Source organism: Somniosus microcephalus, chromosome 4 (assembly GCF_052327205.1).
Source record: "Somniosus microcephalus isolate GS21.2 chromosome 4, FLI_Smic_1.0, whole genome shotgun sequence".
Taxonomy (NCBI): domain Eukaryota; kingdom Metazoa; phylum Chordata; class Chondrichthyes; order Squaliformes; family Somniosidae; genus Somniosus; species Somniosus microcephalus.
The window spans coordinates 153,824,575-154,112,932 of NC_140990.1; the positions used below are offsets into that span (position 1 = coordinate 153,824,575).

At 47.8% G+C, this 288,358-nt stretch overlaps 3 protein-coding genes across 22 annotated transcripts in view; 2 read left to right on the forward strand and 1 right to left on the reverse strand.

Annotated features, from left to right (window-relative positions):
- Nucleotides 1-25,276: 25,276 nt before the first annotated feature.
- c4h21orf58 (chromosome 4 C21orf58 homolog) lies at nucleotides 25,277-164,682 on the forward strand. 19 transcript variants are annotated; one of them, XM_085985334.1, is made up of 10 exons: nucleotides 25,277-25,368; nucleotides 26,251-26,366; nucleotides 69,946-70,006; nucleotides 79,603-79,676; nucleotides 100,373-100,522; nucleotides 104,814-104,928; nucleotides 119,214-119,350; nucleotides 139,192-139,433; nucleotides 158,803-158,867; nucleotides 164,085-164,682. In XM_085985334.1, the coding sequence occupies exons 3-10, from the start codon at nucleotides 69,988-69,990 to the stop codon at nucleotides 164,219-164,221; spliced, it is 939 nt and encodes a 312-aa protein (XP_085841460.1). In that variant the 5' UTR covers nucleotides 25,277-25,368; nucleotides 26,251-26,366; nucleotides 69,946-69,987; the 3' UTR covers nucleotides 164,222-164,682. The 19 variants fall into 19 exon arrangements, 18 of the variants coding, with proteins under 18 accessions (XP_085841460.1, XP_085841459.1, XP_085841457.1 ...); XM_085985333.1 differs by lacking the exon at nucleotides 25,277-25,368 and having other exon boundaries at nucleotides 25,780-26,366; XR_015078100.1 differs by lacking the exons at nucleotides 25,277-25,368; nucleotides 26,251-26,366; nucleotides 164,085-164,682 and adding exons at nucleotides 26,376-26,636; nucleotides 146,786-147,074 and having other exon boundaries at nucleotides 158,798-158,867.
- A 4,453-nt stretch (nucleotides 164,683-169,135) lies between these two features.
- Nucleotides 169,136-205,621, reverse strand: ybey (ybeY metalloendoribonuclease). Of its 2 annotated transcripts, XM_085985351.1 has the most exons (4): nucleotides 205,169-205,621; nucleotides 185,360-185,491; nucleotides 178,499-178,567; nucleotides 169,136-169,728 (listed from the first exon to the last, which is right to left on the reverse strand). In XM_085985351.1, the coding sequence occupies exons 1-4, from the start codon at nucleotides 205,619-205,621 to the stop codon at nucleotides 169,642-169,644; spliced, it is 741 nt and encodes a 246-aa protein (XP_085841477.1). In that variant the 3' UTR covers nucleotides 169,136-169,641. The 2 variants fall into 2 exon arrangements, with proteins under 2 accessions (XP_085841477.1, XP_085841478.1); XM_085985352.1 differs by lacking the exon at nucleotides 185,360-185,491.
- Nucleotides 205,622-205,683: 62 nt separating this feature from the next.
- mcm3ap (minichromosome maintenance complex component 3 associated protein) overlaps nucleotides 205,684-288,358 on the forward strand; it is a 129,086-nt gene continuing 46,411 nt past the window's right edge. The window contains exons 1-20 of the mRNA XM_085985353.1: nucleotides 205,684-206,875; nucleotides 209,474-209,697; nucleotides 210,557-210,638; nucleotides 214,292-214,436; nucleotides 222,061-222,266; nucleotides 224,244-224,383; nucleotides 231,852-232,049; nucleotides 234,656-234,924; nucleotides 237,527-237,689; nucleotides 239,575-239,735; nucleotides 243,421-243,656; nucleotides 246,531-246,584; nucleotides 253,197-253,366; nucleotides 256,509-256,621; nucleotides 259,216-259,410; nucleotides 260,036-260,149; nucleotides 268,775-268,927; nucleotides 272,270-272,425; nucleotides 278,250-278,318; nucleotides 281,463-281,597. Coding sequence (XP_085841479.1) covers nucleotides 205,684-206,875; nucleotides 209,474-209,697; nucleotides 210,557-210,638; nucleotides 214,292-214,436; nucleotides 222,061-222,266; nucleotides 224,244-224,383; nucleotides 231,852-232,049; nucleotides 234,656-234,924; nucleotides 237,527-237,689; nucleotides 239,575-239,735; nucleotides 243,421-243,656; nucleotides 246,531-246,584; nucleotides 253,197-253,366; nucleotides 256,509-256,621; nucleotides 259,216-259,410; nucleotides 260,036-260,149; nucleotides 268,775-268,927; nucleotides 272,270-272,425; nucleotides 278,250-278,318; nucleotides 281,463-281,597 — 4,175 coding nt within the window. The remainder of the gene's footprint in view (nucleotides 206,876-209,473; nucleotides 209,698-210,556; nucleotides 210,639-214,291; nucleotides 214,437-222,060; nucleotides 222,267-224,243; nucleotides 224,384-231,851; nucleotides 232,050-234,655; nucleotides 234,925-237,526; nucleotides 237,690-239,574; nucleotides 239,736-243,420; nucleotides 243,657-246,530; nucleotides 246,585-253,196; nucleotides 253,367-256,508; nucleotides 256,622-259,215; nucleotides 259,411-260,035; nucleotides 260,150-268,774; nucleotides 268,928-272,269; nucleotides 272,426-278,249; nucleotides 278,319-281,462; nucleotides 281,598-288,358) is intronic.

Below are 288,358 nucleotides of genomic sequence, written 5' to 3' on the forward strand. Positions count from 1 at the left end.
TAGAAGGTAACACGCAGTGGAGAGAGGTATCTTCCATCTGGAGGTCTGCAGTACTGGATATGAGGCCAGACTGAGCTTGCTTACATAGGGGCCAGGTATGGGCGGAGCCCTACACACAATACATTACAATATACAATACAATGGTGAGGAGACGGAACTGAGGTAAGGGAACTGAAACCTGAAACCAGCCACAGTCACAGGCAGTGATGAATGGAATATTTCATCACAACCTGTATACAGGCACCTCAGCCACCTACACCTGTGTTGACGTCACCTGTGAGAGACAATGAACTGGAGAGCCAGGTTGACCGCCGGTATCCTACCAGAGAGCGGCGGGCCCCTATACATTTGAACTTATAATTCAGGGGCTTACCCTTTATCTGGGGCAGAATAATCCCCATGGGTATAGCCATGGTTGGAGGAAGTCATCCCTCACTCCCAGGTTATTGTGTTTTTAAAATTTTGTGGTTCTATTGGGACATCTAATGTAAGAGGGGAGGAGATGTTGTGTATTTTGAATGTTGTATTTGAATTGTCCCACATAGCTTACCGTAGTTGTGATGTGCAATGCACTATGGGAAATAGAGTGCATGGAGTTGAGAAGAGTCTCTGGAAAGTGATGGCTGTGAACTGAACTCTGTCTCCTGTGTACTCTTTTAATTGTTATACAAGCAAGGTTATTAAACTCTTGAGATTTAACACATACTGTTACATTGTTATAGTATCACATCGTTAAATGGAATTACTTTGGTATGGAACTACTTTGGTATGGTGTAGTTATACTGCTATGTGGCACACTGTGCATGGGCAGTGCACAGTGCAGCGTCGGACATCTTGTATCACTCCGCACCATGTGGCAGCACTGTAACAAAAGCAAGAATACAGCTAAGTAAAAAGCACTAACTAAAATGAACTAAAAGTGTCTGTAATATATATAGTAAATAAGAACACAAGGAGACACAACATGGTGGCAGCGGTATAAGTGAGTACAAATTCTGCTATACGAACTACGAATAAGACGAAAAGTGATTTTATGAGCTGATTGTGAGTGCCGGTGTCTGCGGTGATTGAAAGTGAAACTAAAATGATGACTGTGCAAATGCAACCCCTCATGAACTGGGAACCCGACGATATAGTAGGAGCATTCCGCAAGTTCAAACAGAAATGTGACCTTACATTCAAAAGCTTCCTGAAGGGTACTACCAATGAGGAAAAGGTTAGTTACATTCTGTTGTGGACAGGAGAAAAAGGCCTAGATTTGTATAATAGCTGGAGTTTGACCGAAGAGGAAAAGGAAAACCCAGCGACAATTTTTGATAAATTCAGCAACCATCTAGAGCCTAAATCCAATCACCGTATACACAGATACAAATTCCAGAGTCTAAGACAGGAACCCGGTGAAACAGCTGACAATTTCCTGACAAGGCTGAGAAATGAAGCCAGCAAGTGTAAATTTAAGGAAATGGAGGAAAGGCTTGTGGACCAGCTGTCGTGTATGTACCTTTAAGAGAGAACTACTTTTACAGCTCCTGTATACTGTAGTACCGGCAGTGACCACCCCTGTATATAAGCCTTGAGCATGCCTCTGTACCCCCAGTCTTGAGACTACTCTACTCCAGTAAACACCTGTTGATTGTTAAGTTACAGCCTCCGTGTAGTTATTGGAAAACATCATACTCTCAGAATCACGGATCCAACAGTGGCGACGAGGTCGATTCGAATCTACCTGCAACTCTGCATTTCCCTTCAAGGATTCGCTCCGGGAGGGCGGTGGAAGAAAGTCGAGGCCAGAAGCACGGGCGTCGACCACGAGCAACCGCCCAGTCGTCCGGCAGAGAGTGAACATCGCAGGGGAGGCTGTTGAGAGCCGGGCTTGGTTCCCCAGCCACGACGATCCAGCAACAGACTGGCAACAGGTACAGCGCAGACCCTTCCCAGACAGCGGCGGCTGGAGCCGACCGACGGCAGAGAAAAAGCCGAGCAGCGTCGACGGGGTAAGAGAGAGGGTGAAGCGCACAGGGCGCAGCCGGGGGTTGAAAACTGAGCGGCGTCGAGGAAACACAAAAACAGAGAGAGGGTAAAGCAGCAGCCGGGTTCAGGACCGAGCGGCGGAAACGGGAAAGGCGCACAGGAGAACGCACAGAGCACAGCCAGGCCTCAAGGACTGAACAGCGTCCGCGGGGAGAAGAAGGGAGAGCGCGGGAGACGCCATTGAGCCGTGGAGAAGACGGGAGAGCGCGGGAGACGCCATTTTTAGAAGCCGCAGCGGAGAAGAAGGGCGAGCGCGGGAAGAAAGGAAAGCACGGGAGACGCCATTTTGTGCCAGCGGAGAAGGAGGGAGAGCGCAGGAGATGCCATTTTTGACAGTTAAATCACACCCAGGGATGCCGAAGAGTGGCAATATCTCTGCGTTCGACAATGAAGTCGAAGCTTGGGCGACATATGTGGAACGCATTGAGGTGCACTGCAGGGCGAATGAAGTGCCAGATGCTAGGAAAGCATTGGTTTTGTTAAATTCCATGGGTGCAAAAACTTATGGCTTACTGCGAAACCTAATAACCCCAGAGAAGCCCGTGGATAAGAATTTCGGAAGCATAGTAGAAATCCTACAGGACCACTTAAACCCTACACCGCTGCTGACAGCAGAAAGATTTAAGTTCCACAAACGGAACCAGCATAAAGACGAAAGTAATGCTGAGTACTTAACGGAACTGCGCAAGCTATCGAAACACTGCCAGTTTGGAGTGGGGCTAGTAGATACGTTAAGGGACAAGTTTGTGTGTGGGCTTCAAAGTGAAGGAACCCAGAAACGGCTTCTATCAGAAAAGGATCTTACGCTGGACAAGGCTTTCAGCATGGCAGTATCACACGAAGCAGCCGCAAGGGGCGCTGCAGAGATACAACGGAGACCGCAAGAATATAGCACCAATGAAATGTCATATGGAGCAGGGAAGTGTTATCGCTGCGGCAGAACAACACACGACCAGAAGGATTGTTGGTTCAAGGACCAAGTGTGCAGACAGTGTGGAAAAGCAGGACACATAGCAAGAGTCAGCAGGTCAGGGAAGAAAACCAACAGCAAGAAATCTCCACAGGAGAAGTACAAAAAGGTACATAAGGTGATGGACAGTAGTTCAGATGAACAGAAAAGTGATACAGACTCCGGAAGCAAGGAGCTGGGTTGTCTGAAACTACATAAGGTAACCAAAATGGAGGATCACCAGACTATCTGGGTCACACTCAAGATAGACGGAGTCCAAGTGAAAATGGAATTGGACACAGGATCAGCCCTAACAGTCATAAACCAAAGGGACTACAAGCGGCTATTTTCACATATACCCTTGAAAGCTACAGAGATTGTCTTGAAGACGTACACGGGGCAAAAAGTCTACCCCAAAGGAAAAAGGGTGAAAGTGATATACAAAGGCCAGGAAATACCTAAAATGAACCTATATGTATTGCCAGATGGAGGACCACCACTACTAGGACGTGAATGGATCCGGAAGATACAATTAGATTGGCATTCCATACAGGCACTGAAGGTTGAGGCCAAAATGGATGACGACGTCACACCTGGACGACTGTCAAAAATGCTAACTGACGCAAAAGAAGTGTTCCAGGAGGGACTCGGAACACTAAAAGGCATAACAGCAACGATTAAAATAGAGGAAAATGCAAGCCCAAAGTTTCTGAAGGCCAGACCAGTGCCTTATGCGATCCGACCAGCCATCGAAGCAGAGCTGGAAGGGTTGGAATGTTCAGGAGTACCGTCCAAAGTAGACTGGAGCGAGTGGGCTACATCCATCGTTCCTGTAATGAAGAGGTCGTTAAGTAATACGCCTGGGGAACCAAAGAAGGTCCGCATCTGTGGGGATTTTAAGGTGACAGTGAACCCAGTCCTTCACACGGTACAATATCCGCTTCCACGGATTGAGGATATTTTCGCCTTGCTATCTGGAGGTAAACGCTTCAACAAAATTGATCTAGCCCAGGCGTACTTGCAAATGGAGGTAGAAGAAGCCTCGAAACAATACCTCACGATCAACACTCATAAAGGTCTCTACCAATACAATCGGCTGGTGTTCGGGGTAGCATCGGCTCCGGCTATTTGGCAAAGGACGATGGATCCTGCAAGGGATTCCAGGGACCCAGTGTTATTTGGACGACATACTGGTCACGGGCTAAAATGACAGTGATCACCTCGCCAACCTGGAGAAGGTGCTCACTAGATTAAAGGAATATGGGCTACGAGCTAATCGCCACAAGTGCGAGTTTTTCCAGAAGCAGATCTCGTATTGTGGCCACGATATTGATGAAGAGGGGTTACATAAGTCCCCTGAAAAGATTGAAGCAGTAGTCAAGGCTCCAGCACCGGAAAATGTGTCACAACTGAAGTCGTTCCTTGGGCTGGTGAACTACTACCATAAGTTCTTACCAAATTTGTCTACAGTATTACACCCACTGAACACCCTACTGCAAACGGGGGTACCATGGAAGTGGAATGACGAACTGATGCGCTATCAATTACTCAAAAGACTGGGGTTAAGCGAGTAACTAACAGGCTTTTATTAACAAGAGAATGAAGGTGTGCCTCGAGTGGTCGACCAGTCCAGAATACAGAGGGACTGTGGAGCAGTCACCTTTATACCTGGACTCGTGGGAGGAGTCAGCCGAGGCATGTACAGACATGTACACAGTGGAATACAAACACACCCACAGGCAGGTATAACAGTGGTTTACCACATTCACCCCTTGTTTAAAAATGAGTCCGGCGGGGTGAAGTGTATTAAAAGTTTGTGTATTGGAGTCTCTCCGGAGGTCTTGTCTGCCGCTGTGATCGACGTGGCGACGGCAGGGGTAGTGAAGCTTCCGGCGTCGAATCCCGCGTAGGCTGGGGCACTGGTGTGTAGTCCTCGTGGGTGTCGAGCGGGTCACGGGGCCCAGGCATGCCGTCTGCTGGGGTTGGATATTGGATCGTGGGGGGGGGTGGTAGTGGGTAGTGGGTTACTGGGGCCCCCGAGGGTGCGAGGTCTCATATGGAGACTGTGTCCTCCCGCCCGTCCGGGTACGCAATGTAAGCATACTGGGGGTTGGCGTGGAGGAGGTCGACCCTCTCGACCAGGGGGTCCGTTTTATGGGTCCTCACGTGTCTTCTCAGTAGGACCGGCCCTGGGGACGTCAGCCATGGCGGTAGCGATGTCCCCGATGTGGACTTCTTTGGGAAGACAAACATTTTCTCATGAGGGGTGGCGTTAGTGGCGGTGCAGAGCAGTGACCGAATAGAGTGGAGCACATCCTGCCAGCGGGAGGTCGGAAGGCCCCTAGACTTTAAGGCTAGCAGGGCGGCCTTCCAAACTGTCGCATTCTCTCTTTCCACCTGTCCGTTCCCCCGGGGGTTGTAACTGGTGGTCCTGCTTGTGGCAATACCCCTAGCGAGCAGGTACTGACGGAGTTCGTCGCTCATAAACGATGAGCCCCGGTCGCTATGGATATAGCTGGGGAAACCGAACAGGGTGAAGAGGTCGTCCAGACATTTAATGACCGTGGCACTGGTCATGTCCTGGCAGGGGATGGCGAACGGGAAACGGGAGTACTCATCAATAATGTTGAGGAAGTACACATTGCGGTCAGAGGAGGGGAGAGGCCCTTTAAAATCAATGCTCAGGCGCGCGAAGGGGCGAGTGGCTTTTATCAGGTGAGCCCTGTCTGGTCTATAAAAGTGCGGTTTGCACTCAGCGCAGACTTGGCAGTTCCTGGTCATGGTCCTGACCTCCTCAATGGAGTAAGGCAGGTTGCGGGCCTTGATGAAGTGGAAGAACCTGGTGACCCCCGGGTGGCAGAGGTCATTGTGGAGGGCCCGTAGTCTATCGATCTGCGCGCTGGCGCAGGTGCCACGCGATAGAGCATCCGGGGGTTCATTGAGCTTCCCCGGCCGGTACAAGATCTCGTAGTTGTAGGTGGAGAGTTCGATTCTCCACCTCAAGATCTTGTCGTTTTTGAATTTGCCCCTCTGCTTGTTGTTAAACATAAAAGCAACTGAACGCTGGTCAGTGAGCAGGGTAAATCGTTTTCCGGCCAGGTAGTGCCTCCAATGACGCACAGCCTCCACAATAGCCTGGGCCTTCTTCTCAACAGCGGAGTGTCTGGTCTCCGGGCCCTGGAGGGTTTGTGAAAAGAATGCCACGGGTCTCCCCGCCTGATTAAGGGTAGCGGCCAGGGCAAAGTCGGACGCGTCGCTTTCCACCTGGAAGGGGATGGATTCGTCCACTGCGTGCATGGTGGCTTTGGCAATCATAGAGTCATAGAGTCATAGAGTTTTACAGCACAGAAAGAGGCCCTTCGGCCCATCGTGTCTGCGCCGTCCATCAATCCCTGTCCAGTCTAATCCCATTTTCCAGCATTTGGTCCATAGCCTTGTATGCAATGGCATTTCAAGTGCTCATCCAAATGCTTCTTGAATGTTGTGAGGGTTCCTGCCTCTACCACCCTTTCAGGCAGTGAGTTCCAGATTCCAACCACCCTCTGGGTGAAAAAGTTCCTCCTCAAATCCCCTCTAAATCTCCTGCCCCTTACCCTGAATCTATGCCCCCTTGTTATTGACCCCCCTACTAAGGGGAAAAGTTCCTCTTTATCCACCCTATCGATGCCCTTCATCATTTTGTACACCTCAATCAGGTCCCCCCTCAGCCTTCTTTGCTCCAAGGAAAACAACCCCAGCCTGTTTAGCCTTTCTTCATAGCTGAGGCGCTCCATCCCAGGTAACATCCTGGTGAATCTTCTCTGCACCCTCTCCAAAGCAATCACATCCTTTCTATAATGAGGCGACCAGAACTGCACACAGTACTCCAGCTGTGGCCTCACCAGCGTTTTGTACAGCTCCATCATAACCTCCCTGCTCTTATATTCTATGCCTCGGCTAATGAAGGCAAGTATCCCATATGCCTTTTTAACCACCTTATCTACCTGTTCCGCTGCCTTCAGGGATCTATGTACACGTACACCAAGGTCCCTCTGACCCGCTGTACTTCCTAGGGTCCTACCACTCATTGTGTATTCCCTTGCCTTATTTGTCCGTCCAAAATGCATCACCTCGCACTTTTCAGGGTTAAATTCCATTTGCCACTTTTCCGCCCATCTGACCAACCCGTTTATATCGTCCTGTAGCCTGAGGCTTTCCTCCTCGCAATTTACCACCCCACCAATTTTCGTGTCATCTGCGAACTTACTGATCATACCTTTTACATTCTCATCCAAATCATTTATGTAGATCACAAACAGCAAGGGACCCAGCACCGATCCCTGAGGTATCCCACTGGACACAGGCTTCCAGTCACAAAAGCAACCTTCGACCATCACCCTCTGCCTCCTGCCACTCAGCCAGTTTAGGATCCAACGCGCCAAGGCACCCTGGATCCCATGGGCTCTTACCTTCTTGACCAGTCTCCTATGCGGGACTTTGTCAAAAGCTTTACTGAAGTCCATGTAAACCACATCCACAGCATTTCCCTCATCCACACACCTAGTCACCCCCTCGAAAAATTCAATCAGATTGGTCAGACATGATTTACCCTTGACAAAGCCATGCTGACTATCCCCGATTAATCCTTGCCTCTCCAAGTGGTGACTAATTTTGTCCCTCAGAATTTTTTCCAATAATTTCCCTACCACAGATGTTAGGCTCACTGGCCTGTAATTCCCTGGTTTATCCCTGCTACCCTTCTTGAATAATGGTACTACATTAGCTGTTCTCCAGTCCTCTGGTACATCCCCTGTGGCCAGAGAGGTTCTGAAAATTTGTGTCAGAGCCCCTGCAATCTCCTCCTTTGCCTCACACAACAGCCTGGGATACATCTCGCCCGGGCCTGGGGATTTATCCACTTTTTGGCCTGCTAAAACCGCTAGTACCTTCTCCCTCTCGATGCTAATATGTTCAAGTATGTCACAGTCCCCTTGCCCGATTTCTATGTCTACATCGTCTTTCTCCATGGTGAACACAGATGCAAAAAAATCATTTAAAACCCCGCCTACATCATCTGGCTCTACACACAGATTGCCACTTTGGTCCCTAATGGGCCCAACCCTTTCCCTGGTTATCCTCTTGCCCTTAATATACTTATAAAACATCTTAGGATTTTCCTTTATTTTGCTCGCCAGTGTTATTTCATGGCCCCTCCTTGCCCTCCTAATTTCTCTTTTAAGTATGCCCCTGCACTTTTTATACTCCTCTAGGGCTTCCTCCGTCTTTAGTCTTTTGTAATTGCCAAAAGCCCCCCTTTTTTTCCTAATGCATTTTTGTATATCCCTTGTCATCCAAGGTTCCCTTTGCTTGTTGGTCCCACCCTTGACCTTTACAGGAACATGTTGGCGTTGTACTCTCTCTATTTCCCTTCTGAAAGTCTCCCACTGTTTTGATGTGGATTTTCCTATAAGTAGCTGCTCCCAGTCCACTTTGGCCAGATCCTGCCTTATCATATTAAAATCGGCCTTCCCCCAATTTAGAACCCTTATTTCCGGGCCGTCTTTGTCTTTTTCCATGACCACCTTAAATCTCACCGAATTATGGTCACTGTCGCCAAAATGCTCTCCTACTGACACTTCCACCACTTGCCTGGCTACATTCCCTAGAATTAGGTCCAGTACCACCCCCTCTCTTGTAGGACTTTCTACATGTTGGCTCAAAAAGCTCTCTTGGATGCACTTTAAGAATTCTGCACCCTCTAAGCCTTTCACACTCTGACTATCCCAATTTATATTGGGGAAGTTGAAATCCCCCACTATTATTACCCTATTATTTTCGCACTTCTCTGAGATTTGCCTACATATCTGTTCCTCTATCTCCCCCTGACTGTTTGGGGGCCTATAGTACACTCCCAGCAAAGTGCTTGCCCCCTTTTTGTTTTTAAGTTCTACCCATATGGCCTCATTAGAGGAACCCACTAATATATCGTCCCTCCTTACAGCAGTAATTGACTCCTTAATTAATATTGCAACACCCCCTCCCCTTTTACACCCCCCTCTGTCTCGCCTGAAGATTCTATACCCCGGAATATTGAGCTGCCAGTCCTGACCCTCCCTCAACCATGTCTCCGTGATAGCAACAATATCGTACTCCCATGTGTTCAACAACAACTTCAGTTCATCCACCTTATTTGCAAGACTCCTTGCATTAAAATAAATGCCTTCCAGCCTTGCCATATTCCCTTCACATATTTGCTCTGCCTTCCCAGCTGACTTGTTTTTTCCTCCGTATTTGGCTGTAAATCACCCCCTACTCTCGCTCCACTCTGTATCCCATCCCCCTGCCAAGTTAGTTTAAACCCCCCCCAACAGTGCAAGCAAACCTCCCCGCAAGGATATTGGTCCCCCTCTGGTTCAGGTGTAAACCGTCCGACTTGTACAAGTCCCACCTTTCCCAGAAGCAGACCCAGTGATCCAGGAAACTAAAGCCCTCCCCCCTGCACCATCCCTTTAGCCACGCATTCATCTGTTCTATCTTCCTATTCCTATACTCACTAGCACGTGGCACCGGGAGTAATCCAGAGATAACAACCTTTGAGGTCCTGCTCTTTAATCTTCCACCTAGCTCCCTAAATTCTTGCTGCAGGACCTCATCCCTCTTTTTACCTATGTCGTTGGTGTGGACCACGACCTCTGGCTGTTCACCCTCCCCCTCCAGAATGCCCTGCAGCCGCTCAGTGACATCCTTGACCCTGGCACCAGGGAGGCAACAAACCATCCTGGATTCACGTCTACGGCCACAGAAACGCCTATCTGTTCCCCTTACTATAGAATCCCCTACCACTATTGCTCTCCCACTCTTTTTCCTCCCTTCCTGGGCAGCAGGAGTACCCCCAGTGCCAGGAAGTTGGCTGCTGCTGCCTTCCCCTGGTGAGTCATCCCCCTCAACAGTATCCAAAGCGGTATACCTGTTTGAGAGGGGAATGGTCACAGGGGTCTCCTGCACTACCTGCCTGCTTCTATTGCTCCACCTGGTGGTCACCCATTTCCTTTCTTCCTGTGCAGCCCTACCCTGCGGTGTGACCAACTCACTAAACGTGTTATCCACGACCCTCTCAGCATCGTGAATGCTCAACAACCCATCCACCCGCAGCTCCAGCGCCTCAATGTGGTCTGCTAGTAGCTGCGGATGGATGCATCTCCGGCACACGTGGTCATCAGGGGCACCGGCAGTGTCCCTGAATTCCCACATAGAGCAAGAGGAGCATATCACGGGGCTGGGCTCTCCTGGCATGACCTTCCCTTTAACTAATTTAAATTAATTTACTATCACCAATTAAAGATATCACTAAGGCGCTTGTATAGTCTACCAACAGTCCCTGCTATACCAGAGAAGACCCTAGTAACTATAAACTACAGAGTTAAAGTTTAATAAAGAGAAATACTCACCAACCAATCACTTACCTGCTCCCTGGTGACGTCACACTCTGATTACTTTTTACCTCTCTCCTCTGCTATTGATTTGGTGTGCCTCGCTGGTCGCCGGTTTTTATACCGGGCTCCGCCTCACTGCTCCCTGGTCCGATCTGGTCTCGGGCCTCGCTGGTCGCCGGTTTTTATACCGGGCTCCGCCTCACTGCTCCCTGGTCCGATCTGGTCTCAGGCCTCGCTGGTCGCCGGTTTTTATACCGGGCTCCGCCTCACTGCTCCCTGGTCCGATCTGGTCTCGGGCCTCGCTGGTCGCCGGTTTTTATACCGGGCTCCGCCTCACTGCTCCCTGGTCCGATCTGGTCTCGGGCCTCGCTGGTCGCCGGTTTTTATACCGGGCTCCGCCTCACTGCTCCCTGGTCCGATCTGGTCTCGGGCCTCGCTGGTCGCCGGTTTTTATACCGGGCTCCGCCTCACTGCTCCCTGGTCCGATCTGGTCTCGGGCCTCGCTGGTCGCCGGTTTTTATACCGGGCTCCGCCTCACTGCTCCCTGGTCCGATCTGGTCTCGGGCCTCGCTGGTTGCCGGTTTTTATACCAGGCTCCGCCTCACTGCTCCCTGGCCCGATCTGGTCTCGGGTCTCGCTGGTCTCCGGTTTTTATATCGGTCTTCCTTGATACGGTGGAAGGCTAAGCGGGCCTCTGCTGTCAAGGGAAAACAGCGGACGGGCCTTGTCCGCATAGTAGGGGACCCACTGGGCGTAATAGGAGAAAAACCCTAGGCACCTCTTCAGGGCCTTGAGGCAGTGGGGCAGTGGGAGTTCCATAAGGGGACGCATCCGGTCGGGGTCGGGACCGATGACTCCGTGTTCCACAACACAGCCAAGGATGGCGAGGCGGGTTGTGCGGAATATGCACTTCTCCTTGTTATATGTCAGGTTCAGGAGTTGGGCGGTGCAGAGGAATTTTTCGAGGTTTGCGTCATGATCCTGCAAGTCATGGCCGCAGATGGTCACATTGTCCAGATATGGGAAAGTGGCCTGCAACGCATTTTGATCGACCATCCGGTCCATCTCCTTTTGGAAAACGGAGACCCCGTTGGTGACACCAAAGGGAACCCTAAGGAAGTGGTAGAGGCGGCCGTTTGCCTCAAAGGCAGTATACTGGCGGTCCTCAGGGCGGATAGGGAGCTGGTGGTATGCTGATTTTAGGTCAATGGTCGAGAAAACGCGGTACTGCGCGATCTAGTTGACCATATCAGCTATGCGGGGGAGTAGGTAAGCGTCCAGCAGGGTGTAGCGATTTATAGTCTGGCTGTAGTCGATGACCAGGCGCTGCTTCTCGCCGGTCTTAACGCCCACAACCTGGGCTCGCCAGGGGCTGGTGCTGCCCTCAATAATTCCCTCCTTCAGGAGCCGCTCCACTTCAGTTTTAATGAAAACCCTGTCCCCGGCACTGTATCGCCTGCTCTTTGTGGCGATGGGCTTACAGTCGGGGGTGAGGTTAGCAAACAGTGGGGGGGGGGGGTGATTCTGAGTGTGGAGAGGTTGCACCTGGTGCGCGGCGGGCAATTTGGAAGCTGCTGGCTGCGGACTGTGAGTGGGGGGAGGGGTCCACCGTACGCCATCGTAACACTTTTAAGGTGGCACTGAAAATCTAACCCCAGTAGAATGGCAGCGCAGAGGTGGGGCAGGACCAGAAGTTTAAAATTATCGTACACAGTCCCGTCTACTAAGAGTGTCACCACGCAGTAGCCGCCAATGTCCGCCGACTGGGACTCGGAGGCCATAGAAATCCGCTGGTGCGCAGGCAGGACTGGGCGAGAGCAACGCCGCACCGTGTCGGGGTGGATGAAGCTCTCCGTGCTCCCGGAGTCAAAAAGGCAGGTTGTTTCGTGACCATTTACCTTAATGTCCATTGTGGACCGGGCCAGTTGGTGCGGTCTCGCTTGGTCCAGCGTAACGGAGGCCAGCGTAGGGGTCGGTGTGTCGCTGCGGGTATCAGATGAGGCGGTGTTGGGGGCCTGCTGCGTCCCGGCTGGTGTCCAAGATGGCGGCGTCCATGATCCCCATGTGGCTGGAGGCATCCAAAATGGCTGCTGTTCCGGTGGTTCGCACATGGCTGGTGAGGCCCAAGATGGCGGCCCGCACGGCCCACACGCGGCGCTGCTGGGGCTCGGGGTGGCTTTGGCCCTGCAGACACTGGCGTAGTGTCCCTTCTTCCCGCAGCCCGAGCAGATCGCATTTTTCGCCGGGCAGCGCGCTCTGGGGTGTTTGGCCTGGCCGCAGAAGTAGCATTTCTGGCCTTGGGACACTGCTGCGGTAGTTGGGCCGTTGCTGGGATGTGGCTGGGGTGGCACGGCGCTATGAGACGGTCCTACCGTGTCCCAGGCTGTCGTTCCCCGCGGCGTCCACGCTGCAGAGGAGTAGGCATCCATGCCCCGGTAGGCTGCGTCCAATGATAGTGCGAGTTCAGAGGCCTTGTTGAGGTCGAGGTCACTCTGCTCCAACAGTCGCTGTCAGGTGTAATTGGACCTGTGGCCCGCCACAAAAGCATCCCGGATAAGTTCCTCTGTGTACACGGCGGCCTTTACATCCTTACAACCACAGGCCCGGCCAAGCACAGACAGTGCCTGAAGGTATTCCTCGGTCGATTCCCCAGGTTGTTGTTTACGACTCCCCAGGAGGTGCCTGGCGTACACCTCGTTCACTGGGCGCATGTACTGGTCCTTGAGGAGCTTGAGAGCAGCCGTGTACGAGGTCGCGTCCTGGATGACCGAGTACGCTCGGTGGTTCACTTTGGAGATCAGGACATCCAGTTTGTCCTCATCCGATTTGACCGTTGCAGCGGAGGCGATCAGGAATTTTTCAAAGCACTTAAGCCAGTGAGCAAACTTGGTGGATGCGTCCGCCTCCCAATGGTCTAAGTCCAGGCATGCTGGTGTGAGGATCTTCTCCATTATAAAAAATCTTGTTAATAAAATTGATGCGCTATCAATTACTCAAAAGTCTGGGGTTAAGCGAGTAACTAACAGGCTTTTATTAACAAGAGAATGAAGGTGTGCCTCGAGTGGTCAACCAGTCCAGAATACAGAGGGACTGTGGAGCAGTCACCTTTATACCTGGACTCGTGGGAGGAGTCAGCCGAGGCATGTACAGACATGTACACAGTGGAATACAAACACACCCACAGGCAGGTATAACAGTGGTTTACCACACGAACGTAAACGAGCTTTCCAGAAGTGCAAAGAATTGATCACATCAAAAGAGGTGTTGGCCCATTTCAACCCAGCACTACCAATTCGTTTGGCATGTGATGCATCACCCTATGGTATTGGAGCGGTGTTGTCGCACAAATTCCCAGACGGGTTGGAGAGGCCAGTAGCCTTTGCGTCTCGGTCACTAACCTCAGCCGAGCGCAACTACGCCCAGATTGACAGGGAGGCCCTCAGTCTAGTATGGGGAGTAAATAATGGGGAGTAAAAAAAGTTCACCTTGCTGACTGACCACCAACCACTTGTCTCCATCTTTAATCCAAAGAAGGGTGTTCCGGTGATGACCGCACAACGGTTACAAAGATGGTCCCTTTTTCTAGGGGCGAACCAATATGAAATAGAATATAAAGGCACGAAACAGCATGGAAACGCTGATGGGCTATCACGCCTGCCACTGCCTACTGTGGAGGAAGCACCAGCAGTGGACCCTATCGAGATATTTTATTCGTCAATAATTGAACGATTGCCAGTAACTAACGCGGATATAGAGAAGGAGACCCGCAATGATCCGACACTGTCTCGGGTATATGATTTGACGGTGAGGGGATGGCCAACACATGGCGACTCACTGTTGCCAGCATTCTCATCCAGAAGAGAACAGCTGTCAGTATGCCAGGGGACAGTGATGTGTGGATCCTGAGTGGTAATTCCACCCAAGTTAAGGGAGAGAGTGCTAAATGAGCTTCATGAAGGTCATCTGGGAGGGGTGAAAATGAAAAGCCTTGCTAGGGCTTATGTGTGGTGGCCGGGGATCGATCAACAAATCGAGAACCTAACCAAGAGCTGCTCAGGATGCCAGAAGGTCCAAAATGCACCACCACATGCCCCTCTACACCCATGGGAGTGGCCCTCCTCTCCATGGCAACGGGTGCATATTGATTTTGCTGGTCCATTCATGGACTCAATGTTCTTAATAGCAGTGGGTGCTCACTCGAAATGGCCTGAGGTGATCAAAATGTCCTCAACCACTACAGAGAAAACTATTGCAGTCCTACGGACCATATTTACCAGGAACGGCTTGCCAGAGCAGATTTGCACTGATAATGGACCACAGTTTGTGTCCGAAGTGTTTCGGAAATTTATGAGAAGGAATGGGGTAAGGCATTACACATCCGCCCCGTATCATCCAGCCACAAATGGATTGGCTGAGAGGTTCGTACAAACCTTTAAAAAGGCGATAAAGGCCATGTGCGATGATGAAATTCCACTGCAGCATAAGGTGGACAATTTCCTGTTAGCCTACAGAAATGCGACACATGCAGTTACCAACCAGACCCAGGCCATTATGTTCTTTAACCGAAGGTTGAGATCTCATCTGGATTTGCTCAGACCAAATGTGCGAAGAAATGTTGAGGATAAACAATTCCAGCACATCAATGAGAAGCCGACAAGGAGCTTCAATGTAAGACAACCAGTCTTGGCCCGTGACTACCGAACAGAGAAATGGCAACCCGGAACGATATGCACATGGCAGGGGCCATTAATGTACACAGTGGATGTCGGGGAGAACATTGTGAGATGCCACGTCGATCAGATCTTAGCATCACAGGAACGAGTCAACCCCATGTCTCGCATACCTGGGGATGAACCCGACATACCGGTAGCATCTACCTCAGAAACAGTAGCAGTGGAAACTGATGATCTAACCGACGAAAGGGGGCCAGAATCGCCTCCGCACCAAGAACAAGAACCTCAGGAAAGGCGCTATCCAGAAAGGATCAGGAAGCCGCCCCAAAGACTGAATCTATAAATGGACTATTTCTGTTTAATGTGCATGTTAAAGTGTTATTTGAATATTATGGGTACTGCTAATCTAAAAGGGGAGGAATTGTAGTGTATGTATCTTTAAGAGAGAGCTACTTTTACAGCTCCTGTATACTGTAGTACCAGCAGTGACCACCCCTGTATATAAGCCTTGAGCATGCCTCTGTACTGCCAGTCTTGAGACTACCCTACTCCAGTAAACACCTGTTGATTGTTAAGTTACAGCCTCCGTTTAGTTATTGGAAAACATCATACTCTAAGAATCACGGATCCAACACCAGCTAATATGGGAGTCAGCACATGTAGAGGTACAAAAAGCCCTGATAGGAAAAGAAAAGCTCGGAATAACAGAGGCTATAGATACTGCGAGAGCTCATGAAGCCATGAAGCAGCAAATGAAAACGCTGATTTCTCAAACGGCTGACATGCGGACGGCTTCTGAGACGGACAACAGAGTGGATGCAGTGAGAGAAAAGTACAACACACAAAGACATGCACATGACAACGGGGGAAACATGTGCAGAAATTGTGGAAGACCGCACGATTACACAGACAAGAGGAAATGTCCAGCATATGGAACAAGCTGCAATGCATGTGGCAAACTAAACCACTGGGAAAAGAGGTGCAGAATGAAGAAAGGAGGAACATACATCAAAAACAAAGGCGGACAGCAGAACCAGAGAAAGAAACACAATATCCATGCCATGGATGAGCAGGATGATGATGATGATCACGACAATGCACTAAACATCGAAACCATAAAGATACAGCTTCACGAGATGTCCAGAGTGGAAAATACTCCGAGGAGAGAATTGCACACCATCATCCAAATCAAAAAAAAGGTCAAAGGTCGGCCCACAACCATCAACTTAAAGTTGAAGCTGGACACAGGGGCTCAGAGCAACATTCTCCCATTGAGACTGTACCAGCAGATCTTTCCTGAAAACCTGAGAGAAGATGGCTACCCGAAAAGCGGTTGTTTAAAGGCAAGTAATGTCACGCTGACAGCATATGGGGGGAGTGAGATTAAACAACTCGGAATAACCTTTATCAAAGGGACACATAAAAGAAAGAACATCAACTGCATGTTCTATGTCACCGCCACTGAGGGGCCAGCGATCCTGGGATTAAACAGCTGCGAGAAGTTGAGATTGATCTCAGTGCATCACGAGCTGACGGAAACGCCACTGAAGATAGACAGCAACACCCCACTGGAGAACCGCCCACAAATCAAGAGTACAAAAGACTTGATAGACATGTATCCGGAATGTTTCGATGATACAGTGGGATGTTTTGGAGATTTCCAATACCACATCACCATCGATCCAGAGGTAAAGCCCGTTATCCATGCTCCACAAAAAGTACCCATCGAGCTGAAGACAAAGCTTGAAAGAGAGCTAAAGGAGATGGAAGAAAAGGGAGTGATCGTAAAGGTCACTAAACCCACAGACCGGGTAAACTCAATTGTGGCACGAGAAAAGCCAAATGGGCGTCTCAGAATATGTTTGGACCCCAAAGATCTAAACCAGGTGATAAAGAGGGACCACTATCCCACCCCAACGCTAGAGGAGATTACGCCATCACTGGCAGGAGCCAAGGTTTTCTCAAAACTAGATGCCAGAAATGGATATTGGAACGTGAAGTTGGATGAGGAATCAACAACACTGACAACATTCAACACACCATTTGGGCGTTACAAATTCCTGAGGCTACCATTCAGGTTAAAGGTCAGTCAAGATATCTTTCAACAGAAAGTAGACGAGACATACAGAGGCTGTGAAGGAGCTATAGGAATAGCTGATGATATTCAGATCTATGGAGCAGATGAAAGAGACCATGACATGCACCTACATGAGGCCATGGAGCGTACCAGGAAGGCTGGCATCAAGTTAAATGCAGAGTTAAAGTCAAGGAATGCCAATTCTTTGGTATGATTTATACACCAGAGGGAGTCAAGCCAAGTCCAGAGAAGATTGCGGTGATTGCTGAAATGAAACCACCCAAAGACAAGAAAGAGCTGAGGAGTTACCTCGGCTTGGTCCAATACATGAGTTCTTTCATCCCACACATGTCGGAACATACAACAAATCTCAGAGAGCTATTGAAAGAAGACGCCGAATACCAGTGGTCTGAATCACACGAAAGGAATTTCAAACAACTTAAAGAACTGTTGTGCAAAGAAACAAGTCTGTCATATTATGACAGAAGAAAACCAGTCACTCTGCAAGTAGACGCTTCTACCAGAGGACTAGGGGCAGCTCTGGTGCAGGAAGGAAAGCCGATAGCTTTCGCATCAAAGGCCTTGACGTCAGCCGAGACGAGATATGCCAACATAGAAAGAGAACTATTAGCAGTAGTGTACCGATGCGAGAAATTCCATACATACCTATATGGCAGGCGACTTACAGTAGAGAGTGACCATCGTCCACTAGAACAGATCTATAAGAAGAATCTGTGCAAAGCGCCTGCAAGACTGCAAAGACTACTTCTAAGGATCCAAAGCTATGACTTCACGCTTAAATATAAGCCAGGAAAGGAAATGGTGCTAGCAGATGCGTTGTCTCGATTGTCACCATATGAGAAACACGAGGTGGAGGGCCTAACAGTAAAAATCCACCACCTAGTGAATGTTACCCCTACAAAGCTCAGTCAAATCAGAGGTGAGACTATCAAAGATGAGGAGTTGCAACTACTCATACAACAAGTAATACAGGGGTGGCCGGAGAGAATCCAGCAGGTACAGGCGACAATTCGTCAATACTGGACGATTAAAGACGATATTGCAGTAGAAGACGGTATTCTCCTTGCTGGATCGAGGATCATTGTGCCAAAGACGATGCAGACACAACTTCTCCATCTCATACATGAAGGCCACATGGGAATGGAGAAATGCAAGCTGAGAGCCAGATCAGCTGTATACTGGATAGGCATGTACAAAAATATCGAACAGATGGTTCTATTCCTGTTCCTGGCTGGGGTGGAGAGCACCTTTTACAGAAGGTAAGTACTGTGAAAATATATAGGGACAGAGTGATCTCCTGGATGAGTTTCGATCGCCTAGATGGGTCGGAGAGGAATTTCCCAGATTTTTTCTCCCAAATTGGCCATTGGGTTTTTATCTGGTTTTTCGCCTCTCCCAGGAGATCACATGGGTTCGGGTGGGATGTAGAGTGATAGTAGATTTGAGGTTAGGATCAGATCAGCCATGATCTTATTGAATGGTGGAGCAGGCTCGAGGGGCCGATTGGCCTACTCCTGCTCCTATTTCTTATGTTCTTATGGTCTCTGCATGTGGTATATGCCAGAAATACAGAAATGCACAACAGAAAGAGGAGATGATACCTAGTGAAATACCGTCAAGACCATGGCACACTGTTGGGGCAGATCTCTTCATGTGCAATCAAGAATGGTATCTCATCGTGGCAGATTACTATTCCAAGTTTCCTTTTGTGAGAAGGATGAAAGACTTGAGAGCCACAACTACCACCAGGATTGCAAAGAGCTTGTTTGCTGAACAAGGAATCCCGGAAAAGGTAATCTGTGACAATGGAACCCAGTTCACATCGAGTGAATTCAGAGCTCTGGCAGAAAAGTATGGGTTCAAAATAGTAACCTCATCCCCACATTTCCCAAGGGGACACGGGTTCATCAAAAGACAGATCCAGACTGTCAAGAGAACTCTCATCAAAAGTAGTGAGATGGGGGAAGACCAAGGCCTTGCCCTCCTATCACTCAGATCAACACCACTGAAAGCAGACATGAAATCACCTGCGGAATTGCTGAGTGGGAGGAAGTTTAAGACTACCCTACCAGCAAAAATACATCTTCCCCAGGACCAGGAGGACTTCAGACAAAAGCTGGCAGAAGCATAAATCGTAGGAAGCAAACTGTAATGTATGTACCTTTAAGGGGAGAACTACTTTTTACAGCTCCTGTATACTGTAGTACCGGCAGTGACCATACCTGTATATAAACCCTGAGTAGTGATCTGTACACTTAGTTCTAGAGTAACCCTCATTCAGTAAACACCTGTTGAATCGTTCCCTGCAGTTTTGTTGTCTAATTATTGAAGGACACAACATCAAGATACACGGATCTAACATTGGCGATGAGCAGATTCGAGCCTACCTGCGGCTCTGCATCGCCTCCCGGGGATTCGCTCCTGGAGAACAGTGGAAGGAGGTCGAGTCCAGAGGCACGGGCGTCGACCACGGGCAACCGCCCAGTCATCCAGCGGAGATTTGAGCATCGCAGGGGAGGCTGTCGAGAGCCAGGCTTGGCTTTCCAGTCACGGTGGTCCAGCGAAACGGGCTGGCAACAGGTACTGCGCAGACCCTTCCCGGACAGCGGCGGCTAGAGCCGACCGAGCAGCACAGAACAAGGCCGAGCAGCGTCGACGGGGGAGAGAGAGAGGGCAGAGCGCACAGGGCGCAGCCGGTGTTCAGGACCAAGCGGCATCAACGGGGAGAGAGACGAGAGGGAGCAGAGCGCAGCCGGTGTTCAAGGGCCGAGCAGCGTCAACGGGGGAGAGAGGCACGCAGGAAAATGCGAGGCGCTGCCATTGCCACGAGGACCACAGAGAGCGGCATTGGCAGCAGCACAGGAGCAGCGCACGAAACCCACAGGGCGTCGCCACTTGCCACGAGGACCGCCGAGAGCGGCGTTGGCAGCAGCGCGGGAGACGCCATTTTAAGCCAGTCTAACCACACCCAAAAATGCCGAAGAGTGACAGTATCACAGCGTTCGACAATGAAGTCGAAGATTGGACGACATATGTCGAATGCATAGAAGTATACTGCAAGGCGAATGAAGTGCCAGATGACAAGAAAGCGCTGGTATTGTTGAATTCAATGGGTGCAAAAATGTATGGCTTACTACGAAACCTAGTAACCCCAGAGGAGCCAGTAGAAAAGGATTTTGAAAACATAGTGTCAATCCTACAGGACCACTTAAACCCCACACCGCTGCTGATAGCAGAAAGATTCAAGTTTCACAAAAGGAACCAGCATAAAGATGAAAGTAATGCTGAGTATTTAACGGAACTGCACAAGCTATCGAAACACTGCCAGTTTGGAACGGGACTAGCAGATACTTTAAGGGACAAGTTTGTGTGTGGGCTTCAAAGTGAAGGAACCCAGAAACGGCTTCTATCAGAAAAGGATCTTACGCTGGACAAGGCTTTCAGCATTGCAGTATCACACGAAGCAGCAGCACGGGGCGCGGCAGAGATACAACGGAGACCACAAGAATATGGCACAAATGAAATGTCATACGGAACAGTGAAGTGCTATCGCTGCGGCAGAACAACACACGACCATAATGATTGCTGGTTCAAGGACAAAGTGTGCAGACAGTGTGGAAAAGTAGGACACATAGCAAGAGTCAGCAGGTCGGGAAAGAAAACCAGCAGCAAGAAATCTCCACAGGAGAAGTACAAGAAGGTACATAAGGTGACGGAGAGTAGTTCAGACGAACAGAAAAGTGATACAGACTCCGGAAGCAAGGAGCTGGGTTGTCTGAAACTACATAATGTGATCAAAATGGAGGATCACCAAACTATCTGGGTCACGCTCAAGATAGCAGGAGTCCAAGTGAAAATGGAATTGGACACAGGATCAGCCCTAACAGTCATAAACCGAAGGGACTACAAGCGGCTATTCTCACATATACCCTTGAGAGATACAAAGATTGTCTTGAAGACGTACACGGGGCAAAAAGTCTACCCCAAAGGAAAAATAAGGGTGAACGTTATATATAACGGCAAGGAAACACCAAAAATGGACCTATATGTATTGCCAGATGGAGGACCACCACTACTAGGACATGAATGGATCCGGAAGATACAGCTAGATTGGCATTCCATACAAGCACTGACTGTAGATGCCAAAAAGGATGACGACGTCACACCTGGACGACTGTCAAAAATGCTAACTGACGCACAAGAAGTGTTCCAGCTGGGACTCGGAACACTAAAAGGCATAACAGCAATGATCAAAATAGAGGAAAATGCAAGCCCAAAGTTTTTTAAGGCCAGACCGGTACCTTATGCGATCCGCCCAGCCGTCGAAGCAGAGCTGGAAGGTTTGGAATGTTCAGGAGTACTGTCCAAAGTGGACTGGAGCGAGTGGGCTACACCCATCGTTCCTGTAATGAAGAGGTCATTGAGTAATACGCCTGGGGAACCAAAGAAGGTTCGCATCTGTGGGGACTTTAAGGTGACAGTGAACCCAGTCCTTCACACTGTACAATATCCGCTTCCGCAGATTGAAGATATTTTCACCTCGCTATCTGGAGGGAAACGCTTCACTAAGATTGATCTGGCCCAGGCGTACCTGCAAATGGAGGTAGAAGAAGTCTCAAAACAGTACCTCACGATCAACACTCATAAAGGTCTCTTCCAATACAACCGGCTGGTGTTCGGGGCAGCATCAGCTCCGGCTATTTGGCAAAGGGCAATGGAACAAGTCCTGCAAGGGATTCCAGGGACCCAGTGTTATTTGGACGACATCCTGGTCATGGGCGAAAATGACAGTGATCACCTCGCCAACCTGGAGCAGGTGCTCACTAGATTGAAGGAATATGGGCTCCGAGCTAATCGCCACAAATGCGACTTTTTCCAGAAGCAGATCTCGTATTGTGGCCACGTTATTGATAAAGAGAGGTTACATAAGTCCCCTGAAAAGATTGAGGCAGTAGTCAAGGCTCCAGCACCGGAAAATGTGTCACAACTGAGGTCGTTCCTCAGGCTGGTGAACTACTACCATAAGTTCTTGCCGAATTTGTCTACCGTACTACACCCACTGAACACCCTACTGCAAACGGGGGTACCATGGAAGTGGAGTGACGAATGTAAACGAGCTTTCCAGAAGAGCAAAAGAGGTGTTGGCTCATTTCAACCCAGCACTACCAATTCGGTTGGCGTGTGATGCATCACCCTATGGCATTGGAGTGGTGCTGTCGCACAAATTCCCGGACGGCTCGGAGAGGCCAGTAGCCTTTGCGTCTCGGTCACTAAACTCAGCCGAGTGTAACTATGCCCAGATTGACAGGGAGGCCCTCAGCCTAGTATGGGGAGTGAAAAAGTTCAATCACTATCTGCACAGGCAGAAGTTCACCTTGCTGACTGACCACCAACCACTTATCTCCATCTTTAATCCAAAGAAGGGCATTTCGGTGATGACTGCGCAACGGCTACAAAGATGGTCCCTTTTTCTAGGGGCGCACCAATATGAAATCGAGTATAAGGGCACGAAACAGCATGGAAACGCTGATGGGCTATCACGCCTGCCACTGCCTACTGCGGAGGAAGCACCAGCAGTGGATCCTGTCGAAATATTTCATTCGACTATAATTGAATGCTTGCCAGTAACTAACGCTGGTATAGAGAAGGAGACCCGAAATGACCCGACACTGTCTCGGGTATATGATTTGATGGTGAAGGGATGGCCAGCACATGGCGACTCACTGTTGCCAGCATTCTCATCCAGAAGAGAACAGCTGTCAGTATGCCAGGGGACCTTGATGTGTGGATCCCGAGTGGTAATTCCACCCAAGTTAAGGGAGAGAGTGCTCAATGAGCTTCACGAAGGTCATCTGGGAGGGGTAAAAATGAAAAGCCTTGCTAGGGCTTATGTGTGGTGGCCGGGGATCGATCAGCAAATCGAGGACCTGACAAAGAGCTGCTCAGGATGCCAGAAGGTCCAAAATGCACCACCACATGCCCCTCTATACCCATGGGAGTGGCCCTCATCTCCATGGCAATAGGTGCATATTGATTTTGCTGGTCCATTCATGGATTCAATGTTTTTGATAGCCGTGGATGTGCACTCGAAATGGCCTGAGGTGATCAAAATGTCCTCCACCACCACGGAGAAAACTATTGCAGTCCTACGGACCATTTTTGCCAGGAACGGCTTGCCAGAGCAGATTTGCTCTGATAACGGACCACAGTTTGTGTCCGAAGAGTTTCAAAGATTTATGAAAAGGAATGGGGTAAGGCATTACACATCCGCCCCGTATCATCCAGCCACAAATGGATTGGCTGAGAGGTTCATACAACCCTTTAAGAAGGCAATAAAGGCTATGTACAATGACAACATTCCGCTGCAGCATAAGGTGGACAATTTCCTGTTCGCCTACCGGAATGCGACACATGCAGTCACCAACCAGGCCCCAGCCATGATGTTCTTTAACCGAAGGTTAAGATCTCGCCTGGATTTGCTCAGACCAAATGTACGAAGAGATGTTGAGAGTAAGCAATTCCAGCATATCAATGAGAAGCCAACAAGGAGCTTCAATGTAGGGCAACCAGTCTTGGCCCGCGACTACCGAACAGAAAAATGGCAGCCAGGAACGATATGCACACAGCAGGGCCCACTAATGTACACAGTGGACGTTGGGGAGAGCATCGTGAGACGCCATGCTGACCAGATCCTAGAGTCACAGGAACAAGTCAACCCCATGCCTCGCCCATATGTACCTGGTGATGAACCCGACGTACAGGTAGCATCAACCCCAGAAACAGTAGCATCGGAAGCTGATGAACCAACCGACAACAGGGGGCCAGAATCGCCTCCGCACCAAGAGCAAGACACTCGGGAAAGGCGCTATCCAGAAAGGATCAGGAAGCCTCCCCAAAGACTGAATTTATAAATAGACTATTTTCAGCTAATGTTGCATGTTAAAAGTGTTAATTGTAATTAGTTTGATATTTAATTGTTAAATGAGTGTTATGGTACTGTTAATTTAAAAGGGGAGGAATTGTAATGTATGTACCTTTAAGGGGAGAACTACTTTTTACAGCTCCTGTATACTGTAGTACCGGCAGTGACCACACCTGTATATAAACCCTGAGTAGTGATCTGTATAGTTAGTTCTAGAGTAACCCTCATTCAGTAAACACCTGTTGAATTGTTCCCTGCAGTCTTGTTGTCTAATTATTGAAGGACACAACATCAAGATACACGGATCTAACACAAACATTACGATAAACATGCAAAGACGCTACCAGAATTGCTGAATGGACAATCAGTGCATGTGCAAGACCCGGTGTTGAAAACCTGGAATCCAGCCAAGGTCATTGGAAAAGCTGATACTCCAAGATCCTACTTCGTAGAGACTGAACCTGGTAACCAATACAGATGGAACAGACTCCACATCAGACCTTCACCTGAACTGGATAAGCAGCAGACAACATCAGCAACATTGACAACACCAGCTACCACAAGCAGTACAACACCAGAAACAAGCGCTACAAATCAAACAACCACGAGCATGCACACTCCAACTCCAAAGGCGACAGCAACAACAACAACGAGAGTGGAACACACCAAAACACCGCAGAGAGAAATGGTCACCACCAAATCCACAAGATGGAGGGACAACATCGAACCACCTGAGCGATATCGCAAATTAAAAAAAAACTCACGATTCTTTGTCGTTGATAATAATAGTTGTGATGAAATATTCCATTCATCACTCATCAGTATTTCTCTGCCTGTAACTGTGGTTGGTTTCAGTTTCATTTCCATTGTATTGTACTGTGTGTAGGGCTCCGCCCATACCTGGCTCCTATGTAAGCTGGCCCAGCCTGCAGCACATCCAGTACGGCAGACCTCTGGATGGAAGATACATTCTCCTCTGTGTGTTACCTTCTAAGTCAATAAAAGCCTTGTTTTGTTTCGCTAACATCGAGTCTCGGATTTATTGAGGCACATCGTTTAATAATATTTGTTAATTTAAATTGTTAAATTTCATGTTTTAGTTTTTTGAGAGAGGGATGTTACATTGTTATAGTATCACATCGTTAAATGGAACTACTTTGGTATGGTGTAGTTATACTGCTATGTGGCACACTGTGCATGGGCAGTGCACAGTGCAGCGTCGGACATCTTGTATCACTCCGCACCATGCGGCAGCACAGAAACAAAAGCAAGAATACAGCTAAGTAAAAAGCACTAACTAAAATGAACTAAAAGTGTCTGTAATATATATAGTAAAAAGAACACAAGGAGACACAACACATACCTTCCTGACTCGCAGTCACACCCTCCTGTCCCTAAGCACTGATAAACTCTAAAGTATTATTTAACCTAAAGGGTGTGACTGCCTCCTGGAACAAAGTGTCCAGGTAGCTCTCCCCCTCCCTGATGCATCGCAATGTCTGCAGCTCGTACTCCAGCTCAACAATTCTGAGCCGAAGTTCCTCCAGCTGCAGACACTTACTGCAGATGTGGTTGCTCGATCGCCGTGCTCTCCACAGACTCCCACATGCTGCAGTTACAACACACCCTGCCCTGCCATCTCAAACCTTGTTTTATTTATTAATTAGTTAAAGATTTTATTCAATCAATATTTTAGTTTTATTGTTTGATTATTTTATCTAGTTTAATAAGTTATTAGCAAGTTACAGTTTCTCAGCTCTTAATTTAACCCCCTTCCCTAACTTAGAGAGCAAAAAAGCTGTAATACTCGCCAACCAATCACCTACCTGCTCTCCTGTGACGTCACTCTGATTATTTTGCCGGGGAAAAGGTCAGAAGCTGCAACCGAATTAAGAACGGGTGGAAATGCAGGAAGGAGCGAGCGATTGTCAATGAGACTATTTCCAACGGGAAAATAAAGGGAAGTGAGAAACTCGGGGTTCAACTGGAAACTAAGCTGGGAAAAGGATTGAAATTCAACGTTAAACTGAAGTGGGAATCGGCCAGCGCTGCTCTTTATGTTATCATGGATAAAAGATTTGCAAACGACGCTTGACTTGAGAAAAAATAGGAGTGGGATTTGAATTTGGGTTGTGTAAATATTTGTGCTGTTTCTCCTTTCCCAGCCCAGTAACAGCACACAGTGAGGGACCAGGACCAGCACCCTGTCTCCCTCTCTCTGAGCATCTGGCCTGAAGTGGAACTTGAGCATGGCTTGGCAGTGAGGCGGGGCCTCCGACAGGTGAGTCTTCACCTGCAGCAACCGCCTGTTTACAGGAGCAGCAGCTTAGTAACCAGGGCAGAGAGGGAGAGAGCGGGGCACCGTGCCCGGAGCACCCGACACAGGGAAAGGCAGCACCCGCAAGCTGCCCCTTCCTGCCCCCACCCGGAGACCCCCAAGCCTCAGCCCCAGCCCCACATGGAAGATCTCTGCTCCTGACTGAGAATGGAAACAGCAGATCCTTCTTTAGTGGATCAGATCACCAGGTTAAAACTCAAACTGCTGGAAAAGGTAGGAAACCTGAGCATTTACTGCTAAAGGTGCAGGGCCCACTGCTGGCGAGAGTGCAACATCGGGCACTCCTGAAATGGCGCGGGACAGCTTTCTAAACCCATTCGGAAAATCGCTGCCATGGAGTGTATCAAAATATTGCATCAAAAACACCAGACTGGAGGCAAAGCCCTTCACGGCTGAGTGTGTGCTATTTGTAAGATAACCCACCAGTACTGTACCCCAGTGTTATACAGTGGCAGATCTGTACCCACCAGTACTGTACTCGTGTTAGTGACAGACCTGTACCCACCAGTACTGTACCCCAGTGTAATACAGTGACAGATCTGTACACACCAGTACTGTACTCCAGTGTTATACAGTGACAGACCTGTACCCACCAGTACTGTACCCCAGTGTAATACAGTGACAGATCTGTACACACCAGTACTGTACCCCAGTGTTATACAGTGACAGACCTGTAACGACCTGTACTGTACCCCAGTGTTATACAGTGACAGAACTGTAACCACCAGTACTGTACCCCAGTGTTACAGTGACAGACCTGTACCCACTGGTATTGTACCCCAGTGTTATACAGTGCCAGACCTGTACCCACCATTAATGTACCCCAGTGTTATACAGTGACAGACCAGTACCCACCAGTACTGTACCCCAGTGTTATACAGTGATAGACCTTTACCCACCAGTACTGTACGCCAGTGTTATACAGTGACAGACCAGTACCCACCAGTACTGTACGCCAGTGTTATACAGTGACAGACCAGTACCCACCAGTACTGTACCCCAGTGTTATACTGTGACAGACCAGTACCCACCAGTACTGTACCCCAGTGTTATACTGTGACAGACCAGTACCCACCAGTACTGTACCCCAGTGTTATACAATGACAGACCTGTACCCTCCAGTACTGTACCCCAGAGTTAGTGACAGACCTGTACCCACTGGTACTGCACCGCAGTGTTAGTAACAGACCTGTACCCACCAGTACTGTACCCAAGTGTTATATCGTGACAGACCTGTACCCCAGTGTTATGCAGTGACAGACCTGTACCCACCAGTACTGTACCCCAGTGTTATACAGTGACAGACCTGTACTCACCAGTACTGTACCCCAGTGTTATTCAGTGACAGACTTGTATCCACCAGTACTGTACCCTAGTGTTATACAGTGAGAGACCTGTAACCACCAGTACTGTACCCCAGTGTTAGTGACAGACCTGTACCCACCAGTACTGTACCCCAGTGTTATACAATGACAGACCTGTACTCCCTAGTACTGTGCCGCAGTGTAATACAGTGACAGATCTGTATCCACCAGTTCTGTACCCCAGTGTTATACAGTGACAGACCTGTACCCACCAGTACTGTACCCCAGTGTTATACAGTGACAGACCTGCATCCACCAGTACTGTACCCCAGTGTTATACAGTGACAGAGCTTTACCCAGCAGTACTGTACCCCAGTATTATAGAGTAACAGACCTGTACCCAGCAGTACTGTACCCATGTTACAGTGACAGACATGTACCCACCAGTACTGTACCCCATTGTTATACAGTGATAGACCTTTACTCACTAGTACTGTACGCCAGTGTTATACAGTGACAGACCTGCACCCCTCAATACTGCACCCCAGTGTTAAACATTGACAGACCTGTACCCACCAGTACTGTACCCCAGTGTTAGTGACAGACCTGTACCCACCAGTACTGTAACCGTGTTATACAGTGACAGACCTGTACTGTACCCATGTTACACAGTGACAGAACTGTACCCACCAGTAATGTTCCCCAGTTTTATACAGTGACAGACCTGCACCCCTCAATACTGCACCCCAGTGTTATACATTGACAGACCTGTACCCACCAGTACTGTACCCCAGTGTTATACTGTGACAGACCTGTACCCACTGGTACTGTACCCCAGTGTAATACAGTGATAGACCTGTACACACCAATACTGTACACCAGTGTTATACAGTGACAGACCTGTACCGACCTGTACTGTACCCCAGTGTAACACAGTGACAGTACTGTAACACAGTGTTACACAATGACAGACCTGTACTCACCAGTACTGTACCCCAGTGTTATACAGTGACTGACCTGTAACCACCAGTACTGTACCCCAGTATTATACAGTGACAGACCTGTAACAACTAGTACTGTACCCAGTGTTAGTGACAGACCTGTACCCACCAGTACTGTACCCCAGCGTAATACAGTGACTGACCTGTACACACCAGTACTGTACTCCAGTGTTATACAGTGACAGATCTGTACACACCAGTACTGTACCCCAGCGTAATACAGTGACTGACCTGTACACACCAGTACTGTACCCCAGTGTTATACAGTGACAGACCTGTAACGACCTGTACTGTACTCCAGTGTTATACAGTGACAGATCTGTACACACCAGTACTGTACCCCAGCGTAATACAGTGACTGACCTGTACACACCGGTACTGTACCCCAGTGTTATACAGTGACAGACCTGTAACGACCTGTACTGTACCCCAGTGTTATACAGTGACAGAACTGTAACCACCAGTACTGTACCCCAGTGTTACAGTGACAGACTTGTACCCACTGGTATTGTACCCCAGTGTTATACAGTGACAGACCTGTACCCACCATTAATGTACCCCAGTGTTATACAGTGACAGACCTGTATCCACCAGTAATGTACCCAAGTGTTATACAGTGACAGACCTGTACCCACCAGTACTGTACCCCAGTGTTATGCATTGACAGACCTGTATCCACCAGTAATGTACCCAAGTGTTATACAGTGACAGCCCTGTACCCACCAGTACTGTAACCCAGTGTTATACAGTGACAGCCCTGTACCCACCAGTACTGTAACCCAGTGTTATACAGTGACAGGCCTGTAACCACGAGTACTGTACCCCAGTGTTATACAGTGACAGACATGTACCTACTGGTACCGTACCCCAGTGTTATACAATGACAGACCTGTACCCTCCAGTACTGTACCCCAGAGTTAGTGACAGACCTGTACCCACTGGTACTGCACCGCAGTGTTAGTAACAGACCTGTACCCACCAGTACTGTACCCCAGTGTTATACAGTGACAGACCTGTACTCACCAGTACTGTACCCCAGTGTTATTCAGTGACAGACTTGTATCCACCAGTACTGTACCCTATAGTGTTATACAGTGAGAGACCTGTAACCACCAGTACTGTACCCCAGTGTTAGTGACAGACCTGTACCCACCAGTACTGTACCCACCAGTACTGTACCCCAGTGTTATACAATGACAGACCTGTAGTCCCTAGTACTGTACCGCAGTGTAATACAGTGACAGATCTGTATCTACCAGTTCTGTACCCCAGTGTTATACAGTGACAGACCTGTACCCACCAGTACTGTACCCCAGCGTTATACAGTGACAGACCTGCATCCACCAGTACTGTACCCCAGTGTTATACAGTGACAGAGCTTTACCCAGCACTACTGTACCCCAGTATTATCGAGTAACAGACCTGTACCCAGCAGTACTGTACCCATGTTACAGTGACAGACATGTACCCACCAGTACTGTACGCCAGTGTTATGCAATGACAGACCTGTATCCACCAGTACTGTACGCCAGTGTTAGTGACAGACCTGTACCCACCAGTTCTGTAACCGTGTTATACAGTGACAGACCTGTACTGTACCCGTGTTACACAGTGACAGAACTGTACCCACCAGTAATGTTCCCCAGTTTTATACAGTGACAGACCTGCACCCCTCAATACTGCACCCCAGTGTTATACATTGACAGACCTGTACCCACCAGTACTGTACCCCAGTGTTATACAATGACAGACCTGTACCCACCAGTACTGTTCCCCAGTGTTATACTGTGACAGACCTGTACCCACTGGTACTGTACCCCAGTGTAATACAGTGATCGACCTGTACTGTACCCCAGTGTAACACAGTGACAGTACTGTAACACAGTGTTATACAATGACAGACCTGTACTCACCAGTACTGTACCCCAGTGTTATACAGTGACTGACCTGTACCCACCAGTACTGTACCCCAGTATTATACAGTGACAGACCTGTAACAACTAGTACTGTACCCAGTGTTAGTGACAGACCTGTACCCACCACTACTGTACCCCAGTGTTATACAGTGACAGACCTGTACCCACCAGTACTGTACACCAGTGTTATACAATGACAGACCTGTACTCGCCAGGAATGTACCCCAGTGTTATACAGTGACAGACCTGTACCCACCAATACTGTACCCCAGTGTTATACAGTGACAGACCTGTATCCACCAGTACTGTACCCCAGAGTAATAGTGACAGACCTGTACCCACCAGTACTGTACCCCAGTGTTATACAGTGATGGACCTGTACCCACCAGTACTGTACCCCAGTGTTATACAGTGACAGACCTGAACCCACTGGTAATGTACCTCCGTGTTACAGTGACAGACTTGTACCGGCCAGTACTGTACCCCAGTGTTATACAGTGACAGACCTGTAACCACCAGTACTGTACCCCAGTATTATACAATGACAGACCTGTAACCACCAGTACTGTACCCCAGTGTTATACAGTGACAGACCTGTAACCACCAGTACTGTACCCCAGTGTTATACAGTGACAGACCTGTACCCACCAGTACTGTACCCCAGTATTATACAATGACAGACCTGTACTCACCAGTACTGTACCCCAGTGTTATACAGTGACAGACCTGTACCCACCAGTACTGTACCCCGATGTTATACAGTGACACACCTGTACCCAGCAGTGCTGTTCCCCAGTGTTATACAGTGACTGACCTGTACCCACCAGTACTGTACCCCAGTGTTATACAGTGACTGACCTGTATGCACCAGTACTGTAGCGCAGTGTTGTACAGTGACAGACCTGTACCCAGCAGTGCTGTTCCCCAGTGTTGTACAGTGACAGACCTGTACCCACCAGTACTGTACACCTGTTTTATAGTGACAGACCTGTACCCACTGATAATGTACCTCCGTGTTATACAGTGACAGACCTGTACCCACCAGGACTGTACCCCAGTGTTATACAATGACAGACCTGTACCCACCAGTACTGTACCCCAGTGTTAGAGACAGACCTGTACCCACCAGTACTGTAACCCAGTGTTATACATTGACAAACCTGTACCCTACAGTGCTGTTCCCCAGTGTTATACAGTGACTGACTTGTACCCACCAGTACTGTACTCCTGTGTTATACAGTGACAGACCTGTACCCACCAGTACTGTACCCCAGTTTTATGTAGTGACAGAACTGTACCTACCAGTATTGTGCCCCAGTGTTATACAGTGACAGACCTGTACCCATATGTACTGTACCACAGTGTTATACAGTGACAGTCCTGTATCCACCAGTAGGGTTGCAAAATTCTGGGAATTTTTAAAAGAGGAAACTTTCCATGGGAATTTTCGGGAATTTATGGGAATTTTGGGTTTTTTTGCACACTGATGGTTTTTGTCTCTGCCCCTTATATTATCTTTGTCGTCAAAATAGACATACTGTTCCATACAAATAAAAACAGGCTTTCAAAACTTTATTTAGGTTATAATTTTGAACTTTATTGAACCCCCACAAAGAAGACCCATCTAAAATAAAATAAAAAGAGCGTCAGCTTATTTAGCCTGTAATTTGTCCTTATTTTGTCCCTTTGAGTCTTCTACTCATGAGTCTTCTACTCCTCATTGCTCCTCCTGATTCTCTGGCTCTGACGTGTCCATTTCCTCCTCTGTGTCAGTGTCTAGCTGTGTGGTGGACACTTCTGTATCTGGCTCAATAAGTTGTAGGTTCACCCGGATAGCCACCAGTTTCTCCACTCTCTTGTTAGTCAGCCTGTTGCACACCTTTGTATGCGTATTCCCAAAAAGTGACCAGTTTCGTTCAGAGGCCGCTGATGAAGGTGGGATTTGGAGTATCACCGATGCAATAGGTGACAGGGCCTCAGATGCACAAAGTCCCTTCCACCAGGTATGTGCACTGATATGCTTGCATGATTCCCATATCCCATCCCCATTCCAAAGACCTTGCTTGGTAGAGAACTTTGCCAGACTTCCCAGAACTTTGCCCACATCCAGACTGAGATGGTGTGAGAGGGTAGAAATCACACTGTAAGCGCTGTTGATCTGTTCTCCAGAAAGTATTGGTCTCCCAACATGCTTTGGGTCCAGCATGTATGCTGCAGCATGAATCGGCTTGACACAAAATTCTTGACGCGTCTGTATGAATTGAACAATTGCCTTCTCCTCTGCTTTGAGCAGCAGGGATGTGGGTAGGGCAATGCTGATTTGTTCTTTTAAATCAGTAAAAAGCCTGAGAACATCTGACAAGACAGCGTCATCTCCTTCAATCTGAGCAATTGCAGATGCTACTGGTGAGAGTAGTTTAAGGCTGCTAACCACTCTCTCCCAAAACACATCATCCAGCAGTATTTTCTTGATGGTGGTTTCCATATCCCCAGACTGGGATATTGCCATTTCTTGCAGCGACTCCTTACCCTCCAGAAGGCTGTTGTACATTATGACAACACCACCCCATCTAGTGTTGTTGGGCAGCTTCAGTGTGGTGTTCTTGTTCTTTGTCATTTGCTTGGAGTTGTAGGTTGCTGCAACTACCTGTTTTCCCCTGACATACTTAACAACTTGCTTGGCTCTCTTGTACAGTGCTTCCATGGTTCTCAAACCCATGATGTCCTTGAGGAGCAGGTTAAGCCCATGAGCTGCACACCCAATAGACGTAATATGAGGGTAGGCCTCCTCCACTTGAGCCCAAGCAGCCTTCATATTCGCAGCATTGTCAGTAACTACTGCAAAGACCTTTTGTGATCCAAGATCATTGATGACCGCTTTCAGCTCATCAGCAATGTATGTGCCTGTGTGTCTGTTGTCCTTCGTGTCTGTGCTCTTGAAGAACACTGGGAGAGGAGTGGAGACGATGTAGTTTATGATGCCCTCCCCTCGTACATTTGACCACCCATCTGAGATAACTGCAACACAGTCTGCCATCGCTATCGTTTCTTTGAGCTTTCCTTGGATTCTGTTATACTCAGCCTCCAGCAAATAAGTAGACAAAGCATGTCTGGTGGGAGGACAGTATGCAGGGCGAATAACATTGAAAAATCTCTTCCAGTACACATTGGCTGTGAGCATGAGGGGTGAGCCTGTTGTATATACAGCTCGAGCAAGGCACTCATCTGCATTCTTCTGGCTATGGTTATCCATTGTATCAAAGAACCTTCCAAGTGGGCCAGGAGTTGCTGATGATAAGGAGCCTGATGCTGAATGAGAACCATCATCTTCTTGAATGGAAGCAGAGGAACTGGGCTGACTGCTGTGAGCTTTGAGTGAAGTTGTTGCATTTGGATAAATGCTGCTGCATCTTTGTGGCATTCTTTACATATGGCTTTCTACAGTGTTTGCACATGTACACAGTCTTTCCATCTTTAATGCCTGGGGTAAAATGCTTCCACACATCTGACGGTAAACGTGGCATTGTTCTATGCAGAGAAATAAAGGGCATTCATCTCTGTGTCGAACTGCGGTCGATCAGCACGATTGCAACAGGGTGAGTACATTTTTGCTGATGCTCCATGTGATGGAAGCATGACCTGTACACACACGACGCGACATCACCAATAGTGTATTATTTTGTATATTTTAAATTGAAGGACAACAGAGTTCAACAAGTAACTGGTTTATTTGGTATAAAGTCTGATTTACTTACTGCATCATCACAACATCAGCAGAAAACAAAATGACTTCCCACAGGACCCATAACCTGGATGTTAAAAAAACTATAGCAGTCTTACAGATGCCTGCAGGCCAATCACAATTCGATATGCAAATATTACAAATAGAGGGAGCTAATCGCTCATCCACTCATCCAACCAATCAGGACACATTTGTTCACAGTCACACACAAAACTTGTAATTATTAAAACGAGCCAAGTAAGAAGATAAACATATATTGATTAAGAAATTCCTTAATAATTAAGATTCCATCTCTGTTAGTAATTTTAAGAGAGGACCTGTGGGGGAAAAAAAGAAAGAAATACAAAAAAAACAATATTATGCTAGCATGTGCTTTTTTGGGCAAAATTCCTAAGCTAAACTTCCCGTGGAAATTTACCAGAAATTTACCGGAAACTTTCCACCCCTTTGCAACCCTATCCACCAGTACTCTACCCCAATGTTATACAGTGACAGACCTGTACCCACCAGTACTGTACCCCAGTGTTATACAGTGACAGACCTGTACCCACCAGTACTGTACCCCAGTGTTATACAGTGACAGACTTGTACCCACCAGTACTGTACTCCAGTGTTATACAGTGACAGACCTATACCCACCAGTACTGTACCCCAGTGTTATACAGTGACAGACCTATACCCACCATTACTGTACCCCAGTGTAATACAGCGACAGACCTGTACCCACCAGTACTGTACCCCAGTGTTATACAGTGACAGACCTGTACCCACCAGTACTGTACCCCAGTGTTATACAGTGACAGACCTGTACCCACCAGTACTGTACCCAAGTGTTATACAGTGACAGACCTGTACCCACCAGTACTGTACCCCAGATTAATACAGTGACAGATCTGTATCCACCAGTACTGTACCCCAGTGGTATACAGTGACAGACCTGTACCCACCAGTACTGTACGACAGTGTTCTACAGTGGCAGACCTGTCCCCACCAGTACTGTACCCCAGATTAATACAGTGACAGACCTGTACCCACCAGTACTGTACCCCAGTGTTATACAGTGACAGACCTGTACCCACCAGTACTGTACCCGAGTGTTATACAGTGACAGACCTGTACCCACCAGTACTGTACCCCAGTGTTATAGTGACAGACCTGTACCCACCAGTACTGTACCCCAGATTAATACAGTGACAGACCTGTACCCACCAGTACTGTACTCCAGTGTTATACAGTGACAGACCTGTACCCACCAGTACTGTACCCCAGATTAATACAGTGACAGATCTGTACCCACCAGTACTGTACCCCAGTGTTATACAGTGACAGACCTTAACACACCAGTACTGTACCCCAGTGTTATACAGTGACAGACCTGTACCCACCAGTACTGTACCCCAGATTAATACAGTGACAGACCTGTACCCACCGGTACTGTACCAGAGTGTTATACAGTGACAGACCTGTACCCACCAGTACTGTACCCCAGATTAATACAGTGACAGACCTGTACCCACCAGTACTGTACCCCAGTGTTATACAGTGACAGACCTGTACCCACCAGTACTGTACCCCAGATTAATACAGTGACAGATCTGTACCCACCAGTACTGTACCCGAGTGTTATACAGTGACAGACCTGTACCCACCAGTACTGTACCCCAGATTAATACAGTGACAGACCTGTACCCACCAGTACTGTACCCCAGTGTTATACAGTGACAGACCTGTACCCACCAGTACTGTACCCCAGATTAATACAGTGACAGACCTGTACCCACCAGTACTGTACACCTGTTTTATAGTGACAGACCTGTACCCACTGATAATGTACCTCCGTGTTATACAGTGACAGACCTGTACCCACCAGGACTGTACCCCAGTGTTATACAATGACAGACCTGTACCCACCAGTACTGTACCCCAGTGTTAGAGACAGACCTGTACCCACCAGCACTGTAACCCAGTGTTATACATTGACAAACCTGTACCCTACAGTGCTGTTCCCCAGTGTTATACAGTGACTGACTTGTACCCACCAGTACTGTACTCCTGTGTTATACAGTGACAGACCTGTACCCACCAGTACTGTACCCCAGTTTTATGTAGTGACAGAACTGTACCTACCAGTATTGTGCCCCAGTGTTATACAGTGACAGACCTGTACCCATATGTACTGTACCACAGTGTTATACAGTGACAGTCCTGTATCCACCAGTAGGGTTGCAAAATTCTGGGAATTTTTAAAAGAGGAAACTTTCCATGGGAATTTTCGGGAATTTATGGGAATTTTGGGTTTTTTTGCACACTGATGGTTTTTGTCTCTGCCCCTTATATTATCTTTGTCGTCAAAATAGACATACTGTTCCATACAAATAAAAACAGGCTTTCAAAACTTTATTTAGGTTATAATTTTGAACTTTATTGAACCCCCACAAAGAAGACCCATCTAAAATAAAATAAAAAGAGCGTCAGCTTATTTAGCCTGTAATTTGTCCTTATTTTGTCCCTTTGAGTCTTCTACTCATGAGTCTTCTACTCCTCATTGCTCCTCCTGATTCTCTGGCTCTGACGTGTCCATTTCCTCCTCTGTGTCAGTGTCTAGCTGTGTGGTGGACACTTCTGTATCTGGCTCAATAAGTTGTAGGTTCACCCGGATAGCCACCAGTTTCTCCACTCTCTTGTTAGTCAGCCTGTTGCACACCTTTGTATGCGTATTCCCAAAAAGTGACCAGTTTCGTTCAGAGGCCGCTGATGAAGGTGGGATTTGGAGTATCACCGATGCAATAGGTGACAGGGCCTCAGATGCACAAAGTCCCTTCCACCAGGTATGTGCACTGATATGCTTGCATGATTCCCATATCCCATCCCCATTCCAAAGACCTTGCTTGGTAGAGAACTTTGCCAGACTTCCCAGAACTTTGCCCACATCCAGACTGAGATGGTGTGAGAGGGTAGAAATCACACTGTAAGCGCTGTTGATCTGTTCTCCAGAAAGTATTGGTCTCCCAACATGCTTTGGGTCCAGCATGTATGCTGCAGCATGAATCGGCTTGACACAAAATTCTTGACGCGTCTGTATGAATTGAACAATTGCCTTCTCCTCTGCTTTGAGCAGCAGGGATGTGGGTAGGGCAATGCTGATTTGTTCTTTTAAATCAGTAAAAAGCCTGAGAACATCTGACAAGACAGCGTCATCTCCTTCAATCTGAGCAATTGCAGATGCTACTGGTGAGAGTAGTTTAAGGCTGCTAACCACTCTCTCCCAAAACACATCATCCAGCAGTATTTTCTTGATGGTGGTTTCCATATCCCCAGACTGGGATATTGCCATTTCTTGCAGCGACTCCTTACCCTCCAGAAGGCTGTTGTACATTATGACAACACCACCCCATCTAGTGTTGTTGGGCAGCTTCAGTGTGGTGTTCTTGTTCTTTGTCATTTGCTTGGAGTTGTAGGTTGCTGCAACTACCTGTTTTCCCCTGACATACTTAACAACTTGCTTGGCTCTCTTGTACAGTGCTTCCATGGTTCTCAAACCCATGATGTCCTTGAGGAGCAGGTTAAGCCCATGAGCTGCACACCCAATAGACGTAATATGAGGGTAGGCCTCCTCCACTTGAGCCCAAGCAGCCTTCATATTCGCAGCATTGTCAGTAACTACTGCAAAGACCTTTTGTGATCCAAGATCATTGATGACCGCTTTCAGCTCATCAGCAATGTATGTGCCTGTGTGTCTGTTGTCCTTCGTGTCTGTGCTCTTGAAGAACACTGGGAGAGGAGTGGAGACGATGTAGTTTATGATGCCCTCCCCTCGTACATTTGACCACCCATCTGAGATAACTGCAACACAGTCTGCCATCGCTATCGTTTCTTTGAGCTTTCCTTGGATTCTGTTATACTCAGCCTCCAGCAAATAAGTAGACAAAGCATGTCTGGTGGGAGGACAGTATGCAGGGCGAATAACATTGAAAAATCTCTTCCAGTACACATTGGCTGTGAGCATGAGGGGTGAGCCTGTTGTATATACAGCTCGAGCAAGGCACTCATCTGCATTCTTCTGGCTATGGTTATCCATTGTATCAAAGAACCTTCCAAGTGGGCCAGGAGTTGCTGATGATAAGGAGCCTGATGCTGAATGAGAACCATCATCTTCTTGAATGGAAGCAGAGGAACTGGGCTGACTGCTGTGAGCTTTGAGTGAAGTTGTTGCATTTGGATAAATGCTGCTGCATCTTTGTGGCATTCTTTACATATGGCTTTCTACAGTGTTTGCACATGTACACAGTCTTTCCATCTTTAATGCCTGGGGTAAAATGCTTCCACACATCTGACGGTAAACGTGGCATTGTTCTATGCAGAGAAATAAAGGGCATTCATCTCTGTGTCGAACTGCGGTCGATCAGCACGATTGCAACAGGGTGAGTACATTTTTGCTGATGCTCCATGTGATGGAAGCATGACCTGTACACACACGACGCGACATCACCAATAGTGTATTATTTTGTATATTTTAAATTGAAGGACAACAGAGTTCAACAAGTAACTGGTTTATTTGGTATAAAGTCTGATTTACTTACTGCATCATCACAACATCAGCAGAAAACAAAATGACTTCCCACAGGACCCATAACCTGGATGTTAAAAAAACTATAGCAGTCTTACAGATGCCTGCAGGCCAATCACAATTCGATATGCAAATATTACAAATAGAGGGAGCTAATCGCTCATCCACTCATCCAACCAATCAGGACACATTTGTTCACAGTCACACACAAAACTTGTAATTATTAAAACGAGCCAAGTAAGAAGATAAACATATATTGATTAAGAAATTCCTTAATAATTAAGATTCCATCTCTGTTAGTAATTTTAAGAGAGGACCTGTGGGGGAAAAAAAGAAAGAAATACAAAAAAAACAATATTATGCTAGCATGTGCTTTTTTGGGCAAAATTCCTAAGCTAAACTTCCCGTGGAAATTTACCAGAAATTTACCGGAAACTTTCCACCCCTTTGCAACCCTATCCACCAGTACTCTACCCCAATGTTATACAGTGACAGACCTGTACCCACCAGTACTGTACCCCAGTGTTATACAGTGACAGACCTGTACCCACCAGTACTGTACCCCAGTGTTATACAGTGACAGACTTGTACCCACCAGTACTGTACTCCAGTGTTATACAGTGACAGACCTATACCCACCAGTACTGTACCCCAGTGTTATACAGTGACAGACCTGTACCCACCATTACTGTACCCCAGTGTAATACAGCGACAGACCTGTACCCACCAGTACTGTACCCCAGTGTTATACAGTGACAGACCTGTACCCACCAGTACTGTACCCCAGTGTTATACAGTGACAGACCTGTACCCACCAGTACTGTACCCAAGTGTTATACAGTGACAGACCTGTACCCACCAGTACTGTACCCCAGATTAATACAGTGACAGATCTGTATCCACCAGTACTGTACCCCAGTGGTATACAGTGACAGACCTGTACCCACCAGTACTGTACGACAGTGTTCTACAGTGGCAGACCTGTCCCCACCAGTACTGTACCCCAGATTAATACAGTGACAGACCTGTACCCACCAGTACTGTACCCCAGTGTTATACAGTGACAGACCTGTACCCACCAGTACTGTACCCGAGTGTTATACAGTGACAGACCTGTACCCACCAGTACTGTACCCCAGTGTTATAGTGACAGACCTGTACCCACCAGTACTGTACCCCAGATTAATACAGTGACAGACCTGTACCCACCAGTACTGTACCCCAGTGTTATACAGTGACAGACCTGTACCCACCAGTACTGTACCCCAGATTAATACAGTGACAGATCTGTACCCACCAGTACTGTACCCCAGTGTTATACAGTGACAGACCTTAGCACACCAGTACTGTACCCCAGTGTTATACAGTGACAGACCTGTACCCACCAGTACTGTACCCCAGATTAATACAGTGACAGACCTGTACCCACCGGTACTGTACCAGAGTGTTATACAGTGACAGACCTGTACCCACCAGTACTGTACCCCAGATTAATACAGTGACAGATCTGTACCCACCAGTACTGTACCCCAGTGTTATACAGTGACAGGCCTGTACCCACTGGTACTGTACCCCAGTGTTATACAGTGACAGACAAGTACCCACCATTACCGTACCCCAGTGTTATACAGTGACAGCCCTGTACCCACCAGTTTGCACCCCAGTGTTATACAGTGATAGACCTGTACCAACCAGTACTGTACGCCAGTGTTATACAGTGACAGGCCAGTACCCACCAGTACTGTATCCCAGATTAATACAGTGACAGACCTGTACCCACCAGTACTGTACCCCAGATTAATACAGTGACAGATCTGTATCCACCAGTACTGTACCCCAGTGGTATACAGTGACAGACCTGTACCCACCAGTACTGTACGACAGTGTTCTACAGTGGCAGACCTGTCCCCACCAGTACTGTACCCCAGATTAATACAGTGACAGACCTGTACCCACCAGTACTGTACCCCAGTGTTATACAGTGACAGACCTGTACCCACCAGTACTGTACCCGAGTGTTATACAGTGACAGACCTGTACCCACCAGTACTGTACCCCAGTGTTATAGTGACAGACCTGTACCCACCAGTACTGTACCCCAGATTAATACAGTGACAGACCTGTACCCACCAGTACTGTACTCCAGTGTTATACAGTGACAGACCTGTACCCACCAGTACTGTACCCCAGATTAATACAGTGACAGATCTGTACCCACCAGTACTGTACCCCAGTGTTATACAGTGACAGACCTTAACACACCAGTACTGTACCCCAGTGTTATACAGTGACAGACCTGTACCCACCAGTACTGTACCCCAGATTAATACAGTGACAGACCTGTACCCACCGGTACTGTACCAGAGTGTTATACAGTGACAGACCTGTACCCACCAGTACTGTACCCCAGATTAATACAGTGACAGACCTGTACCCACCAGTACTGTACCCCAGTGTTATACAGTGACAGACCTGTACCCACCAGTACTGTACCCCAGATTAATACAGTGACAGATCTGTACCCACCAGTACTGTACCCGAGTGTTATACAGTGACAGACCTGTACCCACCAGTACTGTACCCCAGATTAATACAGTGACAGACCTGTACCCACCAGTACTGTACCCCAGTGTTATACAGTGACAGACCTGTACCCACCAGTACTGTACCCCAGATTAATACAGTGACAGACCTGTACCCACCAGTACTGTACACCTGTTTTATAGTGACAGACCTGTACCCACTGATAATGTACCTCCGTGTTATACAGTGACAGACCTGTACCCACCAGGACTGTACCCCAGTGTTATACAATGACAGACCTGTACCCACCAGTACTGTACCCCAGTGTTAGAGACAGACCTGTACCCACCAGCACTGTAACCCAGTGTTATACATTGACAAACCTGTACCCTACAGTGCTGTTCCCCAGTGTTATACAGTGACTGACTTGTACCCACCAGTACTGTACTCCTGTGTTATACAGTGACAGACCTGTACCCACCAGTACTGTACCCCAGTTTTATGTAGTGACAGAACTGTACCTACCAGTATTGTGCCCCAGTGTTATACAGTGACAGACCTGTACCCATATGTACTGTACCACAGTGTTATACAGTGACAGTCCTGTATCCACCAGTAGGGTTGCAAAATTCTGGGAATTTTTAAAAGAGGAAACTTTCCATGGGAATTTTCGGGAATTTATGGGAATTTTGGGTTTTTTTGCACACTGATGGTTTTTGTCTCTGCCCCTTATATTATCTTTGTCGTCAAAATAGACATACTGTTCCATACAAATAAAAACAGGCTTTCAAAACTTTATTTAGGTTATAATTTTGAACTTTATTGAACCCCCACAAAGAAGACCCATCTAAAATAAAATAAAAAGAGCGTCAGCTTATTTAGCCTGTAATTTGTCCTTATTTTGTCCCTTTGAGTCTTCTACTCATGAGTCTTCTACTCCTCATTGCTCCTCCTGATTCTCTGGCTCTGACGTGTCCATTTCCTCCTCTGTGTCAGTGTCTAGCTGTGTGGTGGACACTTCTGTATCTGGCTCAATAAGTTGTAGGTTCACCCGGATAGCCACCAGTTTCTCCACTCTCTTGTTAGTCAGCCTGTTGCACACCTTTGTATGCGTATTCCCAAAAAGTGACCAGTTTCGTTCAGAGGCCGCTGATGAAGGTGGGATTTGGAGTATCACCGATGCAATAGGTGACAGGGCCTCAGATGCACAAAGTCCCTTCCACCAGGTATGTGCACTGATATGCTTGCATGATTCCCATATCCCATCCCCATTCCAAAGACCTTGCTTGGTAGAGAACTTTGCCAGACTTCCCAGAACTTTGCCCACATCCAGACTGAGATGGTGTGAGAGGGTAGAAATCACACTGTAAGCGCTGTTGATCTGTTCTCCAGAAAGTATTGGTCTCCCAACATGCTTTGGGTCCAGCATGTATGCTGCAGCATGAATCGGCTTGACACAAAATTCTTGACGCGTCTGTATGAATTGAACAATTGCCTTCTCCTCTGCTTTGAGCAGCAGGGATGTGGGTAGGGCAATGCTGATTTGTTCTTTTAAATCAGTAAAAAGCCTGAGAACATCTGACAAGACAGCGTCATCTCCTTCAATCTGAGCAATTGCAGATGCTACTGGTGAGAGTAGTTTAAGGCTGCTAACCACTCTCTCCCAAAACACATCATCCAGCAGTATTTTCTTGATGGTGGTTTCCATATCCCCAGACTGGGATATTGCCATTTCTTGCAGCGACTCCTTACCCTCCAGAAGGCTGTTGTACATTATGACAACACCACCCCATCTAGTGTTGTTGGGCAGCTTCAGTGTGGTGTTCTTGTTCTTTGTCATTTGCTTGGAGTTGTAGGTTGCTGCAACTACCTGTTTTCCCCTGACATACTTAACAACTTGCTTGGCTCTCTTGTACAGTGCTTCCATGGTTCTCAAACCCATGATGTCCTTGAGGAGCAGGTTAAGCCCATGAGCTGCACACCCAATAGACGTAATATGAGGGTAGGCCTCCTCCACTTGAGCCCAAGCAGCCTTCATATTCGCAGCATTGTCAGTAACTACTGCAAAGACCTTTTGTGATCCAAGATCATTGATGACCGCTTTCAGCTCATCAGCAATGTATGTGCCTGTGTGTCTGTTGTCCTTCGTGTCTGTGCTCTTGAAGAACACTGGGAGAGGAGTGGAGACGATGTAGTTTATGATGCCCTCCCCTCGTACATTTGACCACCCATCTGAGATAACTGCAACACAGTCTGCCATCGCTATCGTTTCTTTGAGCTTTCCTTGGATTCTGTTATACTCAGCCTCCAGCAAATAAGTAGACAAAGCATGTCTGGTGGGAGGACAGTATGCAGGGCGAATAACATTGAAAAATCTCTTCCAGTACACATTGGCTGTGAGCATGAGGGGTGAGCCTGTTGTATATACAGCTCGAGCAAGGCACTCATCTGCATTCTTCTGGCTATGGTTATCCATTGTATCAAAGAACCTTCCAAGTGGGCCAGGAGTTGCTGATGATAAGGAGCCTGATGCTGAATGAGAACCATCATCTTCTTGAATGGAAGCAGAGGAACTGGGCTGACTGCTGTGAGCTTTGAGTGAAGTTGTTGCATTTGGATAAATGCTGCTGCATCTTTGTGGCATTCTTTACATATGGCTTTCTACAGTGTTTGCACATGTACACAGTCTTTCCATCTTTAATGCCTGGGGTAAAATGCTTCCACACATCTGACGGTAAACGTGGCATTGTTCTATGCAGAGAAATAAAGGGCATTCATCTCTGTGTCGAACTGCGGTCGATCAGCACGATTGCAACAGGGTGAGTACATTTTTGCTGATGCTCCATGTGATGGAAGCATGACCTGTACACACACGACGCGACATCACCAATAGTGTATTATTTTGTATATTTTAAATTGAAGGACAACAGAGTTCAACAAGTAACTGGTTTATTTGGTATAAAGTCTGATTTACTTACTGCATCATCACAACATCAGCAGAAAACAAAATGACTTCCCACAGGACCCATAACCTGGATGTTAAAAAAACTATAGCAGTCTTACAGATGCCTGCAGGCCAATCACAATTCGATATGCAAATATTACAAATAGAGGGAGCTAATCGCTCATCCACTCATCCAACCAATCAGGACACATTTGTTCACAGTCACACACAAAACTTGTAATTATTAAAACGAGCCAAGTAAGAAGATAAACATATATTGATTAAGAAATTCCTTAATAATTAAGATTCCATCTCTGTTAGTAATTTTAAGAGAGGACCTGTGGGGGAAAAAAAGAAAGAAATACAAAAAAAACAATATTATGCTAGCATGTGCTTTTTTGGGCAAAATTCCTAAGCTAAACTTCCCGTGGAAATTTACCAGAAATTTACCGGAAACTTTCCACCCCTTTGCAACCCTATCCACCAGTACTCTACCCCAATGTTATACAGTGACAGACCTGTACCCACCAGTACTGTACCCCAGTGTTATACAGTGACAGACCTGTACCCACCAGTACTGTACCCCAGTGTTATACAGTGACAGACTTGTACCCACCAGTACTGTACTCCAGTGTTATACAGTGACAGACCTATACCCACCAGTACTGTACCCCAGTGTTATACAGTGACAGACCTGTACCCACCATTACTGTACCCCAGTGTAATACAGCGACAGACCTGTACCCACCAGTACTGTACCCCAGTGTTATACAGTGACAGACCTGTACCCACCAGTACTGTACCCCAGTGTTATACAGTGACAGACCTGTACCCACCAGTACTGTACCCAAGTGTTATACAGTGACAGACCTGTACCCACCAGTACTGTACCCCAGATTAATACAGTGACAGATCTGTATCCACCAGTACTGTACCCCAGTGGTATACAGTGACAGACCTGTACCCACCAGTACTGTACGACAGTGTTCTACAGTGGCAGACCTGTCCCCACCAGTACTGTACCCCAGATTAATACAGTGACAGACCTGTACCCACCAGTACTGTACCCCAGTGTTATACAGTGACAGACCTGTACCCACCAGTACTGTACCCGAGTGTTATACAGTGACAGACCTGTACCCACCAGTACTGTACCCCAGTGTTATAGTGACAGACCTGTACCCACCAGTACTGTACCCCAGATTAATACAGTGACAGACCTGTACCCACCAGTACTGTACCCCAGTGTTATACAGTGACAGACCTGTACCCACCAGTACTGTACCCCAGATTAATACAGTGACAGATCTGTACCCACCAGTACTGTACCCCAGTGTTATACAGTGACAGACCTTAGCACACCAGTACTGTACCCCAGTGTTATACAGTGACAGACCTGTACCCACCAGTACTGTACCCCAGATTAATACAGTGACAGACCTGTACCCACCGGTACTGTACCAGAGTGTTATACAGTGACAGACCTGTACCCACCAGTACTGTACCCCAGATTAATACAGTGACAGATCTGTACCCACCAGTACTGTACCCCAGTGTTATACAGTGACAGGCCTGTACCCACTGGTACTGTACCCCAGTGTTATACAGTGACAGACAAGTACCCACCATTACCGTACCCCAGTGTTATACAGTGACAGCCCTGTACCCACCAGTTTGCACCCCAGTGTTATACAGTGATAGACCTGTACCAACCAGTACTGTACGCCAGTGTTATACAGTGACAGGCCAGTACCCACCAGTACTGTATCCCAGATTAATACAGTGACAGACCTGTACCCACCAGTACTGTACCCCAGATTAATACAGTGACAGACCTGTACCCACCGGTACTGTACCAGAGTGTTACAGCGACAGACCTGTACCCACCAGCACTGTACCCCAGTGTTATACAGTGACAGATCTGTACCCACCAGTACTGTACCCCAGATTAATACAGTGACAGACCTGTACCCACCAGTACTGTACGCCAGTGTTATACAGTGGCAGACCTGTACCCACCAGTACTGTACCCCAGTTTAATACAGTGACAGACCTGTACCCACCAGTACTGTACCCCAGTGTTATACAGTGACAGACCTGTACCGAACTGTACTGTACCCCAGTGTTACAATGACAGACCTGTACCCACTGGTACTGTACCCCAGTGTTATACAGTGACAGACAAGTACCCACCATTACTGTACCCCAGTGTTATACAGTGACAGACCTGTACCCACCAGTTTGCACCCCAGTGTTATACAGTGATAGACCTGTACCAACCAGTACTGTACGCCAGTGTTATGCAGTGACAGACCAGTACCCACCAGTAATGTACCCCAGTGTTATACAGTGACAGAACTGTACCCACCAGTACTGTAGCCCAGTATTATACAGTGACACACCTGTACCGACCTGTACTGTACCCCAGTGTTACACAGTGACAGAACTGTACCCAAGTGTTACAGTGACAGACCTGTACCCACCAGTACTGTAGCTCAGTGTTATACAATGACAGACCTGTACCCACCAGTACTGTACCCCAGTTTAATACAGTGACAGACCTGTACCCACCAGTACTGTACCCCAGTTTAATACAGTGACAGACCTGTACACACCAGTACTGTACCCCATTGTTATACAGTGACAGACCTGTACCCACCAGTACTGTATACCAGTGTTATACAGTGACAGAACTGTACCCACCAGTACTGTACCCCAGTGTTATACAATGACAGACCTGTACCCACCAGTACTGTATACCAGTCTTATACAGTGACAGACCTGTACCCACCAGTACTGTACCCCAGTTTAATAGTGACAGACCTGTACCCACCAGTACTGTACCCCAGTGTTATACAGTGACAGACCTGTACCGAACTGTACTGTACCCGTGTTATACAATGACAGAACTGTACCCACCAGTACTGTACCCCAGTGTTATACAGTGACAGACAAGTACCCACCATTACTGTACCCCAGTGTTATACAGTGACAGCCCTGTACCCACCAGTTTGCACCCCAGTGTTATACTGTGATAGACCTGTACCAACCAGTACTGTACCCCAGATTAATACAGTGACAGACCTGGACCCACCAGTACTGTACCCCAGATTAATACAGTGACAGACCTGTACCCACCAGTACTGTACCCCAGTGTTATACAGTGACAGATCTGTACCCACCAGTACTGTACCCCAGATTAATAGTGACAGACCTGTACCCACCAGTACTGTACCCCAGTGTTATACAGTGACAGACCTGTACCCACCAGTACTGTACCCCAGATTAATACAGTGACAGATCTGTACCCACCAGTACTGTACCCCAGTGTTATACAGTGACAGACCTGTACCCACCAGTACTGTATCCCAGTGTTATACAGTGACACACCTGTACCGACCTGTACTGTACCCCAGTGTTACACAGTGACAGAACTGTACCCATCAGTACTGTACCCGAGTGTTACAGTGACAGACCTGTACCCACCAGTACTGTAGCCCAGTGTTACAGTGACAGACATGTACCCACCAGTACTGTACCCCAGTTTAATACAGTGACAGACCTGTACACACCAGTACTGTACCCCAGTGTTATACAGTGACAGACCTGTACCGAACTGTAATGTACCCCAGTGTTATACAGTGACAAACCTGTACCCACCAGTACTGTACACCAGTTTTATACAGTGACAGACCTGTATCCACTAGTACTGCACCCCAGTGTTATACAGTGACAGACCTGTACACACCAGTACTGTACCCCAGTGTTATACAGTGACAGACCTGTACCGAACTGTAATGTACCCCAGTGTTATACAATGACAGACCTGTACCCACCAGTACTGCAAACCAGTCTTATACAGTGACAGACCTGTACCCACCAGTGCTGTACCCCATTGTAATACAATGACAGACCTGTACCCACCAGTACTGTATACTAGTATTATGCAGTGACAGACCTGTACCCACCAGTAAGGTACTCCAATGTTATACAGTGACAGACCTGTACCCACCAGTACTGTATCCCAGTGTTATACAGTGACAGACCTGTACCCACCAGTACTGTACCCCAGTGTTATACAGTGACAGACCTGTACCCACCAGTACTGTACCCCAGTGTTATACAGTGGCAGACCTGTACCCACCAGTACTGTATCCCAGTGTTATACAGTGCCAGACCTGTGGCCACCAGTACTGTATCCCAGTGTTATACAGTGACAAACCTGTACCCACCAGTACTGTATCCCAGTGTTATACAGTGACAGACCTGTACCTACCAGTACTGTACCCCAGTGTTATACCGTGACAGACCAGTACCCACCAGTACTGTACCCCAGTGTTATACAGTGACAGACCTGTAACCACCAGTACTGTACCCCAGTGTTATACCGTGACAGACCTGTACCCACCAGTACTGTACCCCAGTGTTATACAGTGACAGACCTGTACCCACCAGTACTGTACCCCAATGTTATACAGTGACAGACCAGTACTGTACCCCAGTGTTATACAGTGACAGACCTGTACCCACCAGTACTGTACCCCAGATTAATACAGTGACAGACCTGTACCCACCAGTACTGTACCCCAGTGTTATACAGTGACAGACCTGTACCCACCAGTACTGCACCCCAGTGTTATACAGTGACAGACCTGTACCCACCAGTACTGTACCCCAGTCTTATACAGTGACAGACCTGTACCCACCAGTACTGTACCACAGTGTTATACAGTGACAGACCTGCACCCACCAGTACTGTACCCGTGTTATACAGTGACAGACCAGTACTCACCAGTACTGTACCCCAGTGTTATACAGTGACAGACCTGTACCCACCAGTACTGTACCCCAGATTAATACAGTGACAGACCTGTACCCACCAGTACTGTACCCCAGATTAATACAGTGACATCTGTACCCACCAGTACTGTACCCCAGTGTTATACAGTGACAGACCTGCACCCACCAGTACTGTACCCCAGATTAATACAGTGACAGACCTGTACCCACCAGTACTGTACCAGAGTGTTACAGCGACAGACCTGTACCCACCAGTACTGTACCCCAGTGTTATACAGTGAGAGTCCTGTATCCAACTTTAATGTACCCCGGTGTTACAGTGACAGTCCTGTATCAACCAGTACTGCACCCGAGTGTTATACAGTGACAGACCTGTACCCACCAGTACTGTACCCCAGTGTTATACAGTGACAGACCTGTACCCACCAGAACTGTACCCCAGTGTTATAAAGTAACAGACCTGTACCCACCAGTACTGTACACCAGTTTTATACAGTGACAGACCTGTACCCACCAGTCCCATACCCCAGTGTTATACAATGACAGACCTGTACCCACCAGTACTGTACCCCAGTTTTATACAATGACAGACCTGTACTCACCAGTACGGTAGTCCAGTGTTATACCGTGACAGACCTGAACCCACCAGTACTGTACCCCAGTTTAATACAGTGACAGACCTATACACACCAGTACTGTACCCCAGTGTTATACAGTGACAGACCTATACCCACCACTACCGTACCCCAGTGTTATACAATGACAGACCTGTACACACCAGTACTGTACCCCAGTGTTCTACAGTTTAGATGATGAAGCGAATGACCAGGTAGTCTGTTTAGATGATGAAGTGAATGACCAGGTCGTCTGTTTCGATGATGAAGTGAATGACCAGGTAGTCTGTTTTGATGATGAAGTGAATGACCAGGTAGTGTGTTTAGATGATGAAGTGAATGACCAGGTAGTGTGTTTAGATGATGAAGTGAATGACCGGGTAGTCTGTTTTGATGATGACGTGAATGACCAGGTAGTGTGTTTAGATGATGAAGAGAATGACCAGGTAGTCTGTTTAGATGATGAAGTGAATGATCAGGTAGTGTGTTTTGATGATGAAGTGAATGACCAGGTAGTGTGTTTAGATGATGGTGAATGACCAGGTAGTCTGTTTAGATGATGAAGTGAATGACCAGGTAGTGTTTAGATGATGAAGTGAATGACCAGGTAGTGTGTTTAGATGATGAAGTGAATGACCAGGTAGTGTTTAGATGATGAAGTGAATGACCAGGTAGTGTGTTTAGATGATGAAGCGAATGACCAGGTAGTGTGTTTAGATGATGAAGTGAATGACCAGGTAGTGTTTAGATGATGAAGTGAATGACCAGGTAGTGTGTTTAGATGATGAAGCGAATGACCAGATAGTGTTTAGATGATGAAGTGAATGACCAGGTAGTGTGTTTAGATGATGAAGTGAATGACCAGGTAGTGTTTAGATGATGAAGTGAAGGACCAGGTAGTGTGTTTAGATGATGAAGTGAAGGACCAGGTAGTGTTTAGATGATGAAGTGAAGGACCAGATAGTCTGTTTAGATGATGAAGTGAATGACCAGGTAGTCTGTTTAGATGATGAAGTGAATGACCAGGTAGTGTGTTTTGATGATGAAGTGAATGACCAGGTAGTGTTTAGATGATGAAGTGAATGACCAGGTAGTGTGTTTAGATGATGAAGTGAATGACCAGGTACAGTAGTGTAAGAACATAAGAACATAAGAAATAGGAGCAGGAGTAGGCCAATCGGCCCCTTGAGCCTGCTCCACCATTCAATAAGATCATGGCTGATCTGATCCTAACCGCCAATCTACTATCACAGAACCATCTCCTGAATCTAACAGAATTAGCCACACGAATTAGGAGCAGGATCAGGCTACACGGCCCCTGGGCCCGCTCCGCTACCCACAGGGCCATGACCGATCCGAACCTAGACTCATGTCCAAATTCCTGCCCGCTCCCCGTAACCCTTAATTCCCTTTACTTCTAGGAAACTGTCTATTTCTGTTTTAAATTTATGTAATGATGTAGCTTCTCCAGCTTTTTGGGGCAGCATATTCCATGGACCTACCACCCTGAGTGAAGTAGTTCCTCCTCATCTCAGTTTTGAAAGAGCAGCCCCTTATTCTAAGACTATGCCCCCTAGTTCTAGTTTCACCCATCATCGGGAACATCCTCCCCGCATCCACCCGATCCAACCCCTTCACAATCTTATATGTTTCAATAAGATCGCCTCTCATTCTTCTGAACTCCAATGAGTAGATTCCCAATCTACTCAACCTCTCCTCATATGTCCATCCCCTCATCCCCGGGATTAACCGAGTGAACCTTCTTTGTACTGACTCGAGAACAGGTATGTCTTTTTTTAAGTATGGACACCAAAACTGTATGCAGTATTCCAAGTGCGGTCTCACCAATACCTTGTACAACTGAAGCAATACCTCCCTATTTTTATATTCTATCCCCCTAGCAATGAAAGCCAACATTCCATTGGCCTTCCTAATATCTTGCTGCACCTGCATACTAACCTTTTGAGTTTCGTGCACCAGGACCCCCAGATCCCTTTGTACTTCAGTACTTTCCAGTTTCTTGCCATTAAGATAATAGCTTGCTCTACGATTTTTCCTGCCAAAGTGCATAACCTCACACTTTCCAGTATTGTATTCCATCTGCCAAATCTCTGCCCACTTACTTAGCCTGTCTATGTCCCCTTGCAGGTTTTTTATGTCCTCCTCACTCACTACTTTCCCTCCCATCTTAGTATCATCTGCAAACTTTGATATGTTACACTCGGTCCCCTCCTCGAAATCGTTAATATAGATTGTAAAGAGTTGGGGACCCAGCACCGACCCCTGCGGAACACCACTAGTTACTGATTGCCATTCTGAGAATGAACCATTTATCCCAACTCTCTGCCTTCTGTTAGATAGCCAATCCTTTATCCATGCCAGAATATTACCCCCAATCCCGTGATTTTTTATCTTAAGCAATAATCTTTTGTGTGGCACCTTGTCAAATGCCTTTTGGAAGTCTAAATACACTATGTCCACTGGTTCCCCTTTATCCACCCTATATGTTACTTCCTCAAGGAACTCCAGCAAATTTGTCAAACATGACTTCCCCTTCATAAAACCATGCTGACTTTGTCCTATTAAATTATGATTATCCAAATGTCCTGTTACTGTCTCCTTAATAATGGACTCCAAAATTTTACCTACCACAGATGTTAGGCTAACCGGTCTATAGTTTCCAGCCTTCTGTCTACTGCCCTTTTTAAATAAGGGTGTTACATTAGCAGTTTTCCAGTCTGCCGGGACCTTTGCCGAGTCCAGGGAGTTTTGGAAAATTATTACCAATGCATCCACAATCCCTACCGCCACTTCCCTCAAGACCCTAGGATGTAAGCCATCAGGTCCAGGTGATTTATCCGCCTTGAGTCCCATTATTTTACCGAGTACCACTTCCTTCGTGATTTTGATCGTGTTTAGCTCCTCCCCCCCCCCCCCCCCATAGCCCCCTGTTTGTCCAGTGTTGGGATATTCTTCGTGTCTTCTACTGTAAAGACTGATACAAAATATTCATTCAGTGTTTTTGCCATCTCCATATTTCCCACCATTAATTTCCCGGTCTCATCCTCTAAGGGACCAACATTTACTTTAGCCACCCTTTTTCTTTTTATATAGCTATAAAAACTCTTACTATCTGTTTTTATATTTTTTGCTAATTTACTTTCATAACCTATCTTCCCTTTCTTAATCAATCTTTTTGTTATTTTTTGCTGTCTTTTAAAGTTTTCCCAATCCTCTATCCTCCCACTAGATTTGGCTACCTTATATGCCCTTGTTTTTAGTCGAATACTATCCTTAATTTCTTTACTTAGCCACGGATGGCTGTCTTTTCTTTTACACCCTTTTCTTCTCAGTGGAATATATATTTTTTGGAAGTTGTAAAATAACTCCTTAAATGTACACCACTGATCATGTATCGTCTTACCCTTTAATCTATTTTCCCAATCCACTCTACTCAATTCCGCTCTCATACCTTCATAGTCTCCTTTATTCAAGCTCAGCACGCTTGTTTGAGATCCAACCTTCTCACCCTCTAATTGAATATGGAATTCAACCATGTTATGGTCACTCATTCCAAGGGGATCCTTTACTGGGACATTTTTAATTAATCCTGTCTCGTTACACAGGACCAGATCTAAGGTTGCTTGCCCCCTGGTCGGTTCAGTTACATACTGCTCAAGAAACCCATCCCTAATACAGTCAATGAACTCATCCTCAAGGCAGCCCTGCCCAATTTGATTTGTCCAATTAATATGATAGTTAGAATCCCCCATAATTATAGATGTTCCCTTATTACAAGCCTCAACTATTTCCTGATTGATACTCCGTCCAACATAGTTGCAACTGTTCGGAGGCCTATAGACTACGCCCACTAGTGTTTTTTTCCCCTTATTATTCCTTACCTCCACCCAAACTGTTTCATTATCCTGATCTTTTGACCCAATATCATTTCTCTGTATTACAGTGATTCCTTCCTTTTATTAACATAGCCACCCCACCTCCACTTCCTTCCTGCCTGTCCTTCCTGATCGTTAAATAACCCGGTATGTTTAATTCCCAGGCATTGTCACCCTGCAGCCATGTTTCTGTAATGGCCACAAGATCATACCCAGATGTAGTTATTTGTGCCATTAACTCATCTATTTTGTTACGAATGCTACGTGCATTCAGATAGAGAACTTTCAAAGATGTTTTGTGACACTTAGTTCCTGCTTTTGCCCTTTTTATTACTTTACCTTTTACTCCATACCTTCTGCCCCTTCCTGTTTAGAAGATGAAGTGAATGACCAAGTAGTCCGTTTAGAAGATGAAGTGAATGACCAAGTAGTCCGTTTAGAAGATGAAGTGAATGACCAAGTAGTCCGTTTAGAAGATGAAGTGAATGACCAAGTAGTCCGTTTAGATGACGAAGTGAATGACCAGGTACAGTAGTCCGTTTAGATGACGAAGTGAATGACCAGGTACAGTAGTGTGTTTAGATGATGAACTGAAGGACCAGGTAGTCTGTTTAGATGATGTTGCTTGAGGGATGAAGCTTGACTAAGACATGATGAAATCTCTTTCAGTACTGCACTGAGGTGTTAGCCTAGATTATGTGCTCACGTCCTGAAATGTGGCTTGAACCCTGGACACTCAGACTCAAGAGGTGAGTGTGCTACCACTGAGCTAAAGCTAACACAATGTGCAACAAGAGGAGGGTAACGAATGAGAATGAGAAAGTCAGGACGTTGCTTTGATTCAGTTTGCTTCCCAGGAGATGATTTTATTAATTTATCAGCAAACAGTATGAAGGACACCAGCAAGACTGAGAAAAAGGTATAAGGGACGATCGAAGAGTTTTGATTGGAGGATACCAAAAGTATTGAGAACATGAGAACAGGAGGAGGTCACTCAGCCTCTCGAGCCAGTTGCGCCATTCAATGAGATCATGTCTGATCTGCATCTTAACTCCATTTACCCGCCTTGGTTCCATATCCCTTAATACCCTTGCCTAACAAAAATCTATCAATCTCAGTTTTGAAATATTCCATTGACTCCCAAAATCAACAGCTTTTTGGGGGAGAGTGTTCCATTTTTCCACTAGCCTTTGTATGAAGAAGTGTTTCCTGAAATCACCCCTGAACGGCCTAGCTGTAATTTTAAGGTTATGTCCCCTGGTTCTGGATTTCTCCCACCAGAGGAAATAGTTTCTCTCTACCCAATCAAATCCTCAATTAGATCTTCTAAACTCGAGGGAATACAAGCCTAGTCTCTGCAACCTTTCCTCATAATTTAACCCTTTTAGTCCCGGTATCATTTTGGTGATTCAGGAACGGTAGCAGAGTGGTTATGTTACTGAATTTGCAGAGGCCTGGACTAATGCTCCGGAGACGCGAGTTCAAATCCCACTACGGCAGCTGGGGAATTTAAATTCAGTTAATTAAATAAACCTGGAATAAAAAGCTACTATCAGTAATGGTGACCTAACTATCGGATTGTCGTAAAAACCCATCTGGTTCACTAATGTCCTTTAGGGAAGGAAATCTGTCATCCTTACCCAGTCTGGCCTGTTTGTGACTCCAGAGCCACAGCAATGTGGTTGACTCTTAACGGCCCTCTGAAATGGCCTCGCAGTTTAGCAAAGCCACTCAGTTGTATCAAATCGCTAGGAAAGACAATCCTGGACTGCAGTGGTTCAAGAAGGTGGCTCACCACCACCTTCTCAAGGGCAATTAAGGATGGGCAATAAATGCTGGTCTTGCCAGCGACGCCCACATCCCATGAATTAATTAAAAAAACAATTTCCTCTCCAAGTCAATAGGTTGCCTTCAATTCCATGTGCTTTCATTTGTGTTTATGTGGAACCTTGCTGAATGCCATCTAAAGTCCATATAAATAGTTTGAGATAAAAAAAATTAGGAAATAAACTCTGCCCTCCATGGCCACCACTGTCTCAGCATCAAGATTAAGAACAATGCAAGTGTCGGGAGCGTGCTGCTAGATGCTCCAACTGTACCACTCTCTCTCTGGCACCCTTTACACATGATAATGTAATTCCACACGCGAGGCAGTCTGATCACTGGGAGAGAGAAGAAGAAACAGCAAATGGGTAGAGACCCCAAAAGAAAAGGGGAAGAAAATGATCACAGTGGGAAGATAAGAGGCTGCAGTCAGGGTGGGGAGCAGAGAAATCAGCAGCAGAGTGAAGTTTGTAAAATAACAATCTCAAGCAATATAAAGAAATTCTGGAGCAGAGGGTTACTCCAACAAGAGAAGCATAAACAGCATTAAAGATTAAGACAGGAAAAGTACTAGCGCAGAGTAAAGACTAAGGAAGGAGGGAAGAGAATAAGGGAAGAACCTTCAGATAAGGTGGTGACTTGAGCAGCAGTCTAGCCTAGTTAGACCTCACTGTTGATTGCCACCCACACTTGAAAACAGCAAGCAGTCAGCCAGGGCTGATTTACAGCAACTGTCTCTGAGGAGAACCACAAGAAGAACAGCCAAGAACATCCCAGCTCACTAGGCACCATCCCCCTCCCCTCTACATCACCAGCCACTGCATCAACTTGGCTTGTATTCCCTCGAGTATATAGAATAAATTGAGAGGTCAAGAGAAACTATTTCCACTGGTGGGGGATTCCAGAATAAGGGGGCACAATCTTAAAAATAGAGCTAGGTCATTTAGGAGTGAAATCAGGAAGCACTTTTTCACACAAAGGATAGTGGAGATCTGGAACTTTCGCTACTAAAAGGCTGTGGATGCTGCGTCAACAGAAATTTTCAAGATTGAGAGCGGTAGATTTTTTTTTAGGGTATCAAGGGATACGGATCAAAGGCGGGTATATGGAGTTAGGTCGTAGGGCAGCTGTGATCTTATTGAATGGCGGAACAGGCTTGAGGGGCTGAATGGCCTACCCCTGTTCTTATTTTCCTACGTTCCTATGTAACACTGCGGGAGTCCAACAGAACAGTGCGGGAATACTCCGGATTCCATTCGAGCTCTGTGGGATTCCAACAAGTTTAATGTGATATAATATTGGGGCTTTCAACAGAAACGCATATGGAACGTACGAAAGAAAAATCATTTTTTGGCAGTTAACAAGCGTGCAAGTTCAAAAGACATTCAGCACTCAAAAGGGTTAATCTGCGCCGTTTCATTTCAGTGATGTGCGCCATTGGCAAAACACTAGCTTTGGGTGGTTTTTTAATTGCAGTTCCCAGCTGTTGTGTCTAGTTTACTTTGAACATTATCCGTTTTTGTGAATTGCACGTTAGCAGATCAAGAAATCGAACTTGCATGGTCCTCCCCTATTCAATGGCTCTGTGCTTGATCAGTAACTATTGACGAGCAGTGTGCATGGTCCTCCCCTATGCAATGGCTCTATGCTTGGTCAGTAACCATTGACGAGCAGTGTGCATGGCCCTCCCCTATTCAATGGCTCTATGCTTGGTCAGTAACCATTGACGAGCAGTGTGCATGGCCCTCCCCTATTCAATGGCTCTGTGCTTGATCAGTAACCATTGACGAGCAGTGTGCATGGTCTGCCGTCCTGCTCAGAGCTGCCCTGTCTGTTACCACAGCTGATTTCAAGTTGTAGTGTAGCATGAGGCTGCTTGTGCTTGGCACCCAGAATTCCTGTTGGGGAGGTCAGGGAGAGAGCGTGGTAGCTAATGGACAAAACAGACAGCATTAGCCCGACAGTGCCCCTGTACCTGTCTTGTGGGAATTTCGGTGCAACCTTTGAGCCTAGGTTGGATGGAGTGGTTAGAAGGTATAAAATACTGGTGAAGAAGGAAGATTTTTGTTTCTGTAAAGCTAATTCGATATCGCTCATTTTGCACCATAGTTAAAATTACCCCCATATCTTTGAAAATCTGCAGTTTTATTGATTTACTGGGGCAGCATACCTGAGTCGGGTTCACAGGGTCATTCTTCTGGGGGGATTTTTGGCTTGGAAGACAGAATTGCAGTTGACGCTGAACAGCTGCAATGGGCACCAAACCAAGGGTCAAAAATCTGGACTTTTCGGTACGGCAGTCCGCAAGAACCCTCCCCCCAGTAAATAACTCTGCCTTCACTGTTGCTCTTCCACTGTCACCTTCAGAAATGTCAAAACCCTCACTTGTGTTTCTTTGATCCTGCAATCCAAGTGCTGGAATCACAGAATCACAGAAACCCCACAGTGCAGATAGAGGCCATTTCGGCCCATCGAGCCTGCACTGACACATATCCCACCCGATCCCCGTAACCCCTACACCAACACATATCCCACCCTATCCCCACGTATTTAATCCCCCTAACACTAAGGGTCAATTTATCATAGCCAATCAACCTAACCCGCACATCTTTGGACTGTGGGAGGAAACCGGAGCACCCGGAGGAAACCCACGCAAACACGGGGAGAATGTGCAAACTCCACACAGACAGTCGCCCGAGGCCGGATTTGAACACGGGTCCCTGGCGCTGTGAGGCAACAGTGCTAACCACTATGCCACCGTGCTGCTATTGTGGGTTAAATTACGACAGACGTGTACGCTTTCAGTATCACCTAGTTCCACTTGTCCAGCCTTTCTTATTTCGGGCTGTTTTTAACTTGACAGGTTTTTTTGAAAGCAGTTGGTCAACTTTTGCTAGTTTTCTGGGTTGGGTTGAATGCTGCCTTCACCAACTGAGCTGTTAAGTGATCAGATTTATTGCCCATTCTGAAGCTGTGGGAGTGAGTCATGCATACTGAAGTCAATGGGAATCGGGGTGAAACTCTCCACTGGCTGGAGTCATACCTAGCACAAACGAAGATGGTTGTGGTGGTTGAAGGTCAATCATCTCAGCCCCAGGACATCGCTGCAGGAGTTCCTCAGGGCAGTGTCCTAGGCCTAACCATCTTCAGCTGCTTCATCAGTGACCTTCCCTCCAACATAAAGTCAGAAATGGGGATGTTCACTGATGACTGCACAGTGTTCAGCGCCATTCACAACTCCTCAGATAATGAAGCAGTCCATGCCCGCATGCAACAAGAACTGGACGACGTTCAGGCTTGGGCTGATAAGTGGCAGGGAAAATTCGCACCACAGAAGTGCCAGGCAATGACTATCTCCAACAAGCGAGAGTCTAATCACCGCCTCTTGACATTCAATGGCATTACCATCGCTGAATCCCCCACCATCAATATCCTGGGGGTCACCATTGACCAGAAACTTAACTGGACCAGCCACATAAATACTGTGACAACAAGAGCAGGTCAGAGGCTGGGTATTCTGCGGCGAGTGTCGCACCTCCTGACTCCCCAAAGCCTTTCCACCATCTACAAAGCACAAGTCAGGAGTGTGATGGAATACTCTCCACTTGCCTGGATGAGTGCAGCTCCAACAACACTCAAGAAGCTCGACTCCATCCAGGACAAAGCAGCCCGCTTGATTGGCACCCCATTCACCACCTTAAACATTCACTCCCTCCACCACCGGCGTACCGTGGCTGCAGTGTGTACCATCTACAAGATGCACTGCAGCAACTCGCCAAGGCTTCTTCGACAGCACCTCCCAAACCCGCGACCTCTTCCACCTAGAAGGACAAGGGCAGCAGGCGCATGGGAACACCACCACCTCCAAGTTCCCCTCCAAGTCACACACCATCCTGACTTAGAAGTATATCGCCGATCCTACATCGTCGCTGGGTCAAAATCCTGGAACTCCCTAACAGCACTGTGGGAGTATCACCACCACACAGACTGCAGCGGTTCAAGAAGGCGGCTCACCACCACCTTCTCGAGGGCAATTAGGGATGGGCAATAAATGCTGGCCTTGCCAGCGATGCCCACATCCCATATACGAATATAAAAAAAATACTGCGCTTGCAGCAAATAACTGGTGGAAGAAGCCACTTTAAACCACCAGGTGGCAACAGAGAGTAGAGCACGGCCGCCTTGCTGATCGTGTGCACAGAGCAGCAGAGCGTGAGCAGGAGGTGGCACTGGGGGTAAGAGGCAAAGCCCCTCCAGCATTCACTCTGCACAATGAGTCCGTGTTTCATATATCTGTTGAGTGTGAGCGAGTGCAGCCCCTGTTCGATTATTTAAGGAGGCTGCTCCTCAGTTTCTTGCTCCACTTCAGTCCGACACTCCTTGGTATACGGGGCATAATTTCAAAGGTTGCAGATGACACCAAACTCGGAAATGTAGTAAAGGAGGAAAGTAACAGACCTCAGGAGGACATAGACCGACTGGTGAAATGGGCAGACACATGGCAGATGAAATTTGACACATAGAAGTGCGGAATGATTCATTTTGGTAGGAAGAATGAGGAGAGGCAATATAAACTAAGGTACAATTTTAAAGGGGGTGCAGGAACAGAGAGAGCTGGGGGTGTTTGAACACAAATCTCTGAAGCTGGCAGGACAAGTTGAGAAATCTGTTAAAAAGGCATATGGGATACCTGACTTATTAATAGTGGCACAGAGTACAATGTTGGCAGTCAATCTCCTTCCTTCTATGATTCACAACAACACGTTTTGAGTAAGCACTAGACACTTCGTAGTGGAGTATAAGGAACAGACTTTATATTGATATACAGCACAGTGATTGGCTTAACTGTATACAGAGTGGCTTTTCAGCTTTTGTATCTTTCAAACTCTCTGAAGAACTATTGAAAACCATGCTCCATTATAAACCATATTTTGCCTACATCAAAGGTACATGTCCTAGATAAGACCTCATGGTGTATCTAGTCCCAAATCCTCTGAAGACAGTGTATTCATGTAAACACTTGTAATTGTTTACTCCAAAGCTACTTCCCTTAAAAAGACTTCCTGATCTAACTGTTACTAACACCTTTGAAGAACAGGCTTTATCAACTGTTATCTTTCTATACGATAGCTAATGGATATCTCTACCTATGTTTATAGAATCATAGAATGGTTACAGCACAGAAGGAGGCCATTTGGCCCGTCGAGCCCGTGCCAGCTCTCTGCCAGAGCACTTCAGCTAGTTCCACTCCCACGCCCTTTCCCCGTAGCCCTGCAATTTTTTTTCCTTCAGGTACTTATCCAATTCCTTTTTGAAAGGCACGATTGAGTCTGCCTCCACCACCCTTTCAGGCAGTGCATTCCAGATCCTAACCACTTACTGCGCAAAAAAGTTTTTTCTTACGTCGCCTTTGGTTCTTTTGCCAATCACCTTAAATCTGTGTCCTCTAGTTCTCAATCCTTCCACCAATGGGAACAGTTTCTCTCTGTCCAGACCCCTCATGATTTTGAACACCACTATCATAGAGTCATAGGCCCCGATTTTCTGCCAGCCGTCGGGCGGCTTTTCAGGCGGCCGGGGGCTGAAAATCGGCGAAAAAGCGGGTCGCGACCCCACCTCCCCGCCCTGTCCAACTTTTGGACCGCCGTTTCTCCGCGACCCGCTTCAGTCCCGCCCGCCGCTGGCGGGACTGGCCGTCGGAACACTAATGAGCAATTATTACCTTGTTTAAGTCAATTTTCAGGGGCCGTTGCGATTTTGGGGCTTTCCCCACATCAAACACGCCTGCGGGGAACCCCGCTGATGAAACCTGGCGTGAAGCTTGCCGGCTTGCTTGCTGTCAGCTGCAGGTCATTCGGAGGAGCTGCGATTTAAAGGGACAGCACTTGTATGTTGAAGGACCTTGTTGCTGCAGGCTTGGGGCTACTTCTTCAAGGCTTAGGCACAGCTGTGGAAGGTTGGAGCCTCACACACTTCTCTAATGTGATCTCCTGGGAAGCCCCTCTCGCCACCCTCACTTAGCGCTTCCTCAGCAGAGGCATCTACGAGAAGCATGGGACGCCTTTTTTTCCTTCCCTTCTCGCCATTAGAGGATCTCCAGCAGCAGAGGCGGCAGCAGCAGAACCAGGAACAGCATGATGAGCGGCAGGAGCACCAGCCTACTGCTCACTCACCTGAAGCTGCACAGGCCAGAAGGGGCCAGCGCTTGGAAGTGGCTTGAGAGCACCTTGCTGCGCTTTAGGGGGCCATGGGGACCTGTTTCTGCAGTGGCAGTCCTACTCAGAAGGACTTCCATGAAGATCTGGTTTCTCTGTTCAATAGATGGCCAACGCTCCTCAAGAGATGTCATTCTCTTATGAGCACTCACCATGTTTTCCGCACCCTGGCGAGTTATCTCCTCCATGGAGGTTGCCATCCTTTCCATGGTGATGCGTTCATGCGTCAATGACTCCACAAAGGCTCTGCTCATGGTCGCTATGGACTGCTCCATTCGCTCCACACTCGCAACGACCCTGGAGACAAAACCTGCCAGAGACTCCTGCATCTGTGCATGGAGATCCATCACCTCTTCTCTTGCGGATGGACCCAGAGGCAGAGGGTCGACATGCAGCGCAGCTGAGCTGAGCTGGCAGAGTCCTGCACCCTCCAACGAGGACGCTCCACTGCTGTCCCTGTCTCCAGAATCTGCAGAGGCTCACTTGTGAGCTGTGAAACACCAGGTGACAACACTACTCTATGCCCCGAAGGTCCCCCCGAGGTGTGACTGTCTGCGCTGGTGCTGGGTGCGCTTACTTCTGCTGACGCTGCGCCCTCAGAGGTTGGAGCTTCCTCTGAGGAGTCTGGCTGCACAGCCTCTTCCTCCTCCACAGTGAGGACGGGGGCTCTGGATGGTACTGTGGGGGAGTAAAGGAAGGAGTTAGAGATGTAATGCCAAGGTTCTTCTGGTGACTCCCAGCGACTTAGCATCTGCTGACACCTGCATCCATGCAGCATTGCTCTCAGTGGGAGGCCTCTTCTTCCCTGACCAAGGGAAGAGGACCTCCCTGTGGGCCCTAACCCCATCCAATAATGCCTGCAGTGAAGCCTCGTCGAATTTGAAGGCAGCTCGGGGTCTGGAACTGGCCACAGCTGCTGCAGGCTCCTCTGCCATCCTGCATGGTTCGTTTGGAAGCCTTCAGAGGATGCAGTGCTTGCTGTGGACCTTGAAAGCACCACGAATGATGACATCATACTGTGGGGCTTTCTGACTGGAAATTGACAATTAGCAAGGCTGCCCACATGCTGGGAATGAATTGGCCACTTGAGGGAAAATTGCGTGGAGCTGGCTGACATTTTTTGTGTGTCAGAACCCCACATTTGGGGCATTCCGACCATTTCCCACACGATCCACAAAATCGGGCCCATAGAGTCATAGAGTTATACAGCACAGAAAGAGGCCCTTCGGTCCATCGTGTCCGCGCCGGCCATCAAGCCCTGTCTATTCTAATCCCATTTTCCAGCACTTGGTCCATAGCCTTGTGGGCTATGGCGTTTCAAGTGCTCCTCTAAATGCTTCTTGAATGTTGTGAGGGTTCCTGCCTCTACCACCCTTTCAGGCAGTGAGTTCCAGATTCCAACCACCCTCTGGGTGAAAAAGTTTTTCTTCAGATCCCCTCTAAACCTCCTGCCCCTTACTTTGAAACTATGCCCCCTGGTTATTGACCCCTCTACTAAGGGGAAAAGTTCCTTTCTATCTACCCTATCTATGCCCCTCATAATTTTGTATACCTCAATCAGGTCCCCCCTCAGCCTTCTCTGCTCTAAGGAAAAAAACCCAGCCTGTCCAGTCTCTCTTCATAGTTGAAGTGCTCCAGCCCAGGTAACATCCTGGTGAATCTCCTCTGCACCCTCTCCAATGCAATCACATCCTTCCTATAGTGTGGCGACCAGAACTGCACACAGTATTCCAGCTGTGGCCTAACTAGCATTGTGTACAGCTCCATCATAACCTCCCTGCTCTTATATTCTATGCCTCGGCTAATGAAGACAATTATCCCATATGCCTTTTTAACCACCTTATCTACCTGTCCTGCTGCCTTCAGCGATCTATGTACATGTACACCAAGGTCCCTCTGATCCTCTGTCCTTCCTAGGGTCCTACCATTCATTGTGTATTCCCTTGCCTTGTTAGTCCTCCCAAAATGCATCGCCTCACACTTTTCAGGGTTAAATTCCATTTGCCACTGTTCCGCCCATCTGACCAACCCGTCTATAATCGTCCTGTAGCCTGAGGCTTCCCTCCTCGCAATTTACCACCCCACCAATTTTCGTGTCATCTGCGAACTTACTGATCATACCTCCTACATTCATATCTAAATCATTAATGTAAACTACAAACAGCAAAGGACCCAGCACCGATCCCTGCGGTACACCACTGGACACAGGCTTCCAGTCACAAAAACAACCTTTGACCATCACCCTCTGCCTCCTGCCACTAAGCCAATTTTAGATCCAATGTGCCAAATTGCCCTGGATCCCACTTGACCAGTCTCCCATGCGGAACTTTGTCAAAAGCCTTACTGAAGTCCATGTAGACCACATCAAATGCACTACCCTCATCCACACACGTAGTCACCCACTCAAAAAAATTCAATCAAATTGGTTAAACACGATCTCCCCCTGACAAAGCCATGCTGACTATTCTTGATTAATCCTTGCCTCTCCACGTGGAGATTAATTCTGTCACTCTGAATTTTTTCCAATAATTTCCCTACCACTGATGTTAGGCTCACTGGCCTACAATTCCCTGGTTTATCCCTACTACCCTTCTTGAATAATGGTACTATGTTAGCTGTCCTCCAGTCCTCTGGCACCTCCCCTGTGGCCAGAGAGGTTCTGAAAATTTGTGTCAGAGCCCCTGCAATCTCCTCCCTTGCCTCACACAGCAGCCTGGGATACATCTCGTCTGGGCCTGGGGATTTATCCACTTTTAAGCCCGCTAAAACCACTCCTCCCTCTCAATACCAATTTGTTCAAGTATATCACAATCCCTCTGCCTGATTTCTATGCCTACATTGTCCTTCTCCATAGTGAACACAAATGCAAAATATTCATTTAAAACCTTACCTGCATCTTCTGGCTCTACACACAGATTGCCACTTTGGTCCCTAATGGGCCCTACTCTTTCCCTGGTTATCCTCTTGCCCTTAATATACTTATAAAACACCTTAGGATTTTCCTTTATTTTGCCCGCCAGTGTTTTTTCATGCCCCCTCTTCGCTCTCCTTATTTCTTTTTTAAGTACCCCCCTGCACTTTCTATACTCCTTCCACTGTTTTTAGTCCTTTGTATCTGCCAAAAGCCTCCCTTTTTTTCCTGATCCATTCTTGTATATCCCTTGACATCCGGGGTTCCCTGGGCTTGTTGGTCCCACCCTTGACCTTTACGGGAACATGTTGGCGCTGTACTGTCTCTATTTCCTTTCTGAAAGACTCCCACTGCTCTGATGTGGATTTTCCTACAAGTAGCTGATCCCAGTCCACTTTGGCCAGATCCTGCCTTATCATATTAAAATCGGCCTTCCCCCAATTTAGAACCTTTATTTCCAGTCCATCTTTGTCCTTTTCCATGACTACCTTAAATCTCACCGAATTATGGTCACTGTCACCAAAATGCTCTCCTACTGACACTTCTACCACTTGCCCGGCTACATTCCCTAGAATTAGGTCCAGTACCGCCCCCTCTCTTGTAGGACTTTCTACATGCTGGCTCAAAAAGCTCTCCTGGATGTACTTTAAGAATTCCGCACCCTCTAAGCCTTTCACACTCTGACTATCCCAGTCAATATTGGGGAAGTTGAAATCCCCTACTATTATTACCCTATTATTTCTACACTTCTCTGAGATTTGCCTACATATCTGTTCTTCTATCTCCCCCTGACTGCTTGGGGGCCGATAGTACACTCCCAGCAAAGTGCTTGTCCCCTTTTTGTTTTTAAGTTCTACCCATATGGCCTCATTAGAGGAACCTGCTAAGATATCATCCCTCCTTACAGCAGTAACTGACTCTTTGATTAATATTGCGACACCCCCTCTTTTACACCCCCCTCTGTCTCGCCTGAAGATTCTATACCCCGGAATATTGAGCTGCCAGTCCTGCCCCTCCCTCAACCATGTCTCTGTGATAGCAACAATATCATACTCCCATGTGTTTATCAACACCTTCAATTCATCTGCCTTACTCGCAAGACTCCTTGCATTAAAATAAATGCCATCCAACCTTGCCATACTCCCTTGTGCCGTTACATATTTGCTCTGCCTTCCAGACTGACTTGTTTTTTCCTCTATATTTGGCTGTGCATCACCCCCTACTATAGCTCCACTCCGTATCCCACCCCCCTGCCAAGTTAGTTTAACCCCCCCCCCCCCCCCCCAACAGTACTAGCAAACCTCCCCACAAGGATGTTGGTCCCGTTCCGGTTCAGGTGCAACCCGTCCGACTTGTACAGGTCCCACCTTCCCCAGAAGCAGACCCAGTGATCCAGGAAACTAAAGCCCTCCCTCCTGCACCAACTCTTTAGCCAAGCATTCATCTGTTCTATCCTCCTACTCCTATACTCACTCGCACGTGGCACCGGGAGTAATCCAGAGATTACAACCTTTGAGGTCCTGCTTTTTAATCTGCTACCTAGCTCCCTAAATTCTTGTTGCAGGACCTCATCCCTCTTTCTACCCATGTCATTGGTACTAATGTGAACCACGACCTCTGACTGTTCGCCCTCCCCCTTCAGAATGCCCTTCAGCCGTTCAGTGACATCCTTGACCCTGGCACCAGGGAGGCAACATACCATCCCGGAGTCACGTCTGCAGCCACAGAAACGTCTATCTGTTCCCCTTACGATAGAATCCCCTGTCACTTTTGCTCTTCCACTCTTTTTCCTCCCCTCCTGTGCAGCTGAGCCACTCATAGTGCCACGGACTTGGCTCTTGCTGCATTCCCCTGAGAAACCATCTCCCCAGCAGTATCCAAAATGGAAAATCTGTCAGAGAGGGAGATGGACCCAGGGGACTTCTGCACTACCTTCCTAGTTCTTTTACTCTGTCTGGCAGTAACCCATTCCCTGTCTGCCTGTGCACTCTTTACCTGCGGTGTGACCACCTTGTTAAATGTGCTATCCAAATCTCCTGTTAATCTTCTCTGCTCTAAGGAGACCCCAGCTTCTCTAGTCTATCCACGTAACTGAAGTCCCTCATCCTTGGAACCATTTTTGTAAATCTTTTCTGCACTCTCTCTAAGGCCTTCACATCCTTCCTAAAGTGCAGTGCCCAGAATTGGACACAATACTCCAGTTGAGGCCGAACCAGTGTTTTATAAAGGTTCATCATAACTTCCTTGCTTTTGTACTCTATGCCTCTATTTATGAAACCCAGGATCGCATCTGCTTTTTAACTGCTTTCTCAACCTGCCCTGCCACCTTCAACAATTTGTGCACATCTACTCTCCAGGTCTCTCTTTAGAATTGTACCCTTTAGTTTATATTGCCTCACCTTGTTCTTCCTACCAAAATGTATCACTTCACACTTTTCTGCATTAAATTTCATCTGCCACGTGTCCGCTCATTCCACCAGCCTGTCTATGTCTTCTTAAATCCATCACTATCCTCCTCACTGTTCACGATACTTCCAAGTTTTGTGTTATCTGCAAATTTTGAAATTGTGCCCTGTACACCCAAGTCCAAGTCATTTATATCAAGAAAAGCAGTGGTTCTAGAACCGACCCCTGGGGAACACCACTGTGTACCTTCCTCCAGTCTGATAAACAACCATTCACCACTACTCTCTGTTTCCTGTCACTTAGCCAATTCCGTATTCATGCTGTCACTGTCCCTTTTATTCCATGGGCTTCAACTTTTCTGGCAAACCTATTATGTGGCACGTTATCAAACGCCTTTTGGAAGTCCATGTACACCACATCAACTACATTGCCCTCATCAAAAACTCGATCAAGTTAGTTAAACACGATTTGCCTTCAACAAATCCGTGCTGGCTTTCCTTAATTAATCCACACTTGTCCAAGTGACTGTTAACTTTGTCCCTGATTATTGTTTCTAAAAGCTTCCCCATTACCGAGGTCAAACTGACTGGCCTGTAGTTGTTGGGTTTATCTTTACACCCTTTTTTGAACAAGGGTGAAACATTTGCAATTCTCCAGTCCTCTGGCACCAGCCCTGTATCCAAGGAGGATTGGAAGATTGTGGCCAGTACCTCCACAATTTCCACCTTTACTTCCCTCACCATCCTAGGATGTATCCCATCCGGTCCTGGTGACTTATCAACTTTAAGTACAGACAGTCTTTCTAGTATCTCCTCTTTATCAATTTTTATCCCATCCAGTATCTCAACTACCTCCTCTTTCACTATGACTTTGGCAGCATCTTCTTCCTTGGTGAAGACAGATGCAAAGTACTCATTTAGTACCTCAGCCATGCCCTCTGCCTCCATGCATAGGTCTCTTTTTTGGTCCCTAATCGGCCCCACCCCTCCTCTTACTACCCATTTACTATTTATATGCCTATAGAAGACTTTTGGATTACCTTTTGTGTTATCTGCCATACTATTCTTATACTCTCTCTTTGCCCCTCTTATTTCCTTCTTCACTTCCCCTCTGAACTTTCCATATTCAGCCTGGTTCTCACTTGTATTCTCAACCTGACATCTGTCATATGCACACTTTTTCTGCTTCATTTTACTCTCTATCTCTTTCGTCATCCAGGGAGCTCTGACTTTAGTTGCCCTACCTCTCCCCCTCGTGAGAATGTACCCCGACTGTAGGCAAAATATCTCCTCTTTAAATCTTCCAATCATCCTTAGATATGGGGGTGATGCCAGATCCGTTCTCAAGCCACTGAAATTTGCCTTCCTCCAATTAAGTATTTTTACTTTATATTGCTCCCTGTCCTTTTCCACAGCTAATCTAAACTTTATGATACTATGATCACTGTTCTCTAAATGTTCCCCTACTGACACTTGCTCCACTTGACCCACCTCATTCCCCATAACCAGATCCAGCAATGCCTCCTTCCTTGTTGGGCTGGAAACGTACTGATCAAGATTATTACCCTAGCCCCTAAAGTTATACTTTAATCGCTCATGGCTGATGTCATTACTGTCATGTATTTCTTACACAAACACGTTTCATATCAGAAGACAAGCTATGCCTTCCTCTCACCACACTTCAAAGCCATCCTGTTTACATTGCGAAGTCTGTTGCTCCAAGATACGAAGAAGTTTGACAATTAACCCTTAACTCCCCAAGATGTCCAACATACAAAAGCAAGGAAGTTATGCTAAACCTTTATAAAGCACTCAACTGGAGTATTGTGTCCAATTCTGGGCATCGCACTTTAGGAAGGATGTCAAGGCCTTCGAGAGGTTGCAGAAGAGATTTACTAGACTGGTTCCAGGGATGAGGGACTTAAGTTACGTGGATAGACTGGAGAAACTGGGGTTGTTCTCCTTAGAGCAGAGAAGATTAAGAGGAGATTTAGTAGAAGTGTTCAAAATCATGAACGGTTTCGATAGTGTAAATAAGGAGAGACTGTTTCCAGTGGCAGAAGGGTCGGTAAAGAAAGAAAGGTAACCAGTTCCCCGTTTCTCACCATTTAGAAATACTCTGATTTATCTTTCTTGGGTCCAAACTGGATGACCTCACACTTCCCCACATTGAACTCCATCTGCCACAGTTTTGCCCACTCACTTACTCTATCAATGTCCCTTTGTAACTTTCTGCCCCCATCTACACTATTTACTGTGCCACCTAACTTAGTGTTGTCAGCAAACTTAGATATACAGCTCTCTATTCCTTCATCCAAGTCATTTATAAAATATAGTGAAAAGCTGAGGCCTCAGTACAGACCCCTGGGGGCACGACACCACTAGTCACATCCTGCCAATTTGAGTACATGCCCATTATCCCTACTCTCTGTCTCCTACCTTCTAATCAATTCTCTACCCATGCCAATAAGTTGCCTCCAATATATGCGCTCTCATTTTTGTTAAAGGTCACTTATGAGGAACCTTGTTGAATACCGACTGGAAGTCCATATAAATAACATCCATAGACACTCCCTCATCTACCACATTAGTTACCTCCTCCAAAAATTCAATTAGGTTCCTCAGACATGACCTACCCTTTACAAATCCATGCAGGCTTTCTGATTCGTTCAAGTTTGATGAGACTTTAAACCAAAGTCTGATAGCATCTTGAAAGAGATACAAAGTAGTTTAATGTTTCAGGAGTTGATTAAAAAGATCCCATGCACTATTTGAAGAGCAGCGGGATAAGTGTTTTTCAAAAAGTCTTCCCTGTAGAAGCCCCGTCCACAAGTTGAACTTATATTGTTTCTCATTTCAGAAACTGGAGAATGAGCGAGAAAACTTGGAAGACCAATCAGATATGGCAGTATCCACAGCAAGTAAGAGCATATTTGTGATATACGAGGTGGCACAGAGGGGGTTAGTTGTTCATAGTTTGGCTGAATGGTCTGTGCAGTTTGCAGTCGGTTATTATGGGATGAAAGTATCTCCATGAACCGGCAAATAAGATGGCATGCAGAGCATCTGGTACCTAGAAGTCTACCAGAGCAAGGGGTGTAAAGCAATTCATTCACCTGATGAAGGATTGATACAGCATGTGTACTGGAAAACAGCTGCATATATAGGGGATATACACTGAGAAACAGTGGGATATATGGGAATATACAGTAAGGAACTGAGGGATATATGGGAATAGGCACGGGAATAATGAGATATATAGAGGAACAGTGGAATATACACATGGGTGAGAGTCTGAGGGATATATGGGGGATACACACGGGAATAATGGGATATACAGAGGATACACACAGGGAAACATTGTGATATATAGAGAATATACATGGAGAAGGCTATACGGGGATACACACTGAGGAACTGTGGGATATATGGGAAACATACACTTTGGAACAATTGGATATCTAGAAGATATATATGGAAATAGTGAGTTATGGACTGGAGGATCAGTGGGCTATATATGGAGATATACACTGGGGAACAATGAAATATACAACAAATAAAAATCTAGGATGAGAAAAGGCCATTGAACTACATCCTGCTGGTATTGGAGCTCAACTTATCCAGTTCCATTTCTACCCTGGATTCCAATAATGTTTAATTTAATTCAGAGTCGTTCATGTAAGTTCTTGTCAAAAGCTTTCTGGAAGTCCAAATATGCACTTTATTTGTGATGTCCTCAAAGAAGTCGAGCAGGATCCTTGCCTTCAAATCTATGCTGGCTCTATTTCTTACCAAGTTATTTTTATACAGGTTCTCTCTAGCCGACCCCTTAGGATGGTTTCCATTGTTTCATCGACTATTGTTGGTTCATGAGTCTGTAATATGGTGGGTCAGGATTGTCCCCCTTTTCAGATATTGGTGCTATGTTTGCTTCCTTCGAACCCTGTGGAACCTCTACAGTGCCCAAGGATTCTACACGACTGTCGCCAGTGCCTCAGAAATGTCCTCCCTAGTCTAACCAGCACTTGAGCATGTGTGCCATCTGCCCAGGGAACTTGTTCACCTTGTCAAGTGCCTCCTCCGCACTAATTGCAAGCTCCTCTGGGATTTGGTTGTGCTACAGGGAGTATTTTCCTCCCTAGTCAATACTAATTGATAATAATCATTAAGTAATTCCTGTACTTTCTCTCCCACCTTCATTTACTCCATCCGTTTAATCCGTCAGAGTTCTAACTTCTTTTCAAAGCACTCTTAACAGTTATCATACTGAAAAATGTTGTAATTGTGCCTCACATCCTTTGCTTTGTCTATCTATTCCTCATACTCAAGTACCCATTTTCAGTATTTTGTAATTGTGCCTCACATCCTTTGCTTTGTCTATCTATTCCTCATACTCAAGTACCCATTTTCAGTATTTTCCTAATCTTCTCTTCCTGCATAATTTATGCAGATTGTTTATCATTTTTAAAATCTCAGTTTCTCAATTCATCCCCAATAAGCATCACTTATTTTTCTTTGTCTCCCTGGTTGAGCGATCGCTCAGCAGTAGATTCAATTTAATTTCTTGTTCTCTTTGCACTGAAGGCGGCCTTCCTGAAATCGTGTATTTGTGTCCTCACTAGTGCTGATTGCTCGATGGCCTCCAAGTGCGATCATATTGTGGTCGCTTCTCCCCAGACGTTCCACTACTTCTGTATGGTGGGTGATGTCCTGATTATCTCCAAGAACCAGATTGAGGTCTGAGTTCTCCTTGGAATGTGCATTCCACGTTTGGCTAAATTCACTGTACGGTCCCAATCGGATGCCAGTTTATGACACATGCTCCCATTGAGTGCAGCTCCCTGGTGGGAGCCCGAGATTGGTGAGTTTACCACAGTGTGTCAAGGAGCAGTCTTGCATCACATTTATTAGCTCTGATTCTATTGCAGCACCTTTGTTAGATCAGTCCCACCTCACCCAGTATGACATTATTTTGTGCACATACCCTCATCTCAATGTACAAAATGATGTCATATTCCTTTACCTGATCTGGGTCGGGACTCCCATGATTGGTGGGACCCTCGCCTCCTGTAAAGTATTATTTTTATAAAACAAGATCCAAAAGCATTTCAAAAATAAAGTCAGGAATTGACCTGGAGCTGAAATGTGCTGAGATCACTCAGCCGGACTTTAGTTATTCTTTGAAGCTGTTCCAGAGTGACTTCTCTATTTTGCAAGGGAAAGATTCTTAATGGGATCTGCACTGTATAAATATGTTGGAGAAAAAAACAGTACGATCACATGGTTTACAACAAACCCTTCAAACTGTTTGTGAAGTAGATCAGTTTAGTTGCCGTTTACTTTCTCAATCTTGCAAAGAGTTTTATACGGCTACACTTTGCATCAGTTGATCCATCTGTTCCTTATCTGTGATGGAATTGGTCCATTAGGACCAATCAGATTGCACACAATTGACGATAGAAAAGCAACCTTTTCAATAATATGGGTAGAAGTTGACTTTTGTGCATAGGGTAGAATTAGTTGATTAAATGACATTAATAGGTTCAGGCAGGTTTACATTATAAAGCTAGATAAATGGTATTATGTGTTCAACTGGCCAAAGAATTAGAGGTTTACCTTAAGGTATGTTCTAGGACAGAAAACACATCAACTATGAAGGGTTTAGATAGAGTAAATAAGGAGAGATTGTTTCCAATGGATGAAGGGTCGATAACCAGCGGGCACAGATTTAAGGTGATTGGCAGAAGAACATGAGGAAAAACTTATTTACGCAACGAGTGTTTAGGATTTGTAATGTGCTCCCCAGTAGGGTGGTGATTACAGATTCAATAGTAGCGTTCAAAAGGGAATTGGATAAAAACCAGAAAATAAAAAAATTGCAGGGATATGGGGAAAGAGCGGGGGAGTGGGATTAACTGGATTGCACTTCGAGAGAGCCGGCACAGACTCGATGGGCCAAATGGCCTCCTTCTGTGCTGTACTATTCTATGATTCTATGACCCTTCCGATCTCTCCCCCCCCCCCCCCCACGACCCATCCGATCTCCCCCCCCCCCCCGACCCTTCCGATCTCTCCCCCACCCCCCCCGACCCTTCCGATCTCCCCCCCCCGCCCCCCGACCCATCCGATCTCCCCCCGCCCCCCCCCGACCCTTCCGATCTCCCCACCCACCGCCGACCCTTCCGATCTCCCCCCCACCCCCCCCCGACCCATCCGATCTCCCCCCCGGCCCGACCCTTCCGATCTCCCCCCACCGACCCTTCCGCTCTCCCCCCTCGACCCATCCGATCTCCCCCCGCCGACCCATCCGATCTCCCCCCCCCCCCCCCGCCCCCGACCCTTCCGCTCTCCCCCCTCGACCCTTCCGATCTCCTCCCTCGACCCTTCCGATCTCCCCCCCCGACCCTTCCGATCTCCCCCCTCGACCCTTCCGATCTCCCCCCCCCCGCCGACCCTTCCGATCTCCTCCCTCGACCCTTCCGATCTCCCCCCCCGACCCTTCCGATCTCCCCCCCCGACCCTTCCGATCTCCACCCCCTCGACCCTTCCGATCTCCCCCCCACCCCCCCCGACCCTTCCGATCTCCCCACCCCCCGCCGACCCTTCCGATCTCCCCCCCCCCGACCCATCCGATCTCCCCCCCCAGCCCGACCCTTCCGATCTCCCCCCACCGACCCTTCCGCTCTCCCCCCTCGACCCATCCGATCTCCCCCCGCCGACCCATCCGATCTCCCCCCCCCCCCGCCCCCGACCCTTCCGCTCTCCCCCCTCGACCCTTCCGATCTCCTCCCTCGACCCTTCCGATCTCCCCCCCGACCCTTCCGATCTCCCCCCCCGCCGACCCTTCCGATCCCCCCCCCCCCCGCCCGACCCTTCCGATCTCCACCCCCCCGACCCTTCCAATCTCCCCCCCGACCCTTCCGATCTCCCCCCCCGACCCTTCCGATCTCCACCCCCCCGACCCTTCCGATCTCCACCCCCCCGACCCTTCCGATCTCCACCCCCCCGACCCTTCCGATCTCCCCCCCCGACCCTTCCGATCTCCACCCGCCGACCCTTCCGATCTCCCCCCCGACCCTTCCGATCTCCACCCCCCGACCCTTCCGATCTCCACCCACCCGACCCTTCCGATCTCCACCCCCCCGACCCTTCCGATCTCCACCCCCCCGACCCTTCCGATCTCCCCCCCCGACCCTTCCGATCTCCACCCCCCGACCCTTCCGATCTCCCCCCCCGACCCTTCCGATCTCCCCCCCCGACCCTTCCGATCTCCCCCCTCGACCCTTCCGATCTCCCCCCCCCCCGACCCTTCCGCTCTCCCCCCCCGACCCTTCCGCTCTCCCCCCCCGACCCTTCCGCTCTCCCCCCCGACCCTTCCGATCTCCCCCCCCGACCCTTCCGATCTCCCCCCCCCGACCCTTCCGATCTCCCCCCCCGACCCTTCCGATCTCCCCCCCCGACCCTTCCGATCTCCCCCCCCGACCCTTCCGATCTCCCCTTCCGATCTCCCCCCCGACCCTTCCGATCTCCCCCCCCGCGACCCTTCCGCTCTCCCCCCTCGACCCTTCCGATGTCCCCCCCCGACCCTTCCGATCTCCCCCCCCCCCGACCCTTCCGATCTCCCCCCCCGACCCTTCCGCTCTCCCCCCCTCGACCCTTCCGCTCTCCCCCCCCCGACCCTTCCGATCTCCCCCCCCGACCCTTCCGATCTCCACCCCCCGACCCTTCCGATCTCCCCCCTCGACCCTTCCGATCTCCCCCCCTCCCCCGACCCTTCCGCTCTCCCCCCCCGACCCTTCCGCTCTCCCCCCCGACCCTTCCGCTCTCCCCCCCGACCCTTCCGCTCTCCCCCCCCGACCCTTCCGCTCTCCCCCCCTCCCCCGACCCTTCCGCTCTCCCCCCCCGACCCTTCCGCTCTCCCCCCTCGACCCTTCCGCTCTCCCCCCCCGAACCTTCCGATCTCCCCCCCCCCCCCCCGACCCTTCCGATCTCCCCCCCGACCCTTCCGATCTCCCCCCCGACCCTTCCGATCTCCCCCCCGACCCTTCCGATCTCCCCCCTCGACCCTTCCGATCTCCCCCCTCGACCCTTCCGCTCTCCCCCCTCGACCCTTCCGCTCTCCCCCCTCGACCCTTCCGCTCTCCCCCCTCGACCCTTCCGCTCTCCCCCCTCGACCCTTCCGCTCTCCCCCCTCGACCCTTCCGCTCTCCCCCCTCGACCCTTCCGCTCTCCCCCCTCGACCCTTCCGCTCTCCCCCCTCGACCCTTCCGCTCTCCCCCCTCGACCCTTCCGCTCTCCCCCCTCGACCCTTCCGCTCTCCCCCCCTCGACCCTTCCGATCTCCACCCCCCGACCCTTCCGATCTCCACCCCCCCGACCCTTCCGATCTCCACCCCCCCGACCCTTCCGATCTCCCCCCCCCGACCCTTCCGATCTCCACCCCCCCGACCCTTCCGATCTCCCCCCCCCGACCCTTCCGATCTCCACCCCCCCGACCCTTCCGATCTCCACCCCCCCGACCCTTCCGATCTCCCCCCCCCGACCCTTCCGATCTCCACCCCCCGACCCTTCCGATCTCCCCCCCCGACCCTTCCGATCTCCCCCCTCGACCCTTCCGATCTCCCCCCCCCGACCCTTCCGATCTCCCCCCTCGACCCTTCCGATCTCCACCCCCCGACCCTTCCGATCTCCACCCCCCCGACCCTTCCGATCTCCACCCCCCCGACCCTTCCGATCTCCCCCCCCGACCCTTCCGATCTCCCCCCTCGACCCTTCCGCTCTCCCCCCTCGACCCTTCCGCTCTCCCCCCCGACCCTTCCGATCTCCCCCCCCGACCCTTCCGATCTCCCCTTCCGATCTCCCCCCCGACCCTTCCGCTCTCCCCCCTCGACCCTTCCGATGTCCCCCCCCGACCCTTCCGATCTTCCCCCCCCCGACCCTTCCGATCTCCCCCCGCGACCCTTCCGCTCTCCCCCCTCGACCCTTCCGCTCTCCCCCCTCGACCCTTCCGATCTCCCCCCTCGACCCTTCCGCTCTCCCCCCCCCGACCCTTCCGCTCTCCCCCCTCGACCCTTCCGATCTCCCCCCCCGACCCTTCCGATCTCCCCCCCGACCCTTCCGATCTCCCCCCCCCGACCCTTCCGCTCTCCCCCCCCGACCCTTCCGATCTCCCCCCCCGACCCTTCCGATCTCCCCCCTCGACCCTTCCGATCTCCCCCCCTCCCCCGACCCTTCCGCTCTCCCCCCCGACCCTTCCGCTCTCCCCCCCCCGACCCTTCCGCTCTCCCCCCCCGACCCTTCCGATCTCCCCCCCTCCCCCGACCCTTCCGCTCTCCCCCCCGACCCTTCCGCTCTCCCCCCCCCGACCCTTCCGCTCTCCCCCCTCGACCCTTCCGCTCTCCCCCCCCGAACCTTCCGATCTCCCCCCCCCCCGACCCTTCCGATCTCCCCCCCCCCCCCGACCCTTCCGATCTCCCCCCCGACCCTTCCGATCTCCCCCCCGACCCTTCCGATCTCCCCCCTCGACCCTTCCGCTCTCCCCCCTCGACCCTTCCGCTCTCCCCCCTCGACCCTTCCGCTCTCCCCCCTCGACCCTTCCGCTCTCCCCCCTCGACCCTTCCGCTCTCCCCCCTCGACCCTTCCGCTCTCCCCCCTCGACCCTTCCGCTCTCCCCCCTCGACCCTTCCGCTCTCCCCCCTCGACCCTTCCGCTCTCCCCCCTCGACCCTTCCGCTCTCCCCCCTCGACCCTTCCGCTCTCCCCCCTCGACCCTTCCGCTCTCCCCCCTCGACCCTTCCGCTCTCCCCCCTCGACCCTTCCGCTCTCCCCCCTCGACCCTTCCGCTCTCCCCCCTCGACCCTTCCGCTCTCCCCCCTCGACCCTTCCGCTCTCCCCCCTCGACCCTTCCGCTCTCCCCCCTCGACCCTTCCGCTCTCCCCCCTCGACCCTTCCGCTCTCCCCCCTCGACCCTTCCGCTCTCCCCCCTCGACCCTTCCGCTCTCCCCCCTCGACCCTTCCGCTCTCCCCCCTCGACCCTTCCGCTCTCCCCCCTCGACCCTTCCGCTCTCCCCCCTCGACCCTTCCGCTCTCCCCCCTCGACCCTTCCGCTCTCCCCCCTCGACCCTTCCGCTCTCCCCCCTCGACCCTTCCGCTCTCCCCCCTCGACCCTTCCGCTCTCCCCCCTCGACCCTTCCGCTCTCCCCCCTCGACCCTTCCGCTCTCCCCCCTCGACCCTTCCGCTCTCCCCCCTCGACCCTTCCGCTCTCCCCCCTCGACCCTTCCGCTCTCCCCCCTCGACCCTTCCGCTCTCCCCCCTCGACCCTTCCGCTCTCCCCCCTCGACCCTTCCGCTCTCCCCCCTCGACCCTTCCGCTCTCCCCCCTCGACCCTTCCGCTCTCCCCCCTCGACCCTTCCGCTCTCCCCCCTCGACCCTTCCGCTCTCCCCCCTCGACCCTTCCGCTCTCCCCCCTCGACCCTTCCGCTCTCCCCCCTCGACCCTTCCGCTCTCCCCCCTCGACCCTTCCGCTCTCCCCCCTCGACCCTTCCGCTCTCCCCCCTCGACCCTTCCGCTCTCCCCCCTCGACCCTTCCGCTCTCCCCCCTCGACCCTTCCGCTCTCCCCCCTCGACCCTTCCGCTCTCCCCCCTCGACCCTTCCGCTCTCCCCCCTCGACCCTTCCGCTCTCCCCCCTCGACCCTTCCGCTCTCCCCCCTCGACCCTTCCGCTCTCCCCCCTCGACCCTTCCGCTCTCCCCCCCTCGACCCTTCCGCTCTCCCCCCTCGACCCTTCCGCTCTCCCCCCTCGACCCTTCCGCTCTCCCCCCTCGACCCTTCCGCTCTCCCCCCTCGACCCTTCCGCTCTCCCCCCTCGACCCTTCCGCTCTCCCCCCTCGACCCTTCCGCTCTCCCCCCTCGACCCTTCCGCTCTCCCCCCTCGACCCTTCCGCTCTCCCCCCTCGACCCTTCCGCTCTCCCCCCTCGACCCTTCCGCTCTCCCCCCTCGACCCTTCCGCTCTCCCCCCTCGACCCTTCCGCTCTCCCCCCTCGACCCTTCCGCTCTCCCCCCTCGACCCTTCCGCTCTCCCCCCTCGACCCTTCCGCTCTCCCCCCTCGACCCTTCCGCTCTCCCCCCTCGACCCTTCCGCTCTCCCCCCTCGACCCTTCCGCTCTCCCCCCTCGACCCTTCCGCTCTCCCCCCTCGACCCTCCGCTCTCCCCCCTCGACCCTTCCGCTCTCCCCCCTCGACCCTTCCGCTCTCCCCCCTCGACCCTTCCGCTCTCCCCCCTCGACCCTTCCGCTCTCCCCCCTCGACCCTTCCGCTCTCCCCCCTCGACCCTTCCGCTCTCCCCCCTCGACCCTTCCGCTCTCCCCCCTCGACCCTTCCGCTCTCCCCCCTCGACCCTTCCGCTCTCCCCCCTCGACCCTTCCGCTCTCCCCCCTCGACCCTTCCGCTCTCCCCCCTCGACCCTTCCGCTCTCCCCCCTCGACCCTTCCGCTCTCCCCCCTCGACCCTTCCGCTCTCCCCCCCTCGACCCTTCCGCTCTCCCCCCTCGACCCTTCCGCTCTCCCCCCTCGACCCTTCCGCTCTCCTCCCCCTCGACCTTTCCGCTCTCCCCCCTCGACCTTTCCAATCTATCCCCCCCCCGACCCTTCCGATCTCCCCTCCCGACACTTGTGCTCTCCCCCCTCAATCCTTCGGATCTCCACCCCCCCCCCCGCCCCGCCCCCCGACCCTTCCAATCTCCCCCGAGGCCTCCGATCTCCTCCACCACTGACCCTTCCAATCTCCCCGTGAGGCCTCCAATCCCTCCCTCCCCCATTTCCGCTCCCCAGCTGCGGCCTGGTTCCTCGCCTGACAGCCAGACAGCCTCTCAATCTGTAGATGGTGGAGAGGTTTTGAGGGGTCAGGAGGTGAGCCACTTGTCGCACATTACCGAGCCTCTGGCCTGCTCTTGTTGCCATGGTTTTGATATGGTTGCCCCAGTTAAAGTTCTATCCATGAATGCCACCTCCTCCAAACCCCGCATTTCCATTGCCCCACATCTTGATTGCTCCCTGTGCCCATCTGTATTCATTTCAAAATCCTTGCCCATATCTTGAAATGCTTCACACCACCTCAGGGTGTTCCTGCTGACACTTTTCACTTCTGTGACATTGGCCTACTACTCATCCCCCGTCCTCAACCCTCCACCGCTGGTGAGTGCTCTTTCAGCCATCGCATTCCTGCCCTCTGGAACTGTTTCCCTAAATCCTTACCTCCTCTCATCCTGCTTTCAGCAGTCTTCCTAAAAGGATTCTCTTCACCTGTTCTATCAGTTCCATCCCCTAATTCCGTCTGTCAGTTTCTTCCCCCTGCTCAGTGTTCATTTGCTTCTTCTCTGCACTCGAATGCGTTCTGAGACTTCGATCCCACATGAAGAACAAGCTGCTGTACTTTGAATAAGAGGAATTTTGAGAGAACTGCAACAACCGTCAGTCTGTGTCTGAGAGTCTGACAGGTTTTTTTTTTGTTTTCTGTGCAGGGAGTTTTGATGGACAGGGAGATGCGCTGCACAATGCACTGAAACGGAGAAAAGGCTTGCTGCAAAAACTGAGGGTAAGGGTCTTGGGGAAACCCACCCGCAGAGCTTGTGTCTGGTACTGTCTGCTCCACGAACAGCAGCCTTTGGGGCGGGTGTTGCCATGGGGAGGAAGAGCTGTCAAATCATAGAAACATAGAAGATAGGAGCAGGAGTAGGCCATTCGGCCCCTCGAACCTGCTCCACCATTCAATGCGATCATGGCTGATCATCCAAATTCAGTACCCGGTCCCTGCTTTCTCCCCATACCCCTTGATCCCTTTAGCCTTAAGAAATATATCCAACTCCTTCTTGAATATATTTATTGTATTGGCCTCTACTGCCTTCTGTAGCAGAGAATTCCACAAGTTCACCACTCTCTGGGTGAAGAAATTCCTCCTCATTTCTGTCCTAAATGGCATACCCTTTATCCTTAGACTGTGACCCCTGGTTCTGGACTCCCCGACCATCGGGAACATCCTTCCTGCATCTAGTCTGTCCAGTCCTGTCAGAATGTTATAAGTTTCAATGAGATCCCCTCTCATTCTTCTAAACTCCAGCGAGTACAATCCCAATCGTCCCAATCTCTCCTCATACGTCATTCCTGCCATCCCAGGTATCAGCCTGGTGAATCTTCGCTGAACTCCTTCCATGGCAAGAACATCCTTCCTCAGATAAGGCGACCAAAACTGCACACAATACTCAAGATGTGGTCTCACCAAGGCCCTGTACAACTGCAGCAAGACATCCTTGTTCCTGTACTCAAACCCTCTCGCTACAAAGGCCAACATACCATTTGCCATCTTAACCGCCTGCTGCACCTGCATGCTTACCTTCAGCGACTGGTGCACAAGGACACCCAGGTCTCGTTGCACTTCCCCTTTTCCAAATCTATTGCCATTCAGATAATAATCTGCCTTCCTGTTTTTGCCACCAAAGTGGATAACCTCACATTTATCCACGTTATATTGCATCTGCCATGCTTCTGCCCAATCACCCAACCTGTCCAAATCATACTGTAGTTTCTCGGCATCCTCCTCACAGCACACACGCCCACCCAGCTTTTTGTCGTCTGCAAATTTGGAGATATTACATCTAGTTCCCTTGTCTAGATCATCATTAATATATATTGTGAATAGCTGGGGCCCAAGGACCGATCCCTGCGGTACACCACTAGTCACTGCCTGCCACTCGGAAAAAGACCCGTTTATTCCAACTCTTTGCTTTCTGTCTGCCAACCAGTTCTCTATCCAAGTTAATACCTTGCCCCCAATCCCATGTGCCTTAACTTTACACACTAATCTCTTATGCGGGACCTTATCAAAAGCCTTGTGAAAGTCCAAATACACCACATCCACTGGTTCTCCCTTATCTATTTTACTAGTTACATCCTCAAAAAATTCCAGTAGATTAGTCAAGCACGATTTACCTTTTGTAAATCCATGTTGACTTTGTCCGATCCTGTCACTGTTTTCCAAGTGCTCTGCTATTACATCTTTTATAACGGACTCGAGCATTTTCCCCACTACCGATGTCAGGCTTACTAGTCTGTAATTCCCTGTTTTCTCTCTACCACCTTTTTTGAATAGTGGGGTAACATTAGCTACCCTCCAATCCATGGGTATTGTTCCATATTCTATCGAATGTTGGAAGATGATCAGCAATGCATCTACTATTTCTAGGGCCACTTCCTTAAGCACCCTAGAATGTAGATTATCAAATCCTGGGGATTTATCAGCCTTCAATCCCATCAATTTCCCTAACACCATTTCCCTACAAATACTGATCTCTTTCAGTTCCTCCCTTTCATCAGACCCTATGTTCCCCGACACATCTGGGAGGTTATTTCACAGAATCACAGAAACCCCACAGTGCAGATAGAGGCCATTTCGGCCCATCGAGCCTGCACCGACACATATCCCACCCGATCCCCGTAACCCCTACACCAACACATATCCCACCCTATCCCCGTATTTAATCCCCCTAACACTAAGGGTCAATTTATCATAGCCAATCAACCTAACCCGCACATCTTTGGACTGTGGGAGGAAACCGGAGCACCCGGAGGAAACCCACGCAAACACGGGGAGAATGTCTGTGTGGAGTTTGCACAGTCACCCGAGGCCGGATTCGAACCCGGGTCCCTGGCGCTGTGAGGCAACAGTGCTAACCACTATGCCACCATTTGTGTCCTCCTTTGTGAAGACAATTTGTCTGCCATTTCTTTGTTCCCCATTATAAATTCCCCTGATTCTGACTGCAAGGGACCTACGCTTGACTTCACCAATCTTTTTCTCTTCACATATCTATAAAAGCCTTTACAGTCAGTTTTTATGTTCCCTGCAAGCTTACTCTCATATTCTATTTTCACTTTCTTAATTAATCCCTTTGTCCTCCTTTGTTGAATCCTAAACTGCTCCCAATCCTCAGGTTTACTGCTTTTTCTGGCCAATTTATATGTCCTCTCCTTGGATCTTATGCTATCCCTAATTTTCCTTGTTAGCCACGGTTGAGTCACCTTTTTTTTTAATGCCAAACAGGGATGAACAAATTCTGTAGTTCATCCATGCTGTCTTTGAATGTTTGCCATTGCCTGTCCACCGTCAACCCTTTGAGTGACATTCCCCAATCAATCCTACCCAACTCGCGCCTCAGACCATCGTAGTTTCCTTTATTTAAATTCAGGATCCTAGTCTCTGAGTCAACTACTTCATTCTCCATTTTAATGAAGAATTCGATCATATTATGATCGCTCCGACCCAAGGGGCCTCGTACAACAAGATTGCTAATTAATCCTTTCTCGTTACATAATACCCAGTCTAAGATGGCCTGATCTCTGGTTGGTTCCTCGACATATTGGTCCAGGAAACCATCCCGTAAACACTCCAGGAATTCCTCCTCCACAGTATTGTTACTAATTTGGTTAGCCCAATCTTTATGTAGATTAAAGTCACCCATGATGACTGCTGTGCCCTTATTGCATGCTTCTCTAATTTCCCTTTTAATGCCATTCCCAACATCCGCATTACTGTTTGGAGGTCTATATACCACTCCCACAAATGTTTTCTGCCCCTTGGTATTTCTCAGTTCTACCCATACAGATTCCACATCATCAGAGCTAATATCCTTCTTTACAATTGTGTTAATCCCTTTTTTAACCAGCAATGCTACCCCACCTCCCTTTCCTTTTTGCCTATCTTTCCTGAATATTGAATACCCCTGGATGTTGAGTTCCCAGCCTTGGCCACCCTGGAGCCATGTTTCTGTAATCCCAATCAAATCATATTTGTTTACCTCTATTTGTGCAGCTAATTCATCCACCTTATTACAAATGCTCCTCGCATTAAGACACACAGTTTTTTTAACGCTCTTAGACCTATTAGAATTATTATTTACTGTGGCCATGTTTGATTTAAACCGTTGATTTCTCTGACTGCCACTTTTGTTTTTCTCCTTCCTATCTTTTACTTTTATCCTTGTTTCCGTTTCCTCTGTCCCCCCTGCTCAGGTTCCCAGCCCCCTGCCATTTTAGTTTACCCTCCCCCAGAGCACTAGCAAACACTCCCCCTAGGACATCGGTCCCGGTCCTGCCCAGGTGCAAACCGTCCAGTTTGAACTGGTCCCACCTCCCCCAGAACTGGTTCCAATGTCCCAGGAATTTGAATCCCTCCCCTCGCACTGTTCCTCTAGCCACGTAGTCATCTGAAATATTCTTCTATTTCTACTCTGGCTTGCACGTGGCACTGGTAGCAATCCTGAAATTACTACCTTTTGAGGTCCTATTTTTAAATTTACCATTAAAAAGGCTTTAAAGGATCAATGTTACGAGTTTGCGCACCCAGGCAGAGCTTCACAACACAGGAGCGCGTGTTGGGAACTCGGGCAGGAGTCGGCACATTCGGGACCCTGCATAATAACCACCGGTAGGAGGCTTCTGCAGCCATGCCCAAGTTGCTGCTCTATGACCCCATCGCAGGAAGCTCTGCACTGCAGCACAAACTTACAAAACCTATCGATTTATTTATGGGATTGTGGCTGTCATAGGAACAGGAGTTGGCCATTCAACCCCTCTAGCCTGTTCATTCAATTCGATAATTTCTGATCTGTATCTTAACTCCATCTACCCGCCTTGGCTCCATAACTCTTAATGCCCTTGCCTAACAAAAATTGATATAGGAACATAGGGACTTTAAATTTATTACTGCAGGAAATAGGCCAGCTTTAATATATAAACATCAGCAGGCGATATTCATGGCCTTACACACTCCCTTGGGCCAGGTAAATGACATTGTGTGCACAATGGCAGACTATACTTTTTTATGCAAATAGGTTTTGATTGCAAACCCCTCAAGACTGGACATGCCTCGAACAGGAACCTCTTAATCCCACTGCTTGCTTTGGTCTGTGAATGATCAACTGAGTCAAAAGCGAAGAAAGGTTTGGAGTCGAGCAGACCAGGTCCAGCCAGAGGTCAAATTGACATGAGGACATGGGTTGCCTGCCCTAGATGCTTGTGCCAATTGACATGGAGTTGCAGAGTGATTGACGGTAGCAGTGCTTCTGTGAACAGGGTTGATGGGCAGGTAGAGAAATATATTATGCAGTACTGGGTACAATAGTGTCGTGGTTATATTACAGGACTAGGAATCCAGAGAGCATCAGTTCACAATCCCACCATGGTAGTTTAAGAATTTCAATTCAGTTTTTTAAAAAATCTGGAAATAATAAGCTGCTATCGGTAAAAGTGACTGTGGTAAACCACTGTTGTTAGTATTGTTGTTCACTGTGTTAGTATTGTTGTTCACTGTTGTTCACTCTTGCACATTGTTGTACTTGTCTGTGCATGCCTCAGCTGACTCCGCCCCTGGCTCCACCCACATGGCCGGGTATAAAGGTGACTGCTCGGCAGCCCCCTGCCCTTTTGGATACCAGGCAACCACGAGAGGCATGCTCTGTTCTTTGGTAATAAAAGCCTGTTTGTTACTCACTTAACTCCCAGTCTTTTGTAGTAATTGATAGTGCATCAATTTTATTACCAAAGTTAAATGTTGGCTCCGAATGCTGATCAACCGATGGCGCAAAACGCTGAGCAGCAGGCGCTGCTGCGAGCCCTCGGACCAACATGCCTGGACCTAGACCCCCAAGAGGCGGGTTCATCGACTAAATTCGCACAATGGCTGCGTTGCTTTGAGGCGTATCTGGAAGCCTCAACCGTGACTCTCGATGAAAATAAACTGAAAATCCTGGCCTCGAAGGTGAGCCACCAAGTCTATACTTTAATCCAAGATGCGACGACCTACACGGCGGCTATCAACCTACTGAAAGGGCAGTATGCACGCCCGGTTAACACGGTCTATGCCAGGCACCTTTTAAGATCTCGCAGACAGCAGCCCGGGGAATTGGTGGAGGCCTTCCTACGGGCACTGCGGGTACTCGGACGCGGCTGCGACTGCAAGGAAGTATCTGCCGCGGCACATGCGGAGGGACTAATACGAGACGCTTTCGTTGCGGGTCTAAGGTCCGACTACTCCCGGCAGAGACTGCTGGAGAAGGGTGAAATAGACCTCACAAAGGCAGTGTCCCTCGCGCTCTCGCTCGACGCGGCCCACAGAAATATGGACACTTTCTCCCCTAATCCGTGGACGCCGCAATCTTGGGCCATGGGACCGCCACCTCCGACTGCTGCAGCGATGTCCAAGGCACAAAAATGCTATTTTTGTGGCCAAGCTAAACACCCTAGAGCACGCTGCCCCGCGAAGAATGCTACCTGCTCCGGCTGCGGGAAGAAAGGTCACTACGTTAGCGCCTGCAAAGGGAAGACCGCTAACGCCAGCAGCACCGCATGCGAACCGTGGGCGCAGCCATCTTGTCCGCCATCTTGGGCTCCCCCAGCCGCGTGGGGATCGGGACTGTGGGCGCCGCCATTTTGTCCGCCATCTTGGACGCCTCCGACTTCGGTTACGGGGGACCCGGACTCCACCACCGCCGCTGCGGACGACCGCATCGACGCGCTTGAACATACGCTGGCTTCCGTGACGCTGGATCAATCTCTCCCGCATCAACTGTCCAGGTCCATGATGGACATTACGGTAAACGGCCGCGCCACTACCTGCCTTTTTGACAGCGGGAGCACGGAGAGTTTTATACACCCCGACACGGTGCGCAGTTACTCTCTCCCGGTCCTGCCGACGCGTCATCGCATCTCTATGGCTTCCAAAGCCCAGTCAGCGGACGTCGGTGGCTACTGTATGGTGACTCTTTCAGTGCGGGGTACTGAATACAAAAATTTTAAACTTCTGGTCCTGCCCCATCTCTGCGCTGCCGTCCTACTGGGGTTGGATTTTCAGTGCCACCTTAAGAGTGTCACTTTAGCGTACGGTGGACCCCTCCCCCCTCTCACAGTTTGCAGCCAGCAGTTTTTAAATCGCCCGCCGCGCGCCATTTGCAGCCTCTCCACCCTTAAAGTCTCCCCCCCTCCTTGTTCGCTAACCTCACCTGCGACTGTAAGCCCATCGCTACCAAAAGTAGGCGTTACAGTGCCGGGGATAGGGGTTTCATTAAATCCGAGGTAGCGAGACTCCTGAAGGAAGGGATTATCGAGAGCAGCAATAGCCCATGGCGAGCACAAGTGGTGGTGGTGAAGGCTGGCGGCAAACAGCGCCTAGTTATTGACTACAGCCAGACGATCAACCGCTACACCCAGCTGGATGCATATCCACTTCCCCGCATATCTGACATGGTCAATCAGATAGCACAATACCAGGTGTTCTCGACGATTGATCTGAAGTCGGCATACCACCAGCTCCCCATCAGGGCTGAGGACCGCCAGTGCACAGCTTTTGAAGCTGACGGTCGGCTCTATCACTTTCTCAGAGTTCCCTTCGGCGTCACCAACGGAGTTTCTGTCTTCCAACGGGAGATGGACCGGATAGTTGACCAGAACGCGCTCCAGGCCACTTTCCCATATCTAGACAACGTCACCATCTGCGGCCACGACCAGCAGGACCACGACGTTAACCTAGAGAAATTCCTCCGGACGGCCCAGCGGCTGAATCTCACATACAACAAAGACAAATGTATGTTTCGTACTACGCACCTTGCTATTCTTGGCTGCGTAGTGGAGAACGGAGTCATCGGCCCAGACCCCGATAGAATGCGCCCCCTTATGGAGCTCCCCCTCCCCTTTTGGATACCAGGCAACCACGAGAGGCATGCTCTGTTCTTTGGTAATAAAAGCCTGTTTGTTACTCACTTAACTCCCAGTCTTTTGTAGTAATTGATAGTGCATCAGTGACCAAATGTTTGTAAAAACTAAACTAATGTCCCTAATGTCCTTTAGGGAAGGAAATCTGCTGTCCTAACCTGGTCAGGCCTATATTTCACTCCAGTCCCATACTAATGTGGTTGGCTCTTAACTGCCCTCTGAAATGACAGAGCAAGCTATTCAGTTGTGTCTCTAGGGATAGTAATAAATGCTGGCCTTGCGTGTGTTGCTGGTGGGGGCTCTCAACCTTGTTTTGTGAATTGGATGCTAGTCCAGGTTCAGTGATGTTATGAGGTCAGCAGAGTGTTACATCTATTATTGTTAACTGAACCAAGGAATTGGAAATTGAACATAAGTTAATGAAATTTGCTGTGTTGACCTGTTGCAACTTGATGTCAAGGGCAGTCACTCTCACCTCACCAATTCAGCTCCTTTGTCCATGTTTGGACCAAGGCTGTAATGAGGTCTGGAGCCGACTGGTCTTGGCCGAACCCAAACTGGGCATCAATGAGCAGGTTATTGGTGAGTAAGTGCCACTTGATAGCACTGTCGACGACACCTTCCATCACTTTGCTGATGATTGAGAGTAGGCTGATGGGGCGGTAATTGGCTGGATTGGATTTCTCCTGTTTTTGTGGACAGGACATACCTGGGCAGTTTTCCACATTGTTGGGTAGATGCCAGTATTATAGCTGTACTGGAACAGCTTGGCTAGAGGCGCGGCTAGTTCTGGAGCACAAGTCTTCAGCACGACAGCCAAGATGTTGTCTGGGCCCAAAGCCTTTGCTGTATCAGTGCACTCAGCCGTTTCTTGATATCACGTGGAGTGAATTGAATTGGCTGAAGACTGGCTTCTGTAATGGTGGGGACTTCAGAAGGAGGCTGATGTGGATCATCCACTCGGCACGTGTAACTGAAGCTGGTTACAAACGCCTCAGCCTTGTCTTTTGCACTCACATGCTGGGCTCCGATCCGTGCTGGTGATATTTGTTACGTCCGTGAATAATTGAGACACGGACAGCAGGAATGAACAATATAAGTCTTTACTGGTGGAAGTCCATAGTGAAACTAAAAACACAGAGGCTCAATAGCTCCTTTTATACAGGGGTGGTCACTGCCGGTACTGCAGTCTGAGACCAGTTATTCTCTTAAAGGTACATACACAACAATTCCTCCCCTTTTAGATAAACAGTACATAACATTCATTTAACAACTAAATGATAACTAGTTACAATCACAATTACTGTTGCTAGATACATTGGTTAAGTTTAAGCAATTATAAGTTCAGTCTTTGAGGAGGCTTCCTGATTCTGTCTGGATAACGCCTCTTTGGGGTATCAGGTTCTTCTGGCAATGTTGAGTCGGGATCAATGTCGTTGTGTGGTTCATCTGCTTCCAATATTACCGGTTCTGCGGTAGCTGCAATTGGAACGTCGATTTCATTACCAGGTGTATCAGATCGTGGTGTGGAGTTGACGTTTTCCCGTGACTTTAGAACCTGGTCAGCATGGCGTCTTACAATGCTCTCCCCAACGTCCATGGTATACATGAGAGGTCCTTGTCGTGTACAAATCGTTCCTGGCTGCCATTTCTCAGTGCGGTAGTCCTGGGCCAAAACTGGTTGACCTATCTTAAAACTCCTGGTCGGCCTTTCATTCATATTCTGAAACTGCCTGTTCTCCACATCTCTTCGAACGTTTGGCTTAACCAAATCCAAGCGGCATCGTAGTCTTCGATTGAAGAACATCATGGCTGGAGTTTGGTTGGTAACCGCATGTGTCGCATTCCGGTAGGCAAACAAGAAGTTGTCCACCTTGTGTTGTAGGGGTATATCTTCATTACACATTGCCTTGATAGCCTTCTTGAATGTTTGGACAAACCTCTCGGCCAATCCATTAGTGGCTGGATGATATGGGGCAGATGTGTAATGCTTAACACCATTGTTCTTTAAGAACCTCCGGAACTCTTCAGACACAAACTGTGGTCCATTGTCAGAGCAAATCTGTTCAGGCAGCCCATTCCTGGTGAATATGGTTCGTAAAACTGTGATAGTTTTTTCCGTGGTGGTTGAGGACATTTTTATTACCTCTGGCCACTTTGAATGTGCATCCACCGCAATTAAAAACATCGAGTCCGTGAAGGGACCAGCAAAATCAATGTGCACCCTTTGCCATGGAGATGAGGGCCACTCCCATGGATGCAGAGGAGCTTGTGGTGGGGCGTTTTGGACCTTCTGGCATCCTGCACAGCTCTTGGTCATCTCTTCGATTTCTCTATCGATTCCCAGCCACCACACAAACGCTCTGGCTAAGCTCTTCATTTTTACCCCACCCAGATGACCCTCATGAAGCTCATTGAGCACTCTATCCGTCAACTTAGGTGGAATTACTACTCTGGATCCACACATCAAGGTTCCTCTGCACACTGACAGCTGTTCTCTTCTCGGCGAGAATGCTGGCAGCAGTGGTTCGCCATGTGCTGGCCATCCCTTCACCGTTAAATCATAGACCCGTGATAGTGTCGGGTCATTCCGTGTTTCCTTTTCTATGTTTGCATTCGTCACAGGGAGACATTCGACTATGGTCGAGTGGAATAACTCCATTGGATCCACTGCAAGGTCTTCTTCCACCGTCGGCAACGGTAGACGTGACAATCCATCAGCATTTCCATGCTGTTTAGTTCCTTCGTACTCGATGTTATATTGGTGTGCCCCTAGGAAAAGGGACCATCTCTGCAGCCGTTGTGCTGTCATTATCGGTACGCCCTTCTGAGGGTTGAAAATGGAGACAAGAGGTTGATGATCGGTTAGTAGAGTAAATTTTTGACCGTGCAGGTAGTGAGTGAACTTCTTCACCCCCCACACTAGGGTGAGGGCCTCTCTGTCAATCTGGGCGTAGTTACGCTCGGCAGAAGTTAACGAGCGTGACGCAAAAGCTATCGGCCTCTCTAAACCATCAAGGAATTTATGTGACAGTACCGCCCCAATGCCGTAGGGAGACGCATCACACGCCAGCCTGATTGGCAGTGCTGGGTTGTAGTGAGCCAATACTTCCCTTGAAGTGATTAAGTCCTTATTCTTCTGAAAAGCACGCTTACAATCATCGCTCCATTTCCATGCTACCCCCGTTCGTAGCAGGGCGTTCAGTGGGTGCAGAATTGTCGACAAATTCGGCAAAAACTTATGATAGTAATTCACCAATCCGAGGAATGACCTCAGTTGCGACACATTTTCAGGCGCTGGGGCCTTAACAACCGCTTCAATTTTGTCAGGGGACTTATGTAACCCCTCTTCATCAATCACGTGGCTACAAAACAATATCTGTTTCTTTAAAAATTCGCACTTGGGGCGGTTGGCTCGCAGCCCATGTTCCCGTAGTCTAGTGAGCACCTGTTCTAGGTTGTTAAGGTGTTCACTGTCATCTTCACCTGTTACAAGGATATCGTCCAAGTAACACTGAGTCCCCGGAATCCCTTGCAGGACTTGTTCCATCGCTCTTTGCCATATCGCCGGAGCCGATGCTACTCCGAATACCAATCGATGATACTGGTAAAGACCTTTGTGAGTGTTTATCGTGAGATACTTCCTAGAGGACTCCTCAACCTCCATCTGCAAATATGCTTGTGCTAGGTCAATTTTTGTAAAACGCTTCCCTCCAGACAGTGAGGCGAATATGTCTTCTATCCTTGGAAGAGGATATTGTACTGTGTGAAGGACCGGGTTCACCGTCACCTTGAAATCCCCACAGATGCGAATCTTCCTTGGCTCCCCGGACTTATTGCTTAACGTTTTCTTCATGACAGGAACGATGGGTGTCGCCCACTCGCTCCAGTCGACCTTAGACAACACGCCCGCCTTCTCCAGATTCTCCAGCTCTGCCTCGACGGCTGGGCGAATTGCATATGGTACCGGTCTTGCTTTGAAAAACTTGGGAACTGCATTCTCTTCTATTTTTATCGAGGCGGTTACGCCTTTAAGCATGCCCAGTTCTTGTTGAAATACCTCTTTGGCGTTAGCTAAGATTGTTGACAATCGTCCAGGAGTGACTTCTTCATCTTTTTTACCGTCCACCGTCATTGCATGAATGGAGTGCCAATCTAAGTTTATCTTCCTGATCCATTCCCGTCCCAATAACGGTGGTCCACCATTTGGCAGTATGTAGAGATACAATTTCCGTATTTTCTTGCCGTTGTATTCGACAGGCACCCTTATTTTCCCTCTGGGGTATACTTTTTGCCCCGTATACGTCATCAAGACGATGGATGTCTCTCTCAAGGGTATGTGTGAAAATAGCCGCTCGTAGTCTCGTCGATTCATGACGGTTAGCGCTGATCCTGTATCCAATTCCATTTTAACTTCGGACCCTGCTATCGTGAGGGTGACCCAAATGGTTCGGTGATCCTCTTTTGCAATTACATTGTGAAGTTTGAGACAGCTTAGTCTCCTGTTCCCGGATTCACTATCGCTCATCTGGTCTTCGGAACTACTCATAGAGTCATAGTTATACAGCACAGAAAGAGGCCCTTCGGCCCATCGTGTCTGCGCCGTCCATCAATCCCTGTCCAGTCTAATCCCATTTTCCAGCATTTGGTCCATAACCTTGTATGCAATGGCATTTCAAGTGCTCATCCAAATGCTTCTTGAATGTTGTGAGGGTTCCTGCCTCTACCACCCTTTGAGGCATTGAGTTCCACATTCCAACTACCCTCTGGGTGAAAAAGTTCCTCCTCAAATCCCCTCTAAATCTCCTGCCCCTTACCCTGAATCTATGCCCCCTTGTTATTGACCCCCCTACTAAGGGGAAAAGTTCCTCTTTATCTACCCTATCTATGCCCCTCATCATTTTGTACACCTCAATCAGGTCCCCCCTCAGCCTTCTTTGCTCCAAGGAAAACAACCCCAGCCTGTTTAGTCTTTCTTCATAGCTGAGGCGCTCCATCCCAGGTAACATCCTGGTGAATCTTCTCTGCACCCTCTCCAAAGCAATCACATCCTTCCTATAGTGAGGCGACCAGAACTGCACACAGTACTCCAGCTGTGGCCTCACCAGCGTTTTGTACAGCTCCATCATAACCTCCCTGCTCTTATATTCTATGCCTCGGCTAATGAAGGCAAGTATCCCATATGCCTTTTTAACCACCTTATCTACCTGTTCCGCTGCCTTCAGGGATCTATGTACATGTACACCAAGGTCCCTCTGACCCTCTGTACTTCCTAGGGTCCTACCACTCATTGTGTATTCCCTTGCCTTATTTGTCTGTCCAAAATGCATCACCTCGCACTTTTCAGGGTTAAATTCCATTTGCCACTCTTCCGCCCATCTGACCAACCCGTTTATATCGTCCTGTAGCCTGAGGCTTTCCTCCTCGCAATTTACCACCACACCAATTTTCGTGTCATCTGCGAACTTACTGATCATACCTTTTACATTCTCATCCAAATCATTTATGTAGATCACAAACAGCAAGGGACCCAGCACCGATCCCTGAGGTACCCCACTGGACACAGGCTTCCAGTCACAAAAGCAACCTTCGACCATCACCCTCTGCCTCCTGCCACTCAGCCAGTTTAGGATCCAACGCGCCAAGGCACCCTGGATCCCATGGGCTCTTACCTTCTTGACCAGTCTCCTCTGCGGGACTTTGTCAAAAGCTTTGCTGAAGTCCATGTAAACCACATCCACAGCATTTCCCTCATCCACACACCTAGTCACCCCCTCGAAAAATTCAATCAGATTTGTCAGACATGATTTACCCTTGACAAAGCCATGCTGACTACCCCCGATTAATCCTTGCCTCTCCAAGTGGAGACTAATTTTGTCCCTCAGAATTTTTTCCAATAATTTCCCTACCACAGATGTTAGGCTCACTGGCCTGTAATTCCCTGGTTTATCCCTGCTACCCTTCTTGTATAATGGTACTACGTTAGCTGTTCTCCAGTCCTCTGGTACATCCCCTGTGGCCAGAGAGGTTCTGAAAATTTGTGTCAGAGCCCCTGCAATCTCCTCCTTTGCCTCATACAACAGCCTGGGATACATCTCGTCCGGGCCTGGGGATTTATCCACTTTTTGGCCTGCTAAAACCGCTAGTACCTCCTCCCTCTCGATGCTTATATGTTCAAGTATGTCACAGTCCCCTTGCCCGATTTCTATGTCTACATCGTCTTTCTCCATAGTGAACACAGATGCAAAAAATTCATTTAAAACCCCGCCTACATCATCTGGCTCTACACACAGATTGCCACTTTGGTCCCTAATGGGCCCTACCCTTTCCCTGGTTATCCTCTTGCCCTTAATATACTTATAAAACATCTTAGGATTTTCCTTTATTTTGCTCGCCAGTGTTATTTCATGGCCCCTCCTCGCCCTCCTAATTTCTTTTTTAAGTATGCCCCTGCACTTTTTATATTCCTCTAGGGCTTCCTCCGTCTTTAGTCTTTTGTAACTGCCAAAAGCCCCCCTTTTTTCCCTAATGCATTTTTGTATATCCCTTGTCATCCAAGGTTCCCTTTGCCTGTTGGCCCCACCCTTGACCTTTACAGGAACATGTTGGCGTTGTACTCTCTCTATTTCCCTTCTGAAAGTCTCCCACTGTTTTGATGTGGATTTTCCTATAAGTAGCTGCTCCCAGTCCACTTTGGCCAGATCCTGCCTTATCATATTAAAATCGGCCTTCCCCCAATTTAGAACCCTTATTTCCGGGCCGTCTTTGTCTTTTTCCATGACCACCTTAAATCTCACCGAATTATGGTCACTGTCGCCAAAATGCTCTCCTACTGACACTTCCACCACTTGCCCGGCTACATTCCCTAGAATTAGGTCCAGTACCGCCCCCTCTCTTGTAGGACTTTCTACATGTTGGCTCAAAAAGCTCTCCTGGATGCACTTTAAGAATTCTGCACCCTCTAAGCCTTTCACACTCTGACTATCCCACTTATTATTGGGGAAGTTGAAATCCCCCACTATTATTACCCTATTATTTTCGCACTTCTCTGAGATTTGCCTACATATCTGTTCCTTTATCTCCCCCTGACTGTTTGGGGGCCTATAGTACACTCCCAGCAAAGTGCTTGCCCCCTTTTTGTTTTTAAGTTCTACCCATATGGCCTCATTAGAGGAACCCGCTAATATATCATCCCTCCTTACAGCAGTAATTGACTCCTTAATTAATATTGCAACACCCCCTCCCCTTTTACACCCCCCTCTGTCTCGCCTGAAGATTCTATACCCCGGAATATTGAGCTGCCAGTCCTGACCCTCCCTCAACCATGTCTCCGTGATAGCAATAATATCGTACTCCCATGTGTTCTGTCCGTCATCTTTTGTACTTTCTTGTACGGTTCCTTAGTAGCCTTTTTGTTGTCGCTGGTCTTCTTCCCAGACCTGCAAACTCGTGCAATGTGTCCCATCTTCCTGCATTGCCTGCATATTTTGTCTTTGGACCAGCAGTCCTTCTGGTCATGGTTAGTTCTGCCGCAGCGATAACATTTTGCAAATCCCCGTGTCATTTCGTGGGTGCCGTATTTCTGTGGTTTTTGTTGAATTTCTGCAGCTCCCCTGGCTGCTGCTTCATACGATACTGCCACGCTGAAAGCCTTATCTAGCGTCAGCTCTTTCTCTGAGAGTAACTTCTTCTGTGTTCCTTCACTCAGGAGTCCACAGACAAATTTGTCCCGTAGGGTATCTGCCAGTCCTGCTCCGAACTGGCAGTGCTTTGATAGCTTGCGTAGTTCCGTAAGATACTCAGCATTGCTCTCATCTTTGTGCTGAGTTCTCCTGTGGAATTTAAATCTTTCTGCTATCAACAGCGGTGCAGGGATTAAGTGTTCCTGTAGGACAGCAACAATTTCGTTAGAACTCTTCGCCTTCGGTTTGGCTGGAGTAATCAGGTCCCGCAATAGGCCGTACGTTCTAGCGCCCATTAAGTTTAGCAATATCGATGCCTTTTTCCCCTCCGCTATTTCATTTGCCTCGAAATATACCTCGACTCTTTCCACATACGTGGTCCAGTCCTCTATTGTATTATCAAAAACAGTGATACAGCCAGTCTTCGGCATCTTGCAAATCTAAAATGGCGCCTCCCGCGCTTTGCCTTCTTCCCCGATTTAACAAAATGGCGCCTCCCGCGCTTTGCCTTCTTCCCCGCTGTTGTTAGCGCTGCTTTCCACGGTTTCTTGCGCGTTTAATATTGATTTTTCTTTCTTTTATTATTTTCCCGTCGTGGAGCGGACCCTCTGGGACACTTCCCTCCCTCTTCTTAGGTCCGAACGCTGCCCGGCTCCGAAGCACCCACCCTCGCTCTCTCGCTTTGCTTCCCGACTCGCTGCCCGGCCCCGTTGAAAAGCCACCCGATCGAGCTTCAGCCCGCCGCAGCCCAGGAAGGATCAGTGCACTACCTGCCACCAGCCCGATTAGCTGGGAAACCACAGACCGAGGAACCCAGCCTGGCTCTGGACAGTCTCTCCTGCAAGTTTCCAATCCGAGGATTTGGAGGGCGGTTGCCCACAGTTGACGCCCGTTTCTCGAGTTTCTTTGGATTTTATTTATTTATTTATTTATTCTTTCTTCTGGCTTCGACCTTCAATAACGTCGTCTGAGGTGCTGCCGAGTTGCAGGTAAGTTCGTTTCTTCCTCGTCGCCAGTGTTACGTCCGTGAATAATTGAGACACGGACAGCAGGAGTGAACAAAATAAGTCTTTACTGGTGGAAGTCCACAGTGAAACTAAAAACACAGAGGCTCAATAGCGCCTGTTATACAGGGGTGGTCACTGCCGGTACTGCAGTCTGAGACCAGTTATTCTCTTAAAGGTACATACACAACAATATTCATGGAGCCTCCTCCTCCCGTTAGTTGTTTAATTGTCCACCGCCATTCACGACTGGATGTGGCAGGACTGCAGAGCTTTGATCTCATCCATTGGTTGTGGGATCACATAACTCTGTCTAGACCATGCTGTTTCTGCTGTTTAGCATGCATTGTTGTTCTGCACTCTTCAGTGAACCAGGGTTGGTCCCCTGGCTTGATGTTAATAGTAGAGTGAGGGATATGCCAGGCCATGAGGTTACAGATTGTGATGGTATACTATTCTGCTGCTGCTGGCCCACAGCGCCTCATGGATGCCCAGTTTTGAGCTGCTAGATCTGTTCTGAATCTATCCCATTTAGCACAGTGGTAGTGCCACACAACACGATGGAGGGTGTCCTCAGTGTGAAGACGGGACTTCGTCTCCACAAGATGCTCACTCCTACCAATGCTGTCATGGACAGGTGCATCTGCAACAGGTAGATTGGTGAGGACGAGGTCAAGTAGGTTTTTCCCTCGTATTGATTCTCTCACCACCTGCTGCAGGCCCAGACTGGCAGCTATGTCCTTCAGGACTCAGCCAGCTCGGTCAGTAGTGGTGCACTCTTGGTGATGCACATTAAAGTCCCCCCCACCCAGAGTACATTCTGTGCCCTTGCTACCCTCAGTAGTGCTTCCAAGCGGTGTTCAACATTGAGGAGTACTGATTCATTAGCTGAGGGAGGGGGGTAGGTGGTAATCAGCAGGTTTCCTTGCCCGTGTTTGACCTGAAACCATGAGATTTCATGGGGTCCGGACTCAATGTTGAGGACTCCCTCCTAACTGTAAAACTCTGGTGGGCCTGTCCTGCCGGTGGGATAGGACAGGATGGTGATGGGTGATGGTCTGGGACATTGGCTGAAAGGTATGATTCTGTGAGTATGACTATGTCAGGCTGTTGCTTGACTAGCCTATGCGACAGCACTCCCAATTTTGGCACAAGTCCTCAGATGTTAGTGAGGAGGCCTTTGCAGGGTTGAGGGAAATTAGGGATAACATAAGATCCAAGGAGAGGACATATAAATTGGCCAGAAAAAGCAGCAAACCTGAGGATTGGGAGCAGTTTAGGATTCAGCAAAGGAGGACAAAGGGATTAATTAAGAGGGAGAAAATAGAGTATGAGAGTAAGCTTGCAGGGAACATAAAAACTGACTGTAAAAGCTTCTATAGATATGTGAAGAGAAAAAGATTGGTGAAGTCAAGCGTAGGTCCCTTGCAGTCACAATCAGGGGAATTTATAATGGGGAACAAAGAAATGGCAGACCAATTAAATACATACTTTGGTTCTGTCTTCACAAAGGAGGACACAAATAACCTCCCAGAGATGTCGGGGAACATAGGGTCTAATGAGAGGGAGGAACTGAATGAAATCGTTATTTGTAGGGAAATGGTGTTAGGGAAATTGATGGGATTGAAGGCCAATAAATCCCCAGGGCCTGATAATCTACATCCTAGGGTACTTAAGGAAGTGGCCCTAGAAATACTAGATGCATTGCTGGTCATCTTCCAAAATTCTATAGACTCTGGAACAGTTCCCATGGATTGGAGGGTAGCTAATGTTACCCCACTGTTCAAAAAAGGTGGTAGAGAGAAAACGGGGAATTATAGACCGGTAAGCCTGACATCGGTAGTGGGGAAAATGCTAGAGTCCATTATAAAAGATGTAATAGCAGAGCACTTGGAAAACAGTGACAGGATCGGACAAAGTCAACATGGATTTACAAAAGGTAAATCGTGCTTGACTAATCTACTGGAATTTTTTGAGGATGTAACTGGTAGAATAGATAAGGGAGAACCAGTGGATGTGGTGTATTTGGACTTTCAGAAGGCTTTCGATAAGGTCCCGCATAAGAGATTAGCGTGTAAAGTTAAAGCACAAGGGATTGGGGGCAAGGTATTGACTTGGAGGGAGAACTGGTTGGCAGACAGGAAGCAAAGAGTTGGAATAAATGGGTCTTTTTCCGAGTGGCAGGCAGTGACTAGTGGGGTACCGCAGGGATCGGTGCTAGGACCCCAGCTATTCACAATATATATTAATGATCTAGACGAGGGAACTAGATGTAATACCTCCAAGTTTGCAGATGACACAAAGCTGGGTGGGCGTGTGTGCTGTGAGGAGGATGCCAAGAAACTCCAGGATGATTTGGACAGGTTGGGTGATTGGGTAGATGCATGGCAAATGCAGCATAATGTGGATAAATGCGAGGTTATCCACTTTGGTGGCAAAAACAGGAAGGCAGATTATTATCTGAATGGCAGTAGATTGGGAAAAGGGGAAGTGCAACGAGACCTGGGTGTCCTTGTGCACCAGTCGCTGAAGGTAAGCATGCAGGTGCAGCAGGCGGTTAAGAAGGCAAATGGTATGTTGTCCTTCATAGCAAGAGGATTCGAGTACAGGAGCAAGGATGTCTTGCTTCAGTTGTACAGGCCTTGGTGAGACCACACCTTGAGTATTGTGTGCAGTTTTGGTCGCCTTATCTGAGAAAGGATGTTCTTGCCATGGAGGGAGTGCTGCGAAGATTCACCAGACTGATACCTGGGATGGCAGGAATGACGTATGAGGAGCGATTGGGTCGATTGAGCTTATACTCGCTGGAGTTTAGATGAATGAGAGGGGATCTCATTGAAACTTATAAAATTCTAACAGGACTAGAGAGACTAGATGCAGGAAGGATGTTCCCGATGGCGGGGGAGTCCAGAATCAGGGGTCACAGTCTAAGGATAAGGGGTAAGCCATTTAGGACAGAGATGAGGAGGAATTTCTTTACCCAGAGAGTGGTGAACCTGTGGAATTCTCTACCACAGAAGGCAGTTGAGGCCAATTCATTAAATATATTCAAGAAGGAGTTGGATATATTTCTTAAGGCTTAAGGGATCAAGGGATATGGGGAGAAGGCAGAGACAGGGTACTGAGTTTGGATGATCAGCCATGATCTCATTGAATGGCTCGAGGGGCCGAATGCCCTACTCCTGCTCCTATCTTCTATGTTTCTATGACTGGGCTGGGTGTGCTTTTGTCGTTTCCGAATGCGGTGCCTAGGTCGATGCAGGGTGGTCAGTCCCATTTTATTGTTATTATACTTTTCCATAGTGTTTTGGAACAACTGAGTGGCTTGCGAGGCCATTTCAGAGGGCAGTTAAGAGTCAACCACATTGGTGTGGGTCTGGAGTCACCAGACCAGGTAAGGACGGCAGATTTCCTTCCCTAAAGGACATTAGTGAACCAGATGGGTTTTTACAACAATCTGGTAGTTCCATGGTCACCATTACTGATATTGGCTTTTTTATTCCACATTTATTTAATTAACTGAATTTAAATTTCCCAGCTGCCGTGGTCTCACGTCTCCGGATCATTAGTCCAGGCCTCTGGATTACTAGTCCAGTAACATAACCACCATGCTACCGTACCCCTTTTAACTTTTGACTTTTAATAAACCTGATTCACATATTATAGTCACATGGTTTGATAGAATATCATTCGTCCGTTATCCAAAGGCTCAGAGAATGAAAAGGCTTGTGTCATTTCCAGTGAGCAACAAGAGTGTTTTGCTTGATGACAGATTACCAGGTATTCTATACTGCAGTTTATAGGGAGCTGGAGCACCCCCACGGGACTGATCCTCGGCCCTCAGTACAACCTGACAACTGTGAAGCCTCCTCCACCGCGTCATCTCCGTTCCTACCTGCCCCAAACACAATAGAGCTGTTATCTGCTTAAAAACTGAAACTGAGGATGAATATATAGCGGTATGGTTAAATCGCTACTGGTCATCTGTCTTTACAGGAGAAAGCAGGGGGATTCTGCCAGATATCTAGGGATGGAACCAGGAGGAACTAGGCAGTGTACAAATAATAATAGCACAATAGCAAATGGTCATAAACAGGTCAGATACTCTTAATGTTAACAAAGCAGGGCTCAGCAAATGGTTCAGTTGGTTGAGTGAGTGGTTGAGCTGTATAGAGTAGGAGGATTCCAGTTTCAAGTCCTGTTCTTTGTTGAGTTTAGCTAATCTTCTACAGCCTTAGCAGGAATCAGCAACTTCTGGTAAGTTCATAGAATGTTACAGCACAGAAGGAGGCCATTCGGCCCATTGTGCCTGTGCGGGCTCTTTGAAAGAGCTCTCCAATTAGTACCACTCCCCCGCTCTTTCCCCATAGCTCTGCAAATTTTTCCCCATTCAAGTACTTATCCAATTACCTTTTGACAGTTACTATTGAATCTGCTTCCACCTCCCTTTCAGGCAGCTCATTCCAAGTTGGGGAAAGAAAATGATTAAAACAAAAGAGAAGACTTATGTAGATATCCCTTTCAGGATGTAATTCTTGGGCTGTGTTACCGACAGCCCTGCAGCCTGCAGGTACATTCCAGCCTGCAAGATCTGAAAGCAGTGCTTGATTGCTGGCCAAGCTAGGTGGGCTATTGTTTTAGGATTTTGGACAATGATTAGCAACCACAGCACACTGAATACGCCCGGAACCACAGCACACATTTTTCTGCCTGCTAACCTCCAAGTTTCTAAACATGACCAGTTGAAAGTGTAAAATGGTGAGGAACAGAGATTGAAGGAGCAGAAGGATTGAAGCATGCGAAACAGGCTCGACCATTGTGATAATCCAAGGTTATATTTTCAGGAACAGCACATGTTGGATGAGTGGTCCCGGCCCCACACATGGGGAGGGACTCGGAGGCGGTACTCACGCCTGGAGCCCATTCAGCAGGCACCACCAATTCACGTCTACCAGCAGCCCCCACCAGAGCCACCCCGGATTATCCAGCACACGGTAAGGAACAAGACCAGGCAGTGGAAATTAGCCCAAGATTCAAATACAGGCTGGATTCTGTTTATAGAAATTTCAGTTAAGAAGACAGGAACTTGCTATCAGGAATTCCCCTTTATCTATAACAAACTAATCTGGGATACACAGCTCCCAAACCACACGCTTGAAGTGGACAAACCTGTGAAGATTACAAATCGTTGCAAGATATGTTTGACTACCCTCAAACAATCCCAGTTTCACTGCAGTCACTATATTAGAGCTAAAGAAACAGGGAGGATGGGTGGTACGCTAGGACGTGAGTTCAAATCAAGGCCAGGCGAAAGGGATGGAAGTCTCCTCTCTCTTCTTGGCTGTAAGAGCCCTATGTGAAATGAGCTTGGGCAGTGTCAATCTAGTTCCAGGGTGTTAAGTCTGTGAGTTGTTCAAGTAATTAATACTCAGACTTAATCAGTAACAATAAAACAGGTCTTTACTGGTTGGAGGTAGGGACTATTCTGAATACAAGATTACTGCACAGTGCTTATATACCGGTGTGTTCACCCCCGGTATTACGTCTACAGCAGCCTGAGAAAGTAGTACATCTCTTAAGGTGGAACAGGCTTAAGCTCTCTTAAGGTGGAACAGGTTACATACACAACACTCCTCCCTTCTTAGCTTTATAGTCATCCCCCCCATTTAACATAACGTAATAACATATATACATATATAACTTCATGTTTAACGTAACATATCACAGATTCAGTCTCTGCGGAAAACAGTTCACAGATTCAATCTCTGTGGTGTAGTCGGTTCACGTTACTCATTCAATAGTCCTTTCATGGATTTAACAGCTTGAACTTCCGAACTGATTTGGCTCCGTTCGGAGGGACCACGTGTGTGATCTGGTAGAGGTGATAATGGTTCAGATGGGTCATCTTCTGTTTTTACTTTTCCTTTTCTGCTTCTTGGAGACTCTCTGGGCTCCATTGTCAGCTGCCACAGCTGCCAGCTGCATGCGCAGTTCCTCCTTCTCTTCCTCCTTTTTTTGTAGTAGAGCCACCTTCTCCCGATGTTCCGTAGACTTTCGGTGCTCCTCCATGATTTCTGTATGGTGGGAGTCGAAGTTACAAGTTGGGCAGGACAGGACATAGTAATATTCGGAGTCGTCCGACAGGTCAGCGAGAGGGTCGTCTATTTCCTCCATACCCAGCTGGACGTTAGCCAGCTCTTGTTCCAAATCCAGACATCTTTCCTGAAGAGACTTCTTCATGTGTACCTCTGCCTCCAGCTTTTTCTGGGCTTTCAGCAAGTCGTTTACTAGTGACCTCATTTGTGATTTTAATACTTCAACTTCCTTTGGAGATTGATTGATCGGACTATGCAATCCCTCTACCGGAGCAGCTGTTTCAGCGGTCTGTTGTTCTACATTGACGTGAGTCAGCGTACTTTTGGCATCCAATGGCTGCTCTGTTGCAGTCGTTTCAGTCTGTGTCGTCACATCAGCCATCTCAATGACTTTTGAGAGCTCCGAACCCTTTTCCTTTGAAGATCGCAGCTCGTGTTCAAGTTTTTCCCATTTCAGAGTCTTGTCCCTCAGCATATGAAGGAGTTTGCTGACCGTTAACTCTTCTGACACCAGATTATGGCACGCACCTTCAGAACCTGAATCAGCTTTGATTCGTTCGGCCTCCTCGCGCAGATGGTTGGTGTGCTCCTGCTCCATTTTCTCCATCAGTTGCTTCTGTTGCCTTTCCAGATTCTCCCACTCTGTAACAAAGAACTTTTTTATTTCATTCATCTCTTGCTCAAAACGGCGAATCATTTGTTCTAATTGCTGTTGTAGTTTGAAATGGAGTTGAGTTCGAGCCCAGTGTCCCTCAAAAATGTGCATATCAGTAGACTTGACAGACTCAGAATTCTCTGTTAAACTATGTTGTTGTTGCTCAGTGGAATTCTGTGCTGAAACTTTGTCTTTTGCACATGGGTTGGTCTTACCATCATCAGTTCTAGAGTCTGGGCTGATTATCTGCACCGAGTTCTCACTCTTTATGGCTTTTAGCGAATGCCAGTCCATATTTATGTTTCTAAACCACTCCCGGCCTAGTAGTGGTGGACCTCCCTCCGGTAGCACATATAAGTCCATTATTTGACTTCCTTCGCCCTTGTTGGCCACTGCAACCTTTATTGTCCCGATGGGGTACACTCTCTGCCCCGTGTAGGTTGTCAATATAATCTCCGTATCCTGTAGGGGAATATGTTGGAATAACCTTCTGTAATCTTTCTTATTCATGACCGACAATGCCGATCCAGTGTCCAATTCCATTTTTACTTGGACTCCTTCTATCTGAAGAGTAACCCAAATTGTCTGGAGGTCTGCACCCTTACCATCGTTGAGTACCCTTAAGCTAGCCAGTTCAATACTGCTTAAGCCAGCCAGTTCATTACTGCTAGCGTCTGAATCGGACTCCTGTTCGGCCACCTTGTGTACTTTTGCATATTTTCCTTGCGGTGACTTCTTGTTGCTGGTCTTCTTCCCTGACCTGCATACTCTAGCTATATGTCCAAGCCTACCACAAGTTCTACATTCTTGGTTTTTAAACCAACACTGGTTCTGATCATGCGTTGTCTTTCCACAACGATAACATTTGCCAGAACTCACACCCAATTTGTGTGCACTGAGCCCCGGTGACCGTAGCTGCATTACTGCCGTGCCTCTCGCTGCGGCTTCGTGTGCTGCTGCCATAGTGACCGCCTTCTCAAGCGTCAGCTCATTCTCCTCGAGCAGTCGCTTTTGTGTATCCTGTTTAAATAAACCACACACAAATTTGTCTCGTAGTGCATCTGTCAGTCCCGTTCCAAACTGGCAATATTTCGCTAATTTACGCAATTCCAGCAAATATTCAGCATTGCTTTCATGCTGTAGCTGCCTTCTGTCGTAAAATTTAAATCGTTCCGCTAGCATCAGCGGCGTGGGGTTTAGATGATCTTTCAGGACAGTAACAATCTCATCGAACGTCTTATCCGCCGGTTCATCTGGTGATAACAGGTGTTTCAATTGCCCGTATGTCTTCGCACCCATTAAATTTAATAATGTTAGTGCTTTATCGGCCTCACGAATTTTATTTGCCTTACAATAATTTTTAACTCGTTCAACATATATGGCCCAATCTTCGATGTCACTATCAAAGTTGTTAATATTCCCGTGTTTAGGCATTGTAGTGCTTTATCAGATTTGCAATTTCTCAGATTTTTTTTTTTTTTTTACTGCTATCCAAGATGGCGGCTTCCCGCTCTTGCCGTCGTCCTCCGCCCACAAAATGGCGGTTTTCCCGCGCTTGGCGGTCTTCACCCGTCCCCCGACGCCGTCTCCCTTCAGCCCCCGAGTGCGGCCTTATCTTCGCCGCGATCGCCCGAGTGCGGCCCTTATCAGCGGATGCGATCGCTCTCGCGGCTCTCGGCCCTTATCAGGAGATGCGATCGCTCTGTTGAAACGCCTCCCGCTCGAAGCGGCTCTCGCACCCTATTCCTCCTGCTCCCCCAGCCCCGTTCGTGCAGCCAACGCGGTCGACTGCCTGTCGCGTCGCTGCCCGGCTCAGACAACGGCTTACCCACCACCAAGCTGGAGAAGAAGCTGACGGTCGCCGATGGAGGCTCCGAGGTCAGGATGTCTTCCAGTGGGGTGGAGAGGGTGGAAACCTCTCTGTAATGTCCTGGCTGTGGACGAAACTGCCGTGGAGTGACTGCCGCAGGGTCCGAATCAGACTCGTCGCCAGTGTTAAGTCTGTGAGTTGTTCAAGTAATTAATACTCAGACTTAATCAGTAACAATAAAACAGGTCTTTACTGGTTGGAGGTAGGGACTATTCTGAATACAAGATTACTGCACAGTGCTTATATACCGGTGTGTTCACCCCCGGTATTACGTCTACAGCAGCCTGAGAAAGTAGTACATCTCTTAAGGTGGAACAGGCTTAAGCTCTCTTAAGGTGGAACAGGTTACATACACAACACAGGGCCTATAGTTTTAATCAAGGACTTTCACTACTATTACAAATGCTGGGATGTCTCTGCTCCATACCATCCTATGGAGATATCCTGGCATAATGCATGCACACGAGGGAGGGATTGTGATCCTCAGGTAGGATATCACCTCCTCATGCGTGAGACTCTTGCTGAATGAAGGAGAGTTGGTAGGACTGCATTCCAGTTAAAAATGCAGAAATAAACACAGAAAATGCAAGTCGATTAATACTTTATTGTTACTCGGCTATTTCTGCATTCCCTTCATTCTTTGCTCCTCACTTCTCTCTCCCCAGCTCCCCCAGCAGCCTGCAACGATCATACAACAGTTACCACAGCAACAGCCACTCATCACGCAGATCCCACCTCCGCAGGCCCTACCACCAATCAGGTCAGGCAGCATCAAGGAGGGTAAGAAATCTTTCCAAATGTGCAGTTTTATTTAGCAGTTAAAGTCTTTTCAAGGAGGTATTGGTCCTGTGTTTATATCTGGGAGGCATGCCAAGTATATAAGATCCAGACTGTGCAATTCACAATCGGTTTCAGGAGGGACCCCGTGTTAGTTTTGATCAACAACCAGATGAGAAAAGTCCGTTTTCCGATTGCTGAGCTAATGAAATGCCGTGTGCATTAACAAGATGACCTGTGCCATGTGTAATCTGACCAGTTACACATATGTCACTCCGGTCTGGTTCTGCACTGAGCAGGAGATGTCCAACCTGGTTGTACGTAGCAATGTGTAACTTTCTAAGTATAGTTTCCTTCCTCCCCGCAAGGGGATGTTCCATTTTCTCTCTCCAAGCTCAACAGGTTATTTATGGGATGTGCCAGTGAGTGGTCTCCAAACTGAATAATACAGTTCAGCATCCTGCTACATCTAGAGATTCAAAATGGAGAGTGTCCATGGGGCAAGGGAGGTAATCTCACCGTTAACGCTTAGCTTGGCACACAGGTATACTTACTGCACGTACTGTTCGACATGTGGATGTATACACCTCTGCTGTCTACTTCTGGTTCTGGATTTTGAAAATTGGATAAAGTGAGTGGGGAATGCCTCTGATTAGCACTGTCACCTTTTGTACAGTCTGAAACTTGGCAGTACTTTTAAACCCTGCTGCACATGAACGCAAAATGGCCTTGTCTACGCAGTTTCATTAGCTGGTTTCAACCGTAACTCTAATTCCAACCCTAACACAGCACCTGCTCCGAGATTGGTGCAAAACTGAATAGTGTGTAAAAAAGGTCTGTTTGTCTTTTGTTGCATAATAGTTGAATGTTCTTTTGAATCTCTCTCCCTTACAAGGGTCTTACTATAGGGCATAAAACATTAAAGCAGATTGTCTGGGAATGGCACACAATCTGCCTTTCCAATGCAGTGCTCCAGATGGGGTCTAACCAGAGCTCTGTACAGCTGGAGCATAACTTCCACCCCTCTGTATTCCAGCCCTTGAGATAAAGGCCAACATTCCATTAGCCTTTTTAACAACTTTCTGTACCTGTCCACTAGTTTTTAGTGATTTGTGTACATGGACTCCTAAATCTCTCTGCTCCTAGTCCTAAGAAAATATGTTTTTTTTTTAAACTTAGCTTTTCTTGTGGCTAATTTTCCTCTGAAGGATCTGCCTGCTGGCAGCATTTGGTTTCACTGCCTTCCAAAGCCCTCCAGTGTCTGCCCCAAGTGCAGGTTATTTGATATGAAGCCACGACAGTGGAGCCTGACCCTGTCCTCTCTCACCACCACACACATGCACTTTCTAGCAGGGATAACTGCATCATGATATGGAAGTGGAAGCCTGGTTGATTCTTCTCATCCCTCGGTGATTTCAACCTCCATCTCAACTCACCTTGCCTCCTCTCCTCTGATATCATTACCCTACTGTGCTTCCTAAACCTCTCCCTCACTGTAAACCTCTCTGACCTCGCCATATTCATGGCTACCCCCTCAACCTTGCTATCTCCCATGGCCTCTCTACCCCAATGACCTTGATCACTAAAAAAGCATCTCTGACCACTTCTTTGTATCCTCCCACATTGCCCAGGCCCCTTCCAACCCCACTTCCTTCTGTGTCCGCCCCTGAAAATAACTGTTCCAAGTCACATAAAACTGCACTTTCAAACGCCCAGCTGTCCAGCCTTTGCCCTCCATTTACCACAATACTTCCACAGCTGTCAATTTGCTCAACCTTATCCCCAGTAAAACCCTTAGGGGGAAAAATTCGGTTGGTTAGCGCCCCATTAGTGCCTCCGGGGTCTCTAACGGGGCGCTAGGAACTTAGTGCCCGGGCGCGGTGATTTTAGCGCTGCTCGTGAAATTGACCAGTCGTTTTGTGGCGGCACTAAACGCTACCGCCACGATCTCTTGCGCCTGAAAATCATGATGTCAGTCGAGCGTGTAACGCCCCAGTAGCACCCTGGACTAGATATTGAGTGGCGCCCCCTGCCTTTCCGCCTGCCGCTAGCAACGACAGGTAGAGGGGAACGTTTTCAAGTCGGGAAGGGGCTGGGTGAGCGCTATTTTTAAAGGCGGGCACTTCCTGCCTTTTCTTGTCGGTAAAATTTTTGGAACATGCAGGCTGAGAGGGAGAGAGAGACGTCTGGGAACACGCATGTTGAGAGGGAGAGCGACGTCTGGGAACACGCATGTTGAGAGGGAGAGAGATGTCTGGGAACACGCATGTTGAGAGGGAGAGAGACGGCTGGAGAAATTCGATGCTGACCGAAGGAGTTTTGGATCCTGAGAACCACTTTGGAGGTTAACTTTTATTTCACCTTCCTTCTAAAGATATTTAGAAGCTTCGATGGGGGCTGCAGTAACTCGGTAACTCGGGGCATCATTGTCCAGCTTCACCTTCGGAGGCAGCAGAGGCGGGGGAGAGAGAGAGTGGCAAACGTGGCCAGAAGGAGGAGGGCCAACAGGCCTCTGCGCAGGAGACCTCACCCTCCCAGGGTATTCCAGGAGCAATTCTCCTACATTCATTTGTCCGAGGATCAGTGTTTCAGAAGGCTGCGCTTCAGCAAGGAGGTGGTCACTGAGCTCTGCCACCTCCTGCAACCAGATCTGCAGCCTCAGCTCAGGACCAGGACGTCTCTGTCGGTGTCAGTGGCTCTGAATTTTTATGCCAGCAGCTCCTTCCAGGCTTCTACTGGGGCCATAGCGAATATCTCCCAGTTCGCTGTGCATTGTTGCATCTGGGAGGTGACAAATGCACTGTATAAGAGGAGACGCCAGTACATCTCTTTCCCCATGACCCGGGACAAACCGCTTGAATGTGCCAGTGGCTTTGCGAGGATAGCGGGCTTCCCCATGGTTCAGGGCGCCATTGACTGTACCCACATGGCATTGCGGGCACTGCATGAAAATGCAGAGGTTTTCCGAAACCGCAAGTAGTTCCACTCTTTAAATGTCCAGTTGGTCTGTGACCACACACAGCTCATACTTGCCGTCAATGCCCACTATCCTGGCAGCAGTCACGATGCTTTCATCCTGCGCCAGACTGGTGTGTCAGACCTTTTCCAGGCACTGCATCACCCAAGTGGTTGGCTCCTCGGGGACAAGGGTTATCCACTCTGCACCTGGCTGATAACACTGCTCCGTAACCCCAACAGTCCTGCCAAGCTGCAATATAATAAGAGCCATAGCGCCACCAGGATCCTCATTGAGCAGACGATTGGCATCTTAAAACAATGGTTCTGGTGTCTGGACCACTCGGGAGCAGCCAGGCAATACTCTACCGAGCGGGTCTCCCCCTTTATTGTTGTGTGCTGCATGCTGCATAACATTGCAATCATGAGGACCCAGTCATTGCTACCAGGGATTGGTGTACCACCTGAGGAGGAGGAGGAGGAGGAAGAGGAAGATCAGCAGCACCAACGTGGGAGGGAGACGCACAATGTTGCCACTGCAAGGGCCGTCCGTGAACGGCTCATAAGACACTGATTCTAAGCCCTTACTGAGAAGATGGCTTCTGAGATGAAGAAGCACATCATCGCAAGAATCCCGCACCCCTTATTGCTGGGCAAAGCTGCAATGAGTCAAATGACCAAATATGTAAAGTTAGAATTAAAAAATGTATTTATATTACAAACTCTGTGTCATTTATTCAGTACAAACAATTAGAAACAAACCCAACAATTCATGAACTAACAAAACTCGTTCTCACAGCATGGAGATAAACGGCAAAACACGAAACAAATGTAATCACACAAACCTCGAACTTTCCCACAAACATTCCCCCCATTTATTTACAGATTCTACTGTTGGGCCTTTGAGGGTGACCTCCATCCCCTGCGTACTTCCCCACTTCCCGCCCTACTGCTCCTCTGTAATGCGGCCCCAGTGGCTGCAGCAAGGCTGGCAGAAGGCTGCTGAGTCTGGGAGTCAGAGACTGCAGATGGCCTTGAAGGACGCCCTCGACCAGCTCTGGGCCTGGAGGGCCTGGCTGCAGACTGTACCAACTCTGCCTGGACGGCAGCAGTCTGGGCTGGCTGGGTTACAGGCTGTGGCAAGTGCAATGGGGAAGTGGCAGTGGTGGGAGCAGGAATGCTGTCATCCTGAGAAAGGACAGCACCTTCCTGCTCGACCGACACACTGCCACTCCCCCGGGGCAGTATCTCAGCATCCAGAGCAATCTGCTCAAGCACAGATTGCTGACGTGCTGCGGTACCATCAGATCCCTGAGGGACAGTGGGTGACCCAGCGACGATGGCAGCAGTCAGTGCTTGCGTGACATCAATCTGAGACTGCATGAGAGCAATCTGAGACTTGATTGCAGCACTAAGCCGTTGCGTTGCATCGGCCTGTGCTGCAATGGATCCTGCCACCTCACCCATTACACGTGGCATGAGCTCTGGCGTCCCCACGGTCTCTCTGCAATTCCACCATCCTCTGCAATGAGGCAAGGATGGGTTCAAGGGTTTGCGCACAGATGACAGCCGTGCTAGCGGCGGACTCCTCCACGCTCCTAGCCAGAGCATCCATGCTTTCGGGCACCCTTGCCATTGCACCCATGAGCTCAGTGTACTTGCTCAAGGCCTGGGTATTCATGGCCACAATGTCGAGGTCCTCATCCGAGTCCTGTGCAGCAGAACTCGCGTGCCGACTCACCCTCCGGGGAGATGGCCCCTGAACTTCCCTTCCCCAATGGCGTTGCTGCAGCCCGCTGGGTCCAGGAGCTTCACCCTCATCAGACCCTTCCCCCCTGCTTCTCTCCAGGGAAGGTGTGGCCCCAGTGTTTGATTTGTCACCCTCGGGAGATGCAGGTGGTGAGGCTCCGGCTTCCTCTTCCTCCTCGTCTGGCGCATCGCTGCCACTGGCAGGTTGAGGGACAGGCTGGTCAGCTGATGGTTCACTATCTGAAAGCAGGGAGGTACAAGAGTGGCTTTAGCGTCAGGACAGGGGGGCAGTAAGGGAGCAAGGACTGGAGACAGTTGGGTTGAAAGTGTAAAAGACTGGTGTTGTGAGGGGCAAGTGGTATGAGAGAGGAGAGAAAGATGATGAACAAACCATTGCTGACCCCAAGGGGGTCGACATCTCCAGCGGAAACGGCACCTATTACCTGGCTGGCAATGATCCTCTGCACTCTCGCCTCCAAATCAGTCAGGGGGTGTAGGTCAGCCGGTCCTCCTCCCGTGCGTTACTGCTCCCACCTGTTATGAGAGAGCTTGGCCTGCAAGAAAAAGGACAACGTCTGAGTGACTGTGTTTGCCTGATGCGCCTCCCATAGTTGAATAGCCCTTAATGTATGCAGCCTTGTGTTTGCCTGATGTGCCTCCCATTGTTGAATAGCCCTTAATGTGTGCAAGGTGTGGGATGTGCATGTGTGTTTTATGAGATGGCCCTAGGTTATGGATGAGTGTTGGGCATTTGGGTTTTTAAACCCTCTGGGCACAGAGTGAAGTTGAGATGGAGGGATGTAGCGATATTGAAAAGCAGTCACTCACCCTGATGACCCGAGTGAGGTCGTTGAACTTCTTCCTACACTGAGTGTGACTCCTCGGCACCAGGCTCCTTGAGGACATGTGCTGAGCCACCTCCCTCCACACTCTTCGGTACTCCCAGGGCAATGGCCTCCTGCCACTCTCTGGGTACAGCACTGCCCGTTGCCGCTCGACAGCGCCAACCAGAGCCACCAAGGCCTGGTCGCTAAAGCAACGAGCTCTCTCCCTGGGCCTATCCATCAGTCCTCTCAGCACAATGGTGGTAGGTCTTTCCAGCACCAGAGTCAACGCTGCAATGAGAAGGGTGTGCCTGGCTAGCAAGATGGACCCTCCCCTTTAAGAACTGGCCGGTGCTAGTCTGTCTGGGTTCCATGCTAATTGACATCGCCTGAGGTCCAGTAGCGTTTTGAGCTGACGCCTCGCTCCCCGACGTTAGCACCTTAAGAGAGGTGTGTAGCGCTTGATTTACCACTCAAATCACGTTCAGGGGTGATAGAGATGAATTTTGCAGTCGGAGGCGATAATTAGCGCCGGGCGCTAAACTTTGCGCCCAGTCGATATTAGCGCTCCAACATGGGCGATACCCAATTTCTCCCCCTTACTCTCTCCCATCCTGGTTAATCTCCCGGCATCGTCCCCACCTTTGCTCCCTGAAGTCTAAGTGGTGCAGACTTGAGCATATTTGGTGTACAACTAGTTTAGATACATCAACAGATCTGGCTGGACCACATCAAGCTCTATCAGGCTTTGCTCTCCTATGCCAAAGATGCTCACTACTCCGGGATCAACCTGGAGTGCAAAGATAACCTTCAGCTTCCTTTCTCTGTTACCAACCTTCTTCTTAAACCCCTCTCCCCTGCTCCCTCCATCCTCATCTCCAAAATCCAGTGTGAGAAGCTCATGGACTTCTTTGTCACTAAGATTGAGACCATCCGTTCAGCTGTCTCTGCTTATTCCCTTGCTTCTCATAGCCCACCAAGCCAAATCACTCCCAAGGCCCCACCCTTCCCCAGCCCTAAATCTTTCTCTAGTTTGCCGACAATCTCCCTTCATGCCCTCTCTGAGCTCATCTTGCCCAAGAGACGCATGCCCTGCTCCCTTGACCTCATTCTCACTAAATTGCTGAGCACCAGCTTCCCTTCCTGGTCCCCACTTTAGCTGACATTGTAAATGGTCCCCTCTCCTTAGGTACTTTCCCATTGCTTTCAAAACTGTCATCACCCCCTCCTTAATAAACCCACCACACCCTCAACACCTCTGTCCTTGGAAATTATCACTCCATCTTTAACCTTCCTTTCATCTCCAAAATCCACGAACATATTGTCGCCTCCCAAATCCGTGCCCATCTTTCTTGCACAGTCAAGTTTGAATCTCTCTAACCAGGTTTCTGCCCCTCCCACAGCATTGAATTGGCCCTAATCAAAGTCACAAGTGAGATCCCCTGTGACCGTGATAAACTATCCCGCCTCATCCTTCTTGATCTGTCTGCAGCCTTTGACATGGTTGACCACATTATCCAGCTCCAACGCCTCTCCTCTGTTGTCCAACTCAGCACTTAGTTGGTTCCACTTTTACCTATCCAATCGTAGCCAGTGCATCTCCAGCAATGGCTACTCTTTCCGGTACCGCACCATTACCTCTGCAATTCCTTAAGGACTTATCCTTGGCTCCCTCCTCTTCCTCGACTACATGCTACCCCTTGGTGACATCATCCTACGACGTAGCATCAGGTTCCACATGTACGCTGACGACACCCAGCGCCACCTCTCCATCACCTCCCTTGAATCCTCCGCTGCCTTTGTGCTGTCAAGACTGCTTCCATGAGCCACAATTTCCTGCAGTTGAACATTGGGAAGACTAAAGCCATTGTCTTCGCCCCCGCAACAAAGTTTATACCCTCGCCCTTGATTCCATCCCCCTGCCTGGCCATTGTCACAGGTTGAACCAGGCTGTTTGCAATTTGACCCTGAGCTGAGCTTCCGACCCCATTTCCTCTCCGTCACCATGACCATCTACTTCTACCTCCATAACATCTCCCATCTCTGCCTTTGCCTCAGCCTATCTGCTGTTGAAACCCTCATCCATGCCATTGTTACCTCCACACTCGACTATTCCAATGCTCTCCGGGATGGCCTCCCATCCTCTACCCTCCATGAGCTTCAGCTCATCCAAAACCCTGAATCCTATCCCATACCTAGTCCATTTCACCCATCATTGCTGACCCACATTGGCTCCCGGTCCCTGAACGACTCAAATTTAAAATTCTCATCTTCATGTTTAAATCCCTCAATGGCTTCCCCCCTCCCTATCTTTGTAACCTGCTCCAGCCCTACAACCCACCAAGATCTCTGTGTTCCTTGGTGTTTTTCCACATTAAAGGCACTATATATTGTTTACTTACACTCCAAATTTTGGTCCCTTACACAGGGACTACGTCAGTTTTGCTCCCCCAAAATCTTGGAGTTTGGGCCTCAGTAGGTGGAAAAAAACTTTTAATTTATAGACTGAAGTGTGAGTGATTTTCCTCATGGGCTTCTCCCACTTCTCTGCTGTAACTCCGGTGCAAGCCCCATTTTTGCAGGTAAACAGGGGTTCAGCCGGAGTTACAGTGACGGAGTGGGAGAAGCCCGGAGAAAATTTACCCCATGTGTCGAATTTATATTTTAGAAATTTCTGCACACAGAATAGACTGTCCGATTGAAAAACAACTTGCATTTATATCGCGCCTTTAACGTAATAAAATGTCTCAAGGCGCTTCACAGGAGCGTTATCAGCCAAAATTTGACAAAAGCAGATGAGTGGACACTCTAGTCAGAGCTCCAACACACAATATAGCCCTTAATCCTAGAATCATGGGATGGTACAGCACAGGAGGAGGCTGTTCGGCTCATCGTGCCTGTGTAAGCTCTTTGAAAAAGCCATTGTGACATCAGTGCCGACCTATATGGCTGCTGTTTTACAAGCTCCTCCCCAACTGGTATTTTAATGTTGTATTTAATGTATTTAATATTGTATTTTAATATATCGTACTGTTAGTTTTTAGTATCCTACTGTTTAGTATTTAGTACTCTAGTTTTAGTATTAGTAATTTAGTTTTTTTTTAAATATTCTACTGTTTAACTGACCTGCATGGCTGCTGTTTTATGAGCTCCCCAACTGGTATTTCAATGTTGTATTTAATGTATTTAATGTTGTATTTTAATATATCGTACTGTTAGTTTTTTTAGTATTCTACTGTTTAGTATTTAGCATTCTAGTTTTAGTATTAGTAGTTTAGTTGTTTTTTTTAAAATATTCTACTGCTCATGAGGGTAGCCGCTGTTTTACGAGCTCGTCCACAACTTTCCACTTTATTTATTACTAGCTGGGGAGCCCCGCGTTGCGAGGGCAATTTTGGGGCGTTTGGTCTCCCTGCCCCTGTGTGTCCCCCCTCTCCCTGTCATGTCCTATCCCTCCCCTCTCTCCCTCCCCTCCCTCCCCTCCCCTCCCTTCCCTCCCTCCCCTTCCCTCCCCTCCCCTCCCTCCCCTTCCTCCCTCTCCCCTCCCCCGCTCCCCCACTCCCCTACTCCCCTACTCCCCTCCCCCACTCCCCTCTGTCCCTCTCTCCAGCCCCTCCCCCTGCCTAGCGCCTGAGGTCCGGTGCCGTTGCTGAGGTCCCCCGCGTATCGCGCGGCTGATGGACGGCCGCTGCGGGCGGGCGGACGGGCAGCGCATGCGCGGTGAGTGCGGGCGGCGCATGCGCGGTCAGTGCGAGCGGCCCGCGGGAGCCGGCAAGGCCGGTAGCGAGCGGGAAACTTCGGGCGGCGCGCCCGCGCTCCGTCCGCGACACCTGAGAGGGGGAAGTAGAGAGAGACAGAGAGGGAAGAGGAGAAGAGGAGAGAGGGAAGAGGAGAAGGAGAGAGAGAGAGGGAAGAAAGAGAGAGAGAGAGATAAATTTTTTCAGCTTCAGGCCCCGAGTCCCCCCTGCGCGAGGGTGAGGAGGAGGAGGGGGGGGGGTGTTGCTAAACACAATATAAAACTCAAATAAATTGTTAATTAATTGCCTAACACATAATTGAAATATTTACCTTAGTTCCCTAACACACAGAAAGTGTGGGGGAAAAAATCGTGGAAAATCAAGATGGCGGCCACTCACCTCGGTTCAGAAGGATAAGGCCCGCCCACACACGCACCGATTGGTCGACCGGTCAGGTCACCGAAGCGTAGGATTGGTCAATCGTCGAGTCACTCGACACTCAACTGTAGGAAGACCTCGACGTCACACGGTCGCTAATGAGATGCTAATGAGCGGAACGCTGAACGTTTTTGGGATACCGCGGGCGGGATTTTTGTCCGGCCGAAACGTAAATACGCCTATGACCAGTCCGGAATCGCAAGCTTTCTTTTGAGGCGACACGCGCGTCGGTACGCTCTGTAACTTCCAAACGTATAGAGACCAGGCGGACAGACAGACAGACAGAAGAGCCGCTTTATATATATAGATTTTATTGTTATTATTAAACAATTTTGCAAGTACTGTTTCTTCACTTATCCGCTACGACCGTCAATCACTTCTGGACATAAGATCGTCCGGAGATATAGGACCTACCCCCGATTTTTCGAACTGGGATTCTGCTGCTACTACCATCTACCCTCCCACCTGCTTACCTGACTTCATTCCTGTGACCAGGAAGCGACGACGGCGCAGGCAGGGCAGACGAGCAGATGCATTAGTGAAGCTGAGGCGACGTGAACACCACCCCCCCCTTTCCGAGTATTCTCCTGGCGAATGTGCAGTCACTGGACAATAAGCTGGACGAACTCAGAGGGAGGCTCACCTTCCAGCGAGACATTAAGAACTGCAATGTCTTGATTTTTACTGAGACTTGGCTTGATCCTTCGACACCAGCTTCGGCCATTCAACCAGAGGGATTCAACATTCACCGGCTAGACCGAACAAAGGACTCGGGGAAGAATAGAGGGGGTGGAGTATGTTTCATGATCAACAATTCTTGGTGTTCCAACGTGGAACTACTTACATCTTCTTGTTCACCCGATCTTGAACACCTGATGATCAAATGCCGACCCTTCTACCTCCCGAGAGAGTTCTCATCCGTGATCATTTCAGCGGTGTATATTCCACCACAGGCCGACGCAAATAGGGCACTAAACGAGCTGTATGGGATCATTAGCAGGCTTGAAACTTCCCATCCAGAGGCTGCATTCATCGTGGCTGGCGATTTCAATAAAGCCAATCTGAAGAAAGTACTGCCTAAATACCATCAGCATATCACCTGCCCAACGCGAGCCAAGAACACACTAGATCACGTTTACACTCCATTCCGGGATGGATACAAGGCCCCCCCCCACCCTCCCTTCGGCAAATCAGATCACGACTCCATCCTGCTGCTACCCACCTATAGGCAGAAACTGAAACAGGAAAAGCCTGTGATGAGATCTCTACAACGCTGGTCGGATCAATCAGACACGATGTTACAAGACTGTTTTGATTCCACTGACTGGGATATGTTCCGGAATGCCTCGGACAATGACATCAACACATATACAGATTCAGTCATTAGTTTCATAAACAAGTGCATAGACGACGTTGTTCCGAGGACTGTTGTACGAACATTTCCCAACTAGAAACCATGGGGAAATGGCGATATCCGTGCTATGCTAAAAGCACGGTCCATCGCATTCAACTCTGGGGACATGGATGAGTACAAGAAATCAAGGTACGACCTCAGAAAAACCATCAAAAATGCAAAAAGACAATACACGGACAAAGTGGAGTCACACTATCATAGCTCAGATTCGCGAAGGATGTGGAGTGGACTACAATCAATTACAGACTATAAAGGGAAACCCAACTGTGTCATGCCCAGCAATGCCTCTCTCCCGGATGAGCTTAACACTTTTTACACACGGTTTGAGGCCAACAACAACTGGCCTGTTACAAGGGCGCCCGCGGCTCAGGACGACCGGGTCTTCTCAATCTCCGTGGCTGACGTGAGCAAGACCTTTAAGAGAGTGAACACCCACAAAGCACCCGGTCCAGGTGGAATCCCTGGGCGTGTCCTTAGAGCATGCGCTGACCAGCTGGCAGCCGTGTTTACGGATATATTCAACCGTTCACTGTACCAGTCTGTAGTCCCCACCCGCTTCAAGATGACATCAGTTATTCCAGTCCCCGAAAAAACAAAAGTAACCTGTTTAAACGACTACCGCCCCATAGAACTCACTTCTGTCATCATGAAGTGCTTTGAGAGGCTGGTCAAAACCCACATCAACTCATTACTACCTGACACACTGGACTCACTCCAATTTGCCTACCGCCCAAACCGATCTAGGGATGATGCCATCGCCACTGTACTGCACACTGTCTTATCACACCTAGATAAGAGGAACACCTATGTGAGAATGTTGTTCATTGATTATAGTTCAGCATTCAATACCATTATCCCCTCCAAGCTTGTCAACAAGCTCAGTGAGCTAGGACTTAACACCTCCCTATGCAACTGGATCCTGGACTTCCTGACGGGAAGACCCCAGGTGGTGAAAATAGGCAGAAACACCTCCTCCACACTGATCCTGAACACGGGAGCTCCCCAGGGTTGTGTGCTCAGCCCCCTTCTGCACTCCCTGTTTACTCACGATTGTGTGGCCACGCACAACTTCAACTCCATCATCAAGTTTGCTGATGACACTACCGTTGTAGGCCTGATCACAGATGGCGACGAGACAGGCTACAGGGAGGAGGTAAGAGCCCTAGGAGAATGGTGCAAGTACAACAAACTCTCCCTCAACATCAGCAAAACAAAGGAGATGATCGTGGACTACAGGAAGCGGCAGGGGGAGGGACACACCCCAATCTACATCGAAGGGGCTGAGGTGGAGAGGGTCAGCAGCTTCAAATTCCTGGGTGTATTCATTACGGAGGACTTAACGTGGTCCCATCACATCGACATTGTAACCAAGAAGGCATGCCAACGCCTGTTCTTCCTCAGGAGACTGAAGAAATTTGGAATGGCCCCCCAGATTCTCACCAACTTCTACCGGTGCACCACCGAGAGTATCCTGTCCGGCTGCATCACTACCTGGTATGGCAACTGCACCGCCACAGACCGCAAGGCTCTACAGATGGTAGTGAAAGCTGCACAACACACTATAGGAATTAAACTACCTGCTGTGCAGGATATCTACCCCGAGAGGTGCCGGGGGAAGGCCCTGAGAATCATTAAAGACGCGAGTCACCCCAGCCACAACCTCTTCGCCCTGCTCCCGTCCGGTAAGAGATACCGAAGCATACGGTCTCGTACCAACAGGTTTCGAAACAGCTTCTACCTCCAGGCCATAAGACTCATGAACGATTAATTTATTATTATTTATTACTGTTTTATTTATTATTACTGTCTTTCTATTAGTACTTTTGTCATTGTTATGCCATATTTATTCCAATGTTGGGAGGACTCGTAAAAATCAACATTTCATTGTGCAGTACACACGTCTGCTGCATATATGACAAATAAAATTGAATTGAATTGAATTGAATTGAATCTAACTGGTCCCTCTCCCCTGCTCTTTCCCCAGGGCCCTGAAAATTTTACCCCTTCAAGTATTTGTTCAATTCCCTTTTGAAAGTTATTATTGAATCTGCTTCCACCACCCTTTCAGACAGTGCATTCCAGATCACAACAAAAAAAAATCTCATCTCGCCTCTGGTTCTTTTTCTAATGACATTATATCTGTGTCCTCTGGTTACCGACCCTTCTGCCAGTGGAAACAGTTTCTCCTTATTTACTCTATCAAAACTGTTCATTATTTTGAACACCTCTATTAAATCTCCTCTTAGAGCAGAGAAGGTTAAGAACAACCCCAGCTTCTCCAGTCCCTCCACATAACTGAAGTACCTCATCTCTGGTACCATTCTAGTAAATCTGCTCTGCACCCTCTCCAAGGCCTTGACCTCCTAAAGTGTGGTGCCCAGAATTGGATACAATAACCCAGCTGGGGCCTAACTAGTGTTTTATAAAGGTTTAGCATAACTTCCTTGCTTTTGTACTCGTTTCCTCTATTTATAAAGCTGAGGATCCTGTATGCTTTTTTAACAGCCTTTTCAACTTGTCCTGCCACCTTCAAAGCTTTGTGTACTTACACCCCCAGGTCTCTCTGTTCCTGCACCCCCTTAAAATTGTCCCATTTAGTTTATATTGCCTCTCCTCATTCTTCCTATCAAAATGTATCACTTCACACTTCTCTGTGGTAAATTGCATCCGCCACGTGTCTGTGCATTTCACCAGTCTGTCTCTGTCCTCCTGAAGTCTGTTACTATCCTCCTCATTGTTTACTACATTTCCGAGTTTGGTATTATCTGCAAACTTTGAAATTATGCCCTGTGTACCCAAGTCCAGGTCATTAATATATAGCAAAAAGAGCAGTGATCTTAATACTGACCCCTGGGGACACCACTGTATTCTTCCCTCCAGTCTGAAAAACAATTGTTCACCACTACTCTCTGCTTTCTGTCCCTTGGCCACTTTCATATCCACGCTGCCACTGCCCATTAAGTAGCACTTTCTGCAAATGTGATCAGAACCTCACCTGGCCTTGTTGTGCAGCAAAGGTCTACAACGTTGGTAATATGAAGGTGTTTGGCACACGTCAGGAGAAAGTCTTTACAATGTTTAGCTGGAAGGGGAAGGGGTTGCTTTATGCGAAATGTACCCTCCAACACTTAGCTTCTTGTTTGATATAACCTTTTATTAATTTGTTCACAGATATGGTTGAGCTGATGTTAATGCAAAATGCCCAGATGCATCAGATAATTATGCATAATATGATGTTGAAGGCACTGCCTCCAATGGCATTCTCCCAGCCTGGCGGTTCTGCCAGTCCTGTGGTCTCTCAGGGACAGGTAAGAACATTCTGCTGACAAACCAGTTTGTCTTCAATCTCATTTCCTCTCCTCTCTGGGCTGTGGACCTACCTCAGTACTGACCACTAATCATCCATGGGATCATCTGTGCAATGGAACTCCCTCAGTACAGACCACCTCTCATCCACAGGATCGCTTGGGCTGTGGACCTACCTCATTACTCACCACCTATCGTCCATGGGATCACCTGTGACATGGATACCCTCAGTGCTGATCACTTATCATCCACGGGATCGCTTGTGCCATGGACCTCCCTCAGTGCTGACCACCTGTCATCCATGGGGCAGCTTGGGCTGTGGACCTCCCTCAGAACTGACCATCAATCATCCAGGATGGCCTGTGCCATGGATTTCCTGCATTATATCTAGAATCCAGGATTGTGGATGTCCCCATTATTGAACACCAACTCATGCCATGACTTTATAAAATATCATAGTTACTGAAAATGATAAGTGGGTAGGACATTCCTGAAGTTTTTTCAGCCAACTCTGCCAACTTGTTTGCCCCAGTGAAAGTTAAGTACAGATCATGAAAAGTTCTAACAGAAGGGAGCTTGGTACCATTATAGATGGCCACCGTCATTATGAATCTACACTGAAGGCAACACACGTGTCTTCAAACTGTCCAATTCTGACTATATCTTGCAGTCACTGTCTATCTCTTAGATGGGAATTAACCATTGTGTAGAAGGTGTTGTCATAAACAGAAAGGAGAATGTTGCCTGATGATAATTCAATAGTAGCCTTCAAAAGGGAATTGGATAAATACTTGAAGGAGAAAAAATTGCAAGGATTTTGGGAAAGAGCAGGGGAGTGGGGCTAACTGGATTGCTCTTCGAGAGAGCCGGCACAGACCCAATGGGCCGAATGGCCTCCTTCTGTGCTGTACAATTCTATGACATCCACCACATTGTTGATGGAAATCAGGCATTCAGGGGAAAAACCATACTTTGCAGATGGGCCCTTCTGAATGTGCATTTGTCATTGCTGTCGCTCATCCTATTCAACAACATCTATGCCACAAGAGGCCGGATGCCATGCGTTGTTGAAGGATCTGGAGCTGCCAATGGCAACTGCTCTACTGAATGCCAAGCATCAAGAATTCCTCCATCTCCTCAAACCATCAGGTTGAAACCATCACCAGTTTGCTCTGAAGCCAATATGGTGACCAGTTAGGGTATGGTAGCATAGTGGTTATAATTACTGGACTAGTAATCCAGAGGCCTCAGACTAATGATCTGGATATATGAGTTCAAATCCCACCATGAAAGCTGGGGAATTTAAATTCAGTTAAATTAATTTGGAATTAAAAACTAATATCAATAATGATGACCATGAAACTAGTAGATTGTTGTAAAAACCCATCTGGTTCACTGATGTCCTTCAGGGAAGAAAATCTGCTGTCCTTACCTGGTCTGGCCTATATGTGACTTCAGACCCACAGCAATGTGGTTGACTCTTAACTGCCCTCTGAAATGGCCTAGCAAGACACTCAGTTGTATTCAAGGTGACTCACCACCACCTTCTCAAGGGTAATCAGGGATGTGAATGAATAAAAAAAAGTTAAGAGGTTAGACATGTGACTTTTTTCCCCCCACCTTTTCAAAGTTTGTTGAAAAATTCTCAACAACTTTTCTCCCTCTCCTCCTTTCAGGGGTACTGGTTATCCACTGACACCTCATTATTCAAGTGCAGGCATTGGCAGAGAGTGTCAGCCATTGGACTGTAAGGGGCACCACAGCCAGTCCCGATCCTGTCCTGATCCAATATCTACAAACACAAGCGTTTTTAGCAGGGGTCCGTGGATAGGGATCGGGAGTGGGAATCCTGGTGATTTTCCCCACCTAAATTAGCGGCTCTAAGGTCAACTAAAGTGGCCCTGCTGCTGCCCCAGCTGAGACCACTTTGGGAATTTCCTCATCAGCTGTTCACTACACAACTTGCTGAGACTTGGGGAACAGGGGTCCTTTTTCTAAAGAGGAATTATAATAGCACTGGGACTGATATTGGAAGGTGATTTGGCTGTCTTTTAATCTTTTTAGTCTCTGAAAGTCATGCAGGTTGGAGATGATCTTGGGCTTCTACCCCTGGCAATCTCAAAGTGATGACAAGACTTTTCTTATTTGGTGTGGAGATGGGCTTCCCTGACCTCCCTGGTCACCTGCTGTTCCCAATGGACTGAGGCGTTTCAAAATGCTGTAGCACATCTCTGTTTGAGCTAGGGCTGTGAGCTGATGGCAATTCTTAGCTGCTTGGTGATCGCTGACATTCAGCAGCACTAAACCTGGCCTGCTTGGTCTCAGCCCAAACAATGTCTGACTGAAGGCTGACAGATGGGGCCGCCAGTCTGCAACATAAATAACCTGTTGTGCAGCCATATCCTGTGCTTTGTATTTTCTATCAAGGTAACATTAAGAGGATGCTTGGTAAGCGGTAGTCAGATGTGCCAACTTGTACTTTGATTAGGGATAACCAGTTACAGGAAACTTTGTTATATCTGGCACCGACGGGACTGAGCTGTTGCCGATCTATCAAAATTGCCGGACATACAAAGTTAATGTTGAAGCATACGGAGGTTTTCATCTCCGTATCTGACAACAAATACTGTTGCTTAGCAACAGCTTGTAAACAGTCGGCCCGTACCTTGGAAGCATCTCTGTAGCTTAGCAACAGCTTCAGAGAGACTTTCCAGAGCCCGACTGTTGAAAACAAAGCCACGAGAAGAAAAAAAAACAAACAAAACGGCTCTTGATTTCTGCCGGTAGATTGAGGTTTCCGGACATACAACCTCCCGGATAAACCAAAGTTTCCTGTAGTTGCAGTTACTGTTACAAGGTCCTACTGTCTCAGAGCCTCCTTTTCCTTACAAACAGTAGTCCTTGAACAATCCAAGTTCCAAACACCTTTTAATTCACATAACACAAAGCAACACCACACGGTACATCTCCCAGCCTCTTTCTGGAACTACTTCTCTTGAACCTCCCCTTTCATGCTCAGATGGCTGGGGAACGTCTCCAGGTGCAATTATCTTTAAAGGGGACGTTCTTAAAGGGGCCATACCCTTCCTCTGGGACCAGGGTCCTCATCAGCCTATGGCTGACATATCAGCCCTCAATCACCCTGCTATTCTGGCTGGAGGACAAACAAGCTGGGTAAATCCAGTAGCAATGGAGAAGAGAATGGTTCACACCCCGGGTGATCGGTCATTTTGTTTGCTAGCTAATCCTCATGGTGGGGAATGGTGCAGCATTGGGGTACCTGGGACTGTGTAGTGGTATTTGACAGGTACATGGTCAGCAATCATGAAAAATCTGTGGATGGTAAACTGAGCAGAAATAGTCCTCAAGGAGATGAAAATCTTTTTGGGCAGCAAAGAACTTTGAAGGTATTCGATTTCCAATTCCTAGCTGTCATCTCCAGAATTGAGCTATCTCCTGTTGCAGTCAGAATTCAGGAGACGCCTCATCTTGTTTGGCCATGTACTTTGTCTCCTGCCCATGAAACCTTGTCTCTTAGTGGCTTATCAAAGAGTCACCTAAACCTCCAATAGAGCCACTGAGAACCTGACCCAGCCGTGTCGCGTTCCATGGACTTTGACCTGCTGGTAGATCATAGAAATTTACAGCACAGAAGGAGGCCATTTGACCCATCGTGTCTGTGCCGGCCAAAAAAGAGCTATCCAGCCACTTTCCAGCTCTTGGTCCGTAGCCTTGTAGGTTACGGCACTTCAGGTGCATATCAAAGCAGTTTTTCAATGCGATGAGCATTTTTGCCTCTACCACCCTTTCATGCAGTGAGTTCCAGACCTCCACCACCGTCTGGGTGAAAAAAATTCTCCTCAAATCCCCTCTAATTCTTCTACCAATTACTTTGAATCTATGCCCCCTGGTTACTGCTAAGGGAAACAGGTCATTCCTATCCACTCTATCTAGGCCCCTCATAATAATTTTATACACCTCAATCAAGTCTCCCCTCAGCCTCCTCTGTTCCAAAGAAAACAACCCCAGCCTATCCAAACTTTCCTCATAACTAAAATTCTCCAGTCCTGGCAACATTCTCGTAAATTTCCTCTGCACCCTCTCTAGTGCGATCACATCTTTCATGTAATGTGGTGACCACAGTACTCTAGCTGCGGCCTAACTAGTGTTTTATACAGTTCAAGCATAACCTCCCTGCTTTTATATTGTATTCTATGTCTCAGCTAATAAAATAAAGTATCCCGCATGCCTTCTTAACATCTTATCTGTGGCCACATGGAGATCGCATAGGTCTGTAACTGTCTGTCTAACTCATGGGGATAGAGCGGGAAAGTGGAGTTGAGGTCGAAGATCAGCCATGATCTTATTGAATTGCGAAGCAGGCTCGAGAGGCTGTATGGCCAACTCCTGCTTCTATTTCTTCTATTCTTATATTCTCAACTGTGGAAGATTGCCAACTCCTGTGTGGAATATAGGTCAACTTCACCATCATCTGTGCTGCTGAAAGATCATAGCCAGGGCTGGACTGAACTTCACTCACTCCCAAGTTCACCAAGAATAACTGACCAATATCTGGTCTGTCAGAAGCAGTAACCAAGTCCATAATTTTTGTGTCTGCAATTTGTAGCATTTCTCATCAGATTTTCAGTGTAGTGTCTGTAAAAATCTGTGGGGTTGTGATGAAGCGCATGTGTTTTTTGGTAGCCTGTCCTCTCAGTGAGATTCTGCTGAACTCAGACTACCCCATTACAGTGCTGGTGCTATTCAAACTTGGTAGATCCTGTAAAGTGCCACTTTGGGAGAATTTGAGCCACAGGAATTTTAAACCTCATGCATTTAACCCATAAATGTTACAAATACCAGAAATGATAGCTATCCATTTAATATCTCGTAACATGACTGGGTGGAAGATCCCATTCGTACCCCAGAAGAAATTGATCTGTCTCACGTAAGTGTTCAGCATCACGTGGTGATGCGCTATCAATTACAGAGAAAGACTGGAAGTTAAGAGAGTAACAAACAGGCTTTTATTAGCTAAAGAACGAAGGCATACCTCTAGTGGTCGACCGGTCCTGAAGGCCTGGGGAACTGCAGAGCAGCCGCCTTTATACCAGGGCATATGGGTGGAGCCAGGGGCGGAGCCAGCTGAGGCATGCACAGACAGGTACAACAATGGGCAAGAGTGAACAACAGTGAAGTGAACAACAGTGAAGTGAACAACAGTGGTTTACCACACATGGATAGCCAGGTTTAGAGGCATAGGCTGAACAACACAGTGATACGCCTCTGTCATGAGCTGAGGGGCTAGCCAAAATGTCTGTTCCCATGAACAAGGCCCTTTCCATCCATAACCTTATTGTGGATGATTGCGTTGACATCATGGCCTTGACAGAAACTTGGCTCATGGCTGATGACACCTTCCCCTTTACTGAAGCTTTCCCACCTGGCTATACCTTTTACCACTTGCCCCACCCAAACCGCCGTGGTGACGATATGGCCCTTATTACCATATCTCACTTTGGTCTGTCCCCGTACTCCTCTGGCACCTTCTCCTCCTTTGAGCACCTCCTCTTGATCCGCACCCCACCCTTGCCTCTCCTTTAAAATCCTCGTTCTCTACCGCCCACCCAAGCCCCACACCAAGTTTCTCACTGAGATATCTTCATTACTTTCCACCCTCAGCCACTGCACCGAGTCTCTCTCGCCCTTGGTGATTTCAACTTCTATCTCAACTCATCATAGCTTCTCTTCTCTGATTTCACTGCCGTCCTATCTTCCCTTAACCTCTCCCTCCATATATCCTCTCTGACCCATATTCACCCCCTCGACCTTGCCATCTCTCGTGGCCTCTCTACTCCCACCATGCCAATCACAGATAAGGCCATTTCTGATCACTTCCTTGTATTCCACTCCACTCACATCCCCTTCCCCCTCACAACCCAACTTACTTCTGTGTCCACCCCAGGAAAAAATTCTCCCCCCAAGTCACTTACAACTGCACTTTCAACTGTCAAATCTTTGGCCCTCCATTCACCACGACATTTCTGCAGCTACCGATCTGCCCAACCATACTCTCACCTCCACCTTTGATACCCTTGTCCCCAGTAAAACCATTACTCTCTGTCATCCTGGCCGTTCCACTGGTATGGCCCTCACCTCCACTCCCTTAAGTCCAAGGAACGCAGACATGAACGTCTATGGTGGACAACTGGTTTAGCCATTCATCGCCAGATCTGGCTGACCCACATCAAGTACTATCGGGTCCTGCTCTCCTCTGCCAAAACTGCTCACTACTCTAGGATCTAGAACCCCCAGCTTCTCTTCACTACAAACCGTCTTCTTAAACCTTCTCCCCTGCCTCCTCCAACCTCAACTCCAACAAGAAGTACGAGAAGCTCATGGACTTCTTTATCATTAAGATCGAGACCATCCATTCAGCCGCTTCCCTCCCTTCCCCTAGCCCACCGGGCCAAACTTCTCTTAAGATTCCCCCCTGCCCTAGCCCTGAACTTGCAGCTTTCTCCAATTTCGCTCTTATCTCCTCTCATGCCCATCTCATCTTGTCCACAAGACCCAGTTCCTGTTCCCTCGACCCCCATGCTAGCTGATATAATTAATGGTTCCCTCTCCTCAGGTATGTCCCTTCCCGTGCTATGCAGCACGGTGGCATAGTGGTTAGCACTGTTGCCTCACAGCGCCAGGGACCCGGGTTCAAATCCGGCTTCGGGTGACTGTCTGTGTGGAGTTTGCACATTTTCCCCGTGTTTGCGTGGGTTTCCTCCGGGTGCTCCGGTTTCCTCCCACAGTCCAAAGATGTGCGGGTTAGGTTGATTGGCCATGATAAAAATTGGCCCTTAGTGTTAGGGGGGATTAAATATGTGGGGTTACGGGGTTACGAGGATAGGGCTTGGGTGGGATGGCTGTCGGTGTAGGGACCGGGTGCTAGGGTTTGGATGATCAGCCATGATCTCGTTGAATGGCAGAGCAGGCTCGAAGGGCTGAATGGCCTACTCCTGCTCCTAGTTTCTATGTTTCTATGTTTCCCCTTCCAATCTGCTGTCATCACCCCTCCCCTCAAAAAATACACCCTTGAACCCTCTGTCCTTGCTAATTACCCACAATCTCCAACCGCTCTTCCTCTCAACATGTTGTCACCTCCCAAATGCATGGCCACCTTACCCCAAATCCATGTTTGAATCCCTCCAATCAGGTTTCCTTGCCACAACACTGAAACGGCCCTTATCAAAGTCACAAATGACATCCTTTATGACCGTGGTAAACTATAGCCCTCCTCATCCTTTTTGACCTATCTGCAGCCTTTATTAATTAAGAAGGGGAAAATAGAGTATAAGAGTAAGCTTTCAGGGAACATAAAAACTGACTGTAAAAGCTTCTATAGATATGTGAAGAGAAAAAGATTGGTGAAGTCAAGCGTAGGTCCCTTGCAGTCAGAATCAGGGGAATTTATAATGGGGAACAAAGAAATGGCAGACCAATTAAATACATATTTTGGTTCTGTCTTCACAAAGGAGGACACAAATAACCTCCCAGAGATGTCGGGGAACATAGGGTCTAATGAGAGGGAGGAATTGATTGAAATCAGTATTTGTAGGGAAATGGTGTTAGGGAAATTGAGGGGATCGAAGGCCGATAAACCCTTAGGGCCTGATAATCTACATCCTAGGGTACTTAAGGAAGTGGCCCTAGAAATAGTAGATGCATTGCTGATCATCTTCCAACATTCGATGGAATCTGGAACAGTACCCATGGATTGGAGGGTAGCTAATGTTACCCCACTATTCAAAAAAGGTGGTAGAGAGAAAATGGGGAATTACAGCCTGACATCGGTAGTGGGGAAAATGCTAGAGTCCATTATAAAAGATGTAATAGCAGAGCACTTGGAAAACAGTGACAGGATCAGACAAAGTCAACATAGATTTACAAAAGGTAAATTGTGCTTGACTAATCTACTGGAATTTTTTGAGGATGTAACTGATAAAATAGATAAGGGAGAACCAGTGGATGTGGTGTATTTGCACTTTCAAAAGGCTTTCGATAAGGTCCCGCATAAGAGATTAGCATGTAAAGTTAAGGCACATGGGATTGGGGGCAAGGTATTGACTTGGATAGAGAACTGGTTGGCAGACAGAAAGCAAAGAGTTGGAATAAACGGGTCTTTTTCCAAGTGGCAGGCAGTGACTAGTGGGGTACCGCAGGGATCGGTCCTTGGACCCTAGCTATTCACAATATATATTAATGATCTAGACAAGGGAACTAGATGTAATATCTCCAAGTTTGCAGACGACACAAAGCTGGGTGGGCGTGTGTGCTGAGAGGAGGATGCCGAGAAACTCCAGGATGATTTGGACAGATTGGGTGATTGGGCAGAAGCATGGCAGATGCAATATAACGTGGATAAATGCGAGGTTATCCACTTTGATGTCAAAAACAGGAAGGCAGATTATTATCTGAATGGCAATAGATTGGGAGAAGGGGAAGTGCAACGAGACCTGGGTGTCCTTGTGCACCAGTCGCTGAAGGTAAGCATGCAGGTGCAGCAGGTGGTTAAGAAGGCAAATGGTATGTTGGCCTTCATAGCGAGAGGATTCGAGTACAGGAACAAGGATGTCTTGCTGCAGTTGTACAGAGCCTTGGTGAGACCACATCTTGAGTATTGTGTGCAGTTTTGGTCGCCTTACCTGAGGAAGGATGTTCTTGCCGTGGAAGGAGTGCAGCGAAGATTCACCAGACTGATACCTGGGATGGCAGGAATGACATATGAGGAGAGATTGGGTCGATTGGGCTTATACTCGCTGGAGTTTAGAAGAATGAGAGGGGATCTCATTGAAACTTATAAAATTCTGACAGGACTGGACAGACTAGATGCAGGAAGGATGTTCCCGATGGCAGGGGAGTCCAGAACCAGGGGTCACAGTCTAAAGATAAGGGGTAAGCCATTTAGGACTGAGATGAGGAGGAGTTTCTTCATCCAGAGAGTGGTGAACCTGTGGAATTATCTGCCACACAGGACAGTTGAGGCCAATTCATTAAATGTATTCAAGAAGGAGTTGGATATATTTCTTGAGGCTAAAGGGATCAAGGGATATGGGGAGAAAGCAGGGACAGGGTACTTAATTTGGATGATCAGCCATGATCTCATTAAATGGCGGAGTGGGCTCGAGGGGCCGAATGGCCTAATCCTGCTCCTATCTTCTATGTTTCTTTGACACAGTTAACCACACCTTCCTTCTCCAACACCTCTCCTCTGTTATCCAGCTGATGGGACTGACCTGGTCTGGTTCCATTCTTATCTATCCAGTCGTATCTAGAGAATCTCCGGCAGTGGCTTCTCTTTCCACTCCCGCAACGTTACCTCTGAAGTCTCACACGGATCTATCCTTGGCCCCTTATTTCTCATCAAGATGCCTCCCCTCGGCGACATCATCCAAAAATGCGTTGGGTTCCACATATATGCTGACGACACCCAGCTCTACCTCACCGCCACCTCCCTCGACCCCTCCACTGCCTTGGATTTGTCACATTGCTTGTCCGACATTCAGGGTTGCAGGTGCAGAAATTTCTTCAATTAAACTTTGAGAAGACCAAAGCTATTGTCATTGGAGACCATTCCCTAGCCACTGACTCCATCCTTTTCCCTGGCCACTGTTTGAGGCTGAACAAGACCGTTTGCAGCCTTGGCGTCCTATTTGACCCCAAGCTGAGCTTCCGACACCATATCTTCTCCATCACCAAGACCGCCTACTTTCACCTCGGTAATATCCCCCATCTCCATCACTTAAGGGGGAATTTTAAACCCGCCCCGCCCGGCAGAAACGGTGTGGGCAGGGGTTTAAGATGGCGGGGTTTTGTGCCAATTTTCTGACGTGTTTTTGCCCCCCATCATTTTAACTTGCCTGCATTACGGTATGGGAAGACTGCCCATCCCAGATGCCTATAGGGGGCCTATTTTTAATATAATCGGAACAAGCGCAGTCTCAGAGCCGCGGGCAAAGTCCAACGGCCGCAGCCAGGATGCTGGCCACAGTAGGCCCAGGTAAGTGAGGTTTTTTAAAATTTTTAAAGGTTCCTTGTTGGCCAGGAAAAGCAGGAGTAGTGTCACCAGGATACATTCGACCTCCCCAGCCTTGGGCTTCACCCGCCCTCAATCATGTTCTTTCTGATACCCCCTGTACTGATCTTGATGTCCACTTGTCAGTGGTGAGGTCATTCATAGGAATATGGGAACAGGAGTTGGCCATTCAGCCCCTCGAGCCTGTTCCGGCATTCAATGAGATCATGCCTGATCTGCGATCTAACCCATATCCCTTAATACCTTTGGTTAATAAAAAGCTTTCAATCTCCGATTTAAAATTAACAATTGATCTAGCATCAATTGCTGTTTGCGGAAGAGAGTGCCAAACTTCTACCACCCTTTGTGTGTAGAAGTGTCTCCTAATTTCACTCCTGAAAGGTCTGGCTCTAATTTTTAGACTATGGCCCCTAGTCCTAGAATCACCAACCAGCGGAAATAGTTTCTGTCTACCTTATCTGTTCCCCTTAAAATCCTGAAAACTTCGATCAGATCACCCCTTAACCTTCTAAACTCTAGGGAATACAACCCTAATTTGTGTAATCTCTCCTCGTAACTTAACCCTTGGAGTCCGGGTATCATTCTATGTAAACCTACGCTGCACTCCCTCCAAGGCCATTATATCCTTCCTACGGTGTGGTGCCCAGAACTGCTCACAGTACTCCAGGTGTGGTCTAACCAGGGTTTTGTATAGCTGCAGCACAACTTATTAATGACTTAGATGATGGCATAGAAAGTCATGTATCCAAATTTGTCAATGACATAAAGATAGGCAGCATTGTAAGCAGTGTAGATGAAAGCATAAAATTACAAAAGGATACTGATGGGCAAAAGTTTAAGTGAATGGGCAAAATTGTGGCAAATGGATTTCAATGTAAGCAAATGTGAGGTCATCCACTTTGGACCTAAAAAGGATAGAACAGGGTACTTTCTAAATGGTGAAAAGCTAAAAACAGTGGAGGTCCAAAGAGACTTGGGGGGTCCAGGTACATAGATCATTAAAATGTCAGGAACAGGTACAGAAAATAATCAAAAAGGCTAATGGAATGCTGGCCTATATTGGCCCAGAAATTCGGGTCGGGGGCTTCCCGCGGGTGCAAGCCCCCGACCTGCACTTACCTACCGTGCCGGCCGTTGAGCTGTGGGCCCGCGTGGGATTCCGATCCTGGGCCTCCTCCAACCGCCGGCGCATAGTGCTTGCGAATCCCAGGGGCGCAGTTAGTTCGATGCATCCCCTGGGATCACGTGGGCCATGGAGAGCCAATGGTAGCAGGGAATGCTTCATTCATAAGTTTGACAGGAAGTGCTGTCAAACCTATAAATACTATAAGCCCCAAAACATCACTAAATCTTCAAATAAATTTTTTTTTAAATCACATTTTAAAAATAAACTATAAATTACATGAAATAACTATTTTAAACAATAATTTAAATTTTTGAAAAAATTAATTACATTTTCTAACAGGGCTAAAAATAAACTTACCTTAATTTAAAGTGTTTAAAAATAATAAACCTGTGGAAAAAATGTTTTAATTTTAATTAATTCACCACTTGTAAAAAAACAGGCCTTACGACTGCTTTTTACATGTCTAACTTCTGGAGACTTACCCTCCCGGGAAAACCTGCAAAAAAAACATAAGTTCGATGTGCACGCGCTGCCTCTCCTGCGCACGCGTTCGACTTCTGAACCCCTTCTTTCAGGGGAACGGAAGTGCCGGTTTCCCACGCATGCGCAGTGCATGCACGAAACCGGCACTTCCATTGGGCTTACGGGTAAGTACCCCATGCATACTCACCCGTGGAGACCCGAATTTCTGGGCCATTGTGAATAGTTGAGGCCCCAACACAGATCCCTGCAGGACACCACTAGTCACATCCTGCCAATTTGAGTACTTACCCACTATCCCTACTCACTGTCTCCTGCCGCTCAGCCAATTTCCTAACCAGGCCAATAATTTGCCTTCAGTTCCATGGGCTTCTACCTTGGATAACAGTCTCTTATCACAGAAATCACAGAAACCACACAGTGCAGATAGAGGCCATTTCGGCCCATCGAGCCTGCACCGACACATATCCCACCCGATCCCCGTAACCCCTACACCAACACATATCCCACCCTATCCCCGTAACCCCACGTATTTAATCCCCCTAACACTAAGGGTCAATTTATCATCGCCAATCAACCTAACCCGTACATCTTTGGACTGTGGGAGGAAACCGGAGCACCCGGAGAAAACCCACGCAAACACGGGGAGAATGTGCAAACTCCACACAGACAGTCACCCGAGGCCGGATTCGAACCCGGGTCCCTGGCGCTGTGAGGCAACAGTGCTAACCACTATGCCACCGTGTGGGACTTTATCAAATGCCTTCTGGAAGTCCATATAAATAACATCCATAGACATTCCCCAGTCCTCTACTTTAGTCACCTCTTCAAAATATTCAATCCGGTTTGTCAGACATGACCTACTATTCACAAATCCATGCTGGTTCTCTCTGATCAACTGAAAATTTTCACGGTGTTCAGTCACCCTATTCTTAATTATAGACTCTAGTTATTTCCCGACAACAGACGTTAAGCTAATTGGTCTATAATTCACTGGTTTCCCTCTCTCACCGTTCTTAAAAAGCAGAGTGACATGCACAATTTTCCAATCTAAAAGGGACGGTCCTGAATCTAGAGAACTTTGGAAGATTATAGTTAGGGCATCTGCAATGTGCTCACCTACTTCCTTTAAAATCCTGGGATGGAAACCATCTGGTCCTGAGGATTTGTCACTCTTTAGTGCCATTATTTTCTTCATTACTGTTATTTTACTTACGTTAATTTTATTGAGTCCCTATCCCCGATTCAATATTAGTTTCTTTAAGATTTCTGCCATGTTATCCTCTTCTACTGAAAACACTGACGCAAAGTAATTACTCAACATGTCCGTCATTTACCCGTTGTCATTGACTATATCACCACTTTCAGTTTTTAAGGGGCCAACATTGCTCCTGACCACCCTTTTTATCCTAATGTAACTAAAAATTCATCGCATTGATTTTGATATCCCTTGCAAGATTCTTTTCATACTCCCTTTTTGTAGTGCTTCCTTTCTGTTTTGTGACCCTTTGCTGTTCTTTGTATCTTTTCCATTTACCAGGATCTGTTATTTTTTGTATGCTATCCCTTACCTCTAAGTGGTTTTCTCGGGCGCACCTAAACACATCTCTTACTACAAGTTCTGGACGATAGGGATTATATGGACAGATCAGACTCGGACACCCGTTTGAGCTCAACCATATTGTGTTTAATAGGATTAACAATGACACTCGTAACAGTACAAAACAATACAACCCTGGCTTGTCCAACAAGCCATACCGTGCTAAATTACCACGGTCTAATAAAAGAACCCTCCCGTGAAATAAACTAACACAGGACCCCAGCACTAAACCCCTCTAAGGTTTGGTTGGGACTTACAAGCACCCCCTCACACAGCTAAGTGGTCTTGTGGATGTGTAGGCACAGGCAATACGCTCACCCCGATTGCCCGTTGTCTTGCTTGCAGCTTCTTCCTGTACGTCTCGCTCCTGGTTCCGTACCGCCGACACGGTATCCAAGTTCCAGTTTGAGTCGAGGTCCGTTGAGGAGGGACGAAGAGCAGCGCTCAGCTTCTGGCGGTGTTCCGTCAAGCCGAGCCTCACTCGGGAGACTCGCTGTAGACTGATGCCGAGGAGAAGAAAGAGATAGAACAGCCCCCGAATAGCTCCTTATATACCCAAAACCCATCGCCTTGTCCTCTCGCCAATACTGATCAATGTGTATTGACTCAGATGATCTGTCTGGACCCCCCGTGGCCTGGAGTGGTTCATGACCTTTGAAATCTCTGTGAAAAATTATATTCCATTTCCCCGTTCCCAGGCTTGGCACCTGGAGAGACAATGAGTGCTGATTATTGGATGTCTGTCGTTTCCTGAGTTGATGGCCCCCATTAGCAGGTAATGGGTTTCAATCTCAAACCAAACTTGCTTAACTGGCTTATCTCCTAGAAGACAATGGCCTGGCCATCTCCTGCCTTCCACCAGTTTTGGTTGGGACTGTGCTTTATTGATAGTGTCTCTGAGTTACCTCTCGGGGTATTGTTCCCAGTAATCATGCTAGATGGTGATGACGTCAATTGGCCTGGGTTCCCTTCCACCCAGCCTGTCAGTGTGAGATGGCCATTTGCATATGAATGCACCTTAGTCAGGTTAGCCTGACTTGCAATCCTATTCCCTAAGCCACCCCCACAAGCTTTCCCAACAGTACAGTTATTTCTTGGGGTTTTGGATATAAAATATGATTCACAAAATGGCCAGAAAGCTGGTGCTCCACCTCTTTAGTGGTCCATGGCTGGTTTTTTTTTGTCAAGTAGAGCTCTTTCCCTTCAGGGGTATAAACTGGTTCTGTATCTGATGTGCCAAATAACTGCCCGAATCCGTGAAGTTAATAAAAGGCTTCAGTCTTAAGCTTTAAGTAAGAATCATGGCAGAGTTCATCATCGACCGAGCCCTTGGTAGAACATACCAGAAGAGGGGCGGGGCCAGGGAGGAGCATTAGTGGTTCCCCCTGGTGGAACATTCCAGACATTACAAGTACAAATATCTGAACACACAGTTATTTCATCACATTCACCCCCTGCTATAGATTCAGTCTGTCAGGAGGTCTGATAATCCTCTGGGAACGACATAACTCTTGCTGAGGCTCCTCCCGGAGTACTAACTCCGGTTCATTCGAATTCCCAGAATCATCAGTATTTTCCACACTGAGGGTTTGTGTCTCTGAAGGTCCAATACCACGATTGAAAACTCTACTCTCAGAGTCGAACTCTTTTCGAGCTCCAGCAGGTGCAAGATCTTTAATAGAGACCGTATCCTCTCGCCCATCCGAATATTGAATATACGCATACTGGGGATTAGCATAGAGGAGTTGTACTTCCTCCACCAGTGGATCAGTCTTGTGGCCTCTCACATGTCTGTGCAACAGTGCCCGTGGTCGTCAACCATGTGGGTAACGATACTCCATTAGTAGCTTTTCTTGGAAAACTAAACATCCTTTCATGAGGGGTGGCATTTGTCGCTGTACACAAAAGAGACCTTATGGAATGCAGCACGTCTGGCAGGACATCCTGCCAGCAAGAGGTCGGCAGGCCTCGTGACTTCAGAGACTGTACGATAGCCTTCCACACTGTCGCATTTTCTTTCTCGACCTGCCCATTACCACAAGGGTTATAGCTGGTAGTTCTACTCGTTGCAATCCCCTTCGATAGCAAAAACTGTCGTAATTCTTCGCTCATAAAGGAAGAACCCCTATCACTATGTATATAGTTAGGCATACCGAACAAGGAAAACAGTTGGCAGAGGCATTTAATTACAACAGCACTAGTCACATCCGGACAGGGGATAACAAAAGGGAACCGAGAGTACTCGTCTATAATATTAAGAAAATAGACATTACGGTCGCTCGATGGAAGGGGACCTTTAAACTCGAGACTCAAACGCTCAAATGGTCGAGTTGCTTTAATAAGATGAGCTGGCTTGGACGGCTTATAGAAGCGGGGTTTGCATTCAGCACAAACATGACAGGTTCTGGTCATTGTCCGGACCTCCTCAATAGAGTAGGGTAGATTGTGGGACTTAATGAAGTGGTTCATTCTGGTTACCCCAGGGTGGCAGAGTGCGTCGTGGAGACTTTGAAGCTTATCTGTACCTAGACTAGCACATACTCCTTGTGACAAAGCATCCGATGGCTCATTAAATACTCCAGGCTGTACTGAATATCATAGTCATATGTTGACAGTTCTATTCGCCATCTTAAAATCTTATCATTTTTGATCTTGCCTCTCTGCTTAGTGTTGAACATAAAGGCCACGGATCGCTGGTCAGTAATGAGCGTAAAACGTTGGCCAGTGAGATAATGTCTCCAATACCTGACTGCTTCGATAATTGCCTGTGCCTCCTTTTCCACTGAAGAATGTCGAACTTCTGGTCCTTGCAATGTACGAGAGAAGAAAGCTACTGGTCTACCAGCTTGGTTAAGAGTTGCTGCCAACGCAAAATCAGATGCATCACTTTCCACTTGAAAAGGGATCTTCTCATCCACGGCACATACCACTGCCTTCTCAATGTCCCGTTTGATATTAAGGAAAGCCTCCTGAGCTTCCGCCGATAGCGGAAAAGACGTCGACTTAATAAGAGGTCGGACTTTATCTGAGTAGCTAGCCACCCACTGGGCATAGTAGGAGAAGAATCCCAGACACCTTCTTAAAGCTTTTACAGTGTGAGGTAAAGGTAATTCCTTAAGTGGGCGTAATCTTTCAGGGTCTGGCCCGATTACCCCATTCTCCACAACGCAACCAAGAATACACAAACGTGTAGTATTGAAGGTACACTTGTTTTCGTTGTAGGTCAGGTTTAACCTCTTTGCAGTCTCTAGGAACTTCGCGAGATTTTGATCATGCTCCCGTTGGTCACGCCCACAGATGGTAACATTGTCCAGGTACGGGAATGTTGCTTCCAACGCGTATTCATCCACCATACGATCCATCTCCCGTTGGAAGACGGATACCTCATTCGTCACTCCAAAGGGCACCCGAAGGAATTGGTACATTAGCTTCGAAGGCCGTATAAGGTCGGTCTTCTATTTTGATGGGAAGTTGATGGTAGGCAGACTTTAAATCAATGGTGGAGAACACGCGGTACTGAGCTATCTGGTTCACCATCTCAGAAATACGAGGCAAAGGATAGGCGTCTAATTGGGTATACAAGTTTATAGTCTGGCTATAATCGACCACAAGTCTTTTCTTCTCATTAGTTTTAACCACCACCACCTGGGCACGCCACGGGCTACCACTGTGTTCGATGATTCCCTCCCGTTGAAGCCTTTCCACTTCCTCTTTTATAAATGTTTTATCTTCTGAACTATACCGTCGACTCTTAGTCGCTATAGGTCTACAATTAGGAGCAAGGTTCGCAAACAAAGAAGGCGGACTTACGTTTAAAGTAGAAAGGCCGCAGACTGTGAGCGGAGGCTGAGATCCACCATACTTAAGGGTAACGCTCTCATGCTGGCACTGGAAGTCCAAGCCTAATATTAAGTTCACACACAACTGAGGTAATATGAGGAGTTTAAAGTCCTTATACTCCGTATCCTTAACGGTCAATGTGACTTTACAATATCCAGTTACCTCCGAAGTAAGGGATTTGGACGCCATCACAATTTCACTTCGAGTAGGATACACCTTCAATGAACAGGAGTTAACAAGGTTGGGGTGTATAAAACTTTCAGTACTGCCACAGTCTATCAAACACCCAGTAGGACGACCATTAATCTTAATGTCCATCATAGATTTTGACAAGGAACACGGTATGGTCTGGTCAACCGTAGCCGAGGCTAGAGTAAAACGATAGGCGGCAGCAGAGAAGACATCGGGTACAGGATTACCCTTACACACTTTACTAAAATGTCCCCGTTTCTTACATTTAAAACAGGTAGCCTCTCTGGCTGGGCAACTTTGCCTGGGGTGTTTAGATTGGCCACAAAAATAACACTTAGACCCATGGGGCACAGCCGCAACAATAGGATTAAGTGGGGGCTCCATTGGTGTTATGGATGCCTCCATACTCGGAACACACGAGGCTGAGAGAGATGCATGGGCTGATGCATACACTTCTGAATTCTTCTGGGCTACATCTAACGATCGAGCAGCAGCGACGACCGTTTTTAAAACTAACGAGTCGTTCTCGAGGAGTCTCTGTCTAATATAATTAGATCGGAGGCCAGTTATGAAAGAATCGCGGATGGCTTCTTCCTGATACACTATGGCAGAGACAGCTTTGTAGTTGCAACCCTTAGCCAAAGCCTTAAGGTCCTGCAGGAAATCGTCCAGAGATTCCTCGGGTAATTGCCTGCGAGTAGACAGGAGATACCTGGCGTATACTTCGTTAACCGACTTAAGGTACTGGGCTTTAAGAGCTGCGAGGGCCTCTTCATATGTAGTAATATCTTCAATTATAGAGTAAGTTTGATGACTTACCAAGTTGGTTAGAAGACCCAACTTGTTAACCATCGGATCGGTCGATGATGCGATGAAGTGTTCAAAACATCGGAGCCAATGCGTAAATTTCTTCGACGCGTCTGCCGAATGGGGATCGATATCCAGACGCTCTGGTTTCAAAAATCGATCCATCTTCCAAAAGTTGTTACTTAATAAAATTGATGTGCCAAATAACTGCCCGAATCCGTGAAGTTAAAGCTTAAGACTGAAGCCTTTTATTAAGTAAGAATAATGGCAGAGTTAACAGAGTTCATCATCGACCGAGCCCTTGGTAGAACATACCAGAAGAGGGGCGGGGCCAGGGAGGAGCATTAGTGGTTCCCCCCGGTGGAACATTCCAGACATTACAAGTACAAGTACAAATATCTGAACACAGAGTTATTTCATCACATTTATCACATTAATTTTTTTTTAAACATCTCCCACTGATCATCTGTCATTTTACCCATTAACAGATTTGCCCACTTTACTGTGGGCAGTCTCTGCCTCATCCCGTTGAAGTCGGCCTTACACAAGTCTAGAATCTTAGTAGCTGTTTCGCGTTTCTCCCATTCAAACACTACGTTTTGAAAAAGGGTTTCGACCTGAAACGTCAACTCTAATTTCTCTCCACGGATGTTGCCTGGTCTGCTGAGTTTTTCCAGCATTTTCTGTTGTTATTGCGGATTTCCAGCATCTGCAGTATTTTGCTATCGTACTACGTTGAACTCTCATGTTATGATTGCTATCGGGTAAATGTTCACGCACAGTTAGGCTGTTAGTTAAATCTGGCTCATTACGAAATCTAATATGGCTTGCCCCCTTGTTGCCTCTAGGACATATTGTTGTAGGAAACTATCCCAGACACACACAAGAAGTTCGGGCGGGGGGCCGTGTTGGGGCCTGTAAGCGAGGCCCAGGATGTTAACATTTTTCAGGTCGCAATGACGCTGACTTTGACCCCCGAAACCCGCCACAAGTTAAAATCTGGCCTTCATTTCCACGTGACATGCGTTGGGTTCCCTCCCTGCATTGGTGGCGGACTTCAGAGTCCAGGAGCTATTCTCAGTGGCTTCAACAACATGGCTCCACAGACCCTAAGTTGGCAATCTTGCTCATCAGGGCCACAGAGATGGTTGGTATGAGAAATAGAAATGTTGCACTGGTGCAGAAAGGGACACTCTTTTGCAGTTGGAGTTAAGGCACATTGTTGGGGCAGAGCAGAAGGGACTTTGCATGTAATCTGTGCTGCTCCAGAACTGGGAGTGCTTGACATGGTTGAAATGGAAACTATTCCATTCCCCAGCATTACCATCCCCCCATCTTGAACACAAATGTCACACACAATAAAAGAAAGTCATTAGAAAAGGGGAAGTGTGGGTAAGTAGAGGTCTGAGAGTGTAATGTTACTCAGTGCCAACTGAAATTCTGTTTATGAAACTGTTATGTAACTTCAGTAAAAAAATAATTTACATAAAAGCAAAGTATTGATATGAATAGAAATATGTTAGTGTTTAGACATTTTTTTACTCTAGCATGTGACGCAGAACATATATAACCTTTACTTGCCAGAAATATAGTCAACTGCACTTGCAAAATAAAGTTAATCTCAAATGAGTGTTGCACTGCCTTCTCTCTGTGAAATAGTATGCAATGTGTTCTCAGACTGACGGGTTACCTTCTTCCTATACCACAGGATGTTCAGTCAGCTGTACCGCTTGTAGTGAAAGCCGAAAAGCCTCGTCCAACTTCAGTGCACCATCATCATCACTACTCTTCCCAGGGGCAACCCACATCACATCCACCTCCTCTCCCACCAATAGGACACCCATTGTGGCCATCCATGCTACCTTCCAACCCAATGGCACAGCACAGCAGCCTCCAGCCTTCAATTCAACACCTGATGGGTCCTACAGTGACACTTCCTGCCTTACAAACGTAAGTGAAGATCACTAGAATACATCCATGGCTTTTAAATCATCTCCTGAATGTTCCTTTCCTACTTACCTGAATTTTCTATTGCTACCTAATATCCATTTGCATTGCGCATTAAAGACATTGGCCCTGAAATTCCCCGAGGTTCTCCCTGTCCTCGCACTGTAACTTCAGTGGGAGACAGGCAGAAGGACCCAGGGTAATGGCGCTAATGGCAATAAATGGTCGTTTCCCTTGAGCTACAGCGGGCTTGGTGGATCCCCTACGGTTTTTCAGGGCCACTGATATGAATTCTCGGCGTCCAGGACCAAAGCCAAGACTCTAATCATGGAGTGAAGAATACCTGTCACTGACACCTCACCAGTGCATTGAATCCTGAGCTGGGAGCCTGTAACAGGACTGTTACTAATGTTTTGCTGAAGGCTGCAGTCCCAGTTCCCACCATTCTCAGGAATGTTTCAACACTTTGCACCATGGAATGATGAAACAGGAGGTCTGCGATTCACCCACACATGGTTCAGCCAAGTGGAGATCAGGAACCTCCCCAGAGAAAAACAGTATGATCAATAGTTCTATTCTAATAGGGTTCTTCCACATGCTGTACGCAAACTGGGATAGCCTAGTCTCCTAATAGCTTTCCCTTGCTAGAGAGCAAAAAAAAGCGATAGAAACAGCACCAAGTTCCAGTTCAGGTTCGACAGGGAAACTGACTCAGTTGTCAGCCAACTGCCTTACCAGCAGCCACTCAAGAGTGACTGACAGCAAGACGTGGTAAAAGTGAATTGAAGTCATGGTGGGGGGTCATTGTCAGCTCTGTTGCCTGGTGGAACGGATTGCCCGTTACAGGACCCAGCCGATTTTCACCCCATTGAAATCAATGGAATGACATTGGACATGTTTTACAATGGATGGTTGATCCATTCCGCCATGTTAGCGTCCAGGCACTGACTTTAAACATTACGCCCATTAGGTGTCACAGTATTTGTAGTTTATGTTTTAGTGCGTTTTGCTGGTGTACTGGTTGTCTGTGTGCAGCGCTACTAATTGTTTCCCTAGTTGAGTAGGATTGATGGATGGCTGCATCGCTGACTGGTTAGTATCTGCAACAAAACTGATAAACCTGCAACAGTGCTAGAGTCACCTTTCCTGGAGTCACTCATTGCCAGAGTTAGCATCTATGGTTACTTGTGCAGGGCTGTGTGGTGGCAAAGGACTGCTACTGACATGAATTCTGCTGAACTTTACAGTAGCATGACCGTAATTGAAGAGTCTCGCCATTGTAATGTGCCAGGAGTGACTCTTCAATAGGGTCAGGCTGCAGTAGCAACCTCTGTCTCAAAACAGGTGGTTTCCAACTACAGCTCACCATGGCACTCAGCATGCTGAGCCTCTGCCTTGCATCAGTTGGCTCCTCACCACCACTCCCATCCCATCAAGGTCTGTACATCACCCAGACCTTCTCCCGCAGTGTGGCTATCATTGTTGGTGACTGATTCAAGTCTTGGTGATGATGGTTGGTGCTCTTTGGTTTGAGTTGCAGAGTGACTGCTCTCCTTTCTCTGGGAAGAGAGCAGATGATAATCCGATGCCTGGTGTCAGCTCTTTGGGTGATTGGGCGGAGGCCTGTAGCCTATGAGGTGAGCCCGAGGCATCCAACGTGGGTGGCCAGTGCAACGAGAGCTGAAGACTAAGCGAATTAGCCCCCTTCCAACTTCCAATCAAATTAGGCAGCTGCCCCATATTGTGGTGGGAGCACTTAAACAGCGTTCCAGCAATATAGCTCTTTCTTGTAATAGGCGTTATAGGGCAGGTTGTCAGTGCCTCGAGATGACCCCCCTACCCAGTGTCCCATCTGCTTGGCATAGAGCGGGCAGTTAGGAGGCCTTGATTCGCTGCTGGTACCCAACATTGCATCGCTGGCAAGGACAGCTCATTTGTATGCAAGCGTACATAACACCTGGACAATGCCAAGATGCCGTGTAGTGGGCTGTATTATTAATCTCTCTGAGCAACGAAACCACACTTATCTATATGGATAGCACAATGTACAGGAAACTCTGGTTTATCCGGAGGTTAAATGTCCGGAAAGCTCTATCTACCGGCAAAATTCAGGAGCCATTTCCTATAAGTTTTTTGACTTCTCGTTGCTTTTTTTTTGAAGTCAGGCTCTGCAAGCGTCTGGCTGAAGCTGTTGCTTAGCTACAGAGACGCTTGCAAAGCTGCGCGGACTGTTTAGAAGCTGTTGCTAAGCAACAGGGTTTGTTGCTAGATACGGAGCTTCTCAGCTCTGTATGTTTTAACATTAGTGCTGGTTTGTCCGGCAGTTTTGATGGGACGGCAACAGCTCGGTCCCATCGGTGCCGGATATCACAAGGTTTCCTGTAATTACAATAACAGTTTTGTAGAATTGCTCACGAATCATAGTGTGCAAATCATACGCTATCTAAATCATATGGTACGTGCCACAAATTCTCCTTCATGCTCCAGTTTGTTACTGTTTCATTCACCGTGACAAAAAAAACACATTTCTTCCACTTCGGAAATATAGGTTCATCCCAAACATGAACTACCCTCAATATATCCTTGATTCTCATTGAAACTTATAAAATTCTGACAGGACTGGACAGACTAGATGCAGGAAGGATGTTCCCGATGGTCGGGGAGTCCAGAACCAGGGGTCACAGTCTAAGGATAAAGGACAGAAATTTAGGATAGAAATGAGGAGGAATTTCTTCACCCAGAGAGTGGTGAATCTGTGGAATTCTCTACCACAGAAGGCAGTAGAGGCCAATTCATTAAATGTATTCAAGAAGGAGTTGGATATATTTCTTAAGGCTAAAAGGATCAAGGGGTATGGGGAGAAAGCAGGGACCGGGTACTGAATTTGGATGATCACATTGAATGGCGGAGCAGGCTCGAGGGGCCGAATGGCCTACTCCTGCTCCTATCTTCTATGTTTCTATGTCTATTCTGTAGTGTCCGTGTGTTGATAAAGACACTGAAGACAGGAGTTGGTTCATAGGTGTTTACTAAGCAAAGTCTGGGGGGTTTCTAACGGATATACACAATATACAGGCTTATACAGCCCGAGTGGCCATTACCGGCATTACAGCACACCTGGGGCTCTTAAAGGCACATACACTACAATTCCTCCCCTTCTAGTTAACCAGTACATCATATTTTAAGTAATTATTAATTACATGTTATAAGAAAAATAATATACACATTGCTGTAGTTAATTAATTATAAGTCAGTCTCTCAGGAGGCTTCCTGACTCGGTCCGGATAACGCCTCGGGGGTGTAGTAGTTTCTGGTGGTGTAGTAGGTTCTTTTGGCAAGGCTGATTCGGCTTGAATGCCAGTGTCGGGTTCATCGGGTTCCAGTATCACCGGATCGGAGGTAGATATGGGTATCTCTACTTCATCGTTAGGCGTATAGAGTTGTGGTGTAGGTTGTCCCTTTTCGGATGACTTTATGATTTGGTCAGCATGGCGCCTTATTATGCTTTCTCCGATGTCCACGGTCAGTGGCCCTAGTCGTGTGCAGAAATTTCCAGGCTGCCATTTCTCGGTACGGTAGTCCCGGGCCAAAACTTGTTGACCTATCTGGAAGGTTCTAGTTGGCCTTTCATTCATGCCTTGAAACTGCCGGTTCTCCACGTCCCTTCTGATGTTGGGCTTGACCAAATCCAGCCAGCATCTTAGGTTTCTATTGAAGAACATCATGGCGGGAGTTTGGTTGGTAACCATATGTGTTGCATTCCTGTATGCGAATAAGAAGTTATCCACCTTGTGCTGAAGTTTTATGTCTTCATTACCCATTGCCTTTATGGCCTTCTTGAAGGTCTGGACAAACCTTTCAGCCAATCCATTGGTGGCGGGATGGTATGGGGCGGACGTGTAGTGCTTAACCCCATTGTTTTTTAAGAACTTTCTGAATTCTTCGGACACAAATTGCGGTCCATTATCAGAACATATCTGTTCCGGCAGCCCATTCCTGGCAAATATGGTCCTTAATACTGTGATGGTTTTTTCCATGGTGGTGGAGGACATCTTTATTACCTCCGGCCACTTGGAGTGTGCATCAACCGCGATTAAGAACATTGAGTCCATAAATGGACCAGCAAAGTCGATGTGCACCCTTTGCCAGGGAGATGAGGGCCACTCCCATGGATGTAGAGGGGCTTGTGGTGGAGCGTTTTGGACCTTCTGGCATCCTAGGCAGCTCTTGGTCATTTCTTCGATGTCTCCATTGATACCTGGCCACCATACAAACGCCCTAGCTAGGTTCTTCATTTTCACTCCACCCAGATGCCCCTCGTGAAGCTCCTTTAGCACTTTATCCTGGAGTTTGGGTGGAATCACCACTCTGGATCCACACATCAAGGTTCCTCGGCACACTGACAGCTGTTCTCTTCTTTGCGAGAATGCTGGCAACAGTGGTTCGCCATGTGCTGGCCATCCCTTCACTGTTAAATCGTAGACCCGTGAGAGAGTCGGGTCATTTCTCGTCTCCCTTTCAATGGCAGAATTTGTTACTGGTAGACATTCCACTATGGTAGAGTGGAACATCTCTACTGGGTCTACTGTAGGTGCCTCTTCTACCGTTGGCAACGGTAGGCACGATAAACCGTCAGCATTCCCATGCTGTTTTGATCCCTTGTATTCTATGTTGTATTGGTGTGCCCCTAGAAAAAGGGACCACCTCTGTAGCCTTTGCGCTGTCATAATGGGAACACCCTTTTTAGGGTTGAATATGGAGATGAGGGGTCAGTCAACAAGGTAAATTTTTGTCCGTGTAGGTAATGGTTGAATTTCTTCACTCCCCATACCAGGCTGAGTGCTTCCCTGTCGATTTGGGCATAGTTACGCTCAGCTGAGTTTAATGAGCGTGATGCAAAAGCTATCGGCCGTTCTGAGCCATCAGGGAATTTATGGGATAATACTGCTCCTATGCCGTAAGGGGATGCATCGCACGCCAGTCTGATTGGCAGTGATGGGTTGTAATGAGCCAAAACTTCTTCGGATGTGATTGTCTTTGCATTTATGGAAGGCACGTTTACAGTCTTCGTTCCATTTCCAAATCACTCCTGTTTGTAGAAGTTCATTAAGAGGGTGTAGAAGAGTTGATAAGTCCGGTAAAAATTTATGATAGTAATTTATTAATCCCAGGAACGACCTTAATTGTGAAACATTTTCAGGTGCTGGGGCTTTTATGACCGCTTCAATTTTTTCAGGTGACTTATGCAACCCTTCCTTATTAATTATGTGGCCACAATATGATATCTGATTTTGGAAAAATTCGCACTTGGGGCGATTTGCTCGTAGGCCCCGTTCTTTCAGCCTAGTGAGCACCTGCTCCAAATTGGCAAGGTGCTCGTTGTCGTTTTCTCCTGTTACAAGGATGTCGTCTAGGTAGCATTGAGTCCCCGGAATCCCTTGCAGGACTTGCTCCATAGCTCTTTGCCAGATAGCTGGAGCTGATGCTACTCCAAAAACCAGTCGATTGTACTGGTACAGGCCTTTGTGTGTGTTTATCGTGAGATACTTTTTAGAGGCCTCCTCAACCTCCATCTGTAGATATGCCTGTGCCAAGTCAATTTTGGTGAAACGTTTCCCTCCGGATAGTGAGGCAAAAATATCTTCTATCCTCGGAAGAGGATACTGTACTGTGTGAAGGACCGGGTTTACAGTCACCTTGAAGTCTCCACAGATGCGAATTTTTCTCTGTCTTCAGATTTATCATTATTCAATGCTTTTTTCATGACTGGAACGATGGGTGTTGCCCACTCGCTCCAATCTATTTTGGATAATACGCCTGCCTTTTCCAAATTCTCCAGCTCTGCTTCGACTGCTGGACGAATTGCGTATGGCACCGGTCTTGCCTTAAAAAATTTGGGAATTGCTGCATCTTCCACTTTTATTGAGGCGGTGATGCCTTTCAAGGTTCCTAGTTTCTCTTGAAACACTTCTTTGGCGTTGGCCAAGATGTCTTTTAATCGTTCAGGTATGATGTCATCATTGTTTATTTTCTTACTGGTCACCGTCAGTGCCTGAATGGAGTGCCAGTCTAAACGTATCTTTCTGATCCATTCACGTCCCAACAACGGTGGACCACCATCTTGTAGCATGTATAAATACAACTTTTGTATTTCTTTGCCGTTGTATACAACAGGCACCCTTATTTTTCCTTTGGGGTATACTTTCTGCCCCGTATATGTTTTTAAGATAATGGATGTGTCTTTTAGAGGTATATGCGAAAATAGCCTCTCGTAATCCCATCGATTTATTACGATTAGAGCTGATCCTGTATCTAGCTCCATTTTAACAGGGGACCCTGCTATCGTGAGGGTAACCCAAATGGTTTGGTAATCATCTTTGGCAAGTACATTATGCAATTTGAGACAGCTTAGTCTCTTGTTTTCGGAGTCGCTATCGCTCTTCTGGTCTTCGGAGCTACTGTCCGTCATCATTTGTACCTTCCTGTACTTTCCTTTATTGATTTTTTTTTTTTCTGTCTGTGGATTTATTTTGTCCATATCGGCATACCCGTGCAATGTGTCCAATCTTTCCGCATTGCCTGCATGCTTTGTCCTTGAACCAGCAGTCCTTCTGGTTATGGGTGGATCTGCCGCAGCGATAACATCTTTCGAAACCCTGTGTCATTTCATGGGTGTTGAAGTCCTGTGTCTTTTGTTGTATCTCTGCAGCTCCTCTTGCTGCTGCTTCGTATGATACAGCCATACTGAAAGCTTTGTCCAATGTTAAATCTTTTTCAGAAAGCAGCCTTTTTTGTGTTCCTTCACTTAAGAGACCGCAAACGAATTTGTCTCGAAGATAATCTGCTAGTCCTGCCCCGAATTGGCAGTACTTTGATAGCTTTCTTAATTCGGTTAGGTAATCAGCGTTACTTTCATTCTTGTGTTGATTTCTCTTGAAGAATTTGAATCATTCCGCTATCAGCAGCGGTGTTGGGTTTAAGTGCTCCTGCAGGGTATCAACAATTTCTTTAAAATTCTTGTCCTTTGGTTTGGCTGGAGTGATTAAATTTCGCAACAGCCCGTATGCCTTTGTGCCCATTAGGTTCAGCAGTACTGAAGCTTTTTTTTCATCTTCTATTCAATTTGCAGTGCAATATACCTCTACTCTTTCCACGTATGTGGTCCAATCCTCTATTTCGCTATCAAAAGCATCAATATTGCCAGACTTAGGCATTTCAGAAAAGATATGCGCTTCCCGCGCTTTTCTTTCTTTTCAGCAGCAAAGATATGGCACTTCCCGCCGCTGCTGCCGATGACAACGCTGTTTCCCGCGGTTTCCGTTCTTTGTTTTTAATTTTTTTTTATATGTTTACAGTTGGAGACTCGTTCCCGCGGGACTTTCTCTCCAGGTCTGAACGCTGACCTGCTTGCCGCGCCGGCCGTCTCCCGAGTGCTCCCTCCCAGTCCATTATTGCTTGCCTCCGATTTCGCTGCCTGTCTCAGCTGTAGAGCCAGCCGCTGGAGCCCCAGCCTGATGCCCAGGAAGGATTAGCGCAGTACCTGCCACCAGCTTGGCCAGCTGGTGAAACCACAGCTTCTCTCACTTTCTTGAGTCTTCTGGACGCCCGAGGAATCGATGTCCTGGAGGTGCTGCCGAATTGCAGGTAAGTCCGTTTCCACTTCGTCGCCACTGTAGTGTCCGTGTGTTGATAAAGACACTGAAGACAGGAGTTGGTTCATAGGTGTTTACTAAGCAAAGTCTGGGGGGGGGGGGGTTCTAACGGATCTACACAATATACAGGCTTATATAGCCCGAGTGGCCATTACCGGCATTACAGCACACCTGGGGCTCTTAAAGGCACATACACTACATATTCCACATTCAATACTTCAACGCATGACTTACACAGAGTCTACTGCACAGAAACAGGCCATTTGGCCCAACTGGTCTATGTCAGTGTTTATGCTCCTCACGAGCCTCCTCCCATCTCTCTTCATCTAACCCCATCAGCATAACCTTCACGACTTATTATTGAGAAACAAAGATGTAGGCATAGGGCAGCGGAAAGCTTCAGAAGAGGAGATAAACCAGTGAGTAGTAGTTAGGTGCCAGTTTGGCTTAATTGGTGTGTCTGTCAAAAGGTTGTGGATTCATGCCTCACTCCAGGATTTGAGCACATATGCCTGGAATTTATGCGGGGGTTTTCGGGGGGGATGAGATCAGTGGAACAGCTGTTTACACCATTTCTCTGTTGTTCCTGTTGAAGTTCCAGTGGGAGAATCCCATGGAAATCCTCCCCCATAATCAAGGCTGACACGGAGTACTGAGGGGAGTGCTGCCTTCTCAGACATGCTGTCATTTGGATGAGTACAGACACAGGATAGAGCAGATGAATGTGTGGCTGGAGAGATGGTGCAGGAGGGAGGGCTTTAGATTCCTGAGGCATTGGGACCGGATCGGGGGGAGGTGGGACCTGTACGAGCCAGACAGGTTGCACCTCAACAGAGCTGGGACCAATATCCTCGCGGCGGGGTTTGCTAGTGCTGTTGGGGAGGATTTAAACTAGCTTGGCAGGGGGATGGGAACCTGAGAGTGGATTCAGAAGGGAGAGAAGCAAAGCTGGAAATAGAAGGCAGAAAATTAGTAAGCGAGTTTGGTAGGCAGAGGAAACAAAGGCTAGAAAATAGACAAGAAGAGAGTTTGGCAGTGCTAAATGGTATGTACTTCAACGCAAGGAGTCTAGGGAATAAAGCAGATGAGCTGAGGGCACAGAGGCACGTGGGAGTATATGATATTATAGCTATTACTGAGACATGGCTGAAAGAAGGGCAGGAATGGCAGCTCAACATTCCTGGTTACAGGGTTTTCAGACGAGATAGAGAGGGAGATAAAAAAGGAGGGTGGGTCGCAATATTGATTAAAGAATCAATTACAGCTGTGAGGAGGGAAGATACCTTAGAAGGATCATCAAATGAGGCCATATGGGTTGAACTGAAAAACAAAAAAGGGGCATATTGCTTGAAGTGTACTTTAGACCTCCGAACAGTCAGAGGGAGATAGAAGAGCAAATATGTAGGCAAATTTCTGAGACGTGCAAAAATAGGGCAGTAATAGTCGAGGATTTCAACTTCCCTAATATTAACTGGGATAAAATTAGTGTGAAAGGTATAGAGGGAGCAGAATTCTTAAAATACATTCAGGAGAACTTTTTTAGCCAGTACATAGCAAGCCCAAGAGAGGGGGCGGTTCTGGACCTAGTTTTAGTGAATGAAGCTGGGCAGCTGGAAAGGGGGAGCATATTGGTGGTAGTGATCATAATTCAGTTAGATTTAGGCTAGTTATGGAAAAGGACAAGGATAGACCAGGAATAAAAGTTCTCAATTGGGGAAAAGCTAATTTTACTAAGCTGAGAGGTGATTTAGCCAAAGTAGACTGGAGATAGAAACATGAAGGTAAATCAGTGTTAGAGCAGTGGGAGGCATTCAAGGAGGAGATAGTGAGGGTTCAGAGCAAGTATGTTCCCTTAAAGAAAAAAGGGTGGGACTAACAAATCTAGAGCTCCTCGGATGTCAAGAGGCATACAGGGTGGGATAAAGAAAAAAAGGGAAGCTTATGACAGATACCAAGGACTCAATACTGCAGAAAGCCGGAAGGAGTATAGAAAGTGCAGGGGTGAAATTAAAAAGGAAATTAGGATAGCAAAGGGAGGGCATGAAAAAATATTGGCAAGTAAAATTAAGGAAAACCCAAAGATATTTTATAAATACATTAAGAGCAAGAGGATAACTAAAGTAAGAGTAGGGCCTATTAGGGACCATAAAGGTAACCTGTGTGTGGAATCGGAAGACATGGGTATGGTTCTTAATGAATACTTTGCGTCTGTTTTCACAAAAGAGAGGGGCGATGCAGACATTGCAATAAGGGAGGAGGAGTGTGAAATATTAGATGAAATAAACAGTGAAAGAGGAAGTATTAAGGGATTTAGCATCTTTGAAAGTGGATAAATCCCCAGGCCCGGATGAAATGTATCCCAGAATGACCATCATTTTCCAACCCTCTCTGGCTACAGGTGTGGGGTCAGAGGATTGGAGGACTGGTGACGTGGTATCGTTGTGTAAAAAGGGAGAAAGGGATAGACCGAGTAATTACGCCAGTCAGCCTAACCTCAGTGGTGGGAAAATTATTGGAAAAAATTCTGAGGGACAGGATAAATCTTAATTTAGAAAGACACAGATTAATTAAGGATAGTCAGCATGGATTTGTTAAAGGAAGGTCGTGTCTGACAAACTTGATTGAATTTTTTGAGGAGCTAACAAGGAGGGTTGATGAGGGTAGTGCGTTTGTTGTAGTCTATATGGATTTTAGTGATATAGAATTAATTGGTGCCTGAGCGGACTAAGTGATATACAAAGTCGACACGTACCCAACTTAACTCTCTGCTTTAAATAAACCGGACACGGACACCAATCAAAGGAGAACAGTATTTATTATACTACAGAGCTCTGGGAGAAGCGCTAACACCTTATGGATGTGATCGCCAAACTTCTCAATTTTGCAATAGCAGCCGTGCTCCTTTTATACCATTTAAAAACAGGAAAGATACCATATTACATTTGACCAATCGGGCACTTTAGCATTCTTTAACTTTGGCCAATCCGATAGCTTAGCAACCCTTAATCACATTCTATCAAAAACAAGTTGATCATATTATTATACCGTTAGCAAACAACTTAATTATATTACTGTTCTGTGCAAGTGACATCACACGTTTGGTGTAAGCAGATCAAGTCAGCTGCCTATTGTGCCAGTGTCTGCAAAATGTTAATGAATGTCCAGAATTTCAGCAGGCACTACGGTGCCATTTTAAAATTTCCTCCAACAGCCCTCCTTTTGGTCTTGGAGCATGATCCTCTTGCTCCCAGATGACCATCGTTCTTCGTTTCTTCACAGGGTTGGTTTACAACCACTGACTCGTCTCGTGAGAACCGGCCGTTCCGGCCACGTCATCATACGTTTCTTCTTCTTCACCCATATTTCTGGGCAGGAGGTCGGTGTATTCTTTGACAGAAGCTACTGGCAGCACAGCTTTCACAGCAGTTTGACAGCACATTTTAATGATACTCAATGCACAGCACAGCAGCATACATATCACAACCATGATCAATATCATTTGCACTAGCCACGCACCCCAGCCTGATCCTCCCAGTAACCAATCAAACCATCTGCCTCCAATATTGGATTGATGGAGCAAAGCTACTTGTTTTTGAATATGGTCCGCTAGGTTGGTAATATTTTCAGAACTGTCTGGGATGTATGTACAGCATTCTGCTCCGATCATGGCACGTGTACCTCCCTGTGCAGCTAGTAGGTAATCTAGTGCCATTCTATTTTGTAGGGCGACAGTTCTTAGGGCTACCATTTCGGCACTCATCTCTCTCAGGGATTCAGCCGTGTCATTGGCTACTCCCTCAATTATGGTTGCCAATAACCATATTTCTTGAGAAGTAAATAGGGTGGGATATGTGTTGGTGTAGGGGTTACGGGGATCGGGTGGGATATGTGTCGGTGCAGGCTCGATGGGCCGAAATGGCCTCTATCTGCACTGTGTGGTTTCTGTGATTTCTGTGATTAAACATTATTCCAGCCGTGGGGAACATAGCTCCTAGTACCACCTGCCAGGTGGGAAGTTCTCTTTTAGTACGACTATGCTTGTGGTGGTCTTTCAATTCCTTTATGTGGTGTATATATGGTACTACATACCCCAAATAGCATGATCCTGCCCAATTCTCTGGTAGCCAGGGGTATGCTCTATGACCGCATATGAAGTATGTCCCATTATAGGCTGTCATTATCTGTCCCGGTTGTTCGGGGTTTATGTTGGCGCGGAAGACGGTAAAACCCATCTGGTTGTCAGTATTTGTTCGCCTGGTCCCATTCCATGGTTTATTATTGATCAAATTCATCAAATTGGTGGTATTGAACCACCAGCTTTCCATGGAATTTCTTGCATTATATGTGGTAAAATTTTGTATACAATGACCTTTCCCCACATCAATTCTGATCCCTTCAGTCTGTTCTGTGCCGCGCTCCCAACATATTTCCCCGATCGGCTGGCCCTTTCCTGACGTATTGGTAAGAACTAAAAAAGGGGGGTTCTCTCGTATAATTATGTGTTGGCTTATACCATTCTTTAAAATTTTCTAACGAGTATCCTCCCCCCCGGAACTCATTCCTTAGGCTAGTCCATTTCTGTTCCCAGGTTTTTCCGAAGGTGGATAAAGTGGTATTTTTCTGTTTCGTATGATTTCTATTAATTATCCATTCTGCCATATCTGTGAGGTTCAAGGGTATTGGTCGCAAGGGTATCCCTCCTTTCGCATGAGTGGGAGTATGGCTACATACCCAACAGGCATCTATCCCACTCCGTTTGGCATACTTATATGACATATATAAAAACGTATTTACATGCAATCCCCGTTTTCTATGCGGTTCTGTCGCTGCATCTCCCGTGACAATACGTATCAACGCAACTATACACAGTAACTTATACATGTTTTTGATGCAATATTCTTCTTCCAGTTATTGCCGAAGGGGTCTCCCTTTTTTTTCCTGTGGAACAGATTCAGAACAGTGGGGGTAATTATTCACGTTCATGTCCTTTATATAACTTCAACTGGGTCCAATGTTTCCATATGCCCTTTCCCCTTATGTCCAGACAGGCACAGGTGTCTCCACTAATTATAATTTCATACGGCCCATTCCATTTCGGTGCAAACCCTGGTTTTCCTGGTAGGACCTTTAGCATCACCCTACTCCCTGCGGAAGGGACCTGGAGTGCTATGGTGGGATCATCATCCTGTTTTTCCTGATTATCTCTCACGTTTTTTCGCATTCCCTTAAGTTGGGAACTTAATTCCCTTACAAATCGTTTTAATTTATCCTTTAATGGGCCGACATCGGCTCCACCTGTTATGATGCCTTCTGGTAATTGCATCGCTCGTCCTGTCATTAGTTCATAAGGGGTTAATTCTGTAGTTCTGTTTGCCGTAGCACGCAACTTCATCAGAATGATGGGCAGGACTTCTGTCCATGTTTTTCCCAATGTTTCCATGGCCTTTGCTAGGCTATTTTTAAGCGTTCTGTTCATCCTCTCTACCATCCCCGAGCTCTGGGGTGGTAGGGTATGTGGAATTTTTGTTTAATTCCCATTAACTGACATGTTAATTTCATTATACTTCCAGTAAAGTGTGTTCCTTGGTCCGAATCTATTTGCACCGGCACTCCCCACCGAGGGATTACTTCTTCAGCTAATATTCTGGCTACCGTCAGGGCAGTGCAGTTTCTAGTAGGGTATGCCTCCCACCCATCGGGTAAACTGATCAATTATTACTAAACAATAGGTTTTCCCGCGAGAATTTGGAAGGGGTCCCGTGAAGTCAATCTGCAATTGCTCCCACGGTCCCTTTGGCCTTGGTTGGTGTCCCATCTTAATTTTGATGGGTCTTCCCGGGTTATGTTGGGCACAAGTGAGGCACCTTTGGCAATACCTCGCTATGTCTCGTCCCATTCCCTTCCACCACCATTCCTTACTAATAATCCCCGTCATGGCTTCCTTGCCCGAGTGGGCAAGCCCATGGTTGATCTCCAACAGCGTCTGTTGTATACATTCTGGGGCGACAACCTTACCTTCCTTTCTCCATACTTTATCCGTTCCTTTGATGGCACCCTGTGCTTCCCATTTACTCTTTTCCTGATCCGTGGAGTCCTCGTGTAACTCTGCTAAACTCACCTCATCTTCCTCTTTATATAAGGCGGCTATGGGTGCTTCTATCATTGTTTGTTCTAAAGCGTCTTGCGCTGCCTGATTTGCTGCTTGGTTTCCCCGGTGGTGTGGCCATTCTGGACTACTCTGATCTGGTTCTTTCTGGTGTGCCTTAATTTTAATTATTGCTACCTGCTTTGGTTTTTCACTTGCCTCCAGGAGTCTTTTAATTCTCTCCTGGTGTTTGATGGGATTACCTCCTGTGGTTATAAACCCTCTTCTACCCCAAGATGTCATGTAGTCATGTACTACCCCAAAGGCATACCTGCTGTCTGTGTAGATATTTACTACCTTTCCTTCAGACCTCTCTAAAGCTCTTGTGAGGGCTTCTAACTCAGCCACTTGGGCTGATAGTCCTCCGACTATCCTTCCTGATTCTAGGGTTTCCAGTTGTTGGTTAACTACTGCCCAACCTGTCCGGGGTAGACCTTCTACATATTTTCTTGACCCGTCGACATACAACTCCTCGTCGACTTGTTCCAGAGGAGTGTCCTTAATTTTGTCTTGCTCTAGATTCATATCTACATCTCCACAATTATGGGGTTCTCCTTCCCCTAATATTCCTTCAGCTGGATTTTCGCCAATGTCTCTAACAATGGTTAGAGCTTGTGTAGGTGGGAGGAGGACTGCCTCCCATTTTGTTCTTCGTAAATTTGATACAGACCTTAGTTTTCCTGTGTTAAGCATTTCCACCAAGGTATGCTTGGTGTGTAAGATGATGTTTCCTGTCATTACTATAGGTTCACTGATTTTCACCGCCCAGGCTGCGCAGTCCAAAGCGGCTATACATACATCTAGATAAACCTGCAACCACGGGTCCTTCCGCGGTTGAGTAATATGCTATGGGTCTGCGTTTATCCCCATGTGTCTGGGTTACTACTGCCGAATAAAATCCTCCCTCGTTATTACAATGGATGTGAAAGTCCTTGCACATATCCGGGAGTCCCAATCCTGGGGCTGAGATTAAAGCTGCCTTTAACTGATCATAAGCTTCTTCTTGTTCTGATCCCCATTCTATGGATTCAAGAGCGGGTTTTCCTCCCTTGACTAATCTCTGTATGGGTTCTGCCAATTTAGCAAACCCTGGGATAAAATTTCTACTGTAATTAAATAATCCCAAGACCTTTCTAACTCCTCTCACTGTTATGGGCCTTGGCATTTTCTGCACCGCATCTTTTCGGTCTATGGGCATTTCCTTGAGTCCTTGGGAGATCAAGTGACCCAAGTATAGGACCTGAGGTTGTCCTAGTTGTGCCTTCTTGGGGCTTATTTTTAAGCCGGCTGATTCTAAACCTTCTAATATTAGGGTAAGGGCCTCTTTGTGTGACTCTTCCGTGTCCGAAGCAATTAATATGTCATCTACATATTGTAATACTGTGCTTGACTCTGGGATGGGAATTGTTGCCAACATATTACTCATCACCCAGTGAAATATAGCCGGGCTGTTATGAAACCCCTGCGGTAAACGGGTCCAGGTATACTGGCAGCCGTCCACTGTAAAGGCAAATTTTTCCTGTGATTCCTGGTCCAAAGGCAGGGACCAGAATCCGTTGGCTATATCCAATACTGTAAATATCTTATGTTCCGGGGACAATCCATTCAAGATTGTAGCCGGACTGGCAACAATCGGGTGTAATTTCGGAGTCACTTTATTTAGAGCCGTGTAATCTATGGTGAGCCTAAAGCTCCCGTCCAGCTTTCCTACCGGCCAGGTAGGTGAGTTAGTGGTGCTTGTTGTTTCTCTCAAGATTCCTTTTTCTACTAAACCCTTTACTATTTCTTTTACAGCCTTTTTAGCTTCTGGTTTTATTGGGTATTGCTTATGTGGGGTATGTTCCGGTCCTGGAGTACTAATTGGTTTTATATTAGCCTTTCCAGTATCTAATTTATTCTGAGCCCATACTCCGGGAACATTTTCACAAATTAGTCCATAAATTCCTCTCTCTGTTTTCCAATCCCTAGTGGTAACAGTGGCTATTCCCACTGTTCCCAGGTTGTTAGCTATTTTTGCTAGTTTTTCTTTTCTGCCGTCAGGTCGGGGCCAGGTTATTTTCCCTTTTCCACAATCTATGAGAGCTTGATACTCTTTCATAATATCATTTCCTAATATAGTTCCCTCATGAGACCTGTGCACATAGAATCTCATGGGCAAGTACATGTTTCCTACGTCTACCAATTGGGTAGTACTTAAAAAGGCTTGGGTTGTTGCCCCCATCTCCCGTAGTTCCTCCCCTTGTTACCGGAGCCATGTCGTTAATTTCATCCTCATCACTACTTTCATTATTCGAGGGGGCGGTAGGGGCGGAGGGCCGTAGGCTGCTATATGGCGGGAGCGACATGTTATTCCCTGCCTCCATTTCTTTAAGTGTTCGTTTTAAGTCACTTACTTTCTCCTTGAGAGACTTGTTTTCTTCCTCTGTCCTCTTACACTTTTCTTTAACTGTATTTACTTGTTCTAGCAGACCATTTAACTGGTGTACTAACATTACTCCTGCCTTCTTAGTCTTATCTTTAGTCTGGAAGTTCCACCAGACTCTTTGGCATTCTAAAGACTGTGTGATATCCCACCCGTCTTTCTGCATACACTTAATAGTAGATTGTCTTTTTGTCATAAAGGTGTGTGACAGGGTCCCTTCTGGTCCCTTCTTAACTTGTTTACCTTCCATAGGATTTCCCTCGGATCCTTTTTGGACCTCTTTATCTTTCTTCCCCATATTTGAGAGAGAAAATATACTCACGGCCACGGATCACAGTCTGAGCGTTTCTCAGACGAATCGCGTGTTTTCACCACCACGAGCTTCAATACTCATGGCCACGGATCACAGTCTGAGCGTTTCTCAGACGAATCGTGTGTTTTCACCACCACGAGTCCAGTCTCTAGGTAGACGGGATCAGTGTCTCACCGGCAACCGTATCTTATCCGATAACAAATTTAGGCATAACAACACTACACATTTATCCTTCACAAAGACAATCCTTAACTTATACTTAATTAAAATACTAAACTGGTATCCTTTCTGGTAGTCCGGTCCTCTAAGATTCTTTTGATGAGTTACTAATTACCCGAGACACCCCGTCGAGCGTCCCCCGTAATTTCCACTCACCCTGCTCGCAGCGCCAAATTGATATAGAATTAATTGGTGCCTGAGCGGACTAAGTGATATACAAAGTCGACGCGTACCCAACTTAACTCTCTGCTTTAAATAAACCGGACACGGACACCAATCAAAGGAGAACAGTATTTATTATACTACAGAGCTCTGGGAGAAGCGCTAACACCTTATGGATGTGATCGCCAAACTTCTCAATTTTGCAATAGCAGCCGTGCTCCTTTTATACCATTTAAAAACAGGAAAGATACCATATTACATTTGACCAATCGGGCACTTTAGCATTCTTTAACTTTGGCCAATCCGATAGCTTAGCAACCCTTAATCACATTCTATCAAAAACAAGTTGATCATATTATTATACCGTTAGCAAACAACTTAATTATATTACTGTTCTGTGCAAGTGACATCACACGTTTGGTGTAAGCAGATCAAGTCAGCTGCCTATTGTGCCAGTGTCTGCAAAATGTTAATGAATGTCCAGAATTTCAGCAGGCACTACAGTGCCATTTTAAAATTTCCTCCAACATTTAGCAAGGCTTTTGATAAGGTCCTGCATGGCAGACTGGTCACGAAAGTAAAAGCCCATGGGCTCCAAGGCAAAGTGGCAAGTTGGATCCAAAATTGGCTCAGAGACAGGAAACAAAGGGTAATAGTCAAAGGGTGTTTTTGTGACTGGAAGGCTGTTTCCAGTGGGGTTCTGCAGGGCTCAGTACTGGGCACTTTGCTTTTTGTGGTATATATCAATGATTTGTACTTGAATGTAGTATGATTAAGCAGTTTGCAGATGATACAAAAATTGGCCGTGTGGTTGATGATGAAAAAGAAAGCTGTAGACTGCAGGAAGATATCAACGGACTGGTCAGGTGGGCAGAACAGTGACAAATGGCATTCATTCTGGAGAAGTGCGAGGTAATGCATTTGGGGAGGGCTAATAAGGCAAGGGAATACACTACAAATGGTAGGACACTGAGAAGTGCAGAAGATCAGAGGGACCTTGGAGTGCATGTCCACAGATCCCTGAAGGTAGCAGGACAGGTAGATAAGGTGGTTAAGAAGACATACGGGATACTTGCCTTTATTAGCCGAGGCATAGAATATAAGAGCAGGGAGGTTATGCTTGAACTGTATAAAACACTAGTTAGGCCGCAGCTAGAATGCTGCGAGTAGTTCTGGTCACCACATTACAGGACGGATGTGATTGCACTAGAGTGGGTGCAGAGGAGATTTACGAGGATGTTGCCTGGGCTGGGGAATTTTAGCTATGAGGAAAGATTGGATAGCCTGGGGTTGTTTTCTTTTGGAGGTTGAGGAGAGACCAAATTGAGGTGTATAAAATTATGAGGGGCCTTGATAGAGTGGATAGGAAGGACCTGTTTCCCTTAGTGGAGGGGTCAATAACCAGGGGGCACAGATTTTAAATAATTGGTCGGAGGTTTAGAGGGGATTTGAGGAGAAATGTTTTCACCCAGAGGGTGGTGGGGGTCTGGAACTCACTGCCCTGAAAGGGTGGTCGATGCAGAAGCCCTCATCACATTTAAAAAGTACTTGGATATGCACTTGAAGTGCTGTAACCTACAAGGCTACGGACCAAGTGCTAGAAAGTGGGATTAGGGTGGACAGCTCTTTGTTAGCCGGTGCACATATGATGGGCTGAATGGCCTCCTTCTGTGCTTTAAATTTCTAGGATTCTATTAATTTAAACAAAGGATATATCCCTCTCTTCTGGTAGACATTCAAGATCCCATGCATCAGCCGTGGCTCAGTGGGTAGCACTCTCACCTGACTCAGAAGGTTGTGGGTTCAAGTCCCACTCCAGGGACTTGAGCTCAAAAATCTAGGCTGACACTCCAGTGCAGTGCTGAGGGAGTGCTGCACTGTCTGAGGTGCCGTCTTTCGGATGAGACGTTAAACCGAGGCCCCGTCTGCTTTCTCAGGTGGACGTAAAAGATCCCATGGCACTATTTCGAAGAAAAGCAGGGGCGTTCTCCCCGGTGTCCTGGCCAATATTTATTCCTCAATCAACATAACAAAAATAGATTATCTGGTCATTATCACATTGCTGTTTGTGGGAGCTTGCTGTACGCAAATTGGCTGCCGCGTTTCCTACATTACAACAGTGACTACCCTTCAAAAGTACTTCATTGGCTGTAAAGCGCTTGGAGACGTCTGGTGGTCGTGAAAGGTGCTGTATAAATCCAAGTCTGTCTTTCTTATAATATTCAGAGCAGAGAAGGGAGCTTTTTCCCAGCCTGAACCAATAGCACCAAAAATTAATTATCTGATCATTCATGTTACTGTTGTTTGCGGGACTTTGCTGTGCACAAAGTGGCTCCTGCATTCACCTACAAAACAACAGTGACTGCACTTCATAAGTGAATATCAATGCTTTGGGACATCCTGAGCTGTGACGAGATGCTATGTAAACGCAAGTTCCTTCCTCTTTATTTGAAGGGAAGCAGTCGATGGGACCTACTCCCGGATGCCTCCAGGACTATAGGTGCAGAATACTACACACCTGAAGGTAAAGTCACTACTATGGTTGCATGGCAGCATTTATCTATAGCAGCATAGCTTCCTATTACTGTAAAGCATTTGGGGGGCGGTGGGGAGGTGGCTGGAAGGCATGGTAATTGGCCCCTTTCCACCTGCTCTGTGATGAGTAATGAGCCAGAATTAGTCAACAATCAAATGGTAAGGGAACACTTAGCAAACAGTGACCTGAACACAATAGAATTCCATATTAGGTTTGAGAAAGTTTCAATTGTCCCAGCATCCACACACTCTTGGGGGAAGAGTGTTCCAGATTTCTACTACCCTTTGCGTGGAAGTGCTTTCTGAATCCACTCCTGGATGGCCTGGCTCTAATTTTAAAATTATGCCCCCTTGTTCTGGATTCCCCCACTAGAGGAAATAGTTTCTCTGTATCTATCCTATCAAATCCCCTTATCATTTTAAACACCTCCATTAGATCAACCCTTAACCTTGTATACTCAAGGGAATACAAGCCAAGTTTATGTAACCCTTTTAGCCCTGATATCATTCTGGTGAATCTGAGCTGCACCCTCTCCAATATATCCTTCCTGAGGTTCAGTGTCCAGTACTGAATGCAGTGCTCCAGATGGGATCTGACCAAGGCTCTGTACAGCTGCAGCAATACAGTACTGCCATGCTCTGCAGTCACCATTCCTCCAGCAGGTGTCTGCAAGCTGCTGTTTACTGCACTCCACTGTTGGGATTTTTGCAACATTTGCTGCAGTCTTTATTCCCCACACCTTAACGATTCCAGAACTTCCAAACTCTCTCAAACTGGATAATCATTTCTGAAGCAATGGTCCTTGCTGGCTGTGACAAGATCTCAACACTTTCAACTGGAAACGGCTACAGGCTTTTTTTTTGGCTGGTGCACTGAATTCAAATCAATTTTCATTTTCTGTAGAAAGATGAACCAAACAAATGCTTCCTCATGCAGGTTTCCTTCTTTCCTTAAAACCATTGGGCTGCTTTAAGTGCTTTGAATTTACTTGCAAAAGTCACATTTTTTACATTAAAGGGTCACAATCGAGGATTTCTGAATTTATCATTCATTTATAAATATCCATTGAATAATTAAAAGCCTCCTACTGAGGCTGCCCCAAAGGCTCAGAAGGTAAATACACAACATTGTCTAGTAATGAGTCACATCGACTAGGAGGGTTCGGAGTTCAATCCCTCACCTGTGCTGAGTTACTTGATCCCAGGACTGGACAGTGGTGGGGATAGTACAATTGGCCTGTGTCCCTAAGCTCACAGTGGCTATCCTTGACCCCTGCTGGAAGTTTAGGTGAGCGCACTACAAGCAAAGACAAATCAGACAAGTCAGTGAGGACCCCATTTCACCTGATTGAATAACCTGCTGACACTTGCTGTCCATCGCTCTCCCTGGCCACTGTCTGAGGTTGAACTAGACGGTTCGCAAGCTTGGCATCCTATTTGACCCCGAGCTGAGCTTCAGAGCTCATATTCTCTCCATCATCTAGCTACTTCCGCATCTGTAACCTTGTCCGTCTCCGCCCCTGCCTCAGCTCAGCTGATGCCGAAACCCTCATTCATGCCTTTGTTACATCTAAACTTGACTATTTCAACGCACTCCAGGCTGGCCTCCCATCTTCCACCCTCCATAAACTTAAACTCATCCAAAACTCTGCTCTCCTTATCCTAACTCGCACCAAGTCCCGTTCACCCTTCACCCCTGTGCTCGCTGACCTACATTATTTTCAAATCCCTCCAAGGCGACAGCCTTCCCTATCTCTAACCTCCTCCAAGATCTCTGTGCTCCTCCAATTTTGGCCTCTTGTACATCCCCGATTTTAATCGTTCCCCCATTGGCGGCCGTGCCTTCAGCTGCCTAGGCCCCAAGCTCTGAAATTCCCTCCCTACCTCTCACCGACAACCTACCTCTTTGACCAAGTTTTTGGTTATCTGTCCTAATATCTCCTTATGTGACTCAGTGTCAAATTTAGTTTGAAGCGTCTTGGGATGTTTTACTACATTAAAGGCGCTATATAAATGCAAGTTGTTGTCATTTACCGAACTGACACAAGCAGAATGATTACTTGGATTGGCTGCCAGAGGCCTGCTAGAAACTGTGGAATTGTGCACTAAAAAATGCACCAGCTTTAAGAGAGGAAGGGAAATAGGGGACGAGCAGAAGGTAAACTGATGCAATTAAAATGCATTGCTTGTAATTTCCACTGGTGTTCTCTGGTGGGATATTAGTGGAATCTCCGGAGAAACAGCGTATCTGGCGACGTACAGATATTTAAGGCAATTTCTCTGGGGGTTCCAATGTTCTTCCACCAAAGTTATGGCAGCACAAAAGCAAAATACTGCGGATGCTGGAAATTTGAAATAAAAGATAAAATGCTGGAAATACTCAGCAGGTCAGGCAGCATCAGTGGAGAGAGAAACAGAGTTAACTTTTTGGTTCGGTGATCTTTCGTCAGAACTGGAAAAAGTTAGAGATGTAACAGACTTTAAGCAAGTGCAGAGGCTGGGAAAGGGGGGAGGGGAGGAGAGGAAAGAACAAAAGGGAAGGTCTGTGATAGGATGGAAGGCAGGAGAGATTAAATGACAAAAGCTTTGATTGTACAAGACAAAGAGAGATGGTAATTGGACAAGTAAAGAAACAAAAGATGGGTCTAGAAGAGGTGTAAATGGGGATGGCAGAATCATCAACAGCTGCCGTCTGAAAAAATTGGGGGCAGTGGTTATGATCTGAAATTGTTGAACTCTGTGTTGAGTCCAGAAGGCTGTAAAGTGCCTAAATTCCGGAGATGAGGGGGTTGACGTATGAGGAAAGGTTGAGTAGGTTGGGACTCTACTCATTGGAGTTCAGAAGAATGAGAGGCGATCTTATCGAAACATATAAGATTGTGAGGGGGCTTGATCGGGTGGATGCGGTGAGGATGTTTCCACTGATGGGGAAGACTAGAACAAGGGGGCATAATCTTAGAATAAGGGGCTGCCCTTTCAAAACTGAGATGAGGAGAAACTTCTTCACTCAGAGGGTAGTAAATCTATGGAATTTGCTACCCCAGAGAGCTGTGGAAGCTGCAACATTAAATAAATTTAAAATGGAGATAGACAGTTTCCTAGCAGATAAGGGAATTAGGGGTTACGGGGGAGAGGGCAGGGAAGTGGACGTGAGTCTAGATTCGGATCAGCCATGATCCTATTGAATGGCGGAGTAGGCCCGAGGGGCCGTATGGCCTACTCCTGCTCCTACTTCTTATGTTCTTATGTTCCTCGAGCTTACGTTGATCTTCATTGGAACAGTGTAGGAGGCTGAGGTCAGAGTGGGAGTGGGGTGGCGAATTAAAGTGACAGGCGATTGGAAGCACAGGATCAAGCTTGCACACTGAACGGAGGTGTTCCACAAAGTGGTCACCCAATCTGCGTTTGGTCTCCCCAATGCAGAGGAGACCACATAGTGAGCAGCGAATACAGTATACTAAATTGCAAGGAGTACAAGTAAATCGCTGTTTCACCTGGAAGGAGTGTTTGGGGCCCTGGACGGTGGGAAGGGCAGAGGTAAAAGGGGCAGGGTGTTGCATCTCCTGCGCTTGCGTGGGAAGGGGAGGGAAAGATGGGTTTGTTGGTGGGATCACGCTGGAGGTGGCGGAAATGGCGGAGGATGATCCATTGAATGTGGAAGCTGATGGGGTGGAAGGTGAGGACAAGGGGAACCCTATTGTGGTTCTGGGAGGGAGGCAAAGGGGCGAGAGCAGAAGTGCAGGAAATGGAACGGACACGGTCAAGGGCCCTGTCAACCATGGTAGAGGGGAATCCTCGGTTGAGGAAAAAGGAAGACATATTGGAAGCACTGGTATGGAAGGTATCATCGTCAGAACAGATGTGACGGAGATAGAGAAACTGGGAGAATGGAATAGAGTCTCTACAGGAAGCAGGGTGGGAGGAAATGTAGTCAAGGTAGCTGTTGGAGCCAGTGGGCTTATCCCCAGAAATGGAGACAGAGAAGTCGAGGAAAGAAAGGGAAGAGTCAGAGATGGACCATGTGAAGGCGAGGGAAGGGTGGAAATTGGAAGCAAAGTGAATGAACTTATCTAGTTCAGGGCGGAAGCAGGAAACGGCACCGATACAGTCATCGATGTACTGGGAAAAGAGGTGAAGGAGGGGACCTGAGTAAGACTGGAACAAAGAATGTTCCACATATCCCACGAAAAGACAGGTATAGCTAGGACCCATATGGATTCCCATAGCAACACCTTGAATTTGGAGGAAGTGAGTGGAGTTAAAAGACAAGTTGTTCAATGTGAGAACAAGTTCAGCTAGGTAGAGGAGGGTGGTGGTGGATGGGGACTGGTTGGGCCTCTGTTCAAGGAAGAAGTGGAGCGCCCTCAGGCCGTCCTGGTGGGGGATGGAGGTGTAAAGGGATTGGACTTCTGTGGTGAAAAGGAGATGGATAGGGCCAGGAAACTGGAAACTGCTAAAGTGGCGGGGGTCGTCGGAAGAGTTGTGGATGTAGGTAGGAAGAGACTGGACAAGGGAAGAAAAACTAGAGTTGAGATAGGAAGAAATCAGTTCCGTGGGGCAAGAGCAGTCTGAAATGATGGGTCTACCAGGGCAGTCCTGTTTGTGGATCTTGGGAAGAAGGTAGAAGCAGGCTGTGCGGGGTTGGGGGACTATGAGGTTGGAGGTCATGGAGGGAAGATCTCCAGAGATGATGAGGTCAGTGACAGTCTTGAAAATGATGGCTTGATGTTCAGTAGTGAGATCATGGTCCAGGGGGAGGTAGGAGAGGTGTCAGAGAGTTGCCATTCAGCCTCTGCGAGAGAGAGGTTGGTTTGCCAAACGACAACAGCGCCATCCTTGTCAGCAGGTTTAATGACAATGTTATGGCCAACATTTATCCTCAAACAAGATCACTAGAAACAGATTATATGGTCATTGCTCAGATCATTCAGGTCAGAGCTGTGCGCAAATTTGCTGCTGTGTTTTCCTACATTACAACAGTGACCACACTTGAAAATACTTCATTGGCTGCAAAGTACTTTGGGACGTAAAAGGTGCTATATAATTGCAAATTCTTTCTTTACTAAAGCATAGTTTTAACTTGCCTTCTGGTCATGGAGTTCAATGAGGAATCCTCTGATTAACCACCATGTTAAGGTTGATGTAATCTGTTGCTCCTTTTAATATATTTCTTTTAAAACAGCTATATAATATAAACCAAATATAGCAGTTTCTGTTTTCAGCTTGAGAACACGGTGGATTAAGGACACTCGAGGGAGCAACTTGTGTCTTGGAAGAATGAGTTCTGACCACACATTCGACAGATTGAGTGCGGACCTTCAGAACCATCTTCATGGACATTGACAGTGTGTTTCAGTGGATAATCGACAATGCAATCCTATGATTTTTAACTGAAAAAGCAAAATTTTACAAATTGTGCTACATTGAAGATATATTGTGGACTGTGCTTACCCATACTCTGCTGAATAAACCGCAACTCCATACAGTTACACAGCGAGTAATGTTTACCCGACTGAATAAACAGCAACTCATTACAGATACACAGGGGGACTAGGAGGTTGGAGGTCATTGAAGGAAGATCTCCAGAGGAGATGAGTAATCCTTACGCTTGTACAGAATTAGCACACGCTAACGGGGTTGGGGTTATTTGTCTCTGGCCAGTCAGAAGCCTCTGAGCTGCTCCAGAGACCCCCTTGAGGTTTCGAAGCGCTCCCCTATTCCCGAGTTCTGACCCCCGGACTTATTCGGTGGTGATGTAGACAGAAAACGTGACTCGTGGTTTGGGTGCAAAACAGACCAGTATTTATTGAAAACAAAAGAAAGCAAAATCGATATGGCTCTTATGCCTGGTACAGCACTTTTGCTTAAACGCAGTACACTGAGTGTCCACTAGAGGGCTCCCTGCAACTCTCCTTTATTTATTACACGCAGTACATTCAGTGTCCACTAGAGCGCTCCCTGCTCAGTGCAACACTACTTTATTTTAAATACAGTACTTTAATATAGAAACACAGCGTTCACCTCAGCACTCCTCTGCTTGGTGCAACACTCCCTTTTAATACAGTTACTTTAAAAAAAATAGCTACACAGCGTTCACCACAGCACTTTAGCTTGATGCAACACCCCTTTTAATACAGTTGTAAATACCGAATTCAATGTTCACTATAGCACTTCTCTGCTAGGTGCAACACTGTCTTGCTTAAATAGGGGAGGAGAAACGGACACAATGAAGGAAATCGACTAAAATCACAATTCTAACGAAATTCCCACTTTACTCCCACCCCTATACCTATTCTAAGTTGCCGTGTGGAAGGCCAGAAAAATATATGCTCACCACTGGAAATGCCTGCTCCGTGTCCTGCGAACTTAGATCTTCACTGCCCCGAAGTGAAAAACACCCCAGTGTTTTAAAAGTAAACTGCTGGTGTTTCACTTCTACAGGCAGACTCCCACGCTGTAGGGGGACACGGAGGCGAGGCCAGAGAGAGCGAGATGCTTCTGGGAAGCTATCTATCCCATTTAGGGCCCGCCCAGATCTTGATCTTTCTGGAATAAAACAAAAAAGGATCCAACTGCCCCATTGTCCAGTAATGGGTTTGAATATGTTCTCCCATTCATTTAAACGGTTTCTCCTCAGTTTGGATGTGTCCACTTGATATACAAACAAATGCTAATAGCATTCAATTTCTTTGTAAACAAAGCATTGTCCTGTGGTCATCTGGAACCGCAATTGACTGACAGTCTTGAGTGCTTAGCAAACGAAGTTCCTTTGTTCATGCTGGCAGTTTCAAGCACTTGATCTTAGAGTCAACATTGTAGAACGTTCTGTAAACAGGCATCAATTGTCCTGCTGCAGGGTGGGGGGGGGAATTCCCCTTTGATTGACAGATTTGACTGCCATTGAACCTTTCTTCACAGACACACAAGCTGCTGACGGCCATTTTTTGATCCCTGGAATCTTTTAAAGGCACATCACCCAGGGATTCTTTAATCAAAGAAATTAATCTTCGGAGCTGTAAATTATTGCGAATTCTTAGTTACTGAATAAACAGCAACTCATTATACCATGCGTAACTTTTATCTTGTTAAATAAACAAGTTACACACTCTCCAGCCAGTCATATTATCTACCCACCTGCTCACTCATCTATCCATTCAACCACCCTGCAGTGATATCCATGTGACTCTGTCCAACTTTGACTAATGGTTTCATTTAGCTGTAGAAGCCCGTCTACACAACGACTTATGCATTCCAAGATTAACCCAACAACATGGGAGGTTAGTTCAAGAGTACTGTGACCAAACCAGTGAATGCCTATTAAGGAGCCAAAGGGAAATCTTCATGTAGAGGCAGAGGACATGGCAAAAGTATTAAATGAGTACTTTGCATCCTTCTTCCCAAAGGAAGCGGATGATGTGAAGGTTACACTAAAAGAGAAGTTATGGACAGGATAGTAATAGAGATGTACTAAAAAGATTAGCATTACTGAAAATTGGTAAGTCACCTGGTCCAGATGGAATGCATCCTAAGTCGCTGAAAGAAGCAAAGGTAGAAATAGCAGAGGCACTGGTCACAATCTTTCAATCCTCATTGGATACAGAAGTAGTGCCAGTGGACTGGAGGGTTGCTAATGTTATACCACTATTCAAGAAAGGAGAGGGATAAACCAGGAAACTACAGACCAGTCAGCCTAACATCAGTGGTGGGGAAGTTATTGGAAATCATTATTAGGGACAAAATAAACTTTAATTTGGAAAGGCATGGGTTAATCAAGGAGAGCCAGCATGGATTTGTTAAAGGCAAATCATATCTGACTAACTTGATTGAATTCTTTGATGAGGTAACAGAGAAAGTTGATCAAGGTAGTGTAGATGATGTTGTACATATGGACTTTCAGAAGGCATTCGACAAAGGAGGCATATTAAGATGGAAGCCCATAGAATTATGGGGAAAGTGGTGGTATGGATACAGAATTGACTCAGTGACAGGAAGCAAAGGGTGGTGGTGGATGGATGTTTTTCAGACTGGGAGGTGGTTTGCAGTGGTGTTCCCCAAGGGTCAGTTTTGGGTCCATTACTCTTTGCAATTTGTATAAACGACCTAGGCTCGAGTGTAGGGAGCAGCATTATAAAGTTTGCAGGTGATACGCAACTTGGTAAAGTAGTAGGTAGTGCTGAGGATAGTTGTAGGCTTCAGGATGACATAGGCAGGATGGTGAAATGGGCAGAAGCATGGCTGATGGAGTTCAATACGGAGAAGTGTGAAGTGATGCACTTTGGGAGGAAGAATAGGGAAAGACAGTACACTGTAAATGGCACGATTTAGAATATAAAAGCAAAGAGGCCACGCTAGAACTTTATAAATCACTGGTTAGGCCTCAGCTGGAGTATTGTGGACAATTCTGGGCACCACACTTCAGGAAAGAGGTAAAGGCCTAGAGGTTTACCAGGATGTTACTCAGGGATGGGGGACTTCAGTTATGAGGAGAGGTTGGAAAAGTTAGGACTGTACTCCTTGGAGCAGAGAAGGTTAAGAGGTGACCTGAGGAGGTTTACAAGATGAGAGGTTTTGATAAGAGTAAATAGGGAAAAAATATTCCCTCTGGTGAGTGGGTCAATAACCAAAATCAATGGAAAAAGATATAGAGGGGAGATGAGGAGAAATGTTTTCACTCAGAGTTGTTGGGATCTGGAATGCTTTATCTGAAAAGGTGGTGGAAGCTGATTCCATAAATAAATAATTATAAAAAGGGAGTTGGACAGGTACTTGTGTCAGCCATGGCTCAGTCAGTAGCAACCTCACCTCCAGTTCAGTGCTGAGTGCTGCACTGTCGGAGGTGCTGTCTTTTGGATGAAACGTTAAACGTCTTTTCCCTCAGCTGTACGTAAAAGATCCCGCGCCACTATTTCGAAGAGCAGAGGAGTTATCCCCGGTGTCGTGGCCAATATTTATCCCTCAATCAACATCACTAGAAAACTGGTCATGGTCACATTGCTGTTTGTGGGAGCTTGTTGTGGGCAAATTGGCTGCCGCGTTTCTTACATTACAACAGTGACTACACTTCAAAAAAAAAAGTACTTCATTGGCTGTAAAGGGCTTTGGGATGTCTGGTTGTCATGAAAGGTGCTATATAAATAAACCTTTTTTGAGGACGAGGAACTTATAGGGTTACGGACAAAAAGCGAGGATGTGGGACTAAGCATGACTGCTCTTTCATAGAGCCAGCACAGGCCCGACTGGCCTCCTTCTGTGCTGTAAGTTTCTATGATTCGAACAGTGAGAGTCCATGTGGATGCTGTTATTTGGATGGATTAGAATGAGCCAAGCACTCGGAATCTACACTGATTTCAAAGCCTGCATTTGTTGACCATGGAAACACTTAACAGTATTCAGAATTTACTGAAACTATTTACACAAGATACACAAGAGGTCATTGCTGAACACATTAGATGTTTATTCACTGGTGTTTAATTGTGTGAGTAGGTATAGCAATTGAAGTAGCATGATAGTATATATACTTTCAAATTATAAATATTTCATAGCTCTTAAAGGAGCCATTGCTAAACAAATTGAGAATAAAATTTCTTCACCTTTGAAAGGTGCTGTATATTTTTGATTTATTTCTATGACTGTACCTCCAGCGTACTCTTGACCCAGCTGCCTCCTTTCAAAGAAGCAGCTTCAGAAGTTGGCCTATTGCATCTACTCCTTGACAAATAATCCAGAAAACGTGAGTTCAAATCCCACTGTGGCAGGTTAAGAATTTGAATTCAGTTTTTGGAAATCTGTAAATAAAAAGCTGGAATCAGTAAAGCTGGCAGCATGAAGCTGTCGGATTGTCGTACATCGGATTGTCGTACAAACCCAACTAGTTCACTGATGTCCTTTAGGGAATGAAACCTGCGTCCTTACCTGATCTGGCTGCTATGTGATTCCAGTCCCACCAGCATGGTTGCCCTCTGAAGTGGCCCAGCAAGGCACTCAGTTGTATCAAACCACTACAATGCAGTGGTTCAAGGCGGCCAACCACCAGCTTCTCAGGGCAACTAGGGATGGGCAATAAATGCAGCCTTGCCAGCAACGCCCACATCCCGAGAACAAGTCATAAAAAATGATGCACTCGTCTGGAATAAAGGGGTTAGGTTGCAGTGGTGTGGGATCACCTAGCCTCTGTCTGGTGAGCCCACCTGCAAACAAAACCAGTTGTACTCGGTAATAGAGTGTGGCTCTATTTGAAATTAATTTAAAAAAAAAAAATTTTTAATTCAGATATTGCTTGTTTGGAATTATCCAAACAGCAATTATGACATGCTGCTTGTTTAAACGGGGGCATAACTAAAACAAATAATTTTTGGAAAGCACTAACGGGCACAGCACTAAATGGACAATGCCACTTACCGAGGAGAGGATGGCTGGTGTGGGGAATGGAAAATTGTAATTATAGTGCATTAGAGGCTACTTTTCTGAGATTGGGACAGAGCAGAGGAATTTTACTCTGCATTCAATCTATGTTATACCTTGACACTGGGTGCCTGGAGTGGAAAGTGGCTCATTTTCCTTACCTTGAACTCGAGGCTCATGCAAAAAAACTTCCGAAAATGTTTCCGACTTTATTGATACTGTACAATTAAATGGTCTTCACAGCCCAAAGAACCATTGACTTTACTCTGTTGATAGAGGCTGTGCTGCACCCAATCATTCCATAGTTTGTAAAAGGAAAAGTCAAAGAAATGATTCTCAGTGGCTCTCAGCCACACCTGCATTCAGAAGTTGTTGTGTGTTAGTGGCTGCAGGCTGGCACCAGTGAGTCTATTAAACAACTGGAGGGTGTTGGACTCTCTCTCGAACATCTGAGGAAGAGACAAAGTTGGAGAGAATCATAACACAGCACACTCTTGATTCACACACAGATGCACTAGACATGTAATGGGTGACGTTAGAAGAGATTTCAGAGTTCAGTTCTCTTGTCAGTTTGGCTCAGTTGGTAGCACTCTCGGAGTCAAAAGGTTGTGGCTTCAAGGACTTGAACACACAAATCTAGGCTGCCACTTCAGTGCAGTACAGAAGGAGTGCTGCATTACTGGGGATGCCGTCTTTCGGGTGAGATGATAAACCGTGGATGTAAAAGTCCCCATGGTGCTATTCAAAGAGTCAATATTGATTCCCCAACCAAAACAGATTAACTGGTAATTCATTTCATTGCTGGTTGTGGGACCCTGCTGTGGGCAATTGGCTGCTACATTTGCCAAAAAAACAAGTGAATACGCTTCAAAACAAATTCTTTGGTTGTGAAGCACTTTGGGACATCCTGAGGACGTAAAAGGTGCTATGTAAATGCAAGTTCATTCTTCCTTTTCATAAAACACAGGATTAGGCACCATGGTGGCTCAAGTACAATTGCTTCTTTCTCGGTTGGATGTATGCATCTTATCATAGAATCATAGAAAGTTACAGCACGGAAGGATTCCATTTCGGCCCATCGTGTCCGCACTGGCCAACAAAGAGCTATCCAGCCTAATCCCACTTCCCAGTTCTTGGTCCGTAGCCCTGCAGGTTACAGCATCCCAAGTGCACATCCGAGTGCTTTTTAAATGTGGTTAGGGTTCCTGCCTCTACCACCCTTTCAGGCAGTGAGTTCCAGACCCCCACAACCCTCTGGGTGAAGAAATTTCCCCTCAAATCCCCTCTAAACCTCCCACCAATTACTTTAAATCTGTGCCCCCTGGTTTTTGACCCCTCTGCTAAGGGAAATAGGTCCTTTCTATCCACTTTATCTAGGACCATCATAATTTTATACACCTCAATAAGGTCTCCCCTCAGCCTCCTCTGTTCCAAGGAAAACAGACCCAGCCTATCCAGTCTTTCCTCATAGCTAAGATTCTCTACTCCCGGCAACATCCTTGTAAATCTCCTCTGTACCCTCTCTAGTGCAATCACATCTTTCCTGTAATGTGGTGACCAGAACGGCACGCAGTACTCTAGCTGAGGCCTAACTAGTGTTTTATACAGTTGAAGCATAACCCCCCTGCTCTTGTATTCTATGCCACAGCTAATAAAGGCAAGCATTCCGTATGCCTTCTTAATCACCTTATCTACCTGGCCTGCTACCTTCAGGGATCTGTGGACATGCACTCCAAGGTCCCTTTGTTCCTCTACACTACTCAGTGTCCTACCATTTAATATGTATTCCCTTTCCTTGTTAGCCCTCCCCAAATGCATTACCTCACGCTTCTCCAGATTGAATTCCATTTGCCACTGTTCTGCCCACCTGACCAATTTATTAATATCTTCCTGCAGTCTACAGCTTCCTTCTTCAGTATCAACCACACAGCTGGTTTTAGTATCATCTGCAAACTTCTTAATCATACTCCCTATATTCAAGTCTAGATCATTGATATATACCACAATAAGCAAGGGACCCAATACTGAGCACTGCAGAACCCCACTGGAAACAGCCTTCTAGTCACAAAAACACCCATCAACCATTACCCTCTGCTTCCCGTCTCCGAGCCAGTTTTGAATCCAACTTGACACTTTGCCCTGGATCCCATGGGCTTTTAACTTCGTGACCAGTCTGCCATGTGGAACCTTATCAAAAGCCTTGCTAAAGTCCATATACACTACATCAAACGCACTACCCTCATCTACCCTCCTTGTTACCTCCTCAAAAAATTCAATCAAGTTTGTCAGACACAACCTTCCCTTAACAAATCCGTGCTGACTATCCTTGATTAATCCGTGTCTTTCTAAATGAAGATTTATCCTGTCCTTCAGAATTCTTTCCAATAATTTTCCCACCACCGAGGTTAGGCTGACTGGCCTGTAATTACTCGGTATATCCTACATGAAATGAGTTTGGGCAGTCTGAACCAGCTGAGAGAGCATAGGCCCACAGATCAAAACTGGTAATTTTTCTCAGAAGCCAACATGGATGGCTATTGTGGAACAGAATTGTCACACAGGTGCAACAAGTTGGGGCTAGGGTACGTTTTTATCACTCAAATTCTGGTACACGGATGTGAAATGCACTGATCTTTTGGTTGCGTTGCCTTGAGGCTTTTCAGGGAAGCGATAACCACCACACTTAGGAACAGAAATCCCTGTTGTCATGAATGGCCACTGTCATTTGTAAGATCATTTTCCAGGTTTCTAAACAGATGTGCACAATGATAAGATCCATGGGGCAAAGACATTGTCACATGACTGATCATTCTTGCTGCAGTGTAATGGTGCCAAGGCAGCAGAATTCCAATTAAGTTTTTGAGTGTACTATTCCTTACTGATCCAGGGTACCTCCCAGCACAAGACACCACTTGCTTAGTGGGAAGATTCCATCTAGAAATTCCCACTCAACAAGTTCTGAGCTCAACTGTGTCTGGGTGCAGAGGGGCAGGGAACGGGACAGTGAAAGTTCACTGAGTGCGGGCCAATTGCTTCACCAGATCAAAAAAGGGGTGTCAATCACCAGTTCCTCTCTTGCAGCTCCCAGTTGCAGAATGGTATTAACGGCCTGGAAGTGGGTCCTTTGCTCATCTCTGCATCAGAATATAGGAAATAGACAGAACAGCTCCCCACTAATGACAAAATACATCATGACATTTTCAGGATCGTTCCCGTCTGCTGATCTTGGATAAAGGGAATCAAGGATTGGGGAGAAGAAAAGGGGATGTCTGAAGTAGCTTCAACCTTTTTTTACAATATCCAACGGTTATGGAGGGGCAATAAAAAGCATCATGCGTCCTATCTGAAGCATGAAAGTGTGCATGCGTTGGCATCATGTGATTGGTCCTGGTTATTGTAATCTGCCACATTGTCGAATAGACATGGGCCCGGCTCCCCTTGGGTGTCTCCCAGGGGAGTGCCAGCATCTGCGGAGCAGGACTCCACATCTCACATTCAGCAGAGAGGTAATGAGGGAGGAGGGAGGGGGAAGAAAATTAGGACAATTTATGATTCTATGAAAACTGAGGGTAATTGGTTTTTTGGATCTCAACAAGTGCACAATTTTCCAAGATCTGTACAAAAATGACTGGGAATCAATCTGCATCACTGAGCTGGGTTTTAATGCATTTGCAAATTGCAAGCTTTGCAAACTTTGACGATTTAAGAAATGTACTCCAAAAATATTACACCTGCCCCAAGGTTTCACTTTAAAACAAAGCCACTGGAAAAATTTTAGTTTGTACACAGCACATTAAAGGGGCATCACATTAGGCATTCTCCCTATTTCCTGGGCTTATTTCTTATGCGAAGTGCAGGATATGAACTGCAGTAATGTTTTACTTTTCACATGGCACCATGAAAGACAGAAGCTACTGTATTTTTGACTATTCTCTGATCCTGACTACATACTCGACACTGCCTCAGGATGTGTTAGAAGCTTACGATCATCCAGCACAAAGCAGTTTGCTTGATTGGTATCCCTGCCACTGGACTCAGTATCCACTCCCTCCACCACTGGTGCATACTATTCACAGAATGCACTACATCAACTCACCAAGCTTACTTTGAAAGCATCTCCCAGCTCTGCAACCTCTACTAAAAAGGACAAGAGCAGCAATGTCATGGGAACACCATCTCAAAGTCACATATCACCCTGACTTGGATATATATGGCTGTTCCTTCATCGTTGCTGGATCTAAAGCCTGTAATTCCCTACCTAACACCATTGTGGACTGCAACAGTACGAGCAGAAAGCCAAACACTACTTTCTCACGGCAACTAGTGATGGGGCAATTAATGTGCCAGCATTACTCAGATTCCAAGAACAAATTTAAAAAAAGGTAAAAAGCGATGATTCGTTCATTTTAAATCAATAATGTACAGTCTGCTATTTGCCTTTTTTTTTTAACAATTTTCTCCCCTCATCTCCTGAAGGCGCCGACACTTGCTGGGGTGCAGTTACTTGTATCTCGCCCATTGGACCGGTCACATTTTTGAGTTTTTACACTCAATATTCTCCTTGGGTTCATTATCACCTGCCACAGCCACTAGGTGGTTTAGTGGTAGCACTCTCACCACCTAACATAAGAACTAGGAGCAGGAGTAGGCCAATCGGCCCCTCGAGCCTGCTCCGCCATTCAATAAGATCATGGCTGATCTGATCCCAACCGCCAATCCACTATCACAGAACCATCTCCTGAATCTTACAGAATTAGACACACGAAATAGGAGCAGGATCAGGCTACACGGCCCCTGGGCCCGCTCCGCTACCCACAGGGCCATGACCGATCCGAACCTAGACTCATGTCCAAATTCCTGCCCGCTCCCCGTAACCCTTAATTCCCTTTACTTCTAGGAAACTGTCTATTTCTGTTTTAAATTTATGTAATGATGTAGCTTCTACAGCTTTTTGGGGCAGCATATTCCATGGACTTACCACCCTCTGAGTGAAGTAGTTCCTCCTCATCTCAGTTTTGAAAGAGCAGCCCCTTATTCTAAGACTATGCCCCCTAGTTCTAGTTTCACCCATCATCGGGAACATCACAGAATCACAGAAACCCCACAGTGCAGATAGAGGCCATTTCGGCCCATCGAGCCTGCATATCCCACCCGATCCCCGTAACCCCACGTATTTAATCCCCCTAACACTAAGGGTCAATTTATCATAGCCAATCAACCTAACCCGCACATCTTTGGACTGTGGGAGGAAACCGGAGCACCCGGAGAAAACCCACGCAAACACGGGGAGAATGTGCAAACTCCACACAGACAGTCACCCGAGGCCGGATTCGAACCCGGGTCCCTGGCGCTGTGAGGCAACAGTGCTAACCACTATGCCACTATCCTCCCCGCATCCACCCGATCCAACCCCTTCACAATCTTATATGTTTCAATAAGATCGCCTCTCATTCTTCTGAACTCCAATGAGTAGAGTCCCAATCTACTCAACCTCTCCTCATATGTCCATCCCCTCATCCCCGGGATTAACCGAGTGAACCTTCTTTGTACTGACTCGAGAGCAAGTATGTCCTTTCTTAAGTATGGACACCAAAACTGTACGCAGTATTCCAGGTGCAGTCTCACCAATACCTTGTACAACTGAAGCAATACCTCCCTATTTTTATATTCTATCCCCCTAGCAATGAAAGCCAACATTCCATTGGCCTTCTTAATCACTTGCTGCACCTGCATACTAACCTTTTGAGTTTCATGCACCAGGACCCCCAGATCCCTTTGTACTTCTGTACTTTCCAGTTTCTTGCCATTAAGATAATAACTTGCTCTACGATTTTTCCTGCCAAAGTGCATAACCTCACACTTTCCAGTATTGTATTCCATCTGCCAAATCTCTGCCCACTTACTTAGCCTGTCTATGTCCCCTTGCAGGTTTTTTATGTCCTCCTCACTCACTACTTTCCCTCCCATCTTAGTATCATCTGCAAACTTTGATATGTTACACTCGGTCCCCTCCTCCAAATCGTTAATATAGATTGTAAAGAGTTGGGGACCCAGCACTGACCCCTGCGGAACACCACTAGTTACTGATTGCCAGTCTGAGAATGAACCATTTATCCCAACTCTCTGCCTTCTGTTAGATAGCCAATCCTCTATCCATGCCAGAATATTACCCCCAATCCCGTGATTTTTTATCTTAAGCAATAATCTTGTGTGGCACCTTGTCAAATGCCTTTTGGAAGTCTAAATACACTACGTCCACTGGTTCCCCTTTATCCACCCTATACGTTACTTCCTCAAAGAACTCCAGCAAATTTGTCAAACATGACTTCCCCTTCATAAAACCATGCTGACTTTGTCCTATTAAATTATGATTATCCAAATGTCCTGTTACTGTCTCCTTAATAATGGACTCCAAAATTTTACCTACCACAGATGTTAGGCTAACATAGGAATATAGTTTCCAGTCTACTGCCCTTTTTAAATAAGGGTGTTACATTAGCAGTTTTCCAGTCTGCTGGGACCTTTGCCGAGTCCAGGGAGTTTTGGAAAATTACCAATGCATCCACAATCCCTACCGCCACTTCCCTCAAGACCCTAGGATGTAAGCCATCAGGTCCAGGTGATTTATCCGCCTTGAGTCCCATTATTTTACCGAGTACCACTTCCTTAGTGATTTTGATCGTGTTTAGCTCCTCCCCCCCCATAGCCCCGTTTGTCCAGTGTTGGGATATTCTTAAGTGTCCTCTACTGTAAAGACTGATATAAAATATTCATTCAGTGTTTTTGCCATCTCCATATTTCCCACCATTAATTTCCCGGTCTCATCCTCCAAGGGACCAACATTTACTTTAGCCACCCTTTTTCTTTTTATATAACTATAAAAACTCTTACTATCTGTTTTTATATTTTTTGCTAATTTACTTTCATAATCTATCTTCCCTTTCTTAATCAATCTTTTTGTTATTTTTTGCTGTCTTTTAAAGTTTTCCCAATCCTCTATCCTCCCACTAGATTTGGCTACCTTATATGCCCTTGTTTTTAGTCGAATACTATCCTTAATTTCTTTACTTAGCCACGGATGGCTGTCTTTTCTTTTACACCCTTTTCTTCTCAGTGGAATATATATTTTTTGGAAGTTGTGAAATAACTCCTTAAATGTACACCACTGATCATGTATCGTCTTACCCTTTAATCTATTTTCCCAATCCACTCTACTCAATTCCACTCTCATACCTTCATAGTCTCCTTTATTCAAGCTTAGCACGCTTGTTTGAGATCCAACCTTCTCACCCTCTAATTGAATATGGAATTCAACCATGTTATGGTCACTCATTCCAAGGGGATCCTTTACTGGGACATTTTTAATTAATCCTGTCTCGTTACACAGGACCAGATCTAAGGTTGCTTGCCCCCTGGTCGGTTCAGTTACATACTGCTCAAGAAACCCATCCCTAATACACTCAATGAACTCATCCTCAAGGCAGCCCTGCCCAATTTGATTTGTCCAATTAATATGATAGTTAAAATCCCCCATAATTATAGATGTTCCCTTATTACAAGCCTCAACTATTTCCTGATTGATACTCCGTCCAACAGAGTTGCCACTGTTCGGAGGCCTATAGACTACGCCCACTAGTGTTTTTTTCCCCTTATTATTCCTTACCTCCACCCAAACTGTTTCATTATCCTGATCTTTTGACCCAATATCATTTCTCTGTACTACAGTGATTCCTTCCTTTATTAACATAGCCACCCCACCTCCCCTTCCTTCCTGATCGTTAAATAACCTGGTATGTTTAATTCCCAGGCATTGTCACCCTGCAGCCATGTTTCTGTAATGGCCACAAGATCATACCCCTTCTGAATTATCCTCCATTTTCCTGCTAACATCCCATCCTACCCACACTTCTTCCTACATGCATCTTCACCATCCTGAAATCAGGCTCATCACACCATCTTCTACTCCAATTTAGGTTAAACCTTATCTGGTGACACGAGAAGGGAACCTGGTGCAGCAAATACAGAGCATTGAAAACGAAATATCTCCTGCTCACTGGAGAATATCTCCCTCATTGAGATTGAACAGAATGTGGTAGCCTCATTCTCACAGTAGGTATCCTTTGTGGCCACGTTCTGCTTCCCATTTTGATCAGTATTAGGACAAAGGCCATCCATCTGGTGTCAGTTAAAAATATCTGTGAGCAAAGTTGGACAATTAAGTGGTTCATAACAGATTTGCCCAACTGAATGATACTAGCCAGGTTAAAAAGTAAGACAAACCAGACCACGTTCAATTTACCATCATTGACTGACTTCTGAAAGAGCCAATGTTCAATGGCTTTGCTTTTGTCACTCATCCCAAGGCATTTCCATTCTGATCAGTGTTGAGGGACACTGCCAGGATTAGGGATGCATCAAGAACACAAGAGCTTCTGACTTTCAAAGTGTAATGAACAAAGTAAGAAGCACACAAAAAACAGAGAGAACCCTTCTAAATTCTCCGTAATGATGGACATAGGAACAGAAGTAGACCATTCAGCCCCTCGAGTCTGTTCCATGATTCAGTTAGATCATAGGTGATCTGCATCTCAACTCCATTTACCTGCCTTTGTTTCATATTCCCCGATACCCTTACCAATCTCGGTCTTGAACATTTCAATTGACCCAGCATCCACAGCTTTTTCAGGCAGAGTTCCAGATTTCCACTATCCTTTGTGTGAAAAAGTGTTTCCCGATTTCACTCCTAAATGGTCTAGCTCTAATTTTAAGATTGTGCCCCCTTGTTCTGGAATCTCCAACTAAAGCAGAAATGTTGAGATTTGGTCTGCTAATTTAAAGCAAACACACCCGATATCAGTAATGAATGTTCCTCAGACCTACAGGAAAGGAATCATTGTAATGGATGTATAATACAATGGAACCTACATTATCTGCCACAATGAATGGAATGTGTCCCCCATCCAGTAGTTAATGAAAATTAACAGAGGATTGTTCCTAAATGTATGGCACGATATTACCCTAAGAACAGGACTCAAGAGTACAAATAACATTCAATTTAACCTTCCTCAGGCTGTGAAGTTGATCTAGGCTAGATAGTAGCAGACTGGTGTTATCTGGTTGTGCAGTGAGGTAATGTCTCGCACAAGGCTTTTGTTCTATGCAAATTCTAGCAGATGATCAGAATGGCACTGAATTGGAGTAAAGAGAGTGCAATCATACCTGCTTCCACTCAGTTTTTGTACTGTGCCTATAGCCCAGCAGATGGCAGATTCCATGTAATGTGGTCACCTGCACAAAAGTAACAGTCAATCAAAGCAGGGTAGTTAATCCACAGAATCACCTTTTCATAGAGGACAGTTGGATTCAAATCTATAACCCAGGACTTTTTCTTCCTAATATTTTAATACCATGAAAATGTTAAAAAAAAGCCATCCCCCCGCCCAGACTCAAGTTGCTAAAGTGGGTCGCTCTGGCTTTTTGCGTCTCAGAACTTTAAGTCGATAAGGCTGTAAAAATGCTAATAGAATTGTAGGTTTTATCACAAGAGGTACAGAATATAAAAGCCAAGAGGTAATGATGGGCCTACATAAAACCTTAGTACAACCTATTACAGTACCGTGTGTTGTGAAGGAATAGCCATGATTCAGAGAAATACACGATACCATGAACAGAATACTGATATTATTAATACAGAATATACTGGGTTTAAAAATCTAAAACCTCAGAGACACAGGCTGTAAACAGAGAACAGGCTTCGGAGATAAAGATCAGTAGATAACAAAGTTGTAAACAAGCTTTGAAATGGGAATTAGTTAAAAATTCTAAAACAATGAAAGATTGAAGCAAACCATTGGCGCTTCCTAAAAGTCTATGGTATGCAACGAACACAATGAGACCCCCAGTTTAAGGTGTTATAAGTTAACACGTAAAACAGAAACACAAAACATTAAAAAGAGGCATGTGCCTTTGAAAACATGACATCAAGTAAAAGAAACACCTGCTGGTCAAATAGTTTTATGTTAAACTTGGAAGACAGGAAACACGATTAAAAATGCAACCAATTGAGATAGCTAGAAAACAAGTAAACACACAGTTAAAGTGGTTTTGATTTACATATTGTAAATATAATACCAACAAGGCGGCTTTGAAAATATGACTTCAATAGATACACCAAGCAATTACATTGTGTTTGTATTGAACTTGGAGCAGTAAGGGGAGTCACAATGTCTGCTAAAAACCAGTTAAGCCAATATTAAGAATTGAATGAAGAATCTTCGATAAGAATGGCATCAAACAGAAACCATTGCTGTCATTGTTTTTATGATGGTTTTTGGAACACCTAAAAAGGTAGAGAAATAATTATGCATGCAATAGTTGAATTGATAGTAAGATAGAAAACATTCAAACAGAGGTATCAATAAAGACAATTAGCTGACATCAGCAGAGACCATCAAAAAGAAGAAACCACTGCCAAAAGAGTATAAAACATAGACCTTTTCAACAGAAAAGCAGAACTCGCTAAACAGGCAAAGCGTTTCTCAACTCTTCAGAGGCATCTCTGTAAGTCTTTATGAGTCTCGGGAAGTCAAAGTGATTGATTTTGGTGGATGTTCTGGATTTAAAAATAAGAAATAAGAAATATAACGAAGTAAAGATTTGAGAATAAGGATCTCTGAGAAATAAGAAATGTAAGTGAATTGTATTTTAAATTGTTAATGTTGCGACTGATTCAACAGCTGTTAACTGAATGTCGGCTCTTAAATAATATTTTTAGAATTGTCTCAGAGTAATTCTGTATAAACTCGCGAACCCAAATTCTGTACACTCTTTTGTAAGGAGTTGCAGAATTCTGGGGGGTATTCCAGACCCTCATAATATCCGGAAGGTTACAGTCTAGTTCAACTTATTAAAAGTACTATCTGGAGGATGGTAATATCTTCAGTCGTTCCTTTCCTTTAGGGAGAGATAGCCTGAACCTTTAGACCCATTTAAGCGTCTTGTGGAATTTGGCGATCTCTAACTTAAGTTGAGGGCGAACGTCTGGGGAATACACCTGATCTGGGATAGCCCAAAAGGGCTAGGACTGTAATTATCCCTTCAGTGTAGTATTGGGCTCCACGCTATAGGAAGGATATTGATGGCGTACAACACAGATTCACTAGGAAGCTTTTACGGGGAAATACACATACAAAAAAAGATTTGAAGGATGTTTTTCCCCCCATTAGAACAACGCAGATGATGGCAGGGGAAATTTCTTCACAGTTGCGAGCTGTGGAATTCACTTCCAAGGTTAATTGTTATACAGAAACTGTGCCAACATACAAGATTAATTTTTTTTTTAATTCATTCACTAGATGTGGGCGTCGCTGGCAAGTCCAGCATTTATTGCCCATCCCCAACTGTCCTTGAGAAGGTGGTGGTGAGCCGCCTTCTTGAACTGCTACAGTCCATGAGGTGAAGGTACTCCCACAGAGCTGTTAGGGAGGGAGTTCCAGGATTTTGACCCACCGACGATGAAGGCACGGCGATATATTTCCAAGTCAGGATGATGTGTGACTTGGTGGTGAAGGTGTTCCCATGCACCTGCTGTCTTTGTCCTTCTCGGTGGCAGAGGTTGCGGGTTTGGGAGGGGCTGTCGAAAAAGCCTTGGTGAGTTGCTGCAGTGCATCTTGTAGATGGTACACACTGCAGACACGGTATGTCGGTGGTGGAGGTAGTGAATGTTTAATGTGGTGGATGGGGTGCCAATCAAGTGGGCTGCTTTGTCCTGGGCGGCGTTGAGCTTCTTGAGTGTTGTTGGAGCTGCAACCATCCAGGCAAGTGGAGAGTATTCCATAACAGTCCTTACTTGTGCCTTGTAGATGGTGGAAAGGCTTTAGGGAGTCAGGAGGTGAGTCAGTCGCCACAGAATACCCAGCCTCTGACCTGCTCTTGTAGCCACAGTCTTTATGTGGCTGGTCCAGTTAAGTTTCTGGTCAATGGTGACCCCCAGAATGTTGATGGTGGGGGATTTGTCAATGGTAATGCCATTGAATATCATGGGGAGGTAGTTAGACTCTCTATTTTTGGAGATGGTCATTGCCTGGCATTTGTGTGGCGCAAATGTTACTTGCCACTTAGCTCAATCCTGAATGTTGTCCAGGTCTGGCTGCATGTGGGCACGGACTGCTTCATTATCTGAGGAGTTGTAAATGTAAAACACTGCAATCATCAGCAAACATCCCTACTTCTGACCTTATGATGGAGGGAAGGTCATTGATGAAGCAGCTGAAGATGGTTGGGCCTAGGACAAAACCCTGAGAAACTCCTGCAGCGATGTCCTGGGGCTGAGATGAATGTCCTCCAACCAAGTCCATCTTCCTTTGTGCTAGGTATGAATCCAGCCAGTGGAGAGTTTTCCCCGAGTCCCATTGACTTCAATTTTATTAGGGCTCCTTGGTGTCAAGGGCACGCACTCTCACCTCACCTCTGGAATTAAGCTCTTTTGTCCACGTTTGGACCAAGGCTGTAATGAGGTCTGGAGTCGAGTGGGCCTGTTGGAACCCAAACTGAGCATCGGTGAGCAGGTTATTGGCGAGTATGTGCCGCTTGATAGCACTGTCGACAACCCCTTCCATCACTTTGCTGATGATTGAGAGTAGACTGATGGGGCAGTAATTGGCCGGATTGGGTTGTCCTGCTTTTTGTGGACAGGACACACCTGGGCGGTTTTCCACATTGTCAGGTAGATGCCAGTGTTGCAGCTGTACTCGAACAGCTTGGCTAGAGGCACGGCTAGTTCTGGAGCACAAGTCTTCAGCACTGCAGCCGGGATGTTGTCGAGGCCCAGAGCCTTTGCTGTATCCAGTGCGCTCAGCAGTTTCTTGATATTACGTGGAGTTGGCTGAAGACTGGCTTCTGTGATGGTGGGGTCCTCAGGAGGAGGCCGGGGTGGATCATCCACTCGACACTTCTGGCTGAAGATGATTGCGAACGCTCTGCCATCATTGCTAACGGGGATGTTCATGGAGCCTCCTCCTCCTGTTAGTTGTTTAATTGTCCATCACCATATACGACTGGATGTGGCAACTCAGTCAATAGCATGCTGTTTCCGCTGTTTAGCATGCATGTAGTCCTGTGTTGCAGCTTCCTCAGGTTGCACCCCATTTTTAGGTACACCTGGTGCTGCTCCTGGCATGCTCTTCTACACTCCTTATTGAACCAGGGTTGGTCCCTTGGCTTGATGGTAATGGTAGAGTGAGGGATATGCTGGGCCATGAGCTTACAGATTGTGGTGGAATATAATTCTGCTGCTGCTGATGGCCCAAAGCACCTCATGGATGCCCAGTTTTCAGCTGCTAGATCTGTTCTAAATATATCCCATTTAGCACGGTGGTAGCGCCACAGAACACAATGGACAGTTTGAAGACAGGATTTTGTCTCCACAAAGACTGTGCAATGGTCACTCCTACCAATACTATGATGGACGGATGCATCTGTGACAGGTAGATTGGCAAGGACGAGGTCAAATAGATATTTCCCTCCAATTGGTTCGCTCACCACCTGCCGTGGGCCCAGTCCGGCAGCCATGTCCTTCAGGACTCGGCCAGCTCGGTCAGTAGTGGTGCTACTGAGCCATTCTTTGTGATGAACATTGAAGTCCCCCACCCAGAGTACATTCTGTGCCCTCGTTACCCTCAGTGCTTCTTCCAAGTGGTGTTCAACATGGAGGATTACTGATTCATCAGCTGAGGGAGGGCAGTAGGTGGTAATCAGCAGGAGGTTTCCTTGCCCATGTTAGACCTGATATCAGGAAACTTCATAGGGTCCATAGTCAATATTGAGGACTCCCAGGGCCACTCCCTCCCGACTGTATACTACTGTGCCGCCACCTCTGGTGGGTCTGTCCTGCTGGTGGGACAGGACATACCCAAGGATGGTGATGGAGGAGTCTGGGATGTTGGTTGAAAGGTATGATTCTGTGAGTATGACTATGTCAGGCTGTTGCTTGACTAGTCTGTGGGACAGCTCTCCCAATTGTTGCACAAGTTCCCAGATGTTAGTAAGGAGGACTTTGCATGGTTGACTGGGCTGGGTGTGCCTTTGTTGTACCCGAATCCGGTGCCTAGGTCGATGCCGGGTGTCCGCCCGATTTTATTATTATTGTTTCTTGTTGCGTTTTGTTACAACTGAGTGGCTTGCTAGGCCATTTCAGAGGGCAGCTAAGAGTCAACCACATTGCTGTGGGTCTGGAGTCACATATAGGCCAGACCGGGTAAGGATGCCAGATTTCCTTCCATGGAGGACATTAGTGAACCAGATGGGTTTTTAACGACAATGTGGTAGTTTCGTTCGTTTGGATAGGTGGATGAAGGAAAAAGGTTGAAGGGATATGGGAACAGGGTGGGTAATTGTGATTAGAACTATTTATTCATGTGGAGGGTAAATGCCAACACCAACTGGTTGTGCTGAATGGCCTGTTTCAGTGCTGTAAATTGTGTATTTCTAAGAAAAAAGAGGCAATTTCTTCAACTGCAGAAATAGTTTTGCCAATTCTTTCTTCACCTCCAGACGCTAACTCTTGCTTGCAATATGGGTTTCACTGGCAATCCTTCGGTACCTCATCCCAGGTGGCTATTCTTCATGTTCATGAGCTACCTAGACACTGTGTTTCTGCAAGCTATTCGACCCGCAGGGTCATCATGGTGACTCCCATCACCTGACGTCAACATAACCACTTTCTAATTGGGGTTGCTGGAGAGTGTCCAGGAACAATAACTCTGGCAGATTTTTCCTCTTCCTAGCCCAGGGTTGCGGAGACCGCCTGCTGTCCTGGCTGAGGTCTGCTATGCTACACACATTGGGAACCGAACCTGTTACATTGTGGTCTCTATAGGGGGAGACTGCACCAAATGTTGACATTCTCTCCATAATGCACGCCTCTCACTCTACTTCCCAACACGGCAGTAGGGTAGCTTGGTAGCAGGTCTGCGCATTTGGCAAAGGCACAAGTAAAGACCAGAATAAATAATGAAAATCCAAATCCTTCAAGAAAGGGATAACTTGGACATCCAAGGCAACAAAGGGTTCCCTAAAATTAGTCAGTCTGGTTAGAGCCAACAGTTTTACCCAAATCTCCCCAAACTTTCTTTTAGTGAGACCAATTCAATGATCCAGAAATATCAATGGGTCCTTGGAAGCCTTCAGTCTTCATATTTGATCCTCAACCAAAACAATCAATTGACATCAGGTCAGTAAGAGCCTGGATAGGAGATGACACATGCAAGGTGTACTCAGAGATCCAAGCAAACTTCTTACAATTGAGATACTTTTCTAAATGGGATTAGGTGGCGTTGTGGGTTTTCAAATCTGGCACCTGGGTTGAAATTCAGCCCAGCCCAATGTGATGATACTGGCTACACTGACAGAAAGAGGCCATAGGATGACATGTATAGGAAATGGAATAATGTCACTTGGGGGAAGGGGGCACTCTCTCTCAAGTTTGGACTTGAGTCACATTATTGGGATAGAGCAGAGAAAGCTTTACTCTGCAGTTGACTTTGCTGAGTGGGTGATGTTGTGACTTGGTGTCTGAAATGAAAAGAAAAAATTCACACATTAAAGTAAAAGAAAATCACAGAACACAATAGTTAAACCGTGCTAAGTGATGTATCTCGTTAACGCACAGGGCCACTTCTGCAGCAGGCCTCACACTTAAAAGCTGCAGATTTGCTGATGTCTGGATACACTCCAACGGACCATGAACATATTGGGGGTGAAATTGGTCTTCGGTGAAAGTGTGCAAGGGGCGATAGCGAATCGGGTGCCAATTTTACACCACGTCCGATTTTCTTTTCCATTGGTGCGGGCTGCCGATTCGCTATCGCCCATTTTGCGCTTTCGCTGAAGACCAATTTCACTCCCATCCTGTTTCACATAACCACTAATGTTTTACAATGACTACAAACTGTAAATTGGTTCAGTCTCTCTCCCAGAAGCTACTATATGTAATTCTTTTGTTTTCCATTTCTGAGGACAAGTAAATTTCCCTATTTATTCCTACAGGTTGAGGACAGCTGGAAATCCCTCATTAATACGTACTGTTAGTACACTGTAGAAGTCTTGCCCATGTGCTTGGCTTTGTCTGTAGATATATTCCACTCCTAGGAAGATATCTCCAAGGTTATACTCATCCTGGTGTAGGGGTTTGGGAACATCCCCTGCTCTCAGATCCTGGAAGATAGAAAGAATGGTTTATCCAACTGTTTGCATGATCAATTATCTTCAGCTGCTTCATTAATGACCTTCCCTCCATCATAATGTGATGATTGCACAGCATTCAACTCTATTCACAACTCCTCAGATAATGAAGTAGTCCTTTCCCGCTTGCAGTATGACCTGGGTGACATTCAGGCTTGGGCTGATAAGTGGCAAGTAACATTTGCGCCACACAAGTATCAGGCAATGACCATCTCCAACAAGAGAGAGTTTAACCACCGCTTCTTGACATTCAACAGCATTACCATCGACAAATCCCCCACCATCAATATCCTGGGGTGTCACCATTGACCAGAAACTTAACTGGACCAGCCACATAAATACTGTGGCTACAAGAGCAGGTCAGAGACTGAGTATTCTGCAGTGAGTGTCTCATCAAAGCCTTTCCACCATCTACGAGGCACAAGTCAGGAGTGTGATGGAATACTCCCCACATGCCTGGATGGGTACAACTCCAATAGCACTCATCCAGGACAAAACAGTCTACTTGATCGGCACTTCATCCACTGGCTTAAACATCCACTCCCTCCAACATCCACGTTCCGTGGTTGCAGTGTGTACTATTTCCAGGATGCACTTAAGTAACTCGGCTTCTTCAGTAGAACCTCCCACCTAGAAAGAAAAGGGCAGGTGCATGGGAACACCAACACTTCCAAAACACACATCACCCTGATTTGGAAATATATCGGCCATTCCTTCATCGTCGCTGGGTCAAAATCCTGGAACGCCCTCCCTAACAGCACTGTGGGAGTACCTTCACCACACGGACTGCAGCGGTTCAAGAAGGCGGCTCACCTCCACCTTCTCAAGGGCAATTAGGGATGGATAATAATTGCTGGCCTTGCCAGCAACACCCGTGAAGAAATATTTATAAAAATTAGAAAACTCAATCTATGGGGGTGATTTTGCCAGCCCTGGGGAGGCAGGTATGGAGGCGGGGCAGCCGGGAAAATGGCACCCGCCCCCATGCCATCTTGCCAGGAGGCGGGTAGCCATCCTGCACCGGGTCCCGTCTCCTTGGAGGCAGGAAGGGATTAAAGCCTATTAACTGCCTGTTTGCCCTCACAAGTGCAGGCTTCCCGAAGGCTCCAAAACCCGCCAGCCCAGCGAGGCGAGTACTGGGTCTGCGGGGGCCAAAAGTGTGGTGTGAAGGTAAGTGATGGGTGCAAGAATGGAGAGGTGAGTATCTGAGGTAAGTGCAAAGTGTTAGTAAAAGAGTACTTACCTTTATTTGTCCCTGCAGGCTTCAGTCGGTGTGTATGCGGAGAGTCTTGGACTTCCGTGTTACAGATGAGAGATGGCCGTTGCATTCTCATATGCAACAACCATCTCATTTCTGTAAAAGAAAGAAGTTTGATGAGGTCTTGAATTCAAGACCTTATCAAACTACAGAGAATGTCACTGTTAGACAGCTTCACAGAGCTGTCAAACGATGACAATTCATCTGTCAAAAATACGTCATATGTTGACGTTCTCTGCAACCGGCTTTCCCTTAATTGGCCTGCTAAGCCCACTGGGTGGGCTTAACAAGGTCAATCGTGGGAAAATAGCGTGGGTTAGCCACAAATCAATGGAGGCGGGACATCGACCCGCCAAGCAGCAGTCCTGCCTCCAACGCGCCCCCATTAACAAAATCGCCCCCTATAACTGAATGGTTGCAATTAACTGCCCACTGCAAGTTCTTGGTGCAGTAGTCTGCTTGTCAATTCAAATTATCTGTTAAATCAGATTGAAATTGTGCAAAAAACACTTATGTTTACAGAACAGGAGGCCATTTGGCCCGTCGAGCCCGTGCCAGCTCTCTGCTAGAGCCCTTCAGCTTGTCCCGCTCTCCCGCCCTTTCCCTGGAGCCCTGCAAATTTTTTTCCTTCAGGTACTTATTTGTTTGAAAGCCACGATTGAATCTGCCTCCACCACCCTTTCAGGCTGCGCATTCCAGATCATAACCACCCATAGTCATAGAGTCACAACAGCACAGAAGGAGGCCATTCGGCCCATTGAGTCCGTGCCGGCTCTCTGTAGAGCAATCCAGTTAGTACTATTCCCCAAAATAACAACAGAAAATGCTGGAAAAACTCAGCAGGCCAGGCAACATCTGTGGAGAGAGAAATAGAGTCAACGTTTCAGGTCGAAACCCTTCGTCAGGACTGAAAAAACACAGGAAATGAAACAGATTAAAAGGCCAGTTTGGGGGCTGGGAAATGGGGATGAAAGAACAAAAGAGAAGTGAAGAGACATTAAGAGGGATTCAAAAGGAGACGAGATGATGATAGGACTAGTGGAGACAGCTCTAGAATAGGTGTGAAATGCGCTGGCAGAATGAGAGAATTCCCCTCTACCCAATGTAGAGGAGACCACATCGCGAGCAGCGAATACAGTATACTAGATTGCAAGAAGTACAAGTAAATCGCTGTTTCACCTGGAAGGGGTGTTTGGGGCCCTGGACAGTGGGAAGGGGGGAGGTATAAGGGCAGGTGTTGCATCTCCTGCGCTTGCACGGGAAGGTGCCAGGCGAAGGGGAAGGGGTGCTGGGGGTGATAGAGGAGTGGACTAGGTGTCTCGGAGGGAGCGGTCCCTACAGAATGCTGAAAGGGGAGGGGAGGGGAAGATGCATTTGGTGGCAGAAATGGCGGAGGATGATCCGTTGAATGTGGAGGCTGGTGGGGTGAAAGGTGAGGACAAGGGGAACCCTATCGTGGTTCCGGGAGGGAGGGGCAGGGGTGAGGGCAGAAGTGCGTGAGATAGAACGGACACGGTCGAGGGCCGTGTCAACCACGGTAGAAGGGAATCCTCGGTTGAGGAAAAAGGAAGACATGTCGGAAGCACTGGTGTGGAAGGTGGCATCGTCGGAGAGATACGGCGGAGATGGAGAAACTGGGAGAATGGAATAGACTCCTTACTATTCCCCCACTCTTTCCCCGTAGATCTGCAAGTTTATTTCCCTCAAGTGCCTATCCAGTCTCCCCTTGAAAACATTGAGTGTGTCCGCTTCCACCACTTCCAGCGGCAGTGAGTTCCAGGTCCTCACCACTCGCTGCGTAAAAAAGTTTTTCCTCACATCCCCCCTGTATCTCTTGCCCAAAACCTTAAATTTGTGTCCCCTAGTCCTTGTACCATCAACTAGTGGGAACAGCCATTCCCCTCTCTGCAAGAGCCCTTCAGCTAGTCACACTCCCCTGCCCTTTCCCCGTAGTCCTGCAATTTTATTTCCTTCAGGTACTTATCCAATTCCCTTTTGAAAGCCACGATTGAATCTGCCTCCACCACCCTTTCAGGCAGTGCATTCCAGATCGTAAAAAAGTTTTTCCTCATGTCGACTTTGGTTCTTTTACCAATCACCTTAAATCTGTGTCCTTTGTTTCTCGACCCTTCTGCCAATGGGAACAGTTTCTCTATCTACTCTGTCCAGACCCCTCATGATTTTGAACACCTCCATCAAATCTCCCCTCAACATTCTCTGCTCTAAGGAGAACAACCCCAGCTTCTCCAATCTATCCACATAACTGAATGATTCCAGAGATGAAGGACATTCTCATAAATCTTTTCTGCACTCTCTCTAAGGCCTTCACATCCTTCCTAAAGTGCGGTGTCCAGAATTGGACACAATACTCCAGTTGAGACTGAACCAGTGTTTTATAAAGGTCCATCATAACTTCCTTGCTTTTGTACTCTATGCCTCTATTTATGAAGCACAGGATCCCGTATGTTTTTTTAACTGCTTTCTTAACCTGTCCTGCCACATTTGAGGATTTGCGCACATATATCCCCAGGTATCTCTGTTCATACACCTTTAGAATTGTACTCTTTAGTTTATATTGCCTCTCCTCGTTCTTCCTACCAAAATGCATCACTTTGCACTTTTCTGCATTAAATTTCATCTGCCACGTGTCCGCCCATTCCACCAGCCTGTCTATGTCCTCTTGAAGTCTATCACTATCCTCCTCACTGTTCACTATACTTCCAAGTTTTGTCATCTCCAATTTTGAACCTGGTCCAAGTCATTAGTATATATCAAGAAAAGCAGCGGTCCGAGTATCAACCCCTGGGGAACACCACTGTATATCTTCCTCCAGTCCGAAAAACAACCATTCACCACTACTCTCTGTTTCCTGTCACTTAGCCAATTTAGTATCCATGCGGCATTGTCCCTTTTATTCCACGGGCTTTAACTTTGCTGGCAAGCCTATTGTGTGGCACTTTATCAAACGCCTTTTGAACTACTGGATAATTTGCTTTTTTCTGTATAAATGAACCCGATTGTAGACTATTATACTACACAGGCCAAAAGGTAACTGTGGTAAACCACTGTTATTGTTGTTCACCGTTGTTGTTGCACACTGTTGTATCTATGCATGCCTCAGCTGGCTCCGCCCCTGGCTCCACCCACAGGCCCAGGTATAAAGGTGACTGCTCTGCAGCCCCCCCTGCCTTCTTGGAAACCAGTCAACCACAAGAGGCATGCTCTGTTCTTTGTTAATAAAAGCCTTTTAGTTACTCTCCTAACTCTCTGTCTTTTATGAGTAATTGATAGCGCATCAATTTTATTAACAAAAACAAAATGTCGGCACCAAACGCTGAGCAGCAGGCGCTGCAGCAAATGACGGCACCAAACGCTGAGCAGCAGGCGCTGCTGCATGCCCTCAGACCAACATGCCTGGACCTAGACCCTCAAGAGGCGGGTTCGTCTACCAAGTTCGCACAATGGCTGCGTTGCTTCGAAGCTTACCTGGAAGCCTCAGCCGTGACACTAGATGGAAACAAACTAAAAATCCTGGCCTCCAAGGTGGGCCACCAAGTCTACACGCTCATCCAGGACGCGACTACCTACGCGGCGGCTATCGATCTGCTAAAAGGACAATACACACGCCCGGTAAATACGGTTTATGCCAGACACCTCCTGAGATCCCGCAAACAGCAGTCCGGGGAATCGGTGGAGGCATTCCTACGGGCACTACAGATACTCGGCCGAGCCTGCGATTGTAAAGAGGTATCGGCCGCGACACACACGGAGGGACTTATCCGAGATGCTTTCGTTGCGGGCCTCAAGTCCGACTACTCCCGGCAGAGACTGCTGGAGAAGGGCGAAATCGACCTGAAGAAGGCAGTGTCCCTCGCGCTCTCGCTAGACGCGGCCCACCGGAATATGGACGCATTCTCCCCTAACCGCTCCGCACCGTGGACGCCGCAACCTTGGGTCATGGGACCGCCACCCCCGGCACCAACTGCTGCAGCGATGTCCAAGGGCCCGAAATGTTACTTTTGAGGCCAGGCAAAACGCCCCAGAGCACGCTGCCCGGCGAAAAACGCTACCTGCTCTGGCTGCGGGAAGAAAGGACACTACGTCAGCGCCTGCAAAGGTAAAACCGCTAACGCCAGCAGCGCCGCGTGTGAACCGTGGGGGCAGCCATCTTGTCCGCCATCTTGGACACCTCCAGCCGCGTGGGGATCGGGATCATGGGCGCAGCCATTTTGTCCGCCATCTTGGACGCCTCCAACTCCAATCGCGGGTGACCCGGACTCAACCACCGCCTCGTCTGACGACCACAGCGACTCGCTCGACCATACGCTGGCCTCCGTGACGCTGGACCAATCTCGCCCTCACCAACTGTCCAGGTCCATGATGGACATTACGGCAAACGGCCGCGCCACTACCTGCCTTTTTGACAGCGGGAGCACGGAGAGCTTTATCCACCCTGACACGGTGCGCAGTTACTCTCTCCCGGTCCTGCCAACGCGCCATTGGATCTCTATGGCTTCCAAATCCCATTCAGCAGACGTCGGTGGCTACTGTGTAGTGACCCTCTCAGTAAGGGGCACAGAATACAAAAATTTTAAACTTCTTGTCCTGCCCCATCTCTGCGCTGCCGTTCTACTGGGGTTGGATTTTCAGTGCCACCTTAAAAGTGTCACATTAGCGTACGGCGGACCCCTCCCCCCCACTCACAGTCTGCAGCCAGCAGCTTTTAAATCGCCCGCCGCGCACCATTTGCAGCCTCTCCACGCTTAAAGTCTCCCCCCCCCCCCCACCCGCCCGCTAACCTCACCCGCGACTGTAAGCCCATCGCTACCAAAAGCAGGCGGTGTAGTGCCGGGGATAGGAGCTTCATTAAATCCGAAGTAGCGAGACTCCTGAAGGAAGGGATTATTGAGGGTAGCACTAGCCCATGGCGAGCACAAGTGGTGGTAGTGAAGACTGGCGAAAAACAGCGCCTAGTTATTGACTACAGCCAGACGATCAATCGCTACACCCAGTTAGATGCGTACCCACTCCCCCACATATCTGACATGGTCAATCAGATAGCACAATACCGGGTGTTCTCGACGATTGATCGGAAGTCGGCATACCACCAGCTCCCCATCAGGGCTGAGGACCGCCAGTACACAGCTTTTGAAGCTGACGGTCGTCTCTACCACTTCCTCCGAGTCCCCTTCGGCGTCACCAACGGGGTTTCGGTCTTCCAAAGGGAGATGGACCGAATGGTTGACCAGAACGCGCTGCAGGCCACCTTCCCCTATCTAGACAACATCACCATCTGCGGCCACGACCAGCAGGACCATGACGTTAACCTAGAGAAATTCCTCCGTACGGCCCAGCGGCTGAATCTAACATACAACAAGGACAAATGTATGTTTCGCACCACGTGCCTCGCCATTCTTGGCTGCGTAGTGGAGAACGGAGTCATCGGCCCCGACCCCTACAGAATGCGCCCCCTTACCCCACTGCCAAAAAGCTCTGAAGAGATGCCTAGGGTTTTTCTCTTACTATGCTCAGTGGGTGCCCAACTATGCGGACAAAGCCAGACCCCTCATCAAGTCCACCTCCTTCCCCCTGACAGCAGAGGCATGTGCAGCCTTCACTCTCATAAAAAGAGATATTGCGAAGGCCACGATGCACGCAGTGGATGAGTCCATCGCTTTCCAAGTGGAGAGCGACGCATCCGACTTCGCCCTAGCTGCAACCCTTAACCAGGCGGGGAGACCCGTGGCCTTTTTCTCAAGGACCCTCCAGGGCCCCGAGATTCGACATTCCTCTGTCGAAAAGGAGGCCCAGGCCATTGTGGAAGCGGTGCGACATTGGAGGCATTACCTGGCCGGAAAACGATTTACCCTGCTCACTGACCAGCGTTCAGTAGCTTTTATGTTTAACAATAAGCAGAGGGGCAAAATCAAGAACGACAAGATCTTGAGGTGGAGAATTGAACTCTCCACCTACAATTACGATATCTTGTACCGGCCTGGGAAACTCAATGAGCCCCCAGATGCCCTATCACGTGGTACATGCGCCAACGCGCAGGTTGATAGACTGCAGACCCTCCACAATGACCTCTGCCACCCGGGGGTCACCAGGTTCTTCCATTTCATCAAATCCCGTAACCTGCCCTACTCCATCGAGGAGGTCAGGACCATGACCAGGAACTGCCAAATCTGTGCCGAGTGCAAACCGCATTTTTATAGGCCAGACAGAGCAAGCCTGATCAAGGCCACTCGCCCCTTCGAGCGCCTGAGCGTCGATTTTAAAGGGCCCCTCCCCTCCTCTGACCGCAACGTGTACTTCCTCAACATAATTGATGAGTACTCCCGTTTCCCGTTTGCCATCCCTTGCCCAGACATGACCAGTACCACGGTCATTAAAGGTCTGAACGACCTTTTCGCCTTCCCTAGCTATATCCATAGCGACCGGGGCTCATCCTTTATGAGCGACGAACTCCGTCAGTACCTGCTCACGAGAGGTATTGCTACAAGCAGAACTACCAGCTACAGCCCCCGGGGGAACGGCCAGGTGGAAAGAGAGAACGCGACGGTTTGGAAGGGTTTGGATGATCAGCCATGATCTCGTTGAATGGCGGAGCAGGCTCGAAGGGCCGAATGGCCTACTCCTGCTCCTATCTTCTATGTTTCTATGTAAACTTAAAATCTAAGGGCCTTCCGACCTCTCGCTGGCAGGAGGTCCTCCCTGCGGCGCTCCACTCCATTCGGTCACTGCTTTGTACGGCCACCAATGCCACCCCCCATGAAAAAATGTTCACTTTCCCCAGGAAGCCCACATCGGGGACCTCGCTACCGACATGGCTGACGTCTCCAGGACCCGTCCTACTGCGGAAGCACGCGAGGTCCCATAAAACGGACCCCCTGGTCGAGAGGGTGAGCCTCCTCCACGCCAACCCCCAGTATGCTTACGTGGCATACCCGGACGGGCGGGAGGACACAGTCTCCATACGAGACCTCGCACCTTCGGGTGCCCCTGAAACACTACCATTGCCATCCACCACTACCCACAACCCAACCCCTGTAGACGGCATGCCGCAGCCCCAGGACCCGTCATTGACCACCCAACCACTCAATGAGACGCCAGATTCAACGTTGGATGCTGCACCATCACCGCCGCCACCACGACGATCAGGACAGCATACAAGGCCACCTGATAGACTTACTTACACGAACCTTTAGTACACTTCACCCCGCCGGACTCAATTTTAAACAAGGGGTGAATGTGGTAAACCACTGTTATTGTTGTTCACCGTTGTTGTTGTTGTTGCACACTGTTGTATCTATGCATGCCTCAGCTGGCTCCGCCCCTGGCTCCACCCACAGGCCCAGGTATAAAGGTGACTGCTCTGCAGCCCCCCTGCCTTCTTGGAAACCAGTCAACCACGAGAGGCATGCTCTGTTCTTTGTTAATAAAAGCCTTTTAGTTACTCTCCTAACTCTCCATCTTTTATGAGTAATTGATAGCGCATCAGTAACACAACTAGTGAATTGCTCACAGCTTTGTTCAGCTAGTCAGTGGAAATGGCAGGGGGGATTTTAACTAGCAGATGATCCAGCCACCCAATCTGGGTGGTCCAGCAAATTGCGAGGGCCTGGTCTCATGAAAACACAGCCAGTGAACTGCATGTCCCAAATGGGTGTCCCACTGCAGCTCGCCTGTTCTGAACTGGCACGACATCGATCAACCTGCAGGTCATCCCAGCCTGCAGATAGGTAGATTGGGTGCCTAGGGTGGAAGCAACCCACATTATGCTTGTGCGTCATGGGGGACCACTCTTGCTCCTCCTGGCCAGTAAAGATAATTTACCTTGGTCCTCTTGCCCGCCAGGTTTTACTGAGGAGCACATGGGCCTCCCAGTAAGTTGTTATAATTGCAGTGGGTATTTGCATGAAGTTCCTTCCCAATTCTGGCAGACAGCTAATTAAAAAACAAGGCAACCCCAGGTCCCTGCCTTTTAAAGCGGTGCAGAGGACAGTCACAGGAGTTCAGGCGACAATGTATTGTTCCTCAAGTATTCTGCCAGTAGTTTTTTTCTGTTATTATGTGTTATCTCATTTGTAAACAAATAGTAGTTTTAGCCAGACTATAATGATGAAGAAGATGGCCCGAGAGCATCCCACAGGATCTTTGTGCATTATGCTCCGGGGACCAGAGCAGAGGCAGGAAATAAAGAGCGCAGTCAGAGAGGCCCAGACTCACCGTGAGCAGCGGAGGAGGAGTGGACCTAACTGGGGACCGAAGCAGAGAGGGAGAAAAAAAAAAATCAAGGAGTGACATCACAGGACAGCAGGTAGGCAATAGGTTGGTGAGTATTAGTGCATTTTTATTGTCTCTAAGCTAATGCAGGTATTAATCTAAGAGCTGGGGAACAATCACTAATATTTGATTAAATCAATAACTAGATAAACTAATTAATCAATATAACTCTAAATAATCACTTGCTTAAAAACTTTAACTAATTTAAATAAGCATATAAATAACTAACTTTAGAGATGGCAGGCCATGTGCCGGGACTGTAGTATGTGGGAGTTTGTGGACAGTGAGACTGTCCCGGATTCCCACAACTGCAGGAAATGTCTCTGCCTTCAGTCACTCTGGCTCAGAGTCATTGAGCTGGAGTGCGAGTTAGACACACTCCAAAACATAAGGGAGGGGGAGGAATTTCTGGACAGTTTTACCCAGAATACAGTCACATCCCAGAGGAAAGCACAGCTTCAGGAAAGGGAGGGTGTGACTGCTAGGGAGACGGGTAGCGGGGACTTAGGAGAGGTTGAGAAGGAAGTCCCGCAGACACTGGTCCTGTCCAACAGGTACGATGTACTCGCTACCTGTGAGGACAAGGAGAAAGACTGCGGGGAGGACAGCCACAATGTAGACCAAGGCACCGTGGCTCAGAAGGCTGTCCAAGGGGGAAGAGCAGAATAGAAATGTGGTAGTGATAGACGATTCTATAATTAGAGGGATAGGTAGCGTCCTCTGCAGCCAAGAACGAGAATCCCAAAGGGTGCGTTGCCTACCCGGTGCCAGGTTAAGGGATAACTTGAGGCGGCTGGAGAGGAATTTGGAAAGGGAGGGAGTAAATCCAGTTGTTGTTGTCCATGTCGGAACAAATGACATAGGAAGGAACAGGGAGGAGGTCCTGCTGAAGCAGTATCAGGAGTTAGGAGCTAAATTAAAAAGCAGGGCCTCGAGGGTAATAATCTCTGGATTATTGCTCGAGCCACGTGCAAATTAGCATAGAAGTAGACAGATCAGGAGAATTAACATGTGGCTAAAGGGCTGCTGTGGGGGAAGAGTGGTTCCTTTTTATGGGACACTGGCACCAGTACTGGGACAGGAAGGACCTGTGTCTGAGTGGAAAGCATAAATAGGGAGGTGGCAAAGGCTTTAAACTAGTAAGGTGGGGGGAGGGATCTACAAGAAATTAAACTAGCCTAAATATAAACAAAACAGGAAAGGAGAGCATAGGAAAGAGTAAAGTAAGGGAAGATATTGATGGCCAGGGAGTAAATGGAGTTATCGAACAGGAGTGTAAAAAGATGGTTAAAAATAAAGTGAAAGGAACTGCTATTAAAAATGAGGTAAACTGTCTGTACAGCAATGCACAGTGTCTGTAATAAAACAAGGCAGCTGGAGGCAATCATGTGTTGCGAGGAACCAGACATAGTACCGAGACATGGCTACAGAAAAATGAGGACTGGGAATTAAACACTGCAGGGTATAACATATTTAGAAAAGATAGAGGGGGGAAAAGGGGAGGTGGAGTAGCTGTACTTATTAGAGATAACATAATGGCAGTAGAAAAAAGTGACGCAGCTATCAGCAAGACAGAAATAGAATCCATGTGGATAGAGATAAAAGATAATAAATGATCAATCACATTAATAGGGGTAGTCTACAGACCACCTAATAGTGGAAGGGCGGTGGAGGAAGAAATATACAGACAAATTAGGGAAATTAGTAAAAAAAATAGAATAATCATGGGGGATTTCAAATACCCTGATATTAATTGGACAGAAGAGGTAGGTAATGGGGATAAGGGAATGGAGTTCTTACAATGTGTAGAGGACTCCTTTCTAACTCAATATATAAAAAGCCTAAGGGAGGATTCGTTATTGGATCTAGTAATGGTGAATGAACCAGAGCAGATAAAAGAAGTAAAAGTAGGGGAACATATAGACAATAATGACCACATGTGGCATTGCCACATTGGGGAAACACTGTGTGTATGTAGATAAACCTGTATAATCCCCTTTTAACTGCTGTATTCCCCTCCCCCCGCAAGACAGTTGCAAGCTGAGAGGAATAAGGCACGTTCAGACTTGCCTGCTGCTGAGAGAAGGAGAACCAATCAGGTTCCAGCAGGTGACCAATCCGTGAGTCATCACAGGCTCGCGGGCTTCACGAATTCAGTACTGTATTGTGAGAGTTGGAGTAAAGACCTATTTCTTGTAGCTCGCTGTGTTGCCTATTTCTTTACGTGGGAGACTGTAGTCCCCCACATTGGTGACCCCGAATGTCGGCGGCCAAAGCCCCCAACTCACGCAGCCCTACAGAGGCCAGCAACGACCCGATGGCAACCAGCAGCAGCCTGATGTCGGCCGGCGCCGCGTCCTTGAAGCTCCCCACCTTCTGGGAACACCAAGCACCAGCTTGGTTCGCGCACTCGGAGGCCCAATTCACCCTTCGCAGGGTTCAAGACGATGAAGAAAGGTACCTCCACATAGTCTCAGCATTAGCAAGCTCTACCGCCGCTGAAGTTCTCGACCTGCTGGGGAACCCACCACAGACCGGCAAGTACTCAACCATTAAGGGCCGCTTGCTGCAGGCTTACGGCCTGTCCGGGGAGGAGAGGGCCCGCAGGCTTCTCTCACTACCAGGCCTCGGCGATTCTACCCCGACCCAGTTGATGAGCCGGATGCTTGCGCTCCTGGGCTCTGAACCGCAGTGCTTCTTGTTTCGGGCCCTTTTCCTCAGCCTGCTTCCTCAGCAGGTACAGACTGCCCTCGCGGGGTCCCCGATCACGGACTGCGTACAACTGGCAGCCGCCGCGGACAAAGTCTTCGCCGTCGCCCAACTCGGCTGTGCAGCCGCGAGGCTCCCCGACACCACCGAGCGCGTGCCGCCACGGCAGGCCGCAGAACTATGCTACTACCACGCGCGTTTCGGCCACAAGGCCCAACGCTGCAGAGCACCCTGCTCTTTCGATCAAACCAAGATGGCCGCCCGGACCAACGCACCAGCCCCGCGCCGCCACCTAGGCCCGCTCGACCGCACCCCTGCCGCCACGATGGCCATCGGCACCGCAGGTAAACTGCTGTACATAACCGACTCTCTTTCAGGGCGCAGATTCCTTTGCGACACCGGAGCCCAATGCAGCATAATTCCTGCCTCCCAGCTCGACATCCAGGCAGGCCGCAGCGGCCCACCCTTCGTGGCGGCAAATGGCGCAGCCATCGCTACTTTCAGAAAGCGACGGGCCGAGGTTTGTTTCAACGGCCAGCGATTTACGTGGGATTTCGTGATGGCCTCGGTGGCACATCCCTTGCTGGGCGCCGATTTTCTTTGCGCCCACGGACTCCTGGTCGACGTCCGCGACAGGCGCCTTATCGATGCAGCAACTTTCGCTTCACTGGCCTGCCAGCAGAGCAACAGCCCGGCCCTCGTCGGGTCCTGCTCCGCCCCGGCGCCTGACGACTACGCCCGCCTACTCGCAGATTTCCCGAGGCTCACACAACCGACTTTCTCAGCCGCGGCAGCCAAGCATGGGGTCGAGCACCACATCGCCACTACGGGACCACCAGTGTTCGCTCGAGCCAGACGCCTGGACCCAGCCAAGATGGCGGTGGCCAAGGAAGAATTCGCCACGATGGAAAAACTGGGCATCATCCGCCGCTCGAACAGCCCTTGGTCGTCTCCCCTCCATATTGTGCCCAAGCCGGGCGGTGGCTGGCGACCCTGCGGCGACTACAGACGGCTCAACGACACCACCACACCCAATAGATACCCCATTCCGCACATCCAAGACTTTTCGGCACACCTAGCAGGAAAGTCCGTCTTTTCCAAGGTCGACCTGATTCGCGGCTACCATCAGGTCCCCGTCCACCATCAGGTCCCCGTCCACCACGCAGACGTCCAGAAGACGGCGGTCATCACCCCCTTCGGACTGTTCGAGTTCCTGCGCATGCCCTTCAGGCTTAAGGACGCCGCACAGGCCTTCCAACGGCTCATGGACTCCGTCCTACGGGACCTGAGCTTCCTGTTCGTCTATCTGGACGATATCCTCGTGGCCAGCACCAGCAAGGCCGAGCACATCGCGCATTTGCGCTCCCCTTTCCAGCGCCTCAGCCAACACGGGCTAATCGTCAACCTGGCCAAATGCCAGTTCGGAGCAGCCCAAATTGACTTTCTCGGCCACAGAATCTCGCCAAGGGGAGCCATTCCCCTACCTTCCAAGGTGCAGGCGGTGGCGGACTTTCCCCAGCCCACCTCAGTCAAGGCGCTGCAGGAATTTTTGGGGATGGTCAATTTCTATCACCGGTTCGTGCCCAAGGCCGCCGCACTCATGCGCCCCCTCTACGAAGCCACCAGGGGCAAAACGGGTAAAGAGCAACTCACCTGGTTCAGCGAGATGGCGACAGCCTTCCACCAGACCAAAAGCGCCTTGGCCAACGCCACACTACTGGCCCACCCCATCCCGGGCGCCAAGACCACCCTCACCACGGATGCCTCGGATTATGCCATCGGCGCCGTCCAGCAACAGTGGGTCGAAGGCGCTGGCAGCCACTGGCATTTTTCAGCCGACAGCTGCGCAAGAACGAGCAGGCCTACAGCACGTTCGACAGAGAGCTCCTGGCCCTGTTCCTGGCAATCCGGCACTTCCGTTTCCTCCTGGAAGGCCGGCCATTCACCGCATTCGTGGACCACAAGCCGCTCACTTTCGCCATGGCCAAAGTAACCGAACCCTGGTCCGCGCGCCAACAGCGCCAACTCAACTTCATCTCGGAGTTCACCACGGACATCCGCCACGTCGCCGGCAAGGACAATTTGGTGGCCGACTGCCTCTCAAGACCCTCGCTCCACGCAGTGCACCTGGGCGTCGGCTACGCCAGCATGGCGAGAGACCAGGCCGCCGACGCGGAGATCCAGGCCCTCAGGACGTCAACTACCAGCCTCACCCTGGCCGACATCCACTTCCACGCAGCCGGCACAACCCTCCTGTGCGACGTCTCAGTCCCCTCGCCTAGGCCGGTCGTCCCATCCGCCTGGCGCAAGCGAGTTTTCGACATCATCCACGGCCTCTCACATCCAGGGATGCGTGCGTCTCAGAAACTTATGTCCGCCAAGTTCGTCTGGCCTGGACTCCACAAGGATGTGAGAGACTGGACCAACACATGCGTGGCGTGTCAGCACGCTAAGGTCCAGCAGCACACCAAGGCGCCATTGGAGTGTTTCCCGGTGCCCGAGAGGCGTTTCGACCACGTCCACGTCGATCTGGTAGGCCCCTTGCCGCCGTCGCACGGTTTTACACACCTGCTCACGATCGTCAACCGCACCACCAGATGGCCCGAGGTGGTTCCCCTCGCCTCCACCACCACGACCGAAGTCGCGCGAGCATTCGTCTCGACATGGGTGGCCCGGTTCGGCGTGCTGACCGACATATCCTCGGACAGAGGCCCCCAGTTCACCTCCCACTTGTGGAATGCCATCACCGCCGGCCTCGGCACCAAGTTGCACAGGACAACAGCCTACCACCCGCAGGCCAACGGGCTCTGCGAGCGCTTTCATCGTTCTTTGAAAGCCTCCCTCCGCGCCAGCCTGGCCGACACCAGCTGGATCGACAAACTACCCTGGGTTCTCCTGGGATTGCGCACCGCGCCCAAAGAGGACCTCCGCGCCTCCGCAGCCGAGATGGTCTACGGCCAACCGCTCGGAGTACCAGGCGACTTCCTCCCCCTGACAACGGAGCCGTGGTCGGCCGCCAGACAGCTTTCCCTGCATCAGGACGCGGCCCAGCAATTCCGTCCAGTGCCCACTTTGCAACACAGCCCGCAGCCGTCCTACGTGCCTCGAGACTTACGACATGCAGAGTTCGTCTTCGTGCGCCGGGACGCGCACAGAGGCCCGCTGCAGGCACCATACACCGGCCCCTTCCCAGTATTGGAGACGGGGGACAAAGCTTTTCTTATCGACGTCGGCGGGAAGCCGGACCTTATTTCAGTAGACTGCGTCAAACCGGCGCACCTGGACCTCAGCGTCCCGTTTCGGCCGGCTCTTCCCCCACGGCGGGGCAGACCTCCCGCGTTGGCGGCGGCCCCACAAGAGGACCAAGACACGCCAGAACCTTACTTCCCGGCCGCCGCCCCACCTTCGCCGGCAGCCCGTCCAGCCAGCCCACCGGCAGACCAGCTGACGAACCAACCGGCCGACCTCCCAGACAGCCCTCCTCACACGCCAGATGGCTACTACAGCCGCTTGGTCAAACCTCCGCAGAGACTGACTTTTACAGTTAATGAGGATTCTGGGGGGGCGTATGTGGCGTTGCCACATTGGGGAAACACTGTGTGTATGTAGATAAACCTGTATAATCCCCTTTTAACTGCTGTATTCCCCTCCCACCGCAAGACAGTTGCAAGCTGAGAGGAATAAGGCACGTTCAGACTTGCCTGCTGCTGAGAGAAGGAGAACCAATCAGGTTCCAGCAGGTGACCAATCCGTGAGTCATCACAGGTTCGCGGGCTTCACGAATTCAGTACTGTATTGTGAGAGTTGGAGTAAAGACCTATTTCTTGTAGCTCGCTGTGTTGCCTATTTCTTTACGCGGGAGACCGTAGTCCCCCACACACAATATAATTATGCTTTCAAATAATAATTGAGAAGGACATAAGTATGATGTAGACCAGGGTAATAGATTAGAGTAAAGCTGATTTGGGGGGCTGAGAATAGAACTTGGGAGAATAAAATGGACAACAATATTGGCAAACAATGATGTAGAACAGCAATGGGAAACATGTTCAACAGAGTCCAGGAAAAATATATTCTGCTAAAAAACAAGAACAAGCTAAACAATAATGAGACACCATGGATGAATAAAGCCATGAGGGAAAAATTGAGGGTAAGGAAAGAGGCATACATTAAGTACATGGACAGCAGGGGAGAGCATGATAAGGGAGAATACAGTGGGGGCACAGTGGCATAGTGGTTAGCACTGTTGCCTCACAGCGCCAGGGACCCGGGTTCAAATCTGGCCTCGGGCGACTGTCTGTGTGGAGTTTGCACATTCTCCCTGTGTCTGCGTGGGTTTTCTCCGGGTGCTCCGGTTTCCTCCCACAGTCCAAAGATGTGCAGGTTAGGTTGATTTGGCTATGATAAATTGACCCTTAGTGTTAGGGGGTTAAATACGTGGGGTTACGGGGATAGGGTGGGATATGTGTCGATGCAGGCTCGATGGGCCGAAATGGCCTCTATCTGCACTGTAGATTCTGTGATTCTGTGTGATTCTGTGAATACGAAGGGATTAGGAGAGAAGTCAAAAAAAATTAGGAAGGTAAAGAGGAACTATGAAATTAAATTATCAAGGAACATAAAACAATAGTAAAATATTTTACAGGCACATCAATGAAAAAAGGAAGGTCAGAATGGGAATAGGGCCATTATGGACAGGATAATACCACAGGCAGTGAGAGAGAGATGGTAGAAATATTAAATAATTACTTTGCCTCAGTATTTACCAAGGAGATAGAACAGGTGGACATGATATTGGATCATGAGATTAGTAATTAAATAACTGCACTTGAAATAAAAAGAGGATATATATTAAATAAACTAATCAAACTCAGAGGGAAAACTCCCTGGTCCGGATGGATTGCATCCATGCATTTTAAAAGAATCGAGGGAAGAGATAGCAGAGGCATTACTACACATATTTAATAATTCATTAGAAAAAGGTGTCATGCCAGAGGACCGGCAGATAGTTAACGTAATACCGATATTTAAGAAGGGAGATAGAACATGTCCAGGGAACTATAGACCAGCTATAGAGTCAGCTTAACATCGGTGGTAGGAAAAATAATGGAATCCCTACTAAAGGAGAAAATAGAGGAACATCTAGAAGCCAAAAATATAATAAATAGTCAGCATGGATTTCAAAAGGGAAAATCTTGCTTGGCCAACCTCACTGAATTTTTTGAAGAGGTAACAGAGAGAATAGGCAAGGGTAATGCAGTAGATGTAATTTATCTATATTTTCAAAAGGCCTTCAATAAGGTACCACATAATAGACTAATGAATAAGGTCAGAGAATGGATAGCCAGTTGGCTTCAAGACAAAAAACAGATGATGGGGTAAAGAGTAGCTAATCACAGTGGCAGAAGGTGGGAAGTGGTGTTCCACAAGGATCAGTGCTAGGACCATTGTTGTTCACAATTTATATTAAGGATTTAGACCTTGGAATAAAAAACACAATTTCTAAATTTGCAGATGACACCAAATTAGGGGGATAGTTAATACCGAGGAGGACGGCAACAAATTACAGGAAGACTTTAATAAACTTGCAGAATGGGCATATAAATGGCAAATGAAATTCAACACAGATAAATGTGAGGTATTACATTTTGGTAGGAAGAATAGGGAGGTCACATTACTTTCAGGGTGCTAGTCTGGGTGGGGTAGAGGAGCAAAGGGATCTTGGAATACAAGTGCACAAATCCCTAAAAGTAGCGACACAGGTTAACAAGGCCATAAAAAAGCAAACCAGGCACTAGGGTTTATTTCTAGAGGGATAGAATTGAAAAGTAGTGAAGTTATGCTAAACTTGTATCAAACCTTGATTAGACATGGAGTACTGCGTACAATTCTGGTCGCCATATTATAAAAAGGATATAGAGGCACTGGAGAGGGTGCAGAGAAGATTTACAAGGACGATACCAGAAATGCGAGGGGATACCTATCAGTTAAGGTTGAATAGGCTGGTCTCTTTTCGCTTGAAAAACGGCAGCTCAGGGTGACCTAATTGAGGTCTTTAAAATTATGAAAGGTGCTGAGAGAGTGTTTCCACTTGTGGGGAAGAGCATAACTAGAGGCCATCAATATAAGATATAGTCACCAAGAAATCAAATAGGGAATTTAGAAGAAACTTCTTTACCCAAAAGAGTGGTGAGAATGTGGAACGCGCTACCATGGGGAGTAGTTGAAGCCAATAGTATAGATGCATTTAAGGGGAGGCTAGACAAGCATATGAAGGAGAAGGGAACAGAGGGATATGCTGATAGATTTAGATGAGGAAAGACAGGAGGAGGCTCGTGTGGAGCATAAACGCCGGCATGGACTGGTTGGGCTGAATGGACTGTTTCTGTGCCGTATATCCTATGCAATACAAAATTTGTTACTGTTAGGTTTTAATAAGCCCTGTTCCTGGGACTCGGGACAGGGTCACTGGCAAGGCTTGGAAGCTAAGCAGAGCCAGGCCTGGTTAGTACCTGGAGGGGTGACCATCAGGGAAGACCAGGTGCAGAAGGTCATGGAAGGAGCCCCGAGGAGGGGCGGTTGGTGAGAAGGTCACAGAAGGAGCCCCGGGAGGGGCGGCTGGTGAGCAGGCCCGGGCGTTGGGCTGAAGATTGTCGGACAGGAGGAATGGTGGAAATGGAATGGCGGCGCGCACAGACGCAGCGGCTTTGCTTCTCCCAGGACGGTGCTATTTACGTTTAATGTTAATGTTATTTGTACTGGACTCATGGGAGCTTGCAAGATCACATTTCGTTGTTCATGTACTTGTGCATTGCACAATGACAATAAAGTTGAATTATTATTATTAATATAATATAATTTCGATTATTAAATTCTAATAACAAATGAAACTTCAAAGTATTTTTAAGTATACCACCATAAAGCTGTATTAATAAAAGTAACATTTTAAAATAGTTCTCTGTATTACATATGATACCAAAAGAGGCTAGACAGGGAAAGACTGTTCCCACTAGTTGATGGTACAAGGACTAGGGGACACAGATTTAAGGTTTTGGGCAAGAGATACGGGGGGGATGTGAGGAAAAACATTTTACGCAGCGAGTGGTGAGGACCTGGAACTCACTGGAAGTGGTGGAAGCGGAGACACTCAATGTTTTCAAGGGGTGACTGGATAGGCACTTGAGGGGAATAAACTTGCAGGGCTACAGGGAAAGAGCGGGGGAATGGGACTGACTGGATTGCTCTATGGAGAGCAGGCACGGACTCGATGGGCCGAATGGCCTCCTTCTGTGCCTTATGACGCTATGTTATGTTAGGTCAGAGGAAGGGTGAGTTCCGAGGGTAAAGGCACAGGCTTAAGTTTATAGCGACTACTCCCGGAGCCCCGGCACCGTTACCTGGTGGAAAGGGAAGGACAGCACATCCGTGGCCGTCTCCTGCCGCCTGTAGCGCCTGTTCAAGGCCCGTATTCGCTGGTTATCCACGCAGATCAGGCCCAGGTCGAAGCGTGCGAGGCCCAGGATCTGGCGCAGGGCCTGGCAGTCCCGCCGCAGCCGGGCCCTGCGGAGCGGCACCGCTCGCTGCAGGTTCCTGATCAGCAGCGCCATGCCGAGGCGGCTCGGCCCGGCACAGATGTGCGTTGTCAACCCCCGGCACCGGGTGGAGGGAAGCGGAAGTGGGTACACCGGCCTTTCTGTTCCGTGCTGACCGGAAGGGAAGAGTGCTGCGGACGGACGCGTGAGGCGGGCAGTGTTTACGCTCGGCGGTGCAGTGAGGGAGGGATTGACTGGGGAAAAGTTGTCAGACGAGAAGATTTCAGGGTGTAGGTGTGAAGGGACCCCGGTTGCCATAGCTGCTCGCTGATTGCGGTGTCCGGCGACAGGCCGAGGCTGAGGCCCCCTGGTGTAGGTTGATGGATCCCCCGGGCAGGCTGCCGCCCCCCGCGCTCTTTCAGACAGGAGACAGCCCCTTGCCACTCTTCGCAGTCCCGCAGGCGGCTGCTTCCTTCGGGCAAGCTAGCGAAGTCGGAGAGTCGCCTGTTGCGTTTGGACAGCCGGCCGGTGCACCGGGCGCGGCGGCCGCCGCCACTTACAACCCTGGCCCCGCTCCTGGCCTCAGCCAGCCCATCAGTTTTAAGCCTCTTGGCGCGTTCTCCAGTCCTGTGAACTTTGTTGCAACAGCGGTTGGAGGTTTCGGGCACCATGAGCCAAACTTCAAAGCGCCCGGGAATGCCGACCTCCAGAGATCCTACGCCGGCAGTTTGGACGCGAACAAATCGTCAAATCCACGGCCGGCATTTAACTTCTCCCAGCCTCTGAGCAGTGGAGGCGAGGCGGGGATTTTCACGGCTTCACACAGCAAGGCTGCCACTCTGAGCGGCCCATCTTTCAGTTTCTCCCAACCAACAAGCAGCGGCGCTTCCTCCAGCCTCTTCAGGTTAACTCGGCCAACGGCCACAGCCAGTTTGCCGGACGGTTTTAGCTTCTCTCAGCCGACGGCTATGAGCAGTTCTGCCGGAGGCTTCCGTTTTGTCCAGCCGGTCCCCAGCAGCACTTCAGCCCCATTCACCTTTTCTCAACCAAGTTCAGCCGGCTTATTAGCTTCCCCTGCATCAAACAAAAAAGTAGCTGGCGAAGAAAAAGCAGGTCAGAAGCCAGTCTTTGGAGTGATTGATGCCAGCCCTGCGTTGGCATATGATGGGAGACGCAGTGCAATGGGAGCCACTGGAGCACCAGCAAAGAGTGGGTATGCGCCCAAGCATGAAGTGGTGGAGGAACAGTTGACGCCCAAGAAGGGGGTGAAAAGAAAAGACAAGCGAGACAGGTCACCGCACCAATTTGAATACAGTGTTGCTCAAGAACAAGCAACAGGGCCTAAGAGCAGCCAGTCTCCCGTGAAACGGCCAATGAAAATGAATCCATCAATGGTCTTTCGTCGCACTCTTCGAGATGTCTTGAAGGGCAATAGGAGGGAGTCTAAAAGAGACAGCACATCTTCAGAAGATGCAACAATTGAAAAATTGAAGCTGTTGTCTCAGTTAAGCATTCCAGTGGAGTGGTCTGCTCGAGTGAGAAAAGAAGAAACGAAGAAGAAAGTGAGAGACGGTGAGTAGGATTATATATCTAGCTAAGTAGATATGTAATGTGGGTGGAGGGTTAAACTTGGGATAAAGGAATTTCCTTGTACACCAACTTTTGTTGTGATTATAAGATTCCTTCCTGTCTTCAATGTTGTAGCAATTTTTTAAGAATACTTGGACCCACTGGCTTGGACCTTCATTAGCTGGAACAAAATTCAAATTGGCAGGGCGTGGAGTTCGGTTGTGATAAATTGTGAACTGATTGTCTCCTTCCCCCCCAAAGAGCATTCTAACCCTCACCCCACAAACCGAAAGGTTCAGCTGGACAGGACCTTGCTTAAATGTCTCATTTGAAGTATGGTAACTCTACTGTGCAGCACAGCATCAGGATTACATTGTGGTGTCAGTCTACTTTAAGAGTTCAAGTTTTGGTTATGAAATAAACTTCTCTACGTTTGTGCTAGTCAATACTGTTGTTTTTCATGATCTGTGTTAAAAGATTGTGGTGAATGGTTTATTTAAACACTGCATGCTACACGGTCCTGCACAAAAAGCCGAGCAGGACAAAGGACCCTTCTGAGTGAGAAAAGCACATGAGGCTGTGGTTCTGAAAATGAACACCATTGAAATATTCCCAAAAAGTAATAGTTGGTATATTTCTTCAGTAATCCCGCCTTCTATTCTGTATTTTACCACATTTAAATGTTTCTGCAGTTGTTTGGTTTTAACCAATAATAATCTGCAGACTCTCATTCTCAGCAGGAGTTTGTTCAGTTGTCGGTGTCACAGTTTATTCCTTGAGTTCAGTGTCACCCATCTCTCCTGTAAGTGGAACTTGCACCTTCCTATGATCTGGCTTGCCCTGTTGCTGCCCAGTATCTAATTAACCAGGAGAGTGCCCCCCCCCCCACCCCGGCGTGAATTCGCTCTCTTTATGGAAGGCGGACTGAATAAGCATCGAGTCGAGACACCGACTTTGAACCAATAAATGATTTTAATTTATAAAAAAGACAAAAGCAGAAAGTGCTGGAAACACTTAGCTGGCCAGGCAGCATCTGTGGAGTGAACAGACAACCTCGGAACAGGAGTAGACTGTTCAGCCCCCCGAGCCTGATCTGCCATTCAATGAGATCATGGCTGGTCTGTGACCTAACTCCATCCACCCGCCTTTGCCCATATCCCTTGGCAGTGCTGCACTGTCGGAGATGCCGTCGTTCAGATGAGACGTTAAACCGAGGCCCCGTCTGCGCGCTCAGGTGGATGTAAAAGATTCCATGGCACTATTTCAAAGCAGTCGGGAAACCCAGGAGAACGGGTTTCCCGCAGGCCCTGCCGAATTTATGGATCGGGGCAGCAGCAGCGGGGGGGGGGGGGGCAGCAGCAGCAAGAGGGGGGGGGGGCCGCACTGTTCAATGATGGTGGCACAATGGATTGTGATTGTCTCCTAGAAAGAGTGGAGATTGTTTATGCAAAGTCTGAAATATTCTATCCACCCATTTTGCACTTGGAAAACGGTATTGTCTGACTTACCAGATGTTTAAGGTGGTAGAGGGGGTACCAATCAAGCGGACAGCTTTGTCGAGCTTCTTGAGTGTTGTTGGAGCTGCACTCACCCAGGCAAGTGGAGAGTATTCCATCACACTCCTTACTTGTGCCTTGTAGATGGTAGAAAGGGGAGTCAGGAGGTGAGACACTCTCCGCAGAATACCTAGCCTCTGACCTGCTCTTGTTGCCACAGTATTTATGTGACTGGTCCAGTTAAGTTTTTAGTCAATGGTGGCCCCCAGGATATTAATGGTGGGGGATTCGGCGATGGTAATGCCATTGAATGTCAAGGGGAGGTGGTTAGACTCTCGCTTGTTGGAGATAGTCATTGCCTGGCACTTCTGTGGCGTGAATGTTAACTGCCACTTAACAACCCAAGCCTGAATGTCGTCCAGTTCTTGTTGCATGCAGGCATGGACTGCTTCATTATCTGAGAAGTTGTGAATGGCGCTGAACATTGTGCAGTCATCTTTTTTTCCATAAGAAAATAACGTAAGAATTAGGAGCAGGAGTAGGCCACACGGCCCCCGAGCCTGCACCGCCATTCAATACCTTCAACCTCATCGCCACTTTATCGACTGAGCTCCATATCCCCCAATTTCCCTAGCGTCCAAAAATCTTTCAATCTCAGCCTTGAATATATTCAATGATCAGCATCCATAGCCCTTTCAGATAGAGAATTCCAAAGATTCACAACCCTCTGATGAAGAAATTCCTCCTCATCTCAGTCATAAATAGCCGACCCCTTATCCTGAGACCATGCCCCCTAGTTCTAGACACTCTAGCCAGGGGAAACAACCTCTCAGCATCTACCCTGTCAATCCCTTTTCCAATCCACAGAGGCGCTGAAGCTGGTTTTCAATTTCCCAGCTGAGTTATTGGTTCCTGCTGTTCAGTATGAACTGTCTTCTGATATAGTCTATATGCTTGGTAATCCTGACTGTGCTGTGGAGACATGATTAGTAAATACAGCAAATGTATTGTGGCGCCTTCAAGGTCTCAGCTTCAGTTTTGATGGGTTGTGTGGTGGTGTTCTGGATTAATTTTCCAATTCTCTTATTTTCCTTTATCCTCCCAGATTCAGCCGGCAAGCCTTCCTCTCGGCGGCTACGTCGGGGTGACAGCACAGACAGTCTGTCCAGCGTTCCTTTATCAGAACTCACTGCCATCCAGTGCAAAAACATCCCGACGGACCTTAACAAGAAGGAGATCATCAAGAAGCACTTCTCGCAGTTTGGCAAGGTGCAGCGGGTGTATTGCCAGACCAATAAGAGCCTGGCAGTGGTTCACTTCTCTGATCACGTGAGTACCTGAGCACCGTTGCTGCGCTTTCAAATTTCCATCACCAAACATTAATCAGCATTAATATTATATTAACTAACGGATGAGGAGAGATGACCACAGAGTAGAAATCTTATCAGCATAGTAGCCTTTTTTTTTTTAAAAAGGGGGACTATTTGCACCAGGCAGATATATCGATCAGTTTTCTGGGTTTGTTTGATTTGGTTGCTGTCAGTTTTGCTGTTCCTTCAGCCCCTGTCCAGTTGACACTTGTTGCACTGTGACAGTGCAACCCGCACAGCCAGATATAGAACTGTAAAAGCAAAATAACATGACGTATCTGATAAATTTAAAGCAAAGATGAGCATGGGAGTATTAAGAGGGTATGTTTAGCTGTATTTCTTCTGTTTGAAAGACTTTGACAGAGTAGATAAGGAGAAGCTGTTCCTCTGGCGGGAGGGTTGGTAACCAGAGGGCACAGATTTATTATAATTGGCAAAAGAACTAGAGGGGAGATGAGGACTTTTTTTTTATGCAGTGAGTTGTTATAATCTGGAATGCACTGCCTGAAAGGATGGTGGAAGCAGATTCAGTATTAACTTTCGAAAGTGAATTGGAAAAATACTTGAAAAGGAAACCATTATCGAGCTACAGGGAACGAGCACAAAGGTGGGACTAATTGGACAGCTCTTTCAAAGAGCCAGCACAGGCACCATGAGCTGAACACTCACATTTTTTGGGAGGGAAAAGGAGAAGTTTTTCAAACCTGATAGCAACTTGACAGACCAACCCTATAACCCAAAACCCAACAAAAGTTTCAACATTTGCATGTGTGTTAGTGGATGAGGAGAGTGTTGCAATGAATATGTTTCTTTTAAAGGCATCTGCATCCAGTGCAAAGAAAAAAGGGAAGTCTCTACGCAAGCATCAGATTGAAATATTTTGGCAACGGAAGAAAAGCAGTGAGTTACAGGAAAAGTTTATGTTCTATTCTCCCTACCCCTGTGCCCTTGCAGTTTGTACTCTTCTCCGTCTGAAGCCACTTCGATACTGGGCTGTGTTTATGCCACATACAGGCCTTGCATAGCTCATGGTAACCCCAAAGTAAATTTGCCAGATCTTCCCAGCTGCTGTCCTTGGTACATACAACTTACTCCTCACGGGGCATCATTAACCCATTTAATATCATGTGGTGGCATTTCTGTTCCTTTTTTTAATAAACGATGGCAGTTCTAAATTTTTGAGTGTTTATTATGAATTAGAATGACATTTTTTGTGGTATTTTTCATGCAAAAGTGACCCTATTTTGGTGATGTGCAGGTTGTGTGAGACCCATATGTTCAGAGCTGGCATTGGTATTTGGCAGTGTGAAAGCAGCTTGAGAGCTGGTCATGAAGAGCTTTGGTGTTGGTTGAGCGATAATATTAGCCAGAACACTGAGGATTCTTTGTTCTTCTTTGTGTAGTGCTATTGGATCTTTCACATCAACCTGAATAAGTGGACTGGGTCTCGGTTTAGCGGCTCATCTGAAAGACAGCACCGCTGACAATGCTGCACTCCCTCAGTACTGCACTATATAATTGAGGTGTATAAAATTATGAGGGGCCTAGTTAGAGTGGATAGGAAGGACCTATTTCCCTTAGCAGAGCGGCCAATAACCAGGGGACATAGATTTAAAGTAATTGGTAGAAGGATTAGAGGGGAGTTGAAGAGCTTCTTTTTCACCCAGAGGGTGGTGGGGGTCTAGAATTCACTGCCTGAAAGGGTGGTAGAGGCAGAAACCCTCATCACATTTAAAAAGTACTTTGATATGCACCTGAAGTGCTGTAACCTACAAGGCTGCGGACCAAGAGCTGGAAAGTGGGATTAGGCTGGATAGCTCTTTTTCGGCCGGCACAGACACGATGGGTCGAATGGCCTCCTTCTGTGCTGTTCATTTTTATGATTCTGTATACATAAATTCTGGAATGGGGCCTGAACCTTTCTCCTCCTAGCTGAGCCAAGGGTGCTACCACTAAGCCAAGCTGAAACTTGCACGTAGCGATTAGGTGATGCCAAGTTTGGCTTTTAAAACGCTGTAAATTGTAGGAAGAAGGAAGGTGCAACAAATGTTTAATTCAGCAATACACTGGAGCATACTGTTACTTCACGTACATTAAATATTTTGCAGGCACCGCATTTTGCAAAAATACACACTATTGTTTCCTTCATTTTCCTCCCCTCAGCACCACTCTCTGACCAAGAAGTGGTCTGGTCCAGGGTCTAGAAACATAGAGAAATAGGAGCAGGAGTAGGCCATTCAGCCCTTCGAGCCTGCTCTGCCATTCAATATGATCATAGCTGATTCTCTATCTCAATACCATATTCCCGCTCTCAACCCATACCCCTTGATGCCTTTTGTGTCTAGAAATCTATCTATCTCCTTCTTAAATATATTCAGTGACTTGGCCTCCACAGCCTTCTGTGGTAGAGAATTCCCCAGGTTCACCACCCTCTTGAGTGAAGAAATTTCTCCTCATCTCAGTCCTAAATGTCCTATCATGAGACTGTGACCCCTTGTTCTAGACCCCCCAGCCAGGGGAAACATCCTCCCTGCATTCAGTCTGTCTAGCCCTGTCAGAATTTTATACGTTTCAATGAGATCCCCTCTCATTCTTCTAAACTCTGGTAAATACAGGCCTAGTCGACCCAATCTCTCCTCATACGACAGTCCTGCCATCCCAGGAATCAGTCTGGTGAACCTTCGCTGCACTCCCTCTATGGCAAGTATATCCTTTCTTGGGTAAGGAGACCGAAACTGCACACAGTACTCCAGGTGTGGTCTCACCAAGGCCCTGTATAACTGTATTAAGACATCCTTGCTCCTGTATTCAAATCCTCTTGCAATGAAGGCCAACATACCATTTGTCTTCCTAACTGCTTTCTGCACCTGCATGTTTGCTTTCAGTGACTGGTGTACAAGGACACCCAGGTCCCTTTGTACATCAACATTTCTTTTCCGATACTGGTATTGATTGACTTCGCAGGTGACACGAAAATTGGTGGGGTGGTAAATAGCGAGGAGGGTAGCCTCAGTCTGCAGGACGATATAGATGGGTTGGTCAGATGAGCGGAACAGTGGCAAATGGAATTTAACCCTGAAAAGTGTGAGGTGATGCATTTTGGAGGGACTAACAAGGCAAGGGAATACACAATGAATCGTCGTCGTGCGTGTCTTCACACTGTTCCCTTTGGGGAACTGTATGAAGTGGTGGAAGGATTTCTGGCCGTGATTAACGCTCCTTCCGTGACCGTAACCATCTTCATACCAGCCATTAGGGTGGTTAGTCCTATGGCGGGAGGATTTTACGGGCTCCCACAACCCATACGAGCGGGGGGGCCACCCACACCCATGGACGCAAGTATCCCGCTGGATGTCAACCCAGAATTTAGAGCCGGAGCTCCAACTCCACTTTCCGGGACTGTCTGGAGCAGGGTTCGAAACCCTACGCCTTCTGGCCCAGCGGCGGGGATGCTACCGCTACGCCAAAGGCCCACTCCTAATGAATGGTAAGACCCTAGGAACGACAGAGGATCAGAGGGACCTTGGTGTGCATGTACATAGATCCCTGAAGGCAGCAGAATAGGTGGATAAGGTGGTTAAAAAGGCATATGGGATACTTGCCTTCATTAGCCGAGGCATAGAATATAAGAGCAGGGAGGTTATGATGGAGCTGTACAAAATGCTGGTTGGGCCACAGCTGGAATACTGTGTGCAGTTCTGGTCGCCACACTATAGGAAGGATGTGATTGCATTAGAGAGGGTGCAGAGGAGATTCACCAGGATGTTACCTGGGCTGGAGCGCTTCAGCTATGAAGAAAGACTGGACAGGCTGGGGTTGTTTTCCTTGGAGCAGAGAAGGCTGAGGGGGGACCTGATTGAGGTGTACAAAATTATGAGGGGCATAGATAGGGTAGATAGAAAGGAACTTTTCCCTTAGTGGGGGGGTCAATAACAAGGAGGCATAGATTCAAGGTAAGGGGCAGGAGGTTTAGAGGGGATTTGAGGAAAAACTTTTTCACCCAGAGGGTGATTGGAATCTGGAACTCACTGCCTGAAAGGGTGGTAGAGGCAGGAACCCTCACAACATTCAAGAAGCATTTGGATGAGCACTTGAATCGCCATAGCATACAAGGCTACGGACCAAATGCTGGAAAATGGGATTAGATTAGACAGGGCTTGATGGCCGGCGCGGACGTGATGGGCCGAAGGGCCTCTTTCTGTGCTGTATAACTCTCTGACTATGACTTCCCTCCTTGCTGGCCTGGCTAATACTGGGAGCTCAGTCATTTTACCTCAGTGTGGAGTGTCGGAACTGCAGCTGCTACTGAACCAGCTGGATTGTCTGTTTTAATGAGCTCCATGGAGGTTCCCTGGGACAAGCTCTCTGCTGCAGTCAGGGTGGTTATTGTTTGACTGCAAGAATGTGGCAAGACTGCAGTTTTCCCGATGCTTGGTTCTTATGAGCCTGTAGGATGGGATTAACAAAATAAAGCCTGGATAATGACTACTGATATCTCGTAGTTATGAAGTAATAACATCCTATTTTCCATCCTCCTGCCCCCGTACCTTCAGGTCCTGGGAAGAAGTCTTGTCGGGAAGCAATGGACATACCCAAAGGAGATGAAGGGAAGCGTTGCATGGACAAAGCTAACTTTGAGCAATCGCCTCTGCGTAATCCAACCGCAAGATCTCCTGCTGTAGGAAATACTGCGAACAGGTGACGCCATTTTACACACATCTCATGGATCTCCCATGGTGTTGCCCATAGAAGCTCAGGCGAAAGGGAACTTCCCTCGGTGTATTAGTGATGCTGGTGGTGTAGGTATGGAGATCTGGAGCTTATGCAGCTTCATCTAGGGGCAGACGTGTAGCTGCAGGCCTGACTGTATGGCAGATCAGTGTATAATGGAGAAAATCCTATTGAGATACCATTTAGAGGTATGACAGAATGGTGATCCAAAATAAAGTGTGCAGATAGCAAATTTAATATGTAGGTCACTTTTTACTTCCTCCTTTGTCACCAATTTTTATCTCCTAACCTATCATGAATCCGTTGACTCCTTTCTAGGTTATGGTTCCATGGATGCCAGTCATTCTAGCTGCCATATCTATTCTTCATGTGTCAACCTAGATGATGAGTGTTAGGGCATTCGACTGAGGAGGTATCGCAGCTGAGTCCGATCTGGTCCTCGCCTGTGTCTACACGCACACTTTCAACTGGGTAGAGATTTGGAGCAGGAGCTCTGGATGATCTTTCTCCTCTCTAGTACCGATCTGCTGGGGCCAATTGTTGGGCTCCAACGCCCACCCTGGTTAAGATAGGCTAACCTGGCACAGACTAGGGATAAAACCTGACCATGGACGTGTTAGTTCTCCCCGTTCAGATTAATATCACAAAGTTCCGAAAGGCAACAGAAGGCTAGCTTCCAGCAATCAATTGTTTGTCTTCAACTATTGGCATTTATATAGCACCTTTAATGTAGAAAAACATCCTAAGGTGCTTCACAGAGGCAGATTCAGGAAAAAAGGTCAGAATTAGGGGAGGTGAGGGTTTTGGGGCTAGAGGAGGTTTCAGAGATGGGATGGGGCGAGACCATGAAGGGATTTAAATAAGCGGATGCAAAATTTTAAAACTGTTGGGGGACCGGAAGCCAGTGTCGGTCAGCGAACACTGGGTGATGGGTGAGTGGGACTTGGTGTGGAATAGGATGTGGGTAGCAGAGTTTCGGATGTGCTGAGGTTTATGGAGGATGTGAGGCTGGCCAGGAGAGTGTTGGAATAATCTGGTCTGGAGGTGACAGAGGCACAGGTAAGGGTTTCAGCAGCAGATGGACTGAAACAGATGAGGATACAGAGGTGAAAGTAAGTGGTCTTTGTGAGGAATCAGTGGCAAGGGTGCAGAGTTTATGCCAGGGGCTGAAAATGATGGCTTCAGTCTTCCCAGTGTAAACTGGAAGAATCTGCAGCTCCTCCAAGACTTGGATGTTGGACAAGCAGGTTGACCACACAGTGGAGGGCTGAGGGAGATGGTGGAGAGGTAGAGTTGCTGTCGGACAAGCAGGTTGACCACACAGTGGAGGGGCTGAGGGAGATGGCGGAGAGGTAGAGTTGATGTCGGACAAGCAGGTTGACCACACAGTGGCGGGGCTGAGGGAGATGGGGGAGAGGTTGACCACACAGTGGAGGGGCTGAGGGAGATGGCAGAGAGGTTGACCACACAGTGGAGGGGCTGAGGGAGATGGAGGAGAGGTTGACCACACAGTGGAGGGGCTGAGGGAGATGGGGGAGAGGTTGACCACACAGTGGAGGGGCTGAGGGAGATGGGGGAGAGGTTGACAACACAGTGGAGGGGCTGAGGGAGATGGGGGAGAGGTAGAGTTGACCACACAGTGGAGGGGCTGAGGGAGATGGTGGAGAGGTAGAGTTGACCACACAGTGGAGGGGCTGAGGGAGATGGTGGAGAGGTAGAGTTGACCACACAGTGGAGGGGCTGAGGGAGATGGGGGAGAGGTTGACCACACAGTGGAGGGGCTGAGGGAGATGGGGGAGAGGTTGACCATACAGTGGAGGGGCTGAGGGAGATGGGGGAGAGGTAGAGTTGACCACACAGTGGAGGGGCTGAGGGAGATGGGGGAGAGGTTGACCACACAGTGGAGGGGCTGAGGGAGATGGGGGGAGAGGTAGAGTTGACCACACAGTGGAGGGGCTGAGGGAGATGGGGGAGAGGTTGACCACACAGTGGAGGGGCTGAGGGAGATGGCGGAGAGGTAGAGTTGACCACACAGTGGCGGGGCTGAGGGAGATGGTGGAGAGGTAGACCACACAGTGGAGGGGCTGAGGGAGATGGGGGAGAGGTAGAGTTGACCACACAGTGGCGGGGCTGAGGGAGATGGGGGAGAGGTAGACCACAGTGGAGGGGCTGAGGGAGATGGGGGAGAGGTAGAGTTGGCCACACAGTGGAGGGGCTGAGGGAGATGGCGGAGAGGTAGAGTTGACCACACAGTGGCGGGGCTGAGGGAGATGGTGGAGAGGTAGACCACACAGTGGAGGGGCTGAGGGAGATGGGGGAGAGGTAGAGTTGACCACACAGTGGCGGGGCTGAGGGAGATGGGGGAGAGGTAGACCACACAGTGGAGGGGCTGAGGGAGATGGGGGAGAGGTAGAGTTGGCCACACAGTGGAGGGGCTGAGGGAGATGGGGGAGAGGTAGAGTTGGCCACACAGTGGCGGGGCTGAGGGAGATGGGGGAGAGGTAGAGTTGGCCACACAGTGGAGGGGCTGAGGGAGATGGGGGAGAGGTAGACCACACAGTGGAGGGGCTGAGGGAGATGGTGGAGAGGTAGACCACACAGTGGAGGGGCTGAGGGAGATGGTGGAGAGGTAGAGTTGGCCACACAGTGGAGGGGCTGAGGGAGATGGGGGAGAGGTAGAGTTGACCACACAGTGGAGGGGCTGAGGGAGATGGGGGAGAGGTAGAGTTGGCCACACAGTGGAGGGGCTGAGGGAGATGGGGGAGAGGTAGAGTTGGCCACACAGTGGAGGGGCTGAGGGAGATGGGGGAGAGGTAGAGTTGGCCACACAGTGGAGGGGCTGAGGGAGATGGTGGAGAGGTAGAGTTGGCCACACAGTGGAGGGGCTGAGGGAGATGGGGGAGAGGTAGAGTTGGCCACACAGTGGAGGGGCTGAGGGAGATGGGGGAGAGGTAGAGTTGGCCACACAGTGGAGGGGCTGAGGGAGATGGGGGAGAGGTAGACCACACAGTGGAGGGGCTGAGGGAGATGGGGGAGAGGTAGAGTTGGCCACACAGTGGAGGGGCTGAGGGAGATGGTGGAGAGGTAGAGTTGGCCACACAGTGGAGGGGCTGAGGGAGATGGGGGAGAGGTAGAGTTGGCCACACAGTGGAGGGGCTGAGGGAGATGGGGGAGAGGTAGAGTTGGCCACACAGTGGAGGGGCTGAGGGAGATGGGGGAGAGGTAGAGTTGGCCACACAGTGGAGGGGCTGAGGGAGATGGTGGAGAGGTAGAGTTGGCCACACAGTGGAGGGGCTGAGGGAGATGGGGGAGAGGTAGAGTTGGCCACACAGTGGAGGGGCTGAGGGAGATGGGGGAGAGGTAGAGTTGACCACACAGTGGAGGGGCTGAGGGAGATGGGGGAGAGGTAGACCACACAGTGGAGGGGCTGAGGGAGATGGGGGAGAGGTAGAGTTGGCCACACAGTGGAGGGGCTGAGGGAGATGGTGGAGAGGTAGAGTTGGCCACACAGTGGAGGGGCTGAGGGAGATGGGGGAGAGGTAGAGTTGGCCACACAGTGGAGGGGCTGAGGGAGATGGGGGAGAGGTAGAGTTGACCACACAGTGGAGGGGCTGAGGGAGATGGGGGAGAGGTAGAGTTGGCCACACAGTGGAGGGGCTGAGGGAGATGGGGGAGAGGTAGAGTTGGCCACACAGTGGAGGGGCTGAGGGAGATGGGGGAGAGGTAGAGTTGACCACACAGTGGAGGGGCTGAGGGAGATGGGGGAGAGGTAGAGTTGACCACACAGTGGAGGGGCTGAGGGAGATGGTGGAGAGGTAGAGTTGGGTGTTATCATCAGACAAGTGGAAATTGCTGCTGCCAAGGGACAACATCTCGATCCTTGGGGTTCTCTGGAGGCAATGGGATGGGAATGAGATGGGAGAAAAGCCATTGCTGGAGATGCTCTGGCTACGTGTAGATAAGTATGGAACCAAGGCAGTCGGACTTGGCTAGACAGCCAAGGAGGAGGATTGTGTCCTGGACATTGTCAAAGGATGCGGTTGGATAGTTTATTACAGTCACATAGGATGTAATTTGTGACTTTGGTTAGGGTCACTTTGGTGCTGTGGGAGGGCAGAAACCTGATGGAGATGTTCAAACATGGAGTTGTGGGAAAGACAAACACAGATTTGGGAGGCGACAAAATGTTCCAAGACTTGGGTCCCAGAGGTGAAAGAACTACTTTGTCCAATCTCCGTTAGAACATTAAGACAACCTTCTGTACTGGTTTGTGCAAGGAAATTGTGTGTATTAACCTCTGCTTTGAAGGCCACAGCCAATTGTTTTTCAATACTGTTGGGTACAAGAAACAATATGCAATTGTCCCAACTGTTCGTTGTCCCACAGCCTTATTGTTATCATTCCTCGTGCTCGGTGAAGTTCTCATCTCAATTCACAAAATACATTGCCTCTGTTATTAAGATGTGCTTCAGTGGGGTGGACTCTGTCACTGGGCGAGTTTCCCCAGGGGTGGACTCTGTCACTGGGCGAGTTTCCCCAGGGGTGGACTCTGTCACTGGGCGAGTTTCCCCAGGGGTGGACTCTGTCACTGGGCGCGTTTCCCCAGGGGTGGACTCTGTCACTGGGCGACTTTCCCCAGGGGTGGACTCTGTCACTGGGCGAGTTTCCCCAGGGATTGATCCCGGCTAACACTGGGTGAGTTTCCCCAGGGATTGATCCCGGCTAACACTGGGCGAGTTTCCCCAGGGATTGATCCCGGCTAACACTGGGCGAGTTTCCCCAGGGATTGATCCCAGCTAACACTGGGTGAGTTCCCCAGGGATTGATCCCGGCTAACACTGGGCGAGTTTCCCCAGGGATTGATCCCGGCTAACACTGGGTGAGTTTCCCCAGGGATTGATCCCGGCTAACACTGGGTGAGTTTCCCCAGGGTTTGATCCCGGCTAACACTGGGTGAGTTTCCCCAGGGATTGATCCCGGCTAACACTGGGTGAGTTTCCCCAGGGATTGATCCTGGCTAACACTGGGTGAGTTTCCCCAGGGATTGATCCCGGCTATAACTGGGTGAGTTGCCCCAGGGATTGATCCCGGCTAACACTGGGCGAGTTTCCCCAGGGATTGATCCCGGCTAGCACTGGGTGAGTTTCCCCAGGGTTTGATCCCGGCTAACACTGGGCGAGTTTCCCCAGGGATTGATCCCGGCTAACACTGGGCGAGTTTCCCCAGGGATTGATCCCGGCTAACACTGGGTGCGTTTCCCCAGGGATTGATCCCGGCTAACACTGGGTGAGTTTCCCCAGGGCTTGATCCCGGCTAACACTGGGCGAGTTTCCCCAGGGCTTGATCCCGGCTAACACTGGGTGAGTTTCCCCAGGGATTGATCCCGGCTAACACTGGGTGAGTTTCCCCAGGGATTGATCCCGGCTAACACTGGGTGAGTTTCCCCAGGGATTGATCCCGGTTAACACTGGGTGAGTTTCCCCAGGGGTGGATCCCGGCTAACACTGGGCGAGCTTCCCCAGAGATTGAACCCGGCTAACACTGGGCGAGTTTCCCCAGGGATTGATCCCGGCTAACACTGGGCGAGTTTCCCCAGGGATTGATCCCGGCTAACACTGGGTGAGTTTCCCCAGGGATTGATCCCGGCTAACACTGGGTGAGTTTCCCCAGGGGTGGATCCCGGCTAACACTGGGCGAGTTTCCCCAGGGGTGGATCCCGGCTAACACTGGGCGAGTTTCCCCAGGGGTGGATCCCGGCTAACACTGGGTGAGTTTCCCCAGGGGTGGATCCCGGCTAACACTGGGTGAGTTTCCCCAGGGATTGATCCCGGTTAACACTGGGTGAGTTTCCCCAGGGATTGATCCCGGCTAACACTGGGTGAGTTTCCCCAGGGGTGGATCCCGGCTAACACTGGGTGAGTTTCCCCAGGGATTGATCCCGGCTAACACTGGGTGAGTTTCCCCAGGGATTGATCCCGGCTAACACTGGGTGAGTTTCCCCAGGGATTGATCCCGGCTAACACTGGGTGAGTTTCCCCAGGGATTGATCCCGGCTAACACTGGGTGAGTTTCCCCAGGGGTGGATCCCGGCTAACACTGGGCGAGTTTCCCCAGGGGTGGATCCCGGCTAACACTGGGCGAGTTTCCCCAGGGGTGGATCCCGGCTAACACTGGGTGAGTTTCCCCAGGGGTGGATCCCGGCTAACACTGGGTGAGTTTCCCCAGGGATTGATCCCGGCTAACACTGGGTGAGTTTCCCCAGGGGTGGATCCCGGCTAACACTGGGTGAGTTTCCCCAGGGATTGATCCCGGCTAACACTGGGTGAGTTTCCCCAGGGATTGATCCCGGCTAACACTGGGTGAGTTTCCCCAGGGATTGATCCCGGCTAACACTGGGCGAGTTTCCCCAGGGATTGATCCCGGCTAACACTGGGCGAGTTTCCCCAGGGATTGATCCCGGCTAACACTGGGTGAGTTTCCCCAGGGATTGATCCCGGCTAACACTGGGCGAGTTTCCCCAGGGATTGATCCCGGCTAACACTGGGTGAGTTTCCCCAGGGATTGATCCCGGTTAACACTGGGTGAGTTTCCCCAGGGATTGATCCCGGCTAACACTGGGTGAGTTTCCCCAGGGATTGATCCCGGCTAACACTGGGTGAGTTTCCCCAGGGATTGATCCCGGCTAACACTGGGTGAGTTTCCCCAGGGATTGATCCCGGCTAACACTGGGTGAGTTTCCCCAGAGATTGATCCCGGCTAACACTGGGCGAGTTTCCCCAGGGTTTGATCCCGGCTAACACTGGGCGAGTTTCCCCAGGGATTGATCCCGGCTAACACTGGGTGAGTTTCCCCAGGGATTGATCCTGGCTAACACTGGGTGTGTTTCCCCAGGGATTGATCCCGGCTAACACTGGGTGAGTTTCCCCAGGGATTGATCCCGGCTAACACTGGGTGAGTTTCCCCAGGGATTGATCCCGGCTAACACTGGGTGTGTTTCCCCAGGGATTGATCCCGGCTAACACTGGGCGAGTTTCCCCAGGGATTGATCCCGGCTAACACTGGGCGAGTTTCCCCAGGGATTGATCCCGGCTAACACTGGGCGAGTTTCCCCAGGGATTGACCCCGGCTAACACTGGGCGAGTTTCCCCAGGGATTGATCCCGGCTAACACTGGGCGAGTTTCCCCAGGGATTGACCCCGGCTAACACTGGGCGAGTTTCCCCAGGGATTGATCCCGGCTAACACTGCGTGAGTTTCCCCAGGGATTGATCCCGGCTAACACTGGGCGAGTTTCCCCAGGGATTGACCCCGGCTAACACTGGGCGAGTTTCCCCAGGGATTGATCCCGGCTAACACTGCGTGAGTTTCCCCAGGGATTGATCCCGGCTAACACTGGGTGAGTTTATCAGTCTAGGGCAGTGGTGGCTTCATCCATAAGTGATGCACTGCAGGAAGATGTTCGCAAGCTGCATGATCCAACGCTCTCTCTTTTACAGTCAAAGTGAATGTGAGGGGCTAAGTGAGGGAAGAAATATGGGAAGAATTGGAGTTTAAAACAGAATCAGATGTTTGTTAACTGGATTTCCTCGCAGGTCACCAGTTAAGAAGGCATCTTCTTCAAAGAGCCTGCAGTCTGAGAATGAATCCCAGGAATCACCAGGGATGGAAGATCAGGCATCCGTACCTGAGCGCGCAGGGACTCTACCTTCTTCTCTCGGTCATCTGATTGGCACAGTTGCCGTTGATCCTGAGGAGAAATACAGGGTACTTGACCAGCGGGACAAGCTAATGAGACAAGGTAACGATTCATCACCACTTGTTGGTGAAACTCGCTATTTTTAAGATAGTAATTGACCTCCAACAGCATTGAACAGAAACATAATAAATAAGAGCAGGAGCAATGTTCCCTCTAATTTTTTTTCCTGTGCAGTCCCTTTAACTGGCTGCACGGTCCATTAAAATTTTCGCACATGTGCAGTATCTTCCATTTAACAGCCGGTGAGCGGCCTTCCCGGGACCTCCAGGCCACTGCATGGTCGTGCAGCTTAGTGGGACTGTTGAGCAGGAGTAGGCCAATTGGCCCCTCGAGCCTGCTCCGCCATTCAATAAGATCATTGCAGATCTTCTACCTCATCTCCGCCTTCCCGCACTATCCCCATATCCCTTGATTCCCTTCGTATCTAAAAATCTATCACTCTCTGTCGCAAATATACTCAATGACTTATGGATTTACAGAAATGATTTGTCCAAGAGCTAGATTTTCCATCTGTTGACAGTGAATTGTCCAGTTGTCCTTCTGCTTTTTACCATTCTTTAATTCCCTCTCCTCCTCCTCCTCCCTCTGTTTTTCTGTCTTCTGTTCTTCTCTCATACAATTTTTCTCATTGCCTCAGTAGCTCAATTTGTTTCCAACATTTTTGCACACTTTCTCATTCCTTCTTTCACGATCTCTCCTCCTTTCTGTCTTTATCTTTTGTACACATAGGATTACATGGGATATACAGCACAGAAACAGGCCATTCGGCCCAACCAGTCCATGCCGGTGTTTATGCTCCACTCGAGCCTCCGCCTGTCTTTCCTCATCTAAATCTATCAGCATAACCCTCTATTCCCTTCTCCCTCATATGCTTGTCCAGCCTCCCCTTAAATGCATCTATGCTATTTTCCTCAACCACTCCCTGTGGTAGCGAGTTCCACATTCTCACCACTCTTTGGGTAAAGAAGTTTCTTCTGAATTCCCTATTGGATTTCTTGGTGACTATCTTATATTGATGGCCTCTAGTTATGCTCTTCCCCACAAGTGGAAACACTCTCTCTGTATCCACTCTATCAAAACCTTTCATAATTGTAAAGACCTCTATTAGGCCACCCCCTCAGCCTTTTTTCAAGCAAAAAGAGACCCAGCCTGTTCATCCTTTCCCAAAAGGTATACCCTCGCATTTCTGGTATCATCCTTGTAAATCTTCTCTGCACCCTCTCCAGTGTCTCTATATCCTTTTTATAATCCTTTTTTTCATCCTTCTATATTTCTCCTAGTCCTTATGCCTCTGACACATTCTCTTTTTTCTATCTCTGGCTCACTCTCGCAGTCTCTCTCTCTCTCTCTTCTCACCTTCACCTCATGCTAGACTCGGGACCGAAATAGCTGCGTAAGTGACCATGCCTCTTTCTGGGTACAAAGGAAGAAATGCTTCCTGGGTGGGAGGAGAGATTGTGATTGGGCCTCAGGCTGGGTGGCAGCAGGGGTTGGTTGCATTTGTAGCTGGGGGAAGGGGGGCAGGTTCCCTGGACCTACTGTCCTGAGTGCTAGTCGAGTATTTGGGAGCTGCTGTGACAAATACCAGTGAGTGAAAACGTAGTCTGGGGCTGGCCTTTTATTTGATTCATTGTTATTCAAGTCTAGTTTATAGGAAAATAAGTGAAGAATGTTCCAAATAATTTCTCCATGTCTACCAGGCTGGAGAGAGGTTTTCAGGAGATGTTTTGCTGGCACCTTTTCCAAATAGAATAAAGTAACACCATAATCGGACTATTGAGCTTTGCATCAGATGGGGATGAAAAGAGCATCAGAGGGGTGAATGAAAGAGTTGAAATGTGATCATTGAATTAAATGTTATAACAAATCTGACAGAGAGTGATGAACATTTAAGGACAGAGGTGGAGTGATTTCCCAGTGCTGGAGTTGGGCATGATACAATATTGGGTGATTGCTGAGATTTTCATACTTGCAAAACAAAAATATTGCACGTGTCTGATTCTCCTTATGTGCTCACAGACCAAGTGAAAAGAACAGAGCTGGAGAAGGCTAAAGCTGTGGTGGGGACCTGTCCGGACATGTGCCCAGAGAAGGAGCGTTACATGAGGGAGACAAGATACCAGCTCAGTTCTTTTGAGATCATACCTGGCACTGACAAGGTCAGTTTCCAATTCCCCAGTTACTTATTCCATGAAGAAGATCATTCTAAAAGTTTGTTTATGATATAAATTGTATTCATTCATTCGGGCAGCTTTGGTTTCCATTTTTACAAGTCTAATCCCAACTGGCTACCATTTTTGTCCAACTTTATTTGAAATCTAATTATTTGGTTTAATGATGGTGTGTTCTTGGGTAAACTGCCTGGAAATGAGCGTGACTTCCATCTCGCCCTTCCCCTTCACTGGGGTTCAGAGCGACAGAAGCCTTGTTTCGCAGTTGCTGTTTCTTTTCCTTTTGTAAGGAAAGGGTTAATCAGACTGTCCTGAAGTCTGCTAATGTTATACTGCAGTTGATTTCCCTTGTATTGTAGTAATAGTAACCATTAGCCTTTGCCTGTTAAGTGGGTCAGTTTAGATGCACTGACCATGAAACTGTTGAACGAAGACCAACCTTAAAGCAATGGCCAGTTTAAGTCACTTCAGTAAACCTAATTTAAAGACTTGCCAGTGCATACTGACTCAATCAATTGATAACAAGTGCAGGAAAAGCAGTTAGTTCTGCAGAGGAAAAGATCTGGGTATACATCATCCTTTTAAATTGGGGTTTCTGTAGAAGCGGGCGATTGGCTGGTACGAAATGATACTGAATCAAAGACAGACTTATAATTAAATGCTACACTGGGTGAAATAGCAATTATATGTAACACGAGTGAAACTATCGCTAAGGTAACAAAGTAGGGGAGTTGTACTGGTGCATGGAAAAATAATTCGTTAAATAAGGAAAAGTAAAATTATTGATGAGGGACAAGCTTATTAAAATTCACTGTATGGGGTTGTAGTTTAACTTTTGTACAATCATATATAATGCAGAGAAACATGGATTGTCACATAGAGGGGGTAAGAAAAAAAGTGGGAGATTCACAGAATCACAGAAACCCCACAGTGCAGATAGAGGCCATTTCGGCCCATCGAGCCTGCACCGACACATATCCCACCCGATCCCCGTAACCCCAACACATATCCCACCCTATCCCTGTAACCCCACCTATTTAATCCCCCTAACACTAAGGGTCAATTTATCATAGCCAATCAACCTAACCCGCACATCTTTGGACTGTGGGAGGAAACCGGAGCACCCGGAGAAAACCCACGCAAACACGGGGAGAATGTGCAAACTCCACACAGACAGTCGCCCGAGGCCAGATTCGAACCCGGGTCTCTGGTGCTGTGAGGCAACAGTGCTAACCACAAACACCTAGGATTCAATAAGGTCTGATCAACCTGTATACTGAGCTTGGAACTGTGAAGCGTTTTGAGTCCCACGACTAAACTAGCAAGGTTCAGTTATAGGTACTGTCTTTTAAGTGTATCTTAAAGTACTATTGCATGTACTGTATATGGTTAATAAATCCATGATATGTGATATTCAATGTTTGGGAACCTTATTGATTTGAGGAGTAAATTATAAATAAGAACACATTATCCAACCCGTTCCCTTTCGTTCTTCCCTTCCCCTATACTCTCTAACTGAGTCGTGCCTGGGGTGGGTTTGTGCCAGTGCTGTTACAACCCTCTGTTGGGAGGTGCGTGATGCCAGTTAGACTCCCTTTCATGGAGGAAGCATCTTGCTCCTGCTCACCGCCAAGCTGAAACCAGCCCGCTGGAGGCACTGTGAATCCCAACCCTTCCTGCTGGAGGCACTGTGAAACCCAACCCTTCCTGCTGGAGTCACCGCGAATCCCAACCCTTCCTGCTGCAGTCACTGTGCGAATCCTAACCCTTCCTGCTGGAGTCACTGTGCGTATCCTAACCCTTCCTGCTGGAGTCAGTGTGATTCCCAACCCTTCCTGCTGGAGTCACTGTGAACCCCAACCCTTCCTGCTGGAGTCACTGTGAATCCCAACCCTTCCTGCTGGAGTCACTGTGAATCCCAACCCTTCCTGCTGGAGTCACTGTGAATCCCAACCCTTCCTGCTGGAGTCACTGTGAATCCCAACCCTTCCTGCTGGAGTCACTGTGAATCCCAACCCTTCCTGCTGGAGTCACTGCGAATCCCAACCCTTCCTGCTGGACTCACTGTACGAATCCCAACCCTTCCTGCTGGACTCTGTGCGAATCCCAACCCTTCCTGCTGGAGTCACTGTGAATCCCAACCCTTCCAGTTGGAGTCACTGAGAATCCCAACTCTTCCTGCTGAACTCGCTGTGAATCCCAACCCTTCCTGCTGGTGTCACAGTGTGAATCTCAACCCTTCCTGCTGGTGTCACTGTGAATCCCAACCCTTCCTGCTGGAGTCACTGAATCCCAATCCTTCCTGCTGGAGTCACTGCGAATCCCAACCCTTCCTGCTGGACTCACTGTGCGAATCCCAACCCTTCCTGCTGGAGTCACTGTGAATCCCAACCCTTCCTGCTGGAGGCACTGTGAATCCCAACCCTTCTTGCTGGAGTCAGTGTGTGAATCCCAACCCTTCCTGCTGAACTCACTGTGAATCCCAACCCTTCCTGCTGGAGTCACTGTGAATCCCAACCCTTCCTGCTGGAGGCACTGTGAATCCCAACCCTTGCTGGAGTCACTGTGTGAATCCCAATCCTTCCTGCTGGAGTCACTGTGCGAATCCCAACCCTTCCTGCTGGAGTCACTGTGCAGCTGCAGAACATTTTGGAAGGGGAGGGTGAACAGCCAGTTGTCGTGGTGCATATAGGTACCAACGATATAGGTAAAAAAAACGGGATGAGGTCCTAAAAGCTGAATATAGGGAGTTAGGAGGTAAATTAAAAAAATAGGACCTCAAAGGTAGTAATCTCAGGATTACTACCAGTGCCACGTGCTAGTCAGAGTAGAAATAGAAGGATATTTCAGATGAATACGTGGCTAGAGGAATGGTCCAAGGGGGAGGGATTCAAATTCCTGGGACATTGGAACCGGTTCTGGGGGAGGTGGGACCAGTACAAAACGGACGGTTTGCACCTGGGCAGGGCTCGGACCGATGTCCTAGGGGGAGTGTTTGCTCGTGCTCTGGGGGAGGGTTTAAACTAAAATGGCAGGGGGTTGGGAACCTGAGCAGGAAGACAGAGGAAAGGGAAACAAGGATAAAAGCAAAAGATAGGAATAAGAAAAACAAAAGTGGCAGTCAGAGAAAGCAACGGTTTAAATCAAACATGGCCACAGTAAATAATTTTTAAAGGTCTAAGAGCGTTAAAAAAACAAGCCTGAAGGCTTTGTGGCTTAATGCGAGGAGCATTCGTAATAAGGTGGATGAATTAGTTGCGCAAATAGAGGTAAACGAATATGATTTGATTGGGATTACGGAAACGTGGCCATGGCTGGGAACTCAACATCCAGGGGTATTCAATATTCAGGAAAGATAGGCAAAAAGGAAAAGGAGGTGGGGTAGCGTTGCTGGTTAAAGAGGGGATTAACACAATTGTAAGGAAGGATATTAGCTCTGATGATGTGGAATCTGTATGGGTAGAACTGAGAAATACCAAGGGGCAGAAAACGTTAGTGGGAGTGGTATATAGACCTCCGAACAGTAATGCGGAGGTTGGGGATGGCATTAAAAGGGAAATTAGAGAAGCGTGCAATAAGAGCACAGCAGTTATCATGGGTGACTTTAATCTACATATAGATTGGGCTAACCAAATTAGTAACAATACTGTGGCGGAGGAATTCCTGGAGTGTATACAGGATGGTTTCCTGGACCAATATGTCAAGGAACTAACTAGAGATCAGGCCATCTTAGACTGAGTATTATGTAATGTGAAAGGATTAATTAGCAATCTTGTTGTACGAGGCCCCTTGGGTCAGAGCGATCATAATATGATAGAATTCCTCATTAAGATGGAGAGTGAAGTAGTTGACTCAGAGATTAGGGTCCTGAATTTAAATAAAGGAAACTACGATGGTATGAGGCGCGAGTTGGGTAGGATTTATTGGGGAATGTCACTCAAAGGGTTGATGGTGGATAGGCAATGGCAAATATTCAAAGACCGCATGGATGAACTACAGAATTTGTTCATCCCAGTTTGGCATAAAAATAAAACAAAAAAGGTGACTAAGGTGACTCAACCGTGGCTAACGAGGGAAATTAGGGATAGCATAAGATCCAAGGAGAGGACATATAAATTGGCCAGAAAAAGCAGTAAACCTGAGGATTGGGAGCAGTTTAGGATTCAACAAAGGAGGACAAAGGAATTAATTAAGAAGGGGAAAATAGAGTATGAGAGTAAGCTTGCAGGAAACATAAAAACTGACTGTAAAAGCTTTTATAGATATGTGAAGAGAAAAAGATTGGTGAAGTCAAGCGTAGATCCCTTGCAGTCAGAATCAGGGGAATTTATCATGGGGAACAAAGAAATGGCAGACCAATTAAATACATATTTTGGTTCTGTCTTCACAAAGGAGGACACAAATAACCTCCCAGAGATGTCGGGGAACATAGGGTCTGATGAAAGGGAGGAACTGAAAGAAATCAGTATTTGTAGGGAAATGGTGTTAGTGTAGGAATTGTCTCTAATTCCTATCTAAGAACCGAGTTCAACTCAGGCATTCAAACAAACAAGTTGTAATGCAGAACTAACAAGTTTAAACAGTTTGTACAGGAGAACCACGAAAACAGGTCTTTGCTGGTCGGAGGCTCCACGAGGACTGCCAGGGCGGTTCCGTGGATGGCGTCATGATGTCATCACGTTTCTCCCGCGCTTGGGTGGTCACGTGATTAGCGGCATGACGTCATCGTGTTTACCCGCGCTTTGCCGCAGTCTTAAAGGGACCGCGCCCCGTGCATGCAAACAGTATGAACAAACACAGAAATCACTAACAGACTGGTACAGGCTTAGGTTGGACTAAAACCTCGTTAAAGGGAATTATGTACAGTTGCTCAAAGTCCCTCAGTGGCTCTGCCACATTAGGGAAATTGACGGGATTGAAGGCCGATAAATCCCCAGGGCCTGATAATCTACATCCTAGGGTATTTAAGGAAGTGGCCCTAGAAATAGTAGATGCATTGCTGATCATCTTCCAACATCCGATAGAATCTGGAACAGTACCCATGGATTGGAGGGTAGCTAATGTTACCCCACAATTCAAAAAAGGTAGTAAAGAGAAAATGGGGAATTACAGATCGGTAAGCCTGACATCGGTAGTGGGGAAAATGCTAGAGTCCATTGTAAAAGATGTAATAGCAGAGCACTTGGAAAACAGTGACAGGATCAGACAAAGTCAACATGGATTTACAAAAGGTAAATCGTGCTTGACTAATCTGGAATTTTTTGAGGATGTAACTGGTAAAATAGATAAGGGAGAACCAGTGGATGTGGTGTATTTGGACTTTCAAAAGGCTTTCGATAAGGTCCCGCATAAGAGATTAGCGTGTAATGTTAAGGCACATGGGATTGGGGGCAAGGTATTGACTTGGATAGAGAACTGGTTGGCATACAGAAAGCAAAGAGTTGGAATAAATGGGTCTTTTTCCGAGTGGCAGGCAGTGACTAGTGGGGTACCGCAGGTATCGGTCCTAGGACCCCAGCTATTCACCATATATATTAATGATCTAGACGAGGGAACTAGATATAATATCTCCAAGTTTGCAGACGACACAAAGCTGGGTGGACGTGTGTGCTGTGAGGAGGATGCCGAGAAACTGCAGTACGATTTGGACAGGTTGCGTGATTGGGCAGAAGCATGGCAGATGCAATATAACGTGGATAAATGCAAGGTTATCCACTTTGGTGTCAAAAACAGGAAGGCAGATTATTATCTTAATGGCAATAGATTGGGAGAAGGGGAAGTGCAGTGAGACCTGGGTGTCCTTGTGCAGCAGTCGCTGAAGGTAAGCATGCAGGTGCAGCAGGCGGTTAAGAAGGCAAATGGTATGTTGGCCTTCGTAGCGAGCGGGATTGAGTACAGGAACAAGGATGTCTTGCTGCAGTTGTATAGGGCTTTAGTGAGACTACATCTTGAGTATTGTGTGCAGTTTTGGTCGCCTTATCTGAGGAAGGATGTTCTTGCCATGGAAGGAGTGCAGCGAAGATTCACCAGGCTGATACCTGGGACGGCAGGAATGACGTATGAGGAGAGATTGGGTCGACTGGGCTTATTTATACTCGGAGTTTAGAAGAATGAGAGGGGATCTCATTGAAACTTATAAAATTCTGACAGGACTGGACAGACTAGATGCAGGAAGGATGTTCCCGATGGTCGGGGAGTCCAGAACCAGGGGTCACAGTCTAAGGATAAGGGGTAAGCCATTTAGGACAGAGATGAGGAGGAATTTCTTCACCCAGAGAGTGGTGAACCTGTGGAATTCTCTACCACAGAAGGCAGTAGAGGCCAATTCATTAAATATATTCAAGAAGGAGTTGGATATATTTCTTAAGGCTAAAGGGATCAAGGGATAGGGGGAGAAAGCAGGGACAGGGTACTGAATTTGGGTGATCAGCCATGATCTCATTGAATGGCGGAGCGGGCTCGAGGGGCCGAATGGCCTACTCCTCCTATCTTCTATGTTTCTATATTCCCAACCTTTCCTGCTGGAGTCACTGTGACTCCCAACGTTTCCTGCTGGAGTCATTGTGAATCCCAACCCTTCCTGCTGGAGTCACTGAATCCCAACCCTTCCTGCTGGAGTCACTGTGACTCCCAACCTTTCCTGCTGGAGTTACTGAATCCCAACCCTTCCTGCTGGAGTCACTCTGAATCCCAACCCTTCCTGCTGGAGTCACTCTGAATCCCAACCCTTCCTGCTGGAGTCACTGAATCCCAACCCTTCCTGCTGGAGTCACTGAATCCCAACCCTTCCTGCTGGAGTCACTGTGAATCCCAACCCTTCCTGCCGGACTCACTGTGCAAATCCCAACCCTTCCTGTTAGAGTCACTGTGAATCCCAACCCTTCCTGCTGGTGTCACTGTGAATCCCAATCCTTCCCACTGGAGTCACTGTGCGAGTCACAACCCTTCCTGCTGGACTCACGATGTGAATCCCAACCCTTCCTGCTGGAGTCACAGTGTGAATCCCAACCCTTCCTGCTGGAGTCACTGCGAGTCCCAATCCTTCCTGCTGGAATCACTGTGCGAGTCCCAACCCTTCCTGCTGGAGTCATTGGTTGGTCTCCTTTTTGTGATTATCTGGTGTCTTACCCTTCTGGTTCATTGCTAGTTGGAAAAGTCACTGTTCCCTGGCATTTCAACGGCTGGTGTTGGATAAAGATCTGTACATAGTTACGAGTAATTATTTAGCCTGTGTCCCAGGTACCTTTGCTCTAAGCACTCATTATTTGTTGCTTTAGCACAGCAATTTTCCTGGCTACATGTGTCATCGTGACTTGTTACAGTATACTGCAGAATTAGCCTGCCCCAACTCGCTGTCTTGTAAAACCCTCAGACTTCCAGTGTTGCTGAAGTTCTAAAGACTCAGTATTGTATTTGTCTTAAACTAGCACTAATTGATATGTTTGCCACACCACAGGTTAACCATGAAGCTACAATCAAAGAATATAGCAGGTCATCTGCGGACCAGGAAGAACCTTTACCCCATGAACTTCGACCTGCCACAGTCCTGAAAATGAGCATGGATTATCTCGTGACAAAGATCATGGATCTGGGTGAAGGCAATTCCCGGGATTGGTATGACTTTGTATGGAACAGAACTCGTGGAGTGAGAAAGGTGAATTAATGAGGCCCAGTTAATATTTTATGCACATATTGACATATCTCTCCAAGCAGATTATCCATTGGAAAAGTTGTTTATATCAGCAACAGGTATGTACAGATGAAGTGGTACTCCTATCCAAGCTTACCAGTGCCAAGAGGGGTTACCACAGATCACCGCAACTCACTGATGCAACTTCTGGTATTTTGGAATTTGAATAATGGATGTATTGGGGTTGAGGTCCTGAAGAAGCCTATGGCACCCTCGTCCTTTTAGATGTAGGAGGTTGAGTGAGACAGGAGCCAATGAAAAAGATAAAAGCACAAATTGATATGTTTTGCATTAGCACCTTTCATCGGACAGTCCAGGCTGTGTAAAAAGGCTTGCAGGCTCAATAATGTAGAAGATCAAAATAATTTCTTTGTAACCCTGTGGTTGCTTGTTTGAGTCCCAGGGCTCGTTGACCTGTGAATCGGCCCAAAAAAAAGACCGATTTGGAACACTTAGAGTTTGGCCGTCTCAATCTAGTTCCAGTGATCATTGGTCCACAACACACAACTGTCCCTAATTTGACACTAAATATGCATTCTGACTCCGAGAGGCCACAGGATGACTGGTGTGAGAAATGGAAACCATCAGATGAGTATTTTGGGGGCCCTCTTCTGAGGTTGAGGATGAAGTATGTTGTTGGGACAGTGTAGAAGGAGCATTACTCAAAATCTAATATTAGCACCGGATGCCTGAAATGACAAGTGTATCATTCCCCAGCGCTAACATTCTCATTTTAATGAGCAGGAAAAATAGTGACTGAATACATATACAGTATGTGCGATGCTTAACAAAGTGATACCCTGAACCATGCAGGTTACTAAGTTGTCTGTGATGACAGGGTGAGTTTAAAGAAGGAAATGCAAGAACTTGTATTTCTTTAACGCTTTATCAGGTCCTTGAGTCAGCCCAACGGTTGAAGTGCAGTTACTGTTGTGATGTAGTCTATTTGCGACTACAAACAGCAAATTACTAAATCAGCAGTTAGCTGTTTTTGGTGGTGTTGGTTGAGGAATAAATTTTGATCAGGAAAGCTCCCTGCTTTTCTTTGGATAGTGCCATGGGATCTTTTACATCTACCTGAGGGGGCAGCTGGGCCTCAGTTTAGCAGTTCATCCAAAAGATCCTTTGTTACTAGCTGATGTGTCAGTCTCGATTATGTGCTCAAGTCCTTTTACAGTGTTATACAATGACAGACCTGTACCCCCCAGTACTGTACCCCAGTGTTATACAGTGACAGACCTGTACCCACCAGTACTGTACCCCAGTGTTATACAGTGACAGACCTGTACCCACCAGTACTGTACCCGTGTTATACAGTGACAGACCTGTACCCCCCAGTACTGTACCCCAGTGTTATACAGTGACAGACCTGTACCCACCAGTACTGTACCCCAGTGTTATACAGTGACAGACCTGTACCCACCAGTACTGTACCCCAGTGTTATACAGTGACAGACCTGTACCCACCAGTACTGTACCCCAGTGTTATACAGTGACAGAGCTGTACCCACCAGTACTGTACCCCAGTGTTATACAGTGACAGACCTGTACCCACCAGTACTGTACCCCAGTGTTATACAGTGACAGACCTGTACCCACCAGTACTGTACCCCAGTGTTATACAGTGACAGGCCTGTACCCACCAGTACTGTACCCCAGTGTTATACAGTGACAGGCCTGTACCCACCAGTACTGTACCCCAGTGTTATACAGTGACAGGCCTGTACCCACCAGTACTGTACCCCAGTGTTATACAGTGACAGACCTGTACCCACCAGTACTGTACCCGTGTTATACAGTGACAGACCTGTACCCACCAGTACTGTACCCCAGTGTTATACAGTGACAGGCCTGTACCCACCAGTACTGTACCCCAGTGTTATACAGTGACAGACCTGTACCCACCAGTACTGTACCCCAGTGTTATACAGTGACAGACCTGTACCCACCAGTACTGTACCCCAGTGTTATACAGTGACAGACCTGTACCCACCAGTACTGTACCCCAGTGTTATACAGTGACAGGCCTGTACCCACCAGTACTGTACCCCAGTGTTATACAGTGACAGGCCTGTACCCACCAGTACTGTACCCCAGTGTTATACAGTGACAGGCCTGTACCCACCAGTACTGTACCCCAGTGTTATACAGTGACAGGCCTGTACCCACCAGTACTGTACCCCAGTGTTATACAGTGACAGGCCTGTACCCACCAGTACTGTACCCCAGTGTTATACAGTGACAGACCTGTACCCACCAGTACTGTACCCCAGTGTTATACAATGACAGACCTGCACCCACCTGTACTCCCATGCTAGTACTCTATATTACAAGATGCCAGACATAACCCAAGGTTAGAGAGCAGAAACTGGACTTTGATCGCAACCTGTTTTTCACAGTTCAAGTGGACACAGTATGAAAGATTCATATACCTTCTGTTACACTGTACTGAAATCCCAGTCACCTCACTGCCTCAGAAATGTATATATATAATGTATATTTAGGTTGATTCATATATAAAGTGGGCTGTAGCTTCCTATTGACACACTGTTTTCCTTCCCTTCTGTCAGGATATTACACAGCAGCACCTGTGTAATCAGCTGACAGTGGTGCTTATTGAGAAGTGCACCCGATTCCACATCCACTGCAGTCACCATCTCTGCGAGGAGCCAATGTCCTCTTATGATGCCAAGATAAATGATGAAAACCTGACCAAGTGCTTGCAAAGCCTGAAAGAGATGTACCAGGACTTGGCCACCAAGAATACCTACTGTGAGAATGAGGCGGAGTTTCGGGGCTACCACGTTCTTCTCAATCTCAATGAGGGAGATATTCTCCGGTGAGCGGTAGATGTTAGTTTTCAATGCTCTGTATTTGCTGCACCAGGTTCCGTTTTCCTGTCACCAGATGAGCTTTGGTGTAAAGAGCCTTGATTTCAGGATGGTGAAGATGCATGTAAGAGGAAGTGTGGGTAGGATGGGGTGTTTGCATGTTCGGAGGAATAATGGAGGAAAATTCGGAGGGGTACTGCCCAAAGTGAAGAACCATAGGCCATCCCAAAGTGCTGTACAACCAATGAAGTACTGTGGCAGTGCAGTCACTGTTGTAAGAAAACACAGCAGCCTCGGTTTAATGTCTGATCCGAAAGACAGCACCTCCGAAAATGCAGCACTCCTGCAGTACTGAATAGAATTGTTCTCAAGCTTCTGGAGGTGGGGTATAAACCACAGCCTTCTGGTTCAAGTGGATTCACTGAGCTAAAGCTGAAAGTTAAAGTAGCAAAATTGTAGATTCTCTCCAGCACATTCTACTCCAATCTGCAGGTAGGATTGTGCCAGCGCTGGGCAAGGCAGTCAGTGCATAGAATTTGTAAGTTATTGCACTTGCACACTTCAACTTGAAAGGTGACAGATGGGAGGTAACCTTGAAGAGATATGATCATTGGAATTGAAAAAGTTAATCTGTAGTACTATTTCAAGTTAAATCCTGATCGGGGGCGTAAATGCTAACTGGTATTTGCAAGTTATGGACTTCACAAAAAGCCTGGAATAGTACTTGGTAGGGTCATGGAGATATAAATTCTGAGATCGATGACTGAGAAGGTTGCTGTGACTGGCGGGGGTCGGGTATGTGATGGGTCTAGTGGAAGAACGAGCTAGATGGGGCAAATGGCCGCCTTCATCTGTGCTTTCTTTATGCTATTTGTTATTCATTTGCTATTTAGACCTGAAGCAGTAACCCAGCTCAGTGAATGGGTTATGAAGTTACTGCTCCAGTCCAACATTTTCCAGTTATTTGGACCATTGATTTCACGCAACCTATATCATAGAATCATACAGCACAGAAGGGGGCCTTTCGGCCCATCATGTCCGCTCATTGAAAGAGCTATTCATTAGTCCCACTCCCATGCTCTTTCCCAATAGCCCTGCAAATTTTTCCTATAAATTTATCCAATTCCCTTTTGAACAATACTATTGAATCTGCTTCCACCACCCTTTTGGGTGTGCTTTAAAAAAAAAAAAAATCACATTTACCCGCCCCCCCCCCACCCAACAGCCCGGCTTTTTCTTGCCATTTATCGTACATCTGTGGAAATAAATTCTCTCTGCTCTAATCAAAGACCCTCAATTTTGAACACCTCTATTAAATCTCCCCTTTCTCTGCTCAAAGGAGAACAACCCCAGCCTCGATAGTCTCTCCTTATAACTGAAGTCCCTCATCCCTGGTACCATTCTAGTAAATCTCCTTTGCACTTTCTCAAAGGCTTAGACATCCTTCCTAAAGTGTGGTGCCCAGAATGGAATGCAATCTTCCAGCTGAGGTCGAACCAGTGATTTATAAAGATTTACCATAACTTCCTTGCTTTTGTACTCTATGCCTCTATTTATAAACGCAAGGATCCCGTGTGCCTTTTTAACAACAACCACAACTTGATTTATTTAACACCCTTAACATGGCAAAATGCTCCAATGCGCTTCACAAGATCGTCGTTAATCAAAATTTGACACCAAGCCACAGGAGATACCAGGATAGATGACCAAAACCTTGGTGAAAGAGCTAGGTTTTAAGGAGCATCTTAAAGGAGGAAAGTGAGGTGGAGAGGTTTAGGAAGGGAATTCCAGAGCTTGGGGCCTAGGCAGCTGAAGGCACGGCCCCTAGTGGAGGAGCGATGAAAATCTGGAATCTGCAAGCTGCCAGAATTGGAGGAGTGCAGATATCTCAAAGGCTTGTACGGCTGATGGAGGTTACAGAGATAGGGAGAGGCGAGGCCAAGCAGGGATTTGAATACAAGGATGAGAATTTTAAAACGGAGGTGTTGCCGGACCGGGAGACAATGCAGGTCAGTGAGCACAGGGGTGATGGGTGAATGGGACTTGGTGAGACTTAAGATACGGCTAGCAGAGTTTTGGATGAGCTCAAGTTTACAGAGGGTGCAAGGTGGGAGGACAGCATTGGAATAATCAAGTTTGGAAGGTAACAAAGGCAAGGATGAGGGTTTCAGCAGCAGATGAGTTGAGGCAGGGACGGAGTCGGGCGATGTTACGGAGGCGGAAGTAGGCGGTCTTGGTGACGGAGTGGATATGTGGTCAGAAGCTCATCTTGCTGTCAAATATGACAAATAACAGATTTATTAACTTGTCCTGCCACCTTCAAAAATGTGTGTATGTGAACCCCAGATCTCTCTCTTCCTGCACCCCTTTTAAAATTGTTCCATAAAATATGCAGAGATGATCCTTCATTCACAACCATGCTCATTAAAAAAACAATAAGCACTGAATTGGAGAAAATAGAGATTTATTGTTTCTTCTGTTGGGCATCATCAACTCGCCAAGAGGGCAGACAGGCAGCCTCCTTCTCCTCATTAGAGGCAGCTCTGCTGGCTCAGGGTAGTTGTGGTTTACAATGGATGACTTACTGTTTCACGTTCTGTGCTCTTCTAGGGAAGTCCAGCAGTTACGCCCAGTCGTCCGGAACTCCCCGGAGGTGAAGTTGGCGGTCCAGGCCTTCGCTGCTCTAAACAGCAACAACTTTGTCAGGTTTTTCAAGCTGGTCAGGGCAGCCTCCTACCTCAGTGCCTGCATATTGCATCGCTACTTCAAACAGGTATGGCCAATCACCTGGCAAGCTGTGTCTTAACTTCTGAATTACTATGTACTGGTGAGCATTCTTTGAGTGTGAAGGCAGGGGATTGCAGGTACCTTTTTATGAGTTGCTAGTCTTGTGGCTGGCTATGATTTTATGGATTTTTTTCCTTTTTTTTTCACTTAATTTTACTTTAAACTTTGGGACAAAACTTTGATTTTACCCACCACCATTATTCTACCTTCCAATTTTTTTCTCTCCTCACATTTTCTCCCCTCTTCTGAAGGTGCTGACTCATATTTGGGTTCCACAGATGTCAACATGTGTCTGATGCTGCTGCCACTTGTTTAATGTGAGAGTCTAGATGGTGATTGTTGCCAGGCTATTCAGTCACAAGGGCCTCGCGTTTGAGCCTGCTCCTGTCCTCCCCCAACATCCACACTTTCCAACTGGATAATGATCAGGAGCGGGAGCCCTCCCTAACCAAAAGGAGCACAGAGGACAATTATGGTATCCCCTATCACTGCCCTTGGCACAGATTGGCAGCCCTTCCTGAGCTATCTGATTCAGCAGCCGAATGGCTTAAACAGCTGGACCATTGCAGAAGCTAGAGTGATTACCTTTCTGAATGTTCTGCTGCCTTTTGGTGAACTTTGGCTATTTATATGACAAATTGATTGCCTCCCATCAGTTTAGCAATAACCTTTCATGTTTTTCGGCAAGGTTTTTCCTGTTATTAAAGTGAAGATGCTGTTTTCTTTCTGCTACTCCATAATAACCACTCCAGCCTCTGCACTGATGTCATCGCCTGCCACATTAGCACAGTGCATCGTACGTAGTGCCGTAAATCGCTGCAGAATAATTTCTGTTCTGTTGAATTTTCAACAAGAACACGTATGGGTTAGGATCCTGTCTGTTCAGATCTTCAGACCTAAATTCTTGTCCAGAGTGATGAGATAAAACTGCTTCCCTCTGCTGGCTGTAAGGGTCCTAAGAGAATGGGGTTTGAGGCAGCCTCAACTTGGTTCCTAATTAGTATCAGTACATTCATAAATCTGCTCACTGCACTCAATTATAAGTCTTCGAGCAATAAGGATGGCTGGAGTTGAAATAGATAAATTCACACTAATACAGAAGGTGGCACTCTCCCTAGAATGAGATAAAAACATACCGTTGAGGTACAGTAAATTGAATCTTAAGAGGCACTTGTACTACAATTTAGTGTGAAGCAGTTTCAGCTTTACACAGACACTAAATTTATGTAGCATTAACCAAATGTCTTGGCCCAAACTGACTGTGTCTCATTCCACTTCACTCCAGTGTCAAGTTAGATCCCAACTCTGGATTCAGGCTGCATTTACATTCTACCTGCAGCACTGCACACTGACACTACAGCTGTAGTGGGATGTTCCTTTCGCCTCGGCGTGGTCTCTCTGATTTGGGAGTGCTTGATGCTAATACTGGGTACCAAAGGTCGAAAAGTATTCCGTTCCCCGGCATTGACACCCATCAACTTAATCTGAACAAGGCCAAGCTCAAGAATGTAGATTCAGTGTTTCAAAACTGAAATTGATATATTTTTGTTAGGCAAGGGTATTAAAAGTTACGGAACGAAAGAGGGTAGATGGAGTTAAGATACAGCTCAGCCATGATCTCATTGAATGGCGGAACAGGCTTGAGGTGCTGAATGGCTTCTTCCTGTTCCCACGTTCCATGAACATGTAGCATGAGGAAGGTATACGTAGGGCCCAGTGAATTGTGCAGCTGATTTCACTTGTTGGCTAACTTTTGACGAAGCACTGGGTCCTATCCTCTCTCATCACCTGCTGTGTATTACTGAACGATCTGGGTCAGGTAGGTGTAAGTTACTATTCCAGATAGGCAATGTTTTGTTGGTTTCTTTCAGGTACGTCGTGAAGCTCTGAAGGCTTTGAATTTTGCTCTCACTGTGAGTTCTCAGCGATCCACAATGTTCCCAATGGACACTCTTGTTCGAATGTTGCTGTTTAAAGACTGTGAAGAGGTAGCTGAATTTGCCAGGGACTACGGGTTGAGTTTGAGTGATTGGTAAGTGTCAGAAAGAGGTGGGGTGTTTAAACTGTTTTTAACCATCTTCCTTACTAGCTGCTCTTCTCGAGGCATGTTCTGCAACTGCAGCATTTGCAACACCTGTCCCTTTGTTGCTTCCTGCACTTTCCGTAATCTATTCTACTCTGTTGTCTGCTGACCATGTGATCTCCTTTTATATTGGGGAAGTCACAGAGATTGGATAACTGCTGAACATCCGAATGATCCTTGATTTCCCAATGGCCCATCACTTCAGCTCTATCTGACCTTTCCATCTTTGACGTCCTACATTACTCCAGCTAAGCTCGATGCAAGCTTTAGGAGCACCCTCTCCTCCTACTGGGCATTCATTATCCCTCCGCTCTGAACATTTAATTCAATAGCTTTAGGCCTCCGCTGTTGCCCCTATTTTCCTCCTGGCGTCTCCCAGTGGGTGTCTTTTACCGTGGGCCCTTCTTCCATTTCATGCCATGTCTACTTGCTCCTTTGTCTTTCAAAAAACCCTTTGAGTTGACCCTCATATTGTGAAGGAGTGTCCAATCTCTGTCATTGGGCATATTGTGGCGCCCCAGGGACTATGTATAAAGTTTAGATAATTGTTCCCATTAGAATGAATTTATCTCGAGCTCTGAATATTGTCATGTCATATGGTGTTTTGATTTAGAATTTATCCATCAATAGGGCAACAGTGTTGGGACAACCCTTTTCAAACCCCCAGGCTCACAAAATTCAAGCAGAACAAACTAGAGAGTAAGAAAGATGAGCACAGGCAGGATTGAGTTGTCTGGTTTTCGGGGATTATTGGGGATATTTTCAGCATTTTAAAATCCATTAATAAATATACTGTTCAGTACGACCTGCCTGTTGGTGGAAGTCTGGAGTAGATTTGAATTCCTGCTCTCTACGTATTCTCCCCACATTGTTTTCATGATATGTCCTGTCCTGACTGGTTCTTGGCAGTTCCATAAAAGACCTGCTTCAGATTGTGACCATAATACAACAACAGCTTGCATTTATATAGCGCCTTTATCATGGAGCGTTATCAAACAAAATTTGACACTGAACCATATAAGGAATTATTGGGACTGGTGACCAAAAGCTTGGTCAAAGAGGTAGGTTTTAAGGAGGGTCTTAAAGGAGGAGAGAGGGGTAGAGGCGGAGAGGTTTAGGGCGGGAATGCCAGAGCTTAGGGCCTGGGCAGCTGAAGCCACGGCCGCCAATGGTAGGCCGATAGAAATCAGGGATGCACAGGAGGCCAAAATTGGAGTCGCGCAGATATCTCGGAGGGTTGTCCGGCTTTTTATGTGTGTGTTATACCTGGGCCGCTCGCAGGGTTTTCAACACGTTTCTGTCCCCAGCTCTAAAAGGTTGGAGATCCCTGATTTAAGGGGCCTGTGTCCTTGGGTGTTACAAAGTATGAACAGCACAGAAACAGGCCATTCGGCCCAATAGGTCCATGCCGGTGTTTATGCTCCACACGAGCCCTCTCCCACCCCTCTTCCTCTAACTCCATCAACATATCTTTCTATTCCTTTCTCCCTCAGTGCTTATCTAGCTTTCCTCTTGAATGCATCTATGCTATTTGCCTCAACTAATCCCTGAGCTAGCGAGTTCCACATTCTCACCACTCTCCAGGTGATGACATTTCTCCTCAATTTCCTATTTGATTTATTAGTGACTATCTTATATTTATGGTCCTAGTTCTGGTCTCGCCCGCAAGTGGAAGCATCTTCTCTGCGTCTACCCTATCAAACCTTTTCATAACCTTGAAGACCTAATTTGGGTTGCCCATCAGCCTTCTCTTTTCGAGAAGAGAGCCCCAGCCTGTTCAATCTTTCCTGATAGTTATAACCTCTCGGTTATGGTGGTAGTCTCGTAAATCTTTTTTGCACCTTCTCCAGTGCCTCGATATCCTTTTTTATAATATGGAGATTAGAACTGTTCACAGGACTCTATGGTCTAACCCAAGTTCTATACAAGTTTAACATAACTTCTCTGCTTTTTAATTCTATCCCTCTAGCACCCCAGTGCTTTGTTTGCTTTTTTTTATTAACCTGCTTCGCTACTTTTAGTGATCTGTGTATCTGTACCCCAGATCCCTCTGCTCCTCTACCCTCTTTAGACACTTATTTTCCAAGGAGTATGTGGCCTCCTTATTCTTCCTACCAAAATGTAATACCTCGCACGTATCTATATTGAAATTCATTTGCCAATTACACAACCATTCTGCAAGTTTATTAATGTCTTCCTATATTTGTTGTAGTCCTCCTCTGTATTAACTACACCCCGCACCCCCCCCCCCCACCACCACCAATTTGTTGTCCTCATTCAATTTTGAAATTGTACTTCCGATTCCCGAGTCCAAATAGTTTATGTAAATAGTGAACAACAGTGGTTCCAGCACCGATCCTTGTGGAACACCACTTCCCACCATTAGCCAGTCTGAGTAACTACCTTTAACCCCTACTCTCTCTTTTCTGTTTTGTAGCCAGCTTGCTCTCCATTCTGCTACTTGTCGATATTCTGACCGTAGTCATGAGTCTACTGTGATAACTTATTGAAGCCTTTTGGAAAAATCCAAATATATTATGTCTACTACATTGCCCTTAACTACCCTTTCTTCAAAGAAGTCAATAAAGTTTGGAATCTGTGCTGACTACTCTTTATTATATTTTCAGTTTCTAAATGTTTGTCTATTACATCTTTGATTAAGGATACCACTGACATTAAGCTGTTTCGGTCTATAGTTCCCTAGGATTGTTCTATCTCCCGTTTTATATATAGGAATCACATTAGCTGTCCACCAGTCCTCTGGCACTATTCCCTTTTCATAAATTTATATATCTGTAATAGTGCCCCTGCTATCTCTTCCCTAACTTCTTTTAATATGCACCGACGCAATCCATCCTGACCAGTTCTTTTATCCTCTCTATGTTTGATTAGTTTATCAATTATCTCCCCCCTTTCTATCTTAAATGTCTTTAGAAGAAGAGATCAGCAAGGATATAATGTCATGTCCACCATGTTAGTCTCCCAGACTAATTATTTAATATTTCTGCCACTTCGCTGCCATTACCTGTGAGTTTATCGTGTGTATCCCTTAGTGGCCTCATCCCTATCCTGATTTATCTTCTGTTATTTACGTGTCTGTAGAATACTTTACTATTTCTTTTTATATTCCTTGATAATTCAATTTTGTAGTTTCTCTTTGCCTTCCTAATTGTTTTATTGACTTCCCTAACCTTTCGTATTCCCTTTTGTCATCCCCTCCTTTATTGTCTGTGTACTTGGTGTATGTCTTTTTCTTTCTTTTCAATGTTGTCCTTCTTTCTTCATCCATGGTGTGCCACGACTGGCTAATTTGTTCTTGCTTTTGAGTGGGATACATTTCTCCTGGACTCTTGATCACTGTTTTAAATGTTTCCCATTGCTATTCTAATTCTTTGTCAGTAAATTTTTCCAGTTTATTTTCCCTAGTTCCATTCTCATCCTCTTAATATCTGCTTGTTTACAATTTATTACTTTGGTTCCTGTTTCTCTGCCCCTGTGCCCTGCAGTAGGATGATGGTAGTTTGTAATTATATAAGGAGGTTCAACTTCATTCAAAGAACAAAGGAGACTCTCTGGCTAATAAGCGATCTACTCTTCTGAATTTATAATTGATACAATATTTAATATGTTGTAGGTATGTTGAATTAAATCGATCAACGTTAACCGATCCAGATTGTGCACTGTTGCCCAAGAAGTCACTGTTTATTGATCAGAAACGCACTGTGCTGATCGGGGAGGTAGTGAATGGAGGGCCTCTACCACTGTTCACACCACATGTCCCTGTTTTGAGCTTTGACAGTCAAGGGCGATACGTTGGAGAGAGCCGTGAGCCAAGTAGTGCCAGCCAGAAACTGATCCTGAGTGTGGAAGGTGTGTATAAATCATCACTTTATTACTTTTGGATACACAAGATTAATTTTGTCTGATCAAGTAAAGATCTTTGAGTGAAGTTAATTCAAGTGTTAAAATCCAAGTTCTTGCTACCTATCAATCTGTCACCACTGCCTGTTCTTGACCACATTTAAAAAATATAACATTCAGCAATTCAAGCAAATTGCTTTCTTACAGACCAAAAATTCGAAAACGAGCAGTGGAGAACCAGCACTGAAATGTCCAAATCCTTACTTATTGATGGACAGACCCATTTTGATTCTGCTCATGAGAGCTTGGTAAAAAATGTTATCAAAAATTTTCTCCGAAAACCTTTCTTCGGAAATCATGGAGTAGAAAGATTCACCACCGCCAGTGTTCTAGACCGAGAGTTTTGGGCTTGTCAAGGTGATAGATATCAGTGATGGGGAAGTGAACACTTTTCAATTCCAGCACCCAGCGTTGCTGTCAAGAACCCACGGGTCAGTTGCAGCACTCGTTAGGTACAGAGTAAAGCCTCACGTACTCTACCGAACAACGTGTCTACAGCCCAACCTCCGAGTGCCTCCTGCTGCAGCAATGTGACTTTTTTTTATTCATTCATGAGATGTGGGTGTCGCTGGCAAGGCTAGCATTTATTGCTCATGAGAAGGTGATGGTGAGCCGCCGCCTTGAACCACTGCAGTCCGTGTGGTGAAGGTACTCCCACAGTGCTGTTAGGTAGAGAGTTCCAGGATTTTACCCAGCAACAATGAAGGAACGGCGATATACTTCTAAGTCAGGATGGTGTGTGCCTTGGAGGGCAACTCTGAGGTGTTCCCATGTGCCTGCGGCCCTTGTCCTAGGTGGTAGAGGTGGCGGGTTTGGGAGGTGCTGTCGCAGAAGCCTTGGTGAGTTGCTGCAGTGCATCTTGTAGATGGTACACACTGCAGCCACTCATGTATTTGGCTCTGCCATCATTGAGGATGGGAATACTCGTGGCGCCTCCTCCTCCTCTTAGTTGTTTAATTGTCCACCATCATTCACGACTGGATGCAGCAGGACTGCAGAGCTTTGACCTGATCCGTTGGTTGTGAGGTTGCTTAGCTCTATAGCATGTTTCTTCTGTTTAGCATGCATGTAGTCCTATGTTGTGGCTTCATCAGGTTGGCACCTCATTTTTAGGTACGCCTGGTGCTGCTCCTGGCATGCTCTTCTACACTTCTCATTGAACCAGGGTTGGTCCCCTGGCTTGATGGTAATGGTAGAGTGAGGGATATGCCAGGCCATGAGGCTACAGATTGTGGTGGAATACAATTCTGCTGCAGCTGATGACCCACAGCACCTCATGGATGCCCAGTTTTCAGCTGCTAGATCTGTTCTGAATCTATCTCATTTAGCACGGTGGTAGGGTGTTCTCAGTGTGAAGCTAGGACTTCGTCTCCACAAGGACTGTGCAGTGGTCACTGCGACCAATACTGTCATGGACAGATGCATCTGTGGGCAGATTGGTGAGGACGAAGTCAAGTAGGTTTTTCCCTCGTTTTGGTTCGCTCACCACCTGCCGCAGGCCCAGTCTGGCAGCTATGTCCTTTAGGACAGAGCCAGCTCGGTCAGTCGCATGTAGGCCAGAACGGGTAAGGACAGCAGATTTCTTTCCCTAAAGGACATTCGTGAACCAAATGGGTTTTTACGACCAGTAGTATCATGGTCACCATTACTGATACTGGCTTTTTTAATTTCCAGATTTATTTAATGAACTGAATTTAAATTCTCCAGCTCCTGTGGTGGGATTTAGTCCAGTAACATAACTACTATGTTACCATACGCGACATACCAGCCATCCTGTGACCTCTGTCTTTCAGATGAGACGTTAAACCGAGGCTATGTCTGCCCTCTCAGGTGGACGTCAAAGATGCCATGATACTATTCAAAGAAGAGCAGGGCAGTTCTCCCCAGGGTGGTGGAAATCTGGAGCTCTCCCCAAAAAGCTGTTAAGGCATTGGGTAGGGGTGCAGGGGCGGGGGGGGGGGGGCGGCGAGTGGTGGTGGAGGGAAAGAGAGGGTCAATTGAAAATTTCAAACTGAGATTGATAGATTTTATATTAGGCAAGGGCATTAGGGTTACAGAACCAAGGTGATAGTTGGAGTTAAGATACATATCAGCCATGATGATCTAATTGAATGGCGGAACAGGCTCGAGGGACTGAATGGCCCCCCCCCTGTTCCTACATCCCGTCTGCGCTCTCAGGTGGATGTAAAAGATCCCATGGCACTATTTCGAAGAAGAGCAGGGGAGTTCTCCCCGGTGTCCTGGCCAATATTTATCTCTCAATCAACATAACAAAAACAGATTATCTGGTCATTATCACATTGCTGTTTGTGGGATCTTGCTGTGCGCAAATTGGCTGCCATGTTTCCCTACATTACAACAGTGACTACACTTCAAAAGTACTTTATAGGCTGTAAAGCGGTTTGGGATGTCCGGTGGTCATGAAAGGCGCTGTATAAATTTTCTTTTCCTTTTTCTTTCTCCTTTTTCTCTTTCTCTTTCTCTCTCCTCTACTTTTCTCTCTTTTTCTTCGCTTGTCTTTTTCTTTTCGATCTCCTTTCTTTCTTGCTCTTTCTTTTGTTTCTTTGTCTTTCTTCCAGTTCAGAATGGATTTTGTGCTGTAGGCCCACGCCTGCTTGGAACTGAATTGAGATTTCTAAATCATGTCATGCTGCACTCTCACAGCCAAAAGACAGAGAGGATTTTCATTTCATCAATCTGGGCTGAACCCAATGGAGGTGAAAGAACAATGGTTTAAGCTACTACACCACTTGCTTGTTTAGTAGGAAATCTGCGGTAGACCCATTGCAAAGTAACATTGCGTGTATTTTGTTTTGACTTTAGGTAGTCATGAGGCAGCGAGAAAAGTTGAAACTCATCCTATTACATCCTGGAGCAGTAAGTAAAGAGTTTCTCTTGATTCATTCTGTGTGGTAATAATGCAAAGGTATATACATGCTCTCGTAATATTTTGGTATGAAATATTTGTGTTCATCAAGGTGAGGAATGCAATACTTTGTGCCCATCCCAGGTCAGGAACGGCATGATTAGGTGCAGAGTAACGCCCTTTCAATACAGCCCAAATGATGTACCCTCAGCTCCAACCTCAGATGGATGTTCCCCACCATCCTTGTGTGGCATTTTCCATACCAGCTACCTTGTGGTCTTTCTTTTATCCAGCAGACACTTCATCTGTCCGGCCTGGATCCGAACCCAGGACCCCCAGGTGAAAGGCCAGTGTAATCCACTGCACCATCTAGCCCCTGAAACATTATTATTTTGATCTGATAGATTAAGGCACGAGTGATTTGGTGCTGCTATGTTCCCAGCTGGCCTCCGCTAGGTTGTAAGAATCTTATCACTGTTAGCTGTGTTACCCAGAAATAATTAATTTAACCCAGAAATGCTAGGGAACCAAGGGTCTAGTGAGAAGGAGGAATTAAAGGAAATTAGTACTAGTAAAAAAAATAGTGCTGGAGAAATTAATGGGACTGAAAGCCAATAAATCCCCAGGGCCTGATAATCTGCATCCCAGAGTACTAAAAGAGGTAGCCATGGAAATAGTGGATGCATTGGTTGTCATCTTCCAAAATTCTATAGATTATGGAACAGTTCCTGCAGGGTGGCAAATGTAACCCCACTACTTAAAGTAGGGAGAGAGAAAACAGGGAACTACAGACCGGTTAGCCTAACATCAGTAGTAGGGAAAATGCTAGAGTCTATTATAAAAGATGTGATAACAGGACACTTAGAAAATATCAACAGAATTAGACAAAGTCAGCATGGATTTATGAAAGGGAAATCATGTTTGACAAACCGACTGGAGTTTTTTGAGGATGTAACTGGTAGAATAGTTAAGGGAGAACCAGTGGATGTGGTGTATTTGGATTTTCAGAAGGCCTTTGATAAAGTCCCACATAAGAAGTTAGTGTGCAAAATTAAAGCACATGGGATTGGGGGTAATATACTGTCATGGATTGAAAATTGGTTAACAGACAGGAAACAGAGAGTAGGAATAAATGGGTCCTTTTCGAGGTGGCAGGCGGTGACTAGTGGGGTACCGTAGGGATCAGTGCTTGGGCCCCAGCTATTCACAATATTTATCAATGATTTGGATGAGGGAACCAAATGTAATATTTCCAAGTTTGCTGCCGACACGAAACTTGGTGGGACTGTGAGTTGTGAGGAGGAGGCAAAGAGGCTTCAAGGCGATTTAGGCACGTTGAGTGAGTGGGCAAATACATGGCAGTTGCAGTATAACGTGGATAAATGTGAAGTTATCCACTTTGGTAGGAAAAACAGAAAGGCAGAGTATTATTTAAATGGTGATAGATTGGGAAATGCTGATGTACAAAGGGACCTGGGTGTCCTTGTACACCAGTCACTGAAAGCAAACATGCAGGTGCAGCAAGCAGTTAGGAAGGCAAATGGCATGTAGGCCTTCATTGCAAGAGGATTTGAGTACAGGAGCAAGGATGTTTTACTAGTTATACAGGGCCTTGGTGAGACCACACCTGGAGTACAGTGTGCAGTTTTGGTCTCCTTACCTAAGAAAGGATATACTTGCTATAGAGGGAGTGCAGCGAAGGTTCACCAGACTGATTCCTGGGATGGCAGGACTGTCGTATGAGGAGAGATTGGGTCGACTAGGCCTGTATTCACTAGCGTTTAGGAGAATGAGAGGGGATCTCATTGAAACGTATAAAATTCTGACGGCTAGACAGACTGGATGTAGGGAGGATGTTTCCCCTGGCTGGGGGGTCTAGAACGAGGGGTCACAGTCGCAGGATACGGGGTAGGACATTTAGGACTGAGATGAGGAGAAATTTCTTCACTCAGAGGGTGGTGAACCTGTGGAATTCTCTACCACAGAAGGCTGTGGAGGCTAAGTCACTGAATATATTTAAGAAGGAGATAGATTTCTAGACACAAAAGGCATCAAGGGGTATGGGGAGAGAGCGGGAATATGGTATTGAGATAGAGGATCAGCCATGATCATACGGAATGGCGGAGCAGGCTCGAATGGCCGACTCCTGCTCCTAATTTTCTATGTACTGTATGTGGAGGTTTGAACAAATAAGGAGGAGTATAAAATTGCCTTCCCATCAGTGTGGTTGTCCTCTTTCTTTGGATGTAGGTTAAATTCCACATACAGAGCACTCTCCTTATAGCCGCCTTTGTTTTATTGTCTCTCTGACCTGGTGTGATTTTAGCTTATCCTTTTGTCTGTGTATCATCTGGCACAAGATGATCCATCTGGCCTGCATATCCGCTTAGCCCCTTTTCTCTATAACATTCATAAAATGTAATAACCATGAGTCCTTTCAGATGCCAGGGACTTGTTTATTTCTCTTTTGAAACCCCAGAACATTCCTTCAAACTTGGCCTTGCCTGCTAGCCTTCTTTGTCAAAGCACTGAGGTCTGATTCAGAATGAAACCTCACGAGCAGTTGGGGCTCAGACATGCCCCATGGCTTGTATGGATACTGTGATGAAGGGAATGTGCCCTTTTGTTACTCCATCTGGATAATGACCTGTTCAATTGTACACAGAGGATCAACTTTGTGTTGCCAATAGCTTTATGCAGTATGTTGGAACCAATGGGCTAATTGTGAGTTTCTGATAAGTTTCAATATTATATCAATATGCTTCCTGTGTGACACTCTGAATTCTTCATCTTAAATTGCTGCCACTACTACAACCCAGGTTTGGAAAGACCTGAACATTTCACATGTGCTTTACTGAATTTCTGATGGAACAACACCGACAGTTTAAGCTGCAATCTCAGTGACAATACTGGAACTCCATTCAAAGAATGAGGGATGATAGTGCTGAATGAATGAAAGAAAGACTTACATTTATATAACGCCGTTCACGACCACTGGACGTCTCAAAGCGCTTTACAGTCAATGAAGCACTTTTGAAGTGGAGTCACTGCTGTAATGTGGGACTCGCGGCAGCCAATTTGCACTTGCAAGGTCCCACGAACAGCAATGTTATAATGACCAAATAATCTGTTCAGTGATAGAATCATAGAAAGTTAAAGCACGGAAGGAGGTCATTTCAGCCCATCGTGTCCGTGCCGGCCAACAAAGAGCTATCCAGCCTAATCCCACTTTCCTGCTCTTGGTCCGTAGCCCTGCAGGTTACAGCATCCCAAGTGCACATCCAAGTACTTTTTAAATGTGGTTAGGGTTCCTGCCTCTACCACCCTTTCAGGCAGTGAGTTCCAGACCCCCACAATCCTCTGGGTGAAGAAATTTCCCCTCAATTCCCCTCTGATTCTTCCATCAATTACTTTAAATCTATGCCCCCTGGTTTTTGACCCTTCTGCTAAGGGAAAATAGGTCCTTTCTATCCACTTTATCTAGGCCCCTCATAATTTTATACACCTCCATAAGGTCTCCCCTCAGCCGCCTCTGTTCCAAGGAAAACAGACCCAGCCTATCCAGTTTTTCCTCATAGCTAAGATTCTCTACTCCCGGCAACATCCTTGTAAATCTCTTTTGTACCCTCTTTAGTGCAATCACATCTTTCCTGTAATGTGGTGACCAGAACGGCACACAGTACTCTAGCTGAGGCCTAACTAGTGTTTTATACAGTTGAAGCATAACCCCCCCTGCTCTTGCCACGGCTAATAAAGGCAAGAATTCTGTATGCCTTCTTAACCACCTTATCTACCTGGCCTGCTACCTTCAGGGATCTGTGGACATGCACTCCAAGGTCCCTTTGTTCCTCTATGCTACTCGGTGTCCTATCATTTAATGTGTATTCCCTTTCCCTGTTAGCCCCCCCCCCCCCCCCCCCCAATGCATTACCTCACACTTCTCCGGATTGAATTCCATTTGCCACTGTTCTGCCCACCTGACCAATTTATTGATATCTTCCTGCAGTCTACAGTTTCCTTCTTCAATATCAACCACACAGCCGATTTTAGTATCATCTGCAAACTTCTTAATCATACCCCCTGGATCATTGATATATACCACAATAAGCAAGGGACCTTTTACTGAGCCCAGTGGAACCCCACTGGAAACAGCCTTCCAGTCACAAAAACACACATCAACCATTATCCTCTGCTTCCTGTCTCCGAGCCAGTTTTGAATCCAACTTGACACTTTGCCCTGGATCCCATGGGCTTTTAACTTCGTGACTAGTCTGCCATGTGGAACCTTATCAAAAGCCTTGCTAAAGTCCATATAAACTACATCAAATGCACTACCCTCATCTACCCTCCTTGTTACCTCCTCAAAAAATTCAATCCAGTTTGTCAGACACGACCTTCCCTTAACAAATCTGTGCTGACTATCCTTGATTAATCCGTGTCTTTCAAAATGAAGATTTATCCTGTCCTTCAGAATTCTTTCCAATAATTTTCCCACCACCGCGGTTAGGCTGACTGGTCTGTAATTACTCGGTCTATTCTTTTCTCCCTTTTTAAATAAGGGTATCACATTAGCAGTAATCCGGCACCACACCTGAAGCCACAGAGGATTAGAAAATGACGGTCAGGGCCTCTGCTATTTCCTCTTTTGCTTCGCTTAACAGCCTGGGATACATTTCATCCGGGCCTGGGAATTTATCCACTTTTAAAGCTGCTAAACCCCTTAATACTCCCTCTCTCACTATGTTTATTTCATCTAATATTTCACACTCCTCCCCCGATAGCAATGTCTGCTTCGCCCCTCTCCTTTGTGAAAACAGACGCAAAGTATTCATTAACAACCCTACCGACGTCTCCCGCCTCCACACACACATTACCCTCATGATCTCTCATAGGCCCTACCCTTTAGTTATCCTCTTACTCTTAATATATTTATAAAACATCTTTGGGTTATCCTTGATTTTACTTGCGAAGAATTTTTCATGCTCTCTCTTTGCCTTCTTAACCTTTTTAATTGCACCCCTGCACTTTCTGTACTCCTCTAAAGATTCTGGAGTATTTAGCTCTCGGTATCTCATACGCCTCCCTTTTTTTCTTTATCCTACCCTGTATGTCCCTAGACATCCAGGGGGCTCTAGATTTGTTAGTCCCACCTTTTTTCTTTAAGGGCACATATTTGGTCTGAACCCTCTGGATCTCCTCCTTGAATGCCTCCCACTGCTCTGTCACTGATTTACCTTCAAGTAGCTGTTTCCAGTCCATTATGGCTAAATCCCCTCTGAGCTTAGCAAAATTTGCTTTTCCCCAATTTAGAATTTTTATTCCTGGTCTATCCTTGTCCTTTTCCATAATTACCTTAAATCTAACTGAATTATGGTCACTAGCACCAAAATGCTCCCCCGCTGATTCTACCTGCCCAGCTTCATTCCCTAAAACTAAGTCTAGAACCGCCCCCTCCCTTGTTGGGTTTGCTACATACTGGCTAAAAATGTTCTGGATGCATTTTAGGAATCCGCAACCCCTATACCCTTCACACTAATTTTATCCCAGTTAATATCGGGGTAGTTGAAATCCCCTACTATTACTGCCCAATAGTTTTTGCACTTCTCAGAAATTTGTCTACATATTTGCTCTTCTATCTCCCTCTCACTGTTTGGGGGTCTATAGTACATTCCCAGCAGTGTGATCGCCCCTTTTTTGTTTTTCAATTCGACCCATGATGGGCCTTCAATAACCACAAAACTAGAAGTTATAGACTTAAACAAGTTGGCTTTTAATCACTAAGATCAGAGCTAACATCTCAACACGCCGACTGGTTCACAGGAATGAGTCATACAGATCCTGGGATCTTTATGTAAGAGAAGTCAGGGGCGGAGCCAAGAGCCAAGACCTGGAACCTCCCAGGTTAGTCGGGAAAGAGGAAGTGAAACTATACACAGTGGGGGAGGGTAATATACATGAGTGCAAAACGAATACAGGATCAAGACAAACAGATTTCATTACAACCCATATGGCCTCGTTTGATGATCCCTCCAACATATCATCCCTCCTCACAGCTGATGTTGGTTGAGGGATAAATGTTGGCCAGGACACCGGGGATAGCTCCCCTACTCTTCTTTGAAATAGTGCCATGAGATCTTTTCCGTCCACCTGAGAGCGCAGACGGGGCCTCGGTTTAACGTCTCATCCGAAAGACGGCACCTCCAACTGTGCAGCACTCCCTCAGCACTGCACTGGAGAGTCAACCTAGCTTCATGTGCTCAAGTCCCAGGAGTGAGTCTTCAACCCATAACCTCCTGACTCGGATGCGAGTGTACTACCAACTGAGCCATAGCTGAATGTATCTTCTCTGAGTGGACATTGCCAGCTGATTCAAATATAAATCTCGGTTGATTGTAATCTTGGCTCACTGTGCTGATGGAAATGGCCAATTGTAGTTTTTGTTTGATGAAAGGTCATCAGCCTGAACCGTTAATTCTCTCTCTCCACAGATGCTGCCTGACCTGCTGAGTATTTCCAGCATTTTTTGATTTTATTTCAGATTTCCAGTATCCGCAGTATTTTGTGTTTGTAGTTTTTGTCACTTGTGTTTTGTTTGTTTACTGTTTTATCCTGTGTATTTGTAGCTGTGCTGCTGGAGGACCAAACATCAGCTCAAGAAATGCCTCCTGCTGAACAGCCCTCTCTGCCACTGCCATTGCTTCAGCTTCCTGCTCCTCCGACAGTTCCACTGCCCGTCGCTCCTCAGGTGCCCAGTGCACCACCTCCAAAGCCTCAGCCAGTCTACTCTGAAAAGGTACAACCTGGACACATCAGAAGTGCGATTGCTAATGCTATTTTCCGGAGTTTACTTCACCTTCACTGCTCCAGTGTGACTTGTCTAATTTTCTAATGGACACCAGATTTCCCCCTTACTAAATTTCAGGAAAATAATCTAGTTTAGGGGTTCAGTTGACATCCAAAATAGCAAAGTTTCAGTGGTTTTGTTTCATCGAAGAAAGACAGACTTGCATTTCTGTAGTGCCTTTGATGGCTGCAAAACATCCCAAAGCGCTTTACAGCCAATGAAGTACGTTTGAAGTGTAGTCACTGTTGTAATGTAGGAAACACGGCAGCCAAATTGCACACAGTAAGCTCCCACAAACTACGCTTCTTCAATATAGTGCCATGAGATCTTTTACGTCCACCTGAGAGAGCAGACGGGACCTTGGTTTAACGTCTCATCCGAAAGACGGCACCCCCGACAGTGCAGCACTCCCTCAGCACTGTACTGGAGTGTCAGCCTAAATTTTGTGCTCAAGTCTCTAGTGAGACTTGAACCCACAACCTTCTGACTCAGGCAAGAGTGCTACCAACTGAGCCACTAGAGATAGATTCATAGAATGGTTACAGCACAGAAGGAGGCCATTCGGCCCGTCGAGCCCATGCCGTCTCTGCAAGAGCACTTCAGCTAGTCTGGTTCTTGCCCCTTCCGCCAATGGGAACAGGTTCTCTCTATCTACTCTGTCTAGACCCCTCATGATTTTGAACACCTCACATCCTTCCTAAAGCGCAGTGCCCAGAATTGGACACAATACTCCAGTTGAAGCCGAGCCAGTGTTTTATAAAGGTTCATCATAACTTCCTTGCTTTTGTACTCTATGCCTCTATTTATGAAGCCCAGTATGATTTTTTTTTAACCACTTTCTCAGCCTGCCCTGCCACCTTCAACAATTTGTGCACATATACCCCCAGGTCTCTCTGTTTATGCACCCCCTTTAGAATTGTACCTTTTAGTTTATATTGCCTCTCCTCGTTCTTCCTACCAAAATGTATCACTTGGCACTTTTCTGCGTTAAATTTCATCTGCCACGTGTCCGCCCATTCCACCAGCCTGTTTATGTCCTCTTGAAGTCTTATCACTATCCTTCTCACTGTTCACTATACTTCCAAGTTTTGTGTCCTCTGCAAATTTTGAAATTGTGCCCTATTAAGTCCAAGTCATTAATATATATCAAGAAAAGCAGTGGTCCTAGTACCAACCCCTGGGGAACACCACTGTATTCCTCCAGTCTGAAAAACAACCGTTCACCACTACTCTCTGTTTCCTGTCACTTAGCCAATTTCGTATCCATGCTCCCACTGTCCCTTTTATTCCATGGGCTTCAACTTTGCTAGCAAGCCTATTATGTGGCACTTTATCAAATGCCTTTTAGAAGTCCATGTACACCACATCAACCGCATTGCCCTCATCAACACTCTCTGTTACCTCATCAAAAAACGTGATCAAGTTGGTTAAGCACGAGTTGCCTTTAACAAATCTGTGCTGGCTTTCCTTAATTAATCCACACTTGTCCAAGTGACTGTTAACTTTGTCCCTGATTATCGTTTCTAAAAGCTTCCCCACTACCAAGGTCAAACTGACTGGCCTGTAGTTGCTGGGTTTATCCTTACTGCCTTTTTTGAACAAAGGTGTAACATTTGCAATTCTCCAGTTCTCTGGCACCACCCCCGTATCTAAGGAGGATTGGAAGATTATGGCCAGTACCGCCGTGATTTCCTCTTTAATTTCCCTCAGCATCCTGGGATGCATCCCATCTGGTCCTGGTGACTTATCAACTTTAAGTACAGACTGTCTTTCTAGTACCTCTTTATCAATTTTTATCTCATCCAGTATCTCCACTACCCCCTCTTTCCCTATGACTGACAGCATCATCTTCCTTGGTGAAGACAGATGCAAAGTACTCATTTAGTACCTCAGCCATGCCCTCTGCCTCCGTGCGTTGGTTTCCTTTTTGGTCCCAAATTGGCCCTACCACTCGTCTTACTACCCATTTACTATTTATATGCCTATAGAAGATCACTGTTATAACTCACTAAGAGATGTCTGGTATTAATGACTAATATGTGTGTGCTTATGACTGAAATTTTATATTATGTATGTGCACAGGACAGTGAATTTATTTTTTGTCAATTGTTTCTTACCTTTTGCAGTGTGCTTCTCCATTGCTATTGAGTGTGCAACAGAAATTACTGTAATATTCGGTAATCAGTCCCTTTCCTACAGGAAGTTGTATTGCATCCTTGGGATATCACAAAGTGATTCATGGTCGATGAATATGTAGCTACTGTTGTTATATAGGTAAACATAACAGTCAACTTGCACACAGCAAGGTCTCAAACAACATGAATGAGTACTTCACCTGTTTTGTTGCTGTTAGTTGAAGGTTAGTTGGCCGGGATACTGGGAGAGCCACCCGCTCCTCAAATAGTGCCGTGGTATCTTTTAAATCACTTGAGCAGGCAGACATGGCCTCCGTTTACTTTCCTCTGGTTAGAGGCACATCCAACAATGCAGCTTTCCCTCCCGACTGCACAAAAATTTTAGCCTAGAGGATCTCCTCAAATCCTCGGGTGGGGTTTGAGCCACGACCATCTGACTCTGAGGTGCGAGTGCCTCCACTGGGCCAATCTGACACTACAATTTGTACATACAAAACGTTCGTGAAGTGTGATTTATGTACCAGGTTTTAGCCCCTGTACTTTGAGCGATCTTGCCAATAATTATTGGGCATGTGGCTGTGTATCTCCTGTAATGAGTGTCTGTGTTTGGTCGTGTGGGTTTGTTTTAGGATTGTAAATTATAACGTGGAAAGAGGGAGAAAAAAATAAAAGCAATCCAGTGCTACAAAACTCTGCAGTGGAACAGTTCACTATCATAATTGGGTGGAGTGGTGGATAAGATGCTCTTTTTATATTGCTGTTCCCTAGGTGTAAGGAGTAAGAAAATGAGAGACAAAAAAGTTGTAGAAAGTAGAGAGGAGATGTCAATTTTAAAAAGAGAGGAGCAATGGATGAAGAGTACTAAATCCTGCTGCCCTTGTGTATTTTGGATGTTAGATGTTTGGATGACTGTCTCTGTCCCCTGTTTCAGTATTGCTTTCTTTCTTTTCTTTCAGATGATAGTTGAAGTGGTCAAAGACCTGGTTAAAGATATGGTAAAGGACGTTCTCCGTGTGGAGTGTAAAGAACTGGCGAAAGCAGGGGTGGCTTATGCTGCTGAAGCCATCAGGTACAAGGCTGCTTTAGGCCAAGGAGTTGTCACTGGGGGGGATTTGAGGTAGTAAGATTCTCTGGTCTTCCAAAAATAATGGGAACTGGTGAGTAGTGCTTGAGAATTTCAACATTAGAATAATATTTTTAGATTGATGTGCAAATATCATGAACTAAGATGTTTTAAATGTTTGGTCAGCTTTGTGGCATAGAACATTTGGTCAGCAGTATGTAGTGCCTTGAAGTGGAAAGAAATGAGTTGGCAGTTCCCCCACTTTGAACATGCTGTTGTAGATAAACACCAGACAGTGGGAAGAAGGTCACATTGGAGAGAGACTTTGCATGTATGCTGCACAGACATTGACACCTGGCATTGGAAGATGTTGAGGGTAAGTTCGCGATATCGCAGATTGAGACATCACATCCATCTAGACTGGGACGAGGAAGGAAAATGGAGGCGAAGCCAGCATTTATTGCCCATCCCTAATTGCCTTTGAGAAGGTGATGGTCGCCAATCTCACCGACACTCTTTAATATTTACATAAATGGATTGGCAAAACTACTTGAACAATCTACAGCACCCGGCCTCACCCTATATGAATCCAAGGTTAAATTCCTCCTCTATGCAGACGACCTGGTTCTGCTGTCACCTACTAAAGAGGGGCTACAGCAAAACCTGGACCTGCTGGAGTCGTACTGCCAGACTTGGGCCCTGACAATAAATCCCCAAAAAACCAAAGTCCTTGTGTTCCAGCAAAGATCCAAACATCAGGGACCCAAAATAAATTTCACAGTAGGAACAACCAAAATTGAACAAACCACTAACTACACATACTTGGGCTTAAAAATCAGTTCTACGGGAAACTTCAAACTGGCTGTGAATGAACTGAAAGAGAAAGCAAGAAGGGCTTTCTATGCCATCAAAAAATCAATCCAAATAGAAATCCCAATTAGCATTTGGCTCAAAATTTTCAAATCAGTAATTGAACCAATTGCACTCTATGGCAGTGAGGTATGGGGACCGCTAACTCAACAAGAATTTGCAAAATGGGACAAACACCCAATTGAGATCCTACATGCAGAATTCTGTAAAAGTATCCTCCGGACTCAAAGGAAAACAGTAAACAATGCATGCAGGGCGGAACTAGGCCAATATCCATTAATAATCACTATCCAAAAAAGAGCCACCAAATTTTGGAATCACCTACAAATGAGCAATCCCCAATGCTATCACTACGACGCCCTGAAATGCCAAGAGCTGACCATAAAGAAGAATACCCTCAGTCAACTAGTCCTGGGACTCAGTGAAGTAACTACTAACAATACTAACAATAACCAGCCCCAGGACAGTGACAGGGTAACACAAAGAATTCGACCCAACACAATCGTCGCTAAGCAAAAGGAAAAATATCTGACATATTGGGCAGAAACAACAAAAACCCAAAGCAAACTCAATTGCTACTTGGCCCTAAACAGACAATACAACATAGCTGATTACCTGACCATGATAAAGGATAACAAACTGAGAAGAACCTTGACAAGGTACAGACTTAGCGAACATAGCCTAGCGATCGAAAAAGGTAGACACAGGCAGACCAGGCTGCCAAGAGAGGACAGGATATGCTCTCACTGCAGTCAGGGAGTGGTGGAGACAGAGATGCACTTCCTCACAGCTTGTGGAAAATATCAGGGCATCAGGGAGAATTTCTACCAAAAATTCTCACAAATATGCCCTGATTTCAGAAATCTGAATGACAACCAAAAACTCCCATTCCTACTGGGAGAGGAGAGAAGCTGCATAACACTGGCGGCACACTATGTTACAGCTTGCCATGAACAGAGGGACAACCAGTAAACTAAGAAAAGAATATATATAAACAATGCAAATGTATATTTATACACTCAGGGATATACCTGTTTATACACTGTATGAATAGAACTGCGTTTATGTGCTAAACCATAAATGTATTTTGATGCTTTGGCAACATAAGATGTAACTTATCATGCCAATAAAGCGATTTGAATTTGAATTTGAATTTGAGTGGCAGAGTCAACCACATTGCTGTGGGTCTGGAGTCACATATGGCCAGACTTGATAAGGATGGCAGATTTCCATCCCGAAAGGACATTAGTGAACCAGATGGGTTTTTATGACAGTTACATGGTCACCATTACTCATAATAGCTTTTTATTCCAGATTTATTTAACTTGTATCTCCAGATCATTAGTCGAGTAACATAACCACTATGCTACCCTGGCTTTAAAGGTCCTGCATGAAATAGTTTGTGCGGTCTTGCATGCAGCTGTTAGTGCAGAACTTCCTCTAATTGGCACTCTCACTCAGAGAGGCTACAGGGTGGCAGTGTGGGAGAAATGGAAAATTGTCGGGGTCCTCATCTAAGACAGTAGAGGGAGCTTTACTCTGCACTGAATCATTTTATAGCTGACCTCGGAATGCTTGATGCTGGCATAGCTGTGTGTAACAGAGATTGTTCCATTCTCCAGCATTGTCATCACTTGCTTTGAGTAGCACAAAAAAAGTCGTTGAAACAAGATTGGCTTTTAAATGCCCACTGAACTTTCCCACATTGATAACCTCTTGTATTTTGCTAGTTTGTCAAACATGTTTACTGAGGAACTGATTGCAGAAGTCACCACAGAGATACTGAAGCAAATTTCATCTGAGGAATTTCAGGCAGAGAGACAGAGGATTGAAGACGAAAAGCGTAGGATTGAAGACGAAAAGCGTAGGATTGAAGACGAAAAGCGTAGGATTGAAGACGAAAAGCGTAGGATTGAACAGGCCAGGTAGGTACTGACACTCTCCCTCTCTCTGACCTCCAGCCCCGCAACCCTCCCTATCTCTGTGACCTCCTGCAACCCTCTCTCTCTCTCTGACCTCCAGCCCTGCAACCCTCCCTATCTCTGTGACCTCATCCAGCCCTGCAATCCTTGGAGATATCTGTGACCCCCCCTATCTTTGTAACCTCCTCCAGTCCTACAACCCTCCGAGATATCTGCGCTACTCCAATTCTGGCCTCTCACACATCCCCGATTTTCTTCGCTCCACCATTGGTGGCCGTGCCTTCAACTGCCTAGGCCCTAAGCTCTGGAATTCCCTCCCTAAACCTCTGCACCTCTCTACCTCTCTCTCCTCCTTAAAACCTACCTGCACCTGTCCTAATATCTCCTTATGTGGCTCGGTGTCAAATTTTGTTTGATGAAACTCCTTGAAATGTTTTACTACGTTAAAGGTGCTATATAAATACAAGTTGTTGCCTGCGATTCGTGTTCAGGTGTGAAAGGAGTTGACATCAGTACCTGTGATCTGGATTTTCAGAATGTTCAGTTTTACAGTCTGGGAAGGGAAAAACCCAGACACGTGTAAAGCGTATGAAAGTGATCTCTGATGAATGTTTTCTGTGTGTTGCAGACTGAAGCAGGAACGGGAGTTGTGGAAGACCCGCTACAGTCAGGCACTATGTGATGAACTTACAGACCAAGTTGTGGATTACTCTGTCAGAAAATGTGCCACTCAGGCACTAAGGTGATTAACACATCAACTTTTTGGAGACCAGGGAAGGATGGAATGCATAGGACCCTAGTAGAGGTGGGGTGGTGGGGGGGCGTTGGTGCGGCCGCTCGTAGAGTTAGGCGGACTGGCACAAGCACATTGCCAGTTCTAGAATGATTCTGACAGAGTCTTGGAAGCAGGTCACCGGCCTGCCTTCTTGGCTGCTGCTTAGTGCAGGGGGACTTGGAAACCAGTTGAGAAGGCTGTTAAAAAAGCATACTTGGTTTTACTAATAGAGTACCTTTATAAATCCCTGGTTAGACCCCAACTGGAGTATTGTGTCCAGTTCTGGGCACCGCACTTCAGGAAGGATGTCACGGTCTTGGATAGGGTGCAGAGGAGATTTACTAGAATGGTACTAGGGATGAGGGACTTCAGTTATGGGGAGAGGCTAGAGCAGCTGGGGTTGTTCTCCTTGGAGCAGAGAAGGGTAAGGGAAAATTTGATAGAGGCGCTCAAAATTATGAGTGGTTTTGACAGAGTAGATGGGGAGAAATTGCTTCCACTGGCAGGAGGGTCGGTAACCAGAGGACACAGATTTAAGATTTTTTTTAAAAAGCCACGGAGAAGATGAGAATTTTTTTTACTCAGCGAGTTATGATCTGGAATGAGCTGCCAGAAAGGGTGGTGGAAGCAGATTCAATAGTAACTTTCAAAAAAGAATTGGATAAATACTTGAAAAGGAGAAATTTGCAGGGTGATGGTGAAAGAGCAAGGGAGTGGGACTAATTGGAAAGCTCTTTCAAAGAGCTGGCACAGGCACGATGGGCCTCCTTCTGTGCTATATGTTTCTATGAAACTTGGGGAAAAATTAAGTAAACAAAAGTAATACAAGAAACTTTTTGATCCGGCTCCGACGGGACCGGTGTGGTGCTGGTTGATCAAAAAGTCCGGATTACAGAGAGGTATACTTACCACGGTACGAGAGCCCTGTACACGGCCACAGGTGCAGGAGCCCCGGTTACACGGCACTTGTGCACGAGTCCCGGTTACACGGCACTTGTGCAGGAGTCCCTTTTGCACGGCCACAGGTGCAGGAACTCCGGTTACACGGCCACTAATATATAGTAAAACTTACCTGAACCTACTCCTGCATTTTACCGGTTAAGAGAGTTTCCTGTACTTGACGATTGGAAAACACAGCTGCTCCATGACCACTGCAAACAACTGTATATGTAACCACCTTCTAAACAGATGTTTTCTCAACAAGATCACTGATAACCTTTGCCACTTACGAACATATGAACAATGATTGACAGGTCCATCCTGCCTGTCCCACACAATTGTGATACCTTGAGTATCACAATATATACACTCCCCACCCCACCCAAAGCAAAGTGATCTCCTGGGGAGAGGCGGAAAACCAGATTTTAAAAAAACACAGGCCAATTTGGGGGAAAAAAATCTGGGAAATTCCTCTCCGACATCTAGGCGATTGAAACTAGTCCAGAAGATCACTCTGGCCCTGAATTCCCTGCAGCACCCACCTTTTTGTATGAGGTGATCTCCGCCCCAGCCAGAAATGGGTCCAGCTCTTGCTTGAAGGAATTCAGCGACTCGGGACCATTGCGCAAACTGGCAGCCTGTTCCAGAGGTCCTCTATTCTCTTGGGAAAAGAACCATCTCCTGACATTTAATCTAGATCAGGCCTTATACGAGTTAAAATTGTGACCCCTGGTCCTCCCTAATCTATTTAAAGAAAGAAAGACTTGCATTTATATAGCACCTTTCACGACCACCAGAATTCCCAAAGTGCTCCACAGCCAATGAAGTATTTTTTGAAGTGCAGGAACTGCAGCAGCCAATTTGCGCACAGCAAGCTCCCACAAACAGCAATGTGATAACGACAGATAATCTGTTTTAGTGATGTTGATTGAGGGATAAATATTGGCCAGGACATCAGGGATAACTCCCCTGCTCTTCTTCGAAATACTGCCATGGGATCTTTTACGTCCACCTGAGACAGCAGACGGGACCTCGGTTTAACGTCTCATCCGAAAGATGGCACCTCCGACAGTGCAGCACTCTGTCAGCACTGCACTGGAGTGTCAGCTTAGATTTTTGTGCTCAAATCTCTGGAGTCCCAACTCTTTTAGCCTGTCTTGATAACTAAGATGCTTTAAACTGGGAACTACTCTTGTGGCCCTCCTGCACCCTTTCCAAAACCTCAATATCACCCACCATGTGAGGAGACCAAAACTGGACACAGTATTCCAACTGAAGTCTGACCAAGGTCTTGTACAAGGACAAAATAGCATTCCTTGTCTTATACTCAATTGTCTTATGGATACACCCCAACAACATCCTATTTGCTCTTAGCTATCGCTTCACAGCATTGCTCATGTACCTTTAGAGATGTTTGCACTAGAATACCCAGATCTTTCTTTCTCCACCTTCTTTAATGCTTTTCCCTGAAGGGTATATATATATATGTTGAGCAACCACCCTGCCTACATGCACAACACTGCACTTATCCAAGTTACACATCATTTGCCAGTCATGAGCCCAATCTCCCATCACATTAAGATCCGCCTGAAGCAGACGAACATCGTCTACAGTGCTGACCCTTGCACAGATCTTTGATTGTGCCCCCAACACCTACATCTAAATCATTCATAAAAATAGTAACATAGACATAGAAGATAGGAGCAGGAGTAGGCCATTCAGCCCCTCGAGCCTGCTCCGCCATTCAATGCGATCATGGCTGATCATCCAAATTCAGTACCCGGTCCCTGCTTTCTCCCCATAACCCTTGATCCATTTAGTCTTAAGAAATATATCCAACTCCTTCTTGAATATATTTAATGAACTGGCCTCCACCGCCTTCTGTGGTACAGAGTTCCACAGGTTCACCACTCTCTGGGTGAAGAAATTCCTCCTCATTTCTGTCCTAAATGGCCTACCCTTTATCCTTAGACTGCGTCCCCTGGTTCTGGACTCCCCAACTATCGGGAACATCCTTCCTGCATCTAGTCTGTCCAGTCCTGTCAGAATTTTAAAAGTTTCAATGAGATCACCTCTCATCTAAACTCCAGCGAGTACAAGCCCAATCAACCCAATCTCTCCTCATACGTCATTCCTGCCATCCCAGGTATCAGCCTGGTGAATCTTCGCCAAACTGCTTCCATGGCAAGAACATCCTTCCTCAGATAAGGTGACCAAAACTGCACACAATACTCCAGATGTGGTCTCACCAAGGCCCTGTACAACTGCAGCAAGACATCCTTGTTCCTGTACTCAAACCCTCTCGCTACAAAGGCCAACATACCATTTGCCGCCTTAACCGCCTGCTGCACCTGCATGCTTACCTTCAGCGACTGGTGCACAAGAACACCCAGGTCTCATTGCACTTCCCCTTCTCCCAATCTATTGCCATTTAGATAATCTGCCTTCCTGTTTTTGCCACCAAAGTGGACAACCTCACATTTATCCACGTTATATTGCATCTGCCATGTTTCTGCCCAATCACCCAACATGCCCAAATCATCCTGAAGTTTCTCGACATCCTCCTCACAGCACACACGCCCACCCAGCTTTGTGTCGTCTGCAAATTTGGAGATATTACATCTAGTTCCCTTGTCTAGATCATTAATATATATTGTGAATAGCTGGGGTCCAAGGACCGATCCCTGCGGTACCCCACTAGTCACTGCCTGCCACTCGGAAAAAGACCCATTTATTCCAACTCTTTGCTTTCTGTCTGCCAACCAGTTCTCTATCCAAGTCAATACCTTGCCCCCAATCCCATGTGCCTTAACTTTACACGCTAATCTCTTATGCGGGACCTTATCGAAGGCCTTCTGAAAGTCCAGATACACCACCTCCACTGGTTCTCCCTTATCTATTTTACCAGTTACATCCTCAAAAAATTCCAGTAGAGTAGTCAAGCACGATTTATCTTTTGTGAATCCATGTTGACTTTGTCCGATCCTGTCACTGTTTTCCAAGTGCTCTGCTATTACATCTTTTATAATGGACTCTAGTATTTTCCCCACTACCGATGTCAGGCTTACCGGTCTGTAATTCCCCATTTTCTCTCTACCACCTTTTTTGAATAGTGGGGTAACATTAGCTACCCTCCAATCCATGGGTACTGTTCCAGATTCCATCGAATGTTGGAAGATGATCAGCAATGCATCTAGTATTTCTAGGGCCACTTCCTTAAGTACCCTAGGATGTAGATTATCAGGCCCTGGGGATTTATTTGACTTCAATCCCATCAATTTCCCTAACACCATTTCCCTACAAATACTGATTTCTTTCAGTTCCTCCCTTTCATCAGGCCCTATGTTCCCCGGCATCTCTGGGAGGTTATTTGTGTCCTCCTTTGTGAAGACAGAACCAAAATATGTATTTAGTTGGTCTGCCATTTCTTTGTTCCCCATTATAAATTCCCCTGATTGTGACTGCAAGGGACCTACGCTTGACTTCACCAATCTTTTTCTCTTCACGTATCTATAAAAGCTTTTACAGTCAGTTTTTATGTTCCCTGCAAGCTTACTCTCATTCTATTTTCCCTTTCTTAATTAATCCCTTTGTCCTCCTTTGTTGAATCCTAAATTGCTCCCAATCCTCAGGATTATTGCTTTTTCTGGCCAATTTATCTGTCCTCTCCTTGGATCTTATGCTATCCCTAATTTCCCTTGTTAGCCACGGTTGAGTCACCTTTTTTGTTTTATTTTTATGCCAAACTGGGATGAACAAATCCTGTCGTTCATCCATGCGGTCTTTGAATGTTTGCCATTGCCTATCCACCGTCAACCCTTTGAGTGACAGTCCCCAATCAATCCTACCCAACTCGCGTCTCAGACCATCGTAGTTTCCTTTATTTAAATTTAGGACCCTAGTCTCTGAGTCAACGACTTCATTCTCCATCTTAATGAAGAATTCGATCATATTATGATCGCTCCAACCCAAGGGGCCTCGTACAATAAAATTGCTAATTAACCCTTTCTCGTTACGTAATACCCAGTGTAAGATGGCCTGATCTCTGGTTGGTTCCTTGACATATTGGTCCAGGAAACCATCCCGTAAACACTCCAGGAATTCCTCCTCCACAGTATTGTTAGTAATTTGGTTACTAATATGTGTAGATTAAAGTCACCCATGATGACTGCTGTGCCCTTATTGCACGCTTCTCTAATTTCCCTTTTAATGCCATCCCCAACCTCCGCATTACTGTTTGGAGGTCTATATACCACTCCCACTAACGTTTTCTGCCCCTTGGTATTTCTCAATTCTACCCATACAGATTCCACATCATCAGAGCTAATATCCTTCCTTACAATTGTGTTTATCCCTTCTTTAACCAGTAATGCTACCCCACCTCCCTTTCCTTTTTGCCTATCTTTCTGCCTATCTTTCCTGAATATAGAATACCCCTGGATGTTGAGTTCCCAGCCTTGGCCATCCTTGAGCCACGTTTCCGTAATCCCAACCAAATCATATTCATTTACCTCTTTGCGCAGCCAATTCATCCACCTTATTACGAATGCTCCTCGCATTAAGACACAAAGCCTTCAGGCTTATTTTTTTAACGCTCTTAGACCTATTAGAATTATTATTTACTGTGGCCATGTTTGATTTAAACCGTTGATTTCTCTGACTGCTACTTTTGTTTTACTCCTTCCTTTCTTTTGCTTTTATCCTTGTTTCCCTTTCCTCTGTCCCCCTGCTCAGGTTCCCAACCCCCCTGCCATCTTGGTTTAAACCCTCCCCCAGAGCACGAGCAAACACTCCCCCTAGGACATCGGTTCCAGCCCTGCCCAGGTGCAAACCGTCCGATTTGAGCTGGTCCCACCTCCCCCAGAACTGGTTCCAATGTCCCAGGAACTTGAATCCCTCCCCGTTGCACCATTCCTCTAGCCACGTATTCATCTGAAATATCCTTCTATTTCTACTCTGACTAGCACGTGGCACTGGGAGCAATCCTGAGATTACTACCTTTGAGGTCCTATTTTTTAATTTACCTCCTAACTCCCTATATTCAGCTTTTAGGACCTCATCCCGGTTTTTACCTATATGCACCATGACAACTGGCTGTTCACCCTCCCCTTCCAAAATGTTCTGCAGCCGCTCTGAGACATCCTTGACTCTTGCACCAGGGAGGCAACACACCATCCTGGAGTCTCGTTTGCAGCCGCAGAAACGCCTATCTATTCCCCTTACAATAGAGTCCCCTATTACTATAGCTCTACCCCTCTTTTTCCTCCCGTCCTGTGCAGCAGAGCCACCCCTGGTGCCAGGAAGTTGGCTGCTGCTGCCTTCCTCTGATAAGCCACCCCCCCCAACAGTACTCAAAGTGGTGTATCTGTTTGAGAGGGGGATGTCCACAGGGGACCCCTGCACTACCTGCCTGCCCCTCGTACTCTGCCTGTTGGTCAGCCCTTCCCTTTCTGCCTGTCCAACCTGTACCTGCGGTGTGTCCAACTCCCTAAACGTGCTATTCACGACGTCCTCAGCATCGTGAATGCTCCAGTATGCATCAAATCGCAGCTCCAGCGCCGCAATGCGGTCTGTCAGTAGCTGCAGCTGGATACACTTCCTGCACACGTAGTTGTCACGGACACAGGAAGTGTCCCTGAGTTCCCACATAGCGCAGGAGGAGCATACCACGTGGCCGGGCTGTCCTGCCATGACTTACCCTTTAATTAATTGAAATTAAATTAAATCAAATTAATCCCACCAATTACACTACAGTTAAATGGTTTACCAACAGTCCCTGCTACACCAGAGAGACTTTAGTAACTATAAACCACAGAGTTAAAGTTTAAAAAGGGGGGAATACTCACCAACCAATCACTTACCTGCTTTCTGGTGACGTCACACTTCGATTACTTTTTACTTCTTTCCCTCCCTCTGAGCTCGGAGACTGCAGATTAGTACGCCTACCTGGTCTCGGAGCCGCTTTTTACACTGCCGCTGCTCAGCCGCCTCGTTCCCTCGCTGGTCTGCCTGCCGCCACTGCTCTGAGGCCTACCTGGTCTCGGAGACGCTTTTTAAACTGCCGCCGCTCAGCCGCCTTGTTGCCTCGCAGGTCCGCCTGCCTGCTGCCGCTGCTCTGAGTAACGGTCCCAACATCGATCCCTGATGACCGGTCTCCGAACAGATCCAAATCCATGTACAGGAAACTCTCGATTTACCGGCACCTAAATAACCGGAAATCTCTGTTAACCGGCAAAATTCAGGAGTAGGTTCAGGTAAGTTTTACTTCATATTAGTGGCTGTTTCTGGATCTGTGGCTGTGTAACCGGGGTTCCTGCACCTGTTGCTAAGCAACAGGGACGCCTGGATCTTGTGGCCGGGGTTCCTGCACCTGTTGCTAAGCAACAGGGAAGCCTGGATCTGTTGCTGTGTACGGGGCTCTCGTACCTTTTACTATACCTCTCTGTAATCCGGACTTTTTGATAAACCGGCACCACGCCGGTCCCGTCGGTGCCGGATAAAAAAGAGTTTCCTGTATAACTACTTTTTGCCTACTAGCGAGTTCCCAGTCCAGCTCAATATATTACCACTAATACGAGTGACTTCGCTCTTGTAGAGAAGCCTCTTGTGTGGTACCTTGTCAAAAGCTTTTTGGAAGTCTGAGTAGACAATGCCTACTGGGCTTCTCTCATCCACCATCTTTGTGACTTCTTCAAAAAATACAATTAGATTTGTAAGGCATGACCTTTTTATGAAACCATGTTGGGTATCCCTAATATCTCTATCCAATCAATCATATATTGCATCCCTAATGATTCCCTCAAGCAGCTTTCCTAACACTGATGTCAAACTAATGGGCCTATAGTTACCCGGGTCCGTCTTGTCACCTTTTTTAAATTTGGGGACTATATTAACCTCCTTCCAGTCTATAGGAACCATTCCAGAGTACAGTGAACTATTAAAAATATGGGCAAGGGGCTCGCACAGCACGTGTTCAATCCCCCTATGGACCCTCGGGTGGCTATCATCCGGCCCGACTGCTCTATCTATTTTCAAGTTCTTGATTCTATCTAAAACAATATATTCATCTATTCAATTCTAATGGTCGAGCATCATCTTCAGTGGGTCCACTCTACATTTCTGACGACTCCCTTTGCTTCAAGTCATTTCATTGTGTGAACAGGATCCCCGGTGCTCTGAATTGCCCTAATGTTTCTGCTCCACATACTGGGGGTGGCGGGGGAGGGATCAGTGAACCCTCCAGCAGGGCTGTACAAGACTAGGCCTGTGGTCCAAATCCAGCCTGCAAACACCTGGCTTGTGAGGCCACTGCTAGTTTCTCTCATCTTTGTACGCTTGTCTGTTTCAGCTTTTAAGCTTACAGTGCCTGGAAAACTGTAAAAAGCTATTCGGTAATTAGTAGATTTAGACCAGTCAAGGAGTAGCTTTTATGCTTCGATCAGCAACCCGCCTTTACAAGTCTCCAAGCCCACAATGTTTTAAAGACTCGGGCTGCAGGTTTCAAGCTTCAGGGGTTTGGTTCCTGCAGAACTACCTTCAATCTCTGATTGGAAAAGGACAAGATATTGCTGATAACTGTGTCTTCCTAAATTCTCTAAGTTTAATGCCAGCAAGGAGATACTTGTACTCAGCCCTTCACTTTGTCCCTTATAGGCTTGCGGTGGAGGAGGACAAGCGAGCACGGATCAGTCGCTGCTCCACAGAGCTCTGCAGCTACCTCATCAAAGAAACGCTGGAAAGTGAGATCTTCCAGGCAGTGAAGGAGTCACTGCAGGAAGTTCACTGTTTCTGCAAATACTTAAAGAAGTAAGTGAAAAGAAACTGTCCTACCCATAGAATTGTTAACTGCAGTGGAATGAAGTGGAGCTTCACTTCAGGTCCCAGTAAATGCAAGTGTTTAAACATAAAGTTTCTTTCAAATTTTTTTTTATAAGACCCAGCAAAAGGCAGAGACAATTAAAAGTAGGGAGCATCACCATGAGTCAGTAAACAATGCTCTGCTTAGTGGCGTGATGCAGCGCCAGGAGATTGTCGTGGGAGTCCAGCTTGTGTGACCTCTGACTGGTGCTGAAACTGAGTACTAAGCAAACAAAAGAACTTGCATTTATTTAGCAAGTTGACAATGTCCCACAGAGGTATAATCGGACAAAAGTCGACCCTGAGGCAAAGAAGGAGATATTAGTAGATGTGACCAACAGCTTGATCAAAGAGCTGGGTTTTAGGGAGTGCCGTAAAGGAAGAGAGGGAGGTGGAGAGGGTTTAGGGTGGGAATTCCAGAGCTTAGCGCCTAGGCAGCTGAATGGTGGAGCGATGAAAATTGGGGATGCGCAAGAGGTCAGAATTGGAGGAGCACAGAGATCTCGGAGGGTTATAGGGCTGAAGGAGATTACAGAGATAGGGAGGGGCAAGGCCATGGAAGGATTTGAAAACGAGGATGAAAATTTTTAAATCGCGATGTTGCCGATGTCGCTGGACCGGAAGCCAATGTAGGTCAGCGAGCACAGGGATGATGGGGGAACGGGGCTTGGTGCGAGTTAGGATATGAGCAGCAGAGTTTTGGATGACAAGTTTACGGAGGGTGCAAGGTGGGAGGCCGATCAGGAGTGCGTTGGAATAGTCAAGTCTGAAGGTAACAAAAGGCATGGATATGGGTTTCAGCAGCAGATGAGCTGAGGCAGGGGCGGAGACGGGCGATGTTACGGAGCTGGAGTTAGGTGGTCTTTGTGATGGAGAGAATATGGGATAGGAAGCTCCACTCAAGGTCAGATATGACACCAAGGTTGTGAAAGGGCCTGGTTTGTCCTCACAGTTGCCAGGGAGAGGGATGGAGTTGGTGGCTAGGGAACGAGTTTGTGGTCTCAAACCGAAGACAAAGGCTTTGGTCTTCCGAATATTTAATTGGAGGAAATTTTTGGATGTTGAATAAGCAACGTGACAAATCAGAAACAGTGAAGAGGTCGAGAGAGATGGTGGTGAGGTAGAGCTGGGTGTCATCAGCGTACATCTGGAACCTGATGTGTTTTCAGATGACCTCGCCGAGGGTCAACATTTAGATGAAGAAGAGGATAGAGCCAAGGATAGATCCTTGGGTGATTCCAGGGGTAACTGTGTAGGGCCGGGAAGAGAAGCCATTGCTTGAAATGCTCTGGCTACAATTGGATTGGTAAGATTGGAACTAAGTGAGGGAGTGGAGGAGAGCCGTTGGAGGAAGATGGAAGTGATGGAAGGTGTCATCGACAGTGCTATCAAGTGGCACTTACTCACCAATAACCTGCTCACTGAGGCGCTTTGGGTTCCGCCAAGACCACTCTGCTCCTGACCTCATTACAGCCTTGGTCCAAACATCTACAAAGGAGCTGAATTCCAGAGGTGAGGTGAGAGTGACTGCCCTTGACATCAGGCAGCATTCGACCGAGTGTGGCATCGAGGAGCCCTAGTAAAACTGAAGTCAATGGGAATCGGGGGGAAAACGCTCCACTGGCTGGAGTCATACCTAGCACAAAGTAAGATGGTTGGGGTGGTTGAAGGTCAATCATCATAGCCCCAGGACATCGCTGCAGGAGTTCCACAGGGCAGTGTCCAAGGCCCAACCCTCTTCAGCTGCTTTATCAATGACCTTCCCTCCAACATAAGGTCAGAAATGGGGATGTTCTCTGATGACTGCACAGTGTTCAGTTCCATTCACAACTCCTCAGATAATGAAGCAGTCCATGCCCACATCAGCAAGACCTGGACGACATTCAGGCTTGGGCTGATAAGTGGCAGGTAACATTTGTGCCACAGAAGTGCCAGGCAATGACTATTGCCAACAAGCGAGAGTCTAACCACCTCCCCTTGACATTAAACAGCATTACCATCGCTGAATCCCCCACCATCAATATCCTGGGGGTCACCATTGACCAGAAACTAAGCTGGACCAGCCACATAAATACTGTGGCAACAAGAGCAGGTCAGAGGCTGGGTACTCTGCAGTGAGTGTCTCAGCTCCTGACTCCCCAAAGCCTTTCCACCATCTACAAGGCACAAGTAAGGAGTGTGATGGAATACTCTCCACTTGCCTGGATGAGTGCAGCTCCAACAACACTCAAGAAGCTCGACACCATCCAGGACAAATCAGCTTGCTTGATTGGCACCCCATCCACCACCTTAAACATTCACTCCCTCCACCACCGGTGCACCGTGGCTGCAGTGTGTACCATCTACAAGATGCACTGCAGCAACTCGCCAAGGCTTCTTCGGCAGCACCTCCCAAACCCGCAACCTCTTCCACCTAGAAGGGACAAGGGCAGCAGGCGCATGGGAACACCACCACCTCCAAGTTCCCCTCCAAGTCACGCACCATCCTGACTTAGAAATACATCGCCGATCCTCCATCGTCGCTGGGTCAAAATCCTGGAACTCCCTCCCTAACAGCACTGTGGGAGTACCTTCACCACATGGACTGCAGCGGTTCAAGAAGGCGGCTCACCACCACCTTCTGAAAGGCAATTAGGGATGGGCAATAAATGCTGGCCTTGCCAGCGGTGCCCACATCCCATAAGCGAATTTTTTTTAAAAAGGATGGTATGGTCAATTGTGTCAAAAGTTGCATAGGGGACTAGGACAGATCGTGCACCACGATCGCAGGATGTCATTTGTGACTATTTCAAGCCTTTTCAGTGCTGTAGCAGGGATGGAAGCCTGATTGGAGAGATTCGGACATGGAGTTCTGGAAAGATAGGCACAGGTTTGGGAGGCGACAACACGTTCAAGGACTTTGGCGGGGAAAAAAGAGATTGGAGAATGGGTGTTAGTTTCAAGGGTGGGCTTTTCAAGGAGCTCTCTGCTCTTCTTTGAATAATGCCATGGAACCTTTAACCAGAGTATCTATTGACACCACTGTCAGTCAATGAATTGGAAACTGGGTGGGACTTACGACAGGACTCAAATCAAGTGTTTAAACCGCGCACTACAGCAAACAGTCTACAGAGTCTATTTAGGAAGAGTCTCTACGAAATACAACAACTTCTCCCGGTAAAAGCAGGGTGATTACTCTAACAAACTGCAGTGAGTGGAGATAGTTACATAATACAAAGTATCTGCATGAATTCAATCCCAGTCACTTAGAGCAATGCTTGATTAACTCTAAATTTCCAAATGTTCTGCTAGATGGCGAGCTACTGCAGAGGCTCGGAAGCGCCTGAGGAAACAAATGTGGACATTCCCAGCAGCTCCAGGCAGGGCAGGCCCTGGCTGCAAACTGAGTCCCCAAGTGTTGAGCCCAGAATTGCCCACGGACGACAACCTCAGCCTCTCGTGTATACGGTACAGATATTACACAGTTACATCTCGAGTCTACAGCACAGAAATAGGCCCTCCGGCCCAACAGGTCTGTGCCGGTGTTTATGTTCCACACAAGCCTCCTCCCACACCTCCTCATCTAAGCCCATCAACATATTCCTTTCGTCCTCATGTGTTTATCTAGCTCCCCTTAAATACATCTATCCTATTTGCCTCAACCACTCATTGTGGTAGTGAGTTCCACATTCTCACCACTCTCTGGGTAAAGAAGTTTGCCCTGAATTCCCTATTGGGTTTATTAGTAACTACTCCCCTATTTATGGCCCCTAGTTCTGGACTCCCGCACATGTTAAAGTATTTTACCAATTTGTTTCGTATTCTTGGAAGGAAGAATTGCAGCTCACGCATTTCATTCCTCATTGCTCTCTCTTCTAACAACCTACGCTCTCCCTCTAGCTCTCCCCCACCCCACCTCTTCTCCTCTTCTCCCCCCACCTCTTCTCTTCTCCCCCACCTCTTCTCTTCTCCCCCCACCTCTTCTCTTCTCCCCCCACCTCTTCTCTTCTCCCCCACCCTTCTCTTCTCCCCCCACCTCTTCTCTTCTCCCCCCACCTCTTCTCTTCTCCCCCACCTCTTCTCTTCTCCCCCCACCTCTTCTCCTCTCTCCCCCACCTCTTCTCCTCTTCTCCCCCCCCGCCTCTTCTCTCCCCCCCGCCTCTTCTCTCCCCCCGCCTCTTCTCTCCCCCCCGCCTCTTCTCTCCCCCCCGCCTCTCTCTCTCTCTCCCCCCCGCCTCTTCTCTCCCCCCCCCCGCCTCTTCTCTCCCCCCCGCCTCTTCTCTCCCCCCCGCCTCTTCTCTCCCCCCCGCCTCTTCTCTCCCCCCCGCCTCTTCTCTCCCCCCCGCCTCTTCTCTCCCCCCCGCCTCTTCTCTCCCCCCCGCCTCTTCTCTCCCCCCCGCCTCTTCTCTCCCCCCCGCCTCTTCTCTCCCCCCCGCCTCTTCTCTCCCCCCCGCCTCTTCTCTCCCCCCCGCCTCTTCTCTCCCCCCCGCCTCTTCTCTCCCCCCCGCCTCTTCTCTCCCCCCCGCCTCTTCTCTCCCCCCCGCCTCTTCTCTCCCCCCCGCCTCTTCTCTCCCCCCCCGCCTCTTCTCTCCCCCCCGCCTCTTCTCTCCCCCCCGCCTCTTCTCTCCCCCCCGCCTCTTCTCTCCCCCCCGCCTCTTCTCTCCCCCCCGCCTCTTCTCTCCCCCCCCGCCTCTTCTCTCCCCCCCCGCCTCTTCTCTCCCCCCCCGCCTCTTCTCTCCCCCCCCGCCTCTTCTCTCCCCCCCCGCCTCTTCTCTCCCCCCCGCCTCTTCTCTCCCCCCCGCCTCTTCTCTCCCCCCCGCCTCTTCTCTCCCCCCCGCCTCTTCTCTCCCCCCCGCCTCTTCTCTCCCCCCCGCCTCTTCTCTCCCCCCCCGCCTCTTCTCTCCCCCCCCGCCTCTTCTCTCCCCCCCCGCCTCTTCTCTCCCCCCCCGCCTCTTCTCTCCCCCCCCGCCTCTTCTCTCCCCCCCCGCCTCTTCTCTCCCCCCCCGCCTCTTCTCTCCCCCCCCGCCTCTTCTCTCCCCCCCCGCCTCTTCTCTCCCCCCCCGCCTCTTCTCTCCCCCCCCGCCTCTTCTCTCCCCCCCCGCCTCTTCTCTCCCCCCCCGCCTCTTCTCTCCCCCCCCGCCTCTTCTCTCCCCCCCCGCCTCTTCTCTCCCCCCCCGCCTCTTCTCTCCCCCCCCGCCTCTTCTCTCCCCCCCCGCCTCTTCTCTCCCCCCCCGCCTCTTCTCTCCCCCCCCGCCTCTTCTCTCCCCCCCCGCCTCTTCTCTCCCCCCCCGCCTCTTCTCTCCCCCCCCGCCTCTTCTCTCCCCCCCCGCCTCTTCTCTCCCCCCCCGCCTCTTCTCTCCCCCCCCGCCTCTTCTCTCCCCCCCCGCCTCTTCTCTCCCCCCCGCCTCTTCTCTCCCCCCCGCCTCTTCTCTCCCCCCCGCCTCTTCTCTCCCCCCCGCCTCTTCTCTCCCCCCCGCCTCTTCTCTCCCCCCCCGCCTCTTCTCTCCCCCCCCGCCTCTTCTCTCCCCCCCCGCCTCTTCTCTCCCCCCCCGCCTCTTCTCTCCCCCCCCCGCCTCTTCTCTCCCCCCCCGCCTCTTCTCTCCCCCCCCGCCTCTTCTCTCCCCCCCCCGCCTCTTCTCTCCCCCCCCGCCTCTTCTCTCCCCCCCCGCCTCTTCTCTCCCCCCCCGCCTCTTCTCTCCCCCCCCGCCTCTTCTCTCCCCCCCCCGCCTCTTCTCTCCCCCCCCCGCCTCTTCTCTCCCCCCCCGCCTCTTCTCTCCCCCCCCCGCCTCTTCTCTCCCCCCCCGCCTCTTCTCTCCCCCCCCGCCTCTTCTCTCCCCCCCCCGCCTCTTCTCTCCCCCCCCCGCCTCTTCTCTCCCCCCCCGCCTCTTCTCTCCCCCCCCGCCTCTTCTCTCCCCCCCCGCCTCTTCTCTCCCCCCCCGCCTCTTCTCTCCCCCCCCGCCTCTTCTCTCCCCCCCCGCCTCTTCTCTCCCCCCCCGCCTCTTCTCTCCCCCCCCGCCTCTTCTCTCCCCCCCCGCCTCTTCTCTCCCCCCCCCGCCTCTTCTCTCCCCCCCCGCCTCTTCTCTCCCCCCCCCGCCTCTTCTCTCCCCCCCCGCCTCTTCTCTCCCCCCCCCGCCTCTTCTCTCCCCCCCCCGCCTCTTCTCTCCCCCCCCCGCCTCTTCTCTCCCCCCCCGCCTCTTCTCTCCCCCCCCCGCCTCTTCTCTCCCCCCCCGCCTCTTCTCTCCCCCCCCGCCTCTTCTCTCCCCCCCCGCCTCTTCTCTCCCCCCCCGCCTCTTCTCTCCCCCCCCGCCTCTTCTCTCCCCCCCCGCCTCTTCTCTCCCCCCCCGCCTCTTCTCTCCCCCCCCCGCCTCTTCTCTCCCCCCCCGCCTCTTCTCTCCCCCCCGCCTCTTCTCTCCCCCCCCGCCTCTTCTCTCCCCCCCCGCCTCTTCTCTCCCCCCCGCCTCTTCTCTCCCCCCCCGCCTCTTCTCTCCCCCCCCGCCTCTTCTCTCCCCCCCCGCCTCTTCTCTCCCCCCCCGCCTCTTCTCTCCCCCCCCCGCCTCTTCTCTCCCCCCCCTCTCCCCCCCCGCCTCTTCTCTCCCCCCCGCCTCTTCTCTCCCCCCCGCCTCTTCTCTCCCCCCCGCCTCTTCTCTCCCCCCCGCCTCTTCTCTCCCCCCCGCCTCTTCTCTCCCCCCCGCCTCTTCTCTCCCCCCCCGCCTCTTCTCTCCCCCCCCGCCTCTTCTCTCCCCCCCCGCCTCTTCTCTCCCCCCCCGCCTCTTCTCTCCCCCCCCGCCTCTTCTCTCCCCCCCCGCCTCTTCTCTCCCCCCCCGCCTCTTCTCTCCCCCCCCGCCTCTTCTCTCCCCCCCCGCCTCTTCTCTCCCCCCCCGCCTCTTCTCTCCCCCCCCGCCTCTTCTCTCCCCCCCCGCCTCTTCTCTCCCCCCCCGCCTCTTCTCTCCCCCCCCGCCTCTTCTCTCCCCCCCCGCCTCTTCTCTCCCCCCCCGCCTCTTCTCTCCCCCCCCGCCTCTTCTCTCCCCCCCCGCCTCTTCTCTCCCCCCCCGCCTCTTCTCTCCCCCCCCGCCTCTTCTCTCCCCCCCCGCCTCTTCTCTCCCCCCCCGCCTCTTCTCTCCCCCCCCGCCTCTTCTCTCCCCCCCCGCCTCTTCTCTCCCCCCCCGCCTCTTCTCTCCCCCCCCGCCTCTTCTCTCCCCCCCCGCCTCTTCTCTCCCCCCCCGCCTCTTCTCTCCCCCCCCGCCTCTTCTCTCCCCCCCCGCCTCTTCTCTCCCCCCCCGCCTCTTCTCTCCCCCCCCGCCTCTTCTCTCCCCCCCCGCCTCTTCTCTCCCCCCCCCGCCTCTTCTCTCCCCCCCCGCCTCTTCTCTCCCCCCCCGCCTCTTCTCTCCCCCCCCGCCTCTTCTCTCCCCCCCCGCCTCTTCTCTCCCCCCCCGCCTCTTCTCTCCCCCCCGCCTCTTCTCTCCCCCCCGCCTCTTCTCTCCCCCCCGCCTCTTCTCTCCCCCCCGCCTCTTCTCTCCCCCCCGCCTCTTCTCTCCCCCCCCGCCTCTTCTCTCCCCCCCCGCCTCTTCTCTCCCCCCCCGCCTCTTCTCTCCCCCCCCGCCTCTTCTCTCCCCCCCCGCCTCTTCTCTCCCCCCCCGCCTCTTCTCTCCCCCCCCGCCTCTTCTCTCCCCCCCCGCCTCTTCTCTCCCCCCCCCGCCTCTTCTCTCCCCCCCCGCCTCTTCTCTCCCCCCCCGCCTCTTCTCTCCCCCCCCCGCCTCTTCTCTCCCCCCCCGCCTCTTCTCTCCCCCCCCGCCTCTTCTCTCCCCCCCCCGCCTCTTCTCTCCCCCCCCGCCTCTTCTCTCCCCCCCCCGCCTCTTCTCTCCCCCCCCGCCTCTTCTCTCCCCCCCCGCCTCTTCTCTCCCCCCCCGCCTCTTCTCTCCCCCCCCGCCTCTTCTCTCCCCCCCCGCCTCTTCTCTCCCCCCCCGCCTCTTCTCTCCCCCCCCGCCTCTTCTCTCCCCCCCCCGCCTCTTCTCTCCCCCCCCCGCCTCTTCTCTCCCCCCCCGCCTCTTCTCTCCCCCCCCGCCTCTTCTCTCCCCCCCGCCTCTTCTCTCCCCCCCCCCGCCTCTTCTCTCCCGCCCCCCCCCCCCCCCCGTACCCTCTCACTCCCCGCCCCCTCTACGCTGGGAATTGTGCTATGACCCTCAATCACATCATCTGACATGTTGTTTTTATTTCTGGTTTTTATTTTCCCCTTCTTGCTTTGCTCCATTGTGGCATCCTTTTTTTTGTTTATCCTGATGGAGTCTCATTCTAAACATTAACCAATCTTTCTCTTTCTGGTATAACAACAGAAAACGCTGGAAAAACTCAGCATCCCTTTTGTTCTTTCATCTCCTCCCCCTTTTCCCAGCCCCTAAACTTGCTTTCCATTTTCTGCTTTTTTCCAGTTTCGACGAAGGGTCATCGACCTGAAACGTTAACCCTGTTTCTCTCTCCACGGATGCTGCCTGGCCTGCTGAGTGTTTCCAGCGTTTTCTGTTGTTATTTCGGATTTCCAGCATCTGCAGTATTTTGCTATTGTATTTCTCTTTCTGGTGCTGAGTCACCTGTTTGATGTTGTTTATTTCCCTTTGGGTTCTCTTGTTCCATCTATTCTTTACAGAAGCTAACATTATTTCTTGCTGTTTGAGTTTAAATGCTCTCTGTCCCATGATCCCCTAATGGATTCACTGCCTGTAAGGGCGTGTCAGTTTCTCGATAATGGAACAGGATTTTACCCATACTCCTTTGCCAGAGTTGACATCATTCTATAATCACTGCGAATTACACTGTGACAGAGCAGCCTGGGGGCAACTTTAAGGTCGGGGTGAACTGTCAAGGTCAATTTTATAGAGCTTTATTGCAGCAAATAATTGCAAGACATATTTTGAAATTGTATTTTACTTTGGTACACTGAGCAGCATCCCAACCACTGGAGTACTGTGCTCAGAGGACTTCAGTTGGAATCCTACCCCAGATGCACACTTGCAGCCTGCTACTTTGTAGGTTGATATAGTTAAATCTTGAGGAGGCTAAAGAGGACAGCATTGCGATGCAAATGTTAGAGGCATAAGTATTAACAATTTGACCTCCTGACACCATCTTCTAGATGTGTTGAAAACTTCCATTGTGTGGTGTTTCCTGAAATGTGTCCACAGCTGCTAATGACCAGGCTATAATGTTGGCCCTGATGCAGAGTGCAGCTTGGTATGATGTGATGAGAAAATGCATGAACGAGCTGTGACAGATGGTTTTTTTTTCTGCTGTGTTGCAGGTTGCTGCAGAGGAGGAAGGAGACAGCTCATCAAATGAGAGTTCAGAATTTCTACCAGCAGCTCCTCTGGTACAGGAACTCGTTTGTGAAATTTTGTGGCGTAGATTCAGTTGCAGACACCATTGACATTCTCACCTTTCACAAAGGATAGTCATTGCTCTGTTTATTTAGGCTGTTGAGTTACAGTCCCCACCACCTATACCGTCGCCGTTTATCCAGGACAGCCATCTATATAACTGGCAAATGTTGCTGACCACTTGCTATTAGAATAGGCATCAATTATAAAGGTGTCGCTTAAACTGCATTAAGACGACCAACTATTTCAGGCAGGTCAAACAGCTCTTCGGGGTCCTCTTCTATCCGCCCCTGTTCACTGGTGTACACCTCGCAGCACTAGTTTTAATGGTTCTTTTACTTGTTCATGGGATGTGGACGTCGCTGGCAAGGCCAGCATTTATTGCCAATCCCTAATTGCCCTTGAGAAGGTGGTGGTGAGCCACCTTCTTGAACTGCTGCAGTCCTTGCGGTGAAGGTACTCCCACAGTGCTGTTAGGGAGGGAGTTCCAGGATTTGGACCCAGTGACGATGAAGGATCGGCGATATATTTCCAAGTCAGGATGGTGTGTGACTTGGAGGGGACCTTGGAAGTGATGGTGTTCCCATGCGCCTGCTGCCCTTGTCCTTCTAGGTGGAAGAGGTCGTGGGTTTGGGAGGTGCTACCGAAGAAGCCTTGGCGAGTTGCTGCAGTGCATCTTGGAGATGGTACACACTGCAACCATGGTATGCCGGTGGTGGAGGGAGTGAATGTTTAAGGTGGTAGATGGGGTGCCAATCAAGCGGGCTGCTTTGTCCTGGATGGTGTGAATACCCAGCCTCTGAGCTGCTCTTGTAGCCACAGTATTTGTATGGCTGGTCCAGTTAAGTTTTTGGTCAGTGGTGACCCCCAGGATGTTGATGGTGGGGGATCCAGCGATGGTAACGCCATGAAATGTCATGGGGAGGTGGTTAGACTCTCTCTTTGGAGATAGTCATTGCCTGGCACTTGTGTGGCGTGAATGTTACCTGCAACTTATCAGCCCAAGCCTGAATGTCGTCCAGGTCTTGCTGCATGTGGGCATGAACTGCTTCATTATCTGAGGAGTTGCAAATGGGAATAATATAATGTATTTGAATCAGTCCCTTATTAAGTGTTAATTTCTGAAACGCATTCACAAATGAGGTGGCAATGTTTCCGGAACTTTGAAATTGACCAGGGCAGTTTGTAGGTAGCAACCTCTACAGTCTAACTGTTACTTTCGGAGGAGCTGATGATTATACGAACAAAGAAATATATAAATTTAGCCGTTTGCACTGTTGTAATGTATTTGTAAGAAGTCACACAACACCAGGTTATAGTCCAACAGCTTTATTTGAAATCACAAGCTTTCAGAGCGCTGCTCCTTCGTCAGGTGAAGTGGAGAAATGCATAAAGACACAGCTTATATAGTCAGAGAATCATGTCAGATGTTTACAGGTAATGTTTCCAACTGCCATTTATCACACCTCGGCAGAGAGATAATCACAGCAATCAAAGGGGTGAATGGTGTCCAAACAGGTCAGTCAGGAAAACATTACATCAAAGAACAATGAGGTTGGGTCACAAGGGGTCAAATATTGCAGATGCTGGGGTCTGTATGAAAAACAAAAAAACAGACAAAAAACATTTTTTTTTGTTGCTGGAAATCACAGCAGGTCCGGCCGCATCTGTGTAGAGAGAACAAGCCAATGTCGACTCGAGTCATCCAGTACTTTCCCGGAGCGGAGAAACTACGCCATGTTCTTCGCAGCCTTCAACATGTCATTGATGACGACGAACACCTCGCTAAGCCATCCCCACGCCTCCACTACTCGCTTTCAAACAGCCGCCTAACCTCAAACAGACCATCGTTCGCAGCAAATTACCCAGCTTTCAGGAGAACAGCGACCACGACACCACACAACCCTGCCACAGCAACCTCTGCAAGACATGCCAGATCATCAACACAGATACCATCATCACACGTGAGGACACCACCCACCAGGTACATGGTACATACTCATGTGACTCGGCCAACGTTGTCTACCTCATACGTTGCAGGAAAGGATGCCCCGGAGCATGGTACATCGGCGAGACCATGCAGACACTGCGACAACGGATGAACGGACACCGTGCAACAATCACCAGGCAGGAGTGTTCCCTCCCAGTCGGGGAACACTTCAGCAGTCAAGGACATTCAGCCTCCGATCTTCAGGTAAGCATTCTCCAAGGTGGCCTTCGAGACACACGACAACGCAAAATCGTCGAGCAGAAACTGATAGCCAAGTTCCGCACCCATGAGGACGGCCTCAACCGAGATCTTGGGTTCATGTCACGCTACATGTAACCCCACCTGACGCAGGGTCATCCAGACTCGAGTCGACATTGGCTTGTTCTCTCTACACAGATGCGGCCGGACCTGCTGTGATTTCCAGACCCCAGCATCTGCAATATTTGACCCCTTGTGACCCAACCTCATTGTTCTTTGATGTAATGTTTTCCTGACTGACCTGTTTGGACACCATTCACACCTTTGATTGCTGTGATTATCTCTCTGCCGAGGTGTGATAAATGGCAGTTGGAAACATTACCTGTAAACATCTGACATGATTCTCTGACTATATAAGCTGTGTCTTTATGCATTTCTCCACTTCACCTGACGAAGGAGCAGCGCTCTGAAAGCTTGTGATTTCAAATAAAGCTGTTGGACTATAACCTGGTTTTGTGTGACTTCTTACATTTGTCCACCCCAGTCCAACTCCGGCATCTCCACACGTAATGTATTTGAATCACCCTGTTATTAAATATTAAGTTCTGAAAGACATTCACAAACACAGCGGCAGCAATTCAGGAGCTTTGAAATTGACCAGGACAGGGCTTTAGAGGACATTACTTTTGAACGGTGTGATTTTAATTTTATTAACTCTACCACGTTGTACCAGCCGTCATGTATCGTGGGCACATTGCATTTGCATGGACATGCGGTTTAAAGTGGTGGGGACTATAAATAGCTGAAAGGATCTTTTGTCCAGATGGAGTCAATGGGCAGTGCACTTTGTTGTATATGATTTAAGGGCCGCTAATGTTTGTTGTATATGATGCCCATGAGGCAAGATACAGCAGTTATTCCTAAATTTGAATTCTAATTTATCTTTTAGTGAAGCTGCCTGGACTCCTTTGGATTTGTTCACATTGGTTGCAGATAGCTTCCCAACTCGTCAGGAGAAAATCTTCTGGAAGGTTGTTCTACTGTTGCCAAGTGATGAAGAATATGGACTTAGTGACAGCAACAGGTTAGCTTCTAAACCCAGTGACTCCCTGTCTCTCTGTTTTAAGCCGTATTTTGTTAAGTGTTTGCCATCTTACTGACTCCAGTTTGCTGTACCAGTCGATGAGTTGTAAACTGTAAATGTGCCACAACTCACCTCATTCAGCATTTGACTAGCTGCCTGGGCGAGTTGTCTAGCCAAGCTAATCCATACCAGGAGGGAGGGCAATTCTGCTCATCTTTGAATGGTTGGTTACAAAGACAGTGCAAGGGGCCTTGGAGTAGATTGTACACCCACCCTGTCACCTGAGGACTGGTGCAGGGCACAGAGGAGCCAAAAGGGAGTGTTTGTTTGGTGAGGGTGTGGCTCCCTCCTGGGTTCCTCTGTCTCTGGGAGCTAGGCACACCTGCAGCAGAGAGGGAGGGGGATGGTTGGGCAATGTCCTTTCCAGCCTCCTCTCACTGCTGCTGTCGGCCAGCATGTAGGAAATCCATACGTTGGCTGGAGACTGTCTTGTTTTTCCACCTCCTCAGAAAGATGCTTGGCTTTTGCTCAGCCTCACCAATGCACTCCCCTCCCCTCTCCCAATGGTGCAGCTGAGGCAGGAAACTCGGCAGAGTGGGAGGAACCAAACACATCTCTGACCAGTGCCACCACACCAATGCTCTGACCAGTGCCACCACACCGATGCTCTGACCAGCAACACTATCTCAAAAGTAACTTTAAATAGATGGAGAACAATATCAGGCTCCATCAGTGGAAGTGTCCATGTGGTAATCTGGTTTGAAAGATATTTTAGGGGAGGTTTTCCTGGGAATGTGCCCAGTTGCACTGGATCATGGTGCAGAGAATATCGGAACATTGGACATGTGCTCCAACCTGCCCAGGTGATTCAGTGCATCCAGGCGCAGACCCAGGAGACCCTCCACCTGAACCATTATGACACTAATTAAATTTAATTAAACCTGAGCTGAAACAAACAGCCATTAGTTACATACTGAACCATTTAACCTCTTGTCTAAACGTATAGGATTCAGGAACGGAAACCTTGGCCTGTGATTTGTGGTCAGTGGGGAAACAAAGACGTTCGCCGCTGGCCCCGAAGTAAGCTTCCCACAAAGATCTTGCGATCTTTGTGGCGAGCAGTTTGGCTTTTCCGACGTTCAGTTGAAATCAGTGTAAGTTAATGGGAATCCCTAACGTAAGCTGCTGTGACGTCAACAAGCTGTCTAAGCAGCCAATCACAATGCGGAATTCTCACAGACTGGGAACTAGGACGCGAATAAGCTCCTTTTATTCTAACTTTTAAAAAATGTTAGAGAGAGCAAAACAAAGACTGGGGCTCTCACTCGGGGAAAAGGCAAACCTGAAATAAAGATGAACAAACTTTTTCGTTCGATGTTATTACCCAATTCTGGGCTCTTGGTTTTTTTTTAACCCCCAGCCCTGAGAACTGAGTCCAGATGAAGTATTCTCACTGTAGCCTGCCTGAGATAAGCTAACTCAGCACAGACCTCTGATCTTCTCGTCCGCATGGCAGCTACGGTAGCGTAGTGGTAATGTCACTGGGCTAGTAATCCAGAGTTCAAATCCCACCACGGCAGCTGGGGAATTTAAATTCAGTTAATTAAATCTGGAATAAAAAGCTTGTATCAGTAATGCTGATCATGAAACTACTGGATTGTCGTAAAAACCCATCTGGTTCACTAATGTCCTTTAGGAAAGGAAATCTGCCAGCCTTACCTGGTCTGACCTATTTGTGACTCCAGACCCACAACAATGTGGTTGACTCTTAACTGCCCTCTGAAATGGCCTAGCAAGCCACTCAGTTGCAACAAACCGCTACGAAACAAAATAATAAGAATGAAACCAGACAGAACATCCGGCATCGACCTCGGCACCGGCTACAGACACGACAGTGGCACACCCAGCCCAGTCAACCCTGCAAAGTCCTCCTCACCAACATCTGGGGACTTGTACCAAAATTGGGAGAGCTGTCCCACAGACTAGTCAAGCAACAGCCTGACATAGTCATACTCACAGAATCATACCTTTCAGCCAATGTCCCAAACTCCTCCATCACCATCCCTGTCCCATCGGCAGGACAAACCCACCAGGGGTGGCGGCACAGTGGTATACAGTCGGGAAGGAGTGGCCTTGGGAGTCCTCAACATTAACTCCGGACCCCATGAAATCTCATTGCTTCAGGTCAAGCATGGGCAAGGAAACCTCCTGCTGATTACCACCTACCGCCCTCCCTCAGCTGATGAATCAGTACTCCTCCATGTTGAACACCACTTGGAAGAAGTACTGAGAGTAACGAGGGCACAGAATGTACTCTGGGTGGGTGACTTCAATGTCCATCACCAAGAGTGGCTTGGTAGCACCACTACTAACCGAGCTGGCTGAGTCCTGAATGACATAACTACCAGTCTGGGCCTGCGACAGGTGGTGAGTGAACCAACACAAGGGGGAAAACCTACTTGACCTCGTCCTCACCAATCTACCTGTCACAGATGCATCTGTCCATGACAGCATTGGTGGCAGTGACCACCACACAGTCATTGTGGAGACGAAGTCCCGTCTTCACACTGAGGAACACCCTCCATCGTGTTGTGTGGCACTACCACCGTGCTAAATGGGATAGATTCAGAACAGATCTCGCAGCTGAAAACTGGACATCCATGAGGTGCTGTGGGCCATCAGCAGCAGCAGAATTGTATTCCACCACAATCTATAACCTCATGGCCTGGCATATCCCTCACTCTACCATTACCATCAAGCCAGGGGACCAACCCTGGTTCAATAAGGAGTGTAAAAGTGCATGCCAGGAGCAGCACCAGGCGTACCTACAAATGAGGTGCCAACCTGGGGAAGCTGCAACACAGGACTACATGCATGCTAAAAAGTGTAAGCAGCATGCTATAGATAGGGCTAAGTGATCCCACAATCAACGGATCAGATCAAAGCTCTGCAGTCCTGCCGCATCCAGTCGGGAATGGTGGTGGACCATGAAACAACTAACGGGAGGAAGAGGCGCCATGAATATCCCCATCCTCAATGATGGTGGAGCCCAGCACGTGAGTGCAAAAGACAAGGCTGAAGCGTTTGCAACCATCTTCAGCCAAAAGTGCCTAGTGGATGATCCATATCGGCCTACTCCTGAGATCTCCACCATCACAGAAGCCAGTCTTCAGCCAATTCGATTCACTCCACGTGATATCAAGAAACGGCTGAGCGTACTGGATACAGCAAAGGCTATGGGCCCCGACAACATCCCGGCTACCATGCTGAAGACTTATACTCCAGAACTAGCAGCGCCTCTAGCCAAGCAGTTCCAGTACAGCTACAACACTGGCATCTATCCGACAATGTGGAAAACTGCCCAGGTATGCCCTGTCCACAAAAAGCTGGACAAATCCAACCCGATCAATTACCGCCCCATCAGCCTACTCCCAATCATCAGCAAAGTGATGGAAGGTGTCATCGACAGTGTTATCAAGCGGCACTTACTCACCAAAAACCTGCTCACTGATGCCCAGTTTGGGTTCCGCCAAGACCACTTGGCTCCCGACCTCATTACAGTCTTGGTCCAAACATGGACAATTGAGCTGAATTCTAGAGGTGAGGTGAGAGTGACTGCCCTTGACACCAAGGCAGCATTTGACGGAGTATGGCATCAAGGAGCCCTAATAAAACTGAAGTCAATGATAATCGGGGGGAAAATGCTCCACTGGCTGGAGTCATACCTAGCACAAAGGAAGATGTTTGTGGTGGTTGAAGGTCAATCATCACAGCCCCAGTACATCGCTGCAGGAGTTCCTAGGCCCAACCATCTTCAGCTGCTTCATCAATGACCTTCCCTCCAACATAAGGTCAGAAATGGGGATGTTCGTTGATGACTACACAGTGTTCAGCGCCATTCACAACTCATCAGATAATGAAGCAGTCCATGCCCGCATGCAACAAGACCTGGACGACGTTCAGGCTTGAGCTGATAAGTGGCAAGTAACATTCACGCCACAGAAGTGCCAGGCAATGACTATCTCCAACAAGCGAGAGTCTAACCACCTCCCCTTGACATTCAATGGCATTACCATCGCCGAATCCCCCACCATCAACATCCTGACCAGAAACTTAACTGGACTAGCCACATAAATACTGTGGCAACAAGAGCAGGTCAGAGGCTAGGTATTCTGCGGTGAGTGTCTCCCTTCCTGACTCCCCAAATCTTTTCCACCATCGACAAGGTACAAGTAAGGAGTGTGATGGAATTCTCTCCCGTTGCCTGGATGAGTGCAGCTCCAACAACACTTGAGAAGCTCGACACAAAGCAGCCCGCTTGATTGGCACCCCATCCACCAGCTTAAACATTCACTCCCTCCACCACCGGCGTACCATGGCTGCAGTGTGCACTATCTACAAGATGCACTGCAGCAACTCGCCAAGGCTTCTTCGGCAGCAGCTCCCAAACCTGCGAACTCCACCACCTGGAAGGACAAGGGCAGCAGGTGCATGAGAACACCACCACCCCCAAGTTCCTCTCCAAGTCACACACCATCCTGACTTAGAAGTATATCGCTGATCCTTCTTCATCGCTGGGTCAAAATCCTCGAACTCCCTCCCTAACAGCACTGTGGGAGTACCTTCACCACACGGACTGCAGCGGTTCATAAATAGAGGCATAGAGTACAAAAGCAAGGAAGTTATGATGAACCTTTTGTGGTAAACCACTGTTATAGTTATCACTGTATATTGTTCTCACTGTTCTCACTGTCACATCACTACACGAGGTCGCCTCTTGTCGCACTGTTATACCTGGGCTGACCACCTCCGACTCCGCCCATTACCTGCCCAGGTATAAAGGTAGCTGACTGGCTAGTATTCCTCCCTGTTGGATCGGATCACCCACGAGGGTGGGCTCTGTTATTTAGCCAATAAAAACCTTCAGTTACGTTCTTAACTCGTCGCCTTTTATTGGACTAATTGATAGGCATATCAATTTTATTGGCTAAATTTTAAAGATGTCTGATAATGAACAGCAACAGCAAGGAGCTCACCCAGCAGCACAGCAACAGCAGCCTCCAGACAACGGGCCACACCAGCCGGCTTGGCTGCAAGCCTTGAAACCACCATACCTGGATCTAAACCCACAGGCACCAAACTCAGCCAACGACTTCAAACACTGGCTGGACTGCTTCGAATCGTACCTGGAGGAAGCCGTCGTCCCTCAGAGATCCAAACTAAGAGTCCTGAAAGCCCAAGCGAGCCCGAGAGTATATACACTCATCCAGGACATGACTACGTACGACGACGCCATCAACCTACTGAAACAGCAGTACCGGAGCCCGGTAAACTACATGTACACTAGGCATCTCTTAAGATCTCGCCAGCAACAGCCAGGAGAATCGATAGCTGAATTTTCACGAGCGCTGAGACAACTCGGCAGGAACTGTGACTTTAAAGCGGTGACGGCTACTGCGAACATGGAAGACAATGTCCGCAACGCCTTGGTGAGAGGCCTACGTTCCGACTACACACGGCAAAGACTGCTTGAAGCTAAGGACATAGACCTGGACAAGGCCGAAGCCCTCGCCCTCACCCTAGAGGCCACCCAGCAAGACCAGGAAGCGTTTGCCAGGTACTATTCGCGACCCTGGGACTCGGGCCCGACCCCCACCCCACCACCCTTCATAGCGCTGCCCCCGGGACCTACCTCAGCGTCTGCATCACGGATCCGACCGGGCCCGCTAGCCCCGGTACCGGCCCCGACATCAGGCAACCCCGATCGGGCCGCTGGCTGCTTCTTTTGCGGCCAGGAGAAGCATCCGAGGTCGCGCTGCCCAGCCAAAAACTCGACCTGCAAAACCTGCCTCAAGAAAGGCCACTTCTCCAAGGCCTGCAGAAGCAAATCCTCAGAAGCCAGCAGTGCCTCATGCGAACCCTGGGGGCGGCCATCTTTGTGCGGGGCAGCCGAAGCCTGCAGAGCCTCATGGGAACAGCAGGGGCGGCCATCTTTGTGCGGGGCAAACGATTTAAACAGAGCCTCATGTGAACTACGGGGGCCGCCATCTTCGCCGCCATCTTGTCATGACAACGACGCGCTCATCTACACCCTAGCTTCCGTGACCCTGGATCAAGCCCGCCCGCACCACCTGGCCAGCTCAATGATGGACATCAAAGTCAACGGCCACGCCACGACCTGCCTGTTCGACAGCGGAAGCACGGAGAGCTTCATCCACCCAGACACGGTGAGCCACTACTCCCTCCCCGTCCTGCCAACGCGCAGCCGCATCTCGATGGCATCGAGGTCGCACGCCACAGACATCAGCGGCTACTGTGTCGTGACATTGTCGGTTAAAGGGACAGAGTATAAAAATTTTAAACTCCTCGTACTCCCCCAGCTGTGCGCTGCCGTCATACTAGGGCTGGACTTCCAATCCCACCTCCAAAGTGTAACCCTAGCATACGGTGGACCCCTCCCCCCACTCACAGTCGACAACCAGCGAAAGTTAAACCGCCCACCGCGTAACACCTGCAGCCTATCCACCCTCAAGGTACCGCCACCTTCCCTGTTCGCTAACCTCACCCCCGACTGCAAACCTGTCGCTACTAAGAGCAGGCGGTACAGCGCTGGGGACAGAGCCTTCATTAGCTCTGAGGTGCAGCGACTCCTGAAAGAGGGCATTATTGAGGGGAGCAGCAGCCCCTGGCGTGCCCAGGTGGTGGTAGTCAAGACCGGCGACAAAAATCGCCTGGTTATCGACTACAGCCAGACCATAAAC

Coding starts and splice junctions, on each gene's coding strand:
- c4h21orf58 (XM_085985331.1), top strand. CDS start 26,571: ATGGAAACAGCAGATCCTTCTTTAGTGGATCAGATCACCAGGTTAAAA. Junction 100,523..104,813: donor CCCGGATTATCCAGCACACG/GTAAGGAACAAG, acceptor CTCTCTCCCCAG/CTCCCCCAGCAGCCTGCAAC. Junction 158,868..164,084: donor AGAATACTACACACCTGAAG/GTAAAGTCACTA, acceptor AACCAAATATAG/CAGTTTCTGTTTTCAGCTTG.
- ybey (XM_085985351.1), bottom strand. CDS start 205,621: ATGGCAACCGGGGTCCCTTCACACCTACACCCTGAAATCTTCTCGTCT. Junction 178,568..185,359: donor ACTTCTACAGTGTACTAACA/GTACGTATTAAT, acceptor ACTTTTGTGCAG/GTGACCACATTACATGGAAT. Junction 169,729..178,498: donor CAAAAACTGAGTGGAAGCAG/GTATGATTGCAC, acceptor TCTCTTCCTCAG/ATGTTCGAGAGAGAGTCCAA.